This window comes from Geotrypetes seraphini, chromosome 7 (genome assembly GCF_902459505.1).
Source record: "Geotrypetes seraphini chromosome 7, aGeoSer1.1, whole genome shotgun sequence".
NCBI classification, from domain to species: Eukaryota; Metazoa; Chordata; class Amphibia; order Gymnophiona; family Dermophiidae; genus Geotrypetes; species Geotrypetes seraphini.
In genome coordinates, this window is record NC_047090.1 from 12,452,667 (window position 1) to 12,666,583 (window position 213,917).

General features: G+C 44.1%; 2 protein-coding genes across 3 annotated transcripts; one reads left to right on the plus strand and one right to left on the minus strand.

The window, feature by feature from the left end:
* Window positions 1-15,826: 15,826 nt before the first annotated feature.
* POLR3B (RNA polymerase III subunit B) lies at window positions 15,827-200,362 on the minus strand. Of its 2 annotated transcripts, XM_033952053.1 has the most exons (28): window positions 200,078-200,362; window positions 189,382-189,414; window positions 183,310-183,366; window positions 183,161-183,225; window positions 174,492-174,567; window positions 172,533-172,633; window positions 164,965-165,056; window positions 156,204-156,321; window positions 147,730-147,838; window positions 145,315-145,437; window positions 140,784-140,900; window positions 122,153-122,287; window positions 108,645-108,806; window positions 99,936-100,136; window positions 91,331-91,493; window positions 85,739-85,892; window positions 82,902-82,976; window positions 72,447-72,545; window positions 67,686-67,813; window positions 46,440-46,649; window positions 43,596-43,754; window positions 41,993-42,110; window positions 38,526-38,668; window positions 35,667-35,770; window positions 27,531-27,697; window positions 22,494-22,607; window positions 19,982-20,155; window positions 15,827-16,288 (listed from the first exon to the last, which is right to left on the minus strand). In XM_033952053.1, exons 1-28 carry the CDS (start codon window positions 200,147-200,149, stop codon window positions 16,159-16,161), a joined length of 3,399 nt encoding a protein of 1,132 aa, XP_033807944.1. In that variant the 5' UTR covers window positions 200,150-200,362; the 3' UTR covers window positions 15,827-16,158. The 2 variants fall into 2 exon arrangements, with proteins under 2 accessions (XP_033807944.1, XP_033807945.1); XM_033952054.1 differs by lacking the exon at window positions 108,645-108,806.
* PRKRIP1 (PRKR interacting protein 1) lies at window positions 200,363-201,119 on the plus strand. Its single transcript, XM_033952055.1, has one exon. It carries the CDS (start codon window positions 200,483-200,485, stop codon window positions 200,996-200,998), a length of 516 nt encoding a protein of 171 aa, XP_033807946.1. The 5' UTR covers window positions 200,363-200,482; the 3' UTR covers window positions 200,999-201,119.
* The last annotated feature ends 12,798 nt before the right edge of the window (window positions 201,120-213,917 follow it).

Sequence of the window (213,917 nt, forward strand, 5' to 3'; positions counted from 1 at the left end):
ACAGTTTACCACCACCTCCCTGACCCAACCCCCCACCCCACAAAAGCAATTCCCAAAAAACATTTAACCACCAATTCCCCTCATACCCACCCCCCTACCCTCCCCCCTTCAGATCAACAGAGTGTCAGGACTAAGGAGACCTTTTAAAGAGCATCCAAAATGTCCCCTAATTTATGCCAGGTAGAAGTATGAGAGGCATAAATAAAGCGACGTTTAGCCACCACTAATTCCATTTTCCCCAAGGACAACAGACAGTTAAGCCATTCTGTATGAGTTGGTGCTACAGCATTTTTCCAGTGATTGGCTATTAAACATTTAGCTGCCGCCAAACCAAAGTGAAGGAGCTTAGTTTGCCATTGATGTTCTTGGATATTGTACAATCCTAATAAACAGCTCTGAGGTGTTGCCTCCACTGGTCCTCCAATAAAGTTCCATCAGGGTAGTTACCACTTTCTTCCAAAAAGGGCGTATGACTGAACAGTCCCACCAAAAGGACCCCACTGCTATACCACATCTCCAACATTGAGCTGACACTTCAGGAAACATTCTGTGCAATCGCTCTGGGATATAGTACCACCGGGTCAGAACCTTATAAGTATTCTCCTGAACCAACGCACAAGAGGAAACCTTATATACCTCCCCACATATAACTCCCCATTCCCTAGTAGTAAACTTCAGACCTAGATCCCCCTCCCAATGTGTCTGAAAGGAGAAGTGAGTGTTAGAATGTCCCCTCCAAAACTGATATACCACAGAAAACGGTCTAGGGACCCTCTGCTGGAGCAACCACAAATTCCCTATGGGTTCCTGCCCCAAAGGAGATTGGGATCCCCAACCCTGGTTTTGCATGAAATGTCGGATCTGGAAGTAGGCCAAATAGTCCCCAGCAGGCAGATCAAATTTCCACTGGAGCAGGTCAAAAGAAAGGATCCCCAAGGACCCCATTAGGTCTCTAAATGTAAGCAATCCCTTCTGGGCCCACTGGAGACCCAGTTTTCCCTTCCCACTGAGAACTGGGGTTCCGCCTGTATACACGCCAGAGAAGACACCCATGCCCTATTTCCCAATTTAGCCCGTACCTGGATCCACAGCTGCTCCAAATAGTAGATTTTCTTTAGCATCATACAGACTTAGTAGAAGAACTCATCCTTTGTTTAATTTTCCATCTGTCCAGGGTTGCAGGAGTAAGAAATTTCAGAATCATACTTTGGCATCTCAGGCAGCTCTTCATGACAACGAATTCTGAATATTGTTCCTATGGCCATTTTAGAAAACAATTGAAGACCTATCTTTTTCCTAAATATATGACTTTAACGAATCATCTTATTTCATGTAACATGTTTACTTTTATAACTTTTTGTAAACCACATTGAACTTCTGGTTACGCAGTCAATAAGCACTATGTTATGTTATGTTAATTGTGCACTAGCTTTATTACTATGTTCATAGATATGTAATTTGAAACAGTCCCTCATTCTTTCAGTCTCTGCCACCTGAAATTGGTATAATTCATCTTTCACCTGCTGCATCTGAACCAGTGTCTGAGGATCCTGAGTAGTTTTATGATCATTTTTCAGCTGAAACAGAGATTCATATAACTGAAGGAAACTTTGGGCTCTCTGACGCTTAAATCGAGCCCCCCACTTGTAAGTTCCCCCCGAACTACCATTTTCAGGGCATCCCACAAAATAGCATCAGAGACCTCCCCATTGTCATTCAAGTCCAAGTATTCCCGTATGGTTTTATCTACAGCAGCTATCACTGGCGGAGAACTCAATAGGGATTCATTGAGTCTACCCCCTTGATCCAGTAACCCCTTGCATGCCACCCAAACTGGGGCATGATCTGATATGTGCGTCATCTCAATTTCTGCTCGTTGCAGCCCTCCCACCTGGTTCCTATGTATCCACATCCTATCTAGTCTAGTGTAAGTATTTTGGGCATGAGAATAAAAGGTATAGTTCCATTGAAAGCCATGGAGCAAGTGCCAACTATCAACCAAACCCAGTGAAAGCATCAGTGTTCTAAGCGCTTTGGCATGTCTCTGAAGTGCTCTGCGCCCTCCCCCTGAATGATCCATGGAGGGATCCGGCGGAACATTGAAATCTCCCCACAAGTATACTGCTCAATGTACAAAAGGTCCCAAGCCCTCCTGTAGACTCCTGAAAAATTCAGCTTGTGCAGTGTTAGATCCATAAATATTAACAATAGTCAGGGAGCGACCCTGTAAAGTACTCCTCAATGCCAAACATCTCCCCACCTTGTCCCTATATATCTGCTCCACCAGTAGACCCAATCCCTTACGGACCAGAATGGCCATCCCTCCAGCTCTTTTAGTAGCTTCTTCTCCCTGATGTGTCCATATCAAATCAAATTGTGGCCTTTGAAGGAGAGCCACATCTCTGGATCTTAAATGGGTCTCTTGTAGTAAACAGATATCCCAGTGCATGCGTTTGAGGTCACGAAAAACCATACTCCTCTTACCGGGACTATTTAGCCCATTAACATTCCAGGACCCAATGATCACTTCTGGATCCCCATCATCGCGCCCCCCCCCCCCAATCCCCTCCTCTGTTGTCTGCCAAGTCTCTTCCCATTCCTCCCCCCTCCCCCTCCAAGTAGCTGATCCCGCCAACCTCGAGTCAGCCAGGTCGAGAAAATGAGTCAAATTGAAGAGGCTCAGTCACACCACATTCCCCTTCTCTGCAGGCATTCACCCCTTCCAATAAGAACATAAGAACATAAGAACATAAGAAGCGCCATCTCCGGATCAGACCTTCGGTCCATCAAGTCCGGCGATCCGCACACGCGGAGGCCCTGCTAGGTATTCACCTGGCTTATTTTATAGCCAACCATATCTTTATATGCCTATCTCAAGGAGATATGCATCTAGTTTGCTTTTGAAACCTAGGACTGTCGATCCCCCATACATACCGATCCCCCATACATACCGATCCCACTCACACTCTCTTCTCCATGCACCTAAACATTCAATCACATAGCAATCTTCGGCTCCTTGATCAGCCATGCTGCACAACCCCTAAGAGTCTCATGTACATAAACAATTGTTTAAGCTCAACAGTTATAAAACATAACTAAAACTTAAAACACAGCAATCCCATTTGGAGCAGACCCATCCCTAGAGATGGGAAATACAGGATACTCAAGTAACTAGAGTTTGAGGTGCACTAGCCCCGTTGGAGATCTGCTGTTTTCGGCCACCAGTCGCTGGTGCTTCACTCCTGCTGATCCAAGGCCAGGCGAAATTCCATGTCTTTCAGTCATCCAGGCATCTGCCACAGTATCCACTTTACGATGTTTCCCATTAACTGTGAATAGCAACCCAAAGGGGAAAAGCCACCTATAGCGGTAGCCCTCTGCTCGCAGCACTTGAGTAATCTCCCGAAAGGATCGCCTTTTTTGCAGGGTAGCAGTAGCCAAATCTTGATAAATCCCCACCTCTATCTCCTGCCAGGTGAAAGTGGGTCGACGGCGAGTCACCTGTAAAATCTTTTCCTTCAACAAAAAGTCTCCAAAGCAGGCAACAATATCCCGATTATCTGTCCCTCGAGCCGGGCCTAAACTTCTATGAGCCCGATGCAATACAATACGGGACTGATCCACCCGATCCTCCTCACCCAGCAGTTGACTGCAAAATTTCTGCACCACTTGTCGGGCATCTTTATACCGCTCAGTCTCTGGAATACCCTTAAAACGTAAGTTATTGCGTCTCAATCTGTTCTACAAATCTTCTACTTGCCACCTCAATTTGGATCACCGCTGTATCAGCCACTGCTGTGGTCTCCTGCAATGCCATCGCCAAGTGCTCCAGACGATCCTCGGAGGCCGAAACTCTGCCAAGCAGCTGCGCCATCTTGGATAAAGTAGCTGGGGAGCTGTTCACATGCGGCCGTGTTTTTACACTTGTGCCCGGGAATTGGAAGTTTTCCCATTTTTTCTTACTTGCCATGCACTCAGCGATTGTACTCTCCAAACTAGGACTCCACAACTGCAGCAGAAAGCAATTATAATACCGCAAAGCTTGAGCCCCGACAGAGCTCAAGAATTAAGCTGCCATGCTTCCAGATAACATCACTTCCTCCTCTTGTTTGATTTTTTGATGCTTTTGCATAACAGTACTTCATCATTGTTTGAGGGTATAGTAATGATTGGGTGGTGAGGTTTTTTGGGGAACACGTTCCCCTTTTTCTTCCATGTCTCTTGAGCACAACCCTCTAATTAAAAAATTATAGCATTATTGATTTTCACTTTAATAACAAAATACTTTATGAAAGCGTGTTATGTAATTTATTCTAAAGATGGATGCATGGTAGAAAGTGAAGGAGAGAAAAACAGTCAATCAATAAGAAGGCACTGGAAACATAGTTAAAAGCACAGAAAAATAAAGTCACCAGACAACAAAGGTAGGGAAAATAATTTTACCGTATTTTTTGCTCCATAAGATGCACTTTTTCTACCCAAAAAAGTGGGTGGAAATGTAGGCGAGTCTTATGGAGCGAATATAACAACCCCCCCCAGTACCTTTTTTGAATTCTGGCAGTCTAGCGCTGTAATTAACCTGCCGCTCCCCGGCTCCATCTGCCCACAAGGATGAGGCTGATCTGAGTTCAAAATAGGCTGTATAGCATTGGACATCTTGGGTGTGTTTTGTTTTTTTCATTCATTTCAGCAGCTCCGCGGTGGAAGGCGAGTGGGGAAGGCCAGCCAGGGTAGGAGGGAGACTGACCACACTGTGGGCATGGCTTTCCCTAGCACGATTCAATGAGACTTGATAGAAGAGAAGCCTGACAGGAGGAAGCTGGTGCCGAATTCCAGGACGGGAGTTGTGGGAATGAGTGTGGGGTGAAGGGTCATGGTGAGCGTTGCGCTTTTGATGCGAAATGGACGCTTGCCTTTAGCTTGCGTTGATACCTTGTTCGCCTGACTTGGAAGGCTGGGCACAGTTTTGAAAAGGAGTAAAATGCTCGGATTGAGACGAGCTGGAGAAGGCAGATGTCTTCCTTACCATCAAAGTGATGTGAGAAAAAGTTAAACTTAGCATCCATATTTACTCATAGATTTCTTAATACAAATTATGGAAAAGATACAAGCCTATTTATTGACAAGGACACCAACCATGCTGAAATCTTTGAGGGCCGAGTCCACAGCATCTCTGTTTTGTCTGTCATCAACATTCAGGCAATGAGATTCAAAAGACATAGATAAGAACATAAGAACATAAGAAGTTGCCTCCGCTGGGGCAGACCAGAGGTCCATCCTGCCCAGCGGTCCGCTCCCACGGCGGCCCATCAGGCCCACTGCCTGAACAGTGGTCTCTGACTAATTTTGTAATTCACCTCTAATCCTGTCCCTATAACCTTACCTCTGTACAGAGAAAACCAAAGCCTTTCTAAATGGGCAGAGAATTTGGATGTCATGAGCACAGAGGTACAATGTTGGTTGATATTTCTGAATAAGTGTTGCAAAGTGGGTGTAAACTAACATCAAAAAGAAGAGATAAGACTAGAGCTTTAGATCCTTGTTAATGGCACAACTTATTCTACAGCAGTGGTCTCAAACTCAAACCCTTTGCAGGGCCACATTTTGGATTTGTAGGTACTTAAGAACATAAGAATTGCCACTGCTGGGTCAGACCAGCAGTCCGCTCACGCGGCGGCCCTCTGGTCAAAGACCAGCGTCCTGAGACTAGCCCTATCTGAGTACCTGAGCAGGAACTTGTCTAACTTTGTCTTGGATCCCTGGAGGGTGTTTTCCCCTATGACAGACTCCAGAAGAGTGTTCCAGTTTTCTACCACTTTCTGGGTGAAGAACTTCCGTACATTCATACGGAATCTATCCCCTTTCAATTTTAGAGAGTGCCCTCTTGTTCTCCCTACCTTGGAGAGGGTGAACAACCTGTCCTTATCTACTAAGTCTATTCCCTTCAGTACCTTGAATGGTTCGATCATGTCCCCTCTCAATCTCCTCTGTTCGAGGGAGAAAAGGCCTAGTTTTGCTAATCTTTCACTCTAAGGCAACTCCTTCAGCCCCTTAACCATTAGTCGCTCTTCTCTGGACCCTTTCGAGTAGTACCGTGTCCTTCATGTATGGTTACCAGTGCTGGATGCAGTACTTTAGGTGAGGGCGCACCATAGCCCAGTATAGCGGCATGATAACCTTCTCCGATCTGTTTGTGATCCCCTTCTTTATCATTCCTAGCATTCTGTTCGCCCTTTTCACCGCCGCCGCACATTGCGCGGACGGCTTCATCGACTTGTCAATCATAACTCCCAAATCTCTTTCCTGGGAGGTCTCTCCAAGTACATCCTGAATATTTGGAGAGCCTCAGAAAAAAAAAAAGTTAATGTCTTATTAAAGAAATGACAATTCTGCATGAGGTAAAACTCTTTATAGTTTATAAATCTTTCCTTTTGGCTAAGTCTTAATAATAATATTATAATTTATAGCTAAAGAGACATATGATCAAGAAACTGTTTTATTTACTTTTGTGATTATGATAAACATACCGAGGGCCTCAAAATAGTACCTAATGGGCCGCATATGGCCCCTGGGCTACAATTTTGAGACCACTTGTCAACCTTAGCATTTTCGGTTGGCCTAACCAATGTCAGCAAAGGCCTATGGGAGATATCATTCATGTCTGATTTTAGGGCATGTCATTGAAAACAGCATTAGCCAGCCTAAATTAAATCAGTGCTTAAAGGACCTTGCAGGTAAGAGGTGCGAAGAGGTGTTAAGATGTGCTAAGATGCGTTAATGTCTGGTGCTTAAGATGAACAGCTTAAGATATACATTACATTAGTGATTTGTATTCCGCCTTTACCTTGCGGTTCAAGGCGGATTATATAAGAATTGTTATGATATTAAAAAGTACATATTGTTAAGATAATAAGAAGTACTTAAGGAATAGTTTGAACATTTTCTAATTTGCTAAAGAGTAGATAGTATTGCAGGAGGAGTTTGGGACATGTTTGGTTGTGTTATATTGGATTTATGTATTTTTTGAAGAGTAGGGTTTTTGTTTCTTTTTTGAAGGTCTGTGGTAGAAATCAGCAGATTGGCGAGTTGTCTGTCCAGTTTTGCTGCTCTGGTGGCCAGTAAGTTGTCATACAGTTTCCTTCGTTTGACGTTTTTGGTTGGCAGGTATGTGAATATTCTGTGGGTTCTCCTGTATTTGGTTGAGGTGGATTGAATTAGTCGATTGTTCCAGTAGGTTGGGCTGTCTCCGTTTATAGCTTTAAATAGTAGACAGTGGAATTTGAAGTGAACTCTTGCTTGTATTGGGAGCCAGTGTGGTATGCTTCTTTGATGTGGTCGTATTTTTTCAGCAAATAGATGAGTCTTAGGGCTGTGTTTTGTATTGTTTGTAGTTGTTTTATCGTGGTTGCAGGGCAGGGGAGATATAGTATGTTGCAGTAGTCTATTAGGCCTAGGATTAGTTATTAAACCACGAGTTGGAATTGTTTTCTGTCAAAGAATTTTTGGACTTGTCTTAAGTTTCTCATAGTTGCGAATGATGTTTTTATCATTTTATTGATTTGTGGTTGCATGGTACAGCCTCTGTCTATCAGCACTCCACGGAGTTTTAGCGTGGGTTGAATGGGGTATGCAATTGAGTTAATTACTAGGTTAGTCAAGGTTGGGGTTTTGCTGTTTTCTAGGAGGATGAAGTTTGTTTTGTCAGGGTTAAGCTTTAGTTTGTGTTCTTTCATCCATGTTGCTACTGTTTCGAGTGTTCTGTGTATTGTGCCTACTATGGAGGGCGCTGGTTGGTCGAAGGGGAGGAGTATGGTGATATCATCTGCATAACTATAGGAGGTAATGCCTAGTTTGTAGGAGCTTAGGGATGCTATGTAGAGGTTTAAAAGTGTGGGAGACAGAGGTGATCCTTGGGGTACTCCACATGGGTTGAACCATGGTTCTGAGTTTTCTTTGTTTGTTTTGACTCTATAAGTTCTGGATTGTAGGAATCCTTTAAACCATGTTAGTCCCTTGCCTGTAATTCCTACTGAGTCTAGTGTTTGTAAAAGGATGTCATGGTCTACTAGATCAAAGGCTGCGGAGAAGTCTAATTGTATGATCAGCATTTTCTTGCTGTGCTAAAGTGTTGTCTCGCTATGTCCCTGAGTGTTCCTAGTAGAGTCTCAGTGCTGTAGTTGGTTCTGAAGTCAGACTGTGTGGGGTGGAGTAAGTTGTGGTTTTCTAGGTATAAGTTTAGTGCTTCAGCTATGAGGCCTTCCATTAGCTTGACGTAAAGTGGGATTGAGGCTATGGGTCTGTAGTTGGATGGTTGGTCCACTGCTCCTTAGAGGTCTTTTAGGATCGGAGTTATGATGATTTCATCGAGGTCTTGTGAGAACTGGCCATCTGTGAGTAAAGTTTGTATCCATTGTAGGAGCAGAGTGCGAAATAGCATACTGGAGGTTTTCAATAGGTATGGGGGGCAGTGGTTAAGGTCACAGGCTGTGTGACTATTTGTTAAATAGTTTGTTGAGGTCTGACCATTGTATAGGTGAGAAATGGGACCAGGTTCTGTCTGCTGCTACTGATTCTTTCTCTGTGGGGGAGTTGAGATCTCTTCTAGGTGAGTAGGTGTTCCATTAAACGTGGCTCTGATATTTGCGATCTTGTTTTTGAAGAATGTGGCTAACAGGGTGGCTGGGGGGTGGGGGAGTTGTTATTGGTCAGATATGGTGTGGTGTCTGTGAGTTCTTTTAATAACTGGAATAGTTTTTTTGTGTCTTGGGATCCTTCTCCTATTTGCTTTGTGTAGGATGTCTTTCTTTTTTCTTTCAGCTTTTGCTTGTATTTTTGGTGCAGTATTCTCCATGCTGTTTTTGTGGAATCTTGGCTACTTTTTCTCCATTTTCTTTCTAGTTGTCTGCATTGCCTTTTGAGTTGGAGTAGTTCGTTGTCGAGCCATTTGTCTGATTTTCTATGGATTCTGGTTTTGGATTGCTCTGGGGCTAGCTTATCTAGGGTTGCTGTACTTAGATGGCTCCATTGTGAGATGAAGTCTTTGGGGTTGTAGTCTTGGATTATGGTGTCTGTTTTTGTCCAGAATTTGGTGGGGTCAATGTATCGATGTGAGTTATAAGTTATTTTTTATGTAATTGGTTTGCTTTTGTTTTTGGTCCAGTTGATTTTGAAGGTGTACGTATAATGATCAGACCAGAGGGAACGGTACCAGTATCCATTTGATGTGTGGATTTTTCTGGTTGTATGGGCTGTTGGGACATGTAGGCTGCAATGTCGAGTTGGTGTCCTTTTTCATGTGTGGCTTGAGGATCTAGTATCTTGTATGTTAAGGCCTTGAGGTATGATAGTAAGTTTTCTACTTGTTTGTAGGATTGGTTTTCGAGGTGGAGGTTGAGGTCTCCTAGGATCAAGTTGTAGGTTGTCGTTAGTGAGTTTCGGTATATAAAATCTTCAAATTTTGGTTTTGCTGTGTTCCAGCTTCCTGGAGTTATGTAGCAGAGAATGCATGCTAGAGTTCCTTTGAATGATGTGCTTGAGAGTTGACAGGCTAGTAGATCCATGTATGGGGTGGTTGTTTTGTCTTGTATTTTTAGGTCTAAGTTGGTTCTGGCTATGATGGCAATTCCTCCTCCTCTTTTGTTTTCTCTCCAGACCACTATTATTTTGTATCCCTTTGGGCAGACTTCCATTATTCTGGGATCTGAATCAGAGGTAAGCCAAGTTTCTGTGAGGAAAAGGCAATCTATAATTTCTTCTATCCAGTTTTTTATGTGTTCTGTCTTGGGGCCTATGGTTCTGATGTTCACGTATGCACATGTGAGAGTGGTGTAGTCTGTTTGTGTGATCTGAGTTATTTTCGGGCAGATGAGTGATCTTTGGTGAGGTATTGTTTTGGTCTTGTAAGGGTTTGTCGTTCTCCTTGTAGTTTGTGTGGTGGGTTGATAAGTGTAGGTCTGATAGTTTGTGTTTCTATTTATTGTGGGCCGTCTGGTTGGGTGGGTAATTCCCCTAGAGTTTGATATAGTTGGTACTGGGGAGATGTTGTTTGCTGTTGCCTTCCAGTTGGTTAGGTGCAGGGTAATTAGTAGGATAGCTTGAAGTTATTTTTGTGGTGTGGTTTTCATTGTGGCGCAAAGAGTGGCAGGGGTAGTAGATGAGGGAAGTGGTGGGGAAGTTCTTTTCCTTTCTTGGCTTGTTGAGAGTTGTTTGCAGTTGATGGAGCGGGTGTTCTGTTGTGTTGTGGATGGATAATGTTGGGGTGTAGCTTCGTGAGGGCTGGTTAGGTGGACTTGAGAATTAAATTAAGAGCGTTGCCGCTGAGCCTATCGACTGGCTCAGTGGTGGAACGTCGGGGAGGCTGGGCGGAGTGCGCTCCCACGCCTTCGGGTTCCTTCCCGTTGCTCCCGGTCCAGGTGAGGCAAGTTGGCGAGCTGCCCTGAAGAGATCTTTGCTTTGGGCAGTAGTATCGCAGGGGCCGTTGGGTGGGCGGAGTTCGTCTCCCACGCCTTCCCCAACTCCTTCCCTTGCAGCAGCGGCAGTTGGAGTCAGCTGGGGGCATCTCCCGACAACAGTGGAGCTGCCCTGAAGAGATCTTTGTTTAGGCAGTAGTGCCGCAAGGCCGTTGGGGAGGGGGGCGGAGCTCATCTCCCAAGCCTGCCCCAACTCCTTCCCTTGCGGCAGCGGCAGTTGGAGTCAGCTGGGGGCATCTCCCGACAACAGTGGAGCTGCCCTGAAGAGATCTTTCTTTAGGCAGTAGTGCCACAAGGGCCGTTGGTGGGGCGGAGTTAGTCTCCCACGCCTGCCCCAACTCCTTCCCCTGGACAATAAGTCCAGGTGCACAGATAGCTAAGATTAATCAGAAACAATTGTAAGAGGCATACTGGAAATTACATTTGACTCTAGTCTGTAAGGGACAGGTTCTATTCTTCTCCAGTCTCTCACACTTCACTCACCTTCTTATCAATTAAACTAACCATTGTTTCAAACAGTTTACAAATTATAAACAGAAAGATACTGGGAAATACAATAGTTTCTATTTATTCCAACCTATAAAAGCCTCCTCTCTGCAATACCCCTCTCTCTCTCTCTCTCTGGAACCCGAAGCTTGGAACATCTCCCCACCTCCCTTTTTCTCTCTACCTCTCTCTCTTTCTTGGTCCTCAAGAGCACAGAAGCAGTCTCTGTATTTGTAAAATTTTATTTCTACAATTGTAATGATTGATGTATCTTTATAAATCTTTCTTTTCTGTAATATTAAGCTTATTTCTGCACAATATATATATTATCTATGTAATCACTTCTGGCTGTGCTTGTCATTTGATTTTGCTTCCTAATGAATCTTCTGCAAGGGTATTGAACCCGGGACCTGGCGGAATGTAAGGCCGCCTTAACATTACCCCTCCAAACCTTACATTTGGGGGAGCTAAACCTAACTGTTCTACAGTGTTTAAACAACTGGTCTTTCATTTCACTAAAAACTAGGCTAATCACGTCTTGAAAACCATCCTCTGTCCTCCTGTATGAGCCAGCAGTATAATATGGCCTACTACAGGAACATGCAACACTAGCCCTCAAGGCAGTCAAGTTTTCAAGATACCCAGATGGAAAATGCATGAAATTTTAGCAAGAACTGCCTCCATAATGCACAAAATTCATTTTGAATATCTTGAAAACTGTATCAGCACTTATTAGATCAAAAGCAAAATAAAAGTCTTGGAAGGATCAAAGAAAGTTGAAGATTCCTATTTTGTGAACCTTCTAATCAGAAAGGTTTCAGTATTGAAAACGGTCATAAAGCTCTACTGACGATGGTGCAAACCATGTAAATTGCCCAGAAAAAATCTGGACCCTTCATAACTACTTTTTCTACATATCTCGCCAAGGAGTTGAAGCAGCTGAGTCTAGTCACAAATAGTCCTACATTGCCTCCCTTGTCCTTTTTACCAAGCTCCTTGGTTAGCTCAGAGCTCAACTTATTGACAACGTAAATACAAAGTATGTCTTGTCCAACTACTCTGGGTGATGTCTGAGCACAGATACCATAGATAGAAATACCGTGGTTCTTCTGGCACTTGTTGCACATCCTTTAACTAGTGAGGGACATCTTGTGAGAATATGTAGTGTAGCATTTCATGTCGCCTATATTGCTGGATAAAAAACAATAACAAACAAATCAAATATAAATTTTTAAAATAACTTTTATTATTATAATTTTTTATTTATTTAAGACAGGGGTCTGCAACCTTTAAGACATAAAGAGCCACTTGGACCCGTTTTCGAAAAGAAAAAAAAAACTTGGAGCCGCAAAACAAATCTAACACTGCATATATTGTTTCTTATCTTAATGCTATATACAGGATCACTAAATTGAAAATAAAATCATTTTTCCTACCTTTGCTATTTGGTGATTTCATGAGTCTCTGGTTGCACTTTCTTCTTCTGACTGTGCATCCAATCTTTCTTCCTTTCTTTCAGCCTCCTGTATGTTTCCTCTCCTCCAGACCTCATTCTCTCCCCCAACTTTTTCTTTCTGTCTCCCTGTTCCCCCTTCTTTCTGTCTCCGTGCCGTCCCCCAAGCCACTCGGTTTGCTGCCACCGCAATCGGGGAACAGCCCCCAAGCCACCACCGTCCCAAGCTTTCCCTGCAGAAGTGTTGCGCTGACCAGCATTCCGCTCCCTGACGTCAATTCTGACGTAGGAGAGGAAGTTCTGGGCCAACAAGGCATTTCTCCTCATTCCATCCAGCCTGAGCCCCATCTCTCCTTGATCCAGCATTTCCCTTCTGTGTCTGTCAGAATTACCATTCCACCTATTTTCCAGCATCACCCTTCTTTGTGTCCATCTCACCTATATCCCTATCTCACCACTTTTTCAGAATCTTCATTTGTCTCTGTCCTTATCTTTACGCCATGTTCACCCTTTGCCCTTTCAATGTCTTTATCTCCCCCCACACACTTTTTCAGCATTACTTCTATGTCTCTATTTCACCTCCTCTTCATGTCCCCTCTGTATCTCTATCCTTATTCAGTAGGTCCTGCTTACCCTTTCTCTTCTTTGTGTCACTATCTCCATTTTCAGCTTTCCCTTTTCCTTTGTTAATGCACCCTGTAGCCAGAATCTTTCCACCCTCCCTCCACTCCGGCCCAGCCCAGTATGAAATATTTCCTTTTGTTTCCCTCCCCTCTCTCTTTCTCTCTCTCTTCTGCTCCCTCACCCACGAGTCCTGCATCTGGCCCTCTCCCTTCTACCTGCACCTGGCAACACCCCCCTGCTCCGCGGCTCTCTTCAGCAACTCGTCAGCAGCAGTGATCAAGACAAGCTGCCGACATCGAGGCCTTCCCTCTACGAGTCCCGCCTTTGTGGAAAAAGGAAGTTGAAACAAGCGGGACTCGCAGAGGGTAGGCCCCGACGTCAGAAGCTGCTGCTGAGTTGCCGAAGAGAGCCGCGGAGCAGGGGATGTGGCCGGAAGCAGGTAGAAGGGAGAGGGAGATAGGAAGGCTGTAGATCTCCGGAGCATGACACCGACCCCGGCCAGGATGATTTCTTTTTCAGGCACCTTACAAGCCCAGCGTCGCGGCGGGAAATAGCCATGCTGAGCAGTGAGCTCAGCACTACACAGATGAAAGCCTTGCTTGCTGATTGGTCCGGCGGCACGGCGGGGCGGGGCCGCCGGACCAATCAGCAAGCAAGGCTTTCATCTGTGTATGTGCTGACTGCTGAGCTCACTGTTCAGCATGGCTATTTCCCGCCGACGCCGGACTTGTAACTGCATGCCTGCGTGACACACTACCGGAGCCGCAGCAAAGGTGGAAAAGAGCCGCATGCGGCTCTGGAGCCGCAGGTTGCCGACCCCCGATTTAAGAGAATAAAATTTTGCTCCCAAAATAAGATATTTGCAAACACATACCAAATTAAATCAGTGGAGATGAAAGAAGAAAGCATTGCCCTGTTGTGAACTCTCAACACATACATATGGCATCATTCTAGGTAAATGAAACCTGAATTTTATACCCCTTCTTGTTTATATGGTGCAAATTTAATGATTCTCTTCCTGTAATTTATAAAGTTTTTGTTTTCATTTTTCCTAAGGTTCTGCTTAACAGTGTTGTCTGTTGACATTCAATGTACTAGTATGTTTGGCAAGTTTCTGCTCATACCCTGACCTAATGGGTTCTTTCTTAGCTATACTATAGAAGGATTTTTTGTGTCCTTTGCTGGTTTTATCTTTTTTTTTTATACTCTTTCTATTTATAACTATTGTTAACCATGTCTCATGTTGGGATGTATCAAATATAAAACTATAGTCAATCCTCGGTTTACGAGTGCACCGGTTTGCGAGTGTTTTGCAAGACGAGCAAAACATTCGCAAAATCAGCGCCTTGGAAACCGAATTTGACTCGATTTACGAGCGCCATCCCCCGTGATCCGGCATCCCCCCCCCCACTCGCACCGAAACGAAATCCCTTACCCCGATTGGGCACCAGCACCAACGCATAGGACATGCCGGTGCCGGTGCCTGAAGATCCTCCCTCTTCTGGGCTGGGCGGGGCGTCGGAGATCCTCCCTCTTGCCTGTGCTGGGCTAGACTGGGCCTTGAGCATTTGCACATGCTCAAGGCCTTCTGGTCTCACTCTCTCCGAGATTCTGAATGTGAGAATCTCGGAGAGAGCGAGACCAGAAGGCTCGGTGGCCTCAAGGGGGGAGGGGGGGAATGGAGCAACGCTGGTAGCCTCGGGGGGGGGGAGGGGGAGGAGGTGGAACGGATCAAAGTGAGTTCGCTTTGATATACGAGCAATTTGGTTTACGAGCATACTTCTGGAACAAATTATGCTCGTAAACCAAGGTTCCACTGTAGTGTGTACATGAACAAACCTCATTCCCTCCCTCTCCTACGTTTTCACCCAAATCCATAGCAGAGCTTGGTGATCCTTGTCACTACTCGTTAGCTTTGTCCTCTGTAAAAACAAACATTAAATATGGATACAGGTTGACTAGTGTCATGGATACCATTTTGAGCTTCTCAGCGGGGGTGGGGTTTTCTCAAAATGCTCTAATCTGGGCCACTCAACCATTTAATAAAGTTTCAGACCAGTGTGAAAGAGAACTATTTAACTTCTATTTTTTTTCTAGCTCATGTTGGATTGTGCAGGTGGCATCTCTGGTGCTATGGGCTCCTGCATTGTTAAACTATTTATGTTTATTTTATTAGTGCCCTTCAAATTCATATCAGAGAGTTTTACCCACAGCATAAAATTATAACAGTCACCATGGCAGGTTCCAATGCTATCATTGCAAAATGGGTGACCAGGAAAACTCATATTACTGAGCAAATCAAGAATTTTCAGACTTAAAAACGGCATCGACAACAGATAAAGAACCCAAATACAGTATCAAGAGACAATGGCAATATTCCGCTTTAGCTAACATTTTCCCTAATTTACCATACAGTAACAAGAATTCAAAGCTAAACAGCTCTGCAGCAGAGCAAATAAGAGCCTTGTAATTCTACCCGATCCGTCTTCTCTCCCACCCCCACCCCAATGCGGAGTGTATGAAAAAAACCCCCAATCTTCCCAGCTTCCTAGGTTTTCAAATTCTGCCAACCCATACTTTTATTTTAATGATTTTTCTTGCCACCGCTCAGACCCAACCACCCTCTTTAGGGTTTCATAAGAGCCACTGGCATGTATCTAAACAGCATAAAATACTTTTCCCTTCTAAGAAACAAACATTTTATCTGTTATCAACCCTCAGAAATGTTTTTTTTTTCTTTTTTCAATGAATGATAGTACTTGACCAGTTTAGTTAAGTCTACAAATACAGAGCATACAGTCAGAAAACTTTTATTAAAATTTCCAACTGATTTTACAATTTGAAAATAACCCACAAACTGCCTTACTTGGCTCAGAAATGCTGAGCGCTCTTCTTCCAGACGTGCCACAAAGCTCATTTATCCCCGACTCCTTCTGGCTCCAGCTAGTTCTCCTCCCTTTGTGTGCAGAGAAGCAAACTCGGTCAACTTTCAGCAACAGCAGGAGAAAGTACAAAAGAAGTCAGTATGTGCCTTAACAGTTAAGCACTCCTCTTGGCAAAGACTCTCGGGCCATACACACACACACTCTGGGCTCTCTTCTTTATGCATGTGGATCATCTGTTTCTCTATTCATTGTATCGGGATAGCTTGAGTCGGGGTATGATATTCATGGACTGCAATTCTTGAAATAATAGTTTGCATGCATAGGGGATACGTAGAGATGAAACATGACACGAGGATTTGCAATAATGGCACCTAAAAAAAAAAAAAAGATAGCCAGCTGAGCAAAATATTCTTAGCAAAAGTTCAAGTCACCTATCTCAGATATAAGGCTAGTTGCAAGTAAAGCAGTATAAACACATTGAATATATTTCATACATTATTTTAGAGGCTCTTGTTCCAAGTTTATTGACTTTTAATATACCGACCATCGACAAGTATCTGGCCGGTTTACAATAAAAAAATTTTTTTAAAAAAGAGATAAATACTTAAAAAAAATAATAAGTGTACACCAAGGACACTAGACAGACTTGAAGGTGAGGGAAAGTAGGTAGGATTGGGGGAGAGTTACATGTTAGAAGAAGAAAGGAGAGAGAGGGAAGGAGAGAGAGGGAAGAGGGTAAAACATATGGGGCGGGATCGCTTTATAAAAGCGGTTGGCTGAATAAGAAAAGAAGAAATAAATGAAGAGTGAAAAGAAGAAAAAGAAAGAAAAAAAAAAAAAAAAGAAAGGAAAAGCTAAACACAGGAAAAGGCGTCGCTAAATAAGAAGGTCTTCAGGCTTATCTTAAATTTATCACAGGCAAATCAGAGCAGATTGTCCACAATCCCAGACCATCTACCAGCTATCTGCACTATTTTACATAAGATGCAATCTAGAAATATCTTTTGCTGGAAATCACAAGTCTACATTATTACAGTACACAAAAAGGCCTCATTGCATAGAAAGACAGATCACAACACAAAAACATAGAAGTTGCCTTCCTGGGTTTAGCCCAGTGTCCTGTACTTGGCAAAGCTTCCCAAAGTTGTAAGATTTTAAGGATAAGCAATAGCTTTCCCCAGGTCTACTGTAATAATAGCTTGTGGACTTTTCCTCCACTACTACTACTACTATTTATCGTTTCTATAGCACTGAAAGGCATACGCAGTGCTATACTTTTACTATTCACTAGACGGTCCCTGCTCATAAGACCTTACAATCTAACTTGGACAGACAGAACATCTCAGGGTTGGGGAGTTTCTGGCAGAAGAAATGATATAATGGATATAGTTAAGTGACAGTGAATGGAAGTTAAGAGTTGAAAACTGCTTCAAAGAAGTGGGCTCTTAGTTTGGGTTTGAACACTGCTAGAGATGGAGCATGACGACTTGACTCTGGCAGCCTGTTCCAGGCACGATAAGAAAGAAAGGACAGATTCTGGAGTTGGCAGTGGAGGAAAAGGGTACAGATAAGAGGAATTACTTGTTGAACAGAGTTCACGGGGGGAGCATAGGGAGAGATGAGTGAGGAGAGATATTCAGGGCCTACAAAATGAATGCACTTTGTAAGTCAGTAAAAGGAGTTTGAACTGTATTCGGAAATGGTTGGGGAGCCAATGAAATGATATGAGGCGGGGGGCAGTGGAATATGAGTCGTGCAGCAGCATTTTGAATGGACTTTAGAGGTGAGAGACAGATGAGCAGAAGACCTGAGAGAAGTACATTGCAGTAGTCTAAGCAAGAGGTGATGAAAGAGTGGATAAAGAATTTTGGTAATATACAGGAAGAAGTGACAGGTTTTAAGTTTGTTGGATCTGAGCAGAAAAGGAGAGAGAGGCGTTAAAGGTCACCCCGAGGTTACGAACTAATGAGACATGGAGGAGAGTGTTAGCCACAGAAATAGAGAATTTCCTAATTTCCAATTTCCTAAGGTCCGCCTGCAGATCTTTTACTGCAGGGACAAGGCCATTCACCGCTCTACAGGGCGGCAACTAATCAATTTCTCCCTTCCCCCCTCCTGCAGCTAGTAACTGTGTCATTCTCTAGGCATGAGTACACACTGGGTGAAAGATTTCAGCATATTGTCTACAAGGTCCCTAAATCTTTTTTTAGGGTGTTATTTCCATGGTTGACCATAATAACATCAGGCAAGTATGATGTAGATTATTCTTCCTAATGTGCATCACTTTGCATTTGTGCACCTTAAATTTCATCTGCCATTTGGATGCCCAGTCTTCTAATTTCCTAAAGTCTTCCTGCAATTTTTCAGAGTCTGTATGTGTTTTAACAACTTTGAAAAGTTTTGTGTCATCTGCAAATTTAATCACCTCTCTTGTTCTGATTTCCAGATCATTTATAAGTATATTAAATAGCACCAGTCCCAGTAAAGATCCCTGCGGCATTCTACTACTCACCTTCTCCATTGAGTAAAATGGCCATTTAACCCTACCCTCTTTTCTGTCCAATAACCAATTCCTAATCCACAACATAACATTGCTTCCTATCCCATGATTTTTTTTATTTTCTCAGGAGTCTCTCATGAGATACTGTCAAAAGCTTTCTGAAAATCTAGATAAACTACCTCAACTAGCTCACGTTTATCCATGTTTATTCAGAACGAGAGGGCATTCTGAAAAATTAAAAGGGGACAGATTCAGAACCAATGCTAGGAAGTTCTTTTTCACCCAACGGGTGGTGGACACTTGGAACGCGCTTCCAGAGGGAGTGATAGGACAGGGTATGGTATTGGAATTCAAGAAGGGATTGGACAATTTTCTGAAGGAAAAGGGAATAGAAGGGTATAGATAGAGGGCTAGTATACAGGTCCTGGACCTGATGGGCCGCCGCGTGAGCGGACTGCTGGGCATGATAGACCTCAGATCTGACCCAGCAGAGGCACGGCTTATGCTCTTATATTCATGAACATAACAGAAGCCTTACTGGGTCAGACCAATGGTCCATCAAGCCCAGTAGCCCATTTTCACAGTGGCTAATCCAGGTCCCTAGTACTATCGGTGACTTTATAGTTCCCATGCATGTTGAATATTACAAAGAAATATTGCATTCCTTTACCAAGTCCAGGAGTTTGTGGGGATTGACTGTTTACAATATTGATGATGTGTTAGTGTGCACCCTCTTGAATACATTGGCTTGTCCTTTTTAGGAGGTGTGCTGTGAATAATGAGGTCTATTTTCTCCACATTATTGAGGTTATGTTGGCAGGATCATTCCCATATCTCCTGAAGAAAGTAGTGTTTGTTTCTTTGATATTGAGTTGTTTCTACTTTTGCCTGTGTGATTGTTCTGGTAATTGAAATCACCCATTATTATACAGCTTTCCTAATCTCTGAAAACATTTCTTCATCTGCCTGCTCATTTTGTCCCGGGGTACGGTAGTATAACCCTACCTTTCTATTCCTTCCCTTCACACCTGGAATTTCTATCCATAAGGATTCCACACTGCTATCTATGTCATGCATAATGTTTATTTGATTTGATTCAATTCCCTCTTTAACATATAGCGTAACCCCCCCCCTCCAATTTGATCTACTCTATCCTTGCGATATAATTTGTACCCAGGTAACACAGTATCCCATTGATTATCCTCCTTCCACCAGGTCTCCGAGACGCCTAATTTCTATCATTCAATGCTATATACTCTAACTCTCCTATTTTATTTTTTAGGCTTCTAGCATTTGTTTACAGACACTTCAAATTGTGTTTTTTCTTTGCAACTACAGGCTGCTGAGAAGACAGAGAAAATTTGAGTCTTTTACTCTGCCTTCCTCTTAAACCCTCCTGGCTTTCTTTCACTATTAAAGGGACTCCCTAAATATCCTGTTTCAATATATGGGCAGACTGGATGAACCAAACAGGCACAAGCCAGGTCTTTATCTGCTGCCATTTACTATGTTATTATATAGTGAAGATCTATTGTGTATTATATCTCTAGATATCCCTACTTACCAGCCAGAATATCCAAGCAGACCACACTGCCCACAGACATCCACCTGAAAGGCATCACTGGAAATCATCAGCCTCTCCAGAAGCAGCATACTAGCTCCATAGCCAATCAAGCAGTCCCGTTCCATTTCTCCGAGACGCAAACCACCATCACGTGAGCGGCCTTCAGTGGGTTGCCTTTATAACAAAAATATTCATCATTAGGCATGTTTTATTCAAATGACTTCTGAAACATCTCCTTTACTCCAGCTCACATCAAAAGAATACAGTAATATAGGTGTGTAAACATTGAACAATTATGACACCAGAAAGGATGGAAGATCAGATTTAATACGGACCAGTGACTGTTAGTTCTGGGCACTGGGTGATACTTCTGAGAATGGCATATTGTGGTTACTACTAGTTATCTGGAATTGAGCTGGGGTTAGTACATAATGAGTTTTAAGCGATTCTGAGGCAATATATATAATCTTGCCTGGAATGCAATACACTTTGTTCTGATTACTGGTGTCATTTTTTTAATTGTATGTATTAGGTTATAATTACTAGTGAGGAAAGTCATGTGATACCATGCAACAGACCACACACTGACTTGCCATGCTCCCAAGCTTCTCCCCTGAAATCACCTATCCTCTGTTCATTTTCTGGAATTTTTAAATGTTGCTTGAATCTACAAGGGCTCCAAGATTGAGGCACATTGTCTTTGGAGCAGCAGATTTTCAATGTGGTATTAAAACTGCTGAGAAAAGATAAGTATTGCCTGTTGGATTCCAAGATGACGGGCACACCAAGGTCTATCCCCCACCCCAAGATCTTCCATTAGCTCTGCATAGACTGTTGAGGTTATGAAGAGATAATAACCGGAATGGAAGCCATCCTAGATTTAAAAAAAAAAAGGGCAAGGTTTATTAGTTAAGTTGGAAGCATTTAGATTTGATAGGAAGTGGGCAATACTGTGGAAAAGGGAGAGCCTATTCTTAAAAAGGATGGAATGATGGTGCTGGTGGCAACATTTATAAAGGAGATAGAGCAGCTTTTAAACTAGAATCTGGGAGAAAGCCAACAGTCACTCATAAGAGCGTGGTCTAAGTGAAGCATCTCTGACGGATAATGTACTATCAAAACAGGGAAGTTAGGGCATCCCGCAGAGAGGGTGCAACAAAAACAAAAAAGACAGGAGCATGTTGTAGAGCAAATTAAAGATCGCAAATTATTCTTGAAATATGTCTGTACACAATTGCTAGAAGCTTGGAAAATAAGCTGGGAGATTTGGAGTATATAGAACAGGTAGATAAAACAGGCATCTCAGAGACCTGGTGGAAGCAGGATAAATGATGGGGCACTGTTACTATGGTACAAATTATATCACAATGATAGGGTAGATCAAATTAGAGGGGAGTGGTGCTACGAGCATCACAGAAAGAACAGAGTCTAACAGAATAAAAATTCAGCAATATGGAAACCTTACAGATAGAAATTCCACGTGTGAAGGGAAAGAGAAAACTGAAAAGCCTACAGCTGCCATCTGCCAAGCTAGAATGAACAGATAGATGATGAAATATTAACAGAAATTAGAGAAACTAACAAATTTGGCAACAGTATAAAAATGGGTGAATTCAACTGCTAAAGCAAAAAATGAGAAAAATATATCCCAAACCAAGAAAATCCCCCCAAATAGCTAACAATGCTAGGCTCCCCCAAATAGATTTTATATATATCTAATTATTGATGTTTTAAAAATATAACTTAATTGTTTAAATGTGAATAAATAATTAAGTGGAGAAAAAGACATCTGTAGAAAATCACTTTACCTACTGTATTTAAACATATTAAGATACTTCACTGTTAGAGTTTCTCAATCATTGGCCTAAAAAGCAACTCCACTTATTAAACTATTTCCATAAACTAAATCACTCCAAATGCAAAGAGAAAATCATGAACTAATGTAAGATGAAACATGTTGGTCCCAGACTACAATATGATTAGTTTAAATGTGCAAAACTTCTTTTAAATAAGAAATCATATAAACAGCGAGTAGGACACCTTCAATCATTCCAACAAAGGCCTCCGTTTTGCAAATTGCTGATTCTGGGGAACTGCTCACACCTCTGGCTGAGGCTTGAAAAGTGCTAGCGACATCAGGAGGTGTGAGCAATTCCCCTAAAGCAGCAATCTAGAAAGATAGCTGGGTAGTGAAAGTACCCAGCTAATTTCTGGCTCTGTCTTAGCTCTGGTCTTCAGTCACCTTGGCACAACCTAGAGAGTACTGAAGGTGTCAGGTTTGATCTTTAATAACATAACACTGAATATTGACAGTATCTGGATAACTTACAATAGCTGCCGAATACTCAGCTATTCAGCTAAGGCCAGCACTGAAAATCTAGGTATAGAAAAACGTGCGATGGCCAAGGCTAAAATAAACAAACAGAAACCACAGCATGCTGTGGGGGGAAAAACATATGTCAAATCATTAAAAACTTGAATTGTGCCACTTTGAATGAGGGCTCAATCATACCTGGTAAGCACTGCTCTGGGTCCCCGAGCTCTTGCATGCATTTTATCCAATACCATATGCTTCAGTTTTTGATAATATACAGGTCCAAAGTAGATATATGCTTCAAGAGGTTCTCTAAAGCAGAAAAAAAAAATAAAGAAGACGACAGACTGGACAGCAGATTTGCCTTCTTTCCAAAATACCTAGTCTAGTCATAGTTCTGAGCCAAGGTCCATGAACCAGAACTCCTTCCAGAATCTTGTGTGTCACCCTTAAGATATATAAACACCTGTCCCCCAGGGGAAATAAATGCGGCCTCCACAGCATGTCCAAAGAGGAATGGAAGGCCCGAAGTAGAAAGTGAGCCTGGAGTAAAGCACCGACCCTTTAAGCCAGCAGGACAGGCCTAAGGAGCAATTCTTTAGACAACTGTCAGCAGGAAATTATCCTTCCTTTTATTGGGCTAAAATCGAGAGAATGCATATGAATTGTCAAGGGGGATGACAAAAGGATTCTATAACATTACTTATTTCATTTATATTCTGCTTTTCCTGTGACATAGGTACCTTGTACATAACATGTAAACCACTTTGACTGTAGCACAGAAAGGCGGTATATCAAATCCCATTCTCCTTTCCACTCCCCCTTCATCAGTATGCAATTACATAAAAAGTACCTGGGGAGAGTCACATGATGCTATGCTCAGGGGCAGACGGTGTATATCGACTCTCCTGCCACCTGCCCGAATTTACCCACTTTTAGCGGCTCCTCGCCTATTTTGAACTCAATCTTTGCCTTCCTGAGGCTCCTGCACCGCTGACAGGGCATTGGACTAATGAAAGCGAGCCAACATGGCTTCTGCAAAGGAAGATCGTGCCAAACAAACTTTGAGGGAGTAAACAGCCAGATGGACAAAGGGGAACCCATAGACAACATTTATCTCGACTTCCAAAAAGCCTTTGACAAGGTACCCCATGAGTGGCTACTCAGGAAGCTGTGGAACCACAGGGTGGAAGGGGACGTACACAGATGGGTTAAACACTGGTTAGCAGGCAGAAAGCAAAGGGTTGGAGTGAAGGGCCACTACTCGGACTGGAGGAGAGTCACGAGCGGAGTTCCACAGGGGTCGGTACTCGGACCGCTGCTGTTCAATATATTTATCAACGACCTAGAAACGGGGACCAAGTGTGAAGTTATAAAATTTGCAGATGACACTAAACTCTGTAGCAGGGTTAGAACTGTGGAAGAATGTGGGGACCTACAAAGGGACCTGAACAAACTGGAGGAGTGGGCGATTAAATGGCAAATGAACTTCAATGTAAGGAAATGCAAGGTCATGCATATAGGGAAAAAGAACCCGATGTTCAGCTACCAAATGGAGGGATTAGTACTAGAGGCAAGTAACCTTGAAAAGGACTTGGGTGTGCTGGTTGACACAACAATGAACGTCTTCGGACACCGACTAGCCCGCCTGCTTCACAGGGCTTTAAACTAGGTAAGTCGGGGGAGGGTACCCATTCACATATTAGTGCAGAAAGGAATTATCCTGTTGAGGTGAGTCGAAACTCCGCTTCCATGTCCAAGGTAAGTACCCACATTGCAAACAGTTCTTTAGGAGTCACACCGACTCAGGTAGGATACGCCTCACAGGGACTTAGCAAACACAAGATATGGAGAGCCATGTATGTCAATGCACACAGTTTAGGTAACAAAATTCTAGAATTGGAGGCTGAAATAAGGAATGCCGACCTAGACGTGGTGGCAATATCTGAAACTTGGTTCACGGACTCACATGGGTGGGATATGGCTATACTGAGCTACAATCTACTTCGTCAGGACAGAGAGGGCAGGTTAGGAGGGGGGTAGCTCTATACATTAAAGAGGACATCAAAACCACCAGGATCACAGATGTCAAGTACACCGGGGAGTCCCTCTGGGTAAACCTGGCAAGAGGCAGAGAAAAATGCCTGTATCTAGGTGTGGTATACAGACCCCCAAGACAACTGGAAGACATGGACGCAGAATTAATTGAAGACATAGAGAATATCAGTCTACGAGGAGAAGCTGTACTGCTAGGGGACTTCAATATGCCTGATGCAGACTGGAACTCATTTTCAGTGACAACCAGTGGTAGCAGGAGGCTCTTAACCTCCATAAAGGGAGCACGTCTCAAACAAATGGTAATGGAGCCCACTAGGGCCCAGGCGATCCTCGACCTGGTACTCACCAACTGGGAAAGCATCTCAGAGGTCTCAGTAGGAGATACGCTAGCCTCCAGCAACCACAACATAGTATGGTTCAACCTTAGGAAAGGCTTCCCTAGATCAAACACGAAAACAAAGGTACTCAATTTCCGGGGCACAGACTTCGCACGCATGGGAGATTTCGTCCATCGGACGCTGCAGGACCAAGCGGAGACCAATGATGTAGAAACTAAGTGGTTAACACTGAAATCAACCATACATGAAGCAACTAGCCGCTTCATAAAATCAGTAAATAAACGACAAAGAAACAATAAACCCCAATGGTTCACCGCGGAGATCTCGCATCTCATTAAGGAGAAGAAAAAAGCGTTTCTTTCCTACAAGCGCACGGATAAAAGAGAGGCAAAGGTAGAATATAGGACCAGGTCTACAGCGGTCAAAATGGCAGTTAGGGAGGCAAAACTTCGAGTGGAAGAAATTCTGGCAAAAAAACATTAAAAAGGGGGACAAATCCTTCTTCAGGTATATTAGTGACAGAAAAAGGAACACAGGCGGGATAGTACGCCTTAGAAGACCGGACGGAAGTTACGTGGAAGCAGATTCCGATAAAGCCGAACTACTGAATGAATACTTCTGCTCAGTCTTCACCTGTGAGGCACCGGGACACGGTCCGCAGTTGAATGCAACACAAAGCACAGAAGAGCCGTTTCAGAATTGAGTTCACACCAGGTGAAGTTTACAGTGAACTGGCAAGACTCAGGGTGAACAAAGCCATGGGACCAGACAATCTGCACCCAAGAGTGCTCAGAGAATTGAGCGATGTCCTGTCGAAACCGTTGGCTGAGCTATTCAATCTCTCCCTAAGTAAGGGGAAAGTTCCCCTGGACTGGAAATTAGCTAATGTCGTTCCTCTGCATAAAAAGGGTTGCAGGGCAGAGGCTGCGAATTATAGACCGGTGAGTCTCACATCAATAGTGTGCAAACTCATGGAAACACTAATTAAAAGCAAATTGGACATGATCTTGAATGAAGGGAATCTTCGGGATCCCAGTCAGCATGGATTCACCAAGGGTAGGTCCTGCCAATCCAATCTCATCGGCTTCTTTGACTGGGTAACAAGAAAGTTGGACTTGGGAGAGTCTTTGGACGTCGTGTACCTGGACTTCAGTAAAGCTTTTGACAGTGTCCCACACCACAGACTTCTAAGCAAGATGGAATCGATGGGGTTAGGAGAGACACTAACTGCATGGGTCAATGATTGGCTGAGTGGCAGACTTCAGAGAGTAGTGGTTAATGGTACCCTCTCTAAAACATCGGAGGTGACCAGTGGAGTGCCGCAGGGCTCGGTCCTGGGTCCACTCCTTTTCAACATATTCATAGGGGATCTGACTCAAGGGCTTCAAGGTAAAATAACACTATTCGCCGATGACGCCAAACTATGTAATATAGTAAGTGAATGAAGTTTACAGAATTATATGGCGCAGGACCTGCTTACATTGGAAAGTTGGTCCTCAACCTGGCAGCTAGGCTTCAATGCTAAGAAATGTAAGGTCATGCACCTCGGAAGCGGAAACCCATGCAAGACATACTTCTTGAACGGAGAAACTTTAACTAGGACTTCAGCAGAATGAGATTTAGGAGTAATCATCAGTGCAGACATGAAAACTGCTAATCAAGTGGAGAAGGCTTCATCTAAGGCAAGGCAGATATTGGGTTGTATCAATAGAAGTTTCGTCAGCCGAAAGCCTGAAATCATAATGCCGTTGTACAGGGCCATGGTGAGACCTCATCTGGAATACTGTGTGCAATTCTGGAGGTCACATTACAGTAAAGATGTGCGCAGAATTGAATCGGTTCAGCGGACGGCCACCAGGATGATCTCGGGGTTCAAGGGTCTCTCGTACGAAGAGACACTGAACAAATTGCAGCTCTACACTCTCGAGGAACATAGGGAGAGGGGAGACATGATCGAAACATTTAAGTACCTCACGGGACGTGTCGAAGTGGAAGATGATATTTTCTTTCAAAGGGACCTTCGGCCACAAGAGGGCACCCGCTCAAACTCAGGGGCGGAAAATTTCATGGTGACACCAGAAAGTATTTCTTCACAGAGAGAGTGGTTGATCATTGGAACAAGCTTCCAGTGCAGGTGATCGAGGCAGACAGCGTGCCAGACTTTAAGAATAAATGGGATACCCATGTGGGATCCCTACGAGGTCAAGATAAGGAAATTGGGTCATTAGGGCATAGACAGGGGGTGGATAAGAAGAGTGGGCAGACTTGATGGGCTGTAGCCCTTTTCTGCTGTCATCTTCTATGTTTCTATGTAACATCGTAACTTTGTGGCAGAGTTTTTCCATTAGTACAACCTTAAAGCAGTCAAGGAAAGAGCAAGTCATGACCAATCCATACTGAAGGCTAAATTCAGGCCAAATACACCATCTGTACAGATTCAACCCCTTATTTAGATCTAAAAAGACAGCTATTAGGGCCCACAGCATTTCAGTGCTACGGTCCTGTCTAAAGGCTAGATTGGTAATGGATCAAGAAAATTTGTTCTTCTAAATCAGTCTCTCTCCATGCTCATTCCCACATGCCATTCAAAACAGACCTTTCCTTAGCCCTTTCTGCTCATCGGAAACTCAGCAGGTACAGGGGTCATTATTTTCCTATTTCCATGCCCACAGCACTCTCCTGTGGTTGAAAGAGGAGATCATTTTTGAGAGCTACTGCTGGTTCTGGTCTAGTTCCTATTATTATTTTTGAAGCTGTTTGATGAAAAATGGCCAGTATATGTTGCTCACTCTTATGATTTTACATTTAAATATTCTACTGTATGACAGTTGTTGCATACCCTGTGATACCAGATGTGACATAGTCTTTCCCGAGGTAGTTGTAGCCATAGTAAATGAGATCTTCGCAGACATCCTTTACTTTGCTGCCTCCAAAAGCTGTGCCATAGTGAAACCTGCCGTCCAGGACCCCAGCCTTCCCTGCCAAGAGCTCAATAAGTTTCCCCACCTAGAAACCAGAATACAGGACAAGAGTTAAACATAAATATTGATAGACTATATAACAAGAGGACAGCAAAAATGCATGCAGAAATTCAGACAAATTCTTACTTAGTACAGGAAAGAGAACTTTATTCATGAATTTTAAATTTCCCTCCTGAAGCACTAGTAGCAGCACTTCAGTAGAGTAGCTAAAAGAATCATTCTGGGCTAAGGAAGTTATTAAGTTATTATGTGCAAGCCGCTTTGATTTATCTATGTGATATATTATATTTGACAATAGTATTTTACTTTCCACTCAACACCACTTCCTAAAAGATATTTCCTATCATATTAGGTTTTGCATTCCTAGTTGTCTGTCCCTCTTATGGACTCCAGAGGTTATCTTTACTGAATGTACTTGCATATCAGTAGGAAAAGTTTGAACTGTATAACGAAACAGATAGGGAGCCAATGAAATGAGTGTACTGTCACTGGCAAAATCGTGCAGCAGAACTGTGAACAGATTGAAGGGAAATGATTTAGTGGGAGATCTGTGAGGATCAAGTTGAAGTAATCAAGCGGAAGGTACAGAGTATGGATAAGGGTTTTGGTAGGGTGCTCATAAAAGAAGGGATAAATTTTGCTAATGTTATACAGAAAGAAATGATAGGTTTTAGGTTTTAGCAATCTACTGGATAATCAGCAGACAGGAGAGAGAAAGGGGAGTTAAAGCTGACCTCCAGGTTACACACGGAGGTTGGCAGTGTTTCTCAACTTCTTCAAGCCAAGTACCCCCTAAGCCTAGCAAATACCAACTGAGTACCCCGCTCAAACTCCGCCCAGACTCGCCCTGACTCCACCCTCATAATAATAGTACTAATTGTAATGCAATTTCCATCCATTTTTCATATACACACAATATAATCTTATTAATACATAATGGTAACCACAAAATTAAAAAAATACAAAGCACACTGTATACAGAAAAAAATGTTAATTATCATTTATATTTGGGGGGGGGTTTCCAAAGAGGTCATCACAGATGACTTTAAAATATGCAATGTCGCCTCAGTAACAACTAACATTCTGCGCCCCAACCAAACTGGATTCCATCAACATCGCTCCACTGAACACTCATTACTTGGCTTGACCTCCTCCATCCAACATTTCCTAGATCAACACAAATCAGTAATTCTTATTTCATTGGATCTATCAGCAGTATTTGATACCATCGATCATCAATTACTCTTAATCAGACTGTCTGCTGTAGGAATCAAAGATCATGCTTTAGATTGATTTTCCTCATACTTCAAAGATAAAACATCTACGGTAATGACTGATGGCTCTACTTCAAAAACATTCACAAATCATTTCGGCATCCCGCAGGGTTCGATTCTGTCCCCTTTGCTGTTTAACATATATTTGGCTCCACTTCCAACTCCAGGTGAGGGCGCACCATGGCCCGGTACAGCGGCATTATAACCTTCTCTGATCTGTTTGTGATCCCCTTCTGTATCATTCCTAGCATTCTGTTTGCCCTTTTCGCTGCTGCCGCACATTACACAGACGGCTTCATCGACTTGTCGATCAGAACTCCCAAGTCTCTTTCCTGGGAGGTATCTTCAACTAAAATTATGGGTGTCATCATAGATAGCAAGCTAAGCTACCATCAGCAAATCGGTGCAGTGGTTAGACACTGCTTCCACAAACTTCGAATGATCAGGTCACTTTCAAATCTTTTAGAGTCGGCATCTTTAAACATCTTAATCCATTTGCTGGTTATCTCTAAAATCGACTACTGCAATTCTCTCTACAATGAAATCAAACAGCTCCAGCTTATTAAAAATACTTCTATTAAAATTATCACCAGTTCCAAAAAAATATGATCATGTGACCCCCCCTGCTTAAAAGAGCCCATTGGCTTCCCATTCATCACAGAATTACCTTTAAAATTGCTCTCCTTATATTTAAAACACTTAAAATTAGACAACCTGCCTTTATTGATAGATTGCCCATCCCACATTCTCCCTCAAGAACTCTTAGATCCTCAAGCCAAAACTTACTCTTTGTTCCTTTTCTTAAGACCTTCCACACTTGCCATACAACTTCATTTCCTGTAACTGCTCCCCTTATCTAGAATGCTCTCCCCATTCACCTTAGGGAGGAATCCAACAGAGATAAATTCAAAGGAGCGATTAAGTGCTTCTTATATAGAGATGCCTTTGAGCAATAATTCTGTTATCTTCCTGGACTATGTAAAGGCTTTTGTTCTTCCATTCTATGTTCCTTTTCTTTGACTATATTGTAGTTCTTCCCTATCCATCTGTTTGTCTGCTATGTTATTTGCAGTTTGGCTTTGTTAATTATTTTAATTTGTTGTCCCCCATTTTTAAAGTTTATGTAAATCGCCTAGAATTGTAACAAGGAGGACAGATTCTGTACTATGGCCTGACTGGCGTGGAGATAGAGCTTCTTGTTGATCAATGAAAGGTTGCAGTTGGTGGAGCACTATCTTCTCCAGTAGTTTGGAGATGAAGGGGAGGTTAGAAACAGGGCGGTAGTTGCTTGGATCATTTGGGTCGAGGGAGGGTTTCTTGAGGGTGGGTTTGATAATGGCCGATTTCCAGTTGAGGGGAATTTTCCCAGTTATCAGTGAGGTGTTGATGATGGGGAGGATTGATTCTGCAAAGGCATCTTTGGGAGGACAAAAGGAGGTTGGATGGGCATGGGTCAAGGATGGAATTGGAGGGTCGAAGCTCTTGTAGCATTTCTAGGAGCTCAGCATGTGTGACCGGGTGAAGTTGGGAAAGGGTTCTACAAGGTGGGGTCCATTTCACCATCTGCCAATTAAAGGGTTAAATTCACCTGCTTACTGTTTAAGCTAGTACATGACTGGCCCTGCCATATCTGGTGGTTTGTTTTATCTTTGCCCCCCACTGGGCATGTACCAAGGAGGAAAAGCCCTTTGCCTTGGGTAGGCCCAAATTCCTTTTGGGTAGACAGACTGTTCTCATTCCAGGCAGCTAGAATGTGGGATAAATCCTCTGTGATTTTCCAGCACTCTGGGCCAGATTCTCAAAACTCACTGGTAAAATCTGGCGGGTCGACGTAGTGGCCATAGTGGGAGCAATTTTTCTTTTACAGGCAATTCTCAACATAACAGCATAATAGCAAAAACCGTATCTGCCATGGCCAGTAGAGCATGACGAGAATTATAGTTCTTGATCCTGCTTGAGTTTCAGGAGTTTGTTATTATTAGCTTCTATACCGCTACTAATGACTGGGATGTCAATTCAGAGCGGTTTGTATGAGCTTCTGTAAAAGGTGTTACAATACTTGAGCGTCTGTGGAGGTGTTATAATACAGAGTTACAAAGAGCTTCTGCGAGGTGTTACAATACATGAGCTCTATACAGAATTACATATCTGTCATGTGATCCTCATCTGGAGCAGAACCAAGGCACTTTCTTGTTCAGATGAGTAGCAAAAAGGTCTATAGAGGGATGCCCTACTCTCAGAGCTTTCAAGCAACACCTATGTTTAAAAAGCATGCGTGCAGACAGTTGGTTTTCCCCTGCAAAGTAAGCAGCTCTAAGCACCATCATGTGGGAGAGGGCTCGCATCCACATCCTGACTTCTTCCTGACTCAGGAGGTAAGATCTTCTGCCTACCTGCTTGTTGACATAGTACATTAAAACCCATTTATCTAATTGGATCAAGATAATTGAGTTTTTCAGCCAATCTATGAAAGATTTTAGAGTGTTCCAGATAGCTCATAGTTTTAGGAGATTTATTTAGTATTGTGTCTCCTGAGCAGACCATATAGGTAGGCACCACACCCATGGCCAATGAGTTCTCCATCCAAAGTTGGATGCATCCATCATTTGGAATGGTAGTCCCTTACCCAAATTGCTGAAAATTAGCTAACAAGATTCCTTCAAAAGAGTTATGATGTGGACAGTGGAGGCCATGTTATATAGTAGTCTCAACTTCTGCCAAGCTGACACTCGACAATTCTGACACACCTGGACTACTGAGATAAGAACCTTTATCTCTGCAGTTGGAGGGAACTGCAGGCTTGAGTCACATCTAGCAGGGCTCCAATTGCTGGGATGGGGTGAGGTTGGATTTGGGGAGGTTTACGATACACCCTAGTAGCTCCAACATCTAAATGGTTCTGCACGTTGACTTTGCTGCTCCTTGCTCTGATGTGCTCAACCAGCTAATAATCTAAGTAGGGAAGCACACTCCCAAGTCTGCAAAGCAACACCGATGACTGTTAGACATTTTAAACACATATAATCTGATGTCTAAATTTAGTTATCAAGAGCGTGCGTATTTTATAGAATACACAATCCACAACAAAAGAACAGCATTACATATTCTTTTAAAAATTGTCTTATATATACATTTTTGTTATTTTAAAGTCTTCAGATCATGCCAACCACCAGCCAAATTATTCATAGGCTTATTTTTTTCATTGGCTTATGTCTCATCATCAGACTTAAATTATATTTTCTTATAAAGTGCTCTGTGCAATTCATGTGCTCAATTCATACGTGAAAATCACTTCCAAACTTATGAATTAAAAACTTTGTACTTAGCTTCAACCGTAATTTTTTCTGCAAAATCTTTAAACATCGGGTAGGACTTATTGGCTTGACATGTTTCGCCCAAAGGCTTTCTCAAGAACGAGTCCCCCCTTTTGTTTTGTACCGCTGCATCCCGACAACATATCTTTAATCCAAAGATAGGTTTAGACTAAAGATATGTTGTGGGGATGCAGCGGTGCAAAACAAAAGGGAGGATTCGTTCTTGAGAAAGCCTTTGGGCGAAACATGTCAAGCCAATAAGTTTCGTTTCAAGATTATTAAAAATTTGATATACCACCTTATCAATTTATTTCAAGGTGGTTATACATTTTAAACTAGGGTAAAAACAAATAATACAAATTAACATAACTTTAACAAAAAAACATACTAGACTAGACAAACGGGTATGAGTGGGAAGTAAGGGTAGAACTACAATGTAGAGAATGACACGGTGACAAAATTCATCACCGTTCCCGTCCCCACGGATAACCGCGGGAAATAATCCCATATCATTTTCTAGTGTCTGTTTCAACCTCAGTCCTTCTACACCAGCATTCTTCAGAGCAAAGCTTTTGGGTCAGTGGTTGTGGCCATTCATACTCTGATTCTTCCCTCTCTCCTTAAAGAATGACATGAAGATGGTTTCCCGCGGTTATCCGCGGGAACGGGAACGGTGATGAATTTTGTCACCGTGTCATTCTCTACTACAATGGTTAAAGAAAAGTAAGATATAAAGGTATAAACATAAGGAAGGGGTTAAAAACAAATAAGTCCAATACAAGTGGACTCATAAAAAATAAAGAAAAATAAAAAATAAAAAAAAATCCTTAAAAAGCATCTTTAAAAAGGAATGTCTTAAGAAAAGATTTAAATTTCTCAAGATTAGTTATCTCTCTTAAAGCATTTGGTGCCGAATTCCAGAGTGTTGGAGCAACTACTGAAAAGATAAGAGTTTCTTCTAGTGTTGATATGATTCAGAGTTGGAATTGCTAATAAATTTTGCTCCGAAGAACGAAGAAAACGCAATGTAGTGTGCGGTATCAAAAATTTATTAATGAATTCTGGCTGTCCAATGTTTCTTGTTTTAAAAGTCAATAATAAAGTTTTATCAGAAGAGGAGTCACGTGGTCGCATTTTTTGGCCTTGTAAATGACTTTTACTGCTTTATTCTGGATTATTTGTAAACGTTTTAACTCTTTTTTAGTAATACCATGGTATAAGGCATTGCCATAATCCATATAAGAAATGACTAGTGAATGGATTAAAATATTTAAAGCTTGATGTTTAAAGATTTAGCAGAAAAAATTATGGTCGAAGCCAAGTACAAAGCTAAGTACAAAGTTTTTAATTCATAAGTTTGGAAGTGATTTTCACATATGAATTGAGCACATGAATTGCACAGAGTACTTTATAAGAAGAGAAGCTTCCGCCCACACATGCACACTATTGTTTGCAGGCTCCGACGGTTTTGTGAAAGTTACTCAGAACGCAACGCGAAGGTAAAGGGGAGGGAGGGAGATAGATAGATAGATTCGGGTAGGAAGGAGGGAGGGGGCGAGAGGGAAGGGTGGTGGAGGAAAGGAACAGACGTTGAAGGGACATGGGGAAGACAGAGTGGGGAGAAGACGCTGGAAGGGAAGAAGACATAGATGCCAGACTAAGGGGGAGTGGAGGGAAGAAGATGGGTGCTAGACCAATTGGGGGGGGGGGGGGTGAAGGGAGAGCAAATGGAAGATGCAGAGAGAAGACAGTGGATGGAAGGAATTGAATGAGAAGATGAGGAAAGCAGAAACCAGACAAAAAGGTAGAAAAAAAAAATTTCTATTTATTTATTATTTTTTGCTTTAGGATAAAGTAGTAAATTAGTTGTGTTGTTAAAAATTTATAAACAAAGCCCTGCCAGATGAACATCTCTTTCTCTAGTTCAGCATCCAGAACTTTGATTTATAAGGAAGGAGTAAGCTAAATATTGCAGTACTGAGGCTTGTATGGATGCTGCAGGGATGGGGACAGTGGTTGTGGGGACGGGTCAGGGACAGTGGTCATAGGGACGGGGCGATGACAGGGACAGTGGTCACGGGGACGGGGACAAATTTTTTCCCCATGTCATTCTCTACTTTCAAATAAAATAAAACACAGAAGTGAAGCTTCTATTTGATCACCTAAGGTCATTATTAAGAGAGTAGTACTAGCTTCTCATCATAGCATGAATAAGTTCTCAGACTTCCCTTTCGTGCCCTTTCCACTGGTTTTCCACCTTTATCTTGCAATCCTACTTACCACTTACACAAATTCATGTCCACTAAGGTCTTCAAAAGAGCAAACTTCTGTACCTACTTCTTGCTTCCCAGAGTTGGGTTCAAACTGACAAGATGCTTCCCATATTTAGGCTCCTGCCTTTGGATGCCTTGCCCTTTGACATTACATAAGTACATAAGTAGTTGCCTCCGCCGGGGCAGACCAGAGGTCCATCCAGCCCAGCGGTCCGCTCACGCGGCGGCCCATCAGGCATATTGCCTGGTCAGCGGTCCCTGACTAATTTTATTGCCTACCTCTACACTTATCTCTAAACCTTCCACTGCTCTTATCTGTACCCCTCAATCCCTTTGTCTTCCAGGAACCTATCCAGGTCATCTTTGAAACCCTGTACTGTGCTATTTCTTATCACGGCCTCCGGAAGGGTGTTCCATGTGTCCACCACCCTCTGTGTGAAAAAGAACTTCCTTGCGTTTGTTTTAAACCTGTCCCCCTTCAATTTCATCGAGTGTCCCCTTGTTCTTGTGGTTTCTTTCAAATTGAAAAATCTGTCTTTGTCAACCTTTTCGATGCCCCTCAGGATCTTGAAGGTCTCTATCATATCTCCTCTGAGTCTCCGCTTTTCCAGGGAGAACAGCCCCAGCTTCTTCAGTCTGTCAGTGTATGTAAGGTTTTCCATACCCTTAATCAGTTTAGTTGCTCTTCTCTGGACTCCCTCAAGCATTGCCATGTCCTTTTTGAGGTACGGTGACCAGTACTGTACACAGTATTCCAGATGCGGGCGCACCATAGCCCGGTATAGTGGCAGGAGCAAAAGCTGCTATTGTGAATTCAAGACCAAAATTAAAACCTGGCTATTTACTCTCACATTTTGCAAGATACCAGGTCCAGACCAATCGGGCCTGTAGACTACCTTGGCTATCTTTTGTCCACCCACTCTTACAGGATTCTAACTTTTACTCCTTACTTGGCATTTTATGCTCTCTGTCCATTTGTTCATATGTCCTATAAGAACTTTAAAGACTCTTCGTAAACTGTCATTCCACCCATGATAGGCTAGATGTCATATCAAATGCATCAATCAAACAAACAGCTTTGAATGTGAACATTATTTTATGTTAGTTATCAAAACATGAAATCTACAACCAACCGTCATTCTTGAAGGGAAGCCATGGGGATTCATGATGATATCAGGACAAATTCCAGTGTCACAAAATGGCATGTCCTCCTGAGGGACAATCAAACCACAAACTCCTGTGAAATAAAAAAAGAATTAAACATTTTTAAGATTAAGCATTATAGGCCCAGCAAAAAGAAGGTGGCAGATCTTCAGGCACCGGCACCAGCATGTCCTGTGCATTGGTGCCGATGCAAGATGGGGGTAAGCAATGTGCTCGGGTGGAAGCGTGGATGATACCAGATCGCGGTGGGGGGGCCACACAAGCGGGGGGGGGGGGTGGGGATGGCGGAACACGCGGGAGGGCATTCGTGAGTGGGGAAGCAATGCCGGTTCTCGGGGGGGGGGGAGGGGGTAAAGCAGCGCCGCTGGCCTCGGGGATGGGGGTGGGTGGGAACATATCAAGCGAGTTGTTTTACCTACCCAGACGTGGCTAGACCTGAATATCTATTCTTTAGCAACAATTGTCTGCCTATGTTACAAAATGTACCAGAGGACTGAAGCGAGATAGATCCTAGCAGGCCTACCTCACCAATACCTTTAATTCCGCCAATTTGGATGGCATGATTTTATCTTCAAACGCTGACCTTTTAACTTTGTATTTGATGGCCCCCCTGTAAACTGATTTGAGTTTCTTTATGGGAATGTTGTCTGTCAGCAGATCTGAAGGGCTGAACAACAATGGAGACCGTTGAATACTTCTGAGACTATGATCCATTGCCACAAACACTGTTGCATCTATCTGAATTTGGTGACATTAGTTAAGAAAAATTATTATAGCACTTTCTTGAATGCAAGAGCTGAGCTGACTGACTGAAGGAACTACCTGTAGTGGTCTTGAAATACCCTAGTCCTAACCCTGTGTGGCACAAATGCACAGGTGAGTCTCTTTTAATTAAAAGGACATTCTGGAATGAGGGGGCAGAGAATGAAGGGGAAAGGGGAAAGATTCAGAAGTAACCCCTAAAAATACTTCTTCGTGGAAAGGGTGTGAATTTGTTGAATGGCCTCCCAGTGGAGGTGGTAGAGACAAAGGGCTAGATTCAATAAATCTCCCTTACCTTTCTGTTCTGTGGCCGAGTTTTCCCGGGCGACTGATCCACAAAGCGTCCTCATGCAAATTATGCTGATCGGAGGCATGCCCCAAACCGACCACACGGATCACTGCAGAGTGATCCTGACGCATGCGCAGACCATCTTCTTTGCCTGTAGATGTCTGCGCATACGCTTGTTCTCCATGCTTTTTCGTAATTCTTTTTTTACTTTTTTACTCGGGTGGAAGATCCGTGATGAAAGAACTCCTGGACATGATGCATTGATCGAAGCCTGAGTTGGATCCTCTTCTGACAAACCCTCCCCCCCCCCCCCCCACAAACTTAGAGCAGCACTGAGCCAGCAGATCCTTAAAGCCGAGGTTGCATTTTTCCTACTGCACTTTGGAGTTTTATTAAAGACTGATCTGACAGGGCAGAGGACGAGCTTGCATTTTTTTCCCCCCCCAGAGGAACTTTCTCTGACTTCATTTAAGTGATTCCCTCCGCCAGCAACTTCTTAAAGGGAAAGTGATACTGTACTGCCTGAAGCTTTCGTCTTCACTTTCCAGCTCAGTCTTCAACTGTTTCTCAAACTTATCTTATAAATACACCTTGCCCTTGATTTAATTGGTGAGTGCTTTTGTCTTGTTGCTCTGAGCCTGTAGTTTTAACCCATTGGTTTAATGCGGGGCTGCACTGCGGCATGTTCTGGAACAGAACACGCCATGGTGCAGCCCCGCTTTAAACCCGTGGGTTAAAACCACGGGTTCGCACTGCAGGGAAGAGTGGCAGAGCGCAGTGTGAGCTGGGAATGTCGGGGCAGCAGAGAGCAGGAAAGTCAGCAGTCGCTTGTTTTTGAATCGCCAGCCCAATCGGTGTTCCTTCGTTGGTTTAGTGAATCGCTGCCTTCCTACTTATGTATGCGTTTCCCCTCATTTGCATGTGCAGATCAGATCGGCCAGAAGGTTAGTGAATTGGGTTGGGGTCGTAAAGTGGTCAGGACATGATCGGTGAGCTTAGTGAATCTAGCCCAAGGAACAAGTACATAGCATCTCTAAGGGAGAGAAGGGGAGAGTAGATGGCCCTATGATCTTTGTCTTCATTTTTCTATGTTTGTATATTGTTATATTTGTTCAGTCCCAAATCATTTTCTTTCCACAGAGGTGTTACTGTGCATTTACGGTGGAAACAGTAAAATGTCTAATAAAAACATGCTTGTGAACTTTAAATAAACTTTTGAAATATTAGAACTCTGTGTGACATCTGTACTCAATGGACCAAATCCTCAATGCTCCCCACTTCCGCCTTAACGTTTCCCCTTCTCCACATTAGAAAACAGATCAAATCTCTTCTTTGCAACAGACCTAATCCCTAACGCTCCCCTTCCCCCCTCCTCAACGCTTCCCATCTCTTCCTTTACTTTTCCGCCTCCCCCCACCCTCCTAAGATTGTTGCTCCCCCCCTTTCATCTAATATGCTTTGTTCCCCCTTCTCATAAATTCTTACAGTACACACTGTATGTACTCTGTATTTAGCCCTTCCCTCACCTAAATTGTTAATGTAAACTAGTCTGACCCTACGATTGCCTTGTTATGTTCTTCTTTTTTTCAATCGCACTGTATGTAATTCATCTATCTGTTGTGAACCTCCTAGAACTCCCTGGGTATGACAGTATACAAAATAAATTTTTATTATTATTATTTACTTTCCTCTTAAAAACACGTGAAAATTTCTAGCTGTTAGAATTTACAGTATAACTGCAAGTGCTATTTATGACAATTTTTTTTTTTTACCAAACCTTTTTGTCCATGCCGACTGCTAAACTTGTCTCCAATTTCTGGACGTCTTGTTTGTCTCAACAGAATTTTGATAAGGAATGCATCCTCAGCATTGGATGAAATCATGACCTTCTCAATGTAGGAATCTGTTGCTCCCTTGTACCTAAACGGTCATAGGGAAGGCAGAACATGCTTAGAGAAATATCAGTGTAATCAATTATTCTTACTGCACTAAAACTGCATAAACAGTAATTGCCCATGATGAAATCCTCCACATCATTAAACAAACGGGTATTCCCCAGGGGAGTAGACAGATTGGAGCAATGTACATAGTAGAAAGCTGTACGGGAACAGGGTCGATGGGAATCCTGCAGAATCTGTGGGGATGGAAGTGGCTTTTGCGGGGCTCCTGCAGGAGTGTACCTGCCCTCTGGATCTTGAAATATGAAGCAATTTATTGAAACATTGTAGACTGAATGAAGGCGGTTATTCTGATAGTTTTTATGCTATAACCAACTGCTGTAATTTTAGCCACACATCAGCATTGTTAATTACTAAGAATTAGTCACAATGGACACATGGTTTAGGTAGGGAGTGTGAAGGTTTCATGGATCAGTTAAAGGGGTTTGAGAATCAAAAAAAAGTTAAGGATCCATGAGCTTAGGTGGAAGTTTCTGCACTTGAACCTCCATTGCATGGAGATCTGTAATGGACACATCAAGTACTTCAGCAAAGAAAACAAATACAGAATTCTTTAAAAACTGTTAAAATGAAACAATTAGAAAGGTCTCCATTTTTCGTGTGGACATTGCAACCTTCACAAATGCAGCACAAGGGAGAGTTACAGAATGAGGAAAACTAAGGGAGGCTGCCGTAGCCACAGCAGATGATATAATGGTGGTCTGGGTCTAGATCAGTAGTTCTTAACCTGGGTTCGACCGAACCCCAGGGGTTCGGTGAGTCAGTCTCGCGGGTTCAGCGGAGGTCAAAACACACCTCCAACTCATATAGCGCTTCGGTCACGTTCAATCATCTATCAGTTATTCAGTGATTTTGATCAAGACTGATCGTGTACTCGGTTTCTTGATCTATCAATCTGTAACTAACGCCTTATATACATCAATCAATTCCTGTTCAAAATTTGTGATTTAACTGATAGATGATTGAACGTGACCGAAGCGCTTATGATTCGTGATGAAACGCCCCGCTTGTCCATAATTGGCTGCAGGTGATCACGCAACATCGCTTGGCCTATCTGTGCTGCAGGGGATTTGATGCGCACAGTAGTCGAATTGTAACTGTTGTGATGGTACGTCGTGTGATACCTATCTTAATATTTTAATCCCTTACTAACTATGTCGAGCAAAATACGAAAGTGGTCGGAACGTGATGGGAGTCAGCATCCTAATTGCATTATTATTCGAAATATAGGAGAACTTTTTTGTTTTCAAAATTGATATTATTTTTCCCCTCACTGTATACCTATGTTTCGAATTTGTAAAAATCATATTTTATTTTTCCAATAAAGAAGGGTTCGGTGAACACGCATATGAAACTGGTGGGGTTCAGTACCTCTAACAAGGTTAAGAAACACTGGTCTAGATGAACGATCTAAGGAGTCGGCAATGTCAGTCCTATGAGAACTTTCTCAGTACCAGACTCCGGCCTGAAGGGTCCCTCGAGGTTCACCCCATTCTCCCATTATTTTCAATATCTGTGTGTCTGTGTGTGTTCATTGCATCTGGTACCAATGGAAGAAGGTAAAATCATGTTTTCTTATGCCAACAATATTTTTATTCTTCAAAAGATTATTTTTCCCTTGCAAGAATAGGCAAATTTATTTCCAAAATAAAGCGCTGGATATTGGTAACTGCCTTTCAATAGATTCTTCTTCTTCTAAAGTTTTAGGCATCATTTTGGATTTGAAGTTAACTTTTTCTCCCCAAGTGAATGACTTTAAGAAATGTTTTTTTTTTAAATTACGACAGCTAATGATCAGTTTGTTCTCTCTTTTTAATCTCAACTCACTACGACATTGTATCTCAGTTTCTGATTTTGTCACAATTGAACTAGTATAATTCCCTTTATGGAGATTTGCAGTGGATTTAATAAAGAAGTAGCAACTGATCCAGAATATGGCAGCTTGCTTAACCTTTAGGTCTTTACAATTCGGTCATGTGAGTCCTTTTCTTTACAATCGTTATTGGCTTCAATGCAGGATAGAATTACAGTGGTACCTCGGTTTACGAGTGCACCAGTTTGCGAGTGTTTTGCAAGATGAGCAAAACATTCGCAAACTTGGTGCCTCGTAAACCGAGTTTGCCTCACTGTACAAGCGCCCACCCCCGCAATCCGGCATCCCCCCTGCGTTGCCCCCCCTCCACCGCGATCCTACTTCCCCCCCCCCCCCCCCCGAGCAGTCAATGACACCCTTTACCCGACTTGGCACCAGTGCCGGTGCCCGAAGATCCTCCCTCTTCTGGCGCGGTCTGGGCTGGGCGGTGCGTTGGAGATTCTCCTTCTTCTGGGCTGGGCTGGACTGGCTTTGAGCATTTGCGCATGATCAAAGCCTTCTGGTCTCGCTCTCAATCTCAGAGAGAGCGAGACCAGAAGGCTTTGAGCATGCACAAATGCTCAAAGCCAGTCCAGCCCAGCCCAGCCCAGAAGAAGGAGGATCTCCAACGCACCACCCAGCCCAGGCCGCGCCAGAAGAGGGAGGATCTTCGGGCACCGGCACTGGTGCCAAGTCGGGTAAAGGATGTCACTGACTGCTCGGGGGAGGGGGAGGGGAAGGAGGAAGTGGAACCAATCAAAGCAGTTTCCCTTACTTCCTATGGGGAAACTTGCTTTGATATACGAGCAATTTGGTTTACGAGCATGCTTCTGGAACGAATTATGCTCATAAACCAAGGTTCCACTGTACTTTTAAGATCTTATGCTTTGTTTTGATTCCAGAAGAGTTTCTTTTATTATTTTATTTTCCATCCAATCAATCCTAAGACCTTTTTATCTTGTACTGGGTTGGTATTTTGCTTTTTCCTTCCTTCAAAGCAATTTGATTTAAAAAGACACTAGAACAATCTTTTTCTTACCTGGCTGCATCACTCAAACTATCCTCCAGCCTCTATTTGTTCATCTTGCTCTACATTATACTGTATTTCATCATAACTTGAAGACTTTTTATTTTGTAAAAAGTCTGGCCTGATCCTGAATTGTCTTCTCTCTCTTTTTTTAAACCTCTTTGGGCTCAATTTTTTGGGGGAAGAGGTTATATATATGCAATAACTAACAATTAATTTATTGCTGGATGACATGACTGTATACTTTTTAAATATACGAAACAAAAGTATTACTGTTACTTCTGGCATTCATAAGGCATTCTTTGCTTCAATGTGAAATAACTCACTAATGACAGTCAGCTGGAAATGCATTTCTTCTGTGCTGGATATGTACCAGCAGCAGTGATTAACACAATATAAGAACATACGTTATGGGAACATCTTTATAATGTGGTTGCTGTGGCTGGCTGCTCCCCTCCAATGGAGTCTGGGTCACTGTTGGCATTGATTTATTCACAAGTACTTGCTTGTTTTCCACCTTCTCACCTGAAGGGAAAAAGATCAGGAAGTGATACAGTTTAGAACAGTGGTCTCAAACTCAAACCCTTTGCAGGGCCACATTTTGGATTTGTAGGTACTTGGAGGGCCGCAGAAAAAAAAAAGTTAATGTCTTATTAAAGAAATGACAATTTTGCACGAGGTAAAACTCTTTATAGTTTATAAGCCTCACCCCCCCCCCCGAAAGCCTGCATGTTCCCCCCTTCTTTGCAGTGTCCTCCAGCATCCCCCCTAGCCCTCCGGTCTTAGTTTCAGCTAATTACCGCAGCCTGCAGAGAGGATCGTCGGTGCTGTAGAATTCCTTGCAGGCTGCCATCGACCTCCACAGCATGTTCCCTCTGCTGATGTCAGGGGCAGGATCACGGCAGAGGGAACATGCTGCTGAGGACGACAGCAGTCTGCAAGGATCGCTACAGCACCGGCAATCCTAAATCTCAGTGGGACCCAAAGATCGCTGCTCCACAGCCCAATCTGTGTCCCCCTATGCCTAGTGAGATAAGCTCTGTGTAAAAGTTTATACTGCATTTCCTGATAGTCTGCTGACTTAGAAAAGAGATAAAGGGTCTGGAAATAGTCCAAGAATTGGGAATCTGAGATGCCCTGACCCACTGCTCCCACAATTTGCACATCCCAGGAACCCGGGAGGAGAGCCGCAGAACCCCATACCAGTGGGACAACCGGTTGAGAACAGGCGGGGTAGCCACAAAGATCTGGTTCAGAGGCCCCAAGTCCCAACCCCTCTCAATCTCCCAGATGGCAGAGGACCAGTAATGTCACAGCTGTAGAAAGGAGAACAGAAACTTATGGAGAAGTACCCATGCCCTCTGAACTTGTTGAAAGGAGGAAAAAGAAGCCTCCAACAGGTTCAGCAACTGCAGTCATGTGCCCACTCACGGAACACCAACTGGCCCCAACCAGGCAGGAACCCCGAATTGCCTTCAAACAGTAAGTAAGGAGAAACTGCAGACGGTAAACTCTGGCGACGACGCCACTACTACCAAGCCCGCCGAAAAGGCATCAGAAACCGAGAGCGACCCCTGGAGTGAACAGCATGTTCAGGCTGAGAGTGTAGTAAATTGAGAAATTGAAAGGGTTGGCTCCAGCCCTCAACCTACCCTGGGGGGAAGTAATGATCCTGCCCCATGTAACCCTCGTGGATCCACCTCAGTAAGGCGGCAATGTTATACAGTCGTATATTAGGAACATTCAACCCACCAGCCCCTTTAACCAAAGTCAATTTAGCCAGGGCCACTCGAGGGGCCTTAGACCTTCAGATGAGGGATTTAAAACGAGGATCATCCTGGCGGCGAAGCCAAAGCAGCACCGTTTGGAGGGGATAAAGTAATTTAGGAAGCAGGACCATCTTTACTAAGGCAGCAAAATGTACACCATCATGCTTTAAAAATATCTTGTGCCACTCTAAGCTGGAAAGAAGCTCACCTTGAAGTTTCAAGACTTAAGAAGTATTTTTACCTGGTGAGCAAATGCCATCAGCATCCAAGATTTCATGGCGCCAAATGGGTTTTCGTGTAGCAGCATCCAACATTGGGCCCATAACTTTATCAAAAGTCTGATTGGTGTAACGTTTCAGAGTACACTTTGCATTCTTGTACACAAGGCAACGTCCAAAGCCTACCAGAAAATGGAAACCATTAATGCATCTATTGGCTGCCAATAACAGAAAAAAATGTGATGGCCTAGGAAACAATTTTATAAATCTTACAGGTCTGTACATAGATTTTTAGAGCATACTGTGCGAGACCATAACTTGCTTTACTGGGGGAGATGGGGAATATGACTTTAGATCATTAAGCAAATTTGATTCATAATCAACAATACATTCTTCAAAGCTGAAAGCATCTGTTCCATATTTATTGGATAGAATTGTGATTTTGCCTCAGTATGCTTAAGTTATGTGCTGTCTTTTGCATACTTTGAAGACCTCACTTGCAGAAAACTGCTTAAATCTAAGCGGTGTACATATCAAACATACATAATCAATTAAAACAAACAGCAAAATGACAAACAGAGAAATATAGAAGTATTTGTATCATTGATAACATTTTGATAAGATAGTAGCATAAGTTTAAATCATCCCTTCTCAATCTCTCTCTGTTATTAAAGTTATGAGCCACCCAAACTAAGAATTCAAGACCCACTAGATGTTACAAAAGGGCATCTACAAATAGTTGTGTTTTTAGGAGTTTCTAAAAAGTCATATGATCCTTACATAATCTCAAAACTCCTGGGAGTTCCACAATTTTGTTCCAGCTACAGAAAACATAGCCATCTTCGATCTAACATAATGAACTCCATAATCAATCGCATCCCTCCTTCAGATCTAAATTTCCCGTTGGCTGATAGATTTCCCAAAGATTTTGAAAGCATGCAGGGCCAGATGCATATAGTACTTGGTGAACAACCGACAGCACCTTGTAGTATTATCCACTGCTATACTGGCAACCAATATAGAGACTTCAAAACCGGAGTAATATGTTCATCCTTAGGAATACCCGAAATCAGTCTTGCAGCTGAGTTCATTAAGAGCTGCAAAGGTTTACACCTCCATTTTGTCAATCCTAGATAGAGCATGTAACAGTAGTCAAGTCTGGTTATCAACAACATTTGAACCACCAAATGAAAATCGCCTGGTAGAGGCATCGATTTCAATATGTAAAGGAAATGTAGCTGACTAGCCAATAATTGCAAAAGGAAAAGAAATGGAGGAACAAAATTCTAACCACCACCAACTCCAATCAATTAGCTGCTTTGGCGTAATACAAAGAAACCAACTTCAATGGAGGAAAAAGCCTCATTCATGAAGAAAGCCAGAAACTCAGCTCAACTCCTTAAACATCACTGGCTTAAAAAATCTCCAGAACGCTATGAAAAAGTGTCGAGAGTAATGTGACCAGAGAAGCACCCTGCACCATGATCTCTGTTTTTCCAATATTTAATTGCAACCCATGTCCAACTCAAATTTCTGAATGTCCTCCTTCATGGGAAACCCCCTCAAAAAAAAATATCGTCTCAAAGAACAAAACCTTTTAGCCAAGGTAGCCATGTAAATATTAAATAACAGAGCAGACAATGCAGAACCTTGAGGAATCCTTTTTTTACAGTTTTCGGTGCAAACACCGATTGACCTTGTTGAAAGCTAAATAAGCATCCTTGTAAATAGGAAGGAAACCATGAATATACCTCAACTCCTAATCCAAGATTCGAGAGTTTCAACATCAAAAGATCTAAATTCACAGTATTAAAAGCGCCAGAGACATCCAGAGAGATAACACAATATGAAACACATCACATCTTTCTAAAGACTGAGTCTGGATGGGTTATTGAGGGGTGGGGTGGTTGGGATAGAGTGGTCTGCCAATGTAGACTCTTAGGCCCTGATTCTCAAAAGTTTAACGCCATTGCTAAACTGTTTTCCGATGGTTTAGCCTGCATGCATTTTAGTGGCGGATTGTTTTTAGCGAGGTTTCTAGCACTCTCAGACATTGACATGCAAATGGGCTCTTTAACATTAAAACGAGCACTCCAGTGGATTCTTTAAAATCATCAAACCATTCTCCAAGGGCGTCGTCGGCTTTTGGCGACAAAAATCAGCGACTGGTTCAGGGGTGCCGGTAAAGTGACAGCACTGTTTAAAACCCCGGCATAACAGTGTCGGAGACAGCTAAAAAAGCACCCCACCCCTCCCCAGCAGTGGGAGAGATGCCCATTCTCTCCCACTGCCAAGCAACCCCCCCTGCAGCGGGATAGATGCCCACTCTCTCCTGCTGACAAGTGAAACCCCCCTGGGGCTCTGATTGGCCCAAGTTGTTTAACTTCCTATGGGAAGGGCCTTAAAGAACCTGGGCCATCAGAGCCCCAGGCCCCTCCCCGGATGCACTGGGAAGGGGCCTAAGGCTATGATTGGCCTGGACGCCCCTTAAGAGGGGCCTTAGGCATCCAGTCAGCCATCTAATTCATCAGATGCAGGGGTGGGGGGAGTGTTGTGATGTAGCGGGAGAGAATGGGGATCTCTCCCGCTGTAGAGGGGGGTGCTGTGTCCCAGCGGGAGAGAATGGGCATCTCTCCCGCTGCTGGGGGGGAGGGGTGTTTCGCTTGGCAACAGAAGAAATTAAACATCTCTCCAGCTGTTATGTTCTGGGTTTTTTTTGGGGGGGGGTTTGTGTGTGTTTTCTGCGCATGTGTCCATCGCTATCACCAGTGATGGGCACATAAGTTGAGCATTGGGTAATTCTCTATTAATTATCTTATTACTCCACATTGCTCCAAAATCTCAAGAGCTTCCCAGCTGGTTCTTACCTCTGTCCAAAGAAGCCTTGTTCAGGACCAAAGCATCTTCAATGTCATAGCCACTGTAACTCATGACAGCAACTGTGGCATTCTGTCCAGCTGGCAACTTTTCAAACTCAATCAGTTCAATGGTTTTCGTTTTCACCATTGGTTTCTGTGGATATGCCAGTAGGTACATTAGAGTATCAATTCTATTCCTCTGATTGTAAGCAATGGTACCTTCAAAACAATCAAAACTCATTTTACTCTTGGTGAACTCAACTGTCAATATGCTACATCAAAGGAAACAATTCAATTCTGACGCATTTCAAACTCAACCCATTGCCTCTGGGGAATGCACCTATCAGTCATAGTCTGGGCAGCCTCAGGCTTAAGGTAAGTAAAGCACAGTTACTTACCGTAACAGGTGTTATCCAGGGACAGCAGGCAGATATTCTTAACACATGGGTGACGTCACCGACGGAGCCCTCGGTACGGACCTTTTAACTAGAAGTTTCTAGTTGGCCGCACCGCGCGTGCGCGAGTGCCTTCCCGCCCGACGGAGGAGTGCGTGGTCCCCAGTTAGGATAAGCCAGCTAAGAAGCCAACCCGGGGAGGTGGGTGGGACTTAAGAATATCTGCCTGCTGTCCCTGGATAACACCTGTTACGGTAAGTAACTGTGCTTTATCCCAGGACAAGCAGGCAGCATATTCTTAACACATGGGTGACCTCCAAGCTAACAGAGAGGGAGGAGGGATGGTTGGCCATTAGGAAAATAAATTTTGTAACACAGATTGGCCGAAGTGTCCATCCCGTCTGGAGAACGCATCCAGACAGTAGTGAGTAGTGAACGTGTGAACTGAGGACCAAGTGGCCGCCTTGCAGATTTCCTCGATGGGCGTGGAACGGAGGAAAGCCACAGAAGCAGCCATAGCTCGGACTCTGTGGGCCGTGACAGATCCTTCCAGAGAGAGACCGGCCCGAGCATAACAGAAGGCAATACAGGCAGCAAGCCAATTTGAAAGTGTCCGTTTGGAGACAGGACGGCCCAAACGGTTGGGATCGAAAGACAAAAAGAGCTGAGGGGATGTTCGGTGAGCTCTGGTACGATCAAGGTAGTAAGCAAGGGCACGCTTACAATCCAGCGTGTGCAACGCCTGTTCTCCAGGATGCGAGTGAGGCTTAGGGAAGAAGACGGGAAGCACAATGGACTGGTTGAGGTGAAAAGCTGAGACCACCTTGGGAAGGAATTTAGGGTGGGTACGCAGAACAACCTTGTCATGGTGAAAAACAGTGAACGGTGGGTCGGCAACCAGTGCATGCAGTTCGCTAACCCTCCTGGCAGAGGTGATGGCAATTAGGAAAAGCACTTTCCAGGTAAGAAGCCTGAATGAAGCTGTGGCAAGAGGCTCAAACGGAGGTTTCATGAGAGCAGAGAGAACCACATTCAGGTCCCAGACGACGGGAGGAGGCTTGAGAGGCGGTTTGATGTTGAAGAGCCCTCTCATAAATCTTGAAACCAGAGGATGAGCCGTGAGGGGTTTTCCGAGAATAGGCTCGTGAAACGCAGTGATGGCACTGAGGTGGACTCTGATGGAGGTGGTTTTGAGGCCAGCGTTGGACAGCGAGAGCAAATATTCCAAGACAGTTTCCACCGCCAAAGAGGTGGGTTCTTGCTGATGCCGGAGACACCACGAGGAGAATCTGGTCCACTTCTGATGGTAACATTGGAGAGTGGCCGGTTTCCTGGAGGCGTCCAAAATGAGGCGGACCGGTTGAGATAGATTCTCCGGAGAGGTCAGCCCGAGAGAAACCAAGCTGTCAGGTGGAGGGAAGACAGGTTGGGATGTAGTAGAGACTGATTCTGCTGTGTAAGTAGAGTAGGAAACACAGGAAGAGGAATGGGCTCCCTGGAGCTGAGTTGAAGCAGAAGGGAGAACCAGTGTTGACGAGGCCACCGAGGGGCGATGAGGATCATGGTGGCATTGTCCTTGCGGAGTTTGGACAAGGTCCGCAACATCAAAGGAAGTGGAGGGAAGGCATAGAGGAACCGATCCCTCCAGTTGAGCAGGAATGCATCCGGGGCCAGACGGTGAGGAGAGAAGAGTCTGGAACAGAATTGGGGCAGCTGATGGTTGTGAGGTGCTGCAAAGAGGTCCACCTGCGGAGTGCCCCATCGAGCAAAGATGGAGAGTAGAATCGGAGGGTCCAACGTCCACTCGTGAGGTTGAAGGATGCGGCTGAGATTGTCGGCCAGAGAGTTCTGTTCGCCCTGGATATAGACCGCCCTGAGAAAGAGATTGCGGTCCGTGGCCCAGGTCCAGATGCGCAGAGCCTCCAGACAAAGGGGGCGAGATCCGGTGCCGCCTTGCTTGTTTATGTAGTACATGGCGACTTGATTGTCTGTGCATAGGAGGAGGACTTGAGGACAGAGAAGATGTTGGAAAGCCTTGAGGGCGTAGAACATGGCTCTGAGTTCCAGGAAATTGATGTGATGACGACGCTCCTGTGGGGTCCAAAGTCCCTGGGTGCGTAGATCTCCCAGGTGAGCTCCCCACGCGTAGGGGGACGCATCTGTGGTGATGATCATAGAGTGGGGGGGCAGATGGAAAAGAAGACCCCTGGAAAGATTTGAGGAGTTCAACCACCATTGGAGAGATTGCTGAAGAGATGATGTCACAGAGATGGGATGAGAAAGAAGATCCGTAGTCTGTGACCACTGGTTGGCGAGCGTCCACTGAGGTGTACGAAGGTGGAGACGAGCCAGAGGAAGGACATGCACTGTCGAGGCCATGTGACCCAGGAGGACCATCATCTGTCGAGCAGGAATGGAGGGATGCATGAGTACCTGACGGCAGAGATGGAGCAGGGTCTGCTTGCGATCGGAGGGGAGAAAAGCCCTCATTAGCGTGGTGTCCAGAACTGCTCCAATGAATTGAAGTCGCTGGGTGGGAAGCAGATGCGACTTGGGGTAGTTGATCTCGAACCCCAGGAGGTGGAGGAGAGAGATGGTGTGATGAGTAGCCTGTAGCACAAGTGGAGACGTAGGTGCTTTCACCAACCAATCGTCCAAATAGGGGAACACCTGGAGGTTGCGAGACCTGAGGAAGGCCGCTACCACTATAAGGCACTTGGTGAAGACCCTGGGTGAGGAGGCGAGGCCGAACGGTAGCACCTTGTACTGATAGTGGTGGTGCAGTACCTGGAAACGCAGGTAGCGGCGAGAATGTTGATTGATGGAGATGTGAGTGTAGGCCTCTTTGAGGTCCAGGGAACATAGCCAGTCGTGTTGAGAAAGAAGAGGGTAGAGCGTGGCAAGGGAGAGCATTCTGAACTTCTCCTTGACCAGACACTTGTTGAGGTCCCTGAGATCGAGAATGGGACGGAGGTCTCCCGTCTTTTTGGGTACCAGGAAGTAGCGGGAGTAGAATCCCTGCCCCCTTTGATCTGGAGGTACTTCTTCGATGGCATTGAGAAGGAGGAGGGATTGAACCTCCCTCAGGAGGAGGGGGGTTTGAGATGAGGTTGAAGCAGACTCTACGGGAAGGTTGTCCGGAGGCAGAGTCTGGAAGTTGAGAGAGTAGCCGTGGCGGATGATGTTGAGGACCCACTGGTCCGACGTGATGACTTCCCAACGGCTTGAGAAGATGGTGAGACGACCCCCGATAGGCTGTGGAAGAGGCAGCGAGGGTGGATGACTGGCTATGCCCTGGAGAGAAGAGTCAAAAGGGCTGAGATTGTTTAGCAGGCTGAGGAGGCTTGGAGGGTTGAGTGGCCTGAGACCGAGCCTGGGCATGGTGCTGCTGTTGACGGGGTCGCCGAGATTGTTGGGGAGGCGGATTGAGTGGCCTGGCTGAGAACCTCCGCTGGTAAGATGATTGAGGCCGATAGGGTCGAGCAGGCGGGGCCTTCTTTTTCGGCTTGATCAGGGTGTCCCACCTGGTCTCATGGGCAGAGAGTTTCTGAGTGGTGGAATCCAGTGACTCTCCAAAAAGCTCATCCCCGAGACAGGGGGCGTTGGCCAGGCGGTCCTGGTGGTTGATGTCCAGGTCGGAGACTCTGAGCCAGGCCAAGCGACGCATGGCTACAGCCATGGCAGAGGCCCGAGAGGTGAGCTCGAAGGAGTCGTATATCGAGCGGACCATATACTTGCGCATTTGGAGAAGGCCAGATATGTGCTGCTGGAATAGTGGGACCTTGCGCTCAGGTAGGTACTTCTGGAGGGCAGACAGCTGTTGGACCAAGTGTTTGAGATAAAAGGAAAAATGGAAGGAATAGTTGTTTGCCCTGTTGGCAAGCATGGCATTTTGGTAAAGTCTCTTGCCAAACTTGTCCATGGTCTTACCTTCTCTGCCAGGAGGGGTAGAGGCATAGACACTGGAGCCCTGAGTCTTTTTTAAGGTGGATTCCACCAGAAGGGACTCATGGGGCAATTGAGATTTGTCGAATCCTGGAATAGGGATGACACGGTAAAGGTTGTCCAGTTTACGGGGAGCTCCCGGTACCGTGAGGGGATTTTCCAAGTTTTTGTAGAATGTCTCCCGTAAGATGTCATGTACGGGAAGCTTGAGGAACTCTTTAGGAGGTTGCTCAAAGTCTAAGGCTTCTAAAAAGGCTTGGGACTTTTTGGAGTCAGATTCAAGGGGAAGTGACAGAGCAGCAGACATTTCCCTCAGAAATTTAGAAAAAGAGGATTGCTCAGGTTTAGAGGTGGCATCAGGTGCCGATGGTTCCTCATCAGATGAGGAGGGATCCTCCTCGGTACCGAGAGGAGTCTCCTCCCATAAATCAGGATCCCTGACCTCTGGTGCGTGTCGGGACACCGGGGTGGAGGGTGCGGTGTGGCGAGTCTTGGACAAAGATTTACCAGAGCGCACCGAAACGGTACCAGGGGAGGACGATCGGCGTCGTTCTCGGTCCCGAGAAGAGTGCCGTACCGCCTGGTGCCGAGTAGGATCCACTGTGGGTTGAGAATGAACCACAGGATCATCAGGAAGTTGTTGGGCCGAAAGGATCGGCATCGAGGTGTTTACCGGTACCGAAGGAGTGGACACCGGGGGCTCGGTGCGGGGCTCGGGCCGGTCTGGTACCGGAAGGAGCGGTGCCAGGATAGAGGGTAGCAGTTGTTCAAGCTGTTTCTTCAACTGCTCCTGAAGCTGAGTTTGTAGAATGGCCGAAATACGGTCATCTAGGGGTGGCATCGGAACCGCTTTCTTTTTCTTCGGTTCCTTGGATGCCGCTCCACGCCCCGGTGATGAGGAGGCCGATGACGAGGCACTCACCGTTATCGGGGCGGAGCGTTTACGGGACCGGTGCGATGCCGGTATGGACGGTGTCGACACCGTAGCTGGAGGGCGCTCGAGGGAAGAGGAAGGCTTCTTAGCCGGCTTACCTGGCGCCAGTGGCGCCGATGCGGGATCGGTCGGTGTCGAGCTTGACGGTGCCGATTTCTGCGGTACCGCCGTTGAAGGTGATGAATCCATCGCCGACTCGGAGCCGAAGAGCAGGGTTTGCTGGATTCTTCGGTTTTTAAGAGTACGTTTTTGTAAAGTGGCACAGCGGGTGCAGGAATCTGCCCGATGCTCCGGACCCAGGCACTGCAAACACCAATTGTGTGGGTCAGAAACGGAGATCGGGCGTGCACACCGCTGGCACTTCTTAAAACCGACCTGCGGGGGCATGAAGGGGAAGATAGCCTCCGCAAAATCGAAGTCCGAGGCCTGTATAATGGCAACAGGCCCCGCCGGGGCAAAAACGAAAGAAACAAGAAAAATCAAAGTTTTTTTTTTTTTTTTTGCAATTCAAAGAAAAAGGAAACCCGAAGGTAGAGGAAGAAAAATTTAGAACAAAAGCGCGAGCGGGAAGGCAAAAAGTGATTTCAACAGCCGTTGAAAAAATACACGCGTCTTCTTCGCTCCGCGGAAACGAAGAAACTGGGGACCACGCACTCCTCCGTCGGGCGGGAAGGCACTCGCGCACGCGCGGTGCGGCCAACTAGAAACTTCTAGTTAAAAGGTCCGTACCGAGGGCTCCGTCGGTGACGTCACCCATGTGTTAAGAATATGCTGCCTGCTTGTCCTGGGATAATCATGTTTTACACCGAACTAAAACTCCTGTGTGCTTGACCAATTTTAACTGCATTTGACCAACTACTGAAAACTGAGAGCAGTGAGATTAAAAAAAGTCAACAACAGAAAAGCATTAATACTTTAACTCTCTTTCCTAAGTGCTTTTTCCATCACATTATTCACAAATAAAAGGTAAAGAGGAAAAATGGGTTTGAGGAAGAGCAGTGGCGTACTAAAGGCGGGACGGGATGGGCAGTCTGCCCTGGGTGCACAATGGGTCCATAACCTCCCGCCCTACTCTGCTGCTTTCTTGAAACAGCAGCAGCAGCAATAAACTTTAAATTCAGTTATCACGAGACCTCCCCATGGCTGCTGGTCCACCCCCTCCGTCACTTACTTGTTCCAGAGCATTGGCAGACATGGGGAGATGCAGCAAGGTCCTGCAATGACTGCAGCTGCTGGCTCTGCTCTGGAACAAGTAAGTGACCTCGGAGGGGGTGGACTGGCAGTTGTGTGGAGTGCAGCAAAGTCCCAAGATAACTGCAGCTGCCATTGGGCTGCAGAAAAATTAAGTGACATCAGAGGGGGTGGACGGGCAGCCACAGTCATCGTGGTATCTTGCTGCACCTCCCCGCGGCTGCCGGTCCACCCCCTCCGACATCACTTACTTGTTCCGGAGCAGAGTTGGCAGCCGGGGAGAGGCAACAAGGTCCTGGGATGACTACATTTACTGCCGCTACTGCTGGTTCAAGAAGCGTACAGCAGCAGTGAGGAGGTGAGGGGGCAGATGCAGGAAGGATGTGGGGAAAAGAGAGAAAGAGGGGAGTAGATGCAGGAAAGAAGGAAGTTGGGAGAAGAGAGAGAAAGAGGGGAGCAGATGCAGGAAGGAAATGGGAAGGAGAGAACGAGGGGAGCAGACACTGGAAGGAAGTGGAGAGAGGGGGCACATGCTGAATGGAAGTGGACAGAGAGGGGGCAGATGATGAATGGAAGTGGACAGAAAGTAGAAGATGCAGTATGTAAAGGGTAGAGAAAGAGGCTACATGATGGAAGAAGGGGATAAATAAAAAGAGGGCACATGATGGGGGAAGAGGATCGAGTTAGTGAAATACTGGAGGGGGTGAGGGAAAAAAGTGGCAAGCTGTAGGTAGACAGTGAAAAGGGAATATAAGAACGTAAGCCGTACCTCTGCTGGGTCAGACCTGAGGTCCATCATGCCCAGCAGTCCGCTCACACGGCGGCCCATCAGGTCCAGGACCTGTATACTAGCCCTCTATCTATACCCTTCTATCCCCTTTTCCTTTAGAAAATTGTCCAATCCCTTCTTGAAATCCAATATCATCCGCTCACGTGGCGGCCCATCAGGTCCAGGACCTGTATACTAGCCCTCTATCTATAGCCTTCTATCCCCTTTTCCTTCAGAAAATTGTCCAATCCCTTCTTGAACTCCAATACTGTACCCTGTCCTATCACTCCCTCTGGAAGCGCGTTCCAGGTGTCTTGGGTGAAGAAGAACTTCCTAGCATTGGTTCTGACAGGGTAGTAAGAACTTAATCTAGACAGATGCGGAAAATAAATTGAGAAGGAAGATGAGGGAAGGAAAAGGAGAGGAGAGAGTGAAATGCCTGACCATGGTGATGTGGGAGAGGAAAGGAGAGGAGAGAGATGCCAGACTACTGGAGGAGGGAAGAGAAGAAGATGGATGCCAGACCAATGGGGGTGAAGGGAGAGATGGAGGGGGGAGGCATACAGTTTCTGGAAGGGACATAGAAGGAGAGAAGATGCCATATAGAAGGGGCAGATAGAGGGCAGGCAGTGGATGGAAGGAAGAGAGTGACAAGAAGATGAGGAAAGTTGAAACCAGAGAAGACAAATGTAGAAAAAAAATGTATATTTTATAAATAGAAAATGGAAATAAGATGATCCTTTTATTGGACTAATTGTAATACATTTTTTACTAATTCAGAGACCAAAACCTCCTTCCTCAGGTCAGGACAAGGATAATGTAACAGCAGTATACTTTACTGACCTGAGAAAAGAGGTACTGGCCTCTGAAAGCTAATTGAAAAATGTATTAGTCCAATAAAATGGTATTATCTTATTTTCCATTTTTATTTTATTTCCCCTCCCTCCCTTTTATGAAGCTGCATTAGGCTTTTTTATCATAGGAATTGTTTGAGCGCCAGAGCTTTTACCGCCATGGCCTGCAAATTTAAAAAAAAACCTTAACCCAGCTTCTTAAAAGGGGGTAGTTATTTGTTAATTTGTAAAGTGATGATCTAAGAGAGAGAGGAAGAGATAATGGTTACTGCAGATGGGCAGACTAGATGGGCTATTTGGCCTTTATCTGGCATCATGTTTCTATTGCTCTGTTTTTTCAAATTTACATTACAATTCGCTTATATACCACAGGACCATGAAGTTCTTTGCGGTTTACAAAAAGAGATTTAAACAATTAGATGAATTAACTTAATTGTCTAAGTATTTGGTAAACAGATAAGTTTTCAGATGCCTCCTAAAATCCATGTAAGTGCTGGAAGTCATGATTAAGAGATTTAAATATTTGTCCCAGGATGCTGCCTGGTAAGATCAAGTTTCAAGTTTATTTAAAATTTCTTATACCGCCCAATCAGCCTTCTAGGCAGTGTACAAATTTGTAAAAACAGAAAACAAACTTTAACTAAAATACAAGTTTAAGGTGACAATACGTCCCCAAACTGTAACTATAAAAACTTATTAAAAACTATTAAAAACAAAGACAAACAAGAACAAAAGGTAAAAGGCAAGAACTACATTAGGCAAAGTAAAAGAGAACAATTAGGGAAAAAAACAATAGGGAGGGCAGCTGTTAAACTCAATTATATTTTCGCTCAATTGCCCTTAAAAGGACAGTTAGGTCTCAAAGGCATTAAGGAAGAGAAATGTCTTTAGCTTCATCTTAAAGTTATTAAGATTTGATTCTTCGTGTAAATAATTTGGAATACTAGTCCAAAGAGAGGGGGCAGTGACAGAGAAGATAGTAGACCTCATTGTATATATAAACTTCAGTGACGATAATAGAGAAAAGGTTATTAGCTGTTGATCTTAAGGACCTAGAAGGAATATAAGGGGTAAGAAGTTCAATGTAGGGAAATGTAAAGTCTTGCACGTAGGAAACAGAAACCCGAGATACAGCTACACGATGGGAGGGCTGTCATTGAGTGACAGTACCCAAGAAAGGGACTTGGGGGTAATAGTAGACAAGACAATGAAGCCGTCGGCGCAGTGCGCAGCGGCCGTTAAGAAAGCGAATAGAATGCTAGGTATAATCAAGAAGGGTATTACAACCAGAACGAAAGAGGTTATTCTGCCGCTGTATCGGGCGATGGTGCGCCCACATCTGGAGTACTGCGTCCAATATTGGTCGCTGTACCTAAAGAAGGATATGGCGATACTCGAGAGGGTTCAGAAAAGAGCGACACGTTTGATAAAAGGTATGGAAAAGCTTTCAGACGCCGAAAGATTGGAGAAACTGGGGCTCTTTTCCCCGGAGAAGCGGAGACTTAGAGGGACATGATAGAGACTTACAAGATTTTGAAGGGCATAGAGAAAGTGGAGGGGGACAGATTCTTCAGACTTTCGAAAACTACAAGAACGAGAGGGCATTCGGAAAAATTAAGAGGAGACAGATTCAGAACCAATGCTAGGAAGTTCTTCTTCACCCAACGGGTGGTGGACACCTGGAATGCGCTTCCACAGGGCGTGATAGAACAAGGTACGGTATTGGAGTTCAAGAAGGGTTTGGACAATTTTCTGAAGGAAAAGGGGAAAGAAGGGTATAGATAGAGAGTTACTATACAGGTCCTGGACCTGGTGGGTCCCCACGTGAGCGGACTGCTGGGCATGATGGACCTCTGGTCTGATCCAGCAGAGGCACTTCTTATGTTCTTATTTATAAATTCAGGTTGATTGTTTTGTCTAGTCTTAAATGTTAACAGAAGAATTTTATAAGTGATTCTGTGTTCCACTGGCAAACAGTGAACATCTTGCAACAAGGGGGTGACATGGTTGGATTTCTTTGCATTGAATATATAATTTTTACGGCGGTGTTTTGTATTTTCTGAAGTCTTCGTATTTCTTTTTTGGTTATACCTTTATAAAGGGCATTACAATAGTCAATGCACGAGATCACGAGAGTGAATCAAAATATTCAAGGATGCGGCATCTAATAGTTTCGATAATGATCTGATCATACGGAGCCAATAAAAGCAACGTTGGATCACTGTACTGTTATGAAGATGATAACTAAATATGTTAGCAAAATTTACTCCAAGTAGTTTAAGTGAAGGTTTTAATAGATTGAGATTTGAATGTAAGAGGGGTCTGCAATGAAAGTCCTTCCTTGTTGGGAAAAATCATTACAAGACAATGATGGTACTTTTAAAATTTACATCCTTTTACAGATGGAAAAATAAAAGTAGAGGGTGAACATCTAGTATGTTTACTAGTGGTGAGTGAAAATGAATTCATGAGGTAATTGGGAGTGAGTCCAAACAGGATTTTATAACAAAATTATCCAAACTTAAACTTAATCCGAGCCTCCACTGGCAACCAGTGTAGTTCGTGGAAGAAGGCAGTAATGTGGTCAAACTTCTTCAGCCCGAAAATCAGCCTGACCGCTGCATTTTTGAATAATACACAATCTCTGCAGATTTTCTGTATTCCTGCCAAGTAAACAATATTACAATAATCTGATTGACTTAATACTAGAGATTAAACCAAAAGTCTAAATTAAATAGCATCAAAATATGCTCCGATTGATCGGAGCTTCCATAATGTATGGAATCCTTTCCTTACTAGGGCATCTACCTGATTCCTCATAGTCAGATTTTGGTCTAGGATTACGCCTAAGATCTTTATGACGGGGTCAATTGGATAGATTTTTCTAGATAGATGGATAGATTGGATAGATGTTTCTGAAAAAGTTTGACGTGGGAAGGCAAGGAAAAATTTAGATCATTTCCGTGGGCTGCAATTCCTAGATATTATTGTTGATAGGTTAAAACCCTCTATTCCATTTGCAGGAATAGCTAAGCAAGCAAGTAGAATGTTAGGGATTATTAGGAAAGAAATGGAGAGCAAAAATCAAAATGTTATAATGCCTTTATATAGCTCAGTGGTGCAACTGCACCTTGAATAATATCTTTGTATTGCTCCATGGAGTGGCTGCACCTTGAATATTGAGTGCAATTTTGGTCATCCTATCTCCAAAAAGATATAGCAGAATTAGAAAAGGTACAGGAAAGGGCAACAAAAACGATAAAGGGGAAAGAACAACTTCCTTATGAGGAAGGCTAAAGAGGCTAGGTCTCTTCAGCTTGGAGAAGAGATGGCTTGAGGGGATATGATAGACGTCCATAAAATATGGAGTGGAGTGCAAATGGTAAAAATGGACAGGAAGGGGGAATGGGGTTTGATATACCACCTTTCTGGGTTTACAATCAAAGCAGTCTTATATATCATATACAGGTAGTTTACTTATTTTGTATCTGGGACAATGGAGGGAAAAGTGACTTGACTGATAGCTCTTTCCACTTTCTGAAGGATTCTCTTTTAGTGCCAATAGCTTTCTTCACCTCACTCATACCTTTTTTAATACATGGAATATATCTAGTCTGGGTTTCCAGGATGGTAGTTTTGAATAGCATCCATGCCTGATGTAAATTTTTGAACTTTGCAGCTGTTAAGTTTCTTTACCATTCCCCACATAAGAACATAAGAATTACCGCTGCTGGGTCAGACCAGTGGTCCATCATACCCAACAGTCCGCTCACGCGGCGGCCCTCTGGTCAAAGACCAATGCCTTGAGACTAGCCCTATCAGCGTACGTCCTTGTTCAGCAGGAACTTGTCTAACTTTGTCTTGAATCCCTGGAGGGTGTTTTCCCCTATGACAGACTCAGGAAGAGCATTCCAGTTTTCTACCACTCTCTGGTCATCATAGTCTCCTTTTTTAAAGTTAAATGCTACTGTATTAGATTTCTTGTGTGAACTTATTCCAGGGGTTATATCAAATCTGAACATGTTATGATCATTGTTATCAAGTGGCCCCAGCACCATTACTTCCCACACCAACTCTTGAACATAACATAAGAAGTGCCATCTCCGGAACAGACCCTAGGTCCATCAAGTCCAGCGATCCGCACACGCGGAGGCCCCACCAGGTGTACCCTGGCATAGTTTTAGTCCCCATATCACTCTAAGCTTCTCATAAGGAGAAGTGCATCTAGCTTACCCTTAAATCCTAGATCGGTGGATTCCACAACTACCTCCTCTGGTATAGCAATAGAGGAAAATCCTTGTCAGGGTAAAAAAAAACCTAGCTGACCAATGTTGAAGACAGTAATTGAGAAACAGTGAGAAAACAGACAGAAGGATCCTTTTACTAAGACACACTAGTAAATAGGCTTGACTCGCCCTAATGTGGGACTCTCTCATGTCCTACGCTCCTTTCAGCTTTTCCTATTTGTTACATTTTTGATCGTATGTTAATGCTAGCATTAGCATATGGACATCTAAAAATATTAACAAGAAAGCACTAAGGGTCAGATTCTATAAATGGTGCCCCGGTTAGGCATCGCTATGCATCCTAATTGCGGATGTCTAGTGTTGCATAACTAAAACCCGCATTCGACCCAAATTAAACATAGAAACAAGAAGGCAAATAAAGGCCAAATGGCCCTTCTGGTCTGTCCATCTGCAGCATCCACTATCTTCTCCTCTCCCTAAGAGATCCCAAATGCCTGTTCCACACTTGTCTGCACCACCTCTATCTATTTCACGCGTCTACCACCCTTTCTGTAAAAAAAAAAAAAAAATTTACTTCCACTAAGAACTAGGTTTAGAATTGTTTCGCCTCTTGTCAGTAGCCGAACCAGCTGATCCATAAAGCAGTCCTCGATATCATCAAGGAATCTTATCTCCCTAGCATCTCCTGATCTTACATTTACCCAGTCAATTTCAGGGTGGTTGAAATCGCCCATTATTATTGTTACCCAGTTTGTTAGCCTCCCTAATTTCTTCAGCATCTGTCCATTCATCCTGGACAGATGGACGGTAGTACATTCCTATTGATATCCTTTTCCCCTTTACACATGGGATTTCTACCAATGGGGATTCCAAGATGTGGAACTTTCAGTCTATTTGATTCAAGGCCCTCTATATAACGCTATGCCTCCTCCAATTCGATCCACCCTATCACTGCAATATAGTTTGTATCCTGCTATGACAGTGCCCCATTGATTATCTTCCTTCCAACAGGCCTAATAGATGCCTATTATATCTATTCATTTAGTGCAATATATTCTAACTCTCCCATCTTGTTTCTTAGGCTTCTGGTATTTGCATAGACATTTCAAACAGTGTTTGTCATATCTATTTACAATTTGCTCAGCAGTTGGCATAGATCATTTGAAAATCTTTAAAATTAGACTGCTCTGTATTTAAGGAAACTTTGTCTACTGTGGCCTGTATTGCAACCTCGCTGTCAGAACACTCCGTCTTCCCTTTTATAGGGATATCTTTTAAAGATATCTTGTTCCAAACCATGCTCTTTGAGCGAATGTCAGCCTTCCCCCAGTTTCTAGTTTAAAAACTGCTCTATTTTTAAATGTTGATGCTAGCAGCCTGGTTCCACCCTGATTAAGGTAGAGTGCGTCTTTGTGGAATAGGCTCCCCCCTTCCCCAGTATGCCATCCAGTGGCAGGTGGAAGTTGGGGAGGGTGGGCGGAAGTTAAGCACTAAAGAAAGACTTTCCTCAACTGCTATCTGCGCCCTAATCTGATCTTATCTTATGCTCTGAAATGCTAATCTAGACTAAAACACTTTTTACATCAAAACCCTAACAGAGAATCTAAAGGTGCTACGCTATTACCTAAACTGACTTTGTTGTAAAAGCAGAGTACTGAACTAAAAAAGAAAGGAGAAGGACAATGAAATAAGCTACTGAAGCCCAAGTTTTACCTTTTCCTGAGTTTGAATGCTAGCAGGTAAGAAATTCCAATGGAGGGTTTCTTCCCCTTAGCAGATCCACACGCGGCACCTCTCTTCAGAACAAGGAGGAAAGTCCAGAGTCTGCTACTGAGACAGACATGGGGGAACCCAGTGCTTGTCCTCGGATCGGTATCATAGAATATTGCTACTATTTGGATTTTTGACAGGTACTTGTGACCTGGATTGGTCACTGTGGGTCTGACCCAGTATGACTATTCTTATGTTACAGTTAATCCTTATTTTATATGATTTTAAGAAGCATGTAGACACAACATTGAAGGCGTCGGCGCAGTGCGCCACAGCCTCAAAGAAAGCAAACAAAATGTTGGGCATCGTTAAGAAGGGTATCACGACCAGAACGAAGGAAGTCATCCCGCATCTGGAGTACTGTGTCCAGTACTGGTCACCGTACCTCAAGAAGGACAGGGCAGTACTTGAGGGAGTCCAGAGAAGAGCAACTAAGCTGATAAAGGTCATGGAAAACCTCTCATATACTGACAGGCTGAAAGAGCTGGGGCTGTTCTCCCTGGAGAGGCGGAGACTTAGAGGAGACATGATAGAAACCTTCAAGATCCAGAAGGGTATAGAAAGGGTAGACAGGGACAGATTTTTCAGATTATGGGGAACCACAAGTACAAGGGGGCACTCGGAGAAATTGAAAGGGGACAGGCTTAGAACAAACGCTAGGAAGTTCTTTTTCACCCAGAGGGTGATGGATACATGGAACGCGCTTCCGGAAGCTGTGGTAAGCAGGAGCACGTTACAGGGCTTCAAAGAAGGTTTGGATAGGTTCCTAGAGGATAAAGGGATTGAGGGGTACAGACAGGAGTAGAGGTAGGTTATAGGGACAGGAGTGAGAGGCAAGTTATAGGCATAGTCAGGGACCACTGATCAGACAATAGACCTGATGGGCCGCCGCGGGAGCGGACCGCTGGGCGAGATGGACCTCTGGTCTGCCTCAGCGGAGGCAACTCTTATGTTCTTATACGTTACAGTTAATCCTTATTTTATATGATTTTAAGAAGCATGTTGATCATGTTTTCAAATGTATGTATGTTTATTGTAACCTACTTAGATTTTATGAATAATGTGGGATAGAAATTTGATAAATAAAAAATAAATATCCCTAAAACCAGAGATCTTTTCAGACCAATTTGGACAATTTTTGCAGAACTAACAACTGTTTTTACATGATCTTACTATTCCTATAGTTCAATCTTTTCAAATTCACTTCTCTCTTGATCTCATTCAAAATCCACAGAAACTCAGTTTTGCTATATCACCAATAGCCGCAAACACAGGATTTTATTTCCATACCAAAAAATTAAAGGAGAAGTGGCCAACATTAACAGACAGACAGCTCCTGGAATTTCCAAATAAATTCAATTACCCTTGTAAAGTCCAATTAAAGCATATGGAAAAGCAATTTTCAGCAGCTTAGACTGTAAACATTTTTCTGCAGTGGAGAAACCATTTATGACCATTTAAATTTAGACTGCCCAAATATTTCACGTCTCAGTTATGGTGTCTTCGTGAGCTTGGGTTTAAAATGAGCTTTGATCAGTTTATTCTTTTAAGTCAGGTGTTTTGTCACAGCAGAAACAAAAGGGGTTTTCTAATAGCTAAGGATATTCGGCGGCTTTTGTCTTCTCAGCATCAGCAGTAACGTCAGAGGATTGTATCTAAGGAGATAAATATGCAGGACCTAAGGTCACAGCAGCTGAATACACCGAGCAAAGAAACACAGACAATGAATTGCAAATGACACAGAAAACAAAACTTTAAAAAACTCTCACCAAGGAAAAGGACAAAAGAACTCTGCAGATTCTGAATGGGCTCTCTGTACACAGAAATCTCACTGAACTGTGTGTGGTAACAACCAAGGAGGCAGCCAAAACAGCTGAGGAAGAAAACACAAGATGAAACTGGAAAGGTGTGACCCGAGAATAAGCTCTTGCTATTTCAGGCCCTTCCACTTCTTGCAACTAAAGGATGAACAGACAGCCAAAATGGGAATCTCTTAGTAAATCTGCTCTAAGTGCGGTAAAACTCCATGATCTCTCTGCTTCTCTCTCACCTTGTCCTCTCATATTACAGACTCATAAGAACATAAGAAGCGCCATCTCCGGATCAGACCATCAAGTCCGGTGATCCGCACACGCGGATTTTATTTTATATCTTAAACCATATCTTTATATGCCTCTCTCAAGGAGATATGCATCTAGTTTGCTTTTGAAGCCTAGGACTGTCGATTCCGCAATAATCTCCCCTGGGAGAGTATTCCAGATGTCAACCACTCTCTGTGTGAAGCAGAACTTCCTGATATTAGTCCTGAACTTGCCCCCCCTTAGCTTCATTTCATGCCCTCTTGTCCGTGTCAAATTGGACAATGTAAATAATCTTCTCTGCTCTATTTTGTCGATTCCTTTCAGTATTTTGAAGGTCTCGATCATATCCCCACGCAGTCTCCTTTTCTCAAGGGAGAACAATCCATTAACCATACCACTTGAGTCCACTGTAGGGTCTCTTCCCTTTGGATCTGATCTGGATTCCTTTTATGGCATTTGGAAACATTTAATTCTGCTTTTATTTCCATTTTGTACAAAGTTCTTTCTTCAGTGAAGGTCCCTATTTTTCCCTTAGACTCTCTCCATCATTTAGAAACATAGAAATAGACGGCAGATAAGGGCCACGGCCCATCAAGTCTGCCCACTCTAATGACCCTCCCTATCTATCTTTGCGGATAGATCCCACATGTCTATCCCATCTGGCCTTAAAATCTGGCACGCTGCTGGCCTCAATAACCTGAAGTGGAAGACTATTCCAGCGATGGCAGATAAAAGCCAAATGGCCCATCTAGTCTGCCCATCCGCAGTAACTATTTGACACCACCCGCTACACTCTACCCACACACAACTTTAAATTACCCTCAGCGAACGACCTAGCCCTGCACTTTGACTCAAAAATTAAAAAACTAAGAAACAACTGCCCAACAGAAGAACCTAATGTACACCATATAGCTAACACACAAGGAAATGAAACCCCTGCAGACATGTTCTGGGATTCATTTCAAGACATAGATTGGAATAACTATACCAAATTATACAACAAATACTCCAAATCATACTGCTTCCTGGACTCATGTCCCCCGGAAATCATGAAAGCGGCACCACTTGAATTTAAACTATCTCTACTGCACTACTTAGCCCATAACCTGAAAAACGGAAAATTCCTCACCAACAAAGGCCACATAATAATAACCCCTATCCTAAAAAAATAGCAAAGAATCGTCAGCCCTAGTTTCCAACTACAGACCAATTGCTTCCATACCACTCTTTGTAAAGATCATGGAGGGGCTGGTACACTCCCAATTAATGGAATATCTAGACCAGTTCTCACTCCTTCATGAGACTCAATCCGGCTTTAGACCACTTTTCAGCACAGAAACGGTAATTGCGGCCATCTTAGATTACTTGCACCTATTTTTAAGCAAAGGCCTCAGTGCCCTGATCATGCAATTCGACATGAGCTCTGCCTTTGACCTTGTAGACCATGCGAATTTGCTACAGTGTCTAGATGCTATTGGCATCAGAGGCGAAGTGCTAAACTGGTTTCATGGTTTCCTTTCGTCCCGAACCTATCAGGTTCGCTTCAACAATGATCTCTCCAGCACCTGGAGCAACCCATCCGGCGTTCCGCAAGGGTCCCCACTATCCCCTCTGCTTTTCAATATCTACATGACCTCACTGAGCGTTCAATTAACCCAGCTGGGGATAAAATTATTCAGTTACGTTGATGACTTCACAATTATTATCCCATTTGCCAACTCCATCTCGGAAACAATTCCAAAAGCATCAGAAGCCATAAACTTGATGGAACATTGGATGACAGACTTCAAACTCAAGCTCAATACTGAGAAGACAAAATTCTTTGTCGCTTCACCACACCCTCTTGACACCAAAACCCCACTAGACATCAACAAACATAACTACCCCATACAGCCCACCATTAAAATACTGGGTGTAACTCTGGACCAGTGCCTCACCATAAAAGATCAGGTGGACTCCCTAATCAAAAAGAGTTTCTTCACCCTCTGGAAACTTAAATCCATTAAAGCATACTTTGTTAACTCTGCCTTCAGAATCTTGGTTCAATCCCTCGTATTAAGTCAACTCGACTACTGTAACATCGCCTACTTAGCAATCCCCCAAAAGAATATGCAACGATTACAACTAATGCAAAACACTGCGGTCAGACTAATCTTCGGTCTAAAGAAGTTCGATCACGTGACGCCATACTTCAAACAGCTACACTGGCTGCCGATGGAAGCTCGTGTAAAGTTTAAATTCGCCTGCCTCTGTTTTAAAGTTTTCTACGGTCTAACCCCTAAATACATCACTGACCTATTCTCCTTCTCAGCCAACAAACACAAGAGAAGCTCCCACTCGCACTTCGTTTCTCCCCCGGTTAGAGGATGCAAACTAAAAAAACACCATGAGCATCTTCTCTCACATCAGGCTGCCCTATGGGGTAAAGACCTAGAACAACTCCTATTGCCCACCACTTATGAGGTATTCAGGAAACGCCTCAAAACTCACCTATTCCTGAAATACCTAGACAGCTGACCCACTTCCCTCTTTCCCCCCATTGTTCCCACATCCCTTAAGTTAACTCAACTTGTACGTAAACTCAACTTGTACCCCACTAATCTTCTGTAAACCACATAGAACTTAACGGTATTGCGGTATATAAACTGTTATTATTATTATTAACCATTATCTTTTTCTCTCTCAGAGATCCCACGTGCCTATCTCAGGCCCTTTTGAATTCAGTCTCTGTCTCCACCACCTCTTCTGGGAGACTGCTGCACGCATCTACCACCCTTTCTGTAAAAAAGTATTTCCTTAGATTACTCCGGTGCCTATCACCTCTTAACATCATCTTACACCCTCTCATTGCATTGCTTCCTTTCAAATGAAAGAGACTCGACTCATGCGCATTAACATTACGTAGGTATTTAAACGTCTCTACTTGTTATAAATGTAATGCCAGATCAGTCCGCAATAAGACCCAAATAATAAAAGACCTTCTCAGTGACTCCGATCCGGGTTTCGTGTGCATCACAGAATCATGGATCGAAAAAGATGATTCTTTCACACAAAACGAACTCTGCCCCCTGGCTATTATGGCCTCTTCTCACCCAGAATCAACCGGAAAGGAGGAGACCTAGCTCTGCTTTACAAATCATTCTTCAATGTTGAGCTCCTTGAAAAGGGCAGCCATACCTCTTTAGAATTCATGTTAGCTTCAGTTAATGACGAACTCCATCCCTACCCACTAGGCATCTTGTTACTTTACCGCCCTCCTATCCCCTGGAATAAATCCTCAGAACTTGTTCTCGAGACTATAACAAGAGCCTTCCTAAAATTCCAGAGACTACTGATCATTGGAGATATTAACCTCCACCTAGACGATAACACCAGCAAGGACACAACTAAATTCAAAGACTTCCTCACCTCCCTAGGCTTCACCACTCCTTCACTCACCCCTACCCATGATAAAGGACATACACTAGACATCATCAGCTTCCTCGATCTGACTGAGCACAAAACTTCTGCCTAAGAGGCCCTTTGGGAACATGTCCCATGGTCTGACCACTTTCTAGGCTCTTTCTGCCTCCCCATCTTCATGTCTCATCTAGGCACTCCACCCCGGCCCATAAACTCTTATCACCTACCGCAAAAAAATTACGAGTGAACTGTTCTGAATCAGCAGTGCATGTGGAGGATCGTTTAATCAGGGTAAATATTACTGCCAAACGAACTTACTGCACTTCTTTGAAGGGATAAACAGCTAGATGGACAAAGGGGAACCCATAGACATCATTTATCTCGACTTCCAAAAAGCCTTTGACAAGGTACCCCATGAGCGGCTGCTTAGGAAGCTGTGGAACCACGGGGTGGAAGGGGACGTACACAGATGGGTTAAACACTGGTTGGCAGGCAGAAAGCAAAGGGTTGGAGTAAAGGGCCAATACTCAGACTGGAGGAGGGTCACGAGCGGTGTTCCGCAGGGGTCAGTACTCGGACCGCTGCTGTTCAATGTATTTATTAATGACCTAGAAACAGGGACAAAGTGTGAAGTTATAAAATTTGCGGATGACACTAAACTCTGTAGCAGGGTTAGAACTGCGGAGAAATGTGAAGACCTACAAAGGGACCTGAACAAACTGGAGGAATGGGCGAATAAATGGCAGATGAACTTCAATGTAGAGTAATGCAAGGTCATGCATATAGGGAAAAAGAACCCGATGTTCAGCTACAAAATGGGGGGATTAGTACTAGAGGCAAGTAACCTTGAAAAGGACTTGGGTGTGCTGGAGGATACAACAATGAAGTCAACGGCACAATGCACAGCAGCCGTAAAGAAAGCAAACAGAATGTTGGGTATTATTAAAAAGGGTATTACAACCAGAACGAAGGAAGTCATCATGCCACTGTATCGTGCGATGGTGCGCCCGCATCTGGAGTACTGTGTCCAATATTGGACACTGTACCTAAAGAAGGACATGGAGATACTTGAGAGGGTTCAGAGAAGAGCAACGAAAATGATAAAAGGTATGGAAAACCTTCCATACACAGACAGGTTAGAAAGGCTGGGGCTTTTCTCCCTGGAATAGCGGAGACTCAGAGGAGACATGATAGAGACTTTCAAGATCATGAAAGGCATAGAGAAGGTAGAGAGGGACAGGTTCTTCAGCCTATTGGGAACCACAAGAACAAGGGGGCACTCGGAGAAATTGAAAGGGGACAGGTTTAGAACCAATGCTAGGAAATTCTTTTTCACTCAGAGGGTGGTGGGCACCTGGAATGCGCTTCCGGAGGTTGTGATAGGACAGAGTACACTACAGGGTTTTAAAGAAGGATTGGATAAATTCTTGAAGGATGCGGGAAATGAGGGATACAGATAGAGGTAGAGATAGGATTATGAAAGGGTATAAGAAGCATAAAAGGGGAATAAAGGGTTTTAGACAAGGATCACCTTACAGGTCACAGACCTGATGGGCTGCCGCGGGAGCGGACTGCTGGGCGCGATGGACCTCAGGTCTGACCCAGCAGAGGCATTGCTTACGTTCTTATCATCTGAACAAACTAAATATTAACACCATCTCACTTACCCATAGCTTGCTTCCCCATTGCACACTGGTATGTGTTTCTTGGGGATTGGTTATGATGGGGATATGGAATGAGTCCAGCACAGACACCCAGAAGTGTGAAAGGTTCAATTTCCAAATGTGTGGTATCTCTACAAGAAACAAACAGACATAAGAATGTGGAGGCAAAAGAATTTGAAATATTAACAGACATTGGAAACAGTTCAGAAATGCTTCAGAGGAACACTAATAGTCTGCAACCCTCTTCGAACAACACTAAAATCCTAAAATAATAATAATCATTCATTTCTAATAATGATTCTAGCAGTAGTATGCAGCATTATCATCCACATGAAATTCAAAAGTGCCTTAAAGATAAAACCATTCTAAAGGCAAACAAGCTCCTCCTGGAAAATTAACTTTCCATTCTTTATGGTTGGCTATTATTACTTGGAGAATGGGATGGCTGAAGATTAAGATCCCTAGGATTGACAGTCAATGCCCAAATTCTCAGACTGAGCAAGCAAGGACTAAATCTTTAGAAAATAATCTAGTTTCTGTTGGACAAAATGTGTCTGGATTGCAGCCCATTTGTGAAAGAACATTTCTCTTCAATATACATCACTTTCTTGCTATTGGCTAGGGGTAGGTTCCTAGAAAACCCCCTTAATCCTGAAAACGCGAATATAGAGTGATGCTTCTGGGTGCAGAAACCCAAGGGAGGTGTATGTGATAAGAGGGGAGAAGCGGATGTGCACAGACCAATTCAGAGACCTTGGGGTGATGATGTCTGAGAATATCAAAATGACAAAACAAGGCAGTGAGCAGAGCTAGACTGTATAGTGATGAGCGTAATCAGCAAAGGAGAGGAAGTCATAATACCCCTGTACAGGACTCTGTTGAGACCTCACTTGGAGTGCTGTGTTCAGTTTTGGATCTCATATCTCAGTAAGGATATAAAGAAGCTAGGTCAGTAAAGAGATCAACCAAAATGCTAATGTGTCTCCCAAAGAGACTGGAAGTCGTTGACCGCACTCTGGAACACACTTCCACCCTATCTATGTCAGCTCGATGCCCTGCACAGCTTCAAATCCAAATTAAAAACCTCTCCACAGACACTTAAGACATATAAAGGTCCCAGACTCCCTCCCCCACCTCGCTGTCCACCTCTCATCTTTCTCAATGCATACTGTAGGTTCATTATTTCATGCCCCGCCTCTTGTGTCTTTTGCTATCTACTATACAACAGTACTCTATTGTAGCTCACGATCACGGTATAGTAAGTTCTAAATAAACTTGGATGTATACCTTAGAAGAGAGGATAAACAGGCGTGTCACAACAGAATACGTACACAAACAGAATCACATACAGTTCAACAAATCTAACATGAATATAACGTAACGGTGATAATACAAAGCCTCCTAAAATTACAAAAAGGCTACCAGCGCCTCGAATCAAAAAACTATAAATCAAGTCTCATATTTCATCTTACAGAAGAGGTATTTCTTCAACATTTTCTTAAAACTACTCAAACATGCTTGCTGTCGTAAATATCCCAGAAGCTTATTCCACTCCCGAGGACCCACACACAAAAATATGCTAGCTCTAGACACAACTAGTCGCAGCTTGTTTCACTGTCGGAATATCTAAGTCATCGTGAGTCACCGAGTGCAACCTGTGCTGTGGTTCATATGGCAGGATGTTATCCATCAAATGTTTCGGTGCCTTATTGGGTATACAAAGATGCACCATGACCAGTAATTTATAAAGGATTCGATGTTCTAATTTTAACCAATACAAAGATCTATAGCATTCTGTCACATGATCACTCTTTCTTAATTGAAACAGAGTTTGAACAGTCGTGTTCTGGGCTACCTGCAGCGCACTCAGTGCTGATACACCCAGAATACACCCAGTATACACCAAATTGCAGTAGTCTAAGCATGATAATACCACACTCTGCAAAACAGTCCTAAACATAGAGGCAGACAAATATGGGAACAAACTGTTCAACAGACACAATTTTAAAAATACCTTTTTTACCACTGCACATACATGCCCCCTGAACGTCAGACAAGAATCTAGTAAAACCCCTAAATATTTTACCTCCGTTGATACTGCAACAGTAGTGCCTAATAGGTCAATTTTATTAGGAAGAGCATATCCCAATGAGTGAACAAAACGGTTCATAGACAACGGCGCGAAAGACAAAGGCGCACGCCAACAACTGAGCGCAAGATGGAGGCGAGCGCCGAAGAAAATTACACTTTTTAGGGGCTCCGATGGAGGGGGTTTTGTTGGGGAACCCCCCCACTTGACTTAATAGACATCACGCCGGCGTTATGGGGGGTTTGGGGGGTTGTAACCCTCCACATTTTACTGTAAACTGAACTTTTTCCCTAAAAACAGGGAAAAAGTTAAGTTTTCAGTAAAATGTGGGGGGTTACAACCCCCCACACCCCCCACAACGCGGCGCGATGTATATTAAGTAAAGTGGGAGGGTTCCCCCCCACGACCCCCCGTCGGAGCCCTAAAAACAGTAATTTTGAGCGGCGCGCGCCTCCGCGTTGTGCTCAATTGTCTGGGCGCGCCTTTGTCCCGGCGCACTTTTGACCTGACGCCGAACAAAACTTATAACCTTTATTTTCTGAACACTCAATTTCTTTTTTTTTTTTTAAATTATTTATTTATCAAATTTTTACATGTTATAAATCAAGTATCCACTTGTACAGAAAGTTGAAGAAAAGCAGGAAAATAATACTCAAAAGTAAAATACATGGTAATCAAGTAAAATAAAATAAAATTTTTAGCTTAAATTCAGCTCAAGTCCTCAAAAGATTTAGCCCTTCAAGATTTAGCCCATTAAATTTCGAGCCTTGCGTTGGCTCAGCTCAGCGTTGGACAGCGAGGAAGTCGGTTATGGACCGTAGTTTACATTGAAGCTTAATACACTGCTGTTCTGAGGAAGCTCTGAATAATAGTAACAGAGCGAAATGGAGATCTTCCGTCGTTCAGGCGTGTGATTCCCGCCGGGCGTTTGTCCAGCTAAGTACCACGCTTTTACAGCAGCACAATCAGTGCTTAACCCTTTCAGGACCATAAGGATCGTAGGCCAATTTTTGTGGTTTTGACGACATTTTTATGGTAAAAAGGGCTTGCAGATGCCAAAAAATTGATTTTTTTTGTGAAATATCATTATTTTTTTTTTTAAAAAAAATCAAACTTCTGGCTTATGGACAGTGTGGCAAGTGAATCTTCTCGTCAATCTGGCAACGACGCTAATGAATGAATGTCGGAACCAGTTTGTTTACATAAAGGCAGTATCATATGGAATCCGTACATATCAAATTTAGAACTGTAGACTATCCCAATCAAAATTGATAGGATTTTAAAGTTATGGGACAAATATGTCCCTTGGTCCTGAAAGGGTTAAATAATGTATCATTAATATGAGTAACAGTCCATAATATGTTACACATATAATATAAACACAACAAGCTCTTAGAGAAAATAAGATTTTATTCGATGATAGCTCAGCTAACAGTTTAGCAACCAAGATTAGTTCTGGCTGTGAACCTTGGGCACTGGAGAAATTTAGTCTTCATCTCTATGCATTGAGCTTTGGTCATTCTGGAGTTGTGTGTTGGCCTTATGATAGGAGTTTAACTTAGGTTATTATTTTGATTGAGTTGAATGATCTTAAGGTGACCAAACAGGTTGAAATGGTGACGGCAAAAGCTAGAAGGATGTTAGGGAGAGGTATTGCCAATAGGAAAAAGGCCGCACCTTCAAAAAGATATAAAGAGGATGGAATCAGTCCAGAGGAAGGCTGCTAAAATGGTATGTAGTCTGTCTTCGTGATAAGGCGTATGCGATAGACTTAAAGATCTCAATCTGTATACTTTGGAGGAAAGGCGGGAGAGTGGAGATATGATAGAGACGTTTAAATACCTATGTAATGTAAATGCACATGAATCGAGTCTTTTTCATTTGAAAGGAAACTCTGCAATGAGAGGGCATAGGATGAAGTTAAGAGGTGATAGGCTCCAGGGTAATCTGAGGAAATATGTTTTTACAGAAAGGGTGGTAGATGCGTGGAACAGTCTCCCGGAAGAGGTGGTGGAAACAGAGACTGTGTCTGAATTCAAGAGGGCCTGGGATAGGCACGTGGGATCTCTCGGAGAGAGGAAGAGATAATGGTTACTGCGGATGGGCAGACTAGATGGGCCATTTGGCCTTTATCTGCCATCATATTTCTATGTTTCTCTAATGAAGTGCCTCAGCTCAAAAGAGCTGTGAAATAAATTTTGCACATCACATAAGAACCCATAGCAACCCTACTGGGCAGGCTAGATGGATCATATTGATCCTTGAAGTGCCATTATTTGGTGGTCTGGAGATGCTCTCCTAGAGGATTCTGGAATGACCTTCTGTGTTGATGAGACCGAATCATGGGGGTCCTTCTGTTTGTCAGAGAAATAGCGTTTTTAGCGCAAGCACCGGATTAGCACGTGCTACTCGAAAAACTACCGCCTGCTCAAGAGGAGGCGGTAGCGGCCAACTCGTGCGACATTTTAGCGTGCGCTATTTCGCGTGTTAAGGCCCTAATACACTTTTGTAAAAGGAGCCCGTAGTGTTACTAAATATATTCTTAGATTTTTCAGGAAATATTAAGACTGGAGCTCTGTTATACTTGTATACATATCCCTCTTCAAATCTGTCCCAAGCATTTGTACAAAGCCTCATACCCAAATCCTATCCAGTGTCCATAAAACCACACTTACTTATTAATCATATGTTCATATAGTGTGATGTTACAATCGTTTTCCTCATTCACATCTAAATATTCAACCAAGCTCTCGTGCAAGAAATCTTCAAAGTTCCTGAGAAGAAAGACAGATGCAGTTACAACCTTTGCTTCAAATCTTCAGATTCAGCAATTCCTTGTCATAAAATAAACTTTCAAACAAAACTGAGAGAAAAAATTAAGAACAAAAAAGAATTCAACGATAACTAATATGTTCAAAATAAAGAATCCCTTATAAGAAACCCAAACTATTAGAACCAAATACAAAGTTGGTGTAATACTCTAAAATAATATAATTTATTAATAATTTAAACACTTTATTGATTTCATATGCTGAGAGATTGGAGAAGCTGGGTCCCTTTTCCCTGGAGAAGAGGAGACTTAGAGGGGATGTGATAGAGACTTATAAGATTATGAAGGGCATAGAGAGAGTAGAGAGGGACAGACTCTTCAAACTTTCAAAAAATAAAAGAACAAGAGGGCATTCGGAAAAGTTGATAGGAGACAGATTCAAAACAAATACTAGGAAGTTCTTTTTTTACCCAACGTGTGGTAGACACCTGGAATGTGCTTCCAGAGGACGTAATTGGGCAGAGTACGGTACCGGGGTTCAAGAAAGGATTAGACAAATTCCTACTGGAAAAGGGGATAGAGGGGTATAGATAGAAGATTATTGCACAGGTCCTGGACCTGTTGGGCCACCGCGTGAGCGGACTGCTGGGCACGATGGACCTCGGGTCTGACCCAGCAGAGGCATTTCTTATGTTCATTCCTATCATCCAAACACTCAAAACACATACATGTACACAAACTAAACAAACAATAAACTAAAAAACATATATCAGTGCAACTACAAAAGGCAGCCAAAGGGGTTCACTCTGTTCATAGGATAAATGTTCAAAATAACACTTAGCTTGAAAATCCGATGAAACCAATGCAGCAGGTGAGCACCCCACCATCTCAAAGTTTTAAGTGAGGCAAATCCAAGTTAAATCCGAGTTCAAGGCAAAACCAAGTGCTGAAGTGCAGTTGTGAATCCAATAAAAGAGCAACAGTATTTCAGTATAGTGCAAAAGCAAACTCAGAAGACGTTCCACAATATTGGCCTAAAAGGCAACCAGTCTTCTTGTCCTTCCTCAAGCTAAGTGATCTTTTGAACATTTATCCTATGAACAGAGTGAACATTACATTAGTGATTTATATTCCGCCTGTGCCTTGCGGTTCTAGACGGATTACAAATTAGAAGATATCTGGACATTTCCAGGAGAATTCCATATCAAAGAAGTGAGTATATTACAGGTTACGGTAGAGAATAACAACATATTCAGGTTACAGAAGATAGTTACATAACGTTGAAGGAAGAAGTTTTCTAGTTACCGATGGTGATTGCTTATTTAGGTTTCAGAATATATATTGGTGATATAGTTTGAAGAGTTCACTAGGTGTTACTATAGGGGAGGTATTCACGAGGGAGTATGCATGTGCTAATAAGATGGAGGTTAGAATGATGGGAAGTGTTTTTTGAATAGAAGTGTTTTTATTTCTTTTCGGAACACTTTAATGTCTGTTGTTTTGATCAGCAGTTTGGAGATGGAAGGGTCAATTTTCGCTGCCTGTGAACCCCTTTGGCTGCCTGTTTACTTTGTGTACATGTATGTGTCTTGAGTGTTTGGATGATAGGAATGAAATCAATAAAGTGTTTAAATTATTAATAAATTATATTATTTTAGTGTATTACACCAACTTTGTATTTGGTTTTAATAGTTTGGGTTTCTTACATAAGAACATAAGCAGTGCCTCCGCCGGGTCAGACCATAGGTCCATCCTGCCCAGCAGTCCGCTCCCGCGGCGGCCCAAACAGGTCACGACCTGTCTGAATCACCAGAATGGGCTCCCTTGCCACCTTGGTTTCTCATTGAAGTCCTATCTTCCCATCGAAGTCTTGCACATGCACGACCTGATTGGGTTTCTATACTTATTACCTGGTTAACTTTCTATACTTGTGTTACATCCCAGCACCTCTCTCAGTTTCCCACGATCCCTTATAAGGGATTCTTTATTTTGAACATAAAATAAACTTTGCCTAAAAATTAAAAATCACATTCATTAAAGTAATCCTTATACTTTACTCTTTCTAAACCAATGGAAGTTTAAAGAATTATACAATTATAATGGTGCTGAGAATATTTGACTGGGCAAGACATCTAAAAATGGAATGGAATGGGATTAAAGCTGATGGTATAGTAAGAGTCAGGTGATGATTTGATTTGTTATGTGTTTTTATTATGTATGTACCTCAACGTAATCTGCCTAGAACTTGGCAACAGAGAGGAATATAAATTGATTTAATAAAGAAATGGGGGGAAAACCAGTGAAGAGAAACAGTTTGAAAATGCAGCACCAGAGAAATAAGTTTCCCCCCAAAATGGCTCTCTGTATTTCTATGGAAGAAGCAGTTCTGACTTCGGAGCCATTTTCTAGAAGCAAAATTTCACAGCTTAATTACGTACTGGTTAAAAAAATAGCACGACTTGCTTTCAATCTGCCAGTTGATAAATCAGGGAGTGTCTTATCGCATTAATGCTGTTTGAAAGGTCAAAGCACTGCTCCCTATTTAACCCCACTCATGCTTTTGTGAATTTCTATTCTGCCTCATCTCTGTCATCTCTTTTCCCAGCTGAACAGCCTTACACCATTCAGGTTTTATATATATATATATATATATATATATATATATAAGGGAGGTATTCCATCCCCCTTTTATCAACTTTGAATAATTTTGTGTGATGTGAAAATGATCACCTCACCTCCCTTTCCTTTTATGAATAGATTAAAATATCAGTGTAGCACTCCACTATTCACCCTGCAATAAAATCTAATTGGTAATGCAAGAGATGTTTTTGATAAACCCATGCTGACATTCTCTTTAAGCTGTTATCTATCTCTGTGATCAATGATTTTCTTTTTTTTTTTTTTTAATTCTTTCCAACACAACAGAAGTTGGAAAGAATTACACAAAAGGGTTTGAGAATGCTTAAACATCTTTCTGTCTGTCCATCTGGGACAAAATAACTCTGAAAATTTAACAAGATGGGATGAAATTTGGCATGTGCAAAAATTATACACTGAGTTTGAAAATGGGCCAAATCGGACTGGGGGAAATGGCCCTCTGCATTTCTATGAGAAAAGGCATTCCAGATTATTCAGCATAGAAGCCTAACAACTAAGAGAACAGGACAAGGCTATTAAAAGGTGGATTTCCTAACTTTTCCAAACTCTCATATAACCCCTAGAAACTGCCTCACCCCTCCAAAATGCTGCCACAGCCTAAAATCTACCCACTTGCGACTGCCCCCAACATCTACAAACTATCCCCCCCCAAACCACCCACTAAACAAAAACTACCCTATACACAATGATAATGCCCCATAAATTCCCTCCCTCTGTAATGTATGCAGCACTCCATAAATTCCCCCAAATTAGCACCCCACACCTACCCCCCTACATGTAGAAACTACTTCAGTCCCTAAAATCTTCTAGATCTAGAGGCTGTGATGGAAGAGGTTGAGTTGGATTTAGTGGCAATCACAGAGACGTGGTTCACAGAGAACCTTGACTGGGATATAGTTATACTGTGCTATAATCTGTTCAGGAAAGACAGAGTAAGAAGAAAAAGAGGGGATGGCGTTATATGTTGTAGATCATATTAAAGCCACACAATTGCAGGATTTGCAGGGTAAGGAAGAAGCACTGTGGGTCAATCTGGAAAGAGGGAATGGAAAATGTAATATACAGGCCTCCTTCACAGACAGAAGAATTGACAAAGATTTAATAGTAGACATTCAGAATATAACAGTAAAAGGTGAAGTACTACTAATAGGCGATTTCAACATGCCAGATGTTGACTGGAGTCATCTAGAAGAAGGGAGATCCTGGATTTACAAGGTGAACTGTTCTAGCAGTTGGTAATAGAATCCTTGCAGATGGGACCATACTGAACTTAGTGCTTACAAACGGGGAAAGTGTTTCTGATGTTGCAGTGGATGATCATCCAACATCCAGTGATCACTGCATGGTGTGGTTTAATATTAAGACAGGTGTAGAGAAAGCTCATTTGAAAGTAAAGGTTATAGGCTTTAAAAGGGGATGGAACTCCTGTCGTATGAGGAAAGACTAAAACGATTAGGGCTCTTCCACTTGAAAAAGAGACGGCTGAGGGGAGATATGACTGAAGTCTACAAAATCCTGAGTGGAGTAGAACGGGTACAAGTGGATCGATTTTTCACTCCTTCAAAAATTACAAAGACTAGGGGACACTCGAAGTTACAGGGAAATACTTTTAAAACCAATAGGAAGAAATTATTTTTCAATCAGAGAATAGTTAAGCTGTGGAATGTGTTGCCAGAGGTTGTGGTAAGAGCGGATAGCGTAGCTGGTTTTAAGAAAGGTTTGGACAAGTTCCTGGAGGAAAAGTCCATAGTCTATTATTGAGAAAGACATGGGGGAAGCCACTGCTTGCCCTGGATCGGTAGCATGGACTATTGCTACTCCTTGGGTTTTGGCCAGGTATTAGTGACCTGGATTGGCCACCGTGAGAATGAGCTGGGCCCTTACTGGGCTTGATAGACAATTGGTCTGACCCAGTAAGGCTATTCTTATGTTATGTTCTTATGTAAAGTAAGAAAGTAAGAGAAAAAAAGGACACTTTGGTTCTCGAAAGTAACAGCTGAAAAGGTAAGGAAAAAGAGGTTAGCTTTCATAAATTACAAAACATTGCAGAAAGAGCAAAACAGGCTAAAATATCTGGAAAAGTTAAGAAGCTGGTTGAGTAGTCAGGAAAGCAAAGATGCAAAATAGCCAACATGGTAAAACAGGGAGACAAAGACTTTTTTAGATATATTAGTGATAGAAAGAAGTGCAAAAAGTGGCATTATGAGACTCAAAAGGAAGAGGAGAAATATGTAAAAGCTGATAAAGATAAGGCTGAATTGCTTAACAAATATTTCTGTTCTATGTTCACAGCTGAAGCGCTGGGAGGAGGACCGTAGAAGACAAATGCAAATAGTGGGCCTATCTTGTTTAATGTTTTTATAAATGACCTGGAAGAGGAAACAACATGCAATATAATAAAGTTTGCAGATGATACAAAACTATGTCGGGCGGTTGGTTCTCTACGGGACTGTGAGGAACTTCAAAAGGATCTAAACCAGTTGGAAACTTGGGCGAAAAAGTGGCAGATGAATTTTAACATAGACAAATGCAAGGTGATGCATCTAGGAAAGAAAAACAAAGAACATGAGTATAAGATGTCAGGGGTGACATTAGCCAAATGCGAACAAGAAAGGGATTTGGGGGTACTGATTGACAGAACCCTAAAGCCTTCGGCTCAATGCGCAGCGGCGGCGAAGAAAGGAAACAGGATGTTGGGCATGATTAAGAAGGGGATCACGAGTAGATCGGAAGAGGTCATAATGCCACTTTACAGAGCAATGGTCAGACCGCACTTGGAATACTGTGTCCAACACTGGTTTCCATACCTTAAGAAGGATATAACTCTGCTGGAGAGGGTGCAGAGGAGCCACGAAACTAGTCAAAGGTATGGAGAATTTGAGCTACAAAGAACGTCTCAGAAAACTGGGACTGTTCACCCTCGAGAAGAGAAGACTGCGAGGGGATTTGATAGAGACTTTTAAAATATTAAAAGGATTTGATAAAATAGACCAGGAAGCAGCATTGTTAACATTTTCGGAAGTGACACGGACACGGGGGTCACAGCCTGAAACTGAGTGGCAGCAGGTTCAGGACAAACGTCAGGAAGTTCTGTTTCTCACAGCGAGTGGTTGGCGCTTGGAATGCTCTCCTGGAGGAGGTTGTGGTGGAGACTACTGTTCTGGGTTTCAAGCGCAAGTTGGATGCACACCTTCTTGTAAATCATATTGAGGGATACGGAAAATCCGGGTCTCCAAAAAGGAGAACCTAAATGGGCCACCGCGTGCGCGGATCGCCGGACAAGATGGACCTCGGTCTGATCCGGTGAAGGCGTTTCTTATGTTCTTATGACCGTAGAAGACAAATGCAAATAGTGTTGGAGGTGTGGTAGACTCTGATCGATTTTCAGAGGATTGTGTTCGTGGGACAAAGCAATGGGGCCAAATTTAGGGAAGTTCTGGTGGCTCCACTGACTGACCTTTTCAATGCTTTTCTAGATTCGGGAGAAGGGCAGATGTGATCCCTCTCCACAAAAGTGAAAGTGGTAGCGAAGGTCGGTAAGTCTGAGTTCTGTGGTAAGTAAATGAATGGAATTGCTCAATCTTATCTTAAGAACATAAGAATTTGCCGCTTGCTTGATAAATTTATATCTTAACCGTTTTAACATTGTATTTATGATATATCTATGTAATGTATTTATATGATTCGCTGACTGCCCAGCTTTTCTTGATGTAAACTGCCTAGAACTCATGGTATGGCAGTTATCAAAAATAAAGTTTATTATTATTAGACCTGAGGCAACACAAAATCACTACAGGCAGGTCTTGTCAGACAAATCTGATTAATTTCTTTGACCGAGTGACCAGAGAACTGGATAGAGGGAGTGTGCTAGATGTGGTGTATTTAGATTTTAGCAAAGCCTTTGACAGTCTTCCATACATGCATCTAATTTATTTTTATTGAGTCTGTATTTTAGTTGAATTTGTATTTTTGTAAGTCTCATTTTATGCACGTTCACTTGTAATCCACCTAGTTGATGGGAGGAATAGAAATAAAAAATAAAATAAACTGAATGCCCTCAGTCAGGAACTGGTTGAGTGGAAGGCGACACGAAAGAGGAGCAGGACTTGGCTACGATAGATGGCCAATAGGTTGAAAAGGTGACAAAGTTAGAAGGATGTTAGGCTGTACAGGGAGTGGTATGGTCAGTAGGAAATAGGAGCTTCAAGTTTATTACATTTGATATACATTTGATTAACCCTAAGAAGTGAAAAACCTTTGTACAAAGATAAAAAAAAAAAAATTTTAAGGGGAGGGGGCACAAACTCTAACTAAAATGCTAAAGTATAAACTAGAAACAAAAGGGAAAACGGTAAAAGAATACATACAACATTCTCATGACACACTCGAGAGTGTGACTGAAGTATATCATGAGTAAGTTGTAAGAGCTGAATTAATGAACCAAATGATAATTGTAAATTGATTTTGTTCTCAGGATCTCATCATTCCCTGTTGCAGCTAAGTGAAACATACTACTATATCGTTTTGCTTCTTGAATGAATTGAGGATGTCAATTAGAAGATATGTGCACTGACTTAAATATATGGATATCTGATTAGAAAAAACTGCACAACCCACCACAGTAACATGTTAGTCTTCTGCTTCTTAAAAATCCTCAAAAATATGTGAAACACACTAAATCCTTATAAACTTGGCTACCATACAAGACCAAGTGTCCAAACTGGAACTATTGGAGAATTATCATAAGGATCTCAAGCGCTCACAGCTAAAAGCTCGATTTATTTTTCAAGCTAATAACCAAAAGGTGAGCTATCATTGGTCCCATAAATTCTCCTATTTTAAATTCTTCTTTTTTATCTACAAACTTTTTATATATAAATATATTTTTTTATAAAGTGTAATATAAATCCTATTTTGCTTCATACACGTTGCATTACGATACTTCTTCAGTGTACTGGTTTTGGTTAATAAATAGCACTCTCTCATTCAAGATTGTATTTAAAGAGTACTTAGCTTCATGACGACGGAAGATCTCCGTTTCGCTCATTATTTTTTATATATAAGAGCTTCATCAGGAAAAACACCAGCATTACCGCATCTTTGCTTAAGTTAACCGAATAATAAAGTTAAAGACTGCAAATCACAGAGGCACAAAGTGCCTGTCGGTATTTGTGCCTCTGTGATTTGCAGTCTTTCTGCATGTTAACTTTATTATTCGGTTAACTTAAGCAAAGATGCGGTAATGCTGGTGTTTTTCCTGATGAAGCTCTTATATATAAAAAATAATGAGCGAAACGGAGATCTTCCGTCGTCATGAAGCTAAGTACTCTTTAAATACAATCTTGAATGAGAGAGTGCTATTTATTAACCAAAACCAGTACACTGAAGAAGTATCGTAATGCAACGTGTATGAAGCAAAATAGGATTTATATTACACTTTATAAAAAAATATATTTATATATAAAAAGTTTGTAGATAAAAAAGAAGAATTTAAAATAGGAGAATTTATGGGACCAATGATAGCTCACCTTTTGGTTATTAGCTTGAAAAATAAATCGAGCTTTTAGCTGTGAGCGCTTGAGATCCTTATGATAATTCTCCAATAGTTCCAGTTTGGACACTTGGTCTTGTATGGTAGCCAAGTTTATAAGGATTTACCGTATTTTCACGCAAATAACGCGCACCCGTGTAAAACGCGCACACGGGTATAGCGCGCAGAAATCACGATGATATGTACAAAAACTTTTGTATACCGCGCTCACGGGTATACCGCGCATGATGCCCGACGCTCCTTTCGCCCGCCCTGACTTTCCGTGCGCTGTCCCGACTCTCCGTTCACCCCCCCTGACTTTCCGTGCACTGTCCCCCCTTGAAGTCCTGTCCCCCCTTGAAGGTCTGTCCCCATCCTGAAAGCCTGATGCCCCCCTCGACGTCCGATACATCCCTCCCCCGGCAGGACCACTCGCACCCCCACCCCGAAGGACCGCCGACTCCCCAACAATATCGGGCCAGGAGGGAGCCCAAACCCTCCTGGCCACGGCGACCCCCTAACCCCACCCCGCACTACATTACGGCAGGAGGGATCCCAGGCCCTCCTGCCCTCGACGCAAACCCCCCTCCCCCCCCAACGACTGCCCCCCCCAAGAACCTCCGACCGCCCCCCCTGGCCGACCCCCACGACCCCCCCCACCCCCCTTCCCCGTACCTTTGGTAGTTGGCCGGACAGACGGGAGCCAAACCCGCCTGTCCGGCAGGCAGCCAACGAAGGAATGAGGCCGGATTGGCCCATCCGTCCTAAAGCTCCGCCTACTGGTGGGGCCTAAGGCGCGTGGGCCAATCAGAATAGGCCCTGGAGCCTTAGGTCCCACCTGGGGGCGTGGCCTGAGGCACATGGGCCCAACCCGACCATGTGCCTCAGGCCGCGCCCCCAGGTGGGACCTAAGGCTCCAGGGCCTATTCTGATTGGCCCACGCGCCTTAGGCCCCACCAGTAGGCGGAGCTTTAGGACGGATGGGCCAATCCGGCCTCATTCCTTCGTTGGCTGCCTGCCGGACAGGCGGGTTTGGCTCCCGTCTGTCCGGCCAACTACCAAAGGTACGGGGAAGGGGGGTGGGGGGTCGTGGGGGTCGCCAAGGGGGTCGCGGGTCGGCTGGGGGGGCGGTCGGAGGTTCTTGGGGGGGGGGGGCAGTCGTTGGGGGGAGGGGTGTTTGCGTCGAGGGCAGGAGGGCCTGGGATCTCTCCTGCCCGTAATGTAGTGCGGGGTGGGGTTAGGGGGTCGCCGTGGCCAGGAGGGTTTGGGCTCCCTTCTGGCCTGATATTGTCGGGAAGTCGGCGGTCCTTCGGGGTGGAGGTGCGAGTGGTCCTGCCGGGGGGGGGGGGATGTATCGGACGTCGGGGAGTCGGCCGGGCAAGAGGGCTTGGGCTCCCTCTTGCTCCGATCGTGGATGCGGGTGCGGGTGGGAGCGCGTGCGAGCGGTCCTGCTGGGGGGGTGAATCGGGCGTCGGGCGGGGTGGGAACTATGTTTAAAAACTTTTGTATACCGCGCTCACGCATATAACGCGCGAGGGGTATGCGCGGTAGGTAAAAACGCGTATAACGCGCGCGTTATATGCATGAAAATACGGTAGTCTTCTGCTTCTGCCAGAAACCTTTCCTTTTATCCTCTGACTGGGGAATTAAATTATTGCCCACCCTTGATGGGTAAAAATCACCCATGTTCTTCAAAATATTAACTTTTTCCTCACTGTTAATAGGGATAGGGTAAAAGGTCATGGCTTTGATGCATTACCTTTCTGTGGTACAATCAAAGCAGTTTACAGATATTATATGGTGGTATTTTCTCCATCTCCAGTGGAATTACAATCTAAGGCTTTTTTGTGTCTTACATGCAGAGAAAGAATATTTCTGGGGCATCATTATTGCTGCAAATTCTACAGATTAAAAATTACTGCAGAGTCCGCAGTACTGGAGCCAGATTCATTACTGCTCTATGTTCACAATGATTGCTTAATCTGTTCATGTTTCATTATTTTACATAATTATATATTATATATATTATAACTGCATAATTATATTATCGCCTACAGGTTAATACAATAAATAAAAAAGATCCTTATTTTATTTTATTTATTTATCTAACTTGCCCAACAGTAAGACCGTGAGAACTAGGAAAAAGATAAATCCCAGTCTGGGTACTCATACCTGTATCCTTGAGAAAGTTCTTCTATATGTTTGTTTGTAACTGCGGGCCTCTGATTCTTCACAATTATATAAGGCCTGGGGGAACAAAAACACTGAGAAAACATTTCTCCATGGAACATAAGAACATAACATTTGCTATACTGGGACAGACCGAACAGTGGCCAATCCAGGTCAGAAGATCCCAAGAATTAAACATATACTAGGAAAAAAGCAGTGGACATTCCCAATCTATAATAATAAAACCCTAGAGTGCGCATGCGCTCTTGGACATTCGTGATTCCTGGCGCCGTGAGGTGTGCTTCTGTGGCAGTATTCTATTTGACACCTCACGGCGCTTGCAGGGGCTGGAGGCGCATGTGGTGGCTGAAGGCGCGCGACTGTGCTCTCTCCAAACCTCCCGGCTCCAGCGGCGTAGGCAGCACCAGTGGCAGCAACTGAGTGGTGGACAGCAGCCCCGCTCCGGCCGTTGGCCCTCCACAAACCTCCCAGCTCTAGCGGCGTAGGCAGCACTATAAACACTCTGCTTCGCGGCCTTCTACTGCCGATTTCCTCTGCCGCGTCTCTGATGACATCATCTGAGACAGACGCAGCAGAGGAAATTGGCAGTAGAAGGCTGCGAAACAGCGTGTTTAAAGTGTTGCCTATGTGGCTGGAGCCCGGAGGTTTGTCAGCGGTGGGAGGGTCAGGAGCAGGCCAGATCGAGCAGGACAACGGCAGTAAAAGAAGTGGGAGGGGCCAAACGGAGCAGGGAAGGTTAGGGAAGAGAAGGGAAAGGGGGGTGGGGGAAAATGCTGCTACTGCTACACAGGGACTTGGAGAGGAAGGGAAATACCGCTACTGCTTCTGCACAGGAAAGGGGGGGGGATAGGAGGGAAATGCTGTTGCTGCTGCATAGGGAAGTGGGATGGAAATGCTGCTGCATAAGGAAAAATGACAGACAGTGGGAGGGAGGGAGACAGAAAGAAAGACGCAGGGAGAGGGACAGAAAGACAGGCAGAGAAAGGGGGCCAGAGAGAGAGAGTCAGCAGGAGAGGGAAAGGGGGCTGCTTTGGGGGGGAGGTGTGCTGGGGACAGACAGCTTAGCTCTGGGGGGAAGACAGAAGGGGCCATGGAGAGACAGGAAGAGGGAAAGGGGGCTGCTTTGGGGGGAGGGATGTGCTGGGAACAGACAGCTTGCTCTGGGGGAAAGACAGAAGAGGCCATGGAGAGACAGGGAGAGGGAAAGGGAGCTGCTTTGGGGGTAGGGGTGTGCTGGGGGAGACAGAAGGGGCCATGGAGAGATAGGGAAAGGGGGCTGCTTTGGGGGGAGGGGTGCTGGGGACAGACAGCTTTGCTCTGGGGGGGGAAGACAGAAGAGGGCCATGGAGAGATATTTGGGGGGAGGTGTGTGCTGGAGGCAGACAGCTTTGCTCGGGGGGAAGGGGGAGATAGAAGGAAACAGACAGCGGCCAAGGAGAGAGAGAGAGAGAGAGAGAGAAAGAAAGAAACAGACAGACAGACACTAGAGAATGACACGGTGGCGGTTACCCGTGGCTAGCTGCGTTTAGCCATGGGTAACCCGCCGAAATGGGGAAGAAAAAATAGTGGCCTCTGCGGGACGGGGACAAGGCCATTCACCGCCCCGTGGAGCGGTGAATGGACTTGTCCCCATAGTGAGGCAATCATGATCGCGCGGTACCCACCATCTCCCTCCCTCCGCCGATTGAATTTCTGCTGGTCCGCGCGAAAAAAAATAAAAATAAAAAGCCTCTCCTTTTCCCCTGCTCTCAGTCTAAAGCCGTCAGGAAGTCTTTCCGATGTCAATTCTGACGTCGGAGAGGGCTGCCTGGCTGGCCCAGAATGTCCTCTCCGACATCAGAATTGAGTCGGAAAGAAGACTTCCGGCTTTAGCAGCTGCAGCATGGCGGTAAGAGAAGAGGAAAAGGAGGGAGGCTTTTTTTTTTTTTTTTTGAGCGGCAGGGAGGCAGCAGGCTGGATTTGGCTAGGGAGGGAGAAAGGTAGACAGGCAGGCAGGCTTCTGGGGTGGGGGTGGGACAAAAATTATTGGTATGGTGGATAGGAATCATGGTGGATGGGAATCGTGGTTTAAAAGCTTTACCGGTTTAAAAGCTTTACTGGGTAGTCCTGCTCTAAAGGTGGGGCTAAAATCAGAATATCTACTGCATTATTGTATTCGGCCAGGCAGGCTCATCCTAGCATGGTGCACATGCTGAGAATTTGCAGACCGAGGCCAGAGGGGAGGCAGTGAGAGGGACATAGGAAGGAGGCACTGGGGGCACTAAAGACATGGGAAGGAGGCACTGGGGGCACTAAAGACATGGGAAGGAGGCACTGGGGGCACTAAAGACATGGGAAGGAGGCACTGGGGGCACTAAAGACATGGGAAGGAGGCACTGGGGGCACTAAAGACATGGGAAGGAGGCACTGGGGGCACTAAAGACATGGGAAGGAGGCACTGGGGCACTAAAGACAGAAAGGGGCACTAAGGACATGGGAAGGAGGCACTGGTCAGAAACCACTTCACAGGTCACGGATCTGATGGGCCGCCGCGGGAGCGGACCGCTGGGCGAGATGGACCTTGGTCTGACCCAGTGGAGGCAACTTCTTATGTTCTTAAAAAGCTACTTTTTCACAAAAACACATCAGATGATGTCTAACTTTTCTTGGACCTAAACTGTCAGGGACATATACAAAGGGTTCCATACATCAGTGTCGATAAGTAAATTACTAATAATGCAAATATTATCCAATAAAACACACGAGTTTCTTAAAACATATTTTGTCACCAGTGAGCTCTGTGTGATTTTGTCATCAGATGCATTTTTTTGGAGCCCTACCTGCATAGCCTTCCTCCATCAGAGGAAATGTAGACACATCTATCACCAAGATTGGTGGAGATTGAAACAAACTCATTGATGTAGCCGGCTCTGCGCATAAGGCGAAAAGTACTGACCAGTTTCCGATGGTCTCGGATCACTCCCAGGATATTGCCTGAACAAATACGTATGAAAAACATCTTTCTTTTACATTTTTATATCTTGCTTACAAGTTAACAACAATTATTGAAGTGGTGTATAGTTATACTTACCCAATCGTTCCCCACAGGCCTCCAAACCCTTCCAATAAAACATTAAAGATAATTTATCTCCCAAACCACTCCTCCCTGCATTATACAAAACAACAAATAGTGCCCAACATGTTTTGCAGATGGGGTTCCTGCAAAGCAATCTTTCCTCCTCTCCTCAAGTCCTGTTCTTTTTCATTCATATGTTTATTAAAAACTTGCTTTTATCGCCAGTCTTGGGGGCGATTTGCAAACAAAACTAAAAAAACATTAAAGAAATCAGAAAAAATAATTCCTTAAAACTGACATTATCATACCCTCCCCACAGATCTAACCCTAGAAAAGCCAGTTGAAATAAATGGGTCTTTAGATAGCTCTAAATTTGATCTTAAAGCTAAGAGTATATTGTTCCATGATCTGGGAGCTAAGAAAAACCACCATTTCTGGAGAAAAAGAATATGATTGTTAACAGAAACAAGTAAACTTGGAGAATAAGGAATTGTTAAAGCAGCCCTCCTTTTCCTCTGGGCTACCATCAGGTAATGCTTTGAAATTAATGAATTCTAAACTGTATGGGGAGCCAATGAAGTCTACAATACAATGGAGTAACATGGTCTCCATGTTTTGCATGACAAAACTCCAGCGGCTGTCTTTTGTAATGACTGTAAATGTTTAATATTAGCCTAAGTGGTACCAACATAAAGGAAGATTAGGTTCTTACCTTTGATAATCTTCTTTCTGTAAGTCCATTACAAAATCAATACTGAAGGTGTTTCACCTCAACCCGCGAACCAGGTCTTGCAGAAATCCACACATTTTTCTCCACTATTTCTCTTACTTGGCTGAGGAATATAGAGCCCCCTATAGTGAAGTCCAAAAGCCACTGATATCACTGGAACACAACACAGAAAGAAAGGTGGCAAGGGGAATCTTCTTGCTATACAATAGCATTCTGTTCTGCTCTGCAATATAAAAGAACAATTAATAAACAGTCAACAATAAACACAGGCAACAACATGGTACCAACCTGCTGCATGCAACAAGCACAAACTGAAAACCTGCCTTACATACAGATATGGATTCCTTCATACTGAAGGATTCTCCACAAGGTTTGCTGGCTGGAAGATACTGAAGCTTAAAAGGAGAAACTTCCAAAGCAGAAAGAGGCAGGTGATACTGAGAAAGACAGAGTAGACCAAGGGTGGGCCGTATTGATTCCATAAGGGACTTACAAAAAGAAGATTGCCAAAGTTAAGAATCTAATCTTCCATTTTGTTGCATCCCCTCTGGAATCAACCCTCCGATTCTCCCATAGGAAGTAATGGGGCAGTACTTACAGTCTCCACAGTGCCTGCCTGTCAGCTCAGTGCATCTGTGCAGCTGACGTGGAAGGATTTTCTGCCTCAGAGATTCACCAAACAGCTCAGTCTACAGGATCTTCAGGCTGCCAATCGGTAAGCATGCTCCCAGGGGGATGGACACAGGCTGGCTTCACAAGTCCACCCCAAAGCTTGCCCTGTGGAGCAGCAGTCCGGCTCCATGGAAACTGCATCCTTTCCCAGGCAGAAAACCCCTCCAAAGGTGTCTCAACGCACTTAAGCCACCAAAAAAAGACAAACTTTAAGTGAAAAATTAAGAAAAGAAGCAGATCAGATCAGAAAGACTTCTGCACGGCTTGCTTGCAGAAATGAAAACTATAGGGAGCTCTGTATTCCTCAGCCAAGTAGGAGGAGCAGTGGAGAGAAAAATGTGGGATCTCTACAAGACCCGGTTTGCGGGCTGAGGTGAAATACCTTCAATATTGATCCCGGAAGGGACATAACCGAAATTAGTATTAGGCTTGGTTACCTTCCAATTTTCTGACGTCGTGGACAATTTAATGACAGGTTACAGATAGTGAACAACAGATCTGCAATCAGTACTCTGGGGTGTACACCATCTAGTCCAAGAGATTTGACAAATTTAAAGAGCAACAATTTGGTTTATCACATCATCCAAGACCATCAAGATTTCTTTCAGTTCCTCCATATTGGCCCCAATAGAGACTAAGTGAAGAGGGCCCCCCCCTCAGAAAATATACACTATGAAAGATTTGTGAGAGCAGGGTTTTGCTTCACTGTGAATGTTAGAATAGAAATTTGCTGTAGAATCATATGTTTATAGTTCCATTCCTCTGTGCTCCGATAAGAAAAGTACAGCTTTAATAGTTGGCATTTGTAAGAAACAAAGAGAGCAAAGGTTATTAGTTATTAAGCAGTGTAGAAAGAGACAGATAACTAAGATTTGCCTTTAGAAACTTTTAGATGCCTTTAGATGCAGAGTACTATATATGGCTATATTATGTAATGTACTAATTTTACCTACTATTAGTGTTTTACCCAAAGCTCACAAATCAATTGAAAATCCCCTGGTCAACCCATCATTTCTGGAAATGGGTCAATTTTAGAATCACTCTCAGATTTTGTTGCCTTCTGTCTCTGTCCATTCATTCCCAGGTCACTGATTTATATTAACGTTCTTTCTTTCTTTCTTTTAGTTATATGCAACACGTCATACGCAGACTGGGGTCATGTTTCAGTCACGTGGAAGCCTAGGCAGTCTTCTGTCTACTCACGCAGCACTAACTTTCACTTAAATTTTGCCTAAGTGCGGCAAGTCTTATAGTTCAAGTTTATTAATATTTGATGAATCGCTGAATCGGTTTGCAAAGCGATGTACAAAATTATAAAAGAAAATAAAATTATAAAAAGACAAACTCATTAACATTGATTTTAAAACAAGACAAACTTTAGTGGGGGGGGGGAAGGAGGGGAAAAGTTACACCTCTTATTTAGAAGAAAAACAAAAATGGGAAAAACAAAGGGAAACAGGGTAATTTAAAAATAAGAATATTATGCAAGTCTAAAAAAAACGTTAGGTGTTAAAAGCATCTTTAAAAAGATGGGTTTTTAAAGATTTTTTAAAGGAGAGGAGGTCTTTTTCATTTTTAATGTGTTGTGGTAGAGAGTTTCACCATTCTGGCTTGCAATTTGCTGCTAGAGGATTCATCATCGTGTTACCGTCATGGGTTTGCAAGCTTGGGGTGGTTTTGGCGGGGTACGGCACATTTTTAGCTGCATTGCTCTAACCCGCTACGCGAGTCTCCCACCTCAGTGGAACACATTCAAGGGGCTTTCCGCCCTTATAAGTAATTTAGTGGCACACTCTCATAGGCTTCCCTCCCCCGCTCTAGAGTCTGACCTATTCAGTTCATTTTTATTTTTGCTTCCTTAAGGTCTAGTCAGGCACTGCCACCTCTTGGTGAAGCAATGTTGAACTTTTTTTAAATTAATATTTGTAGGTTTACCCTGTGATGCAAGTGGCTGCCTCATTTCCAGCCCACTGTGCTAAGGTTAGTGCAGTACACTTTTTATCTCTTATGTTTCTTGGCCATCTTGATGTTACTCATGGGTTGGGCTGAGCTCTGATTTGCATGTTTGTCACATGACTATTCATATACCAATCTTCAGTTGATAATTTTATCTTTTGTTTTGTTCATGTTTTGAATTGAACTCTCATGGTTTTTTTAAATGTAAGGAATTTAAGGTTTGAATGTAGTGTGTTCACTACATTGTCTTGCGAATATTTTATCAAATTCTGATTTGTTTTCCTTTTCTTTTTCCTCTTATTTCTATGATAGTTATGCATTTTCCTTTAGGACCCCTGAGGAAGGCAATTACATTGCCAAAACACAGACTGTGTAAAAAGGGTCTGTTTACTTTACATACATACAATGTTTATAAGAACATAAGAAGTTGCCTCCGCTGAGGCAGACCAGAGGTCCATCTCGCTCAGCGGTCCGCTCCCGCGGCGGCCCATCAGGCCTATTGCCTGAGCAGTGGTCCCTGATTATTTCTATAACCTACCTCTACTTCCTATCTGTACCCCTCAATCCCTTTGTCCTCTAGGAACCTATCCAAACCTTCTTTGAAGCCCTGCAACGTGCTCCTGCCTATAACTGTTGGCATTTGTTGGATTTTGATATTATTTTATGACATTGTATTATTGATTTGTTTTACAGTACCAATAAATGTTGACATTTTAACTCCTGAAAGTCCAGGACCTGGTACCACTTTTTGCTTTTCTCATCTACTGATTTTTGTGGTACCAAGGTCCTTTGCTGTGGGCAGTAGGACTGCCTTTTGGGCGTAGACCCCCTACAGCGTCCCTTGTTTCTAGGGATAGCTTTTACATAAAGTCATCACTAGTGCCTATGTTTTGGTTTTTTCCTGTATGGTAATGGGTTTTTGTTGACATGAAAATAGTCTGATAGATGGCAATGAGATTAATGATGCATTGTGTCAGGTGATATGTTGATTGATGGCTACTTTGCAATTTTGATTTGATTCCTAATAAAAAGGCCCAAGGCTTGCAGAGAATCTTGGAGACAGGCCTGAGAAATCAGTTGCCTTGAAACTGACCAAATCCTACCTCCAGAATAAGCTTTATATGTTTGTGTGAAGTTTTTCCTCCTTTAGCTCTTCAGATGGGAAATAAGGACCCTGCTGTGGCGATCACAAAGCCAACACCTTAAATTCCATTTCTGGCACAGGTAGCTGCTCCCTTACATCCTCCCTCTCCTCATTGAGTGCTCATTTTACTTGCCGATCTAACGGTCCAGTTGACTCCCTTACAAACTTTCTGCTTCTAATGTACCTGAAAATGTTTTTTGTTATAAGTTTTTCTAATTCTTTTTCCGCTTTCTTTGATGCCTTGCATCAAATGTGCCAGTACTTATGCTGCTTCCTGTTTTTAAAAGATGTTCTTTTGGATCTAACGGCCTCTTTCACCTCACCTTTCCCAGGCACAAAAGGGACCGTCATGGTATGGGAGGGAAGATGAGAAGCAAAGAATGAGTAACACCTGTGAAGGAACAGTAGGTTTTGGGTTTAGTTGTGATTTTGCCATACCACCTTTCATAGAAATAAGGAGGCAGTTTATAAATTTTTGGAAATGAAAGAAAAGATCAAATGACACAAAGACAAACTAAAGAAATAGACCTAGCTCTTCACACAGGCATTTACTATGTGATCTGCTGTTGAGAACTGGATAACTCCTCCTAGCCCTATTCTCTGTTTCTTTTGTTGAATAAAAGTTTACACATACACTTTTTCTATCAAATTATGTGGAGTTCCCTTTCCTTCTTTATTTTGGCCTAGAAACTGCTTAGTTCTGCTTTGTCAGTTTAGCGATACAGCAAATACAAAATAAACTAACACCAAATGGTAAAAGGCAGAAAAGAATATATGAGTAAAGAGGTAAATAATACATTTCTCTGTCAGGACAAATTGCTCCTTCTGCTGGTACACTGAGGGCACCTACTTACCATTCAGAAAGACTAGAAAGACGTTCGTGTAGGAAAGCTCTTCTCCGCATAGCAAGTTCACATCTTCCACTCCCAGATTACTGGCTAGTTTAATGATGGGGCCATCTTCCATGTCTGTAGTGATGTGCGTCATCAGAGCCAAATTTTTAACCAAACCACAAGCCTAAGGAATAAAACAATTACATAACTTCAAAGCCTTGAAAACTGTACTATAGAAATATAGGGCAGTGTTTATTTCATAAAATGCAAGAGAACAGAAGGCCAGTTTTTCAGAAGGAAATATTTTGTATTGACAAACCAATTTATACCCCGAGGAATTACAAGAGTGCGTATTTTTTGGCATAGTTAATCAGCATGAAAAATTATACACATTTGCATAAGTGATAAACTTTGTTACTCTAGTATGCATTTGCATTAGCCTTTAACCCTTTCAGGACCAAGGGACATATTTGTCCCATAACTTTAAAATCCTATCAATTTTGATTGGGATAGTCTACAGTTCTAAATTTGATATGTACGGATTCCATATGATACTGCCTTTATGTAAACAAACTGGTTCTGACATTCATTCATTAGCGTCGTTGCCAGATTGACGAGAAGATTCACTCGCCACACTGTCCATAAGCCAGAAGTGTGATTTTTTTAAATAAAAATAATGATATTTCTCAAAAAAAATCAATTTTTTGGCATCTGCAAGCCCTTTTTACCATAAAAATGTCGTCAAAACCACAAAAATTGGCCTACGATCCTTATGGTCCTGAAAGGGTTAACCTGTGGAGGTGTGCTATTCCCTTTGGCTGCAAAGAGTCCCCATCCCTACCCATACATGCCTAATTCTTAAAAGCAGCCTGGCTCCAGCTCAACCCTACCTCGAGGAGTTCCTGGGAATTCCCACTGCAGTTCCTCATGACTCTGGGCAAGTCACTTAACCCTCCATTGCCCCAGGAATAAAAAAACAACACCCCCCCCTTAGGGACAGAATGAGCTCTTGTATATAATGTGTACAGCACTGCATAGGCCTAGTAACACTACAGAAATGATTAGTAGTAGAGACCCTTAACACTCTCCAAGGAGTCTGAGAGGGCAATGTGGGCAGGATTCAGGTGGCATCATATTTGCAGATGAAGTCACCAGCACAGGAAAAAGTATGGATTGTTTGCTCATGCCCCATACCCCATGGAGTGAATTAGGGGACCTGACAAGTATGTATTTAGGGGCAGAGTTTGGGGCAGGTAGTGTTCCTTGCAAAATTTTAGCTTCAAGTCAGGGCTGGGAGAAGAGTTGGGTCCATTGTGTCAGTGGACATCAGAGGTATAGAAGGTCATGAGCTTGTCAATTTTTCATTTGTCAATCAAGTGGCAATTTTTTCTCTCTTGCAATGTACTTATTTTTTCTGTGAATCTGGCCCATAAAAGAACCTGCCCAGAGGGGGTGGGGGGGGGGGGGGTTAAGGAGCCTGAAAATGGTAGGTGCTTGATTGGAAAGGGGGGAGAATAGGTTTCCCTGATGGAAACAGGGAAAGACATGTGACTGATAATGGGATTGGGGGAAAATGGCCTTGGGGTAGCAGGAGATCAAGGTCTTAAGGTGGAGGAAGGGGACAGTGTCAAGATGGTGGCGTGAAGCAGCAGCGTTTAGATATCCGGATTTTTTTGTGAATTTTTCTTCTACTATTTGTTCCCGCTACAACTATGCCGCATACCAAAAGGAAAGCAGTGGTAAAGACGCTTTCCCCCAAGCTCAAGAACTGCTCTTACCTTGCAGCCAACCATCAAGAACTTTGCTGTTCAAGCCCCGAGTTTAGGCTCTGGAGGATTCCTGGCAATACCAAGTGAGGAAGAAGAATCCTTGGTTTTGGGACTGGATGTATCACTCTCTCCTCCAGAGAGCAATCTGCCGCCTCGTCCCACAGTCCCTGTGTTTATGGAGGGGTCTCCTTCGGTAGACATTGCTGAAGTAGAGGCTCCCATTGGGGGTGAATTGCGGTCGGACTTTCAGGGCAGGATAGAACATCTGTGGAGCAGTTCCCTTCTCTTTCTAGTGAGATAAAGTCTGAGATGGTGTTGGAGAGCATATGGATTGCTCTTCAAAAACTTAATGTGAAGATGGGGACTTCAACTAAAGAAATTTCCTCACTTGTGAGTAAAATTGACTCATTTTCTGAAACTTTGCTTAAAATAAATGGTTTTTCAATCTTTGTATCTCTATACATTATCTTTTTTAGTGTCTACTTTCTTCATTTCAACTCCATGTTTTTGTTTTCTTATACTCTGTATTACTTTCTTAATGTCTCCGCATCCACCTCTTCTTGCTTCTCTTAAATCTTTACCTCCACCTTTCTCCTTCCTTTCTCCCTTCCCTCCAGTTCATTTCTTCCTCCTCACTAAGAGCCCCTACCCAAGCTACTACCTAATCCTTTCTTGGGCCTATCCTCCACCAAAATCCTGCTATGGCCTACCAACTCAAGGCTGCAGTTTTGGAGACCATATCTGGCAAAGGACATAAGAAGACTTGAAGCGGTCCAGAGGAGGGCGATGGAAATGATTGGATGTTTGCGCCAAAAGATGTATGCAGAGAGATAGGAAGCCCTGAATATGTATACCCTAGAGAAAAGGAGGGACAGGGGAGATAAGATGCAGACGTTCAAGTACTTGAAAGGTATTAATGTAGAACAAAATCTTTTCCAGAGAAAGGAAAATGGTAAAACCAGAGGGCATAATTTAAGGCTGAGGGGTGGCAGACTCAAGAGCATTGTAAGGAAATTCTTTACGGAGAGGGTGGTGGATGCCTGGAATGCGCTCATGAGAGAAGTGGTGGAGAGGAAACGGGTGACAGAGTTCAAAAAAGTGTGGGATGAACGCAGAAGATCTAGAATCAGTAAATAATAGTAAATAAAGAAGAATTAAGGCCAGTACTGGGCAGACTTGCACGGTCTGTGTCTGAATATGGCCGTTTGGTTGAGGATGGGCTGGGGATGGGCTGGAGTGAGCTTTGACGGAGAATTCAGTAATTGGAACCTAAGCACTGTAGTAGTAATAATAATAACTTTATTCTTTTATACCTCCATAACCAAAAGTTCTAGGCGGTTTACACTAATCTAATCTAATCCTTAGGTTTGTATACCGCATCATCTCCACGTTCGTAGAGCTCGACGCGGTTTACAGTAGGAGAAATAGGAAGGAACTACAACAGAGGGTTAGAGGTAGAAGTGTGAAGAAAACTTAGAGGACTTGGGATGCCAAGATATAAGAGTTTCCTTGATTCCTAAGTTGGAGGGAGACTTACATTTTTTGAGAAAAGCCAGGTTTTCAGATGTTTGCGGAAAACTTGGAGAGAGCTCAAGTTCCGAAGAGGGGAGGTAAGGTTGTTCCAGAGCTCAGTGATTTTGAAGGGGAGGGAGGTCCCTAGCTTTCCTGTGTGGGAAATGCCTTTTAGCGAGGGGAAGGATAGTTTTAATTTGTGGGAGGATCTGGTGGTATTAGGGTTTGAGGAATTCCAAGAAAGAGGGATAAAGGGAGGGAGGATACCATATAGGATTTTGAAAGCTAAACAGGCGCATTTATAGTGGATCCTGGCGATTATCGGAAGCCAGTGGAGCTTGGCCAGGAGCGGGGAGACATGGTCAAATTTACTTTTAGCGAAGATGAGCTTGGCCGCAGCATTCTGAATCCGTTGGAGTCTGTGGAGGTTTTTCTTAGTTAGGCTTAAGTAAAAAGAGCTGGACAATCAGTGAGATACAATACAGTAAAAAATACAAATATTTATAAAACTGTACCGGGCAGAGCTTTGGATTCTTGCCCAGAATAGCTAAGAAGAAAAAAATTTTTTTTTAATTGAATCAGGTTGGGCAGACTGAATTTTACCTTTAGGTACCTCAGCCATGCCACGGAGAAAGAGTTTACATAAGAATATCCATACTGGGTTATACCAATGGTACATCTACTACTACTACTACTACTATTTATCATTTCTATAGTGCTGCAAAGTGTATGCAACACTGTACATTTAACATACAATAGACAGTCCTTGCTCAGAAGAGCTAACAATCTAATTTGACAAACAGGACATCTCAGAGTTGGGGAGATTATGGTAGAGGAAATGATACAATGGGTATAGGTATCTGACAGCAGTGAATGGGGGTTAAGAGTTGAAAGCAGTTTCAAAAAAGTGGGCTTTTAGCTTGGATTTTTTTTAAAGATATTTTAAATATTTTACATTTTTATTACTGTAAACCGACCAGATACCTGTGATGGTCAGTATATTACATTACATTAGTGATTTCTATTCCGCCATTACCTTGCGGTTCAAGGCGGATTACATTCAAACTAAAAACAAGAATTACATTCAAATTAAAAGGAATAGAATAAGCGATGACATAGAATTTTTTAAGGTAATAAACATTGGATAAAGAGTTACCAAAGGGAAGTGGAGGTCTTTAGAAGATAAGAATAGGGTGAAATTATGGGTTTTAGATAACGTTTGATAGATAAAAGAGTATTAGAGAGATCTAAGGGTAAATAGAGTGTTAGATATTTGGTTGGGATTGGTTGTGCTGGATAGGTTTTATGTGTTTTTTGAAGAGTATGGTTTTAATATCTCTCCTGAAGGCTTTGTAGTCTGAAGTCGAAGATAACAGAGTAGTGATTTGTCTGTCCAGTTTAGCTGCTTTGGAGGCTATTAGGTTGTCATAAAGTTTTTTTCATTTGACATCTATAAATAAACTTGAAACTTGATTTGAATACTACTAGGGATGGAGCATGACATTTTGATTCAGGCAGCCTATTTCAGTGCAGCAAGAAAGAAGGGATGGAGTCTGGAGTTGGCAATGGAGGAGAAGAGGGGCTTGCCCAATAAACGGAGGAGCATAGGGAGAGATAAGTAAAGAGAGATATTGGGGGGGGCTTCAGAGTGAATGCATTTGTAAGTCAGTAAGAGGAGTTTGAACTGTATTTGAAAATGGATGGGGAGCCAATGAAGTGACTTCAGGAGAGGGGTAATGTGAGAATTGCGGCTCTCACGGAATATGAGTTGGGCAGCAACATTTTGAACGGATTGAAGAGGAGAGAGACGGGTGCGCAGGAGGCCTGAGAGAAGTACGTTGCAGTAGTCTAAGCGTGAGGTGATGAGAGCATGGATAAGGGTTTTGGTAGTGTGTTCAGAGAGAAGAGGACAGATTTTGGTAATATTATAGAGGAAGTGACAGGTTTTGGCGGTTTGTTAAATCTGAGTAGAGGAGTAGAAAGAGGAGTCAAAGATCATCCCAAGGTTGCGAGCTGACGAGACAGGGAGGAGGACAATGTTATCCAGAGAAATAGAGAACAGTGAGATGGGGGACGTGAGTTTAGATGGAAAGATAAGTAGTTCAGTTTTAGCCATATTCAGTTTGAGATGGCAGCGAGACATCCAAGCGGCAATGTTGGACAGGCAGGCTGAGATTCGGGTCTGAATTCCTGTAGAGATATCTGGTGTGGTGAGGTAGATCTGGGAGTCATCTGCATAGAGGTGATATTGAAAACCATGAGAGGAGATCAGTGTACCAAGAGAGTGGATATATATAGAAAAGAGGAGAGGGCCCAGGCCTGAGCCTTGGGGTACACCAATAGAAAGTGGGATGGCAGTGGAGTAGGATCCACTATAACATACACGATGGGAGAGATAGGAAGAAAACTAGGCGAGAATAGAACCCTGGAATCCATGTGAGGACAACGTGTCGAGAAGGAGGTGGTGTCAACATTGTCAAAGGCAGCAGACAGATCGAGAAGAATAAGGATATAAAGAATTATGCAATATAGTAGACAAGAACACAACAGGACCTGACATCAAATCCAAGACCGATAGTATGGCACATGACCTCCTCCTACTGGAGAATTGGTCCAGGACCTGGCAACTAAATTTCAACGCCAAAAAATGCAAGGTCATGCACCTTGGCAACAAAAATCCATGTAAGACTTACAGTCTTAATGGTGAGATCCTAGAGAGAACTGTAGCGGAACGTGACTTAGGGGTAATCATCAGTGAGGACATGAAGACTGCTACTCAAGTGGAGAAAGCTTCATCTAAGGCCAGACAAATCATGGGTTGCATACGCAGGAGTTTCGTTAGCCGTAAGCCCGAAGTCATAATGCCATTATATAGGTGAGACCCCATCTGGAATATTGTGTGCAGTTCTGGAGACCACATTACCGCAAAGATGTGCTGAGACTTGAGTCGGTCCAGCGAATGGCCACACGGATGGTAACAGGGCTCAGGGAGCTCCCGTATGAGAAACGGCTGAATAAATTGCAGCTCTACTCCCTAGAAGAACGCAGGGAGAGAGGGGACATGATCGAAACATTCAAATACCTCACACGCCGTATCGAGGTAGGGGAGGATATCTTCTTCTTCAAGGAACCCACGTCAACACGAGGGCATCCGGGAAAATCAGGGGAGGGACATTGCATGGCGACACCAGGAAATACTTCTTCACCGAGAGGGTGGTAGATCGATGGAATAGTCTTCCGATACAGGTAATTGAGGCCAGCAGTATGCCTGATTTTAAAGCTAAATGGGATCGAAAGGTGGGATCTCTTCACAAAGGGAGGTAGGGGAGGGTCATTGGTGTGGGCAGACTTGGTGGGCCTTGGCCCTTATCTGCCGTCACTTTCTATGTTTCTATGTAAGAGAAGAATGAGGATAGAGTTCATTGGATTTGGCCAGGAACAGGTCGTTAGAGACTTTAGTAAGGGCAGTTTCTATAGAATGGAGAGGGCAAAAGCCCGATTGAAGTGGGTTAAGAATATTATGAGAAGAAAGGAAGTCCAGGCAACAGTGGTGAACAGCATGTTCGAGTAGTTTGGATAGGAAAGGGAGGAGGGAGATGGGGGGTCTAGTGAGAGCTTTTTGTGGAGGGATGTTTGAAGACATCAGGAACTGTAGCAGTGGAGAGCGAAAAGTTGAGGATGTGACAAATGGGAGGGATTAAAGTGGGAGCGATGGATCTGAGTAGTTGGGTAGGAATCGAATCAGAGGAACAGGTGGTGGGTTTGGAGGAGGAGAGAAGGTGAGTAGTTTCCTTTCTGTGATTTCAGAAAAGGAAGAAAGGGTTGTAGGGATTGTTGAAGGGAGGTTGAAAGTGGAAAGTCAGAAGGGGTGGTGGAGGAGGTGACATGGTTGAGAATTCAAGGTAGATCTTGTGAATCTTGTCTGCCATTGTCTGGGGGGGGGAAGTAAAGAGGGGATAAGAGGCAGGGGCACTCTGAGTAGAGAGTTGTGTGTGGCAAAGAGACAATGAGGGTTGGCACTAAAAGAGTTAGTTAAAAGGTTATAGTATTCTTGTTTGGCAAGCGAGAGGGCAGATTGGAAATCTATCAGCATGAATTTGAAATGAATGAAGTTGGCATGTGTGCGGGATTTAAGCCAAAGACGTTCAGCAGCTTTGGCACAGGAACGCAGATCTAGCCCAGAATCCTGTTTCTACAGTGGCCGATCCAAGTTATCAAATTTTCATCAGTCTCAGATTGATTCTTTTCGATTAAGTAAAAGAGTGTGGGAAGTAATTTGAAACCAGGGAAAATTATCCTTCATCCTACCAAAGTAAATGCTGCCCTGGTCAATGTCCAGCTCGAAAAACAGACTTCTTTTTCTATACATTGGTCAGGGTACCCGACCTAAAGAGCTAGCTAGTGCCTAAGACATTGTGAATGAGAGCAACATTACACTCCATTAAGCTTAGTTGCCAGCCCATCATTTGATTCATTTATTCACTTAAATTTGATGACATGTAGCTCACTAGTACCTCTCTGAGGAAAGTAATCCTGCTTCTCTATGCCTCACTAACACACATGCACGCTACATATAAAATAAAGAAGTTGGACATGGATACTAGAAATCAGACATGCCTGAAACACAAAATATTAAACCAGGCAGGACACCTCAGTGACAGCACCAGCACTTTGCACAGATCAATCTTAAGAGAGACTCCTGTACCTTAAATACATTTAACCAAGCAATTCCCCAATTTTCTCCCTTCCAAGGCTTGAGAAAACACTCAGATTCCACCCTCTATTTCCCTCGTTTCTATAAAAACGAGTCGTCTAATCCTTAACTCCGCAAACCTCTGATCAGCACTGGCTCCAGGCCCCGAATAACGTTCCAAGTGGTGTGGAAAAGAAAGCCTGACTTCTGCTTGGCCATGCCAGCCTGGTCCCATTGCACCGTGAGGTCACAACATCCTTACCTCTTTTACAGAGAGAAACTTCAGTAAGGGGAAAACTAAATGCTGGAGAGTCTAGGAAGTGAGCAATCTTTGTAGTTAAATCGCACTCTGCCATCTTCAGAGGCCTGCACTGACGTCTTCCTTCTGCCACATCCCTCCTTGATGTAACTTCTGGTTTCGTGAAAACAGAAGTTACATCAAGGAGGAACTCGCAGAAGGAAGGACCCTGGGCAGCCTTTCTCCTTGGCATGGCTGAGGCTTCTAAAAGGCCTTGCTCCCATTCCCTTGGTAAACGGCTGCAATTTTTCCCGTCCTCATGGATTTCCTGTGTCATTTTCTAATGCAATAGGCTTGTACAAATTCCAAGCGCAAGGAATCTTGGAAGACGTGGGACACTAATTATGCACTTACCTCTCCTTCAGGAGTGTCGGAGGGGCATAGCATGCCCCACTGTGAGGGCTGTAGAGATCGGGGACCACTAACTTTTCTGGTTTTTTCAAACTGAGAAGATATCCTGGTCATCATGCCCAGGGCAGATATGTAAGATAAGCGGGACAAGACCTGAGTCACGCCCTGGCGCTCCATCTTAAATCTTTTCAGTGACCAGTTTCCCTGAAAACAAAGAATAATGAGTTTTGGATTCTTACAGCATAGTTGCTTACTCCACAGTGTGAAAGGACAAACAAATGGCGAGTAGTTATATGAATGCTAAAATTTCTCCTTAACAGAATTTTAGCATCCACAAGTTATTGCTGCTTCAGCTGGCCTGACTTGTGCTAGCTTTGAAGCACTAGTGGCATCTAGGTGTAGCGAACACCCTGCAAGATAAATTTATCCACCTATTTCCTTTTCATTTTTCTCTTGTGAAGAATTGGGAAAAATGTTTTCAACAATTTCTGAGGTAGTTAAAGCAATGACATACTTAGGCCTAAGGAGGGAGGGATGAAAAACCAACTCTACTCTAGTAGCTTCTGCTGGTCTAAAAGATTTGCCCAAAAAGGAGACAGACCACCCATAGCCTGGCCTATTCCTTCTTTACAAAAAAATGCATTTTTCTCTCTACTTTGTGGATTAAGCACTCTAAGAAGCATTAAACATTTATGCACCAAATCCACAGGTAAGCGATTAGAATAACGGCACATACAAGTGGATGTGTGCCCAAACAATGCCTAAATTATGCACAGAAGAGCGGATCTAGAAGAAAATTCACCACAAATTTCAATTAATATCGAATAGCCTGAATGGCTGTGTTTCAGCCATGCAAGGGCTGCATTAGGAGCTTACAAGGACTGTAACTAAATAAATGTTAGAATAAAATCATAAAAATACAAACCAATGTATCAAAAAGGATTAAAATAAACACATACTCAACATCTTAATGGTTATATGTTATTCTGAAATTTCTGAAAACATGGTTGTTTAAAAGAACTTATCACTTATCTTTCCCTCTCCCACTGTGTGTGTCTTGACTAGATTGTAAGCTCTTTTGAGCAGGGACTCTCTCTTCTATGTTTTGATGTACTGCGCTGTGTATATCTAATAGCACTATAAAAATAATAATAAGTAGTAGATTGTGGATAGACAGTTTCTATTTAGAGCTTTTTTTTGTATTTGCTTGAATTGAAAGGGGTTACAATTATATTTTCCTGGGTATGCCGTCTTTTTTTTGTATGTAATGCACAATGAACTAGTAAGGTATTCGCAGAAACTAGAACTTTCAAGGATGCATGTTGAAATGACCAACCTCCTTAAGAGGTATGTAAAAAAAAAAAGTGTATAGTGTATTTAGCTCCAATAGTAATCCTAGTATTGCATGTGTACATACATAGGACAACTGATTTGATATAAACATGTGCATATAAGTAGGATGATGGATTATTGGCATAACCATGCCGGTATTAATAACTCTGTAATACCACCACAGAGCTCTGTGTATTTCAGCATAGAACTCACACATTGTAATACCACACAACGCCTTATGGTAACATCTCTACAAAAGCTAATCCATAATAATAAAACCCTTAGCGTGCCTCCGTGCCACTACATGCGCAGTAGGCTGATCTCTCTGAGGAGGAGTACACGCATGTGCAGTACACTGCCGAGCAAGGAAGCATCTCAGGGCAGTGGCAGCAGTCCTGACCCTCCAACCCCCCCCTTCCTTACCCAAAGCAGCAGTGGCAGCGCTATAAACAGGCTGTTCACGGCAAACCCTGGCAGGGCCTTTCCTCTGCCGCATCGCTTTGGATGTGGTAGAGGAAAGGCCGTCGGGGGGCTGGCCACGAACAGCCTGTTTACAGCGCTGCCACTGCTGCTTTGGGTAAGAAATGGGGATTAGCGGGTCAGGACTGCTGCCGCTGCTACTGCTTTGGGGCTGGAGTGAGGGAAGAAGGTTGGCGGATCAGGACCATTGCTGCTTTGGAGCACAGAGGGAGGGAGGAGGGGTTGGTAGGTCAGTCCCGCTGCCGCCGCCTCAGGTAAGTAATGGGGGTCCTGGGGGCCAGACCCACGCAGAGGGAGGGAGGGCAGACCTGTGGGCGGTGGACCAGGTGTGTGTGTGTGTGGAAGGTCCATCAGGGTGAAGGGCTGGGGAGGGGAGATGGATGGATGTTAGACCCATAAGTGTGGAGGGGGAGGGTTGAGAAGCGGGGGAGATAAAGTGACCTAGACTAGAAATGAGGGTGGGAAGGGAGGAACAGATGGGGGTGGGGGATGATAGGGTGAGGAAGAGAAAGAGATTGAAGAGCTGAAGGGAGACAAAACTATTTGTATAGTTACTCTCGAGCAGCCAAAAACTACAGTTATCCAGTATCTACCAATTCCCATGGATGCCGGATAACTGAGAGTCTACTGTATTGAGGAATATTCAAGTTTTATATTGCAGCTTTTGGGACAAGCTGCTGCAAGCCGGCCCAAAGATTCAGTGCAGTGGCCGGGGAGGAGGTAGGTGGGGGGAGTCAGGAGCTGGAAAAAGTGGTCTGAGGATACCATTGGGGGGTGGGGTATGAATTGGTGCAGGCTCTGGTGTTGGGGGTGCGGTTAGGTGAAGAGGGTTAAAGTGGCAGATGTTGGAATAGGGAGGACATAAGAATTGCCGCTGTTGGGTCAGCCCAGTGGTCCATCGTGTCCAGCAGTCCGCTCACGCGGCGGCTCTTGGTCAAAGACCGGCGCCCTAACTGAGACTAGCCCTACCTGCGTACGTTCTGGTTCAGCAGGAACTTGTCTAATTTTGTCTTGAATCCCTGGAGGGTGTTTTTCCCCTACAACAGACTCCAGAAGAGCGATCTAGTTTTCCAGCACTCTCTGAGTGAAGAAAGGGAAGGGGCAGAGGAGAGACGACAGAAAAATTGGTCCTGGGTTGGGGTACAAGAGAAAGGATAAAAAAGGAAGAGAAGCTGGGTCCTGGGGTGGGGTACAAGAGAAAGGATAAAAAAGGAAGAGAAGCTGGGTGGGGGTGGAATATAGGGACAGACCTTATAACCAATGTTTTTAGTGATGCCACCAAAACGAGGTTAACAAGGGGACCATCATCGCCTTCAACGTCCCCAAACCACCTTTAGTATATCAACAAGACACTCAATGTGTAATGCTATTGTATATAATATAGTATATGTATATAAGTAGATTTATTGAGTATACTGATAATTAGTTCACGATTCAATGGAAGTATATTATATACAATAGCAATACACATTGAGTGTCTTGTTGATATACTAAAGGTGGTTTGGGGACGTTGAAGGCGATGATGGTCCCCTTGTTAACCTCGTTTTGGTGACATCACTAAAAACATTGGTTATAAGGTCTGAGCACTTCACATTAAAATAAGGATATTAATTAAGTAACATTTATTGTTTAATCAGAGCTGTGATTCATTAATAGTATTTATATGTTGTTATTACATATTTTTAGTTTATCAGGTACTTTAGCTAGATTGTGAGCCTTCGGGACAGATAGGGTCGTTTTTCTCAAGTACCTAATTTCATTTTAGTTTGATACTTTGTAAACCGCTTAGGTCAGTAAAATGCAGGAGTGGTATATCAAATCTTAAATAAACAAACATTATCTACTTTATGAGGAAGGCATTAAAGACTTTTCTTTAAGAAATTTGCCAACAATGATGCTCAACATCGAGCAGGGGTGCGTGATCTCACCCTTGATAGACATATCCTTGGGCTTGGCTAAGGCAAACATGGATGCCTTTAAAGCCTGTGTAGACTGTATCTGCAGTAGCTCCAAAAGCTCTTGTTTGAGCACATCTGCACTGGAAGAGACATCGGCATGGAAGCAGTCTGCGGTGCATGTCATCTGGGCATGAGAGACCTCAATGTTGAGGCAAGTCTGGGAGGAGACATGATCTGCAGCAATGGAGAGCGAGGTATGGCGCATCAACACTTACTATGTGTTGAGGAGATGGATGCCATGTTATGCCTAGAAGAGAAAGAAATGTTTATGCTTCTTAGCTTTCTTATGTGCTACCTCCCCCGATGGAAGATGATGTTGAATCCTGCTTTTGGAGAGAGCCCGATGCTCAACGCTCTCAATGCCAATGTAGACTGTGCATCTGGACCTGAATCTCCCACCAAGCTCGATGTTGATGCCAAACCAAAAAAGTCTTTCATACTTAAAGTTTCAAGCTTTAAGAGCATGATTCTACATAGGATGCCAGTCTCAGCAGCTGCTTAAGAAGCGGCTGAGAATCTGGTACCGGCATCCTATTCAGAATCGCATCTGCCCCAACAGACACCTAATCCCCCAATTCTCTAACCAGCACCCATGTCCAAAAGTGCCAGTTAGAGAATTGCGCCTTAGCCTGATAGCAAAGATAAGCAGCTCAGCCACCTATCTTTGCTATGGGATCCCTTGCCATCAACTGATCACGGCAAGAGAATCCCCTATCAGCTGAGCTGGCAGGGGTCAGCAGCAGGAGAGAGCGGATATCCCTCCTGCCATTCTCGGATTGGGAGGGATTTGGGGAATTGAAGGTGCCAGTGGCAGGAGGGAGTGGGCATCCCTCCTGCTGGGCTACAATTGGGTGGTGTCAGGGGTTTGGGAGAGGAGGGAGTGGGCATCCCTCTTGCCGATTTCAGGGGTGCGTGTTGAGGGGGTCCTCTGCTGCAGCCAACTCACACTGGCTTCAGCAGTGTCAACTGATCATGGCAGTGGTATTTCCCCCCCCCCCCCAATCAGCTGAACTCCAAAGCATGACTTTGGGAAGTTCTGCCTGCTGAGCTGATCGGGGATTCCCTTGCCACAATCAGCTCAGTCGGCTGTGTCTACTTTAACTTTTGAAATATAGACCAGCGTTTGCTGAAATACATTTCAGGCGTCTGTTGTGGCTCTAGGGAGACGCCTAGGACCACTTAAACTCGCCCAAGGCCATGTCCATGCCCATGTCCAGCCTTGGGCAAGCTTTGGTGTTCCTACACATCTCCCTAGACCTGTGACAAATGCCTACAGTATAGGCATTCTGCCTGGGGGAGATTTTCTTTCTAAAAACGTGCGTCCTGTTTGGCTGCCAGATGGCAGTCGGACACCTACAATCAAGACACCCGTTTATAGAATCAACCCCTAATCCTTTTGCATATGCAGACAGAGGTCAAAATGTATGTCCTGGTGGTCAGGACCTAGACAGTGAATACAGCAGTTACGGGGGTCAGAGTCTGAAATGGTCTGATTATATCAGGGAAATTTCTGGAAGCCACTCAGCACCCTCTTTGACATGGAGGGAAAAACAGATAATGCAAAATGAAAAAGCTTGATGGCCCAAGGAGCTCAAGTGAAAAAGTACGCTGAAAACTGCCAATGCTCCTTGGGGCAAAAAACTGAAAGAAAGTTTAAGCAAATTTGAGGGAATGACTAAAAAAACAGAAAAGAAAGAAAACTGCAATAAAATAAAAATGGGAATGCACAAAAAGATTTCTATGTTTGACGTGCTGAGGAGAAACCAAAGACACAGCTTCTTGGCTCCGCAGAAAACAGAACCGTTAGTCCTATGAGCCGATGTCAAGCAGGAAGGCACCAGCACACGCAAAGTATGGGCACTAAAGATTTAAAGTAACCCTGCACTTGGTAGTGTCAGTACCGAGCTCCGTTGATGGCGTGAGCCACATGCGAGATTATGCTGCCTACTTTCTTGTTTGAACTGTGTGTTTCTAACATTTAGTTATTAAAACTACATCTATTTCCAAGTATTTGGTGTGATTTAGACTTTTTAGATATATTGAATGTTTATTTTAATCCTTTTTGATACACTAGTTTGAGTTTTTATGACTTATTCCAACATGTATGTATGTTAGTTAAATAAATAAATATTTATCTATTGATTTTTTAACAGTCCTTGTAAAGCCCTGACACAGTCCTTGTGTGGGAGAAATATTTCTGTTTGTGTGATCTACTATTTTTGTGCATCATACCAGATCCTGCAAATCACTTGCCTTCCTGTTTTTTTGGACCATACATGATAAATGCCACAGTTCTAACTAAGCGCTATTCTGTACGTATGAACATTTCAAAAGTAGCACGTATTTCAGAGATAGACATACACAGAAGCAGGACTCAAATTATAAAATACACTTACATACATATCTTCAGCTTATAGGAATAAGCATCTACACCAGCTCTACAGCTGATGTTGAGTTCACACACCTAAATTATAGGCACATATATTGTCAATTATGCTTATATTCTATATAGGAAAGTGGTTACCTCTTTCCTTTATAGAATAGGTGTGTCCCCCCCCCTAGGTGCCTAAATACAGGGGGCACACTTTTGTAGAAGTACCCCCTGAGGCCCAATGTCCAGCAGGCCTTTGTGCAGATAGTACAGACATTTGACGATAACCGTGGCTAACAAATGCCACTTTGGCCACTGTTAAAAAAAGACAGTATCGTTATACATTCACTGCTGTGGCTCCAACCCTTAATGCATGCTACTTAAGACTGCCACTACAGATCGGTCTCTTGGGAAAGCGGATGTCATTGGATATTTTACTTTTACTTTGGGTTCAAAGTATTATTTGCATAGTATCACATATTATGATTTTTCGTTGGTAAAAGCATTTTCATTGCAACACTATTGTACAGCAAATCATATTTATATTTCAGGAAAAAAATGAAATGCACTTAGCTGCAGAGGTTCGAAGGAAAGTGAGCTTTAATATACTGAATGTATGATTCATTTAAAGTTCGCCTTATTTCAAACATCTTAAGTTGTAATGGTGTACTATCAATACCGAAGACAAATTACATTGCGGGAGAATTTTTTTCCTGTTTTTCAAAATGTATTACTAACTACTCAATTAAAAAGAAAAATCCCAAGACTTTGCCCAAGACCCTATGTAGCTTGATTTCTGTTTAATATACCGTATTTTCACGCATATAACGCGTGCGTTATACACGATTTTTACAAACCGTGCATAACCGTGCGCGTTATACGTGTGAGCGCGTTTTACAACTTTATTTTTTTTCAATCCGATCCGGCATCCCCCCTGCGATAGAGTAAATTATACATTTTGGTGGACAATTGTATGTACTACGTATCAATATGAAAGAATGAATGCGGAATGTTTAGGATTTAGTGCTTTATTTTAAAAAATATGGAGTCCATTGGCTTTATTTGTTGATTCACAGTAAAAAAAAAAAAAAAAAAAAGGGGGTTTTCTGCTGTACCGAAAAAAATTGTTATGAGTTTTTGCCTGTTTCTCTTCATATTCTTTCTTAGCTTTCTTTATCAATGCTTTGCATCTAACTTGCCAGTGCTTGTGTCTCTTCTTATTTTCTTAATTTGGATCCTTTTTCCATTCTTGAAAGGATTTTTTTTTTGCTTTAATAGCCGCTTTCACTTCACCTTTTAACCATGCCGGCTCTCGTTTCCTCTTCTTTCACCTCTGCTAATATATGGAATACATCTGGTCTGGACTTCCACAATGCTATTTTTAAATAACATCCATGCCTGGTTTACAGGCCTTACCTTTGCAACTGATCCTTTTAGCTTCTTTTTAACTATTTTCCTCGTTTTATCATAGTTGCCCTTTCAAAAATTAAATGCCTCTACAGTAGATTTCTTTTGCAACCTCACTCCCGGTATTAGCTCAAATATGATCACGTTAGGATCACTTTATCCCAGCAGACCCCACACAGTTAACTCCTGTACTATGCCTTGCATTCCACTAAGGACCAAATCTAAAATAGCTCCCCTTCTTGTCAGTTCCTGGACCAGCAGTTCCAAGAAGCAGTGATTTATGACGTCTAGGAATTTTACCTCTCTAGCACTCCCTGATGTAACATTTTACCAGTCAATGTTGTGGTAATTGAAATCTCCCATTATTATACTGCTGCCCAATTCTCCAGCTTCCCTAATCTCTGAAAACATTTCTTCATCTGTCTGCTCATTTTGTCCCTACCTTTATATTCCTTCCCTTCACGCATGGAATTTCTATCCATAAGGATTCCACACTGATTTCAAAGAGCAAGTGCTACTCAAAGTCTTCTCTTTGAAATCAGTAGGAGTCGGATGACAAAACTGGCCGAGACCCTTGAAACAGCATTCTGATACGAAACATGTTGGGTCTGTCTCTCCCAGGTCTGAATATAAAAAGCAACTAAAAAGATAAGTTATGAAATAATAAAGCACTTTGCACTTTATATTTATGAAAGAAAGTTAAAGTATTACAAATAGTGAAAATATTTAAATGAATAATATGGGCCAGTGAGGATTTCTCACGTAATTCTTCCCACTAAAGAAATTTTGACAGCGGTGGAGTGGTGGTACTGAGGCCCGGAAAAAAGCTTTGACAAAGTTGTGTTTGAAGAATCGGTTATACTTGGGAAGTGGTGAGGATGTGTTAGATTATTATTCCCGAGTAGAGGATTGTTTAAAAATACTTTTATATCTGAACCTAAATATTTTTTTGACATGTCAGTCTCTCTGGCTTTAAAAACAACCCTTCCAGAATGATTGCAAAGTTGAAGGAAACTGAAGGGAAATACTAGAAGTCTACACCACAATGCTTGAAACTAGACAGATAAAGGTGGAAAGGAACAGAAGAGAGAAAGGAAGAGGGGGAAAGGAGGTAAAAAAAAAAAATGAGAAGGCAACAGTGTGGGTGGGTGTGGGAATCCTTACAGTTGATATGGCATTAACCATGCCATTTGTTATCTGGTCCTGTCGCATATGCTTGACCACATCAAACTGGGCTGCTCTCTGCTTGGGGATAATCTGATCTGCAATCTTCTTCAGCTCAGAATTAAACTTCTTGAACAAGTCCTCAAACAGCAAGGAAAGAAGCTACAAAAACAATGGGTCAGAGATGTTTGTATACAGCATTATATAAGTTTTTTTTTTAAAAAGACACAGATATGCAGGTATAATTTCTTGAGAGTGTGCCTACCTTAAAAAGCCAAAAAGGTACTTATTCTAGGATTATTTTACAGAAGCACAACCCCCCCCCCCAGTATACAAAGAGTAATCCAATAATGCTAACAAGTCAAAAACTCTTTGGAAAAATACCGTATAATATGATAAAATATATAGGCATCATCACTGCTAGGTAGGTAGGTAGAGGGAGCCCTTCAGAAAACATTTGTAGTGCCCATTTAAACACTGGCTTATGTGTCAGGTGTATGTCCCAATGTTCCAAGGAAACAATCTTGTCAATCATAGGCTCCTGGTAGATCATGGACTGTGAATTTTATACATCAATGACATGTTCAACATGAAATTATCATGAATTTGGGCCACAGAAATCCAAAAGAACAGAATACGGTGAGAGGCTAAGACAGAATAGCAGTCTTGAGTTGACGATCATGGATGAATTGTAGGGCATACAGAGGTATCGCTAGCGGAAATAAAATGACAGTATTCTATATACAGGTCTCCCTTCATATTCATGAGGATTAGGGTCACAGCTCCCTTGTGAATATAAAAAAATTGCAAATAACTTTAGGGCCCTCACCTTGACTCCCTCCCACCTCCCGGACCCTTCCACAGTTTACCTTTAAAGTCCTGATGGCCTAGTGGTGAAGTGGGACAGGAACAATCTTCCTATGCTCATGCCTCGTGCAGATCCGCCATTAAAAAAAATGGCTGTGAGACTACAGGAACTCACGAGATCAACACTGGAACTTGAGGCAGCCATTTTATAGCAGATCTGCAAGGAGCAGGAGAATAGAAAGATCATTCCTGCCCCACTTCAACGCTAGACCACCAGGCTTTAAAATTAAGGAGTGGAGAGGTCTGGGAGGCAGAAGGGAGTGTAATCACGGTGCATCCTCATTTGAGTAATATGTTTGTTTTATTAGGATTTATTTACTGTATTTTGAAGAAATTCACCCAAGGTGGTGTACAACAAGAATACACCAAACAGGCAATAGACCATTACAGCAGTAAACATATTCAAACCACATACAAAATGGCATAGGGGCTCATTTTCAAAGCACTTAGAGATTTATAAAGATCCATAGGTTACTATGTAGCTTTGTAAGTTTAAGTACTTTGAAAATAAATCTCATAGTATACTATGTCAACACAATATACAATATAACATATGCAACCTCAACCGAGTATTGCATTTAATTCTGGTCACCTTATCTCAAGAAAGATATAGCAGAACTAGAAAAAGTTCAAAGAAAAGCAACCAAGATGAACTCCTCACGTACGAGGAAAGACTAAAAAGGTTAGGGCTCTTCAGCTTGGAAAAGAGACAGTTGAGCGGAGATATGATTGAAGTCTACAAAATCCTGAGTGGTCTAGAACGTACGGGTGCAAGTGAATTGGACAAGGTTATCATGCCGCTGTACCGGGTCATGGTATGCCCCCACCTGGAATACTGTGTCCAGCACTGGTCGCCGTATATGAAGAAGGACACAGTACTACTCAGAAGAGCGACTAAAATGGTTAAGGGGCTGGAGGAGAGATTAGAGAAACTGGGCCTCTTCTCCCTTGAAAAGAGGAGACTGAGAGGGGACATGATTGAAACATTCAAGAAACTGAAGGGAATAGACTTAGTAGATAAAGACAGGTTGTTCACCCTCTCCAAGGTAGAGAGAACGAGAGGACACTCTCTAAAGTTAAAAGGGGATAGATTCCGTACAAACATAAGGAAGTTCTTCTTCACCCAGAGAGTGGTAGAAAACTGGAACGCTCTTCCACAGGCTGTTACAGGGAAAAACACCCTCCAGGGATTCAAGACAAAGTTAGACAAGTTCCTGCTGAACCGGAACGTATGCACATAGGGTTGATCTCAGGGCTCTAGTCTTTGACTTAAGGGCCGCCGCGGGAGCGCACTGCTGGGCACGATGGACCACTGGTCTGACCCAGCAGCGGCAATTCTTATGTTCTTAAAAATTACAAAGACTAAGGGACACTCGATGAAGTTACAGGGAAATACTTTTAAAACCAATAGCAGGAAATATTTTTTCACTCAGAGAATAGTTAAGCTGTGGAATGCGTTGCTGGAGGTTATGGTAAAAGCAGTTAACATAGCTGGTTTTAAGACAGGTTTGGACAATTTCCTGGAGGAAAAGTTAGTTGCTTCTTCCATTAAAGATTCTGGAAAACAGCCAAGCTTTTGCCCTGCTTCCTAAAATAGAGAGAGTGCAAAACTAAGTGAAGCCTTTTTGAGACCACATTCCAGAATGTGGGAACGTTTCTGGGAAAGGCTCATTCACAGGTGTGTCACTGCCTGATTTCCTTTGGAAAGGGTAGTTAGGGATATATTCCTTAGGAAGATCTTGCTGACTTTGGAGGTATTCAGTACCAACAGATATTTTGAAAATATGGCTATCTGAACCTGTTATAAACTATCAAATAGCGTATTGTAGCCGGCACTCTCCAGGCAGAGGGCCTGGGAACACTGGCCACAATTAAACTCTTGTGAGTCGCTGCGTGCCTCACAAGGATAAGTTCTTTCAGTGCTTAGTGAAAGGGACAGCATCCAAAACAATAAGTTCAGTGTCAAATAAAGAATTGTTTTTAATTGTTCAAACCAAAAAAAAAAATACAGTAACTTGTTTGTCAGGAAATGAAATATCAAAACCAATGGGCTTTCCATACAAAGTAGACCCAAAGTTTAATAAACAGTCTCTGGTAAAAAAAAAACCAAAAAAAAAAAAACAACCCCAAAAAAGTCCAAACTCAGAAAAAGACAACTCTCTTCCTCAGAGGTAGGTTCTCATATACATCATAGTCCAAATGGAGTTCATTACCCAAAAGAAAGGTAAAACTTTTCCAACAAAATAAAGCCACAAGTCAGTGCAATGATACTGGCTTCTTCAGCTACCGAAGGCTGGAAAGACAGTGTGCTCCGTGTGGTCTTGAATCGCCAGAACTTAGGCCCACTATCCCACCACGTAACACGGGGCTAACCCCACTGTCTTAGCACATCAAGTATACTTAACTCCAAAAAGGGAAAGCGCAATTAAGCTTTCAAAATGAGAAGAAAAAAAAAACACAAAACTTCAAAATAAAAGTCCTTGCTTAATTCAGCATAGTGAAAATCCACTCTTTGACATGAGTTGTAATTATTCAGTCAAAGAAAAAGCTGGTCAAAACAAACTTGCAATAACTTCAGAATGCACAGACAAAGTGACGGCCTCCACAATGGGCGATTATCACCTGGCGCAGAAAGCACCATGGTTCCTGGACGGGGGCTCTACAAGGTTGAAAGCTGGCAATGTCTAGGTCTGAGTGAGGCCCAGAGGAAGAGGCTGCCATGATGTGGCATATGACAAATTTATTTCTAAACTAGTAAATAAGCCAAAGATGAATTACTGAATCCCTGCTCCAAACAAACATGTTATTTAGCTTCAAAAGGTAAATAAAAAAGGAATGGGAAAGCAGAGATAATATTCTGTAAATATTCATCTAATGTTTGTTAAAGAATATCACCCCCAACATAGTAACACGCATACTAAAAAATACTGATAATCAAATATTTTTCATTCTAGAAACTGAGAAAAATAAAGAAATTAAGCTGCTGAATTATAGTTTTGCCAATTAGCTTAATGTCAGAATTCTAATTAGAGGCCTGAAGAATGTTATTTAGTGTCTGAGGTATTTTAGAGTGCCAAATTCTCCTTTTCACTCAATCCAGTTGGAAAAAATTAAAGACATTAGACAGCCTTAATTACATTATCAGAAGAGCTGGGATTAAGCAATCTCTGAAGGAAAGGCAGGCCTTCCTTTGTTACGAACAGAAATCCCTAGCTTTCCAGGGGGGCCGGATTCTGGTGCTGCTCCATATCTCGCCCATACAAAGCAAGCAGCTTTTAAAAACCAAATGATACAACAAAGAATAGGGTAACACCGAGGAAATAATGAACACATTAAGCAGAGAGAGAAAAGGTAGATGGAGAGAATAAGCTGGTTTTGATAACAGTTCAGCTGGCATATGCTTTATCAAATCTCTGGAGGGAAAAGTCTGACAAGGTGGCTCTACAAACTGATTTGGCCAGAGGACACAAACCTGTTATCTGGGGCTATTGCACATTTCAGGCTTCTTTTCTCCAAGGGATGGGAAATTAGGGAGCATTGTTTTGGTTTTCAAATACAATGTCTCTATTGTTTTTACACTGTTTATAGAGATTCACTCTCTCTTTCAAGTGCAACCATTTTAAAATACCTGCAAATAAACCAAACTACAAATATTGTTTTAATACGTTACATCTCTTTATTAAAAAGTCAGTTGGGTTTAGGCAGAGAATAAAGCAGATGAATTTCTTATTTCCTACATACCACCTGCAGGCACCCAAATGTTGCATTATTCATCTGTTTTTTCCCCTCAAATTACTCATTTTCTTGAGCCATCTTTTCTCCTTTCTAAACTAAACTAAACTAAACTAAACTAAACCTTAGGTTTGTATACCGAGCCATCTCCACAAGCGTAGAGCTCGGCACGGTTTACAGGGTTAGGTTGAAAAGGAGCTACAATGAAGGGTTATAGGAAAAGAGCTAGGAAGATAAAGAACCAAAGAGCGGGAGGTGTTAGATTTTTGAAAAGAGCCAAGTTTTCAGGTGTTTGCGGAAGGATTGGAGGGAACTTGAAATTCTGAGCAGGGATGTGAGGTTATTCCAGAGTTCTGTGGTTCTAAAGGGGAGGGATGTTCCTAGTTTTCCTACGCGGGATATACCTTTTGTAGAGGGGAATGATAGTTTCAGTTTTTGGGAGGATCTAGTGGAATTAGGGTTAGAGGAATTCCAGAAGAGTGGGATAACGGGAGGGAGGATGCCATGTAGGATCTTGAAGGCTAAACAGGCACATTTAAAGAGGACTCTGGAGTGAACTGGGAGCCAGTGAAGTTTGGACAGGAGTGGGGAGACGTGGTTGAACTTGCCTTTTGCGAAAATAAGCTTGGCCGCGGCGTTCTGGATTAGCTGAAGTCTATGGAGTTTTTTTTTAGTTAGGCTTAAATAGATGGAGTTGCAATAATCCAGTCTAGAGAGGATGGTGGATTGAACAAGGACGATGAAGTGAGAATGATGAAAGTACGATCTCACTTTCCTCAGCATATGAAGACTAAAGAAGCATTTTTTTACCAAGAAGTTGAGATGGTCATTGAAGGAGAGAGAGGAATCTATGATGATGCCAAGGACTTTGCTTGAAAACTCAAGCTGAAGAGTGGAGCCGAAATATAATGGGATGGAGGTGGGTAAATGATCTAATATGGGGCCGAGCCAAAGTAATTTTGTTTTGGACTCATTCAATTTCATTTGTACAGAATGTGGCCAGGAATGGAGGTTCATTATACATGCGGATATGTTCTCAGCGAGATTAGTGAGGTTCCTTATGTCCACTTTCCCAATCTGGATTTTGAGCACCCAGATCAGCCTGGTCTCCTTCTGCTATATTGGTATGCTCTAAATCAGGGGGTGCCCACACTTTTTGGGCTTGCGACCTACTTTTAAAATGACCAAGTCAAAATGATCTACCAACAATAAAATTTAAAAAACACAAAGCACACTGTACGCACAGAAAATGTTAATTATCATTTATATTTGAGGGGTTTTCAAAGAGGTCAAGGCAGATGACTTTAAAATAGGCAATGTCACCTCAGTAACAATTATACAAAAATAGACAAATAACCCCCCCCCTTTTACTAAACCGCAATAGCAGTTTATAGTGCAGGGAGCTGCACTGAATGCCCCACGCTGTTCCTGACGCTCATAGGCTCTCTGCACTAAAAAACGCTATCGCAGTTTAGTAAAAGGGGGCCATAGTGCAAAATATAGACAGAAGATATAAATTCTCAAAACGGACATTTTGATCACTAAATTGAAAATAAAATCATTTTTCCTATCTTTGCTATCTGGTGATTTTATGATTCTCTGGTTGCACTTCCTTCTGACTGCGCATCCAATATTTTTTTTTCTTTCTACCTTCTGCATGCTTCCTCTCCTCCAGACCTTATTCCATTCCCCAATATCCATGAGTCCAACTTTTTCTTTCTCTCTGCCTGCCTGCGCCCTGCCACCCAACACACTCCATTCTTTCCCCCAACTTTAAACTTTTTCTGCCTCTCTCCCTACCCCCTCCCCTTTCTTACTCTCACTCTCCCTGCCCCCTTTCTTTCTGTCTTTCTCTCTCCCTGCCCTTTCTTTCTGTCTTTCTCTCTCCCTGCCCCCTTTCTTTCTGTCTTTCTCTCTCCCTGCCCCCCTTTCTTTCTCTCTCCCTGCCCTCCCAAAGCCACCACTGATGATTTCCCAACGTCGACACAGCAATAGGCCAGGCGCGTACAGCGCCTACACAAACGGCGTGCCCACAAGCCTTCCCCACCCCACTACCCTGTTAATTCTGACTTCAGAGAGGAAGTTCCAGGCCAGCCAATTGCTGCCTGGCCAGCCTGGAACTTCCTCTCCGACGTCAGAATTGAACTCGGGGGGGGGGGGGGGGGGAAGGCTTGTGAGCCCACCGCTTGTGCAGTTGCTGCACGTGCCTGGTCTGTTACTGTGTCGGTGTCGGGGAAGCAGGGAGAAATCCCAGGCTCCGCAATTGATTTGTGTTGTCTTAGTCGCGTTCTGCATACCAACTAAGATAAATAATCTTTGTTGGAAACCTTAAAATTCTTTAAAATAATATTTATACAAAAAGTATAAAAGTATTTATTTATTTGATAGTTGCACTTTTTGAGCACTTTAAACTTTATGACCAGTGACGATTTGGGGTGTGTATAGTCTGCAACACCACTGAGGTCTTAAAAAAAATGAGCTGAATTGATTCTTTGAGGTATTTTATATATGAATAGGCAAGGAGGAGAGGCACTGGCGCGCTGCCTACAGGATGTGCCTCTCATGGCGAGAGGCACATCCTGTAGGCAGTCAGCCAGCACTCGTGCCTCTTCTCCTAGCCAATGCCCCTCCTCTTCTCCGTGCCTGTCCTGCTCCAGCACCCCCCACTAACAGCTCGAGCCTCCATCTGGAGGGCGTTCGTGCATATGCAGACGTCAACACGACGATGTCATCACATTGACATCCACGCATTTCCAGGTGCCCTCCAGCTGCGGCCCGGAGTTTACTGTGCCGCTGAGTACAAAATATTTGCGAGACCCTACTTTAGATCAAAGAACTAGGCTGATGCTTTCAAATCTCTCTTCATGAATTTTCATTCTGGATATCCAGAAATTCAGACTGGCTGGGGGGACTCTGAGGGTTAATCAAGGTTCACTACCTTGTTATCCAATGTATTTAAAATCAGCCTACAGTGCCAAAGATATATTTAGGGCTACTATTGCTCAGTACTTTTTCCAGAGCAATCAAATACCCCCCTTTCTGTAACTTAGGAACTGTCTACAAAGGAAAGGCACAATAACCGAGTGGAGAATATAGTACAAGCCAGAAGGGAGATGGAAAAGTACTAGGGGAAGTGGTATTTTTTCTAGTATTTACCCATAAAAGCACCTATTTTGATTTTTCTTCATCAAGGGATTTTAATCAATGTATAATCAATTAATCCTGCAGGAACCACCCCCCCTCCCCCCAAAAAAAGGGGAAAAGGTATAATCACTGCTGGAGTAAAAGCAAGAATGACAACCAATGAATGAAGGAAAATTCATGAAGAGAGATTTGAAAGCATCAGCCTAGTTCTTCCTTAGAAATAGATCATACAGGGTGTTCAAGAATGACTCTTTCTCTTACAGCTGGGACAACTCCTGTGGGGTTCGCTAGGGCTCCCCCCTGTCCTCCACCCTGTTCAATGTCTATCTCGTCTCCTTGGCAAACCTCCTGCAAAGCTTCAAGCTCAAATTCTTCATCTACGCAGATGATATCACAATAGTCATCCCGCTAACTCTCTATCAAGCTTACTCAGTCAGATAGAACTCTGGATGTTATCCTGTAGATTAAAATTAAACTCTGACAAAACGAAATTATTCCTAACCACCCCCAATGACAAAATCAAAGACACCACAATACAAGTGAATGGATCGGATTTCCCCCTAGAACAAACCTTAAAAATACTGGGAGTCACCTTAGACAAACATCTATCCCTTGAGAAACACACTGATCTTACTGTCAGGAAAAGCTTCTCGGTGCTCTGGAAACCCTACACCATAAAAAAATACTTCGATGACAACTCATTTCGCCTGTTAGTACAATCCTCCATCCTCAGCATCCTGGATTACTGCAACATCATTTATTTGGGCTCCATGAAGAAAACCACCAGGAGACTAAAACTGATTCAGAACACCGCCGTCCGCCTTATATTCGGCTTAAACAAATAGGAACACATCACCCCCTTCTACCACAAACTGCACTGGCTACCATTCGAATCCAGAGTCCTATTCAAGTTCGCACGCCTCTGCTACAAAACAGTATTTGGTATATCCCCAAGCTACCTCAACCCACACTTCAACCTAAATTAAAACAATAAGAACCCCCACAGAATCCATCTGTTCGCCTTCCCCTCCCTAAAACTATGTCATTTCAAAAGGTTCCTTGATAAAACCTTCTCCTTCCAGGCGGCCAAACTGAACGCATGGCTAGCCCAAATTGTGCTCGACGACCCAACCTACCTTGAAAAAAACTCAAAACACACTTATTCCATGGACAGAACCCTTAACTCACTTTCTTCTTCTTCAACTCCCTTCAATGCACATGAATCTCCACCTACTCCTTCTTATTGTACTCTCCTATCCTCTTAACTTCAAAGCTGTATTTTACTGTAAACAAATTTTACCATCCTATTGACCACTCTTGTATAGTTCTGTCAACTTCAATGACCTGCACATTCCTAAACTGTTAACTCCAACAACTTCATTGTTTGTAACCTAATTAATTGATGTGAACTGCCTAGAACTCCCTGGGTATGGCGGTATACAAAATAAAGTTATTATTATTATTATTACCAGCCTCTATTTTTCATTAATATTCTAAATCAACGTGCTCAGAGAAGGTGGCAATCAGACCGATATGTGGTTCAAGCCCACCAGTGCAAATCTCAATCACTGCACTTTAAAATATATGTCATTGTTCAGTAATTGAAAACAATTGTGTTTCAAATTGAAAAAATTCCACTCATCTCAAACAGATGTATGAACACAGATTTCTCCCAAAGTCCTCTCAAAAGAACCAAGTCCAACATACTTTGATGCAAACCACTTCAAGCTCAGGTACAGCAGGCAGGTTTGAAAACTGCAGCTTCCAGGACAGAATGGCATGTGCCGACACCACCGATAGAACTGAGTGGGCAGAAGCTGATACTCTCTCTCTCGCTCTCTAAAACATCATACAAAATTCTTCTGCTCGTCTTCAAAATAAAATGTACACGCTCTCCAGCATTCCTTGATAAACACATCATTCCATACTCTTCAACTAGGGCCTTTAGATCAGCAGACCAGAACTTACTAACTGTTCCTCCAATTAAAGAACTTTATATTTTGCCTCTGTGCGAGCTTATAGAGCGCATCTTAGCTCTTCTGCGAGTTGTCCTAAATGTGTTGCCCCTCATGCAACCCTGGGTCATATGTTTTGGTTATGTCCTGGCCTTCAGGCCTATTGGCGGCGTATCGGCCTTTTGATTAAGTCCCTTTGGAACTGCTCCTGGACACCTACAGCGACTTTCCTTTTTACTTTGAAGTTTTCTCTGGTCCCGGTTAAACCGGGTGTTACTGCCTTTGTTTAGAGGGCCATTTTTGTGGGTATAAAGACTATCTTGCAATGTTGGTTGACTCCACAGACTCCTACTGTCTCTCACTGGTGGACCCATATGATCCATCTGGTGGGATATGAACGCCAGGCTATTCCGGACCTGGACTCTAAACAAGGTACTTTTTTCTTCGTTATTGGATGCCTTTCTGTTCTACTTTGTCGCCCACAGCTAGGACTCGCTTGGTATACTGATTTACTCACATGCTTTGTTTGATGGTGTAGCTGTTCCTGGGGAGGGGGCTATGTATACTGTGTATTGCTTTGTTTTGACTGTTTGTATATTGGTTGGTTGAATTGAAAAATTTAATAAAATAGATTTAAACATAAAGAACTTTATTACACCAGAAATTCAATTTTTTTCCGCCATAGCCCCTGCACTCTGGAATGCCATGCCTTCTCATCTTCGCCACAAAAATTCTCTTGATAAATTCAAAACCAAACTCAAAACCTTTTTATTCGAAGACGCATTCCACATTGCAAGATAGAAATCACTCCTCAATTGTTTCTGTGAAGCGACCCCCATTCCATGCTGTTTTTCCCCCTCCCCTCGTACCTTCCTTTTATTTTTATGATGTAATTATCAACTTTCCTCACCCCTTACTCCTTTCATGTCCAATTATGTCCATGTCTTTGTCCTCATTTTGTTTAAATTTTTGTCCCCATACATTTATTTTAATATTTTTAGCATTGTAAACCGGTCAGATTCATGTAGATGGTCGGTATATTAAATTATAAATAAACTTGGAAACTTGGCAAGTGACCAAACTCTATGTGCTCTTTGGAAATTATGCTCTAATCAGATCATATGTTGACACTACAGTGTTTCAACTGTTGGTGCAGTCTTTAGTTTTATTGGTTATAGATTATTGTAATACTAGATATAGCATTCTTCACTCACCCAGATCAGACAAACCAGGGGGGGGACTTGCTCTAATTTACAAAAGGTTTTTTTTCATATAACCGATTGATACTGCTAATTTACCAGGCTTAGAATGCATGGTTTATTATTTATTTATCTTAAAAGTTTATCTCTAGGCAAAACTAATAGACCATACATTAAACATTTTGTATCCTCCTTCCATTTTGCTTTCCTGTTTTAAATTGTAGTTCTTCCCCCTTACCCATTTGTGTTATGTTATTTTTTTTAAAATCAATTTTTCACACCTCATCATCCAGGATCTACGACACAAACCTACTAAGTCTTCCTTCATTCAAAGGAGTCGAATATAAAAGAATATATATGACTCACTATTCACCTATACAGCCAGAGGAAATTAGGCCAGTAGAAGACCCAAAGAAGCGTGTTTACTGTGCCTGGGACTGCTGGAGCTGCGAGGTTTGTCGGCCGTGTAGCGCTGGGAGGGTCGGCTGGGAGGGTCAACAGGAGTTTCTGGTGTGCCGGGTAGGATCGGCGGGGATGGGAGGGAGAGTCGCGGCGTGTTAGTGGTGTGCCGGGTAGGGTCAGCGGCGTGGGGGGGGTGATGGGGGGGGAGTCACTGCGTGTTACCTGGCCGGTCCTTAGACGTGCGCGTGCGCACTCTTACCACCACAGCCCGACAGATCAGGATCAGGGAAGCACGCGATAAGAGTGTGCATGCGCGCTTAGCATTTTATTATCATAGATAGTTATGTTGTCTGGTACCCAGAAGCAACTTCAAAGGTTCCACATGTTACAAAACACAGCAGTTCATCTGTTTTTCAATTTAAAAAGACCCTACTTTTGTAAATTGCATTGGTTATATCTGTGAAGGCACAAATTATGTTTAAGCTAGGTTGTTTTTGTTAAAAGGCACGTCACGGCTTGCTGCCTGGTTATTTACTGGATCACTTTGTATTTAAGAACTCTCTTCGCTCTTTGCGAAATCTGGCATTCTTTGTCTTTCCCCTAGCCAGAGGAGGCATGTGAGAAATTTCAGGGTAGACTGCTTTCTTACCAGGCAGCAAGTTGGGAATCAGAAATTCATGCTTTTTTAAATTAAATTAAATTTTACATCTTATTACCAGTTTAGAAAACTGCTTAAAACCTACTTCTTTAAGAAATTTTTAGATGTATAGAGGGGCATAATCGAAAGAAATGTCTAAGTCCGTTTTGGGCCTAAAGTCCATTCTTGAAAAATACGTCAAAATATTTTGGTTTTTGAGAGAGAGTCGTCTAACTGTACGTCCAGCTGTTTGATCGCCCAGACTGCTAAGTTGTCTTGCTTTATACCCCATTCTCGTCCAAAAATTCATCCAAGTCAAAAACACCTAGAAAAGGACCTTTTGGATGTGGGAAGGACAAGCAAAGTAATGGGCTGGACACCTAGACATGGCAACCGAGTAGTGGGGCAGCTTATAGGGCACTGCTGCGAACTTCACAAAAAGGGTGCCACATAAACATCTCACCATCACTCCTAGGTCATGGTGAGCCCTCCCAAACACCCCCAAAACCTACTAGATCCACCTGTCTACCACCCCAGTAGTCCTCACAGCTGCAGGTGGCACCTATATGGCAGTACAGTAGGGTTTGGAGGTACACATGTTCCACCATCAATGCAGTGGTTAGAATGGCTTATGGGCCTGGGTTCTCCTCTCTATGGTTCACTAGCCCCCCACCCCACCGCCACTTCTTAAGCCACCTCTGTGCTGCTCTACTAGGCTTTGCTATGCCAGGTGTTGATGTTCTGGAGGCAGGTATGTACATTTTTATTCCAATTTTTATGGTGGTGTGGGGGAGGTCAGTGATCACTGGGGCAGTGTGTGGGGGTCTGTACTTTGTGTCTGCAGTGCTTATCTGGTCACTTTGGATACCTTTTTGGCACTTAGACCTGGTTTTACATGGCCTAAGTCACAACATACAAGTTCTGTTCAGGCAGCCTCTTTAAACTTTCGGTTAAACTTGTAGTACGACTAAGTTTAGATCAGTCCACGTCCCGCCCAAATCCCGCCCTCACCACTCCTTCTAAAACGCCCCTTCTAGCTCTGGTCGTACAGCAGTACTGAAAAGGCCTAAGTCATTTTTAGATGCGTCTAAAACCCGGTTTGATTATCGGCACTGGGCGACTTATCTTACTGATCATCCAAGTGCCGATTTAGGATGATTTTTAGACGTAGTTCTGTTTAGATTATGAGCCCCGTAGCATTTAAATATTAATTAATGATTGTCAATTTATTAATTGCTTGAGTTATACTTGTAATTTGCTGTATATGAACAGTTTCTTTTATTGTTTGTTACCCACAGTGAACTGCAAGGTTTTACTTGAGATCTGGAAGGAATTTGGGGTGTCGTTTTTCACATGTGGTGGTCATGGCCTATGGTGGCCAGTTTTGGTGCTATCAAAGAAATCCTTGCACTGCTATTTGGGGTGAGTTTAGTGGTGAGAACTGGGGACTGATGGAACACCTTATTCACATATACCAATTCTGCTTTCATCTCACTATAAACCCTAAAAGAGAGGGTAAGACAAGGAGGGGTGGAGGAAGTGATGAGAGTCCATCTTCACATTGCCACTTACCTGTCCAGCCAGTTCCAAACGCTTGTTTCCATAGTAATCTCTATCATCAACCTTGTTCTCCCCTTGTGCCAGAATCACCCTACGCACCATCACAGCTGTGTAAATGCACTTTGCACGGAAATGAAATTCCTTCACCTGGAAAACAAAAGGTTTACATTAATGTAACATCACAAGAGAAATCCCAAAAAGGTTAGACAGCTTCAGGACCTTGTCTTAAAGAAGTTCTATTTTGCAACAAACTCCATTTATTATCACTCTCCTTTACCTATTTATTTATTTATTTAGTGGGATAAGTACAGCAATGGATATATTACAAAGGGCTAGATTCACTAAGCAAACCGATCGTGTACTGATCAGTTTGCAACCCCTTAACGAGCAAATTTCCCTCCAGCCTGATTCACCTACCTCTCCTGCGATCCGCTTTGAATCCGTGCATGCAAATGAGGAGAAACGCATGCAAATTGGACAGCGACACGATTCACTGCACAAAATTTCACATCTGACAGGGCTGGCCAATCAATGGAAGCAGTCGAAAACGTCCTTCCGACTCTCCTGTTCTATTGAAGCCCTGCTCTCTGCCCTGTCAGCCCTGAACGCCTCCTGCAGCCCTGATCTGCCCGTTTCAATCTGCCTGCCTCAATCTGCCTGTCCTGGCTCTCGCGGTCCTGTACTCCTGGGCTTGCCTGCCCCAAATGCCTGCCTGACATGTCCTCTCTGCTCCCCCTGGCTCTACCGCCTTCCCTCCAGTGCGAGCCTGCGGGTTTAAAGTGGGGCTGCATGCCGCAGTGCAGCCCCGCTTTAAACCCACGGGCTTGCACTGAAGGGAAGGAGGGAAGAGGCTGCCGCATGGAAGCAGGAGAGTCGGGCCCGAACATGCCTACCTGCCCCGAACACGTCTACCCCGACTGCCTGCGCAAGCCTGTGCACAGGCTGCAAAAGTTTAAAGTTAAAAAAAAAAGAAAGAGTTGCTGCTGGGACGGATCTGCGTGGTCTGCGCATGTGCGAACTGTGCAGGCAGATGGGGGGCGTTCCTCCGATGGCCCCCATTTGCATATTTTTGTTTCCTGAATTAGTCGGACCTGCCCGGATCGATTGGGCAGGTTAGTGAATCCTGGCCAAAATATTTTCAACTGTGTACCAGAGTTTATATTGTTCTAAAAGGCATTTCACTTGTAGGAAAACTAGGTTCTTCCCTCCCTTTCAGAATCACTCAGCTCTGGAACAACCTTACCTCCCCTCTTAGGAATCTGAGCTCCCTCCAACTCTTCCGTAAACATCTGAAAACCTGGTTATTCTCAAAAATGTAACTCCTCCTCCCTCTCTGGTTATTCTAGTCCTCTAAATTTTCTCTTCATTTTGCCTCTTCCCTCCACTGGAGTTCCTTTCTACCCTAACTCTTGTTAACCGTGTCGAGCTTTACGAATGTAGAGATGATGCGGTATACAAACCTAAGGTTTAGATTTAGATTTCTATCCCTTTGTGCTTTTGAAATCTATGAAAAATTTATCAACCAAATAAAAAGTTGAGATCTGAAGGAGGGATGAAACTGATTTCTGAGAAAGAAGATAGAGCTCATTATGTAAGATCCATAGTTGTGGTACAGCTTTGGAACTCTCTCCCTGGAACATTGAGGCTTTGCATTGATCGTTTGAGCTTTAAGAAAATGTTGAAAACAATCATTTGTGGATGTATTCATGTGATACTTGATGGGGGGAACGTTGATTTGTAACATCTACAGTGGAACCTTGGTTTACGAGCATAATTCGTTCCAGAAGCATGCTCGTAAACCAAATTGCTCGTATATCAAAGCAAGTTTCCCCATAGGAAGTAAGGGAAACTGCTTTGATTGGTTCCACCTCCTCCCCCCTCCTCCACGAGGCTACCGGCGCTGCTCCATTCTCCCCCCCCTTGAGGAATCCGACGCTGTTCCAAACCCCTCCCCGCGATCCAGCTTCCCCCCCTCCACCGCGATCCTACTTTCCCCCCTCCCGAGCAGTCAATGACACCCTTTACCCGACTTGGCACCAGTGCCGGTGCCCGAAGATCCTCCCTCTTCTGGCGTGGCTGGGCGGTGCATCGGAGATCCTCCTTCTTCTGGTCTGGGCTGGGCTGGACTGGCTTTGAGCATTTGCGCATGCTCAAAGCCTTCTGATCTTGCTCTCTCCGAGATTGAGAGCGAGACCAGAAGGCTTTGAGCATGCGCAAATGCTCAAAGCCAGTCCAGCCCAGCCCAGCCCAGACCAGAAGAAGGAGGATCTCCGACGCACCGCCCAGCTCAGGCCGCGCCAGAAGAGGGAGGATCTTCGGGCACCGGCACTGGTGTCAACTCAGGTAAAGGGTGTCATTGACTGCTCGGAGGGGGGGGGGGGAAGTAGGATCGTGGTGGAGGGGGGGCAATGCGAGCGGGGGGGGGATGCTGGATCGCCGGGGGGGGGCGCTCGTACAGCGAGGCAAGCTCGGTTTACGAGGCACCAAGTTTGCGAATGTTTTGCTCGTCTTGCAAAACACTCGCAAACTGGTGCACTCGTAAACCGAGGTACCACTGTATTCTGTAACATTCAGTTTGTGAGAGATGTGAAGAAAGGGAGTTTTATAATAATAAATTTTATTTTTATACTGCAGTACCTCTCAGTTCTATATGGCTAACAATAATACAAAGCTGAACAAAAACAGCGATAGTACAGCAATAACATTAAAATTCATGATAGCATCAGACAAATTTATCAACAAGATAAATTTTAACATTTTTCCTAAACGTTTGGTAGGAATTAGAAGCCACAATCAAACCACTTAACGTTTTACTCCATTTATCACCTTGGAAAGATAGAGTTCTTTCAAGAAACCCTGTATACGTGCATCCTTTTAAGGATGGAAAAAAGAACATTCCTTACCTGAAAGTCTGAAATTTTTATTTTATTTATTTTAAAAATTTTGATACCATCTTTGACCACAACGGTTCAAATGTAACATGGTGCATTTCCAGATAAAGACTTATAACTGATACAAACAAATCTGAAAAGTAGTCTTGCTTCAACAGGAAGCCAATGGAATTTCCTAAGATAAGGTGTTATGTGTTCAGTATTTCAATATGTATACCTGTCACCTTTTATTGATAAATAAATTATTGTATTCATAATAACTACAACCATTTTATTCTTAAATTCATATTTATGCATGTTTTATAGCTTTTTATCATTGATTTTTAAAATCTATGTTATTATAACTATTGTAGATTATATGATGATTTGAAAGTCAACACTCCTGTGTAGTCTCATTTTAGTTATTATTTTATATATATATATATTTTTTATTTTTCATTCTTTTTTTTGGTTTGTTTTAATTCAATTTATCTGGATGTGTATATGTATAATTTCATTAGGGTATATACATGTAATTTTATGAATCTTGTTTTAAAATTATGTTTTTAGACTCCTGAGACAGGCCTGCTTAGGGCCAAAACACAATCGTGTCGAGTCATTTAATTCAATAAATGAGATTGAACACCAGTCAGTCACCTTCGTTGTTTTTCTTCTGCTTTCAGTATTTTCAATAACATCATAATACCAAGAAATGAATAGTCTTAGTGTTATGGCTAGTGTTTGAGCTATATATAGATAGGTATAGATAGATATAGAGGTAGGTTATAGGGATAGGAGTAGAGGTAAGTATAGGGATAGGAGTAGAGATAGGTTATAGAGCTAGTGAGGGACCACTACTCAGGCAATGGGCCTGATGGGCTGCCGCGGGAGCGGACCGCTGGGCGAGATGCAACTTCTTATGTTCTTATATGGTTTTGAGAGAGAAAAAGAAATGGAAGGGCCTGACCTTTTTTTTAAATTATTCTTTATTCATTTTTAAAACTTCAATTGTGCACAAAAGATGATGCATTTACATAAATTAATATCATTACAGCACAATATACTTAATAGAATTAAGACAAAAAACTTATTTTCTCCCACCCATTTCAATTTACAAACATCTCATAAAATACTTGTAATCAACCCTTCTATATTTCTTAACAAATGCCAAAACATATCCCCCTCCCCCCCTCCCTGGCTGTGCATGTTTTCCCCAAATTATACAAATAAATCAATCTTTACAATATTTAGTTAATGGTTCCCAAACTTCCATAAATTTTTTTTTATAATAACCCTTCTGAATGGCCATAAACTTTTCCATTTTAAAGATATAACATAGGGATTCCCACCAGAATGAATAATTTAATCTATCCCAATTTTTCCAATTCTTTAAAATAAGCTGCATGGCAACTCCCGTCATTATAAACAAAAGTTTTGTTATTTTTTGCCGAAATTTGACTTTTTGCCCTCATAGGTGTTCCAAATAAAATGGTATCATACGATAGTGCCACTGGATTTTCTAATAAATTGTTAACCGGATCCCAAATCGATCTCCAGAATTTTAGTATCAAAGGACAATAGCCTAGTAAATGATCTAAGATCCCAACTTCCAGATGACAATGCCAACATCTATTAGATTAGAAATGGAAGGGCCTGACTTTTTGCCTGTCCCTCTTTATCTTCCTAGCTCCTTTCCTATAACCCTTCATTGTAGCTCCTTTTCAACCTAACCCTGTAAACCGTGCCGAGCTCTACGTTTGTGGAGATGGCGCGGTATACAAACCTAAGGTTTAGTTTAGTTTGATTGTAATATAATACTATGGTGTCCTTTAACTAAGGCACACTAAACGCTAACATGTCGGTCCAGAGGAGGGCGACGAAAATGATAGGAGGCTTGCGCCAGAAGACATATGAGGAGAGACTGGAAGCCCTGAATATGTATACCCTAGAGGAAAGGAGAGACAGGGGAGATATGATTCAGACGTTCAAATACTTAAAGTTTCAAGTTTCAAGTTTATTTATTCTTGATGAATCGCCTATATAAATTGCTAGGCGATGTACAATGAAATGACATGTATTAATAAATGAAACAAGTACAATATTAATAGTGACATAAAGGGTATTAACGTAGAACAAAATCTTTTCCAGAGGACATAATTTGAGGTTGAGGGGTGGTAGATTCAGGGGCAATGTTAGGAAATTCTACTTTACGGAGAGGGTGGTGGATGCCTGGAATGCGCTCCCGAGAGAGGTGGTGGAGAGTAAAACTGTGACTGAGTTCAAAGAAGCATGGGATGAACACAGAAGATTTAGAATCAGAAAATAATATTAAATATTGAACTAGGCCAGTACTGGGCAGACTTGCACGGTCTGTGTCTGTGTATGGCCGTTTGGTGGAGGATGGGCAGGGGAGGGCTTCAATGGCTGGGAGGGTGTAGATGGGCTGGAGCAAGTCTTAACAGAGATTTCGGCAGGTGGAACCCAAGCATAGTACCGGGTAAAGCTTTGGATTCTTGCCCAGAAATAGCTAAGAAGAAAAAAAGAAAGTTTTGAGTTGAATCGGGTTGGGCAGACTGGATGGACCGTTCGGGTCTTTTTCTGCCGTCATCTACTATGTCCATTCTAGTCTATGTCACAAAAATACTGTAAAATACCACTTATATAGAACAATACACATCAGTATTGTTAATCCCTAACACTGTAGGGCTTACTAAGCGGCCTCAGAGATGGAGCCTACGCACAGCCATACAATCACAAGCTGAGATGATCCGCGTAGATGTAATACTCCTGCTCCAATCATTGGCCAATAAATACTTGTTTTAACTTTTTTTGTGCTATTTTTTAAAGCTAATATAAACCCTTCACCAATCACTACTGAAGATATAGTGCGTTTTCAAAAAATCTTCAGCGAATACTGTGCATATTATCCAAATTTGAAAAACTAGACCACACAACTTATCTTTTTGTTGAATAGTCTTCGCTGTGGGAGTCTTTTTTTAAAACCTCAGTTAGTTCATGTCCGTCTGCCATTATAGTCTATGAACACGTTAGCACATCTTAGTAAAAGGACCCCTATATTAGTACAGTGAAACGTTAATGTTCTGTGGTAATAATCATAATTTGTGATATATGCTGTCGGTTTCTATATTATGTACGCTTTTATGGAAACTGCTTAGATTTAAGCGGTCTATAAATTTTAAAAATAAATAATCATTTTTTTTTTTTAAACTAACAAAAAAATTGTCTTTTTCATATTTTTCCTTCACAGAAAATGAAGGATATAAATTAAAGAACTAAGGCCGGTACTGGCAGATTTGCAAGGTCTATGTCCAATATGTGGTAATTTGATATAGGATGGGCAGGGGAGGGCATCGATGGGATCTCCACTAACTTGAAACATGAGGATGCTACTGGCCAGACTTTAGGGTAGATATCCTGCAAACAGGATGGTTGGATAGGCTGGAGTGAGCTTGGAACCTAAGACCATACCAGGTGGACTTTACAATCTATGACCCAGAAATATCAATGAAGAGACAAGTTCATTTTTTAAAAAAAATTTTATTTCTTTATAACTTCTTAGTTTTACAATCAAGCATAATATAACTTGAACAAAGATCAAATAGTTCACCTTAGAAACAAATCATAATAAGGAAATGATAATATTTTATTATTTAGTCCACAATATTATAAGAGAAAAATCAACAGGTAATTAACCCTTAATGAAAATTAACTTATATTATAAGGAAGCAGTAATACTCTTCATTACCTAAAGCCGGTAAAGCAAGTTACACATCATTTCTCCTTTGATTCAATAAATTCTATCAGCTGTTTGGGTTAAAAAAAAAAAGGGAAATTCTTAGTTTGATAAGTAACAAAACATTTTACCGGAAACTTTAACAAAAATATTCCTCCCAAGGCCAGGATTCTTGGCCTCAATGCCAAGAATTCCTTTCTCCGCCTTTGGGACTTTTGAGACATATCTGGAAATATACGGATTTTAGAACCCAAAAACTAATCATTTAAATAGCGGAAATACAGTCGGAATATATATTCCCTATCACTTTCCAGAGCTAAGGGTTTTCCTTTCTGTTACAACCTCCAACGAGCTCCCCAAAAAAGTTGTTAAATCCATGTCCCCCCTTTTATCTCCTTGATTCTCATTAGGAGTAGAAACTCCTACAGGATTTTTAATCTGAAGGTAATTTACTCTAACAATAGGAGGTAAATTTTCTGGTGGAATGCATAATACTTCTCTGTAGGAGAAATCAGAGGAGATTTAGGAAAATTTAAAAGTCTCAGGTTATTTTTGCTCAATTGGTTTTCAAAACTCTCCATTTTCCTAGAAATATATGATCTTTCCTTTTATCAGTTCAGACTCTATCTGTTTCATTTCAGAGAGTTTTGTCTCCTGCTTCTCTACTTTTTCTTTTATTTGAGTAATAGTCAATCCCTGTTGTTCCACTTTGGAAAAGATAGTCAGTCGATAATGTACAAAAAGATAACTTTAGATTAGCATCCATAACTGATATGGCTTGCCATAGTGCCTCCAAGTCTATCTTTGCGGGCTTTTCCAACACCCCAAATTGTAAGATGGACCCTCTTGAAGCACCTCTCACCTCTACACTGGTGCCGGGTCGTTGTTGAACTTCTCCCTGCTCTTGTTCTCCTGACGAGACAAGTGCTTGGCTCCCTCCTAAGCCAGGATCAGAGGATTCTACTCTGGAACTCATCTGCCCCAGTTCTCCTTCCACCAGCGTGCTTCCGGGTTGGGGTGGTGTTGTCCGCTGCTCCGGGCTCAATGACGCCCCCCGAGTTAGGCAATGCTGAGTTGTCCGAGCGGGAAAAAGCCTCCGTAATCATTGTCTGGACCACACGCTGCTGGGCTACCGCTGCTGGAGGGTTATAACGGAGGGCTCCCTTTCTCTTCCCCATGTCTCCCGACCGGGGAAGACTAACAGGCAGCGTCGACCAGACAAGGAACGGAGCTCCCCTCTCAGGCGTCTGCTTCCGACGCCATCTTGATTTTCCACATACCCCCCTCGAGACAGGTTAATTTAATCATGTATTTTTAATGGGTATAACTAATGGCCAGACTGGATGAACCGTTCAGGTCTTTATCTGCCGTCATTTACTATGTTATATACCACTAAGATCAGACTAACTTGTTTACAGGTACCAGCTTCTTTCCTATTTACATTTATTTCTGTAAATCAAACACATGAATTTAAGGAAATGCACCTAAAAATCACAAACACACTATATCAAATTTCTAAGAGACAAACTGAAAAAGCAATTCAAGGCAGAGCCCAAATAACATGTTTTACAGCAAGTCCTCAAAAGGGGAGAAAAGTAAGAACAGAAAACAAAGAAAGCAACCATTTAATGTCGTACTATAGGCCATAATTTCTTAATATTCATAGTTTATCTAGAGAATACATACCAATACTAAAATCAACTAATTAACATTTAATACATACTTTTGAGGTAAAAAGTGGTAATAAAAATGAATGTGTTCCCTTGATGCTGAATAGAATTTACAGGGAATCCTAATTAAAATCAGCCTTTAAGCAAGAACTTGATGATGTATCTGCATAATCATTTTTCTACAGGTTTAGGTAATACATACTGGATTAGACCAAAGGTCCATTAAACCCAGTATCATGCTATACATTCCTGCAGGTATTTTAAAAAAGGCTCTACATCAGCCGATCCCTAACACACCACCAGGACATAGTACAATCCAATGTGGATATCTCGATTCCGATCTCTAAGTTCTATGTGAAGTGGGTCTCCACATCAATAGGATCACTTTTATCCAAATCTTTATTCAAGCCTTCCAAAAAATGTAGATGAGCCAAGACTTACCATTTCAGTTTTCTCCCATTAAACCAGGGCTATGTATTCACCAATTTTCTTATGTATAATAATTGCTGCTATTTTGCCTGTCACTGAAATCTGACTCATCCATCTCATTTCTCAGATTCTCTCTGGAACCCTTTCTGGACTCTCTGGAACGACTCATCACAAGAACACGCAACAAGGTTTTCAACACTCTAGAATCTAAAGGCCCAGGACAAATGTCAGGAAGTTCTGTTTCGCACAGCGAGTGGTAGACGCTTGGAACGCTCTCCCGGAGGAGGTTGTGACGGAGACCTCCATTATAGGATTCAAGGGCAAGTTGGATGCATACCTCCTTGCAAATCACATTGAGGGATACAGGTAAACAAGGTCTCATTATGAAGCACCTAGTTGGGCCTCCGCGTGTGCGGGTCACCGGACTGGATGGACCAAGAGTCTGATTCGGTGAAGGCATTTCTTATGTTCTTAATAGCAGATCCGACATTTCATTTTAGAGTTCTTTCAATGTTTTTGAGTGCATAGTATCCATTCCAGGTGATTCGCTATTCTTTAGTTTATTGACCTGCCCTTTTATATCTTCCAGGTTCACTAAGATTTGTTTCTATTTATTCCAATATCATTTCCCGCATGGGTAGCTCCCTTACATCTTCAAAAGCAAATACAGAGGAACCTCGGTTTGCGAGTAATGCAGTTTGCGAGTGTTTTGCAAGATGAGCAAAACACTCGGCAAACTTTTGTCTCGCAAACCGAGCACAGCCCCGATAAACGAGCACTTACAGCTGCAGGAAGCGCTGCTTCAGGGGATTCCTCTTCCGTCCGTCGGCCAGCCTTCCATGTCGGGTGCCTTCCGCATGTTGGAGAGCCTCTATCTGAGTCTACGCAGCCGAGTGCCGTCCCACCTGCACGTTGCGTATGATCGCGAACATCATCAATCATCGATGTTGTGTGTGTCATACACAAGTTTCAAGTTCAAGTTTAATAGTGTTTGATTTTACGCAATGTCATATAATTCAATTATATCCATTATATAAAAGAAAACAGGGTGGACAAAATAAAATAAAATAAGACAATACGTACATATCATTTTTGTTCTATTACAAACAGATACAAATGGATAATGGGAGGGACTACAATTTATAAAAAAGGGAAACATTTGAGGTAAGAACACAAAGGATGGGATCACTTGAGGAAGTTATAAAATGAATAAGATGAAGATATTTTAATAGTTTGTATAGATTTAGTTTTATTGAACAGACTATGTGATATTGACCTCTTTATAGAAAAGAGATTTTAGGGAATGCTTAAATTTTTTTATTTTTTTTAAATTTGATGACCTATTTGTTTAATGCATTAGGGTCAAAATGGAGAAATTAGGTTCTTACCTGCTAATTTACTTTCTTTTAGCTTCTCCAGACCAGTAGAGGTTAACTTTACGATTGGGTATATATCTAATCATGACCAGCAGGTGGAGACTGAAAACAAAACTTTGGGACAGTATATCCTAGCCCCTCCTCTCTATTTCCCTCAGTCTGCCGAATAGCCAAGCAGAACCAAGAACTGGAAACAACAGAGAGAAAAAACAATACTCCGAAAGGAGTAACAAATAACATACCCAAAAAATGCTGTTGGAAAATGCAGAGGAGAAATTCCCGAAGGAAGAAGGTCCCCACAGCTCGCCAGCTAAGCCAGCCGAGCCACAGCCGCTGTTCTTCAATTCTCCCCGGCCCTAGAAAAATACTAGAACCCGCAGCAAAAACCAAAAAACTGCCCGCGCAACAGCCCCAACAACAACAACAACAGACAGGGTGGGGACCTCTACTGGTCTGGAGAAGCTAAAAGAAAGTAAATTAGCAGGTAAGAACCTAATTTCTCCTTCTTTAGCACTCTCCAGACCAGTAGAGGTTAACTTTACGATTGGGACGTACCAAAGCAGTCCCTCTCACGGGCGGGACCCCCGAAGGGCCGATACCAGAACACGCTCACCGAACACCGCGTCCCGACGCGCCTGAACATCAACCCGATAATGCCGAACAAATGAATGCAAGGAGGACCAAACCGCAGCCTTACAAATATCCACCGGAGGCACGAGCGACGACTCAGCCCAAGAAGCCGCCTGACCCCTAGTGGAATGAGCCTTGAGAAACTCCGGAACCGGCTTCTGACTCAGAAGATAAGCGGAAGCGATCGTCTCCTTGATCCAGCGCGCAATAGTAGCCTTAGAAGCGCCAGCCCCCCGACGAGGACCCGCCAGAAGCACAAAGAGATGATCGGAGCTCCGAAAATCCCGGGTCCGCTGCACATAAGCATGGAGGACCCGACCGACATCCAACTTGCGCAGCTGTCGTTGCTCAGAAGAACCCTCCCGACTACCCAAGACCGGGAGGACCACCGATTGATTGACATGAAAAGGAGAAACTACCTTCGGCAGAAAGGAAGGAACAGGCCGCAAAACAACCCGCTCCTTTGAAAACTCCAGGAAGGGAGCCCTACAAGAGAAAGCCTGTAGCTCCGACACCCGTCTAGCGGAAGTAATGGCCACCAAAAAGACCGACTTCAGCGTAAGGTCCTTCAACGAACAGCCATCCAACGGCTCGAAAGGAGGGCGCACTAGAACAGAGAGAACCAGATTGAGATCCCAAGAGGGAATCGAGGGCCTTATGGGAGGCCTGAGCAACTTGGCCGCCCTAAGAAAGCGAATCACATCAGGAATGGCTGACAAACGCTGACCTGTCACCAGCCCCCGAAAAGCCGACAGGGCCGCCAGATGAACCCGAAGAGAAGACCAGGCCAGGCCCCTATCCAGGCCATCCTGCAAAAACTCTAGAATGTTAGGCAGAGAAGCGCGAAAGGAGACCACTCCCCGCGCTCGGCACCATTCCTCAAAAAGACGCCAAACCCGTACATAAGCCCGAGAGGTAGAAAGCCTCCGGGACCCCAAAAGTGTAGAGATCACCTTGTCGGAATATCCCTTCTTACTCAGGCGGCCCCTTTCAAGAGCCAAGCCGTAAGACAAAAGGGAGACGGGTCGAACATGGGAATGGGACCCTGCATCAGAAGGTCGTCCGAGAGAGGCAGAGGAAGAGGATCCGCCACCAGATGCCTCACCAGATCCGCATACCACGGACGACGAGGCCAATCCGGAGCCACCAAGACCACCAGCCCCGGATGGCGAACAATGCGAAGCAGTACTCTGCCTACTAATGGCCAAGGAGGGAACACATACAACAGCCCCTCCGTTGGCCACGGTTGGACCAGAGCATCCAGACCCTCGGCCAGACCGTCCCTGCGATGACTGAAGAAGCGGGGTACTTTGGCGTTGCCACTTGTAGCCATCAGATCCATCAGGGGCTGCCCCCAAGCACGCACTAGCAACTGAAACGCCTCGGCGCCGAGACACCACTCTCCCGGATCCAAGAAGTGACGACTGAGGAAGTCCGCCTGAACGTTTTCTACCCCGGCAATGTGAGAGGCCGAGAGGTCCAGAAGATGCGACTCCGCCCAAACCATGAGCCGAGCCGCCTCCTGCGCCACCAGAGTGCTCTTGGTGCCCCCCTGACGATTGACATAAGCCACCGCCGTGGCATTGTCCGACAGGACTCTGACCGACTTGCCCAACAAAAGGGAGTGGAAAGCCAACAGCGCCAGCCGGACCGCCCTGGTCTCCAACACGTTGATCGACCAGGAGGCCTCCTCCGTGGACCAGGTTCCCTGAGCAGAGTGACCCAGACACTGGGCCCCCCAACCCAGGAGACTCGCATCCGTAAGGAGCACCGTCCACTGCGGAAGATCCAGACCCACCCCCTGAACTAGGTGAGGGGTCCGGAGCCACCAACGCAGACTGCAGCGCGCCAAGCCTCGCAGGGGAACCGGAACATCCATCCCGTGCCTCTGGGGAGACCACCTCCGGAGCAGAGCATACTGAAGAGGACGCATGTGGGCCCGCGCCCACCTCACCACGTCCAGGGACGCCGCCATCGACCCCAGGACCTGGAGGAAATCTCGCGCCCGAGGACACCGGGACGCCAAAAGCAGGCGAATCTGAGACTGCAATTTGCTCACCCGGGCCTCTGGGAGGAAGACCTTCCCCAAGGAGGTGTCGAACAGCACCCCGAGGTACTCCAGACGCTGAGCCGGAACCAACCGACTCTTGGAAAGGTTGACCACCCAGCCCAGCGACCGGAGAAACTCCACCACCCGAGCCGTAACCCGGTAGCTTTCCTGCAACGACTTGGCCCGAATTAACCAGTCGTCCAGGTAGGGGTGTACCAGAATGCCCTCCGACCGCAAGGCTGCCGCGACGACCACCATCACCTTGGTGAACGTCCGGGGAGCCGTGGCCAGCCCAAAGGGAAGCGCACAGAACTGATAGTGCCGACCCAAGATCGCAAAGCGCAGGAAACGCTGATGAGAGGTCCGAATAGGAACATGCAAGTAGGCCTCCGTCAGATCGAGAGAAGTGAGAAACTCCCCCGGCTGAACCGCCAGAATGACCGACCGCAGCGTTTCCATACGGAAAGAGGGAACCTTGAGAGCCCTGTTGACCCCTTTCAAATCGAGGATGGGCCGAAAAGTCCCCTCCTTCTTGGGCACCACAAAGTAAATGGAGTACCTGCCCGTGCCCCACTCCGGGGGGGGCACCGGAACTACTGCCCTGAGATCTAGCAAGCGCTGAAGGGTCTGGCGAAAAGCCTGCTTCTTCCCCGGAGTCTGACACGGAGAAGCGAGGAAAAAATCCGGCAGAGAGCGGGCGAACTCCAGGGCATAACCGTCCCGCACCACCTCCAGGACCCACTGATCGGACGTGATCTCGGCCCATTTGGGAAAAAAGTCGCGCAGCCGGGCCCCCACCGGAACCAAGGGGGGCGCCGGCAAGGCGTCATTGTGCAGGACGGGAAGCGGGGGAACCGGCGGAGGGGTTCCCTGCCCCCCGACGGGCCCCCCGAAAGGGCTGCATGCGCTGGAAGAACCGACCCCGGGAAAACCCCGGAGACTGGAAAGAAGCAGCCCCACGCCCAGGGCGATACTTGCGAAATTCCCGCAAACGCCCCCGGGCCGCACCCCCCCGAGACGCCGGGCGGGCACGGTCCTCCGGCAAACGGGGAACTTTCGAGTCCGACAGAGTCTGAATTAACTTATCCAAGTCCTCTCCAAATAAAAACGACCCCCGAAAGGGAAATTTAGTAAGCTTAGCTTTGGACGCAGCATCCGCCGCCCAAGCGCGCAGCCACAACACACGCCTTGCGGCCACGCCAAAAGCCATGGACTTAGCCGAGATCCGCACCAAGTCATACAGAGCATCCGAGAGGAATGAGGCAGCCATCTCAATCTTTGCTACCTCCTGATCCACCAGAGACCAGTCGTCAGACTCTCGATCCAAGACCCGCTCCGCCCACCGAAACACGGCGCGAGCGACCAGTCCCCCACAAATAGCCGCCTGGACCCCAAAGGCAGAGACTTGAAAATTTTGCTTAAGGATGGTCTCCAATTTGCGCTCCTCAGAGTCCCGCAAGGCAGAACCGCCCTCAACAGGCACGGTATGCCGCTTGGAAATAGCCGAGACCACCGCATCCACGACTGGCGAAGCTAACGTAGCCCGATCCCCTTCAGGAATGGGATACAGGCGAGCCATGCTGCGCGCCAGCCGAAACGGCGTCTCCGGCGTTTTCCACTGCTCAAGAATAATATCCCGAATATCCTGATGCATAGGAAAAGAGCGGGAAACGGAACGGATCCCTCGTAACAGAGGGTCCCCCACACGCGGAGTCTCCGGCGGCGCGTCCTCAAAACGCAAAGCCGAAGAAACCTGTTGAATAAGGTCAGGCAGCTCATCTCTCTGAAAAAGGCGCACCACGGACGCCTCGTCACTGGAGAACGGGAAACCCGACAACCCGCCGCCAGCTTCCGTCCCCTCCAGAGGGTCCTGGAATTCCTCAGAAGGGTCCAGGTCCTCCTCCATACCGACACGTTCCTCCGACCACAAATCCTCGTCCCACGACACCCGCGGACGCTTGGACAAGAGAGGCGGCGGAGGGGACGTCACGTCAGACGAGAGAGGCAAAGCCGCAGGGAGCGCGGAGGAAACCCCACCCCCCGAGACCCCCTGGGCGCAACCGGGACCCCCAGCCGCCTGAAAATAGGCTTTGCATAATGAAAAGAAAAAATCAGGGGAAAAACCCCCCGAGGGTCCCAAGGGACTCCCTGCCACAGCAGGGGACCCAGCAGAAACCTGCCCCTGCTTAGACAAAACAGGGGGAAGGTCACCTGAGGTGGAAGACAAAATGGAGGGGCCAGACAGAGAAGATGGCGTCTTTCCCGCCAAAACAGCTCCCTCCACAGCCTGAAGCGGCTGAGAGACCTGAATAGTCTCAGCCGCTAAAACAGGCAAGCCGGCATCAGCTGTCAAAATATCAGCTGAGAGGGAATCCTCTAAAACCCGACCGTCGGCGGCTCGGGGAATCCCTCCGTGGGCGGACGGAGAAGACCGGGCTTCTCCACCGTTCCCTGCCGACTCGCGAGGCACCATCGGCGGGGAGCTCTGGGCGCCTGCAGCCGCTGCCGACGGAGCTCCTCCACCGCACCGGCCTGAACACCGCTTGCACAGGCCGGCCGCGAGTGCCTCGCGTCTGGAGCACAATGAGCACTTTTTCCCTTTAGAAGTGCTCATTGCTCCATACGCGACCTAGCTGTAAAAAAAAGTGCCGGTTAGTTGAAAAAATACAGTAAAATACAGTTTTCTTAAAGGGATACAACCCTCCAGACCAGCACTACCTCAGGATTTTTTTTTTTTTTTTTACAGAACAGACTCCACAGGCTCTCGAAGCAATATGCCTTGCTTGATTTAGGGGGCAAGGCTTACTGCTGAGGCTCCTCTAAAAAAATATGGGGAGGTGGAGGAAGTGGGGGGAGGGACCCCGCTCGTGACCCGCCGGGTTTGACACCCCCGAGGTCGGACGAACCCCCAAACAGAGTCCGTCCAAGCTCCGTCCGGCTAAAAACAGGGACAATAAACCTCTAAACAAATTCCAACAGCCCTACCAAGGGAGATGGGTACAGATCACTCAACACCTGCTGGAGACTGAAAGAAGACTGAGGGAAATAGAGAGGAGGGGCTAGGATATACTGTCCCAAAGTTTTGTTTTCAGTCTCCACCTGCTGGTCATGATTAGATATATACCCAATCGTAAAGTTAACCTCTACTGGTCTGGAGAGTGCTAAAGAAATTGTATTTAATTAATTATTCTATCTATATTTTGAATGCATCTTTATAAAGGAAACCTTTTTAAGGCGCGCTTAGATTTATCTAAGGATGGTTCGCCGTGTAAGTAAATTGGCAAATTATTCCACTGTTGGGGAGCTAATAATACTGAAAAGATGGTTGCTCTTCTGGTCCCAATTATTTTCAAAGAAGGAATAGTTAGTAAATTTTGTTGTGTTGATCTGAGTGTCCTAAGTGGAGAGTGCAGGTGGGACGGCACTCGGCTGTGTAGGCTCAGATAGAGGCTCTCCAACATGCAGAAGGTACCCGAAGTAGAAGGCTGGCCAGCAGACGGAAGAGGCATCCCTCCAAAGTGGCACCGTGGAGTTCTCCGGACATTAGAAGCATCCCCCCGAAGCGGCACTGCGGGGTTCTTCGGCGGATGGAGGAGACGGTGCTGCAGCACCCAGCATCTGACAGGTATAGACCCCTGGGCCACCTTTTGGGTTCTGGAATGAAATAAGTTATCCTGCCGTTGTATCAGGCGATGGTGCGTCTGCATCTGGAGTACTACGTCCAATATTGGTCGCCATATCTTAAGAAGGATATGGCGTTACTCGAGAGGGTTTAGAGGAGAGCGACACAAATGATTAAGGGCATGGAAAACCTTTCAAAATAAAATCTTCTCATCTGCCATCATACCTTCACAAACTTCTTATCCCACAGTGCCCCTCTCGAACTCTGAGATCTTCAAACCAAAATCTCTTATTGATTCCATCCATAAAAGAATTTTATTACACACGCAAAATAAACTTTGCAGTAACTGCCCCGACATTGTGGAACTCCCTTCCACAACCACTACGTGACGAACAAAATCTTGAGAAATTTAAGAAAAGCCTAAAAACTTTCTTATTTCGAGATGCATTCTCTTCCATTTAATTTCTATTCTTTGTAATTTAATTTTTCACTTTCAAAAACATTCAATATATCTTATCCCCATCCCACATGTTTTTTCCCTAACCCCTCTTTCTTCTTTTCTACTTACAATGTAACTTCACCCATCCACTCCCTCTCTCCTCACTGTCAAGTCTGTCTTGTTATTGTTTTTAATGTTCACTTTATAATATTTAAATAACTTAATACTTTTGTTTTCAATTGCTTCTACTCTTAACTGTCAATTTTTTTTAAAAATCCAATGTAAACTGTCCAGATATTTGCTTGATGGTCGGTATATTAAAATTTAATAAACTTGAAACTTGAAAGGTTGGAGAAACTGGGACTCTTTTCCTTGGAGAAGAGGAGACTTAGAGGGGATATGATAGACCTACAAGATCATGAAGGGCATAGAGAGAGTAGAGAGGGACAGATTCTTCAAACTTTCGAAAAATAAGAGAACAAGAGGGCATTCGGAAAAGTTGAAAGGGGACAGATTCAAAACGAATGCTAGGAAGTTTTTCTTTACCCAACGTGTGGTGGACACCTGGAATGCGCTTCCAGAGGACGTAATAGGGCAGAGTACGTTAATGGGGTTTAAGAAAGGATTGGACAATTTCCTGCTGGAAAAGGGGATAGAGGGGTATAGATAGAGGATTACTGCACAGGTCCTGGACCTGTTGGGCCGCCGCGTGAGCGGACTGCTGGGCAAGATGGACCTCAGGTCTGACCCAGCGGAGGCATTGCTTGTGTTCTTATGTCTACGTTGCCACTATTTTCTATGCCCAGGGCACTTTGCTTTGAAATACGAGTACTTTGGATTATGAGCATGCTTCTGGAATGAATTATGCTCATAAACCAAGGTACCACTGTAATTCATTTGGATATATCCCATGTCAAATTTATATCTTTATTTATATCTAGATATTTAACCCCACATAGTACTCAACGTCCACTTCGTTCATCTGGACAAAATCTGCTTTCAGTACCTTCTCTAAAAATAATTGGAACACGAAGATCAGATATGTTCACAGTGATGGGACCTCAATGGTGGAATGCCTTACCACAATCCATTAGAACTGAAAAAGACATCATAACATTTAAAAAATTTTAAAAAATTAAGATTGTAACTTTTAACTTTCTTCCTCCCGACTCATGTTTGTATTATATGTAACCATATTGTTAAATGTTAGCCTCTTTTTATTATTCTACTGGAAATGCCCAGATATCATCTTTATTGTAATCCGCCTAGAACCGCAAGGCACAGGCGGAATAGAAATCCCTAATGTAATGTAATGTAATGTAATTTTGTACATCGCTTAGTAATTTTAATAGGCGATTAATTAAATGCACTAATAAACTTGAAACTTGAAATTACATTTAGATACAGTAGGGATGCATGTATATGTATAATTTAGTTTTATTTTAAGAAGGCTTAATGCACCCCCTAAATACATATGGTACTACTTAGCTGTTTATGATAAAATTTAATTCAAAACTTGAGTAACAAAAGTTGCATTACTCTTAGTAAAAGCATAGCAGACAACAGACATGGGGCAGAGGAGAGGGAATGTATGGATACGTAAACATACAGGGGTAAATTTAATAAATGTCGCTGGGATGATATATAAATCTCTGGCACAATTTGTAAAATAAATACATGCTTCCCATTAACTCGAGCAGTACCCAAGAACAGCAGCATCTGAAGTATGGATTAAGGGAACTGGGGAGGTCAGACAAATGCTAAGCTTTGAACCACATTAAAAATGCAAGGTGGTAAACTCACCGGAACATGAGCAAGGATAGTCGATGCCAACAGTTCTCGTGCTTCCTCCATTTTTGTTTTCTTCGGTCCTCCCCACATTCTCTGTCTTCGTACCTTGTTTCCTATGTACTTTAGGGCCTAGTACATAACATATTTGTTGCTCATATTACTAAAGCTTCACAATCAACATAGCAGCATACTGTAAAAGACTTTTCTAGATCACGTCAAATCAGCAAGTGTCAAAAATTTAGGGAAATGTCCCGACTCTTCCAAATTGACTCTCCTACCTTTTCTGAGAACCTTCCCCTCATCCATGCATTGCCCCATCACCATAAATAATCTCTCTCTCAAGGAGACCACCCTAAATGAAAGGAGTTTAGTTTAGTCCTCAGGCCCATTAGGTCAGGGAAATGAGCTGAGCTCCAAGCATTAGTACATATTGCACAGATTTCTTTTATAGAGATGATAATAAAACAGAACTGATCTTCTCATTCATTCACTAACCCCTTCGTACTGACTCATTTTAGAAAGATTTTCCACAGAGATATTTAGATTGAAAGAAAGTGGTTTAGTTGCAGCATAAAAGTGCACCCCAGGAAAATATGGGCCAAAAATTCCAAATTTAGGTACTGAATACGTTGAATTAAACAAAAGAGTATATTGTTCAGTGTGTGGACTGGAGACGAGCGAGTTTCCCAGTCATGGACAACCTTGAGAGGCATCATTGTATCAGAACCAGTTAGAATCAGACTTGGCACTGGAACTGGACCACCAAGCAGGCTGGATGGATGGACTTGGACTTCTGATTGGGACTGTGATGACCCGGAGTAAGAGTTTATCAGACAGGTACTCCTAAGAGTTGCAAGAAAGATCAATGAATTTTGTAAAGCTGTCCTGTCAAAATAAGAGATTTCTCAGCGGCTGTACAGACAGACAAACACTATGCACAACAGGACCCCTCAGACCTATGAACTCTTGACATCCATGACTACCTAGACCATCTTGCACAGGTAGGTGTAAAATTCATCCCCCGAGACTGGGACCCATAGGGTGAGTTTTGGAAACACTTCTATAGTTTGGGCTTATCTAGAAGTACCTCTTTAGTCAAAGAGAAGAGAAATCTGGTCAAACTGGCATGTTTGAGGACTGTATTTTCACTTGAGCTGATATGTAGCTTATAGTTTTTCCTGAGAAAATCATTGTGATGGAGAAATTAGGCTCTTACCTTCTAATTTTCTTTCTTTTAGTCCTTCCAGACCGGCACAGAACGGATGGGTTTACGCTCCTCTGCCAGCAGGTAGAGACTAAGAACACACTGATTTTGGCTGTAGTACAAGTGGACTGTGCAGTTCCATCTACAATCAGTCTGATGAATAGCCAAGCAAGAACTAACTAAGAACTGAAGAACCATGAACTTTAAACAGGCCAACTTCACTCCCATAGGGAGCAGACAAAATGGAGACACTGTTGGGATACTGATTAGAACAATAACCTCCAAAATGTCCACACAGTTCACCAGCTAAACCAAACAAACCAAACGCCACTGCTCTTCACCTACTCCCCAAAAACCAAACACAACAAAATACTGCAGAAAAAAAACATACTTTTTGCGAAAAAACACCAAAGAAAAATGACATTTTGAAAGAAACGAACTACTGATAACCAGCCAAAATGGTTTCTGCAAGGGGAGATCGTGCCTAACGAACTTATTGCACTTCTTCGAAGGAATTAACAAACGGATGGACAAAAGAGACCCCATAGACATCGTATCTAGATTTCCAAAAAGCCTTTGACAAAGTGCCCCATGAACGCCTACTCCGGAAACTGAAGAACCATGGGATGCAAGGAGACGTACATAGATGGATCAGATGGTTGGCGGGTAGGAAACAGAAGGTAGGAGTGAAGGGCCACTACTCGGACTGGAGGAGGGTCAAGAATAGGGTCCCGCAGGGCTCGGGGCGCTGCTATTTAATATATTCATAAATGATCTAGAAACAGGGACAAAGTGCAAAATAATAAAATTTGCAGACGACACCAAAGTATTTAGTGGAGCTCGAACTAAAGAGGACTGCGAAGAATTGCAAAGGGACTTGAACAAACTAGGGGAATGAGCGACGAGATGGCAAGTTCAACGCTGAGAAATGTAAAGTATTACATGTGGGAAACAGAAACCCGAGGTACAACTATACGATGGGAGGGATGTTATTAAATGAGAGTACCCAAGAAAGGGACTTGAGGGTAATGGTGGACATAACAATGAAGCCGATGGCACAGTGCGCAGCAGCCGCTAAGAAGGCAAACAGAATGCTAGGCATAATTAAGAAGGGTATTACAACCAGAACGAAAGAAGTTATCCTGCCATTATATCAGGCGATGGTGCATCCGCATCTGAAGTACTGCGTCCAATATTGGTCGCCGTACCTTAAGAAGGACATAGCGTTACTCGAGAGGGTTCAGAGGAGAGCGACGTGTCTGATAAAGGGGATGGAAAACCTTTCATACGCTGAGAGATTGGAGAAACTGGGTCTCTTTTCCCTGGAGAAGAGGAGACTTAGAGGGGATATGATAGAGACTTACAAGATCATGAAGGGCATAGAGAGAGTAGAGAGGGACAGAAAGAGAGAGAGAAAGGGAGACAGAGAGAAATAGAGAGAGAGAGAAAGAGAGAGAGAAAGATTGGAGAAACTGGGACTCTTTTCCCTGGAGAAGAGGAGACTTAGAGGGGATATGATAGAGACTTACAAGATCATGAAGGGCATAGAGAGAGTAGATAGGGATAGAAAGAGAGAGAGAAAGGGAGACAGAGAGAAATAGAGAGAGAGAGAGAGAGAAAGATTGGAGAAACTGGGACTCTTTTCCCTGGAGAAGAGGAGACTTAGAGGGGATATGATAGAGACTTACAAGATCATGAAGGGCATAGAGAGAGTAGAGAAGGACAGATTCTTCAAACTTTTGAATAATAAAAGAACAAGAGGGCACTCGGAAAAGTTGAAAGGGGACAGATTCAAAACGAATGCTAGGAAGTTCTTCTTTACCCAACGTGTGGTGGACACCTGGAATGCGCTTCCAGAGGATGTTATAAGGACTTTTATATTAATCTACCGTATTTTCACGCATATAATGCGCACCCATGTAAAACGCGCACACGGGTATAGCGCGCGGGGAACACAAATTTATGTTTAAAAAATTTAATATAGCGCGCACACGCGTATACCGCGCATGCTAAAACCTCCTCCCGCTTACTCCGAACCGGCATCCTCCCCCCCCCCCCCACTCGCTTACCCGCGTTTTACAACTTTTTTTTTCAATCCGATCCGGCATCCCCCCTGCGAACCGGCATCCTCCCCCCTCGCTCGCGTCACCCCCCCTCCCCCGCGATCCTACATCCCCCCAGCACCAAACATCTCTTACCCGATTGGGCACCGGCACCAGCACCAATGCACAGGACGTGCCAGTGCCCGAAGATCCTCCCTCGTTGGTTTGGGCTGGGCTGGGCTGGGCTCAAAGCCTTCTGGTCTTGCTCTCTCAAAGCCTAGTCCAGCCCGGCGCAGGAAGAAGGATTATCTCTCCTGCATCGCACCGCCCAGCCCAGCCCAGCCCAGCCCAAACCAACGAGGGAGGATCTTCGGGCACTGGCACGTCCTGTGCATTGGTGCTGGTGCCGGTGCCCAATCGGGTAAGAGATGTTTGGTGCTGGGGGGATGTAGGATCGCGGGGGAGGGGGGGTTGATGCGAGCGGGGGGGGGGGGGGAGGATGCCGGTTCGCAGGGGGGATGCCGATCGGATTGGAAAAAAAAAGTTGTAAAACGCGCTCACGCGTATAACGCGCAAGGTTATGCACGGTTTGTAAAATCGTGTATAACGCGCGCGTTATATGCGTGAAAATACGGTAATATTCCTAGTACAACAATGAGTTCTACTTAAATCTCAGTAATACTAAAATGCAGACAGCAGTCCAACAGTAAGAGGGGTTTTATCCAGTCTTATTTACCCTTGAGAAGAGAAGACTGCGAGGGGATATGAGAGAGACTTATAAGATAATAAAAGGATTCGACAAAATAAGAGCAAATGTGAATCAGACAAGAGGTCATGGATTGAAGTTGAGAGGTGACAGGTTCAGGACAAATACCAGGAAGTTCTGTTTCACGCAGCGAGTGGTGGACGCTTGGAATGCTCTCCCGGAGGAGGTTGTGACGGAGACCACCATTCTGGGTTTCAAAGGCAAGTTGGATGCACACCTTCTTGCATATCACGTCGACGGATACGGGTAAACAGGTTTCATCGGGGAACACCTGGCTTGGCCCCGCGTGTGCGGGTCACCGGACTGGATGGACCAAAAAGGTCTGATTCGGTGAAGGTGTTTCTTATGTTCTTATATATATTATCATCTCCCATTTGGTGAGAGGTCATGGGTGTGCTCCATGCAAAGGGAGAGCAGTACATCGAGGAGACCGACAGGGATGTTGTAGGGACAGCCCCTATACCGCCTTCTCAATCCAAGGAACGCAGGGGATGAACGAGGCACGAGAGACACATAGCAAGACTAACTTACCTGCATTTGGGTGAATATCTGAGCTTTCTGACACTCTTCCAAACTGGGTCCAAATGCTGCCATCACATGTTCCTCTGTCCCAATCATCTGTACAATTTCTTGATCACTGTCTACACCCATAGCCTAAAGAGAGAAGACAGGGCAGAAGAGGATTTAACTTCAGTTAAATGGCATTTATTACACTAATACACCATTAGCATTACTAGCTGCCCAAGGCTAGCTGGGCTCTCAGTGCTGCCGTCATTTCACGCAGTGCTAAATACTACCATATACAGTACATGGGAAAAAGAGGACGTGTCTGGAAAGTAGTATATACTAATGCTTAAAGTATGGGAAACAAGGTTCTGGATCTACAGGCTGTGATGGAAGAGTTTGATTTGGATTCAGTGGCAATCACAGAGACATGGCTCACGGAGAGCCATGACTGGGATATAATCTGTTCAGAAGGCTGTCACCAAATACCCCTACAGTGTCACAGTGGCGGACTCAGATGATTCAATTGGCGGGCTATGAACGTCTGGCCATTGCGGATATGGATTCTAAATCTGGCTCCCTTTATCTTCGTTGTTGGTTGCCCTTTTGTTCCACTTTGCAACCCTCTGTACGTAGTAGATTGCTTAACTGATTGTTAGCTGTTGGATTGACTGTTCCCATGGGTGGGTGGGTGGTGGGCTGGAAGGGTGGGTGGTTGGGGGGGGAGAAGTTTTTCTGTCCACTGTTTAAGCCCTCCCTCCCCTCCGACGTCAGCGCTGACGTCGGGAAGACTTCCGTTCGGCTCTGTGCTGCAAGCAGAGCAGGTAGGGAGAAGAAGAGCCGCGCGACTGAGTACATCCAGCCCCGCAGGAACCCCGCGACCCTCGGAGGCGTCCCCACGGGATCCCCGTGACCCTAGGGGGCGTCCCCATGGGATTCCTGCAACCTTAGGGGCGTCCCCACGGGATCCCCGTGACCCGAAGGGGGAACCCGCGGAATGCCTGCAGGTCCCGCGGGATTCCCGTCGTCCCCATTCCCGTGCAGCTCTCTAATCTATACATAATCTTAGTTGCTCAGTAAGCTTGTTACAATATGATATTCCAGCAATGGAAAATATTTGAAGTTGAGTTGCCACAAGGCTCATCCAATCTGCCCATCCTCAGCATTCACTATCTCTTCCTCTCTATAAGAGATCCCACGTGCCTATTCCAGGCTTTCTTGAAATCAGACACAGTCTCTATCTCTACCACCTTTACCGGGAGACTGTTCCACACATCTACCACCCTTTCTATAAAAAAATATTTCCTTAGATTACTCCTGAGTCTATCACTGCTTAACTTCATCTTATGCCCTCTTATTCTAGAGCTTCCTTTCAAATGAAAGAGATTAAACTCATGCGCACTTATGTCATTTAGGTATTTAAACGTCTCCATCGTAACTCCTCTCACTCGCCTTTCCTCCAAGGTATACAGGTTGAGCTCTTTAAATCTGTCCCCATAAGTCTTATGACGAAGACCACGCACCATTTTAGTAGACTTCCTCTGGACCGACTCCATGCTTTTTATATCTTTTTGAAGGTGCAGCCTCCAGAATAGTATACAATATTCTAAATGAGGTCTCACCAGAGTCTTATATAGGGGCATCAATACCTCCTTTTTTCTACTGGCCATTCTATCTTGCTTTCACCATCACATGCATCATTCTTTGACGAGATTGGTCCTTGAAATCTAACGACAAGTAATTTAATTTAATTTTTTATAAGGTAATTATCCTAACCTGAGCAACAAAGCAATCAAGGCTTTGTTACTATTTGGATCTTCTTATCTTTGCTAACTTGATTTTCAGCTCTGACAGAAACTAAATTAAAAAAAAAAAGAGTGTGTGCGAGCGGTCCTTCGGGGTGGGGGTGCGGGTGAGAGTGCGTGCGAGCGGTCCTTCGGGGTGGGGGTGCGAGTGCGTGCGAGCGGTCCTTCGGGGTGGGGGTGCGAGCGGTCCTGCGGGGGGGTGAATCGGACGTCGGGGGGGGCATCAGGCTTTCAGGGTGGGGACAGGACTTCAAGGGGGAGAGGAGAGTCAGGGCGGGTAAAAGGAGAGTCGGGCGGCGACGGGAGAGTCGGGGCGGCATGCGCAGTATACAGGTGTGCGCGGTATATAAAAATTTATTTACATAAATTACAGTTTCCCGCGCGCTATACCCGTGTGCGCATTTTACACGGGTGCGCGGTATATGAGTGAAAATACGGTAAATGAGGGTTGGCGATAGTAATCATAGATGTATGAATATCACCCACAGCATTCTGAAGCCCTGACAGAATGTAGGGAGACAACGCAGGATATTCCCCAGTCAAGTTTAAGATGCACATCTCCTCTCAATATTTACCTGCTAAATTTGTCTGAGTGCAGAATAAAGTACAAAGCAAGCACCACTCCCGTCATAATTACCTTGAAGATTATTGCAATGGGAACATCTTCTGATAAGGTGTTATGCCGCAGGTAAAACCTTCCTTGCTTTACAACAATGTTGGTTCTGCTCTTCTTCTCATGGGTAGAGCTGCAAGATAAAGTTGCATTAAGCCTCAGCAATGCAACTTAAGATACCACTTAATAAAGCTGCAGGAAGTTAAACATCTTGAGGGACAATAAATCAAAAACTAATTCCATAGATAAAACAGCATTTTAATTGCAGAAATTAGCTCTTGAGAACTGCCCACCTTGAGTACAGGTAACTTTTATCCACATATTGCAGGAAGTCTGTAATCCTGCAAGTTGAGTTAGTTTGGCGGAAGCAACAATGTGTACAACATTGCATTCTCAAAACCTACACACAATGGTTTTGACCGGAAAAGGCACCTCAAACGGAACATTCTTGCCAATCCAGTTAAGGTATGGCCAGTTAGCAGACAGTCAGTGGGTGCTGAATATTAGATGCCAGTATGCTTACCGGAGTTTAACCAAGCCTGGTTAAATACTTTTGAATATCAGGCCCTACATTTATAATTGATTACAAGTATTTTCTAGAGTATTCCGAGGAGCTTTTTTTGGCCGATGATCCTACCCTGGAGTGAGTATCAGAGTGAGACCTTGTTCTCCTTTATTTGAGGCAGGGGTGTAGCCATGGGGTCCTTTGAGACCTTGGCTCCCCTGGCTGGCAGGGGATCTCCAAAGCCCCACCAGCAGAAGTGCTCCTCGACTAATGTTGCTGCTGTGCCGGGACTCCCTCCACCCAACATGCTCAGTTTTCATGAAGGCATGAATAAACATGCAGACAAAGGCGAGTCAGTTGATGTAGACAGGCATGTTCAATAAGTCATCCAAGTCTGAATTGGAAGGCTTTTCTCATTATGTCTCCAAAAATACAACCATCTCAGAGCCATTTTCAAAACAGGAAAAATGTCTGACTTTCCCTTTTGAAAATAGCTCAAAGATGGATGTTTTTGCAGAGAACTCTGTTCCTCAGATAAGTCACTCTTAGCGTTACCCTTCTCCTCCACTGCCAATTCCAGACATAAGAACCTAAGAATTGCCGCTGCTAGGTCAGACCAGCAGTCCATTCCTGCAGTGGCCCTTAGGTAAAGGACCAGAGCCCTAACTGAGTCTAGCCTTACCTGCGTAAGTTCTGGTCTAGCAGGAACTTGTCTAACTTTGTCTTGAATCCCTGGAGGGTGTTTTCCCCTATAACAGCCTCCGGAAGAGCGTTCCAGTTTTCCACCACTCTCTGGGTGAAAAAGAACTTTCTTACGTTTGTACGGAATCTATCCCCTTTCAACTTTAGAGAGTGCCCTCTCGTTCTCCCTACCTTGGAGAGGGTGAACAACCTGTCTTTATCTACTAACTCTATTCCCTTCATTATCTTGAACGTTTCAATCATGCCCCCTCTGTCTCCTCTTTTCAAAGGAGAAGAGGCCCAGTTTCTCTAATCTCTCGCTGTACGACAACTCCTCCAGCCCCTTAACCATTTTAGTCGCTCTTCTTTGGACCTTTCGAGTAGTACTGTGTCCTTCTTCAAGTACGGCAACCAGTGCTGGACACAGTATTCCAGGTGGGGTTGCACCATGGCCCGGTACAGCGGCATGATAACCTTCTCCGACCTGTTCATGATCCCCTTCTTAATCATTCCAAGCATTCTGTTCGCCTTTTTTGCCACCGCCACCAGTGCTCCCTCTAAGCGGGCGGGTGTTGTGAGCAAAATTTTTTTCGCTGTGCGCTAAAAATATCGGGCGCCAGCAAGTTATGAGCCAACTCGCCCGATTCTCCTCTCGCCGCCCTGCCCGCCGTGCGCTGTGACGTGAAACCTGTGCGCTGGATGTAATATTTTGTGCGCCAGCGCACGCCAGCGCAGCTTAGAGGGAACACTGACCGCCACGCATTGCACGGACAGCTTCATCGACTTGTTGACCAGAACTCCCAAGTCTCTTTCTTGGGGGGTCTCTCCGAGTACTGCACCAGACATCCTGTATTTGTGTACAAGATTTTTGTTACTGACATGCATCACCTTACACTTATCCACGTTAAACTTTATTTGCCATGTCGCAGCCCATTTCTCGAGCGTGTTTATGTCCTGTAGCAGGTCATAGCAAGTATCTAGACAACTGATCCTCTCTTCTCTCTCCCCTCTATAGCGATTAACTTGTTCTATTGATCACTCCCTCCTTAAAACTGGATTTCCTGTCATATTAACCCTCTTTCTTCCTCCCCTCTTAAAGTCAGTTAATTTGTACCTTTGCTTAATCTTTGTAAACCACATAGAACTTCACGGTATTGTGGTATATAAGCTGTTATTATTATTATTATCGCAATCCTCCTGTGTCTTCACTACTCTGAATAACTTTGTATTGTCTGCACCTCGCTCGTCGTTCCAATTTCCAGGTCGTTTATAAATATGTTGAAGAGCACGGGCCCAAGCACCAAACCCTGCAACACTCCACTGGTGACGCTTTTCCAGTCTGAGTATTATCCATTTACCCCCTTTCTCTGTTTTCTATCCGCCAACCAGTTTTTGATCCATGGGATCACCCTCAATCCCAAGGCTCAAAATTTTTCAATAGTCGTTCATGAAGCTGCGTGTGGCTGCTGTAAAGGTCATCTCTGATGCAACCGGAAGTTGCATCAGAGACGACCTTTACGGCAGCCATATGCAACTACAATGCTCCAGCTGCTGTAAAAAGGTAATTTAGACTCGCAGCCACAGGGCAGGGAGGTTTGTCGGACCGGATCTGTTGTCAGGTGGGTGGGCGGGCTGGGGGGGGAAGCGCCACGAAGGTAAGGGGCAAGGAGGGAGAAAGGGAGGAAAGGTGGAATGGAGAGGAAAAGACGCTGACAGGACATGGGGAAGACTGGGGGGGGGAGAAGGACACTGACAGGACATGGGGAAGAGAGAGTGGGGAGGAGGACGCTGAAAGGAAATGGGGAAGAGAGAGTGGGGAGGAGGACGCTGAAAGGAAATGGGGAAGAGAGAGTGGAGAGGACGACGCTGAAAGGAAATGGGGAAGAGAGAGTGGGGAGGAGGACGCTGAAAGGAAATGGGGAAGAGAGAGTGGGGAGGAGGACGCTAAAGGGAAATGGGGAAGAGAGAGTGGGGAGAAGACGCTAAAGGGAAATGGGGAAGAGAGAGTGGGGAGAAGACGCTGAAGGGAAATGGGGAAGAGAGAGTGGGGAGAAGACGCTGAAGGGAAATGGGGAAGAGAGAGTGGGGAGAAGACGCTGAAGGGAAATGGGGAAGAGAGAGTGGGGAGAAGACGCTGAAGGGAAATGGGGAAGAGAGAGTGGGGAGAAGACGCTGGCAGGAAAGAAGACAGAGAAGCCAGATTATGGGGGGAGTGGAGGGAAGAAGATGGGTGCCAGACCAATTTGGAAGGGGGGAGAAAGGGAGAGGCATAGTAACAGAGCAAATGGAAGACGCAGAGAGAAGAGAGACAGTGGATGGAAGGAATTGAATGAGAACATGAGGAAAGCAGAAACCAGGCAACAAAGGTAGAAAAAAAATTCTATTTCTTTTTTTTTTTTTGCTTCAGGATAAAGTAGTATATTAGTTGTGTTGATAAAAATTTATAAACAAAGCACTGCCAGCTGAACATCTTTCTCCAGTTCAGCAGCCAGAACTTTGATTTATAAGGAAGGAATAAGCTAAATATTGCAATACTGAGGCTTGTATGGATTCTGCGGGGACGGTGACGGGGACAGATTTTTTTCCCCGTGTCATTCTCTAGTGCTCATGTCAAAAGCTTCCCTCTGACTCAGCTTCCTGTTTCCGCTTTTGACTGAGCACCGCATTGCCGATCTGAGGTTCTGTTGATGCCAGGGGTAGAAGGAGGCCCGTTGCCGATCTTAAATGTCATCGTGGGGGGGGGTTGCAGATCTTGTTGCCAAAATCAGAAAGGTGAGGAAGGGAGAAAGATGGGCCTGTGGTAGATGGAGAAATTGAGAGAAGGGGGCAGATGATGGAAGTGGGAAGAAAGGGGAGAGAGAAGAGGGCAGATGATGGAAGTAGGGATAAGGGGCAGATGATGGAAGTGGGGAGAGAGAAGAGGGCAAATAATGGGGAAAAGGATTGAGTTAGGGAAATACTGGAGGGGGTGAGGGAAAGAGGTGGTTAGCTGTAGGTAGAGAGTAAAAAAGGAAATTGATGAGAGGGTAATAAGAACGTAATTTAGATGGATGCAGAAAATAAAATGAAAAGGAAAATGAGTGAAGAAAGGGATTGCAGAAGAGAGGTGTGGGAGAGGGAAGGAGAGGAGAGAGATGCCAGACTAATGGGGGTGAAAGGAGAGATGGAAGGGGGAGGCATACAGTTTCAGGAAAGGGCATAGAAGGAGAGAAGATGCCATATAGGGGCAGAGAGATGGCAGACAGTGGATGGAAGGAAGACAGTAACAAGAAGATGAGGAAAGCAGAAACCAAAGAAGACAAAGGTAGAACAAAAATTTTCTATTTATTTATTGCTTTAGGAGACATGTGTCACTGTTTCTGTGGTGTTGCATTTTATGCAGAGTCCAGCTTCTTGCTGGTTCAATTTAACCTTTGTCTATGTATTTCTATTTTATCCCCCCTTTTACAAAACTGTGGAGCGTTTTTTAGCGCCAGCTGTGGTGGTAGCAGCTCTGATGCTCAGAATTCTATAAGCGTCAGAGCTGTTACCACCGTGGCTAAAATCCACACTACAGTTTTGTAAAAGGGGGATGGGTTAGTTTGTGTTGACATATTCCATACTAGGCGAAGGTGTTTTCTGTGTTCTCGAAAGACATGGTTTTCTGTTAGAATTGACGGTGTAGGATTGATCTGTACTAGTCTGGCTTGTTTAGTTTTACAATGGGTGTATTGATGTACTGCTCACTGCAATATGTAAGATGCTGCCTTTTCCTAGGTACTCATGTGTGACATGTGGCTTGTTACTAAAAATCATGTTTTTCGTACAGATGGGGGGTGACAAAAAATGATGGTCCCCGGGTGTCACATATGCTACTGCGATGATGTCAAAGTTATCTTTTTGTGCCATTGTTTCTAAGTCACCCATCTTATTCCTTAGACTCCTTGCGTTCTTGCACTTTCTTCTCTCTTGCATCCCTTTCGATCCGTCCGGATTTCTGTCCTGTCCATGATCCGCTGAGTCTTCCCCGCTAACTTCTTGCACGGTATTCTCTGGGTATACCGGTTCCTGAACCATCAACACTCGGTCGACTGCTGGCTTTCCTCTTCTTCCTAGTTTAAAAACTTCTCAATTTCTCTCTTGATGTTGCTTGCAAGTAGCCTCGTTCCATCTCGGCTGAGGTGGAGTCCATCCTTCCTGAATAGCTTGCTCTTCCCACAGAACGTCGTCCAGTTGAGCACGAAGTGGAATCCTTCATCCTCACACCAGTGTCACATCCACGCATTGACTGCTTGCAGCTCCATCTGCCTCTTCTCATTGGCCCTGGGTACCGGCAGGGTCTCTGAGAACGCTACCCTCTGTGTTCTGGTCTTCAGCTTCTTTCCTAGCAGCCGGAACTGGTCCTTCAGTACTTCCTGTTGCTTGTCCACAAATGGATCACCTCCGCCGTATCGTCCTCTTCCACGCTGTTCATGATCCTGTCAATGCGGCTCACTATGTCTTCTACCTTGGCTCCCGGTAGGCAGGTCACCAGCCGATCCTGTGTTTCTCCCGCTATGTGGCTGTCGACTTGTCTGATGATGGAGTCCCCCCACAACAATTGCTGTCCTCTCTATCTTCTCTTGCCTCTCTAGCCGCAGGTCTGTGTCCCTGGTGTATGACCATCTCTCTAACCGTAGGTCCGTGTCATCCGTGCACTTCCATCTTCCCTTATCCTGGCGTTGGCTTGCACCAGACTCATCTTCTTATGGGTTCACTCCGCTGCTTCCAGATCTCGCTGCTGTATCACCCATTTCTTCCTTATGGCTGTCCTCCAGGTGGTCCTCACTCCCTGTAGGTGTATCTCGGCAGTTCCACTGTTGCTGGTGATTTTCCATGGCCTCCTTGTATGCCTCCTCGATTAACTTCTCCAGCTTCCGGACTTCATCCTCAATGGTTTCCTCTGTTTTGACGTTCTCTGCATCTCTGTCCTCCTCCTCCTCCACTTCTCGAAGTGCTTCTAGTTCCAGTATTCTGCCCTCTAGGAGTCTAACTTGTTTATTCAGGCTCTCCAGTTCTCCACATTGAGTGCATACATAAGACCGCTTCCCTGAGGGGAAGTAGTCATACATATGGCAGAAAATTGGGTAGCTCATCTTTCTGCTTCTGTCTGCTGCTTTCATAGCTGATGGTGTTCCCTGCTGCTGCTGGTGTCCCCTACGTCTGCTGCTGCTGGTGTCCTCTGCGTCTGCTGCTCATGCAGTGACTCGCCCCTTCTGAAGGCCCTTCGCTGTCCCCTGTGTCTGCTGCTGCTGGTGTCCCCTGTGTTGACTGCTGCTGGTGTCCCTTGTGTCAGCTGCTCATGCAGTGACTCGCCCCTTTTGAAGGCCCTTCGCAAAGGCGCTCTCGCTAAGGCAAGCGCCTTTAATGCGTGCCGAACGGCTGAACACTGTTGGCTCCTCCCCTTTTAAGGAGGAGCTCCGGATCGGTGGTTTGCTGACGTCGAAGGGGTGGGCGGAGCTACCTTTCACCAGTGTCCCTCACTCTTTTCTGCCTCCTCTGACTTTTTTCCCCTCTTAACTCTTTCCTTGGGCTCTCTCCTACCTCCTGACTCCCTTCTCCTGCCTGCCCTGCTCTCTGGGCTCAGCTGTTCAACTCAACTCACTGCCGTTGGCTCCTCCCCTTTTAAGGGGGAGCTCCGGATTGGTGGTTTGCTGACATCGGAGGGGTGGGCGAAGCTACCTCTCACCGCTGCCCCCTATGCATGGAATAAATTACCCGAGTTTGTCCGCCAAGCCCCTTCCCTTGTTTAAAAGCAGACTGAAAACCCACCTTTTTGATATAGCTTTCAATCCTTAACCCTACTCCTCTGCCTCCAACCCAGCCCACTGATTAACCATGCCTCTTAACTGTATCCATGACATCCTGTTTAGATTGTAAGGACAGTTACATGACATGATATGACAAATCAAAAATCTTGAATTTTATTTGTCAGTCTAGAAGACTCTATAAAACACTTAACTCAATCTACCGTATTTTTTGCTCCAAAAGATGCATTTTTTTCACCCCCAAATATGGGTGGAAATAAGGGTGCGTCTTATGGAGCGAATATCATCCCCCCCACACCTGTTTTTAATCGTGGCGCTTCCCTCGTTAGATGGCTGCGGCAGTGAGCCGCTCCTCTCCCTACCTGCTTTTAATCCCGGCACTTCCCTTGCTGGATGGCTGAGGCAGTGGGCGCCCCCCCCCCCCACCGGCAGTGAGCTTTCCCCTCCTGTACCTGTTTTTAATCCTGGCGCTTCCTTTGCCGGACAGCTGCGGCAGGGAGAGGCAGTGCAGCGAACAAGGCAGGCACGCTTGCCTGGTCCCGTATGCTTGCCTGAATGGCTGCAGGCAGTTCTCGCAAGTCACGAGAGCTGACTGCAGCCATTTAGGCAGTTGCGCAGGACCAGGCAAGCGCCCCTGCCTTGTTCGCCACTCTGCCTCTCCCTGCCGCAGCTGTCCGGCAAAGAAAGCGCCAGGATTGAAAACAGGTACAGGAGGGGGAAGCTCACTGCCAGGGAGGAGTGGGGAGGGTCACTGCTGGGGGGGGGGGGGGCTCACTGTCACAGCGAGGCAAGCATCGGGATTAAAAGCAGGCAAGGGGAGGGGGGAGGAGGGCGGAAGAGAACAGGCTGGAAGGCAGTGAGGGGAACATAGGAGGAAGGGACAATTGTTGAGCCTGAGGTGGGGGGGGGGAAGATGACAAAAGGCAGTGATGGGAACATAGGAGGGAGAGAAGAAGGGACAATTGTTGGGCCAGAGGATGGAAGGAAGGAAGGAAAGAAAGAAGGAAGGAAAGAAAGAAATCACCAGACAACAAAGGTAGGAAAAAATATTTTACTTGCAATTTAGTAATCAAAATGTGTCAGTTTAGAGAATTTATATCTGCTATCTATATTTTGCCCTATATTTGTCTATTTTTCTATAGTTGTTACTGAGGTGACATTGCATATTTAAAAAAGTAATCTGCCTTGACATCTGTGCCCTGTCCCAGTCTACCACTAGACCACCAGAGGAGGGACAGGGTGCAGAGCCTGGCAGGGAGGGGGGACAGGATGCAGAGCCTGGCAATGAGTGTGGGGTTGGGTGCAAAGCCTGGCAAGGAGAATTTGGTTCAGAATGGTTTTTTTTCTTGTTTTCCTCCTCTAAATTTAGGGTGCGTCTTAAGGGCAAAAAATACAGTAAATTTTGAAACAAAGTTGGCTTTGGATATTTTTGGGTTTTTTTTAGACAAATACTGAGTATACAGTTTCCAAAGAGTTCTTAGATTTGTGGAGAATACCCATATCTTGTTGCTGTGTACTGTTAATACCTTGTGACTGAAGCTCCTACAGCCCCTTTCCTGTCAGCTTCCACAATGATGCGGTTCTTGGATAACTGCTCTTGAATCAAAATGACTTTCTCAACACCTTTAACGATGAAGTAACCACCTGTGCACAATGAGAGCAGAGACTTATGAGAAAAAGTTGTGATGGCTACATACAAAAATATTGCTTCAAAGAAGAGAGTAATAAAAGATCAAAACAGTAACAGAATTCACAAACACAGAAGATTTTTAGACAGGAGGATTTTTGCGATCAGGCAGACTGTAGGCAGATTTATGGGTATAACTACTTAGTGCAACATAAACAAATCACATGCAACTCTCGTTTCTAGGAAATCCCATAACTGCACCCAAGGATTCGGATTTTTGCCAACTTATACGAATACAGAGACCAAAGCTGTATGAAATATTTTATTATAGATATAAAAATATAATTCACAAGCCAGCAGTAAATAATAACCAATTATTGTTCACAATATATATTTCAGCACACAATTATTACACAGTAATCACTAATAATTCCTTACAATACTAAGTCCTGATAATAGCAGCAATCTATTATAGCTTATCACCAAGGGGACCTAACATTCCTATCCATAATCAATACAATTCTAGCTAGCCCAGCTGAAAGAAGAGATAATTCCTTTTCTCACCCTTTAGATTATACCTCAGCAGATCCGGGAGATGGAATTCTTCTGTTTCCTCAGCATAACAGATGATAGAACTTCTTCTGGTCAGAAAAGTCCATTTGTCACTGGAAAAGCTGTAATATATATTAGCTAGAGTTCCTTTTGTGATAGAAACCAGATCTGTTTCAAAGACAGTTCTGCGTCTTCACTCTCGTCCGAGAGCAGGTCACAAGAGGTAACTTTTATCAGTTCTTACTGTTGTGGTGTGTACAGAGAAACCTAAGTTTAGATCCGAGCTCCCTCACATCCAAACGTAGTCTAATTCTCCTCCAACACCTTTCTCCTTAGGTCGTGTAAGATGACCCTCCATGACCAATCAAAGCAGAACAGCAAGAATCAATAGACTTTTTCTTGTGCCGAGGCCTTGGAAGGCGCCATAGAAGATAAGCACATAAACACAGATCATAGCATAGTTCATAACTCCTCCAGGTTCACAGAAGCTGGGCATGTATGAATAGGCAGATGTCCTTGACTGGAAACACACAGTTCTTATAAACACATCCAGAATGCATCAGGCAGCAACGATGGTTCAGGCAGGAAAGATGGTTCAGGCTTGCTTGACATAAGCGAGGCAGGAAACACTCCTACAAGACCCTGTGTATTCCATCAAGAATAAGCAGATTGGATGGGTCCAGTGTCATTTTCTAAGATTCCACTTTATCCCAGGACAAGCAGGCAGCATATTCTCACATGTGGGCAACGTTATCCACGAAACCTGGCATGGACCGTTCAAAGTGAACTGTCATTTTTAAAACTTTAAAAGACTGCCCATACCGCTCATGTGTAGCTGGCTTCCCGCCCACTGCCAGCTTGTGGCAGCATAAGTTCTCTGCTTTCCACCGTGCAAGATACCGGATACCGTGCAAGAAGATAGAGGGAAAGATTCATGGATCACAGGCAAGATATATCGAAAAGGACACAAGAGGGAAGGAAATGCAAGAAAGGAACAGGCCACAAACTCAAGTGTATGTACACGAACGCAAGGAGCCTTAGAAATAAGATGGGTGAATTAGAAGCTATGGCACAAAAAGATAACATTGACATCATAGGAATCACAGAAACATGGTGGACTGAGGAATACGTCTGGGACACTGTGCTACCGGGATACAAACTATACTGCAGAGACAGAGTGGCTCAAAAAGGTGGGGGCATTGCCATATACATCAAAGAGGGAATTGAATCTACTGGAGAGAACACGCCACAACTGACAGATAAGTTAGAGTCTCTATGGGTCAAAATTCTGGGAACAAATGGCCTGGAAACGAAGATCGGCATCTACTATCTACCCCCAGGGAAGTCCGAAGAAATTGACGGGGAAATGATGGACAAGATTAAACGTAACTGCAAGGAAGGCAACGCTGTTATCACGGGTGATTTCAACTATCTGGGAATAGATTGGAACCTAGGCACCTCCGGCTGCATTAGAGAGACCAAGTTCTTGGATGCTGTAGGCGATTGCTTCCTGGAACAACTTGTCAAGGAAAACACTAGAGGAAATGCAATTCTGGACTTAATTCTAATGGTCTACGAGGACCGGCACAAGATGTAGAAGTAGAAGGGACGCTGGGAAACAGCGATCACAATATGATCTGCTTCGATCTGGACGCAGGGGAGAAACACCAGTCCAAAACGACAGCCATGGTACTGAACTTCCGAAAAGGGAATTACGAAAGGTAGGGAAGAAGATTAAGAAGAGGATAAGCACTGTAAAAATGCTAGAGCAAGCTTGGTCCCTTTTTAAGGACACAGTCTCCAAAGCGCAAAATCTATATATACCGCGTATCAATAAGAGATCAAAGAGGAAAAAGAACAAAGAACCGGCGTGGCTCACTGTTCAGGTGAAGGAAGCGATAAGAGACAAGAAAACTTCGTTTAAGGAATGAAAAAGGTCAAAAACGTACGAAAACTGGAACAAGCACAAACATCAACGCGGGTGCCATAAGGCAGTAAACGGGGCCAAAAGAGACTAAGAGGAAAAAATAGCCAAGGAGGCGAAGAACTTCAAGCCGTTCTTTTGATATATTAAGGGGAAACGACCCGCGAAGGAAGCGGTGGGACCGTTGGATGACCATGAAATAAAGGGAGTGCTAAAGGAGGACAAAGCAATCACCGACAAACTTAAACACATTTTTTGCATCTGAATTTACCGAAGAAGATGAACATAGCATACCCGAACCCATCAGGCTATATACTGGAAATGAAGACGAAAAGCTGACAGGATTGACTGTCAGTCTAGAGGAGGTTGAAGGGACACGTATCATGTATCTTGTAGTTTTCCTTAGGCTGTGTTTGAAGCTGTAAATCCAGACACTGTTTGTCTTCTCTTGCTGAAATACTACAAGGCCATTTTATGTTTGAGAGATGTGTGTCCTTATCTTGTTGTGAAGTGAAATCAATTGTCTTCGCATCTGTATTTGTAAGAAGCTTTAGATAATAAAAAGTGTCTGCTATGTAGAGCACCCTTTGGACTTCAGCCTTTAGATAGTAAGGGCTTGTTACAACGATACAACAGCAGGATGACTTATTTTGTTCTTGTTGTAATACCCTTCTTGATAGTACCCAACATTCTGTTCACTTTCTTTGAGGCTGCCGCGCATTTCGCCGTTGGTTTCATTGTTGTATCCACCAACACTCCCAAGTCCTTTTCGAGGTTACTTTCCCCCAGAGCCAATCCCCCCATTTTGTAGCTGAACATCGGGTTCTTTTTCCCTATATGCATGACCTTGCATTTCTCTATATTGAAGTTCATCTGCCATTTATTCGCCCACTTCTCCAATGTTGTCAGGTCTCTTTGCGGTTCTTCACATTCCCCTACAGTTTTAACCCTACTACAGAGTTTAGTGTCATCTGCAAACTTTATAACTTCGCACTTTATCCCCACTTCCAGGTCATTTATAAACACATTGAACAGCAGCTGCCCGAGCACAGACCCCTGTGGGACACCGCTCGTTACCCTTCTCCAGCCCGAGTAGTGGCCCTTCACTGCAACCCTCTGCTTTCTGCCTGCCAACCAGTGTTTTTAACCCATCTATGTACGTCCCCTCCCACCCTGTGTTTCCACAGTTTCTTAAGTAGCCGCTCATGAGGTACCTTGACAAAGGCTTTTTGGAAGTCGAGATTTATGATATCAATGGGGTCCCCTTTGTCCATCTGGCTGTTTATCCCTTCAAAGAAGTGTAGTAAGTTTGTTTGGCATGATCTTCCTTTGCATGTTGGCTCGCTTTCATTAGCTCATTTATTTCTATATGCTCACAGATACTGTCTTTTATCATTGCTTCTACCATCTTGCCTGGCACTGAAGTCAAACTCATCGGTCTGTAGTTTCCTGGATCTCCTCTCGATCCCTTTTTGAAGATAGGTGTGACATTTGCTATTTTCCAATCCTCTGGGATCACCCCTGTTGCCAAGGACAGGTTGCAAACTCTTTGGAGTTTTCAGTTCCTTTAATACCCTTGGGTGGATCCCGTCCGGGCCTGGGGACTTGTCGGTTTTCAATCTGTCTATCTGCCGGAGTACATCTTTGAGGCTTACTTCTAATGTCGAAAGCCTTTCCTCTGGGTCTCCGTTAAAGATTTCTTCGGATTCCAGTATATTGGATGTGTCCTCACTTGTGAAGACTGACGAGAAGAACATGTTTAATTTGTCAGCCACCTCCTTTTCCCCCCTTATCGCTCCTTTTATGTCTCAATCATCTAACAGTCCCACTGCTTCCCTCGCTGGTTGCTTCCCTTTAATATATCTAAAAAAAGATTTGACATTTCATGTTTCCTTAGCCAGTCTCTCTTCGTATTCTCTTTTTGCTTTCCTGATCACTCGATGACATTTTTTTTTGGTGTTCCCTGTGCTCCTTCCTGTTTTCCTCGGTTTTGTCCTTTTTCCACTTCCGGAACGATAGTTTCTTGTCCTGTATTGCTGCCCTCACTGCATTGCTTATCCACACTGGGTCTTTTGTTCAATTCTTTTTGCATCCTTTTCTAAATCTGGGGATGTACAGGTTCTGTGCTTCTTGTATCATGTCCTTGAACAGGGACCAAGCTTGCTCCATGTTCTTTGCTTTTCCCGAGCCTTTCCCGAGTTTCATTCTTATCATTGCTCTCATAGCATCGTAGTTCCCCTTCTTGAAGTTGAGAGTTGTTGCTGTGGTTCTCTTCCCTTTTGATGTTCCTACTTCTAGTTTGTACTGGATCATGTTGTGATCGCTGTTTCCTAGTGGTCATAAGAACATAAGCAGTGCCTCCGCCGGGTCAGACCATAGGTCCATCCTGCCCGGCAGTCCGCTCCCGCGGCGGCCCAAACAGGTCACGACCTGTCTGAATCACCAGAAGGGGCTCCCTTGCCACCTTGGTTTCTCATTGAAGTCCTATCTTCCCATCGAAGTCCTAACCCTCCGGTCTTGCACATGCATGACCTGTTGGGTTTCTATACTTATTACCTGGTTAGCTTTCTATACTTGTGTTACATCCCAGCTCCTCCCTCAGTATCCCACGATCCCTTTATCCCTCAGGAATCCGTCCAATCCCTGTTTGAATCCTTGTTCCGTACTCTGCCTGATCACTTCCTCCGGTAGCGCATTCCAAGTGTCCACGACCCTTTGGGTGAAAAAAAACTTCCTTGCATTTGTTTTGAACCTATCTCCCTTCAGTTTCTCCGAATGCCCCCTCGTACTTGTTGTCCCCTTCAGTCTGAAGAATCTGTCCCTATCCTCCCTCTCTATGCCCGTCATGATCTTGAAGGTCTCTATCATATCTCCCCTGAGCCTCCTTTTTTCCAGAGAGAAGAGCCCCAGCCTATCCAACCTCTCGGCGTATGAGCAGTGTTCCAGCCCTTTTACCAGTTTCGTTGCTCTCCTTTGGACTCTCTCAAGTACCGCCATGTCCTTCTTGAGGTGCGGCGACCAATACTGAACGCAGTATTCCAGATGTGGACGCACCATCGCTCGATACAATGGCATGATGACTTCCCGCGTCCTGGTTGTTATGCCCCTCTTTATGATGCCCAGCATCCTATTGGCTTTTTTCGAGGCTGCTGCGCACTGTGCAGATGGCTTCAGTGATGCATCTACCAGCACACCCAAGTCTCTCTCAAGTCTGCTGTCTCCCAACAATGCTCCCCCCAATTTGTAGTTGAACAACGGGTTCTTTTTCCCTATATGCATGACTTTGCATTTTTCCACGTTAAGCGCATTTGCCATTTGTTTGCCCAGTCTTCCAGCTTGTCCAGGTCCCTTTGCAGGTCCTCACACTCCTCCCTGGACCTAACTCTGCCGCACAGTTTGGTATCGTCTGCAAATTTTATAACCTCGCACTTTGCCTCCTTTTCCAGGTCATTGATAAATATGTTGAAGAGTAACGGCCCCAGCACCGATCCCTATGGCACACCGCTTGTGACTCCCCACCAGTCAGAATATTGGCCCTTCACTCCGACCCTCTGCAGTCTACCCGACAACCAGTGCTTGATCCATCTGTGCACATCCCCTCCCACCCTGTGGTCCTATTACTTCCACTTCCTTTGTAGGTCCCCCAGCCCGTTGAGTAGTAGGTCTAGAGTCACATTCCCTCTCGTTGGCTCCTTGACGAGCTGTTCCATGAAGCAGTCCCAAACAGCCTCTAGGAATTCCATTTCCATTGCGTTGTTTGAGTTTCCGATATTCCAGTTTATCTCAGGGTAGTTAAAGTCCCTCATTACCATGATATTTCCGTTCTTGCATTCCCGCCTTAGTTCCGCTTCCAGCTCTTTGTCTTTTGCTTCTGTTTGTCCAGGTGAACGATAGTACAGTCCCAATTTGACGTCAGGCCCATTTCTTCCTGGTAATTTAACTCATAATGATTCTAATCCATCCGTCTCTAGTGCCGTATCCATTTTGGTCGAGTGAATGGTGTCCTTTATAAATAGTGCTATTCCTCCACCCTTCTTTTGTGTCCTGTCTTTTCGATACAGTTTGTACCCTGGTAGTACTATGTCCCATTTGTTTTCCTTGTTCCACCATGTTTCCGTGATTCCGATGACGTCCAGGGCCTTTTTTTGGCCATGATTTCTAGTTCTCCCATTTTGTTCTTCAGGCTCCTTACATTTGCATACAAGCAAGTTAGGTCCTGGTTTTCTCCTTTCTCTGTTGTTCGTCCCTGTGATTTGTTTCTCTTGTCGTCCCCTTTTTGAGCTGCCAGACCCCGAGTCTTGTTCATTTCTTCCTTCTTCTTTGGCGCATCTTGTTTTGCCTCAATTTGTTTCCTCAATTCCACCTGTCCCTCTAGCTCTTGCTGTTTCCCATTGCCTTTGTTCGCCAATTTCTCTTGTTCCTCAGGCTCCAGTTGTTTGCCTTTTGTTTCTATCCAGCATTTCTCCTGCTCAGTATCTTCTTTGGATACTCTCATCCAAACCGTCGATGTCCGATCGACTGTCGGCTTTCCCCCTCTTCTTAGTTTAAAGCCTGTTCTATTCCTCTCTTGACGTTGTTTGCTAGAAGTCTTGTTCCAGTCGTGCTCAGGTGAAGTCCGTCCCTCCTGAAGAGCTTGTTCTTCCCCAAAAAAGTTGTCCAATTTCTCACGAAGTAGAATCCTTCTTCTTCGCACCATTTCCGCATCCATGTGTTAATTGCTTGTAGTTCCATCTGCCTCTTCATGTCTGCCCTCGGTACTGGCAGGATCTCTGAGAACGCTATCTTCTGTGTCCTCAGCTTCAGCTTTCTTCCCAGGAACTTGAACTGTTGATTTGGTGCAGTCCTGCTGTAGTTTCTTCTGTTGATATCATTTGTCCTAACGTGGATTACCACTGCCGTCTCTTCCGTCTCCGCTCCTTCCAGGATCTTCTCAATTCTGTCGGTGATGTCCTTTGTTCTTGCTCCTGGGAGACAGGTCACTAGTCGGTCTTCTCTCCCTCCTGCTATTTGGCTGTCCACTTCTCTCAGGATTGAGTCTCCTACTATGATTGCCAATCTCCCTTTCTTCAGCTTCCTCGCTGGTCGCAAGTCCGTATCCTCGGTGTGCTTTCTTGCTTCCTCTTCAAGGCTCCGGTGAGACCTCGCCTCCTCTTCCTGCCTGATGATTCTACAAGTTCCTTCATCCACATGATCATCTCTCCTTTCCTCTCCTTCACCCCAATTCTTCCTCTTTCCTTTCTCTCCCCCACATATGCAACATCTTTCCTCCCCTCCCTCCCATCCCCCTGTGCAGCAGACGTTTGCCCAGCTTCTATCCTTCCTTCCTTCCCTCCCTCCCACTCATCCCTTGTACAGCAGAACCCTTGAGAACAGCCCCATGCCCCACCGCGCAGCTGCACCCCTGCTGACCCACCATCCTTCCCTCCCCGCCGACCGCGAGAGAGCCCTACCTTCAAAAGAAGCAGCGTCGGGCCATCAGCACTCTAAACAGGCTGCTTGGCCTTGTCCATCAGGGATTTCACTCTGCCGCATTACTGATGACTAGGGTGCTGCCAGCCCGACGCTGCTTCAGTTGAAGATAGGGCTCACTCGCGGTCATTAGGGAGGGAAGGATGGCGAGTCAGCAGGGGTTCGACTGCACGGGGGGGGGGGCATGTTGCAGAGTTGCCAGTGAATCCCAGGAGGGCTTATTTTTGAGGTAGGGCTTATATTAAGACCTACTCCGAAAATGATGCCAGGTCTTATTTTCAGGGTAGGTCTTATTTTCAGGGAAACACAATAGCAGCATGACATTGTCAACACTGGCATCAGTGCTGCCCTCATTGTTGTCTTCTGCAAACTGCTGTTGGCCTGATATTCCAGCTCTTTCAAAACAAGCGTTGCTGTTCGAATTGTTCCCAGCCTTATTTTGTTCCATGCTGTGATCACCTATTTGAATACTTCAGCACATTCCATCTGTATATTTCTTGCATAGGTACATAATTTCCATGCATTATACAAAGTGTGCACGCCTAGATGTAATGAATCTCCAATCCTGACCTGAAACTCTTAAACAGGGCTTGCCATCACCAGAAAACTATTTCTGAGAATCTGTAAATGGACCTATAAAGATGCCACCATTTGAAATTAACATCTCAGATGGAAACTTCAAGAAGTATTGTAGATTGGCACTGTAAATACATACCTGGATCTAAAGGGCATTCATTCAGCTTTGCAAACTCTGCTGGAGTTTTGCCAGTGAGCACACAATTAGAGCTGCGCAGCATGATGGGCATTCTGTAAAAAAAAAAAAAAAAATTTAAAAAAAACCCCCACACACAAATGCACATAATATTTAACTTCTGTATTAATACACAGGAAATATATTTTGAAAGTAAAGGAGCAGCTAAACTTGCAGATTCCAAAACCAGAGCTCAAGTTACTGCTATTTCTCTGAACTTGAGCACAAACCTTACTATTTAATTTTGAGATTTAAAACTGTTTGACTGTTTCTCTAGACCTGAGCACAGACTTTATTATTTATCTAATTATTGGGACTTACACCACATTATAGACAAACAGTCATTAAAGTTTAACTCCTGTCTTCTAATCTGAACCCCCCCCAGCTAAAAAAACTAATCCCAAAACACAAAGCCTTCCCCTCCTTTTTCTTTCTCTTCTTTTTCTGCTTAGCTCTGTCATTACAGGAGATAAAGCGAAGTTACTTACCTGTAACGGGAGTTCTCCATGGACAGCAGGATAAATCAGCCACACTTTTGGTGACGTCATCTACGTTCCCAATTCGGAATTGCTCTCCCAGAGCTTAGGTGAGGCTTTTGGGAGCCTCATCTGAGCATGTGCAAGTAGCCCTATATATACCTGTGCTGGCCCTCACTAATCCAGTGATTCCCCTAGCTTGAGTCTTATTGCAGCGTCACCCATAGGGGAGGAGGGAGGGTCAGTGTGGCTGACTTATCCTGCTGTCCACAGAAAACTCCCGTTACAGGTAAGTAACTTTGCTTTCTCCATGGACAAGCAGTATAAGTCAGCCCCACTTTTGGTGACTCTCCAGCTGCGGGGTGCAGAGGGTGTAAAAGGATGAGATCCCTGTCGGGTAGGGTCCCCTCTGCGTCCCTGCTACCTTGCAGCGGTAGGGTGAGGCTGCATAAATGTCAGGTGAGGGACAGAGACAAAAACCCCAATTACTGAGACCAGTCAGAGGTTATGCGTTGTAAACAATAGGAACTTTATTTTGGTCCTTAGAACTGGACCAACATTCCTTTTTTTTTATTTACCAACATGGTAGAGTATGTATCTCAATAACAGAAAGCAAATATAGAAAATATATCACCAACGTGGTGTTTGAGTAACACTTTTTTTTTTTTTTTCTAAGACTGTGCAAAAACAAACTGTGCAAACTGTGCCAACCTGGCAGAATATAAGCTGTCTATCAATCTCTTCTATCTGATTCAGACTAATAGTCCTGTTCAGCTAGTCCAGATATTGGTGTCCTTTGCTGTGTCTGTTTTGGTCACCATTCGTAGTTTGTTGAGACCAAAGTCATTGAAAGACTGCAGCGATCAATCCAGGCAATAGTGTCTGGTGAAGGTGTGCAGGATAGACCATGTAGCCGCTCTTCAAATGTCCTGAAGTGGCGTGTTGCTGAGGTTTGCCAATGTTGTGGCCATGGCCCTAAGTTGGTGTGCTGTGGTCTTTCCCTCAAGGAACACTCCCTTCTGCTCATAGCAGGAGGCAATGCAGTTTGAGATCCAGTTAGATATAGTGCATTTCCCCACTGGTGTTCCTGGCTTGTTGGGGTCAAAGGAGACGAATACTTGTACTGCCTTTCGCTAGGGTTGTGTTCGTTGAATGTACAGGCGAAGGGCAAGGGTGCAGTCTAAGGTGTGTAGGAGTTGTTCCGTGCTGTTGGTATGTGGTCCCGGACAGAAGGAGGGGAGCACTATCGATTGGTTTATGTGAAAAGGTGAGACTACCTTTTGGTAGGAACTTTGGGTGGGTTTTCAGCACTGCGTGATCATGAAGGATCTGTGTGTATGGTGGGTATGTCACCGGGACCTGTAGCTCGCTAATGCGTCTTGCTGATGTGATGGCGATGAGAAAAACTACTTTCCAGGTAAGGAATTTGATTGGCGCCTCCTCCAATGGCTTGGAGTGCGTCATTAACCTGTGGAGGATGATGCCCAGGTCCCACGCGGGTGGCAGACCAGGGGGTGCAGGTTTGTAAGCCCTTTCATGAATTTGGACACTAGCGGGTGTGTGGCTAGGGTCCTGTCATCGATGCGGTTGTGGAACGCTGATATAGCGCTCAGGTGGACCCTTATGGAGGATGTACTGATGCCCGTCTTAGATAGGTTAGATAGGTTAAGTAGGTATTGGAATACTGTTAGGACCTGGCAGTTCAGTGGTCTTCTCCTTTCGAAACACACCATATGTAGAATCTTTTCCACTTGAGCCTGAATGATTTTCTAGTTGACGGGCGTCTGGCTGCTAGTAGTACCTCAGTCACCCCTGTTGACATGTGGAAAGGGTCCAGGGTTAGCCTTTCAACATCCATGCTGTAAGTGCTAGAGTTTTCAGACTGGGATGCAAAGTTTGTCCCTGATCCTTGGTGAACAGGTCCGGTCGCTGTGGTAGGCTGATCGGTGGCCGTGTCGACAGCCAATGTAGGAAGGGGAACCACACTTGTCTCGGTCAGTAGGGCGCGATGAAGATCACTGTGACTGCCTCCTGGCTGATCTTCTGGAGCACTCTGTGGATAAGTGGTATGGGGGGAAAGGCGTAGAGTAGGTATTTTCCCCAATGTATGGCAAAAGCGTCCCTGGTTTGGCTGTATTGTGCTGGTCTTTTGGAGAAGAATTGTGGGCACTTTTTGTTGTCCTCCGCTGCAAAGAGGCCCCACTTGTGGAAGAGGTCCTGGGTTACTTCCGGGTGGAGGGACCATTCGTGGGGGTCCAGCTTTCTGCTGAGGCTGTCCGCCAGGGCGTTGTTCTGGCCTGGGAGGTAGGTGGCCTAGATGAGTGTGTTGATTGCTAAAGCGAATGTCTAGATTTTGTGGGCCTCTCTGCAGAGGGTGAGTGAGCCCGTGCCTCCCTGCTTGTTGATGTAGAACATTGCCACCTGGTTGTCTGTCTGAATCAGTAAGGTCTTGTTGGAGATCCAGGGGACAAAGGCTTGTAGGGCATTCCCAGTTGCCCTGAGTTCTAGCAGGTTGATGTGTTGTTTGGCCTCGGATGGGGACCAGGGGCCCTTGGTTCTCAGGTGGAGGAGGTGGGCTCCCCACCCCTGCTTTGAGGCATCTGTGGTGAGTGTCAGTTGGTGTTGTGGCTGCTGGAAAAACTTTTCCTTGAACAAATTCTGCTGTTGTGTCAACCACTAGAGGTTGTGGCAGATTTTCTAGTCCATTGTGACTCTGTGAGACAGAGGATAGAAACATAGAAATTGACGGCAGAAAAGGGCTATAGCCCATCGAGTCTGCCCATGCCAATGACCCACTCCTGACTTTTACTCCCCTATTGATCCCATGTGAATATCCCATTTTCTCTTAAAATCTGACACGCTGTTGGCCTCAATCACCTGCTGAGGCAGCTCGTTCCAATGATCGACCACCCTTTCGGTGAAGAAGTACTTTCTAGCATCACCTTGAAATTTCCCTCCCCTGATTTTCAGCGAGTGTCCTCTGGTAATCGAGGGCCCTGTAAGACTGAAGATATCATCTTTCATCTCTATACGCCCCGTGATATACTTAAAGGTCTCAATCATGTCCCCCCTCTCTCTTCGCTCCTCCAGTGAGTACATCCGCAGTTTTTTTAGTCTTTCTTCATACGTGAGATCTCTGAGCCCCAAGACCATCCTGGTAGCCATTCGCTGAACCGATTCAATTCTCAACACATCTTTCCGGTAGTGTGGTCTCCAGAATTGAACACAATACTCGAGATGAGGTCTCACCATGGATCTGTACAGTGGCATTATGACTTCAGGTTTTCTGCTGACAAAACCCCTACAGATGCAGCCCATCATTTGTCTTGCCCTGGACGAAGCCTTCTCCACCTGATTGGCAGCCTTCATATCATCGCTAATGATCACTCCTAAATCACGTTCTATTGTGGTCCTGGACAAGGTTTCACCATTTAGTGTGTAAGTTCTGTGTGGATTTTTTTTGCCTAGGTGCATTACTTTACATTTTTTAGCATTGAAGTTTAGCTGCCAAGTTGATGACCACTGTTCCAACTGCCGTAGGTCCTGCGTCATAAAGTCAGGCACACTGCTTTTGCCTACTATGTTGCATAGTTTGGCGGCGTCGGCAAACAGTGATATTTTTCCTCTAAGCCCTTGGGTCAAATCTCCTATGAATAAATTGAATAGAATCGGCCCTAAGACGGAGCCCTGAGGTACTCCACTCGTCACAGCTGACGTTTTGGAGGGGGTACCGTTTACCATCACCCTTTGAATCCTACCATCTAGCCAATCCTTTACCCATGTAGTGAATGTATCCCTCAATCCCATCGATTTTAGTTTGTTCAACAGCCTGCGGTGTGGGACGCTATCAAAAGCTTTGCTGAAGTCCAAATATATCACGTCCAGGGACTCCCCGGCATCCAGATGACTGGTCACCCAGTCAAAGAAGTCAATCAGATTAGTTTGGCAGGACCTTCCCCTGGTAAATCCGTGTTGGTGTGGATCACATAAATTTTCTTCGTCTAGAATTTTGTCAAGATTCTGTTTGATCAGTGTTTCCATGAGTTTGCACACTATGGATGTAAGACTCACCGGTCTGTAATTTTCTGTCTCTGTTCTGCAGCCCTTTTTGTGGAGTGGAATTACGTTAGCTGTTTTCCAGTCTAGGGGTACTTTTCCCGTGCGCATGGAAAGATTGAAGAGCACGGATAGTGGTTCCAATTTTTTCTGAGGAACCACTGGAGGTGTCGCATGTGGAGCTTGGCGAGCGAGACAACATGCATGGCGGCTGCTTGATGGCCCAGGAGACTTAGTATTGTCCTTGCTGTGACTGTACGTGTCTCTGATATTTTCAGAGTCAGTTTTTGTATTGCTGTTCCCTTTGAGTGGGGCAGAAAGGCTGTGTTCAAGGGCGTGCAAATCCTTGCCCCGATGAATTCTATTGATTGTATTGGTTGTAGTACTGATTTTTTGATGTTTACAAGGAACCCAGGGATTGCAGGAGTGACCTCTTTGTATTTACTGCTGTTGCCCGGGCTGATGGACCCACCAGCAGCCAGTCGTCCAGGTAAGGGAACACACATATGGCGCTCTTGCGGAAGTGGACCGCTGCCACAGCAATGCATTTTGTAAAGACTCTCGGTGCAGAGGAGAGTCCGAAGTGCTGAATCATAGAAACTTTCTTTGGGAGGGATGCATAGGGATGTGTTAATATGCATCTTGAAGGTCCAGTGAGGCCAGCCAGTCGTCTTTTTGAATTAATGGTAGGATTGTCCCTAAGGAGTGCATACAAAATTTTTCCTTGACTACGTGCTTGTTCGGCCTCGTAGGTCTCGGATGGGTCTGAACTCTCCCGTCTTTTTGGAGATGAGAAAGTAATGCGAGTAGAATCCCTGGTTGTGCTGTGACTTGGGTACTGGCTCTATTGCTCTTTCTTGGAGGAGAGCTGTTATCTCTCTGGAGATGAGTTCTGGCTGCGGTTCCCTGCAGTTTCTTTTGGTGGGTTGGATGGTGGGTGGGTGCGGAATCTGGTGCGGTATCCATTTTTTATGATTTGCAGCACCCATTTGTCTGTTGTTATCTTTTCCCAGGCTTTGTGGAAAACAGAGAGATGGCCCCCGACTGGGGTGGGGGGCGTTGTCGATGAGTCAAAAACTGAGCCCCGCTTTCGTGCCGTGGAAGTGGCTGGCTTGTGCTATTTTCGTTCCCTCTGGCGCTGCCTTTGCTGGTAAGGGGCGCTGGACTGTTGTGCTTTCTGTCTGTGTGACGGCCATCTGGTCTGGTTGTCATACCGCTTTACATTGGTGTTGTATCGACGGTACTGGTTGGGGTTGTACCGTCTTGGTGCCGCAGTTTTTACAAAGCCATCTGAGGAAAAGGTTTGGAGAGTTTGGTGCGTGCACGCCACCGAGGGCGACCTCGATTTTGAGTATTCCTGGGTGGTGGAGGCACGTCCCGAGGACTTGGAGGACTTCGCCGGGGCTGAAGGCATGGAACTTCCACCATGCGCCGCCAGTGTCCCCGAGGCTGGCTTCTTCGCCGGTGCGGAACCTGAGGAAGGAAGAGGGGACTTACCCGGAGCCGAGGACTTCTGCATACCCGAGGACTTCGAGGTCGAGTCTCGAGGTGGTGCCGAGGTATTCGGGGCCGAGGTCAAAGCCGGGGCCGAGGCCGAGGTAGAGGGCTGGTCGGCGGTGAAAAGATCCGCCATGCGGGCTTTCCTTCGACAGAGGGCCCAGTTCTGGAAAGTAGCACACTGGGGACAAGAATCGGTTGGATGGGCGGCCCCCAGGCAGAGGATGCACCGGCGATGCGGGTCTGTGATGGAGAGAAGCCGCTCGCACCGGGTGCACTTTTTGAAACCGGTCAAAGGCCGGGACATAGAAAACGAAACCGGCCGCAGCCCACGTAGCCACGCGGCCGCGACAACCCGGAAGCCTCCGGGTCGGTCAAAACGAAGGTAACTTTGCGACGAGCAGGAACAACTAAACAGAAAACGCACACAGTGACTTTAATCAATAAAATAAGTAAAAATTGCGGTGCTAGAAGGCAGTTGGGGCAGAGCCTAAAAATACACGACTTCTAGGCTCCGCGGAAAAAAACGAACTGGAGACCACGAGGAGGGGATGCGCCCTCTAGTGGAGCAGGAAGGCACGCATGCGTGGAGCAGCAGAGCAAACTTAAATCTTCAATCAAGTTTGCTTGAAAAGCTGTCCGCATCGGGGCTCCGTAGATGACGTCACCCACATGTGAGAATATCATGCCTGCTTGTCCTGGGATAATAAGTTTTCCCCTGAGCACGCTCATGGGTGTCCTCACGTAGCCCCGAGGCTCGTAGCCATGCCAAGCGTCTGGCTGCTATGGCTACTCTGGCTGTGCGGGTAGAAGTTTCAAATGCATCAAAGGTCGCTTTTATCATATGTTTTCCGCATTCTTCCATATCCTGCAGTATGTGAGCTATGCAGGCTTTCCCCTCCCGTCTAGGGCTTCCTCTCCTCTCCTCCAGAGGGCATCATTGTACAGGATAAGGTGGAATAAGTGAGTGTCAATAAGGGATAAGGATAATATAAAGAAAAACAAAGATCACAATTTTGAAAAAAGCCAAGCTTTCAGATGTTTTCGGAATAATTGGAGAGAGCCCAGATCACGCAACTGGACAGGAAAATTATTCCAGAGCTCAGTAATTTTGAAAAGAAGAGACTTCCCTAGTTTTCCAGTATAGATAACGCCTTTCAGCGTAGGAAAAGATAAATTTAAGTTTTTGAGTAGATCTGATCTCAGATCTTGTAGAATTCCAAAACAGAGGAAGGAAGGAAGGAAGGAAAGATGTCATGCAAGATTTTAAATATAAAGCAAGCACATTTGAAATAGACTCTAGAAATAATTGGAAGCCAATGAAGTTTTAGCAAAAGCGGAAGTCAACTATAAAAATAAAAATCAAAGTCAAAGTCAGTCATGCAAGAAATGGATAAACTGACAGAGTAACTATCAAACTCACTAACTGCAAATCTCTCTAATTCACCACTTTATGCATCTTTGTAAGTCAGAGAAACAGTATAGAAAAACTAAATACTTTACCTGCCAATGGGCAGAGCATTGCGAATAATTCTCTGGCTACCGCGGGTATATTCTATATCCACTGTAATAGGAGCAGAGTAAGTCATATCTCTTAATCGACACTAAAACAAAAAGAAAAAAAAAAAATCAAAATGAGGCATAGAAAGATATTTAAATTCTTCTGTAGCATTCAGTAGACAAAAGTTTCCAAGTTTATTCTAAATCTGATATACTGACCATCAGCAAGTATCTGGTCAGTGTACAGAGTAAAATTACAATATTAAAATTAAAATATAGTTCTAAAAAGAAAAGTCATTTACTAAATAATTACATAATTGACGAACAGACTGGTTTGATACGTAAGGTGGGGGGATTAGGTTGGGAAAATAAAATACATCAAAGTAAAAATAATTAAAAGGATGGTGAAAAGGAGGAGGATAGGAAACAGAAGGAGGGGGTCACTTCTTAAAAGCGGTTCACTTTCATTCTTGATCAGAGAGGTATTCTTCTCTCATGTTAGAAATGTGTCTCGGAATAAGAATGTTTTGAGTTTGCTCTTAAATTTGTCGAGAGATTCTTCTAATCGGATGTCAAGTGGGGAGAGAATTCCAAAGTGTAGGTGCTATGACGGAAAAAAAATTATATTGCGAGTGTAGAAGAGCTCCTTAATTGGGGGAATAGGCAGTAGGTTTTGGTTTGTAGATCTTAAGGCTCATGGACTGGAATAAGGGATATTTGTCTAAAAAGGATGGACAATGAGTGAGTTTAATTTTGAGCATCACAGAGTAGAGGCGTAACGTTCTTCCTACTATTTCAAATGTACTTGATGGACCTTGGCTTTTCTTATATTCTTATGAGATGGGCTCTTCACCCAGACATGGACACGGTAAGCAAAAATTAGGTTCTTACCTGCTAATTTTCTTTCTTTTAGACTTTCCAGACCGGTACGGTTCACTGATGGGCAATAACTCACCATGATCAGCAGGTGGAGACTGAGACAAAAACTTTTGGCTGTAATAACAATAGATGTGCTTCCCTCCAAAATAAATAGTCTGCCAAATAGCCAAGTAGAACTAAGAAGTACTAATTATAACAGGGACATGACGCCAAACAGGAGTAACAACTAACATAGAGCAATACTGTTGGAAAGTGTATAGAAAAAAACCCCTTAAGCAAAAGTCCCCACAGCTACACCAGCTGAGCCACAGCTGCTGTTCTTTTGATCTTACCAACCCTAGAAAAATACTAGAACTTGCAGGAAAAAAAAAAATTCACACTCTTCACACAAATCCCTTAAAACAGCAGACATGGTGGGGACTGTACCAGTCTGGAGAGTCTAAAAGAAAGAAAATTAGCAGGTAAGAACCTAATTTCTCCTTCTCTCCATCCCAGTTCAGTTCACTGATGGGATGTACCAAAGCAGTACCCATCATGGGTGAGACCCCAGAAGACCGCCACCAGAACACGCTGCAGTACAGGGAAATGGAGGGGCAGAAAAAGGAAGGGAGGCGTACTGCTGGGCAGGGGGAGCAGGAAAAAGGGGTTGATTGTTGTAAACCGCCTAGAACTTCCAGGTATGGCGGTATATAAAAATAAATTATTATTATTATTATTATTAGGCTTATAGGCCAGCTGCAATTATTTTGTAAATTCCTGAAAAAAATTTTTTCTTCTTGCAATTTTTAAATGGTTTAACTACAGCCTCAACGAAATGATAATGTTAAAGTTATTTTTCTTATGCTTTTCTTATGTACTTTAGTTTTTAATTAGTTCTTCCTTCTCTTATGTTTTCTGATACGTACTCTAATCTTAATTATATGTGAACCGAGTTGAGTTCCACTGGGAGATGACCTGGTATATAAATCAAAGATTACCGTAGATTAGAATACAATATTATTTAATGAAAGCACAAAGGATTGAGTGCAACCAGCTCTGCTAGGACAAGGGAGGGGGGGAATAGATTTTGAACTCCAGTTTTACCTCATGAGGCGAGACGGGTCTGGTGACATTAAAACTTTCTTCAACATCAGGTGCTCCCACATAAATATTCAGGTATCTACAATAAAAAAAAAAAACTTCCAGCATTAGGAACCAGAAACAGGAGAATATAAAATGGCCAAGCAAAGTTTCAGGAATAGAGGGGACTATGGAATACAAAAGTGGCATAGAGTATTGCTTTCTAATAAAATACAATTCAAAATGCTTAAAAACAGGAATTTCTTTCATTGATCTATACACACACACTAAAAGTAAATTTGACCATGTCTCCCCGCTCCTGGCCAAGCTCCACTGGCTTCCGATAATCGCCAGGGTCCACTATAAATGCGCCTGTTTAGCTTTCAAAATCCTATATGGTATCCTCCCTCCCTTTATCCCTCTTTCTTGGAATTCCTCAAACCCTAACACCACCAGATCCTCCCACAAATTAAAACTATCCTTCCCCTCGCTAAAAGGCATTTCCCACACAGGAAAGCTAGGGACCTCCCTCCACTTCAAAATCACTGAGCTCTGGAACAACCTTACCTCCCCTCTTCGGAACTTGAGCTCTCTCCAAGTTTTCCGCATACATCTGAAAACCTGGCTTTTCTCAAAAAATGTAAGTCTCCCTCCAACTTAGGAATCAAGGAAACTCTTATATCTTGGCATCCCAAGTCCTCTAAATTTTCTTCACACTTCTACCTCTAACCCTCTGTTGTAGTTCCTTCCTATTTCTCCTACTGTAAACCGTGTCAAGCTCTATGAACGTGGAGATGATGCAGTATACAAACCTAAGGATTAGATTAGATTAGATTATACTCTCAACATGAAAACACTGATGCTTACATGTGACAAATATTTTCTATAGCGTTACATACCAAAGTTCCTTCCAAACATTGCTTTATACACCTGATTATTGTCTTCGGTCGCTTAACATAGACTTGTGCTCCCAAGACCATCTCGAGCATGCTACAAGTCTATGCGGATAACGCCTTTTTTTTTTGGTCTTGGCACTGTGAATGTGCTCCTCTTGGCACCACACTCCAGATGCAGTCGTTAAAGCTACAGCCTCAGCACCCTAAACGCTGCTCCTTGAGACCCTGGGCAAGTCCCCCCCATTGCCCCAGGTACTTGAAAATTAGGTTTATACCTTCAATAATCTTCTGTTAGTCCCTTTAGGATTCCATACGCCAGGTGTTCAATCCCAACCCATAATCCAGGAGTTGCAGAAATCCACAAACTTTTCTGAGCACAGGCTCCTCCCTCTTAGCCTGAGAGCTACTAAATATATCCAGTTAAGTCCCAAAGCCAAGCAACATACCTGAACAAATCCATGACGAGGGGGTACGGGGGAGGATCCCCAGCAACATAAGCAATTCTTGAACAGGTTTACTCTGCAAAATATTAATAAGCAATAAACAAGCACAAAGACAACTCGGAAAAAACATTGAGGAACAATGTAGAACTAACCTGCTGTGTGCAACGAGCACCCCAAGAAAGGCCTTCGGTAATGCACATACTCACAGAAAACTCCTTACAGGATCTGTTAACTAGCTGGAAAGCATTCAAGCCTGTGAGGAGAATCATCAAGGCAGAAAAAAGCAGGCTATTCCAAACCACTGAGTATATACAGAGGGGGGTAGGTTATATGGAATCCTACAGGGACTAACAGAAAGAAGATTATCGAAGGTATAAACCTAATCTTCCAGTACCTTCCGGATTCCGTATGCTAGATGACTTACCAAAGCAATGGCAGGTCCTAAAAAAAACAGCATCAGAACAAGCCACTACAGCCACTTGGTAAAACACCGGGTAAAAGTATGAAGAAAGGACCAAGTAGCCACCCTGCAAAGTTCATCAGGATAAATCAGGCGAGACTCTGCCACACTTCCAGTCAAGTGGGCGTTAAGCAAAATCGGCAGCTGCTTGCCGTGGGCGATGGAAATCGCCATTCAAATCCATCGAGCGATCAAAGTCTTGCTGCCAGCTGACCACGGAGAGGCGCAGCAGTCAGAACAAATAGGCGATCAGACAGACGGAAATCTTTAGTCCTCTCCAAACAGTGGAGCAAGACACTCCTGACAGTCAACTTGTGCAAGATCCAATCCTTTCGCTTCGAGCCTGCGGAAGAAAAAGCAGACAAAAAAAACTGCCCGGGTGGCAGGGAAGTAAGAAGCCACTGCTGGTAGAAAGGAAGGAAGGTACAGAATGGAGAAAACTCCTGCATCCGGGAAATGGAGAAAGGACGCCCTGCACAAAAGAGCCTGAAGCACTGTAAAACACTGTTCCGAGATAACGGCAACCAGAAAGACAGTCTTGACTGTCAAATCCAGAAAAGAAGCATCCTCTGTAGTTCGAAAGTGGCCTCTCCCAAAGAGAAAAGAAGACACAAGGGAGGTCGCAAATGAAGTGCTCCTCCCAGAAACCTGGACACAGCTGGATGAGAAGTAAACTAACAGCCTGTTTTACAAAGCTGCACTAGTGGCTGCAGTGCGGTAATGGTCCCGAAGCCCATAGAGATTTAAAGGGCTTCGGGGCTGTTGCTGCGCAGCTTTGTAAAACAGGCCCTAAAACTTAGGATATATAGACCAGGTCATCTTCATATAATAAACCTCGACTCAGTTTACATCAATTTAAAATACAGTGGAACCTTGGTTTACGAGCATAATTCGTTCCAGAAGCATGCTCGTAAACCAAATTGCTCGTATATCAAAGCAAGTTTCCCCATAGGAAGTAAGGGAAACTGCTTTGATTGGTTCCACCTCCTCCCCCCCCCCCCCCCGAGGCTACCGGCGCTGCTCCATTCTCCCCCCCTTGAGGAATCCGACACTGTTCCAAACCCCTCCCCGTGATCCGGCATCCCCCCCGCTCGCGCTGCCCCCCTCCCTCCCAAGCACGTCAAAGACACTAACTTTACCCTGTCTTGGCACCAGTGCTGGTACCCGAAAGATCCTCCCTCTTCTGGGCTGGGCTAGGCTGGACTGGCTTTGAGCATTTGCGCATGCTCAAAGCCTTCTGGTCTCACTCTCTCCGAGTTCTGATCTGTTGTTGAAGGTTCTGTCTACGTGCCTCGAGAACAAATACACGATCCTGTCTGGAAACAGAGAAGGCCCAGAAACTCCAGGGACTGGGAGGACGCCAAGCTTCATGCGTCACTTCCTGAACTTGCCAATGCACTGTCGTACTCCCGACAAGAAGAGTGGACTTGGATTCCCTGCTGGCGGAAAGCTGCCACAACCACCATCACCTTGGTGAAAGTGTGGTGCGCCGTCACAAGGCCCAAGGGCAGAGCTGTGAACTTGAAATGCTGTTGCAAAACATGGAAAATACAGAAACCAGTGATGCTCTGGTAGAGTGAAATATGGAGGATAACCTCTATGAGAGCCAAGGACGCTAGAAACTCTCCAGGAGAGACAGCAGCTAATACCACATACCCCATTGCCATTCGGAAAAGAGGAATCTGCAAGAAGCAGGTGATCAACATCAGATCCAGAATGGGTCTCCAATCCTTCGAGCCGCCCCGGTACGAAGAAGAATAAGGAGTATCCGCCGAAACCTGACTTGTGTTCTGAAACAGGATCCAGGATCCAGGATCCAGCATCCCGATTCTAAAAAGCATTGCAGAGTCTCGCGGACCTGGACTCCATTCTGGTCAACTTGCTAGAGTCCAGAAACAAACAAAACAAAACTGGACGCAGGCAAAGGAGGACTAACTAGTGTCTGATGAAAGTCGAGTCCATTTCCGATAAAACTGAGAACTCAGCCTCCGAGATGTGGAAGCCACTCTCAACTCCTGGCATCATCAGGGCTTTTTAGGCGCAGCCCCTGCACAGAAACCTGAGGTCGCCTATAACTGGAACTGTTGTAATGTGGATGTAACCCTTGGCTTGCACCGCTGGATTGGGAGGAAAACTCATGGAGCCCTGACGACAGCTCCGAGAGGAACGAAGAGCACTACCACCCCCTTCCGACATCCGGAGAAACTTGTTCACAGGGAGAGACTTAGGGCGGCACTCGGCAACACCTAAACTAAACTAAACCTTAGGTTTGTATACCGCATCATCTCCACATTCGTAGAGCTCTGCACGGTTTACAGGAGATGGGATAGAAAAGAACTAACAATGAAAGGTTAGAGGTCCAAGTATGAAGGGTTTTTAGAGGGCTTAGAGTGCCAGAGATGGAATAGGTATCAGATTTTTGAGAATAGCCAGGTCTTCAGATGTTTGCGGAAAAGTTGGAGAGAACTCAGGTTCCGAAGAGGGGAGGAAAGTTTGTTCCAGAGTTCGGTGATTCTGAAAGGGAGGGAGGTCCCTAGTTTTCCTGTATGGGTCATGCAGACCTGTACCAACAAGAAGCTTGTCCTTGAGGCAACATCCCCCGCCGAAGGACGGATCCAAAGAGTCTGGTGTGCAGACACCACTAGCAGTGCACTACTTCTGCACTACTAAGAACTCGAATGAGATCATAAAGGGCATTCGGTAAGTAATCCACACCAACCATCACTAGTGGAGGACAGGCATGCACCTCCGAAGAGGACACAATGCACAGGCCAGAATGACGGGCACACGCCATAAAGGAAACGGCTACCACCACTTGGATACCTAAAGATGCTGCTAGAAAAGAATATTTGCAACATAATATCCATCCTGTGATCCTGAGAGCCCGTAAACCTCACTCTCTCATCACTAGGGACAGCTGCGCTCTGGAAAACCTGCGGCACTGCAGAATCTTCTCAGGCTGTTTAAAGCTACTGAAAATCAGGAGACAGGTGATAAGCTGAGACATAGGATTAGAAGGTTGGAAAGAGCTTACTGGGGCATCATATTGTTCTGTAACTAGACCAAGGAGGTGTGATTGAATAGCAAAAAAAAATAAATAAATAAAGGCAAAGGAAAACGGTCCAGGATCAAAGCCTGAGAAGTGAAAGGTAGAAAATCTAAATGGAGCTCTTTCAGAACCTCATCAGTAAAGAGGCAGACAGAAGCCTGCTTAAAAATCTGTGAGGGGCCAGCTGAATGCTCAGGGCAGCCGAAAAAAACGGTCCCAGCAAAGGCATTAGCCAGATCCAAACCAAAGGCAGTGGCAGAAGACAGAAAAGTCATAATATCTGCACGGCAACCACTGCAATCAAGGTCTACGACCGCCAGCCAAGAGGGCTCCCAAACAGGAAGCTTAGCCACAGGCACAACAGATCGAAAAGATCCGACGCACTGTGTCAAACAAGCGGGGTCCGAAGAATACGCCTTTCAGAGGAGCCTAATAAAATCCGGAGAAAGGGCCCACCCTGCAAATATGGCAGGGCTCGGTTGAGGTGCATGCACAGTGCCAAAAGAGTCCACAGATTCGGAACCCAGGCATTTTGTGCCAGACTGCAGGATGGCGACTGGGCAAGATTTTTTCAGAAAGCACGGGCCCAGGTCGGCTCCCCAGCCCAAGCTCCTCAGTTAAATTGCATAGCTCAAAAATGAATATAATTCTTAGGGAAGTGTTTTGCTCCTGATCAATCTTGTTATCTATGGAAAATATCTGATAAGCAACACTACTTTTTCTATTGACAAGTAGAACAGCGTCAGGCATACATAAGCACATAAGCATTGCCTCTGCCGAGTCAGACCATAGGTCCATCATGCCCAGCAGTCCGCTCCCGCGGCGGCCCCCCAGGTCAATGACCTGTAGTGATCTATTACTCAAGAGCATTTTGTCTTGTATAGTAACCCTCTAATTGTACCCCTGGATTCCCTTACCCTTCAGGAACTCGTCCAATCCCTTTTTGAAACCCAAAACCGTACTCTGCTCAACCACCCCCTCTGGAAGCGCATTCCAGGTGTCCACCACCCTCTGGGTGAAGAAGAACTTCCTAGCATTTGTTCTGAACCTATCTCCCTTCAATTTTTTTGAGTGCCCTCTAGTTTTTGTTGCCCCCGCCAGTCTGAAGAATCTGTCTCTCTCTACCTTCACTATACCCTTCATGATCTTATACGTTTCTATCATATCCCCTCTAAGTCTCCGCTTTTCCAGGGAAAAGAGCCCCAGCTTCTCCAGCCTCTCAGCATACGAGAGGTTTTCCATGCCCTTTATCATTTTTGTTGCTCTTCTCTGGACCCTCTCGAGTATCGCCATATCTTTCTTTAGGTACAGCAGTGGGTGTTCTAATTTTGCTAAGACGTTTAATACTGCCCATGTTTTTGCTTTAAGGTACTATTCAGCCTAGCCCCCAGATATATAACTGACCCTTTCTCTTTCTCAACCAATAGACATAAGAGAAGCTCAAACTTGAATTTTGTTTCTCCTCCGGTTAGAGGATGTAAATTTAAAAGACATCATCAACATCTCTTCTCATATCAGGCAGCATTATGGGGTAAAGATCTGAAACAATTATTCATGCTTGCGAATACTTGTGAGGAATTTAGGAAACACCTAAAAACATATTTGTTTCTAAAGTACTTAGGCAGCTGCTTTGCACAATCTTTCCCCACAATAACTGACCGCTAAACGTTAACTCTGTTAGTTCTACTCAATCTGTGACACTTTTAATCATTGTAAATCGCATAGAACTTCACGGTCCTGCGGTATATAAACTGTTATTATTATTATATAGGTAGTTATTTCTGGACTAAATTCTCATTCATAAAACTGATTTAAAAATATGTGATTTATATTTGATTTACAGTATGGGGCTCATAATCGAAACAAAAATACATCTAAAAAAACCACCCAAGTCGGCACTTGGACGATTTAAAAAAAGACAGGCCGTCCAAGTGCCGATAATCAAAACTATCTTTTTAATAATAATAATAACTTTATTTTTGTATACCGCCATACCCAGAAGAGTTCTAGGCGGTTCACATTGGTTAGAACAAATTACAAGTGGTTACATGCCAAATTGATCATAGAGTTGCGAACAGCAAGGAGAAAGAAGTTACGAGTGGGTACATACCAAAATTGATCATAGAGTTGCGAACAGCAAGGAGAAAGAAGTTACGAGTGGGTACATACCAAAATTGATCATAGAATTGCGAACAGCAAGGAGAAAGTAGTTACAAGTGGTTACATTCCAAATTGATCATAGATTTGCGAACAGCAGGGAGGAAGAAGGGGGGAGAGGAGGGACTTTTTAGGCCTCTGAATCTTGCTGTGCACCCAGAGCTTAATAATAATAATAATAATAACAGTTTATATACAGCAATACCGTTAAGTTCTATGCGGTTTACAGAAGATTAGTGGGGTACAAGTTGAGTTGACGTACAAGTTGAGTTAACTTAAGGGATGTGGGAACAATGGGGAGAAAGGGCAAGAGAGGGGAAGGAGGGAAGTGGGTCAGCTGTCTAGGTATTTTAGGAATAGGTGCGTTTTGAGGCGTTTCCTGAATACCTCATAAGTGGTGGGCAATAGGAGTTGTTCTAGATCTTTACCCCATAGGGCAGCCTGATGTGAGAGAAGATGCTCATGGTGTTTTTTTAGTTTGCATCCTCTAACCGGGGGAGAAACGAAGTGCGAGTGGGAGCTTCTCTTGTGTTTGTTGGCTGAGAAGGAGAATAGGTCAGTGATGTATTTAGGGGTTAGACTGTAGAAAACTTTAAAACAGAGGCAGGCGAATTTAAACTTTACACGAGCTTCCATCGGCAACCAGTGTAGCTGTTTGAAGTATGGCGTCACATGATCGAACTTCTTTAGACCGAAGATTAGTCTGACCGCAGTGTTTTGCATTAGTTGTAATCGTCGCATATTCTTTTGGGGGATTGCTAAGTAGGCGATGTTACAGTAGTCGAGTTGACTTAATATGAGGGATTGTACCAAGATTCTGAAGGCAGAGTTAACAAAGTATGCTTTAATGGATTTAAGTTTCCAGAGGGTGAAAAAACTCTTTTTGATTAGGGAGTCCACCTGATCTTTCATGGTGAGGCATTGGTCCAGAGTTACACCCAGTATTTTAATGGTGGGCTGTATGGGATAGTTATGTTTGTTGATGTCTAGTGGGGTTTTGGTGTCAAGAGGGTGCGGTGAAGCGACAAAGAATTTTGTCTTCTCAGTATTGAGCTTGAGTTTGAAGTCTGTCATCCAATGTTCCAGCAAGTTTATGGCTTCTGATGCTTTTGGAATTGTTTCCGAGATGGAGTTGGCAAATGGGATAATAATTGTGAAGTCATCAGCGTAGCTGAGCCTTGAGCATCTGTGCATGCTCAGGCCTTCTGATCTCACCCTCTCCGAGATTCATGAGAATCTCGGAGAGGGTGAGATCAGAAGGCCTGAGCTCAAGATGCTCAAGGCTCAGCAGCAGACCAGCGGCAGGCACTTTTATCACTGGCGGTGCAGGGGTAAGGACAGGGCCAGTCGGGGAGGGGGGGAAGAGGCGATAGAAGCGCCGGTGGCCTTGGGGGGAGCAATACTGTTGGTTCCCGCAGTCGGGTCGGGTCGAGTGGGGGCTCGCAAATCGAGTCAATGCTCGGTTTACGAGTCAAAAGTTTGCTGAGTGTTTTGCTCGTCTTGCAAAACACTCGCAAACCAGGTTACTCGTAAACCGAGGTTTGACTGTATCTCCTTATTAACCAGATAGACTCTGCTCAGCTCTACCCATAATAGTGGATCACCTTTCAGGAGGGAATCACGAGTAAAATTTATCCTCGTGTTTATTTTATAACATGATAGCACTTATGCCAGTCTCTGCTGCTTACCTTAAATACCACATGGGATCAGCATCACTTGTCACCTTCTCATTAGCTTTCATGATCTTCTTTATCTGAAAAGAGAGACAGATTAAGTAAAAGGCATTGGAACACTACAATACTTTCCTAGGTAATCAGGTTTATGCAGAATATAGTACCTCCACATTAATGAAATAGTTGAATGAGTCTATATGTTGCTTCACAAGTCCTTTCACCTGTACACAAACAAAAAACAGTGTCAAGAACAGGAAATTATTTTCTATAGACTCCAACAATAGACAAGATCAATGATCACTCCAGACTTTAAAAGCCACAAAGAAACAAAAATGTGTGATCCAGTCACTCTGCTATAGTTGTTCTGATATTCTATGGCAGTGTATTGCAAACTGTGATCTCCTGAGATTTCAGATGGAGGAGAGGCACCGGCTGACTACCTACAGGCCATGCCTCTTGCATCGAGAGGCAGGTCCTATAGGCAATCAGCCAGCGTCTCTTCTTCTCTCCGGCCCTCTTTTTTGCTGGCCCCCCCCCCCAATGGCAATTCAGGGCCCATTTGGCGGGCCTTCGCATGCATGCACATATGTCATGATGTCATCATGGTGACATCCGCACACTTCCGGATGCCTTGAGCCACGGTCACTACATTTAGTGGGCCGCGGCTCAAAAAGTTTGCGGGACACTGTTCTATTGGGTAAAAAGTGGATTATTTGGTGATAAATGATACTGCTATTCAATACTGGAAAATAGAGTTGACTTGTCATGCTTCTGTAAACCACAGAATTCCATATAAAATAGCGTTACTCACACATAAAATACTAATAAACAAAGCTCCTGCATTCTTAGAAAGATTTCTAATTCCTTATACTCCCACAAAATCTTTAAGATCTGAAGAAAAATCTTTACTAGTAGTCCCTTTGCTAAAATTCATTTATTCAAGGAGGGATACGATTTTTTCTGTTACAGCTCCTCAAATTGGAACTCGCTCCCGATCAATATAAGAGAAGAACAATTACTTAGTAAGTTTAAAAGACCGTATCTGGCGAAAGACGTAAGAAGACTTGAGGCGGTCCAGAGGAGGGCGACGAAAATGATAGGAGGCTTGCGCCAGAAGATGTATGAGGAGAGACTGGAAGCCCTGAATATGTATACCCTAGATGAAAGGAGAGACAGGGGAGATATGATTCAGACGTTCAAATACTTAAAGGGTATTAACGTAGAACAAAATCTTTTCCAGAGAAAGGAAAATGGTAAAACCAAAGGACATAATTTGAGGTTGAGGGGTGGTAGATTCAGGGGCAATGTTAGGAAATTCTACTTTACGGAGAGGGTAGTGGATGCCTGGAATGCGCTCCCGAGAGAGGTGGTGGAGAGTAAAACTGTGACTGAGTTCAAAGAAGCATGGGATGAACACAGAAGATTTAGAATCAGAAAATAATATTAAATATTGAACTAAGTCCAGTACTGGGCAGACTTGCATGGTCTGTGTCTGTGTATGGCCGTTTGGTGGAGGATGGGCTGGGGAGGGCTTCAATGGCTGGGAGGGTGTAGATGGGCTGGAGTAAGTCTTAACAGAGATTTCGGCAGTTGGAACCCAAGCACAGTACCGGGTAAAGCTTTGGTTTCTTGCCCAGAAATAGCTAAGAAGAAAAAATTAAAAAAAAAAAAAATTTAAATTGAATCAGGTTGGGCAGACTGGATGGACCATTCGGGTCTTTATCTGCCGTCATCTACTATGTTACTATGTTACTAAAATAATAAGATAGAATAGGTCCAGAAAAAGGTAACCAAAATGATAAAGTGGATGGAATGACTTAAGAGGGAAGGCTAAAGAAATTAGGTCTTTTCAGCTTGAAGATGAGAAATCAGGCGAGATACAGTAGAAATCTATAAAATCAAACATGAAATGGAAAAGGTAAATGCAAATTGATTGTTCTACTATTTATTCCTGGGACTAAATAGCATGGGCTATCTACTTTTTTTGGATTCCACCAGGTACCTGTGATCTGGATAGGTTTACTATTGGAAACAAAACACAATGTGATGGCCCTTTTGACTGACCCAGTATGGAAAATCTTATATTTTTATGAAAATCTACTTGCCTCTGCAAGAAATGAGATGATCCAAAACACACAGCCAAAACTACAGTGAAGTGGCCAAGGAACATAATCAAATGCACATGTCCTTGAGAGGTCAGAGTCCCAATCTCAATCTGATAATAATAATAATAACTTTATTCTTTTATACCCCCATAACTAAAAGTTCTAGGCAGTTTACACAAAGAAAAGCTGGACAATCAGCGAAAGTACAAAAGTAGCATAAAATTCAAAATTTCAATAAAAGTACAGGTTATAAACTTTAAAACATACAATTTCAGTAGTAATAGACCATGTTAAGAAATAAATTTATCGAACAGCACTGTCTTCATTATTTTCCGATCAATGCCTAACCATGAAAGACCAGGTGGACGCCTTAATCAGAAAGGGTTTTTTCACTCTCTGGAAACTTAGATCCACTAAATCATATTTTGATACGTCAGCTTTCAGAATCCTGGTACAATCCCTCGTACTAAGTTAACTTGATTACTGTAACATCGCCTACTTAGCAATTTCCCAAAAGAATATGCGACATTTACAATTGATGCAAAATACAGCAGTCAGACTAATCTTTGGGCTAAAGAAACTTGATCACGTGACACCTTACTACCGACAGTTGCACTGGCTACCGATGGAAGCACGCGTAAAGTTCAAGCTTGCCTGCCTCTGCTTTAAAGTACTATACGGACTAGCCCCTAAATACATAACTGACCTTTTCTCCTTCTCAGCCAACAGACACAAGAGAAGCTCACATTCGAACTTCGTGTCCCCCCCCCAGTTAGAAAAAACACCATGATCACCTTCTCTCACATCAGGCAGCATTATGGGGTAAAGATCTAGAACAATTGCTTTCGTCCACTACTTATGAGGAATTCAGGAAGCGTCTAAAAACACATCTGTTCCTGAAGTATTTAGACAGCTGACCCGTACATCTCCTCCTCCTCAATAATGGTTCTCTTGACCTATTAACCACCATCTTTCACCTCTTTTAAGTTCAATCAATTTGTATCCTTTGAATCTTTTGTAAACCACATAGAACGTCACGGTACTGCGGTATATAAACTGTTGTTATTATTATTATTAACTATAGGATGACATAGCTTGATAAATACAATTATCTAGCCAAGACTGTTGTCTACTTGCGTGAAACGCTAAGGTCTTATCTAGATCAGAAATTCATAGTGCAACTCTATGGATTATTGTGCTCCCCAAGGACAAACACTTTGAACAGTTTCACAAAGAAAACAGTCTAATATTAACCAATTGGGGTCTGCAAAATTATTGGAGAACTAGCCCAATGCCTTTGACAGCAATTACAGCTGTTTGTTTTTACCAAGTATTAACACAGAAAATGTGGAGTCTTACCTAATAACTGCATTTCATCTCCAGGGGAGATCCAGGAAATTACAGACCGGTAAGCCTCACTTTGGTACCGGGCAAAATGGTAGAAACGATTATAAAAAGTAAAATTGTGGAACACGTAGACAAGCATGATTTAATGAGACGGAGTCAGCATGGGTTCAGCCGAGGGAGATTTTGCTTGACTTCTTTGAAGTTGTGAATAAATATGTGGCTAAAGGAGAGCCGGTTGATATAGTATATCTAGATTTTCAGAAAGCTTTTGATAAAGTTCACCACAAGAGGCTCTTGAGAAAATTTAAGTGTCATGGAATAGGTGGTAAAGTTCAGTTGTGGATTAGGAATTGGTAATCGGATAGAAAACACAGGGTAGGGTTAAATGGTCATTTTTCTCAATGGAGGAGAGAAAACAGTGGAGTGCCACAGGGGTCTGTACTAGGACCGGTGGTATTTAACATATATAAATGATCTGGAAATTGGAAAGATGAGCGAGGTGATTAAATTTGCAGATGACATTAAACTGTTCAAAGTTGTTAAAACGCATGCGGATTGTGAAAAATTGCAGGAAGACCTTAGGAAATTGGAAGACAGGGCTTCCTAATGGCAGATGAAATTTAATGTGGACAAATGCAAAGTGATGCACATTGGGAAGAATAATCTGAATCACAGTTACCGGATGCTAAGGGTCCACCTTGGGAATTAGCGCCCAAGAAAAGGATCTGGGTATCATCGTAGACAATACGATTAAATCTTCCGCTCAATTTGCGGCAGCAGCCAAAAAAACAAATAGGATGATAGGAATTATTAAAAAAGGGATGGTTAACAAGACTAAGAATGTTATAATGCCTCTGTATTGCTCCATGGTGCGACCTCATTTGGAGTATTGCGTTCAATTCTGGTCTCCTTATCTCAAGAAAGATATAGTGGTACTAGAAAAGGTTCAAAGAAGAGCGATTTCACTCTGTCAAAAATTACAAAGACTAGGGGACACTCAATGAAGTTACAGGGAAATTCTTTTAAAACCAATAGGAGGAAGTTTTTTTTCCCTCAGAGAATAGTTAAGCTCTGGAACGCGTTGCCAGAGGATGTGGTAAGAGTGGATAGCGAAGCTGGTTTTAAGAAAGTTTGGACAAGTTCCTGAAGGAAAAGTTCATAGTCTGTTATTGAGAAAGACATGGAGGAAGCCACTGCTTGCCCAGTATCGGTAGCATGGAATATTGCTACACCTTGGGTTTTGGCCAGTTATTAGTGACCAGGATTGGCCACCGTGAGAACGGGCTACTGGGCTTGATGGACCATTGGTCTGACCCAATAAGGCTATTCTTATGTTCTTGACTACAAGCTTCTTCCTCATCCGTAAGGACTGATGAGAAGAATGTCATTTAAATACATGCTCTGACAGCAAACCATGAAAAACATTTACATGAACATAAACATTCTGTAGCCAATATAGATTAACTAAGGCGTATTTTAAAATGACCATGGAAGTTCTAGATTAAGTGCCTTTTTGCTCCTGCCATCATATATATATGTTGTACATTACATTTATTTTCTTGAAGTTGGGGGGTATGGGGTTTTTTTGGGGGGGACTGTTCTTGGTGGGGATGCCTTGTTTATTTAGGTGCCCTGGGGTCATCAGAGTCCAGACCCTGGGGGGACTTTGGTCTGAGGATTTTCTTTTTCCTGTCCTTGCAGGGGGGGGATAAGGCTTGTGGGAAAGGGGGCACTAGGGGAGGTTGGGGCTTCAGGGTGGTTATAACTGAAAATCAGGGGAGGGAAGTTCCATAGCGACTCCAGAAAATACTTCTTCACTGAAAGAGTGGTGGATCATTGGAACAACTCCCACTGCAGGTGATTGAGGCCAACAGTGTGTCGGACTTTAAGAGAAGATGGGATATTCACATGGGATCCCTAGGGGAGTGAAATCAGAGGGTGGGTATTTGGAATGGGCAGACTTGGTGGGCTATAGCCCTTTTCTGCCATCTTTTTCTATATTTCTATATTTCTACTTGGTTACGCAGATATTGCTGCTGTTTCTTGTTCGAGCACTTGTTGTTTTCTTAATTTCTGCTGGTTTTTTCATGTCAATAAAAATTGTTTACAATCTACATTTATTTTCTTGAGAGGTTATTTTTTTCTTGACCCATGATTAAAAGTACCCATTGAGTGTTATCTAGTTTATGAGACACCATATTTCAAGAGGTGTCTGAGGTATTTTTTTCCTCTCAAACATTTTGGTTGCAATCTCTATTGAAGGTTCTATATTTGCAATTTATATTTGTATTCTCCTTCAATTGTTGTGTGGTACCATATTTTTCGCTCCATAAGACGCACCTGACCATAAGACACACCCAAGATTTAAAGGAGGAAAACAAGATAAATAAATAAATAAATGAACATTCTAAACCGAATTTTCCCTGCCAGGCTCTGCACCCGATGCTCCTCCCTGCCCCCTCTGGTGGTCTAGTGGTAGGCCGGGACAGGGCATAGAGCAGACCAGAACAGGGCAGGCCGGCCTAGTGACAGGCAGGCAGGCAAGCCTAGCGGCCTAGTGACAGGCAGGCAGGCCTAGTGAGACAGGCAGACAGGCAGGACCCCCCCCACCCCAACTAGGCCCCCCGAGCAAGCAGGTAGGCAGGGCCCCCCACCCAGAGGCAGGTAGGGTCCCCCCTTATCTTAACTCCTCCAGTGATCAATACCAAATGTTTATGAAAACATAAATTAGATGCACAAATCTAATATAGGCTGCAATGCTTAGTTTGGACATGTAAATCTCACCTTTAAGAAAGCAGGAAGCAACTTCCATTTTTCCTGCAAAAGAAAGCACAGTTAAAACTAGTTTTTCACATAGAGGGCCCCTTTTACAATGCCACAGTAGTAATTCTTCAGAGCAAATGCATCTGCCGAAGATTTGTAAAAGGAGCCCTAAGTTTCAAATAATATTTATGGATCTATAAGATTATTCACAGGAAGGCAACTTCTTAGCAGGGTTATGGTTAGGTGGGTTATCAAATGTGGTTTGAAAAGTTTGGTAAAAAATCAAATTTAAACAATTTGACAAAACCATATTTTTCCAGTGGAATGGAAAAACTGGAAACTTGCTGGGCCATGTGTATAACCCTCGATGGAAGCTGAGAAATATAAATGGGTTTTGTTTTGGGGGTTTGTTTGGGGGGTTATATTTGATTTTTACTGAATTTTTCAAACTGCCCTCATAAATACTTTGAATAAAATAAACTAATTTTGCTCTCCTGTTGAACACTATGTTCCCACATCACAGCGACATCTACATTCTGGTAATCAAATGTTAACTTATACAATTAATTTGTCTCTATTTTAATTTTCAGTAGTAATTCTTATTAGAGTTAATGTTTGTTTAATTCTCTGACCTTTGCATTCATAAACCACTATGCCTTTATGAAAAGGCAATTTATGAAGATTTTTGTTGTTGTTAGGTGCCATCGACTCCTGCTCAAATCCTAGCGACTTGATGAATTGCAGATATAAAAAGAAATTGGTTTTGTGCTAGAACAGAAAGGTCCTCCAGCATCATCCCCATGGTTGTTTTCAACTTGTCCAGCCATCTGATTATAGGTCACCGTCTTCACCTGGTTCCTTCGATCTTCCCAAACATGATGGCCTTCTAAAGTGATCTTTCTCTTCTGATGGTGTGACCAAAATAAGACAGTTGTAACTTTATCATTTGGGCTTCGAGTGACAAAGATTACATTAAACTAAAAGGAAAAATTATGTTTTTACCTGATAATTTTCTTTCCTTTAGTAACAAACGATGAATCCAGGGACAAATAGATTATGACCATTCAACAGCAGATGGAGATTGAGAACACTAAGCTGAGCTCTGTCATATACAGGATGGAAAGCTCACTGGTAAGTCAGTATTCCTCGGAACAGAGCAGCAGGATCAGCATAAAAAGGAAGGTGATATAGAACTCCCTCCTCATAGTTGCCAAGTTCAAATCCAAGCCACCCTCAGGGCCAATCCCTATGGAACGAAGAAGAAACAGAAAGGAACATAAAGGGTGGGATCCTGGATTCATCTGCTGTGACTAAAGAAAAGAAAATCATCATCAGGTAAGAACATAATTTTTCTTTTCTTGTCATCAACAGCAGATGTAGCAAAGCAATCCTCAGTTGGGTGGGACAGATCAGAAGGGAGAAAGTATGAGACCCCATCCAAGCCATCTGCCGATCCCCCCCGAGGAACTTACAAATGGGCCACTGAACAATCACCACCTCCATAAAACACAAGGATCGCCCACAAAATGGTCCATACACCAGATAGAACCATCATCACACTGAAGGAAAGAACTGGAAATAATATGCCCGGCTCACAAAGAGCAAGATCTACTCCACTTTACACAAACAATGAAATCACCAGTAGAGCTGAACACTCCGAGCCACTCAGCCAGAGTACCAGAGAAGACAAGGTGGCAAACTTAAATAACAAAATGTGTCTAAGCAAATAAAGGCCAAGAACCCAAGCTCGACAGTAAGGAAAAGAGTCCTAGATGGCAGTCAAAAAAGAAATGCATCCGAGAGACAGGCTGCACCTAACAAAAGGGAAGCGCACTATGCAAGATTAGATAAGTGTAGGGTGCCAAATGCTAGGCTGCATAAGCCATCCAGCAACTCAGCTTTGCCCACTGAAGGAGTCATGTACGGCCAACCATATGAGAATCGTGCTAAGCCTGCAAGCAGATCCATGCACAACCACCCAAGAAGAAGCCATGTTGACCCATACATGGATACTCCGAGAAGAGACTCTGTTGGTGGCAAAGCTAAAGGTGCCCCATTTTATCCCCTGTATTGGAGCTGCGCTAAACAGGCAAGAGGCCCCGTGCTCTGCCTGCAAGGACGAAGCTGCGAACAGGCAAGAGGTGCCATGGCACCATGCTCCACAACCAGAGAGTGAGCCGTGGCAAAAAGGCTGTGCTGAGTCTAACAGGGGCAGCAGCAGCACTCTATAATCAATGAAGGCGCCATGTTGTTCCATCAGAGAAATGGCCCTCATACACAGCAGTAGAGAGATATGGAAGAACCATATGGATTCAAGTTCCATATCCAGTGATGAAGCCAGTGGGAATATCCAGGGGGCTACCAAAAAGGTGATATGTGGCAGAGCTAGGTGGGACCACACTCTACAGTTAGAGTCAGAGACCAAGGTAACAAGTCAAACTGCTAGAAGAAGCTTTGTTCTAATTCCGCAAAGGAGTCAAGCTAAAACATCTGGCAAGGCAGCAAGCCACCTCCTGAGATGGGGCCATGCCAAACAAGAGATGCTGTGCTCACCAGCTGGAGAAAATAGGCCATGCTGCACCAAATGCGATGAGATGGAATACCTTAAGCACAAAATGCAAAAATTAGCAGGAATATTGATAGGAGCCAACCAGCCACCATGATTGTGGGGCTGAAACTGTCACATTTATCCATATGCGGACAACGTGAAGATGGTTAGATCAGTCCCAAATGTGCAAGCCCACTGTGGTGGCTGAAATGACACTCAGAAAGCCCTCTTATCTCTTACCACAGATGACAGCAGGCAATTCTGTTGCGACAACTCACTGTGACCAATATCACCACTCTTCCCAAATTTACAATTAAACCAAGGAACCTGAGTTAAAGTCAGACAACCTAACTAGATGCTGAATAAACTTGGAAAGCTCAAGGGCAGAAGCAGCCCAGAACGAGCTTAAAGCAAGAAAATACACTTTGGAGAGAAGGAGAACACCAGTTATATTAAAATAGGCTCTGTGAACACAATGAAAAATGATGTGTTTGCCATCAAACTCATGCAGCCAATACATCCAACTTGGACAGCACCAAGGCCTCCTAGTTAGGAGAAGAAGAAAGGAGAAGGGCCCAAGTCAGGAGCAACATTATTAGGCTGGAGAGAGAAGTGCTGATCAGAGCAGACAGGAGATCCTACCATGCCTTACAGCCTGTACGTGCCTATGGCTATAGCATCCATCATGCCCTGAATGGCAAGAGCATAAACGGAGTCCTTTAAAAAAAAAAAAAAGCACATGGATGCCTGTCCCATGTCCAATCTCATATCATAGAACAGATATGGAGCAGCACCGATACAGGAAAAAACAAGCCGGGAAGAATCCAGGCTGTGGCACAGTTGCTGAATGCTCTCACACGCATGTGAAGGAAACCAGACATGGCAGCAGTTGAGTCTCATTGTGCTCTCGCATCACCGCTACTAAATAGTACTGAGCAAAAGAGCCTCATCCTATCAAGGAAGGAGAAACCTCAAGGCAAACAAACCAGAAGCCAAGGTAGAGGCTGAGGCTAAGGGAGCTCCAGAAAGACGCCTAAAGACGCCACTAGAGCTGCTCGATTTGAATCGATTCACCAATTCACTCCAGCTGAATCAAATTGATTTTTGGGTTTTGTTTTTTTTTAATCGGCCTCACTGATTCAGTGGTCAGATCTTGGCTTCTTCTCCCCCGCAGCAGCAACAGGACTGTAATTAGAGTGACGGTGCAGAGGAGGCAGATGTAAGAGCAGAGCTTCCTCCTACTAGAGAGCTACTTTGAGAGGCTCATCATCAGTTCCTGCAGTTGGTCCTCCACCAATCTGAGGAAGGTGACTGAGTTGCACCCCAGAACACAGCTCTCCGGGCCGGGCAGAGCTGCATATGTACAGCAGTGGGAGGCTGGCAGCTGCAGGCTGTGTTGTCGGAACGGGGTGACACCAGGGTCATGGCTCCCCCCAAATTGTGTCCTGTGGTTTCTCCTCATTCCCTCCCTCCCGCACTTCTACTTTCCCTTTTGACAGTGGTTTGCCTTACACGTTAGCACTGCCGGCTAGTTGGATGGCCACTTTGTCTCCACTCTATGGAGACTCGAACTGGTACTTCAAGCATTTTCCCTATCTTTCCTGGTGGGCTCACAATCTAACTCAGGGATGTCAAACTCAATCACATAAGGGACCGAAATCTAAAACACAGGCTAAGTCAAGGGCCCAATTTTTTTATTAAGATACTTAGTCTTAGTAGAAGGATAGGGTTACAATCTCTCCAACCCCACACTGGCTCTGTGGTGTAAACAAAATAAATTAAATAAGACTTTTCCTCTCTTTTAGATCCTAGTTCACATTTGCTATCTAACACCAGCTCTGACAAGATACACATTTCAAATCTGACATAGTAGAATCACAAAATAGGAAATAAAATTATTTTTTCTACCTTTTGTTGTCTGGTCTTTATTCAAATCATGTTGGCCCAGGCTCTGATTTCTGGATGTCTTCTGATAACTCGCTTGCCAGGGTCTCCTGCCCATTTGTCGCTTTCTTCTTTCTCGGTGCTAAACAACCATCCAGAGATCCTACCAGTACCGAGGGCAGATGTGAAGAGGCAGACGGAACTGTAATCAATAAATGCATGGATGAGGAGATGGTGTGAGGAAGAAGGGTTCCACTTCGTGAGGAACTGGACAACATTTTGGGGCAAGAGTAAGCTCTTCAGGAGAGATGGACTGGACCTGAGCGCGGCGGGAACTAGACTTCTAGCAAACAACGTCAAGAGAGGAATAGAGCAGGCTTTAAACTAAAAAGAAGGGGAAAGCCGACAGTCGACAAAGTGTCGACGATTCAGAAGAAGGTATCCCGTGAGGATACTGAGTGGGAAAAATGCTGGGAAGACACAACGGACAAAACACAAGCGTTGACGGATCCAGAAGAGGAGGATAAGAAGATCGTAGCACAGGAGAAGAAAATAAAGATCGTAGTACAGGGAAAGGAAATGAAGACAAAAAAATATCAGGACTTAAATTGCATGTATACTAATGCAAGGAGCCTAAGGAACAAAATGGGAGAATTATAAGTCATGGCCAAAACTGAGAACCTAGATATCATTGGGGTCTCTGAAACATGGTAGAATGAAGAAAACAAATGGGATATAGCACTGCCGGGGTACAAACTATTGCGAAGACAGGTCAAGTCAGAAAGGAGGAGGAATAGCCCTATACATAAAAGAAAGCATGCACTCGACCAGAGTGGACACAGCAGCGACGACCAACAAATTGGAATCACTATGGGTTAAAATACCGGGAAGGAAAGGGCAAACCAAAGCCACCTGGGCAATCCAAAGCTAACAAAGAAGAAATGGAAGCCGAGATGAAGCAAGAATGTAAAAGCGGTAACACGATTGTTATGGGAGACTTCAACTATCCTGGCATAGACTGGAGTCTTGGAAACTCAAAATGTGCTAGGGAGACAGGATTCCCGGAGGTTATACAGGACTGCTTCATGGAACAGCTTGTCAGAGAACCAACGAGAGGGAATGCCACTCTGGATCTAATCCTTAATGGGCTAAGAGGACCTGCAAAGGAAGTGGAAGTAGTGGGACCGTTGGGAAACAGCGATCACAATATGATCAAGTTCAAAGTTGAAGTAGGAATACTGAAGGGAAAGAGAACCACAGCGACAACTTTTAACTTCAAGAAAGGAAACTACAAAGCGATGAGGGTAATGGTAAGGAAGAAACTTAGGAACAGTTCAAAGAAATCGCAGACTGTAGAGTAAGCCTGGTCTTTATTCAAGGACACAGTGAGTGAGGCGCAAAATCCATATATCCCCAGAGTTAGAAAAGGATGCAAAAATAACCGAACAAAAGACCCGGCGTGGATAACTAAAGAAGTGAAGAAAGCGATAGGAGATAAGAAAAATTCATTCCAGAAATGGAAAAGGACAAAACCGGGGAGAACTGGAAAGAGCACAGGAAGCATCAAAAAGAATGTCACCTTGCGGTTAGAAGAGCAAAAAGAGAATATGAAGAGAGTCTAGCCAGGGAAGAATGAAATTTCAAACTGTTCTTCAAATATGTTAAAGGGAAGCAGCCGGCAAGGGAGGAGGTGGGACCGCTGGATGACAGAGATAGGAAAGGAGTGGTGAAGGAGGAAAAAGAAGTGGCAGAAAGACTAAACATGTTCTTTTCGTCAGTATTTACAAAAGAGGACACATCCAACGTGCCAGAACCTGAAAAAATCTTCAAAGGAGATCAAGCAGAAAAATTAACATCCATGGTGGTAAGCCTTGAAGACGTACACAAGCAGATAGATAAGATTAAAATTGGACAAATCTTCAGGCCCGGACGGATCCACCCTAGGGTATTGAAAGAACTAAAGGAGGAAATAGCGAAACTACTACAGCAAGTTTGTAATCTATCCCTGAAAACAGGTGTGATCCGGAGGATTGGAAGATAGCTAATGTTATGCCCATCTTTAAAAAAGGATCAAGAGGCGACCCTGGGAACTACAGACCAGTAAGTTTGACTTCAATTCCAGGGAAGATGGCAGAAGTGCTGTTAAAAGACAGCATCGATGAGCATCTAGAAAGGAATAAACAAATGATAACAAGTCAACATGGCTTCTACAAGGGAAGATCGTGCCTAACGAACTTATTGCACTTCTACGAAGGAATTAACAAAAGGATGGACAAAGGGGACACCAAAGACATCGTATACTTAGATTTCCAAAAAGCCTTCGACAAGGTACCCCATGAACGGAAAGCTTCCTTCCTGTTCATCTCTTTTCCTCCACTGTCACCATAATTCTCTCCCCGACTTGGCAGAGGTATGTGGATACTGCTAGAGAGCCAGTCACAGTTTTAGAATGAAACCAGCATGCATACAGCCGGCCTATTCCATCCACCTTCCTATTACTGCAGAGAGGAAATAAAACGCCGGGGGCTCGGAGGAGAAACACTTGCAAGCTGGGGGTGTCAGCAGGGGTTTGTCAGCGGCAGCGGGGGACAACTTCCCTCAGACAGCGCTCGGGGAGTAGGCCAGCCAGCCATTTGGCCAGGGGACAGTGACCTGCGGTCCTACCTGTTGCGTCGAGAAGTGCAGACACCAGCAGGAGAAACAGCAGGCAGAGGCGCAAAAGAGCCCGGTAGTCTTTTAGAGCCATACTCTGGAAGACTACCGGGCTCTTTTGCGCCTCTGCCTGCTGTTTCTCCTGCTGCTGTCTGCACTCCTCGACGCAACAGGTAGTACCGCAGGTCGCTGTCCCCTGGCCAAATGGCTGGCCTACTCCCCTGGATCGGCGTTCTGTGCAGGAGTTGCGGCCATTTTGAAGATCAGTCTGCCCTGCTCCTTGCCTTACTATATTTTTCAGTTGAAAGATGCGGCGGCGGCAACTCCTCTGAAGATCCCCGACTGCATCGGACTTCAGGCAAGGAGCAGGGCAGACCGAAGAACAGCACGGCCACAGCCGCCGTGTCCGACATCCGCCTCGGGAAAGGAGAGCGAGTGTTTCGGGCGCATGTGCACTCCTATCTGTGGTGCCCTACAGCGCACGGAAAACAGAACACGCGATGTCAGTGCGCATGCGCGGCTTAGCCTTTTATTATATTAGATATAAATATTTTTTTTTTGGGGGGGGGGAAAGCTAGGCAACTTGGTATCTAAGCAAGAAGAGGATCTAGACGACTAGGTAGAGAGAGGACTAGACAGACTTAGCATACCTTGATGGAACTAGTATAGAGGTAAAGGAGAGGGCTTAAATATTGCGTTCGTCCCTAACATTGAAAGCACTTAGCAACTGGATGATGTCCTATAAGAAGCTGTGGACAAGGACAGGCACTTAGCAACTGGATAGTGTCAAATAAGAAACTTTGAACAAGGTCAGGCACTTAGCAACTGAATAGTGTCCTATAAAAAACTTTGAACAGGACAAGCACTTAGCAACTGAATAGTGTCCTATAGGAAAACTTAGAACAGGGTCAGGGTCAGGCGTATATTGGCTATACATGTGGTAACAGGCTATAGATGCAGTCTGTGCATGTTTTAACAGGCTATAGGTGCGGTTTATAACAATCTATGACATGCTGGACATGCAGTTTGTACAAGTTAAATAAGCAGGCTATACAAGCTATACAGGTTATATAGGGACAGGGAAAGCTGTGTTGAACCAGCTGATTGAATCCCCAGGAAGAGCAGCAGTCAGGAGAGATGAAAGAAAACACAGTTCCCTCAGAGCCATGTGTGCCTCCTCTCAAGCGACCCGGCACCAGAGGACAGCGTTAGAGTGGCCCCTCTTTGCTGCTGTGTTGAAAACAGCCGATAGAATCCTCAGGAAGAGCAGCAGTTAGGAGAGATGAAAGAAAACATAGTTCCCTCAGAGCCTGGTGTGCTTTTTCTCAAGTGACTTGGCACTAGAGGATAGCGTTAGAGTGGCCCCTCTTTGCTGCTGTGTTGAAACCAGAAAAGCGGAGACTTAAGAGGGGACATGATAGAGACTTACAAGATCATGAAGGGCATAGACAAAGTGGAGAGGGACATATTCTTCAAATTTTTGAAAACTTCAAGAACGAGAGGCCATTCGGAAAAATTAAGAGGGGACAGATTCAGAACCAGTGCTAGGAAGTTCTTCTTCACCCAAAGGGTGGTGGGCACTTGGAATGCGCTCCCAGAGGGCGTGATAGGACAGAGTACGGTATTGGGGTTCAAGAAGGGATTAGACAATTTCTTGAAGGAAAAGGGGTTAGAAGGGTATGGATAGAGGATTACTATACAGGCCTGGACCTGATGGGCATGATGGACCTCTGGTCTGACTCGGCAGAGGCACTGCTATGTTCTCTCCTCTGTTTTTAGACCCATTATTTCTTCCCCTCCCCCACTTTCAGTCCAGCATATACACGTCTATTTAGACCCCCCTTCCCTCCCTCCCTCTGTGTACTTCTACACCAGAGCCCCCACCCCCATCATCCCAAAGGCCTTGATGTTTTCCCTCTTCTTTCTAGCATCCTCTGGCTTCTCAGTCTCACCTTCAAAGCAGCCTGTAGAGGATTGCCGGTCAGCTGTAGCAATCCTAGCAGGCTGCCGTCAGCTTCCGCAGCATGTCCCTTCTGCTGCAGTCCTGCCCCTCCTCTGACATACAGGATCACAGCATAGGGAACGTGCTGCAGAGGCTGTTGGCAGCCTGCTAGGATCGCTACTGCCGATCAGCAATCCTCTGCAGGCTGCTTTGAAGGTGAGACTGGGAAGCCGGGAGAGAGATGGTGGACAATGGGAGGGAAGGAACAGAAAGGGTATTTTCTCACGGGCCAAATTTGGCCTGTGAGTTTGAGTTTGACATCCCTGATCTAACTAATATACCTGGGGCAGTAGATGATTAAGTGACTTACCCAGGGTCACAAGCAGCAGCACAGGGTTTGCTTGGACTCACAACCTCAGGGTGCTGAAGCCATTGTTTTTACGTATGATTAATCAAAGTTTATCATTAGGAGTCATTTTGTTGAAATTAAAAGAATCTGTTATTAATAATAATAACTTTATTCTTCTATACCGCCACAATCTTGCGACTTCTAGGCTGTTTACAATCAAGAGTGCTGGACATTCAACGAAATACAATAAGTAGATATTCAGAGGAAATACAGAGATCAGAGACCTCAGGAGGCAATAGTATAGAAATACAATTTGCTGAGCGAAAATGTAATATGTACATTTTAGTAGGTAATGTCCGACAGGACCTGTTGAGGATAAATAGCAACGTAAAGTTACGATAAGATGAAGATAACAGATTATATTTATAACAGTGCTGTAAGTTCAGGTGGAATAGGGAGGGGGAGGGAGAGGGAGAGCGGGTCAATTGTTTAGGTATTTCTGGAACAGGTATGTTTTTAGGCATTTCCTGAATTCCCCGTATGTAGTGGGCGAAAGCAGTTGGTCTAGGTCTTTGCCCCATAGGACTGCTTGGTGAGAGAGAAGGTATTCGTGGTGATTTTTCATTTTGCAGCCTCTAACTGGAGGGGAAATGAGTTTTGGGTGTGTGTTTCTCCCTATTCGCCCTATTCTGAAGGGCCATAAGCTTGATGTGTCCTTAGTACAAAGCTACACACCTGTTTCTAGTCTATGCATACCTGCAAAGATTCTGGAGCAGATCGCTTTGAAGACAATCATTTCTGGAAGATACAAATGTGCTACACCCGCCATCTCAAGGCAGTAGCTGTACCTATCGATCTTAATCCAGGATATAATAATTTCTCCTAGTACCGAGACCAAATCAAGAGAAACTGCCCGGCGGCTGGGAACAGGAGAGAAGAAAGAACAAACGCTGGGTTGTTTTTTTTTTTTTAATTATTATTTATTTATTTATTTTTATTTAAATATTTTTGTTTATTTGGTGTTTTGTGTCGCCTTTCATTCTGGGGTAGGGAGGGAAATTGGAATGATTTTAATATATATGTATGGAGTGGTGAGGGGGGATATAGGGGAAAAGTGGTTTAGATATATTAAAATATATTTTGGAGAAATGATAAAATGTTTATGCAAATGTTTTATTGTGAATTTGATTGTAAAGAATGTCTTTTTGTATCATATTGTTGTATATTAGTTTGATTCCTTCAATAAAATGTTATAACATAAATTAAAAAAAACCAAACGTTGCTCTTACAGATGAGCATAAGCAGCAGGTGGAGGAGGCCGTGATTTGGGCGACTTCCTTACCTGCACCGTATCCACGGGAGCCGAGAGCTGCTGCTGCTGCTGAGACGGAACCTCTCCAAACGCCGCCTGCATGGCTCAGCTTCCGAAGAAGCGCTCGCTTGACACGAGTATCCAGAGCCGGCGTGCGCGTCGCGCTTTTCATACGTAAGCAACGCGACTCGCTCTGCTACGTAACCTAGACTCCTAAACGTCATCACGCGACACGAGTATCCCGGCGTGCGCGTCGCGCTTTTCATACGTAAGCAACGCGACTCGCTCTGCTACGTAAGCTAGACTCCTAAACGTCATCACGCGACACGAGTATCCAGAACCGGCGTGCGCGTCGCGCTTTTCATACGTAAGCAACGCGACTCGCTCTGCTACGTGCTAGACTCCTGAACGTCATCACGCGTTTCCGGCCGGAAAATGGCCGCGGGGAAGGCCTCAAGCTGTCCGAAGGGCCGGCCGCCTGCTGGCAAGGAGCCGCAGCCGCTGGTGATTCCGCGCAGCGCGATGGAGGAGCAGCGGCTGAAGCTGGAGAAACTGATGCGGAGCCCGGAGCGGCCGGCGCCGATTCCCGAGCGCCCGGGAGCGCCCAAGCCGCGCGCGCCCCCCGAGTTTGTGCGCGACGTGATGGGCTCGAGCGCGGGCGCCGGCAGCGGCGAGTTCCACGTCTACCGGCACCTGCGGCGGCGCGAGTACCAGCGGCAGCAGGAGCTGGAGCAGCGGACGCAGGAGCAGAGGCAGCGCGAGCGGGACCAGCAGCTCGTCGCCGAGCGCCAGCGCCAGGCCGAGGACCGGACGGCCCGGAAGCGTAAAAAGAGGCACCGGCGCCGCGAGGTGCTGAAGAAGCGGGGGCGACGGGCGGCGGGGGAGGAGGACAGCGGGAGCGGCACCGAGTCTGAAGACACGGAGCCGGCAGCGCAGACTGAGGCCAGCTGAGCGGAAAGCCGCGGTGCCGTGAAAGAAGGTGACGGGACTAAATCGCGCGAGAACAAAAGCACTATTTTAAAGGGCTCCGTTTATTTAACAGACATTGCGCTGGCGTTGTGGGGGGTTGGGGGGGTGGAACCCCCCACATTATACTTAAAACTGAACTTTTTCCCTAAAAAAACAGGCAAAAAGTTCGACTTGAAGTATAATGAGGGGGGTTACAACCCCCCAAACCCCCCACAACGCCAGCACAATGTCTGTTCAGTAAAATAGGGGGGGGGGTTCCCCACCAACACCCCCCGTCGGAACCCTTTAAAATAGTGCTTTTCTTTGGCGCGCCGTCAACCTTGCGCTCAGTTGTCTCGCGCGATTTTGTCTATGAACCGTGAAAGAATCCCTGGCCATGTAATGTCACTTGAAATGCAGAAGTTTATTTTTGGCGTTTTGATGCCACTTGACTGTCGGCTGCAGGGGTTCTCAAATCCAGTCCTTGACATCTACCACCCAGCCTGGATTTCTACACTATTGGAGTTGCTCTGAAAACACTCCAGGCTTGTTCCTGATCTGACTTGGTTAATTACAAGCCCCAGACTCCAGAAGTCTGCCTGGTATTGTCAAAGTTCAAGAAAGTCCATTAAGTTTTGCTTTACCTTGATTCCACTTTTTTTTGTCTACAAAAGGATCCTGTTTATCTCATGATTTTGTGTTTCAAGTTCCTCTGTCAGCCGTAGCATGTATCAAGGCTGTTAGGATTTAAAAAAATGTTTTAGGTTTTTCTATTTGAGTTTTAAAATGGTATAAAACAATCATGCAAATTCCTGCTTCTGATGGTATTTTCTACTTTGCTTCAAATGAATGCATAGCCCAAGTTTAGACCTTGAATTGTGGTGGTTTTATTATGTGCAAATGGAAATAAGCTTCTCCATGTATAAGTTAGCAGTTCCAGAATGCCTGATTTGCTGATTCAAATTGATTCGTTATCAAAAAAAATTGGACTCACTGGATCGGTGAAATACACCCGTGTCATCCCCCCCCCCCTTCCAAGTGAGACCTGACATACCTCTAGGCCTCCTTAAGTAGCAGCAGCGGTGACTGGTCAGCAGAGGCAGCGCTCTGAATAGGCTGTTCGTGACCTGCCCCTCTGGAGCCTTCCCTCTGTTGTGTCACTGATGACATAGCAAAGGGAAGCTCTGGCGGGTCATCCTGTAGTCAGCCTGTTCAAAGCACTGCCTCTTCAAGGCTATCCACAGCCACGCTGCTGCTGCTTTGGGAGGCCTGGGGATACCGGTATGTCAGGTCTCATGGTTGGAGGGTTGGTGTGGTGCTGCTGCACAGGGGGATAGAAAACTACACAGGGGGTGGGGGGAAAGAAAGATGCTGCACATGGGAGGAGCCAGGAAGAATTGGGGTGGAGGAGAAGAAGGGAGAGATGAAACAGGTAGAAAGAGGTAGAGGGAGACATTCATGGAGAAGAGAGAGAAGAAATGTTGGACATAGGGTAGAGGGCAGGGAGCGATGGTGCATGGGAAGAGGGAAAGAAATGTTGCACATGATAATGGAGGGGAGGAAGGGAAAGATTCTGCATGGAGGGGAATATAGAGGTTTGACCCAGGGCACAAGGCAGAGAGAGAGATCATAGACCGTGGGAAAGAAACAAGTCTTGGATAGGGCATCCTGGACTATATTAAGATAATGATCTGATTTTCCCTTAAGTTTTCTTTTAGGGTTTTGAGGTAGGAGCTTTGGTGCTTGGAAATAAAGTGGTGACTGGAAAGTTGGAATATCTTTTTTTGTAAGTTCTACTACAAAGTCCCTCAGTGCTCAACTTACAGGTAACTAGAGTATCAAGGGCGATATGGATCCACTTCTTTAATGTAATTGGGTCATTGGGATCTGAATCCTTGAACATCCCAGACAAGTAATCCTTAAGTGCCTCCTTCCCACACAGTTCACAGCGATGCAGTTTTTAAAATCTAAACTGCATACAATTTTGCCCATTAGAAATTTGTAGCCATTTAAGGAAGTAGCTGCCAACATAAGTTTTATATTTTGATGAATTGCGCAGATGCACATAGAATGGGTTCCAGGAGACCTGACTTTAATGCACCATTTTGAACGAAACTCACAAAATTTAGAGAAGCCAATTTCAGGCCCATGGCATTGCTGATAAGCTACCCAAAGTTCTTTTAAGTTACACAATAACAGGTGCTTCTTCTTTTGCATTCGTTCATCATTTATCCTAACGGATACATAACCTTGCCAGGGCATAACTGAGAAAATTCATCATTCTGATAGAAATGTTTGACCCTTTGCTCAGTGTCAATTCAAAGGATCTTCCACTGCCTTTTTCAAGGCATTGCAAGGACACTTTTGCATAGTCTCCTTAATAATCTAACAGTATAAGGATCTAGACTTTTTGAGCATGATTTACAATTTGTAGCTTTGCCTTCTGTTTATGTTTATTTAAGATTTGATATACCGCTCCTGCATTTTACTGACCTAAGCGGTTTACAAAGTATCAAACTAAAATGAAATTAGGTACTCGAGAAAAACTACCCTATCTGTCCCGAAGGCTCACAATCTAGCTAAAGTACCTGATAAACTAAAAATATGTAATAACAAACATATAATACATTTCTAAGATCAAAAATCAAAGAATAGAAAATAGAAATAATGAAAGAAGATAAAAAATTAAAAATAAAATAAAACAAATTTAAGAGATAGAAAAGTCTCTGAAGCGGCCTGCTTATCTTTCGCCGTAGCATTGCCTGTGCACTCCCCAGGGCCCCCAATGCTATTTTTGCGGGAGTCAGGACAGAAGGCACTAGAAAACCCTTCTTGGAGGTTAAAGGCAGCGAATCTGGGCAAGCCTCACACCCATCGTGGGCCATAGTGCACATGGAACATGGCTACACATCCGACAGCCATCCACCACAAATGAGGCATTAATCCCTGGGGAAGTCACTTATGTGGTTTTCTTTCAAAAATGAAGCTGGCAAGTATTTAAAAAAAAAAAAAAAGTCTTAAAATCAAATCTGGAAAAATCCAAGATGGCAGGAAAACCACAGAGAACCCTCAAAAACAGCGGTTTAAAGATTTTAGGGGTCCACCACCTAAAAACCCCTTTTAAAGATTCCCCCCCTCCCATTTTTGATTCAAGCTGTAATCTTGTACTCACAGTAACTTGTGCTGACAGGAAAACACTGCAGAGAGAGCTGAAACAGCTTACAGGGAGATTCTCTGCCTCAGCTTGCTGGAAAGCTGAACTTTCCTCAAATAATCTGTCATAATCGATGCATTTAGGGCATGAATTGGTATTTTGCTTTTCCAGTATATCAATGGAGGGGTGAGACTAGAAAGAAAGAAAAAAAAATAAAAATTTAGGGGGGCATGGTTCAAAAACACCATAGTCAAATAGCTACACAAGAAAACCCAAACAATAACCCCATCATAATCACTGAGAGAAGTTCAATCTTCCAGGTATTAATCTTTAAATGAGCAGTAGGGAGAGTTGTTGTATTATGCAATAACACACATAGCACAAGTCCACAGAAATATTTAACAAGCTAAAGTTGGGAGAATACTAGGTAGTGAATGTATTGCAAATATGCCTGAATTTTGGTTAAAGCAAGATCCATTTTAAACATGAGTGGACATGGAAAAGCAAATCATGAAGGGAAGGGTTTGTCTGGTGTTCAATTTATAGTGAGCAGAAATGTCATAAGAAAATGCGCACAGTATCAGCATCATCAGCAAGAGTAGAAAAAGTTGCAAGAAGAACACATTCCAATTCACTGGGGCTACAGACTGGTTACAGCAGCAGAATCAAATTTAAGTTAGAGTTAGAGAATGACATGGGGACAAATTTGTCCTCGTCCCCGCAGGAACTCAGATTTCTCCATCCCGTCCTCGTGAGTTTTGTCTACGAAGATACCCAGATCCTTTTCATGGGCACTAATCCCCAAGGTGGACCCTAGTATCCAGTAACTGTGATTCAGGTTATTCTTCCCAATGTGCATCATTTTGCATTTGTCCACATTAAATTTCATCTGCCATTTGGACGCCCAGTCTTCCAATTTCCTAAGGTCCACTTGCAATTTTTCACAATCTTCATGCGTTTTAAGAACATTGGGAAACTCCTTAAGAAAAAGCATTCCTTGGATAGGCGGTATATAAATAAAATAAATTAAGTTCCAAAAATTATTTGTGTTAAACCCTTAAAGGTTTTATTAAAATCGTATGGGGGTTGCAGACATTTCATACCTAATGTGAAGGGGAGGGACAAACACTTAATGTAGATATATCTGGTTAGGCTTTATAGATATATATGTTATTCTCTTGTATGACTGTTTTAGATTTCTCCTGTTAAATTCTATGTAGTTTGGTTTTATATTTTGCTTGTTTTTATTGTAAACTGCTTTGTTTTGACAAAGTTAAGCAATATATAACAATTTTTAATAAATAATAATAAAACACCCAACCCTCCACACATGTTGAGAAATATGTAAATAAGAGTAGTCAGATGGGGCCACCTATACCAGGTTGGCCACTTCAGCGTCTTGGAGCCGTGTCTCGGATACAAAACATCAAGGTTATGGAGCTGAATTAAATCTTTAAACACTGTCCCCCTTTTGCTGAACATTAAGAAGGCCCAAGCAAACAGCAGCCTTATCACTATTGGGGGGTAGGGGAATAATGGGAAGTTAGTACTGTATGAGGGTGTGCAAAACTCTTACTAGAGAATGACATGGGGGCAAATTTTTCCCCATGGGAATTAATTTTCCCGCCCTGTCCCTGCAAGTTCTTTTCCTGTCCCAGCCCCATTTCTGCAAGCTCCGTCCTCAGCTGCACAAGCGTCAAACACTTTAAAATCATAAGTGTTTGAGGCTTATGTTGTTAAAGCAGAGCTTACAGGATTGGGACAGTGCCAAAACTCACGGGGACGGGATGGAGAAATTGAGTTCCTGCGGGGACGAGGACAAATTTGTCCGCATGTCATTCTCTAACTCTAACTTAAATTTGATTCTGCTGCTGTAACCCCAGTGAATTGGAATGTGTGTTGAATTCACCATGTCAAAACTCAATAGATAACAAAGGAGCAGGATCAAACAAAGTAATGTGATAAAAGAATGCACCCTCAGCTGCTTGAATGACCTTGCCATTGTACTTGAATAACTAATTTGCAGAAAAAAGGGGTGATTTATAAAGAAAAGAGACTCCTAAAGCCTTAAATTGGACTGCTGATAGGGAGAGGAACTTTTTCTTGGACCACCCTCAACCCTTAGGGAACATTTTGAGGGGTTAAGAGGGACCTCACCCTGAACTGAAAGGGTGAGGTTGATTAATGGACTCCCAGCAGAATGGAGTCTTGGAAACAAGAGCTCCAAGGTGACTTTATTGGGGAGGAATGTGGGCTTAGTGCCTAACTCTCGGTAAGCCTGAAATCTTCTCTAAGCTCTAGTTAGCTAGCTAGGTAGGTGGTGAATGGACACTTGGTCTATACCCTGGTAGGCAGTGAACAGATACTCAGCTTACAGCCTCAGGTTGGCGGTTGAAGGACACTCGGTCTACCTCTGGGTAGGCAGGGCCAGAGGTGTGACAGGTGCTTATCCCCAATGTGGACCCTAGCATCCTGTAACTGTGATGCAGGTTCTTCTCAATATGCATCACTTTGCATTTGTCGACATTAAATTTCATCTTCCAATTTTCTAAAGTCTGCCTGCAAATTTTCACAATACACATACGTTTTCACAACTTTGACCAGTTTAGTGTCAGCTGCAAATTTAATCACCTCACTCATCGTTCCAATTTCCAGATCATTTATAAATAAGTTAAATAGCACTGGTCCCAGTACAGACCCCTGCAGCACTCCACTGTTTACTCTCCTCCATTGAGAAAAATGACCATTTAACCCTACCCTCTGTTTTCTATCCGATAACCAATGCCTAATCCACAACTGAACTTTGCCACCTATCCCATGACACTTTAACTTTTTCAGGAGCCTCTCATGAGGAACTTTGTAAAAAGCTTTCTGAAAATCTAGATACATTATATCAACCCTTTATCCTCATGTTTATTCACACCTTCAAAGAAGTCAAGCAAATTTGTGAGGCAAGATTTCCCTTGGCTGAACCCATGCTGACTCCGTTTGTCTACGTGTTCCACAATTTTATTTTTTATAATTGTTTCTACCATAGGCGTCGGAACGGGGGGGGGAGGGCACAGGGGCCATGACCTCCCCCAAATTGCCCCTCCTGTAGGTGATCTAGTGGGGGGGAACCCCCCCTCCACTTCTTGCAAGGCTGGGAGCTTGCTACCGGCCAGCGTGCCTCTCTTAACAAGCCCCTGCCAGCATCTACTACCTCTCCCTCCCGTCTGCTCACCCACCCACTGCATTTAACTTCATAGGAAAGTGCTGCGCCGCGCAGCCGCAGGCTTCAGTATCTTCTTTCCACTGCGGCCCGCTCTCTCTGACAAGTTACTGTTTCCGCTCAGGTGGGCCGCAGTAGAGAGAAGACGCCGAGGCCAGCGGCAGTGCGTTGCAGCGTTTTTCTATAAAGTTAAACATGGCGGGCAGGTGAGCAGATAGGAGGGGGAGAAGTAGATGCCGACCAGCAGGCACGCTGGCTGATAGCTAGGTGTAGAAGGGACTGGGGGAAGGGAGAGATATGGACAGAGGAAGTAAGAGAGGGAGAGATGGACATGAGGGAAGGCAGAGGGGGGAAGGGAGAAATGGATGTGGAGGGGCAAGATGGGGAGAGGGAAAGATATGGACAGAGAAAGTAAGAGGGAGAGATGGACATGAGGGAAGGCAGAGGAGGGAAAAGGGAGAAATGGATGGGGAGAGAGATTCAGGGAGGGGACAGAAGGGGAAGGGAGAGATGAACAACTCGGGGAAAGCAGAGAAGGAAGAGAAGGCATGGCTAGGAAAAGGCGGAGGTAATATGGACTGGGGACTGTGAGACATGAGAGATGTCATACTTGGGAGCACACCTGGACCTCTGGCCTTATTCTGCTACTGCTTGTGGCTTTATGAAAAAAGAAGTGCAGCTGGAAAGAATGAAGAGGAGACCTACTTGGATGTTTTAGAGCAGCGGTTCTCAACCTGTGGGTTGCGACCCTTTTGGGGGTCGAACAACCCTTTCACAGGGGTCACCTAAGACCATCAGAAAATACATGTTTCCGATGGTCTTAGGCAGTGTTCTTCAACTGCCAGTCCACAGGGCTGGCACGTTCATCGGGCCCAAGACAGTGTTCTTCAACTGCCAGTCCATGGTGCGATCAACGCGGCATCTTCGGGCCAGTTCCCTGAGTGCTGCAGTGCACAAAGCTGTAGGAAAAGGCTCCTATGCGTGGCCTGTGCCTGAACCAGAAGCCTCTCTGACATTGCAACGACAGAGGGAAGGCTTCCAGATGAGGCGCGGGACGCATGCAAGGAGCTGCTGCCCACAGCTTTGTGCAATGCAGTACTCAGGGAGCCGGCCCAAAGACGCTGCATTGATCGCACAGTGGACCGGCCCAAAGATAACACCGGGGGGCAGGCCAGAAGGCAAGGCACATGGAGGGAGAGAGACAACGATAGGGGAAATGCTTTCATTCTTTTATTTAGTGATTGATTGGTCTGTTCAGGAAGAAATGCATTTGTTTCGTTTCCTCTGGGGTTGTACTGCTTGCAGAGTCTTGCATCTTAGTTTTTGGTCCTGCATTTGCATGGGGTTATCTGTTTTCTGGTAGGAATGAATGTTAAAAAGCATAATGTGCTTTGTGTATTTTAATTTTGTGGTTAACTATTATGTGTTGTTAATACAATTATATCGTGTATATATATGAAAAATGAATGAAAAAAATGGTGTTACAATTAGTACTATAATGGGGGCGGGGTCTGGGGCGGAGATTGAGTGGAGATGGGCACGACTTAGACCAGTGTTCTTCAACTGCCGGTTACAAAATAATTATTTTATTTCCGCCGGTCCATAGGTGTCAAAAGGTTGAAGAACACTGGTCTTAGGAACCGAGACACTGCTCCTCTATCTTATCTCCAGGCGGGTCCGCCCACATACATTTATTTGTAATTAGAAATAAATATTTCACAATATATAATTACATATTGTTTTTATGATTAATCACTATGCTTTAATTATGTTCAATTTGTAACAATGAAAATACATCCTGTATAGAAGATATTTACATTACGATTCATAACAGTAGCAAAATTACAGTTATAAAGTAGCAATGAGAATCATTTTATGGTTGGGGGTCACCACAACATGAAGAACTGTATTAAAGGGTCGCGGCATTAGGAAGGTTGAGAACCACTGTTTTAGAGCCAGCCAGAACACAGGTACACACTCTTGGGAGGGGGCATGAACTTGGGACTCATAAAGGAGGGAGAAAGAGAGGCATATTTGTATCACAGGAGGGACGGAGGGAGAGGGGTATGTTGGAACCCATTGAGACAAAGAAGGAAGGGAGCATGAACTTGGGACAAATGAGGGAGGGGGCATGAATTTGGGACACAGAATGGAGAGAGGGGATGTGTTAGGACACAGAAGCAAGAGGTGGGGCACAAACTTGGGACAGGTTGGAAAGAAGGGAGGGAGCACTAACTTGGGGTACAAGGGGGGCACGAACTTGGGACATAAGATAGAAACATAGAAATAGACGGCAGATAAGGGCCACGGCCCATCCAGTCTGCCCACCCCAAAGACCCTCCTCTACCTTTCTTTGTGAATAGATCCCACGTGCCTGTCCCATTTGGCCTTAAAATCAGGCACGCTGCTGGCCTCAATCACCTGAAGTGGAAGACTATTCCAGCGATCAACTACCCTTTCAGTGAAAAAGAATTTCCTGGTGTCCTCATGCAGTTTTCCGCCCCTAATTTTCCACGGATGCCCCCTTGTTGCCGCTGGACCCTTGAAGAAGAAGATATCTTAAGAACATAAGCAGTGCCTCTGCCGGGTCAGGCCAGAGGTCCATCCCGCCCAGCAGTCCGCCCCCGCGGCGGCCCAACAGGTCATGACCTGCCTTAATCACCAGAAGGGGCATTTTAGGAAATTATCCAAACCTTTTTTAAACCCCGCTAGGCTAACTGATTTCAGTACATTCTCTGGCAATGAAGTCCAGAGTTTAATTACAAGTTGTGTGAAGAAATATTTTCTCCATTTGTTTTAAATCTACTACTTAGTAGCTTCATCACATGCCCCCTAGTCCAAGTATTTTTGGAAAGAGTGAACAAGTGATTCACATCTACCCTTTCCACTCCACTCATTATTTTATAGTCTTCTATCATATCATCCCTGAGCCATCTCTTCTCCAAGCTGAAGAGCCCTAGCTGTTTTAGCCTTTACATAAGAACATAAGAATAGCCTTACTGGGGAAGACCAATGATCCATCTAGCCCAGTATCCCATCTTTGTGGAAGCCAATCCAAGTCACAAGTACCAGGCAATAAAAAAAATAGTAGCAGCATTCCATGTAACCATCCCATGCCTGTCTCAATAGCAGACTATGGACTTATCCTCCAGGAACTAGTCCAGACCTTTTTTTTTTTTTTTTTATATCAGCTACATTAACTCCTCTTACCCCATCCTCTGACAATGTGCTCCAGAGCTTAACTATTCTCCGTGTGAGAAAACATTTCCTCCTATTGGTTTTAAAAGTATTACTCTGTAATTTCATCAAGTCTCCCCTAGTCTTTGTAAATCATGATGCAATACAAAAATTGATCCACCTATACCCATTCTACTTTTATTAGTCATCCCATCCCTTTAATCATTGTTGTCGCCCTTCTCGGTACCTTTTCTAATTCCGCTATATCTTATTTTTAGAAATGGTGACCAGAAATGCACACAGTATTCGAGGTGCAATACATAGAGCGATACAAGGGCATTATACCATTTTCATCTTTGTTTTCCATTCCTTTCCTGATAATGCCTAACATTCTATTTGCTTTCTTTGCCGCCGCACATTGAGCTATGGGTTTCAACGTATCCTCAACAATGACACCTAGATCCTTTTCCTGGCAGTGACTCCTAACACAGAACCCAGCATCACATAACTATAGTTCAGGTTCCTCTTTCCCACAAGCATCACTTTGCACTTGCTCACATTAGTGGTCTGCCATTTTGACACCCAGTTCTCCAGTCTCACAAGGTCCTCTTGCAATTTTTCACAATCCTCTTGTGATTTAACAGCTTTGAACAATTTTGTGTCATCAAAAAATGTAATGAAAAACCGATAGGTTAGATAAGCTGGGGCTTTTCTCCCTGGAAAAGCGGAGACTTAGAGGAGACATGATAGAAATCTTTAAAATCCTGAAAGGCATAGAGAAGGTAGACAGGGACAGATTCTTCAGACTGAGGGGAGCCACAAATACAAGGGGGCACTCGGAGAAATTGAAAGGGGACAGGTTTAGAACAAATGCTAGGAAGTTCTTCTTTACTCAGAGGGTGGTGGACACGTGGAACGCGCTCCCGGAGGCTGTGGTAGGGCAGGGCACGCTACAGGGGTTCAAAGAAGGTTTGGATAAATACCTACAGGATAAGGGGATTGAGGGGTACAGATAAACAGAGATAGGTATAAGAAAGGCAGAGACAGATAGACATAGAGATAGGTACAGGAAAGACAGGGTCACTTAACAGGTCATGGACCTGATGGGCCGCCGCGGGTGCGGGCTGCTGGGCGCAATGGACCTCCGGTCTGACCCAGCAGAGGCAACTCTTATGTTCTTATGATCTCATTAGTTATTCCCTTTTCTAGATCATTGATAAATGTTAAAAAGGAGCAGAACCATAGGCACCTGAGTCAATCAGGGCCTTAGGCCCCTCCCAGTGCATCCCAGGATACCCTGAGCAGGCTCAGATTGGCTTGGGGGAGGAGGGGAGGTCCGGGTGGCCAAGGCAGGAGAAAGTGGGCATCCCTTCTGCCAACAATCTATGTGTGTCGGGGTGGGGGGGATTGGGTGGCCGAGGTGAGCAGGAATTGGTATCCCTTTTGCTGATAATGTTTGCAAGAGGGTCTGCGTGGCCCAGGCAGGAGAGTGTGGACATCCCTCTTGCCTATCTGTTTTTTTTGGGGGGCTATTGTCAGGAGGGGCTGCATGACTTTTTAAAAAATAGAGACAGATAGTGTTTGTGTGTGTGTGTGTGTGTGTGTAACACATGCACAGCCTCTGTGCCCATTCAAGAAAAGAAGACTTCCTGCTCCAAACTGCTGAGCGGCAGGAGGCTGCTTTGGGGCTTCCCCTGCCGCTCAGCTGTTCAAGCTTTCCCTGCCAGCTCTGCACATATGGGATTATAGCAGACTTCTGCAAAACAAATTTGTATGCAAAGTCATTTGTACATCGATCACCGTTTTCAAATCGGACAATTTATTGGCCCTACAGCGACCCACAGGATTTTAACATTTTTTGTGCATCCAGGCCTTAATTTTTTTTTTACTTGAGGAATCGGGTTGGATCAAGGGGAGGGAAGGAGCCAGTGAGTAGGCTACCAGAGAAATGTTGTAAGTGGGGATAGAGGGGTCAGAGAGGGAGGGCATCTTCTAGACTGGACTGGAGGTTCCGGGAAGGAAGGAGATGCCAGTATGTTGTTTTTGACCAGAAGGGTGACATTTAGCAAATAAGCTGTGGCAGTAATTTACATGTTTCAGGTTAAAGCGGTTTTACATACTATAAAAACAAAGTATAATAAGAACGAACATTAAAAACAAATTACAAACAATGCTACAAACAATCAAACGCAGGGACAAACATTAACTTACCGATACAAGATGGAGAAGGGCAGAAATACAATTTGTTTAAAGAGAAAGAGGGGAACAAAATATAAATAGTCTAGAATAATATAAAATAAGCTAAAATGATTAAAAAATGGCAAGGAACAGATTCCATTACTGTCCTTAGAAGGACTATTATACACCGAATGTGTCTTTAAAAAGAAAGGCCTTCAAGTAACTTTTAAATTTATCAAGGGATGTAATTTCTCTTCTATAATTTGGTGCTGAATTCCAGATGGTAGGGGCCGTAACAGAAGAGATGCTAGTGCGCATAGTGTTAACCCTTTCAGGACCAAGGGACATATTTGTCCCATAACTTTAAAATCCTATAAATTTTGATTGGGATAGTCTACAGTTCTAAATTTGATATGTACGGATTCCATATGATACTACCTTTATGTAAACAAACTGGTTCCGACATTCATTCATTAGCGTCGTTGCTAGATTGACGAGAAGATTCACTTGCCACACTGTCCATAAGCCAGAAGTATGATTTTTTTAAATAAAAATAATGATATTTCACAAAAAAAATCAATTTTTTGGCATCTGCAAGCCCTTTTTACCATAAAAATGTCGTCAAAACCACAAAAATTGGCCTACGATCCTTATGGTCCTGAAAGGGTTAATGTATCGTGAATACTGCATCCCCAAGCCAGCTTTGAGCGGAAAGCCCTTGGAAGAAGCTGTGCTCTACTGCAAGGCTTTTTCTGCATGAGCCCCTCAGGCACTGACAAGAAGGATAATAATAATAATAACTTTATTCTTCTATACCACCATAGTCGAAAGACTTCTAGGGGATGACGATTATTGCCTTGTTTTTAAGGGAGCAATGCTTTGTATGGCTTATTGCCTACAGCAGGGGTGTCCAATGTCGGTCCTTGAGGGCCGCAGTCCAGTCGGATTTTCAGGATTTCCCCAATGAATATACATGAGGTCTATTTGCATGAACTGCTTTCATTGTATGCTAATAGATCTCATGCATATTCATTGGGGAAATCCTGAAAACCTGACTGGATTGTGGCCCTCGAGGACTGACATTGGACACCCCTGGCCTACAGCATACTGCAGTATAGAGGGGTCAGTAATTTCATGGCAAAAACCCAAAACAAAACAGGATGTTGATCTGGCTCTACTGTGTGGCTTTCTACATGGCCCCT

Bases quoted from the DNA above. Each gene is read 5' to 3' on its own strand.
- POLR3B (XM_033952053.1), bottom strand. From the start codon at position 200,149: ATGCAGGCGGCGTTTGGAGAGGTTCCGTCTCAGCAGCAGCAGCAGCTC. The intron at 72,546-82,901 runs GTATGAGTACCC...CTTTCTTCTCAG, and splicing joins GAACTTTCTCAAGGATACAG to GAACTTTGAAGATTTCTTGC. The intron at 43,755-46,439 runs GTAAGAACCAGC...ATTTTCTGGTAG, and splicing joins CAAGGCTTCTTTGGACAGAG to GCTTTGGACGTTGCCTTGTG.
- PRKRIP1 (XM_033952055.1), top strand. From the start codon at position 200,483: ATGGCCGCGGGGAAGGCCTCAAGCTGTCCGAAGGGCCGGCCGCCTGCT.